Here is a 273,027-nt window from a genome sequence, read left to right on the forward strand (position 1 = left end):
GAGTACCATGTAAAGGAACCACAGCAAACTGTGAGGACACAGATATGAAGAAGATGCAGTTTCTGCCCTGCCAGATTGTACATGGTAGATGAAGGTTTTACCTGAGGTCAGGAGTTCGAGACCAGCCTGGCCAACATGGTGAAACCCTGTATCTACTAAAAATACAAAATTTGCTGGTCATGGTGGTGGGCACCTGTAATCCCAGCTACTCAGGAGGCTGAACCCAGAAGGCGGAGGTTGCAGTGAGCTGAGATTGTGCCATTGCCCACCAGCCTGGGCAACAAGAGTGAAACCCTGTCTCAAAAGAAACAACAACAAAAATATCACCTAAAAATAAATAAATTACATTCTAAGACATAATGTGGTAAATGCACAGGATTGTGAGATTAAGAAAGATTAAGAAAGGCTGGGCATGGTGATTCATGCCTGTAGTCCCAGCACTTTGGGAGGCTGAGGTAGGAGGATCGCTTGAGCCCAGGACTTTGAGACCAGCCTGGGCAACATAGCGAGATGCATCTCTACACAAAATTATAAAAACTGGCTGGGTGTGATGACACACGCCTATAGTCACAGCTTCTCTGGAGGCTGAAGGTCAAGGATCACTTGAGTTAGGGAAGTGAAGGCTGCAGTGAGCTGTGATTGCACCACTGCACTCCAGCCTGAGTGACAGAGTGAAAATCTATCCCTGTAAAAGAAAAGAAAAGAGAGATTCTGGCCAGGTGTGGTGTCTCACGCCTGTAATCTCAGCACTTTGGGAGGCCGAGGGGGGTGGATCATCTGAGGTCAGGAGTTTAAGAGCATCCTGGCCAACATGACAAAACTCTGTCTCTACTAAAAATGGAAAAATTAGCCGTGCATGGTGGCGCATGTCTGTAGTCCCAGGTACTTGGGAGGCTGAGGCAGGAGAATTGCTTGAACCCAGGAGGTGGAGGTTGCAATGAGCCGAGATCGTGTCACTGTACGTCCGCTTGGGTGACAGAGCGAGATTTCATCTCAAAAAAAAGAAAAGGAATAAAAGAATGGCTACTCCATAGACAGAGCAGCCGTGAGGGCTGCTGATTGCCCATTTTAATGGTTATTTCTTGACCATATGCTAAACAAGGGGTGGATTATTCATGCCTCCCCTTTTTAGACCATATAGGGTAACTTCCTGATGTAGGCATGGCATTTGTAAATTGTCATGGTGCTCGTGGGAGTGTAGCAGTAAGGATGACCATAGGTCACTCTCGTCCCCATTTTGGTTTTAGTGGGTTTTGGTCACCTCCTTTACTGCAACCTGTTTTGTTTGTTTGTTTGTTTTCCTGAGATAGAGTCTTACTGTGCTGCCCAGGCTGGAGTGCAATGGCGCGATCTCAGCTCACTGCAATCTCTGCCTTCCAGGTTCAAGCAATTCTCCTGCCTCAGCCTCCTGAGTGGTTGAGATTAGAGGTGCCCACCACCATGCCCGATTAATTTTTGTATTTTTAGTAGACACGGGGTTTCGCCATGTTGGCCTTGCTGGTCTCAAACTACTGAGACCTCAGGTGATCCACCTGCCTCGGCCTCTCAAAGTGCTGAGGTTACAGGTGTGAGCTACTGTGCCCGGCCACTGCAACCTGTTTTATCAGCAAGGTCTTTATGACCTGTATTTCGTGCTGACCTCCTATCTTATCCTGTGACTCAGAATGTCTTAATTGCCTGGGAATGCAGCCCAGTAAGTTTCAGCCCTATTCTACCCAGTCCCTATTTAAGATGGAGTTGTGCCAGGTCCGGTGGCTCCTGCCTGTAATCCCAGCTCTTTGGGAGGCTGAGGTGGACAGGTCACAAGGTCAGGAGATCCAGACCATCCTGGCTACCACAGTGAAACCCTGTCTCTACTAAAAATACAAAAAATTAGCTGGGCATGGTGGCACGCACCTGTAGTCCTAGCTACTCAGGATGCTGAGACAGGAGAATTGCTTGAACCCGGAAGGCGGAGGTTGCAGTGAACCAAGATTGCACCACTGCACTCCAGCCTGGGCAAGAGAACAAGACTCCATCTCAAAAAAAAAAAAAAGAAGATGGAGTTGCTGTGATTCACAAACCTCTGACATTTCCCCCCTCCCTTTTATAAGAGAACCTTTAATCCTAAGAGCTGCAGAGGGAGGAAGATCCAGCTTCTGTAACTTCTTCAGGCTGAATAGGGTGATGATATTCCTGCCTAACTATGAGGGTCTCTTGCATTCGGGGTAGAGAGGAGCTCAGTCAGAAAGCATCGGTATGGTAAGATACACTCATAACTCTTGAGTTTCGACAAGAAGTGGTATCTGGAAGATTAATAAGTCTTTAAGAAAAGATTCAGTAAACTTGTCCTGTGTTCCTATACAAAGAGTATAACAGCAATATATTCCCCAAGAGTAAAGCAAAATAGGCCAGGTACGGTGGCTAATGCCTATAATCCCAGCACTTTGGGAGGCTGACACGGGCAAATCACTTGAGGTCAGGAGTTCAAGACTAGCCTGATCTACATGGTGAAACCCTAACTCTACTAAAAATACAAAATTATTCATGCATGGTGGGCATGCCTGTAATCACAGCTACTTGGGAAGCTGAGGCAGAACTGGTTGAACCTAGGAGGCGGAGGTTGAAGTGAGCCAAGATCATGCCATTGCACTCCAGTCTGGGTGACAAGAGCAAAACGCTGTCTCAAAAAAAAAGTGTAAAGCAAATAAATAAATCAATTCCAAGTTAAATTAGAAGGCCATTCATGAACTGGGCAACTGTTGGAACTAGGTCCATATGGGGTTTTTAGCTGATTGTAATGTGCCCAGAATTAGAATTCTGATCCAAATGTTTATGTTACCCATCCGTCTTGTTTCTTCTGAGCAGCAGTCAGAGATTACTGGTTGGTTCACAGGAATAAGCAGGGTTGCCGGGCACAGTGGCTCATGCCTGTAATCCCAGCAGTTTGGGAGGCGAAGTCAGGCGGATCATGAGATAGGGAGTTGAAGACCAGCCTGTCTAACATGGTGAAACCCCGTCTCTACTAAGAATATAAAAAATGAGCTGGGTGCAGTGGTGTGTGCCTGTTGTCCCAGTTACTCAAGAGGCTGAGGCAGGGGAATCACTTGAACCTGGGAGGCAGAGGTTACAGTGAGCTGAAATTGTGCCACTGCACTCCAGCCTGGGCGACAGAGCGAGTCTCTGTCTCAAAAATAAAAAAGGAATAAGCAAGGTTAGCCTACATTAAAGAAGCACACTTAAAAACAACTAATGAAACTAGACTCTAATAACAAGTATACCATAGTTTTTGAAATATAAATATTTCTCTCTCCAGTTTCCCATTTTTACTATAGACAAATCATGGTAGGAGTGATTTGCTTTATTTTACTTGGCCTGATTATTTGTATAAAGTGCAGCAAGAATAATTATTTTTCACGTAAGATCTGTTTGTTTTTATTTATTTTATATGTTATATTTTATATTTTTTGAGATGGAGTCTCGCTCTTGTTGCTTAGGCTGGAGTGCAATGGTGCAATCTTGGTTTACTACAACCTCCACCTCCTGGGTTCAAGTGATTCTCCTCCTTCAGGCTCCTGAGTAGCTGGGATTACAGATGCCCAGCACCATGCCCAGCTAATTTTTGTGTTTTTAGTTGAGACGGGGTTTTACCATGTTGGCCAGGCTGGTCTCAACCTTCTGACTTCAGGTGATCTGCCCGCCTTAACCTCCCAAAATGCTGGGATTACAGGCATGAGCCACCATGCCTAGCAGAAGCTCTTTTTAAATTGGCTTTGATGGAATTCTGTTCCATAGAAAGAATTTTAGATAAGGCTTTTTTAAAGCTGAGCCCAGCTATGGGTTTGTAACCACAAATACAAATGAGTTGGGTAAATTTCTTTCGTCTTGAGGTCCAAGATAACTTGGGGCTCCTGGATCTGTCAGAAAGTGACATTCTTTACTCACCACAGGTCAGAAACCCTGCACAGGGACTGTTGTAGGCAAGGTATGAGGCCAGTTCCCCATGGGACTTTGATTGGCTCTATAAGTCAAGTTTAATTCCCTAAAGAAAAACACACCATTCCAGTCAAAGCCTTGGCAAAATAACCAATTTCTCCAATTGTGTCCTGTTACAAAAGAAAATAGATTCTTATTGCACCTATGCAAATAACTATATTGCCATAAGTTAAGAATACTCACAACTACTTTCCAAATTTGGGAGAAATCAGGTAGAGAGAAACAAATATGCTCCAAATTTTGTTCATAGGAATATACTCAACTGTTAAAAGCTGTAAATAGCTCAAAAGAAAAGTTTTCTTGACTCTGAAAAATGAAACAAAGGATCAGCAGCATTTTAAGCAAAGTTAAAAAGATTAGACTTATTCAGTTTAGTCCATGTAGTTAACTTCTGTTTGATAGTTATTAACATTTTAGTTTTCTATGAGAGTTCTGAAAGCTTTTTCTGCTATTTTGATGTCACAGTCTCCAAGGTTATTAGAAAATCTGCATTTAAGAGCACCTGTTAGAGTTAAAACAAGACAACAATTGTCTGTGGAAGATAAAAAGTTTTAGGACAGCTGCTATTAAAGCCTCAATTGACAAGGAAATTTGGTTACTTCTGTGGCACACAAAATTTTACATAACAATTATAATCACTAGTAACATACACTAAGTCATATTAGAATTATAGGAGTTTCCATAACTTTGGAACTTATACCAATAACACATTTATGTGAAGATAGTCCAAAGAAAGCAAAATACCATTCCACATTTGATAATGCTTCCTGTATTATTTTTATACCAAATAAGCCAAATTTCACCTTCACATTAATGTACTAGTAATGTTAAACCCAATTTTTAATAAAACCTTATAGACATATTTACCCAATTTTAATGTTTAGCCATAAGGTAAGATTCTTATAAACCTTTTATAACCTCTTTTTTTTTTTTTTTTTTTTTTTTGTGAAAGAGCAGATTAGTGTTCTAAGAAAAACTTGTTGTGCTTTTATTCCAATATTTGATTTGTGGAAAAATTGAATAATACCCCTTTAACTTTAGTCAATATGTTCACATACAGAATTTCTTACAATTAATTTTTATAAACCTTCCACAACTTGTTTGAACCTTTAGCTTTACTTTATCTAACTTAAAACAATTATTTAACCCTTTAGGCAATAACCATATTCCCATGCCTTGTTATAATATTTTACCAAAAGTACATTCTACTTCCCTTAGACACCTTACATGTAAAATTGTTTACTCAATAGACTCAATTACATGTCACAATGTTAACTTTTAGCCACTTCTACTTTTGGTGAAAACCCTGGTTAGTAAGCCATTTTAATTGTGTACTAGGTGTGAAGTTTAGCCTAGGACACACAAGGCAGAAGTGCAGATAAGGGCTGACTCTCTAGCATAGCTAGGGGGCAAGGCTAACTCCACACAGCCCCAGGCCTTACCTTAATTAACAGGCGAGTTGTACAGTAAGAGTCATAGTGGCATTTCAGGAAGCATTTAGGAGACCTAACAACCTTTGAATTGTACATTTCTTGCATAAATTCCCTTCTACTACTTACACAGACCATCTGAGACATTCTTGGACTTTGTGACTTGCCCTAAACATCCCTCCTTTTAAACAACCTGTCAATTTACTTTAGAACAAGAATTTATCATGCAAGATCTTTTCTTACATAAAATCTCTTTCCTTATAATCTTCTTTGTATAGCTATGGGGCATGGCTAATTCCACAAGTCTACAGGCCTTATCTAGAATCTAATGGCTTTGAGATAGCCATTGAACAATTTTTAAAAGTTAAAGAAGCAGTTTATGACCTTAAAGCATTATCAAACTTAATATTTGACCTGTGTAATTTAGACTAAATCTTTTTATCAATAATTTTTAAAGCTGTTTTTATTTCCCAAAAATTACTAAAGTTACATGAACTGAAAGGCATTACAGTTTGTATTTTGCTTTCAAAAAATATATATATATTTTTTGAGACAGAGTCTCACTCTGTCACCCAGGCTGGAGTGCAATGCGCGATCTTAGCTCACTGCAACCTCCACCTCCTAGGTTCATGCTATTCTCCTGCCTCAGCCTCCCGAGTAGCTGGGATTGCAGGTGCACACCACCACACCCGGCTAATTTTTTTGTATTTTTAGTGGAGATGGGGCTTCACTATCTTGGCCCGACTGGTCTCCAACTCCTGACCTCGTGATCTGCCTGCTTCGACCACCCGAAGAGCTGGGATTACAGGCGTGAGCCACCGCGCCCGATCTCATCCTTGCCTTTTTTTTTTTTTTTTTTTTTTTTTAGACGGAGTCTCGCTCTGTCGCCCAGGCTGGAGTGCAGTGGCCGGGTCTCAGCTCACTGCAAGCTCCGCCTCCCGGGTTCACGCCATTCTCCTGCCTCAGCCTCCGGAGTAGCTGGGACTACAGGCGCCTGCCACCTCGCCCGGCTAGTTTTTTGTATTTTTAGTAGAGACGGGGTTTCACCATGTTAGCCAGGATGGTCTCGATCTCCTGACCTTGTGATCCGCCCGTCTCGGCCTCCCAAAGTGCTGGGATTACAGGCTTGAGCCACCGCGCCCGGCCCTTGCCTTTTTTTAAGAGGGACTTCTAATCACTCTGTTTTGGAAGAGACTCTAACTCTCCTAAGTTGGGCCTCTAACCCAATCCCATGCTTTATCTGGGTACTCCATCACTTACCCAAAGTTGTCCAATCAGTGCTACAGTCTATTTCCTTTGGGTCAGGGGGTCTCCTCAGTATTGTCCCTTTTGTGGTTCATGAGAAAGATGTTACCAGACCCCAACACTTACCCAAAGGTAGCCGCTGGGTTGGGGGTTTCTGCACTATAGTCCCTTCCGTGGTTGCCAGAAATATGTTACAGGACAGGGGTCCTGATCCAGACCCCAAGAGAGGGTTCTTGGATCTCACGCAACAAAGAATTCAGGGCAAGTCCGCAGTCCAAGGCAAATGCAAGTTTATTTTTTATTTCATTTTATTGAGACTGAGTCTCGCACTGTTGCCAGGCTGGAGTGTAGTGGTGCAATCTCGGCTCCCTGCAACCTCTGCATCCTGGGTTCACGCCATTCTCCTGCCTCAGCCCCCCAAGTAGCTGGGACTACAGGTGCCCGCCACCACACCCAGCTAATTTTTGTATTTTTAGTAGACACGGGGTTTCCCCATGTTGGCCAGGATGGTCTCAATCTCTTAACCTCGTGATCTGCCCGCCTCGGCCTCCCAAAGTGCTGGGATTACAGGCATGAACTGCAAGTTTATTAAGAAAGTAAAGAAATAAACTGGGTGCAGCGGCTCATGCCGGTAATCCCAGCACTTTGGGAGACCAAGGCGGGCGGATCATCTGAGGTTGGGAGTTCGAGACCAGCCTGACCAATATGGAGAAACCGGTCTCTACTAAAAATACAAAATTAGCCGGGCGTGGCGGCCATGCCTGTAATCCCAGCTACTGGAGGAGGGCGGGGTCCGGGCTGAGGCAGGAGAATTGCTTGAACCCGGTAGTCAGAGGTTGCAGTGAGCCGAGATAGCACCATTGCACTCCAGCCTGGGCAACAAGAGCGAAACTCCGTCTCAAAAAAAAAAAAAAAAAAAAAAAAAAAAAGGAAAAAAAAAGAAAAGAAAGAAAAAAAACAAGAAAGTAAAGGAATAAAAGAATGGCTACTCTATAGACAGAGCAGCCCTGAGGGCTGCTGGTTGCCCATTTTTATGGTTAGTTCTTGACGATACACTAAGCAATGGAGGATTATTCATGCCTCCCCTTTTTTAGACCATATAGAGTAACTTCCTGACATTGCCATGGCATTTGTAAACTGTCATGGCATTGGTGGGAGTGTAGCAGTGAGGATGACTAAAGGTTACTCTCGTAGCCACTTTGGTTTTGGTGGGTTTTGGCCGGCTTCTTTACTGCAACCTGTTTTATCAGCAAGGTCTTTATGATCTGTATTTCGTGCTGACCTCCTATCTCATCCTGTGACTTAGAATGCCTTAACCGTCTGGGAATGCAGCCCAGTAGATTTCAGCCTTATTTTACCCAGCTTCTGTTTTAGATGTGGTTGCTCTGGTTCACACGCCTCTAAACATACCACTTGTAAGTCAAAGTTATGAAGAAAAGAAGGTGTACTTGGTGACCTGGGAGCCTGAGGACTTGCTGGTTCCAGTTACAGTTTTCCTTATAATCCACCACCTCCACATGACTTAAAGCTAATGGAATGGATATCTACTCCTTAACCAAAATTATCTGATTATATGGACAGGATGGATGAAAATAATGACAAAGTTTCTCTCTCTCTCTCTCTCTCTCTCTCTCTTTTAGTTCTGAGATCTTCTTGGAACAAATACTTTGTACTAAAAAGAAAGTCATCTTAGTATTTATAAGGTGGACATGGCACTTCTATGCATGCAAAAGGAATCAACAAATGACATATTAATCAGAACTTTCAGTTTATCTTTCTCTTACCCTGGACTTCTCTCTTTCCCTCCCTCTCTCCTTCCCCTCTTTCTTCCCTGTCTCATAGCTGAAATGAGAGCAAAGAGAAATTTAAGGTGGGAAAGAAAATCAAACCAAGGGTATAGTCAACACACAATCACAGCTAGTGGTAGCCTACAGGTGTGATCCTGAGCTTCTAAGGAGCTGGGGAAAAAAATGTGATTAATAAGAATCCTCTTAGGGCTGGGTGCAGTGGCTCACACCTGTAATTCCAGCATTTTGGAAGGCCGAGGTGGGAGGATCACCTGAGGTCAGGAGTTTGAGACCAGCCTGACAAACATGGTAAAACCCTGTCTCTACTAAAAATACAAAAATTAGCCGGGCACAGTGGTGTGTGCCTGTAATCCCAGCTATGTGGGAGGCTGAGGCAGGAGAATCACTTGAACCTGGCACGTGGAAGTTTCAGTGAGCCAAGATTGTGCCAGTGCACTCCAATCTGGGCAACAAAAGCGAAACATTGTCTCAAAAATAAAAAAAAGAAAAAAATCCTCTTAGTTTTCGTAAGACAGAAGCAAAGCAGTTAAGGCCCAACAGAAACTTCTCTCATGGTTTATCATAAAGAAAACACCGAGTTATCCTCAACCAACAAAAGATAGGTGGTTCTTTCTTAGAAAATTCCATATACAGATAGAGAACATAATGCCAAAATCCTCTTCAGAAAAGGAACTCTTCATGTTTTAAGTTTGAGCATTTCTGATAGTCTGATTTGATCCAAGGGAAAAATCCAAGGAGGGGAAAACAAGTCTAAAGAGCGAATGGCCTTGTAGTCCTCCAGGCAATCTTTGATGAATAGTGTTCCTCACAATTGTGCTTTGACAAGAATTAAAGTGCAGAGAACTTATATCCTGAAGGACAGAAATTCAATACAGCTGATTAACAGCAGAAGCCTACTTCTGACATTTTGATATTTGAACAATAGATGGAGCAGAGATTATGACTGGTGTCATTTTCTGAAGCAAGAAGCCAAACCTGGAGAGGCAACATACGATCTTACAGTTTAGTTAGAGATCTCAGCTGAACATCTGAGCAGGTGTGATGCTGCTGGTAAGGTCACAGAGGGCTGCAGGAGACTGGACTCTTACTTTCTATTTATTTTGGCCCACCATGATCTCTGCAATACATGAATATTTAGTGAATGGCCTCAGAAGTCTACCTCAGTGTGATGATTGTTTACAACTAAATAATTTTGCAACATTTATTAGCATGCTGTTCTCCACTTTTGTAAAATGAAATATTTATTTTATTAATATCTATTTTAAAATGCGTAAAATATTTAAATATTGAATACTGAAGGTCTGGCCTTTGTCCATTCAGGAGAAGCTGACTAAAGCACGCTTAAAAAATATTATAGACTGGGCGCAGTGGCTCACGCCTGTAATCCCAGCACTTTGGGAGGCTGAAGCAGGCAGATCACCTGAGGTCAGGAGTTCGAGACCAGCCTGACCAACATGGAGAAACCCCGTCTCTACTAAAAATACAAAATTAGCTGGGTGTGGTGGCACATGCCTGTAACCCCAGCTACTCGGGAGGCTGAGGCAGGAGAATCGCTTGAACCTGGGAGACGGAGGTTGCAGTGAGCCGAGATTGCACCATTGTACTCCAGCCTGGGCAACAAAAGTAAAACTCTTCAAAAAAAAAAATAAATAAATGAAATAAAATAATAAATACATAAAGATATTATATAGAGCTTTATTTCAGAAACTGATTTATTTAAAAATCGACAAAATGGTTGATGGAACTTCAGGGTAGTAACTTCACATTTACGTTAACCTTTAATGAGACCATGTGGTTTCTTTAAAATCTGTATTACCTGTGCAAATGAAACCTATTTATTAGAAATCTAATCTCTGATTTTGGCAACAGAGCCAACATTTATCTCCCACAGAGGCCAATTCTAGTGAGCTTTAAATCCAGGATAGTTAACTTTGTGAGTGTAAGACTTTAGTATCAACACTTATTTCCCCTGCTGTCAACTGAAAGAATATGTTGACCACCTACTGTAACTAATTTAACTGGGGAGTGGTTGAAACATTAATGAATAAAACAACAGTGTTGTTAACATTCTGGAAAATAACTTTAATACTTACATTAGGCATATTTGAAAATAATCATTTTACTGCCTGAGGTTTTAATATATAACTTAATATATAACTAATTAATAAGGGAAAAATGCATCAATTCCACTTGTCTAACTCTGTCTTTTCCTGTTAAGTTGTAAAAAGAGAAAGTCTAATTGGCCTAATTAATTAGTATTAACCCTCTGGGCTGGGCTTTTTGGGTCAGGCTAAGTGTAGGTTTTTGGTTCTGGTTCCTGCTCCTGACTCATTCAGCAACCATCCTTTGCTCAGGGGATACCCTAAGGCCAGAGTAAGTGACAGTGAGCCAGATGGTTTCTGTTAGAAGAGGATGGAGGAGTTGCATGCATCATGATTGATATTATTCAAAATAGAAAGTTTCTAATTTTTTGTTATGGTAAACACCGTTGATGCACATACTTGTTATACATCTTTTTGCATTTTTTCCACTCTCTTTGTTAGGAAAAATTTCTTGGAATAATTGTTGAGTCAAAGGATTTGAATTTTTTTTTTTTTTTTTTTTGAGAGGGAGTCTCACTCTGTCACCCAGGCGGAGTGCAGTGGCACGATCTCGGCTCACTGCAACCTCCACCTCTCGAATTCAAGCGATTCTGCTGCCTCAGCCTCCCCAGAAGCTGGGACTACAGGCTCCCGCCACCACGCCGGGCTAATTTTTTGTATTTTTTAGTAGAGATGGGGTTTCACTGTGTTTTGATCTCCTGACCTCATGATCTGCCCGCTTCAGCCTCCCAAAGTGCTGGGAATACAGGCATGAGCCACCACACCTGGCCTGACATTTTTTTTCTTTTTCTTTTTTTTGAGACAGGGTCTTGCTCTGTCACCCAGGCTGGAATGCAGTGGTGCCATCTCAGCCCATTGCAACCTCTGCCTCCCAGGCTCAGGCAATCCTCTCACCTCAGCCTCCGAGTAGCTGGGACCACAGGTGTGCACCACCATGCTAAGCTATTTTTTTGTATTTTTAGTAGAAATGGGGTCTCGCCGTGTTGCCCAGAGAGAGAGAGAGAGAGAGAGAGAGAGAGAGAGAGAGAGAGAGAGAGAGAATTCCAGAGCGCTCTTTTTACTTAATTATGCCAATTTTGCTAAAGAGCATTTAAAAAACTACTTTCAGGGTAGTGGAGCAGCAGGCCTATCTTGGACAGTCAGGCCTGTTCCTTCTCTTAAGAAAGTCTGCATTACGCTTTTGTCCTGCCTGTCTGAGTGAGCAGTCTGAGTGACCCTGCTGCCACTGTTGTCCCTTGGTCACCCTTTGGGTAGGGGAACTCTTCCTTCACTTTTTCTGTATACTTCCCTTCACTTGGTATAGAGTCTCAAACTTGAGAGGACAGAGAAGCACTTGGGAGCTTCTTTAATAGAGATTAAAGGAAGAAGGCCGGGCACAGTGGTTCATGCTGTAATCCCAGCACTTTGGGAGGCGGAAGTGGGTGGGTCACCCTGAGGTCAGGAGTTCGAGACCAGCTTGGCCAACATGGCGAAACCCTGTCTCTACTAAAAATACAAAAATTAGCCAAGCATGGTTGTGTGCGTCTACAATTCCAGCTACCTGGGAGGCTGAGGCAGAAGAATTGCTTGTACTTGGGAGGTGGAAGTTGCAGTGAGCCAAGATCAAGCCATTGCATTACAGCCTGGGTGATGGAGTGAAACTCTGTCTCAAAAAAAAAAAAGATTAAAGGAGGAAGATTCCTGCATTCTGATCCCCAATATTCTAATTTGGTAGTTCCGGGGCCCAAGAACCCATATTTTTAATAGGATCCTTAGATGATTCTGGTGCAGACACTTGGCAAATCTCACTTTCAGAAAAATTGCTCTCGTGCTTTGATGGATACTTTTCGGGTAGTAAGAAGACAAGATGAGGCTGGGCGCGGTGGCTCACACCTGTAATCCTAGCACCTTGGGAGGCCGAGGTGGGCAGATCATTAGGTCAGGAGATTGAGACCATCATGGCTAACGCGTCGAAACCCCGTCTCTACTAAAAATACAAAGAATTAGCTGGGCATGATGGCATGCGCCTATAGTCCCAGCTACTTGGGAGGCTGAGGCGGTAGAATCACTTGATTCTGGGAGGTGGAGGTTGAAGTGAGCCGAGATCGTGCCACTGCACTCCAGCCTGGACGACAGAGCGAGACTCCGTCTCAAAAAAAAAAAAGGGGGAAGTCAAGATGAAAAGTTTCCTATTTAAAAACATTGGTTGTGCTACTCTTCATTTCAGTAAGTCAGTTCTGGGTCTCATCAAACAGTTTTCTGATGGGGATATTGAATTCTGAAGTGCTCAATACTTCCCAGATAAAAATGCTGCTGGCCCTCTCATTTCCCTGCTATCATCCTTTAGGTTAACCCATCTGTCTCATAGTCTTCCATATCTAACCCCTCTGGCTCTCTGTTCTTATTAGGCCATGCCAGAATCCATTAAGGATCTCCACAGTTTCTCCTGATCCTACTTAGAAAATAATATTTTGAAGATATGTCCCTGGGACAGGTCAGGGAGTTGGTAGGTAGGTCATCTTGCTGTCTGCCAGAGACCTGGCCAGACCAAGGTTGTCTGGGTTAATTAGAACCTGGCTCTTTGCCTTGAAGGTTCAGATACCCGATTTTGTCAACAAACAAGATTGATCTGGTCTGTGAGCAGACTCATCTTAACTAAATGTACAGCATTGGAAGCATACCACCAGCATGCCATACATGTGTTTACAGGTAGAAAAGGAACTGGAATATTTACACTGGCACAGATCTCCATGTGCAAGTGGTTTGAGAAACCCCATTATAATCACAAGCTTATTTCATGGGTAAAAAATCAGCCGGGTGCAGTGGCTTACACCTGTAATGCCAGTACTTTGGGAGGCTGAGGTGGGCAGATCACCTGAGTCAGGAGTTTGAGACCAGCCTGACCAACATGGAGAAAAACCGTCTCTACTAAAAAAATACAAAATTAGCTAGGCGTGGTGGCACATCCCTGTAATCCCAGCTACTTGGGAGGCTGAGCCAGGAGAGTCGCTTGAACCCAGGAGGTAGAGGTTGCGGGGAGCCGAGATCGTGCCATTGTGCTCCAGCCTGGGCAACAAGAGCGAAACTCCATCTCAAAAAAAAAAAAAAAAAAAAAAAAAAAAAAAAAAAAACCAGAATAAGGGAAGGTAAATACCTGATTTTCTGAATACGTTGAGGCTGATTCTTTAATCTCCACAACTGAGATAATTTTGTAACCTTGCTGATCAGTTATGCCTTTTGAAGGATACATTTATTTTGTTGATTTGCTAATGCATTCAGTTAAATTTTACTCTGAACAGAGAATCATTTTTTGTCTTTAAAGTGACTTTGCCTCTTTCTGCTTCCTTCCCTCTTTCTTTCCTTCCCATTTTTCTTTCTTTCTTTTTGTTTGTTTTACAGGTAATTCTCAGAGAGCCAACTTAATATCCTTTTTTTCCAAGTTACTGCCTAGAGTGGGAGGTAGGGACATAGTTTGCAGTTACTGGTTCAGGTACTTCACAATTGTCCCCTAGTGTTTCTCAAGTACTCACTTCCAGTTTTCTTTTGATTTCATCTTGCTCATGCTTGTGATCTCACAGCTTTGGAAGGCAGAGGTGGATGGATCACTTGAGGTCAGGAGTTTGAGACAAGTGTGACCAACATGGTGAAAAATTACCAAAAATTACAAAAATTAGCTGGGCATGGTAGAATGCACCTATAGTCCCAGCTACTCAGGAGACTGAGGCAGGAGAACTCCTTGAATCTGGGAGGTGGACGTTGCAGTGAGCCAAAATCTCACCACTGCACTCCAGCCTGGACGACAGAGTGAGACCCTGTCTCAAAAACAAACAAACAAACAAACAGAAAAAAGAAAAGAAAAATAAAACCGAGGCCGGGCGCGGTGGCTCAAGCCTGTAATCCCAGCACTTTGGGAGGCCGAGACGGGCGGATCACGAGGTCAGGAGATCGAGAGACGATCCCGGCTAACACGGTGAAACCCCGTGTCTACTAAAAAATACAAAAAAAATAGCTGGGCGAGGTGGCGGGCGCCTGTAGTCCCAGCTACTCGGGAGGCTGAGGCAGGAGAATGGCGTAAACCCGGGAGGCGGAGCTTGCAGTGAGCTGAGGTCCGGCCACTGCACTCCAGCCTGGGTGACAGAGCAAGACTCCGTCTCAAAAAAAAAAAAAAAAAAAAAAAAAAAAAAAAAAAAAGAAAAATAAAACCCTAAGAAACTGAATTTTAAAATATTTTATTTTAATTAATTACATTTAAGTAGCCATCTGTGGCTAGTGGTTAACACATCGGACAGCACAGCCCTCTAACCATTGAAAATAGAGAGTTACTTCTGTGACAGGAAGTAAATCGTAAAGTTGGTTTACTAAAAATACAAAAATTAGTCGGGCGTGGCTGCACGCACCTGTAATCTCAGCCACTTGGGAGGCTGAGGCATTTTTTATGTTTGTTTATGTTTTATGCTTTATGTTTTTAGTAGAGACGGGGTTTCATCATATTGGCCAGGCTGGTCTTGAGCTCCTGACCTCAAGTGATCTGCGCACCTCAGCCTCCCAAAGTGCTGTGATTACAGGCATAAGCCACTGTGCTCGGCCTAGTTTGGGCTCTTTTGGCTGTAAGTAAGAGAAACCCACTATGACTAGCTCAAGTCAAAAAAGAGGATTCATTTAAAGGTTGTAAGAGCATCCAAGGACAGAAACACAGTTCAGCCTCTGGGATGAACTGGAATCTAAGACTTGAAAATGCAAACATTTCTAACATGATCTTTCTCTATTTTACCATTTCTGGCTACTCCTTCTTGTATTTTTCTCTTTCCTTCCAGCTGCATGGAGCCTAAGTTAAAGCCTGAAAAAGCAGCTGGGCATGGCGGCATGTCCGAGCTACTCAGGAGGCTGAAGTGGGAGGATGGCTTGAGTGCAGGACTTCAAGGCTGCAGTATGCTAGGATCACACCTACGAATAGCCACTGTGTTCCAGCCTGGGCAACATAGCTAGACCCTGTCTTATTTAAAAAAGAAAAGAAAGGAAAAAAAGCTGGAAAAAAACAAAAGGAAGTGCTGTGTGACATTATTCAGGGAGATGAGGTTAATAGTTTTTAGGCATCTGGTTTTCATCCTATTTACGGTACAGAAGTAGAAATAGGGACCTTGTAGATCCACTACTGACTTGGCAGATAAGAGGAGAAAGTAGTCCAGAGGAGAAACCCTACTCAATGAGGGGAAGAAACTGTGCACTGGCAGTAACAGTAACACAAAACAAGTATGGAGGAGTAAAGTGTAAAGGGAAGAGGACAGGTAGGAAAATGATTAAAGTGCTGTGAAGAAGTTAAAGATCAGACCAGGCGCTGTGGCTCACGCTTGTAATCCCAGCACGTTGGGAGGCCGAATTGGGCAGATCACCTGAGGTCTGGAGTTCAAGATGAGCCTGGCCAACATGACGAAACCCCGTCTTTACTGAAAATACAAAAATTAGCAGGGCATGGTGGCACACGCCTGTAATCCCACCTACTTGGGAGGCTGAGGCAGGAGAATCGCTTGAATTGCTTCACATGGTGAAACCCCCTCTCTACAAAATACAGAAATTAGCCAGACGTGATGGTGCGCGCCTGTAGTCCCAGCTATTTGGGAGATAGCACCACTGCACATCAAACTGGGCAACAGAGCCAGACTCCATCTCAAAAAAAAAAGTTGAAGATCATAATTCTGAAAAATAGAAATTAAAGAAAAGCTACAGGAAAAAAAATGAGATCGAAAAGGAAATGGTTTTCTTTCGTGAAACTGAAGGACCTCCTAGCATTTGACTTGCTGCTAAAAATAAACAACAAAAAAACTTTTAAACACATTTTAAAAAATCGAGGCTCAAGGAAGGAAGACTTTGGCAGAAGGACCATCAGAGACCATAACTGGTTTCTTTTCTTTGGAAAAGAGCAGAAGGTGTAAATGCAAACACAAGCCAGTGTTAGAAAGCTCAATTAACATTTGACTTTCTTCCCTCTCCTTCATAAAAATAAAAATAATTTATGTTGAATTTTTGCATCTTACCCTATCCTTTCTCATTTCCATCTTCTTTGTAATTAATATTAGTGAGTCATTATCAACAGATCAGTAAATGGAGACAAAAGAAAAGCATTTGCCTGAAACTATTTTCAGGTCACAGAACAGAACTGGCCTTCGAGTTTGTAACCTCTCCATTCTTGGTCTCTATTATCAGACAGCAATAACTACTGAAGAAGACATTCTAGACTACCTAGTACCAGTTAATTTGAATCTTCTATCTGTACTATTTAATGGAAGAAGATGAAACAATAGGTAGTCTCTACCCCAATCATTTGAAATTCTCATGCGCAGGCAAGCACGCTCTCATGGTGGTCTTGCTCAACTCCTGCTGGTAGCCAAGAAGGTGAGGTGGGAGGTCATGCAAAATCCACCTAATAACTATTTGTCGACCAATCCTTAATTGACTTTTCGACACTGATGAAGACCAAGAGCCTGTGGAATTACAAAATTCATTACCTCGCAGTGCCTATTTTTTCTAAGGCCTGCATTTTCTGTGTCTGTGCAATTCTGTATTTGTAATAAAGAACCATTATCATTTCTTTTCAATGTCGTATGATACATACAATCAATTTTACTGATAAGTTCTGAAAATCCTTAAGTAGGCCTGCAAAAATGTGGCTTCCTGTGAGCCTCCCTATCTGCCTCAGATCTATGTATAAATGGACCCCGTTCAGTTTCACTTGCTTTCAAACATGTACCTTTGAGGTTTGGGAATTCAAGGGCAAAGTGATTTTAATTTGATGCATTTTGTACTTTGACCAATAAGGGAAAAATAAATGCCCTCAATTTTGATTGGTTCTAGTCATACTTGCCGGTCACTATTTGTCAAACCATTGCACAGAATATCACAGGCATGAAAGATCTCTCAAAAACAGATTTCTGAGGAATGCAAATAAACAGAATGGGGAGGCAGATTAATGTGTTTGATTTCTCAAAAGTCTATTTACTGTCCAATTTATCTTGGTTCTTGGACATGCTAGCAAGTAATTATTCTTATGGCTGGTAAAATGACTACTAAACATTTATTAATAATTGCAGTTTCAGAATTACTTTTTTTTTTTTTTTTTTTTATTAAGCAGTCATGTGGGTTTCTAAAAATTGTTCCTTCTGGCTAGACACAGGAGCCAGGTGCTGAGTTGACCTGGTGCGAAGTTTCAGGATTGTCCAGTCTTCACAGCAGATCTTCAGCCAGGCCTTCTGAATATTCTCACAGTTACAAAATCTATCCCCCCAGACTCGCAGATGCTGTTTTTCCCCCACTGGCTCTGCACAGAACATCATTATCTTTGCCAAGCTTCTGTCTCTATGGCAATAACAGATGGGAAGTGCTGTGGAATTATTCATGTTCAGGAAAGGAGGCAGTCAAGAAGGAAGAAAAGGGGGGCGGGGTGGAGAGGGGGCACGACCTGGGAGCTCGGCGGTGGGGGCCTAAGGAAGGGAACTTGGGTGGAGGTGCAGCGAGTGGTGGGGATTGGAAGGCTTGTGAGCCTTTCGGAGGCCTGTTGTGAGGAAATAATAATAAAAAAAATATACGAGCACAAGTATTTCCAGCCGGCCGACTCCAAATGTGGGCCCCCATAGGAATAACTCGAGGCAGTAAAACTAGAAGAAATTGGACGAAAATGGGGGAAAAAAAGGGACAAAGCTCGAGTCTCCTGAATTCTGTGCACTGCTACTCGGTGGACTATTTCAGTTCCCGATCTTGTGGTGGGGTGGAGAAAAGGGGATTTCTTGGTGTTTCGAAATGTGACGGAGCAGCTCTGCAGAGTTCAATATGCTAATCGGCTACCCTGGGAACCAGGAAGACCACCCTACACGCCTCAGAGGGTCACAGCCGGAAAGCTCTTGAGTCCTATATTCCCAACCTCGTCTCGTCACTCTCCAAAAAAAAAAAAAGAAAAAGGCCTCAGTAAACACTGTAAAAACCTGTAATTTATAGCTCCCTTCTGGAACCGAGAGAGCAGCCTGGTGGGGTGGAGGCAGGAGGCTGGGGAGCAGGGATAGAAATGTTTGCTCTCGGTTTTGCCAGAACTTTGGCCACCCCTCCCGCCCGACCCGATGGCGGATGGAGGTCAGCCAGGGGAAGGCGTCTGGGTGGAGGCCGCTCGGGCGAGGCCGGGGCCGCCGGGGCGGGGCGGAGCGCCGGCAGCTGGCTGGGCGGCCCTTGGGCAGGAGGCCCCGAGGGGGCGAGGGGCAGCCCAGGAGGGAGGTCCCGCGGGGGCGGGGAGCAGAGCCGGCCCCCGGGGCCCTGCAGGGCGGCCGCCGCCCGGCTGCCTCCGGGGCGGGGCGGCCCAGCTGCGGCCCAGCAGGGGGAGGGTCGCCCGTGCCTGACCTCGGGCGGCGGCGCTCTGCCGGGCGAGCACTGCCTCCGCCCTGCCGGCTGCTGGGGTCGCGCACAGTGCACGGCGTGGCTGCCCTGCCCCCTCTTCCCCGCTGCGCGGCGTCCGAGCGGCCAGGGCGCCCCCGGGTCTGGCCCATCACCACAGAGCGGCGGGTGGGGCGGGGGCGGGGCGGTGGCCCCAGACAGCCGGCTGGGCGACTAAAGGAAGGAAGGAGGGAGGGCGGCGGTGAGGGTGGGGTGGGGAGGGAACATCCTGTCTGCGCCGGGTGCACCGCAGACAGCGCCGCGCGCCAGCCGCCCAGACGGCGCGCGGGGCCAGAAGCGCCGGGCGCGCGCCTGGGGGGAGGGGCACGCGCGCGAGACGACTGGGCCGGGGGGTGCCCTGAGGAGCTACAATAGGCCAGACGGCGCGCGCGTCCCCGAGGGGGTCGGGAGCCGCGAAGTGGCGGCGGCGGCGACGCCGGCGGTCCCGCGCGCGCGGCGCCGCCGCTGGCTTCGTTCCCTTCCCCTCCCCCTCCCCGCCGCCCTCGCTCTCCCCCGGGCGGCCGGAGACGGCGGCGGCGTCTGCGGGAAGCCGTGTGTCTCCGCAGTGACGTGGGCGGGCCGAGGACTCGGTGACGTCAGAGGGCTGTGTGTAGCGATGTGTGTGGGGTTCGGAGCGGCGCCGGCACAGCCGAAGGGAGCGGGCGAGCGGCGACGGCGGCGGCGGGCACAGGTGCGGCTCCGGCTCACGGCTGGGACGCGGCGGAGGCGGCGGGAGGCCAGAGGCGCTCACCCTCCTGGGAGCCCGACGGTGGCGACAGGGGCGGTGGGGAGTTCACAAAGCTCGTGGAGCTTCCCCGGGCACCGAGGCCCGAGTAGGGGGTTTGGATGCGCGGGTCCCGGGGGGGGGTCGGGGCCAGTGGGGGTCGCTAGGCGCGTGTCCCACAGCTGATCACGCTTCGTTGGCCCCAGGCGGTGGGCGCGGGCAGGGCAGGGCGCTGCACTTGACGGGAGCCGCGGGGACCCCGGAGACCCGGACGCCCGTCACCGCCCCCCTCCCCCACTCCAGCCGCGCTCCGCGGGGATGCCCTGGTCTCGACCCGGTCCGTCAGCCCCCGGCGGCGCGGGGATCCGCTCTCGGCGCCTGAACTGCCCCAATGCCCTCTTCGTTCTGGCCCGGGGCTGGCGGGGGGAGGTGCAGCATTAGGGTCGCTGAGGTGACACCCGAGAACTTCCCAGGGAGTGGGCGCGCGGAGGGGGGGGGATTTCCACAGTCCTTCCCGCGGCCCCCGCGGGGGGGCGGTGTTGGGAGGGCACTTGGGGTTATCCCAGGCTCGCGGGTGGGGGTGGGGGGACTCCTCCCTTTACTTCCCTCCGCCCCCTTGCACACCCACCCCCAGGCTTCCCGTGTCCCTTGTTCTCCCCCTCTTCGGGTTAGAGATAGGTGGGTGGCTTTGAGTGGGCGGAGGACTTAAGGGTTTTAGGGGCTCCCGCATTCTAGGGCATGCCTCTTGCCCTCTTCCTTGGCCTGTGTTGACTGAGGTGTGTTCTCGTGGTGGACAAAAATCTGTACGATGGTTGGTGGCATTGGTCCTTAATCCTTTGGGTCTGTTTTAAGGTAAATTGCTGAGAGTTTGGGAAGTAAAAATTTCTATTTATTGGATTTATTTTGGGTTTTCTCTCAAGAAGGAAGTAGAAGAGTCTTTTCTTTTCCCCTCTTCCTCCATTTGCATTCTTTGTGAGGTTTGTCTGCCTTGTGCTTTTTGTCCCGGATTAGTCTTGTTCAAGGTTGGAGATTCCCAGGTGTGGAGTCTATAGCTTTTGGCTTCCATTAAGTAAAATCGCTAACCTTTTAAAGAGAGAGTTAATTTTTGTCTACAGTTATTTCAGAAAATTAATGTACATGGACTAGCTGAATTAATTCACTTAAAATTGTAACTTGGTTACATATGGTAGATATGTTAACTCCTATCTGATTTTTTTGGATGAAACTGTTTTTTTTTTTTTTTTTTTTAAATAGGAGATGAAGTAATGGATTTTTTTCCTCCCTTAAAATGGCATAACTGAGAAAGCCTCTGGTACTGATTGAGATGATCTGTTTAAGAGTCTTCATGTTCTGAACTCGAATGGCCTTTTGTGTTGTATTATTGCTCGCTTTCTCCAACTCCAAATTGCTTTCCTATTTAAATGAATGTTCTTCTAGTAAACTGGTGTTAGATTTAAAGAAATCACTCAAGCTTCACCTTTGGTAAAGTGAACTCAGTTTAAGATTAAGCAACTGGTTTCGGCCGGGTGCGGTGTCTCACACCTGTATTTCCCGCACTTTGGGAGACCCAGGTGGGAGGATCACCTGTGGTCTGGAGTTCGAGACCAGCCTGACCAATATGGTGAAACCCCGACTCAACTAAAAATACTAAAAAATTAGCTGGGCGTCGTGGCTTGCGCCTGTAGTCCCAGCTACTCGGGAGGCTGAGACAGGAAAATTGCTTGAACCCGGGAGGCGGAGGTTGCAGTAAGCCGAGATCACTGCACTCCAGCCTGGCTGACAGAGCGGGACTCCGTTAAAAAAAAAAAAAAAAAAAAAAAAAAAACCAACTGGTTTTAAACTGGCCCCGTTTGGCCTCTGAAGCAAATTCAAATGTAACTCTTCCCCCACCCCCTTCTCTTCTTCCAGATTAATTAAAAGAAGAATGAACTATAATCCTTGAAGATAACTGGGCAGTTTTTTAAGTCGGAGGCTTTTCTCACTGGTTTGAGGATTTACACACGTCTTCGGTTTTCCAGCACAGACCAGCAGACCATCATTTTTAGAGGACATACTCCCTCTGCCCTCCTTTTCGGTTTCCTTGGTGGTAAAGATTAAATTTGGTTGCATCATTTTGAGTTGTGTTTGAGTCTAGATTTTATGGCCCAAGGAATGGCATAAACTTTTCATGTGTTTTGCTTAAAACAAACCAAACCATTACATTGATCCTGGACATCTTTAATTGAGAAATTGGTAACTTAATATGTATATCTGAAGAATTCAAGAAAACAAAGGCATTCTCAGAGGTGTGCCTCTTTATTGTTAGAGGCAAAACGAACAGTTATATAGGACTTGCAGTGAAATTATACCAGATTATATAAGGAGAACCAAAACTAAGTCGCAAAATTTATTAATTTAAGGGAATCTCTCTTTGAAAAGTTTCTTTGAGAGTAAGTTACTATAAGCATTTGTATACATTCATTTCCTCTTTTTCAAATAAGCAACTAAATAGAAATGCTAATCTCAGATTTAATTATTTAACAGAAGAGTGTAGGATGGAAAACCTCCGGACAAATTTCTCTTTGGTTCAGGGCTCAAATAAAAAACTGAATGGGATGGGAGATGATGGCAGCCCCCCAGCGAAAAAAATGGTAACAGACATTAATGCAAATGGAAATATGATAAACAAGGTGCCAACAGTTAAGAAGGAACACTTGGATGACTATGGAGAAGCGCCAGTGGAAACTGATGGAGAGCATGTCAAGCGAACCTGTGCTTCTGTTCCTGAAACTTTACATTTAAATCCCAGTTTGAAACACACACTGGCACAATTCCATTTAAGTAGTCAGAGCTCGCTGGGTGGACCAGCAGCATTTTCTGCTCGGCATTCCCAAGAAAGCATGTCGCCTACTGTATTTCTGCCTCTTCCATCACCTCAGGTTCTTCCTGGCCCATTGCTCATCCCTTCCGACAGCTCCACAGAACTCACTCAGACTGTATTGGAAGGGGAATCTATTTCTTGTTTTCAAGTTGGAGGAGAAAAGAGACTCTGTTTGCCCCAAGTCTTAAATTCTGTTCTCCGAGAATTTACACTCCAGCAAATAAATACAGTGTGTGATGAATTGTACATATATTGTTCAAGGTGTACTTCAGACCAGCTTCATATCTTAAAGGTACTGGGCATACTTCCATTCAATGCCCCATCCTGTGGGCTGATTACATTAACTGATGCACAAAGATTATGTAATGCTTTATTGCGGCCACGAACTTTTCCTCAAAATGGTAGTGTACTTCCTGCTAAAAACTCATTGGCCCAGTTAAAGGAAACTGGCAGTGCCTTTGAAGTGGAACATGAATGCCTGGGCAAATGTCAGGGTCTGTTTGCACCCCAGTTTTATGTTCAGCCTGATGCTCCATGTATTCAGTGTCTGGAGTGTTGTGGAATGTTTGCACCCCAGACGTTTGTGATGCATTCTCACAGATCACCTGACAAAAGAACTTGCCACTGGGGCTTTGAATCAGCTAAATGGCATTGCTATCTTCATGTGAACCAAAAATACTTAGGAACACCTGAAGAAAAGAAACTGAAGATAATTTTAGAAGAAATGAAGGAGAAGTTTAGCATGAGAAGTGGAAAGAGAAATCAATCCAAGGCAAGTTTTTTATATCAATTTTTAATAATGGTAATGGTTTACTTTGAAATGAAAATTCTATGTTTAGTGTGTAAACTTAACCTGTATGTTGAACATTGCTCATGCAACAACAACAAAATGCCGATCGATATTTTTGTATTGCAATTTTTAGGCCATAAAGTGCTTTCCAGTATGTTTTCTCATTTGACTTTCCAAACAGTGGAAAAGTAAGACTCGTGAGAGAAGTAAGACTATTTCTCCATTTTATAGATAAAGCAAATAAAGCTCAGAGAGATGAAATGACTTTCCCAAAATTATGTAGCTAGAGAGTGGAGGAGTTAGGGCTTTTTTTTTTTTTTTTTGTACTTTTAGTAGAGACCGGGTTTCAACATGTTGGCCAGGCTGGTCTTGAACTCCTGACCTCGTGATCCACCCACCTTGACCTCCCAAAGGGCTGGGATTACAGCCGTGAGCCACCATGTCCCGCCAGGGCTTCTTTTTCTTATCCTCTTTTGCACACATCCTGCTTCTTGACCACTACGTCTGTTTTTCTAGGACTCAAGATAATTTGCACTTTGGTGTTATCTCCATTTGCAAATGGTACAATGACTAGTCAAAACAATTCCTGTGGGCTCGAAACAGCATTTTTCAGAGATGCACCTATGATTTCTGATGTTTCTATGCTTAGATATTTAGGCTTGCTCAATATTTGAAACGGAAAAGACATGTATCTGAAGAATTTGTGATTTGAGTAAGCAAGATTTTTTTTAAGAAAGGGATAACTAAAAAAAAAAAAAGACAGAATAAGGAAAAGTTTATTTTAAACTAATAAAGTTTTTTTTTTTTTTTTTTTTTGAGACGGAGTCTCGCTCTGTCACCCAGGCTGGAGTGTAGTGGCAGGATCTCAGCTCACTGCAAGCTCCGCCTCCCGGGTTTACGCCATTCTCCTGCCTCAGCCTCCCGAGTAGCTGGGACTACAGGCGCCCGCCACCTCGCCCGGCTAGTTTTTTGTATTTTTTAGTAGAGACACGGGGTTTCACTGTGTTAGCCAGGATGGTCTCGATCTCCTGACCTTGTGATCTGCCCGTCTCGGCCTCCCAAAGTGCTGGGATTACAGGCATGAGCCACCGGGCCCGGCCTAAACTAATAAAGTGTTAATATAAAAACCTGCCAGGCTCAGTGGCTCACACCTGTAATCCCAACACTTTGGGAGGCTGAGGTAGGTGGAGCACCTGAGGTCAGGAGTTTGAGACCAGCCTGGCCAACGTGGTGAAATCTCGTCTCTACTAAAAATACAAAAATTAGGTGGGTGTGGTGTCACACACTTGTAATCTGAGCTACTCAGGAGGCTGAGGCAGGAGAATCGCTTGAACCCCGGAGGCGGAGGTTGTAGTGAGCCGAGATTGCCCCATTGCGCTCCAGTATAGGCGACAAGAGGGAAACTCCATCAAAAAACAAAACAAAACAAACGAACAAAAAAACCTATCGGCAGGTGGGAGCAGTGACTTACAATCCCAGCACTTTGGGAGGCCAAGGCGGGCAGGGCACTCAGGTCAGGAGTTTGAGACCAGCCTGGACAACATGGTAAAACCCCATCTCTACTACAAATACAAAAATTAGCCAGGCGTGGTGGTGTGTGCCTGTAGTCCCAGCTACTTGGGAGGCTGAGCCAGGAGAATCTTGAACCTGGGAAGTGAAGGTTGCAGTGAGCTGAGATCACGCCACCACACTCCAGCCTGGGCATCAGAGTAAGACTCCGTTTCAGAAAAAAAAGAAAAAAGACACAAACAACCACCTATCAGCCAAGGTATCATAATTTTATTTTTCCCGCTGCATTATCTAGTAGGCTAAACTATTATCTTCATTCTGAGGTTTTGAATGCCTTGGTCCTAGGTAATGGACAAGATTTGGATTATTAAATATTCAATTTGTTGATTGGGTTATTTTATATTTTTTCTATTTGACTAAAATTGATGTATAATAACAATTCCTAACACTAAGTGTTTAAAACGTGGCAAGCATTGTTCTTGAGCAGTTTTACATATATAATTTTATTTAATTCTTAACAAGAGGTTGGCTATGTTTCATTTAGGAACTTTGAATTTTTCCACTATTAGTTTTGATTGCTTGAAATATCTTTGCCCTTTTCTATTTTACAGAAGAAATGAATAAAGCATATTAAATGACTGACTGAAGGTTTATTCACAGCAAAGTTAGAACTTGGACTTAGTCCTTAAGACTTGGGATCCTGTGCTTTATTCTGGTGCCTTTAAGGTTTGGAGGGAAATTTAGTTAACAGTATAGTTTAAGACATTGGTTTAACCTAATGAAGATAATCATTTTAGACTCATTTACGGCAGTTTGCTGCGTGCTGCTTCCAGAAGACCAGCACTTTGAAGTTTCTTGCCAGTGTCTGCTAGATAAGTTTAAATTCTTCAGGTGCAGTTATTAACTGATTTTTTTTTTTTTTTTTGAGACCGAGTTTCACTCTTGTTGCCCAGGCTGGAGTGCAGTGGCGCGATCTCAGCTCACTGCAACCTCTGCCTCCTGGGTTCAAGGGATTCTCCTGCCTCAGCCTCCTGAGTTGCTGGGATTACAGGCACCCGCCAGCACGCCCTTTAATTTTTGTTATTTTTAGCAGAGACTGGTTTCGCCATGTTAGCCTGGCTGGTCTCAAACTCCTGACCTCAGGTGATCCACCCGCCTCAGCCTCCCAAAGTGCTGGGATTACAGGCGTGAGCCACCGCGCCCAGTCTATTAACTAATTTTAAATCAGGATTGACTTCAAGCCAGTGCTCAGTGTAGAACTTGCTTACAGTTGGACTTGTCCCGTGCTGAAGTTTGTGCTCGGAGGTTATATTTCAAAATGTGGAATGTCCCTTTTGATATTTGTGATATCTTGCCCCCAAGCTAATTAGGTGCTGTACTCTTTTTTTTTTTTGTAGAGACAAGTGTTGCTCTGTCGCCCAGGCTGGAGTGCAGTGGCGTGATCTCAGCTCACTGCAACCTCTGCCTCCTGGGTTCAAGCAGTTCTCCTGCCTCAGTCTCCCAAGTAGCAAGAATACAGGCACACACCACCACACCCAGCTAATTTCTTTTGTATTTTAGTAGAGAGGGGGTTTCACCATGTTGCTCAGGCAATGCGCCTGCCTCTGCCTCCCAAAATGCTAGGATTACAGGCATGAGCCACCATGCCCGGCGGTGCTGTACTCTTACATGTCTATTGGAGGCCACATTATTTGCCAGATATTGTTGCTCCAGTCTTTTTTTTGTTTTTGAAAAGGAGTTTTGCTCTTATTTCCCAGGGTGGAGTACAATGTCGCAATCTCGGTTCACTGTAACCTCCACCTCCCAAATTCAAGTGATTCTCCTGCCGCAGCCTCCCGAGTAGTCAGGATTACAGGTGCCCGCCACCGTGCCTAGCTAATTTTTTGAATTTTTAGTAGAGATGGCATTTTACCATGTTGGCTAGGCTGGTCTTGAATTCCTAACCTGAGGTGATCCGCCTGCCTCGGCCTCCCAGTTGCTGGGATTACAGGCATGAGCCATGGCGCCCGACCCGTGCCGGTCTTTATTACTCTGACATAAGTGTGTTTCGGATAAACTACTTTTCCTAATATTCTTGTTCTGTGTTTATGTGAAAAACATCTGAGAACCATGTTAAAGGTTAAAAAAAAAAAAGATGATGGATGAATTTACTTAACTGAAACAATGTGCTAAGGTTTAGTTAACACTGAAACCATCTTTCTTCTGGGATGTAATCCCTTTTTGTTCCAGAATTCACTAATTTGAATACATTTTTGATTTTAAGAAGGTGTGAGATTTTTTTCTGATCTTTTTGCTATGTTATACTTTGCATTAGTATTTGAATTAGTGTTTGTGGTTTTTTCTTTTTTTTTTTTTTTTTGAGACAGAGTCTGGCTCTGTTGCCCAGGCTGGAGTGCAGTAGCATGAACTCGCTCACTGCAAGCTCCGCCTCCTGGGTTCACGCCATTCTCCTGCCTCAGCCTCCCGCGTAGCTGAGACTACAGGCGCCCGCCACCATGCCCACTAATTTTTGTGCTTTTAGTAGAGACGGGGTTTCACTGTGTTATCCAGGGTGGTCTCAATCTCCTGACCTCGTGATCCGCCCACCTCGGCCTCCCAAAGTGCTGGGATTACAGGCATGAGCCACTGCACCCGGCTGTGGTGTATTTTGATATTGCTTGTAATTTTATGTGAATTTGAGAAATTTAAAGGAATTTAAGAAAAACCCAGTACTTTAAGAAAGATTTTTTTTTTTTGGTGCATGTTTAATATGTACTTGAGTGGTTGTTTTATTCTGCTTACCACTTCACGTTTTAAAAATGTACTCAGAGCATTGTGAAGTACAGTTATTTTTTAGGGTCTGTGAGGAAGATGAATGACAGTATTTCCCCCTCTTAGATGGGTCACATGCTCCTGGTTATATAACCAGAATCAGGAGTTGAATACACATCTTCTAACTTGAAGTTTAGTAAGTTTTCACTATTTGCCCCGAAGCACATGTTAGTGGCAGAAAGTGAATTTTGGGAAACATTAACTTTTCTTGTCAGTTTACCTTAGTACAGGTTGAGCATCCCAAATCCAAAATCTGAAATGCTCTAAAGGCCAAAACTTTTTGAATGCTGACATGGCACTCACAGGAAATGCTCATTGGAGTATTTCAGATTTTGATTTTTGGATTTGGGATGCTCAACTGCCATATCGTGCAGATATTCCAGAATCTGAAAAAATCAGAAATTCAAAATACTTTTGGTCCCAAGCATTTCTGATAAGGGATATTCAACCTGTATGATAATTCTCAAACTCTGTTTTAACCTGCATATAAATTTAAATACTAAGGTATTTAACTGAGAATGAGATAGTGCTTGACTGAGGAACAGTTTTATTTTCTTCTGTGAGTCATTGAGTTGGTTGCCAAACAAGCCAAACTGACCCAGGGGGAGCTCATTTTAAAAAGTCAAACTAGGCTTTTTTTTTTGTTTTTGAGATGGAGTTTCACTCTTGTCGCCCAGGCTGGAGTGCAATGGCGCGATCTCGGCTGACTGCAACCTCCGCCTCCTGGATTCAAGCGATTCTCCTGCCTCAGCCTCCCAAGTAGCTGCGATTACAGGCGCCTGCCACCATGCCCAGCTAATTTTTTTATTTTTAGTTGAGACAGGGTTTCAGATCTTGAACTCCTGACCTCAGATGATCCACCTGCCTCAGCCTCCCAAAGTGCTGGGATTACAGGCATGAGCCATTGTGCCTGGCCTTTTTTTTTTTTTTTTTTAGAGACTGTGCTAAATATATTAACGTGTTATGTAAAGGACCTGATGTTTAGTGTGAATACTAACATGATTTGACATGCTTGTATAGTTTATGTAATCAAAGTATTGCTTTTGAATTAAAAAAAAGTCCTGAAACTCAATAGACAGTTGTTTGAAATGAAACAACTTAATTATTTTACAATTATATGTAATATGTTAATACATTTTAATATATATTAATAAATTGTAATGTCTTATAATTAAATTATAAATAATGTGAAATGAGACAACTTAATTAAATATAGCTAATAACTCTTTCTTACTCAAGTCACCATAAGAAATATACTTGATTTTAGGCCAGGCATGGTGGCTCACGCCTGTAATCCCAGCACTTTGGAGGCTGAAGTGGGCGGATCACCTGAGGTCAGGAGTTCAAGACCAGCTTGGCCAACATGGCGAAACCCTGTCTCTACTGCAAATATAAAAATTAGCAGGGCATGGTGGCACACACCTGTCAGCTACTTGGGAGGCTGAGGCAAGAGAATCGCTTGAACCCAGGAGGTGGAGGTTGCAGTGAGTTGAGTTCACACCATTGCCCTTCAGCCTGGGTGACTGAGTGAAACTCTGTCTCCAAAAAAAAAAAAAAATGTGTATACATATATATATATTCACACACACACACACACACACACACACACACACACACACACACTCAGTCTCCCTAGTAGCTGGGATTACAGGTGCCTGCCACCATGCCCACCTAATTTTTTGTATTTTTAGTAGAGATGGAGATTTCACTATGTTGGCCAGGCTGGTCTCAAACTCCTGATCTCAGGCAGTCCACCTGCCTCAGCCTCCCAAAGTGCTGGGATTACAGGTGTGAGCCACCGCGCCCAGCTAAAATTTAAACGTTTAACATTTAGACTGGACTATTCTTAGGTAAGTAAAATATTTTAGTTTTTAATATACTTGGGGGTGAAAAACTCTATAGATTACCTGTGATACAAATAGATGATCTAAAGATAGCAACTTAAAATTTTTTTTTCCCTGAAAGCATATTAGCCATTTCAGAGGTTAATTTTGCATTTTCGTTTCGCTTCTTCATTTCTGTAGAGATCATTGGAGTAATAATAGTACAAAATATTTTTCCCCTTTTGCAAGCTTTTAATTATACTTGTGTTATGCAGTGTATTTGTCAGTATACACCTAAATGAGATAAGGAACAGTAGAATGGACAACTACAAAGAGTTGGGTTGGGACAGAATGTGATCCAGTAATCATTGTGGTGGATTTGATGGTGATTTGCTACCCCAGTGATATAGATTACATTTTGCGATTAGCAAAATTTTTGATCAAGTGGGGATAAGGTGAGAGTCAAATGAAGTATTTGTGCTCATATGAGGGACCAGTATGAATACTTTTGTCTAACTTTCTAAAATTAGTAACTCTTCCCACTAGCTTAGAGAGTATTTTTTCTATTTTTTTTTGGAACTGAATTCAAAGCCTGGCATGTCAAAGGCACTGAATTAAATTTTTTTTTTTTAACTGATAGATTTTTGAAAAATAACAAACACTAAACTATATTTTAGAATATTTAGATTTTCTTTTAAAGATGGCTTAACCTTTAAACCTATACAATTTGCACATAAACTGTTACTATAACTCATCAAATAAGAGAATGAGCATTTTGGAAGTTAAGAGCCTTTACTGCAGAAATGTAGGGTGGTATTTCAAACTGCTATTGAAATATTATGTATTTGAGGAGTCCTCCTTTCCTCAAACATTTTCTTACCTAGAATTATATTTCTGAGACAAATAAGATAACTGAGTATTGGGTTCAAATGTATCTCATTTATAGTTTTTTTGTACACAGTAATTATACTAGTTGGATATTTGTTAGCTTACTAAAATGAAGTGTGCAAGAAGAAAGTGTGAAACAGTTTTTTTTAAATAATAGAAGCATTTTCTGAATTATTTCATTATTTTAGATTTGTGACCCAAAAAGGCACATTGATTGGAGATAGTGCCCATTGCAATTATTCGGTTGATACCACATTGGGATTTTGAATGATGGAGACCAACACAGACCTGCTTAGATAGGATAAGGGTTTGTTTAGTGCCTTTCTCGGCTTTTATAAAATGACTTTTATAATAACTTCAGAGTAATCAAGTTTTTGGAGCTCATTCTGTTAATAACAGGATATGTGGCCCCTCCCTATCCCTGACATTTTTTTTTTTTTTTTTGAAATCTCTAGAGTGGCTTTGCAAATAGTGCCCCCTGTGGTTTAGGAAATAGAGTCTATATTTATTTTTATTATTAAAAAATAGAATTGTTAGCATATAATTTTTAAAAGTTAGAAATTTATCCTTTTTGTTTGAGAAATGGGAAAAAACTTAGAAACTTTAAAGAAGAAAAACAAAAAAGAGATTGCCATGTTTTCACAGTAGGCCTGGATCATCATAGTGAGCCAGTAGTTTTCTCATAGCTGTGCATATGTTATCATTTATGCCACTGGGAAACCAAAGAAGTAATCAAGAATTGGGCTAATGTTTTTTTTTTTGATACGGAGTTTTGCTCTTATAGCTCAGGCTGGAGTGCAATGGCGCAATCTTGGCTCACTGCAACCTCTGCCTCCTGGGTTCAAGCGATTCTCATGCCTCAGCCTCCCCAGTAGCTGGAATTACAGGCATGTGCCACCATGGCTGGCTAATTTTTGTATTTTTTGTGGAGACGTGGTTTCACCATGTTGGTCAGGCTGATCTTGAACTCCTTACCTCAGGTGATCTGCCTGTCTTGGCCTCCCAAAGTGCTGGGATTACAGGCATGAGCCACTGCACCTGGCGAATTGGGCTAATTTTAATCCCTTTAGAATTCTGGGAGTGGTAAGTGATTGTGGAGCCAGAACTCTGTTCCTAGTAAAGGGGTAGAACTTGTTTGAGAATAGCTTTGGTAATAACTTGAATCTGTATTTTGTTCACATATAGAATTTTATTCTACTAGCGTTCATATTACATAAAATAAGGATGTTATTAGACTCTAGAAAGCAAAAGAATATATAAACAGTGCATCTTGTTTTAAGATGTGGTTTGCTTCAATCACTAACTCATTATATTAGGCAGAAAGAGGAATGAATAGGAAAGATAAAATTAGTTCGAGTCCTTTTGATTTCATGACTTCTAGACTTAAGAGTGGATCACAGAACTATATAATGTAAAGACTAGATAGAGGCCCCCCCAGAGCAGGAGTTCATCTTGTAGTCTTCAAATCTAGAATGTGGTGGATGCCTAATAAAGGTTTGGATAACAGTGAAGTCTAAGTGGCCCTATAAAGTTACCAGTGATTCTTGAAGAGGGAAACAGGTTTAGTTTTAAAACAAAGCAACATTTCGTTTTTATTTGTGATACTGAATTTATTTTGACGTTTCAAATGGCATTAAAAGTACATGTTTTGCATTTTTTATGGGAACAAGGAATTAAAAAGCTTACAAAACTTACTAAAAGTTTGGGTAACATAGTTTGACCCTGTCTTTACAGAAGATAAAAACAATTAGCTGGACTTGGTGGGGCATGCTTGTAAGTCCCAACTACTTGTGGGGCTGAGATGGGAGTATCGCTTGAGTTGGGGAGGTTGAGACTGCAGTGAGCTGTGATGGCACCACTGCACTCCAAGCTTGGGCAACAGAGCAAGACTCTGTTTTTTCTAAAAACAGAAAACAAGAAACAAAAAAACAAAAAAAAAACCCTTAATACAGATTATTTAAGACTTTTATGCTTTTTATATTCTATGTTAATTTTTTTGTGTAGTTATGAAAGCAATATAGGCCCATTGTAGTAAATACTAAAATAGTACAAAGAGGAAAACACAATTTCCTCATAATTGTACCATGTGATAACTGCCTCTGAAATTTATTCACTTGCATATGTAATTGTAACTGTGCGAAAGCATCTCTAGAGTGCATAAGTATTAATAAAGGAGTGGTAGGCCTGGTGCTGTGGCTAATGCCTGTAATCCCAGTGCTTTGGGAGGCCAAGGCAGACAGATGATTTGAAGTCAGGAGTTCGAGACCAGCCTGGCCAACATGGTGAAACCCCATGTCTACTAAAAATTTAAAAAAAAAAATTAGCTGGGCATGGTGACACACACCTGTAATTAGAGCTACTTGGGAGGCTGAGGCAGGATAATTGCTTGAACCCAGGCGTTGGAGATTGCGATGAGCAGAGACTGTGCCACTGCACTCCAGCCTGGGCAACAGAGTGAGACTCAAAAAAAGAAAAAGAAAAAAAAAAAACAAAAGGAGTAGTTACTGGAATAATACTTTTGGACTAATTTTAAGACAGTTCATTTAGAGCAGTGTTTTCAAACTGCAATTTGTCATTCATGTAGCCATCTCAAGTAGCGTTCCATAAGGGGAGATTTAAGCACTACAGAAAATGAATTGAGTGCTGGTTTTGTCATTTCTCCCAATGATGAAACTGGTACAGCATTCTAAATGTACTGGAGGGAAGGTAATTCATTACATACAAAGGATGCCTTGGGGCATTTTAAATTCTCCTGGGAAACTCAACTGAAAACCGCCAGGAGGGTCATGAAATCAATTTAGTGGGTCACCAGCATTAAAAAACATAAAAACCTGAAGTAGAATAAAATGGAAAATAGAGGATTGCACATAGTAAGATTAATCAATCTCTATTTTGATATTGCTAGTTTACATTATTTGAAGGCCAGAATAATCCAGGACTGTAAATTGTCAAACATATATGCTAAAATGAGATAGAAAAGTAAAGCCTTAGAATTATACAGATTAAAATGTTTGGTAACAAATATTTCAGTGGAAAATAGTGTATGACACTGAGATTTCCATGTAGTTGCAGTATTAAATTATTGGGCATCATAGACCTTCAGTATAAAATGTTACGGGATTAACAGGATTTTTATCAGTGTATTTCTCTTCCTTCAAGTTGTAAAGGGGATGTTATACTACCAACTTTGCATGGCTTTGTTTCCATAATGAACTCAAAATAATAGTTGCAAAAGTGTTATAAGAACTTGAGCCTTTGCATTTTCTGTGAGCATTTTTAAGTATCTCAAACCTAAAATTGGCTTTGTGAGGTAGGTGGTATGATTTTTCAGCCTGTGGAAATAGCAGCCATTGCTGTGACTCCTGACGATCTGTTTTTGATCAGTTTAGTGCAGGTGCTTAGATCACACTGTCCCAGTTTTGCATTAATTTGATCAATTCTATTGGTTATGGTGAAATGAGGCCTGAGACTAAGCCTTAAAACTAAGTAGCTATTTGCTACCTTGTAACACTATTCTGTCTCAGTTGTTGAAACACTCATTCACAACACGTTGGAAGTATTAAGGAAACCCGATACTGTCCTAAGGGATTCTGTTTCTTTTTTCTTTTTTTTTTTTTTTTAGACGGAGTCTCGCTCTGTCACCCAGGGTGGAGTGCAGTGGCCGGATCTCAGCTCACTGCAAGCTCCGCCTCCCGGGTTTATGCCATTCTCCTGCCTCAGCCTCCCGAGTAGCTGGGACTACAGGCGCCCGCCACCTCGCCCAGCTAGTTTTTTTCGCATTTTTTAGTGGAGACGGGGTTTCACCGTGTTAGCCAGGATGGTCTCGATCTCCTGACCTCGTGATCCGCCCGTCTCGGCCTCCCAAAGTGCTGGGATTACAGGCTTGAGCCACTGCGCCTGGCCTGGGATTCTGTTTCTTTCAGTAAGAGTTGTTGGCAGCTATCTGGTAGGGTGTCTTTATACTTCTGAAATCATTTATTGACCACTTGAATGTCTTAGTATTGTATACAGCAAAAAGACCCTGATGAGGTATATTCACTTCCTGTGTATCCAGTCATGTGTTTAGTAAGGTTGCTAATGATTTATTTTGGGTCAGAACAAAGTAATGTGCATTTCATATGCATTATATTTTATTTCTTGTGTGAATATGCCATTAGGGAGATAGACTGTTAAATTTACCAATCTATACTACTGCTTCTGTCTTATGAACACAAATTTAAAAATTAATCTTTATCACTTACAGCACTGTAAAAATTCTGTTTTTAGAAATAATTTTCACTTTTTTTTTTTGAGACGGTCTCACTCTGTCTCCCAGGCAGGAGTTCAGTGGCGCCATCTCGGCTCATGGCAACCTTGACAACCTCCACAACCTCCACCTCCTGGGTTCAAGTCATACTCTTGTCCCAGCGCCCCCAGTAGCTGGGACTACAGGCATGCATCACCACACCCGGCTATTTTTGTATTTATTTTTATTTTTTAGATAGTCTTGCTGTGTCGCCTAGGCTGGAGTGCAGTGGCGTGATCTCGGCTCACTACATCCTCCACCTCCTGGGTTCAAGCGATTCTTCTGCCTCAGCCTCCTAAGTAGCTGGGATTACAGGCATACGCCACCATGCCCGGCTTATTTTATTGTATTTTATTTTATTTACTTTTTTTTTTTTTTTTGAGACAGAGTCTTGCTCTGTCACCCAGGCTGGAGTGCAGTGGTGTGATCTCGGCTCACTGCAAGCTCCACATCCCGGGTTCACGCCATTCTCCTGCCTCAGCCTCCCGAGTAGCTGGGACTACAGGCGCCCGCCACCTCGCCCGGCTAGTTTTTTGTATTTTTTAGTAGAGACGGAGTTTCGCCGTGTTAGCCAGTATGGTCTCGATCTCCTGACCTCATGATCTGCCCGCCTCGGCCTCCCAAAGTGCTGAGATTACAGGTTTGAGCCACCGCGCCCAGCCTTTATGCCCGGCTAATTTTATATTTTTAGTAGAAACGGGGTTTCACCATGTTGGCCAGGCTGGTCTCAAACTTCTGACCTCAGGTGGTCCTCCCACCTCAGCCTCTCAAAAATATATGGGCCTTCCGGCCCATATATTTTTCAAAAGGCTTAATTCTGATTTTTGTTGGAATTTTGGAACTCCCACTAGTGTTTTGAGGCATTATCTTGATTTTTTTAGTTCATTAGTGTTTGTCATTAGGACTGAATTAAAGATCAAAATATTAATCTGATGCTGTAATTAAAAATTAGAGTGCCACCTAAAAGCAAGATTTATTATTGAAAATAAGTTCCAGCTTAGGCAACATGGTGCAACCCCCGTCTCTACAAAAATAAGTAAAAAAAATTAGCCAGGCTTGGTGGCATGTGACAATAGTCCTAACTACCTGGGAGGCTGAGGCGTGAGGATCCCTTGAGCCCAGGAGTTGGAGGATGCAGTGAGCTATAATTATACCACTGTACCTCAGAGCAAGACCCTGTCTCAAGGGGGAAAAAAAAAGTCTAGGAATTTTAAACCGTTTTTTATTGGGTACAAATTTGAATATTTGTACCTGAATAATGCTGAGTGGGTGGAATTGCTTTTGTATTTAGAAAGTAGTGACAAGGAGTTTTTTGTAAATTAAATCAAGCTCTCTAGATTATTTTTCGTTGTGAGACTAATTAGCATTGTATCACTAAAATACAGTGGTTCTTCATTAGGAAATCTGATTATCAAAGGATTGTGTATACAGAATAACCATAGAAAGGTGCAGAAATTTAGAGAAACTTTCATGAAATGTTTCCTAGTTTTTACTTATATTAATTCTTTTACTGTATATTTTGGAATTGTTTAAATTGTGCATTCGTAGACATTATTTGGAGTTTTATGACCTAAGAGAAATAACCTTGGGAATGAAATTAATGTGTCTGAGATTTTGCTTATGCGTTTGAAATGAGGATGCTGTCTGTTCATTTTGGGGTAAATAATGATGGGGAAAGTGGGTGATAAGAGCATTTTGAAATATTAAGGCTCTAACTTAAGCTGCTAAATGATCCACTTCTTTGGCAAGTAATGTGTATTTTATTTTAATATTTAAATGCACACAAAAATAAATGATCCCCATGTTGAAAGGTAAGATACCAGGCAGTAGATACTCATAATTTGGTATCTAATTTTTGTTCCTGATTAGTAGCATTACTGCTGAGCCATTTCATTATATTGTTCTTTTTTTGAAAACCTAATTTGTATGTTGACACAAATGCAGAATAGATGAGAAAATCTGGCATGCCTCTGAATGTTTTGTTGTATCATAAACATTGTGCTTTTCTTAATTGTTTTTAACATACAGTTAGGATAATTTGTTATAAATGTGTTTATGGCTTACCACAGCATATTAGGTAAAATTAGCCTGCAACATTTTATCATGGTTAGTGTTGTGCATTTCCCCATCATTTGTATTGTTTAATTTATATCTTTGATAAAATGCAGCTTAGAAACTGTTGGGCTTCCTTGGTGCTTTGTGGAGTAGAAGGATATCAAATGTGAAAGAGACCAAGAGTTTTGTGGTAGCAGAATAACCTTGTAATAGGCTACCTTGGGAATTAATGAGCTGCACTGTCATTCAGAATTCATTCAACAAGTATCTATTGAGTCCCTACTACATGCTAGGCATATAGTGCTAGGTATTAAAAATACAAAGGTAAGGCTGGTTCTTGACCTCAAGCTGCTGTTTAAGCAGAGGTTGCATAGCCACTTAACAGGGATTTTAAATAGGGAATTCAGACATTGGCTAGGGGACTATGCTAGGTGATTTTTAATATTCCTTAGAAGCTCTAGTCTGACTCTTACTGGGCTGATCAAGACTAGGAAATAAAGAATAGGAACTAAGAGGGATGACTGTTTAAAAATAAAGGAATGTGCTAGTAATTATTTAAGGTGGCACCTGAAGTTTAGAGACACAGAAATAAATAGATGCTAGGTTTGGCTCATGAGTAAAGATAAAACTTACTCTTAAAAATCAAACTATAGTGTTTTGAAAGGAACTTAATGATCAAAATTGAGTCAGATTTCAAGTCAAGGTCTTTGAACAAATTTAGAATTTGCTTGATATGCTGAAGATTTGCGATTCCAGTATTCATTATAGGAAAAACTTTTAAATATGCAAATCAATTTTAGTAATTTTATATATTTTTTCTTTTTCTTTTTTTGAGACAAGGTCCCGCACTGTTGCCTAGGCTGCAGTGCAGTGGCAGGATCATAGCTCACTGCAACTCACACCCGCCAGCTTCAACTGATTCTCCTACCTCAGTCCCCTGAGTAGCTGAGACTACAGGCATGCGTCACCACACCTGGCCAATTAAAAACAAATTTTTTTGTGTGGAGATGCGGTCTCTCTATGTTGTCCAGGCTGGTTTCGAACTCCTGGACTCAAGCAATCCTTGTGCATTGGCCTCCTAAAATTCCGGGTCTATAGGTGTGACCCACTGGGTAGGGCCAATTTTAGTAGTTTTAATTTTAAAAATCTGGAAACAATTGATTTCTTGGGCAGTACATCTAGAATTGTTTCAGGTATAACACTTATTTAAAGAGGAGCTTTTTTTGTTTTCTAACAAATGATGTCTAGAAAAGAAATTCTCATTTAATTCAAGCTGATTTTTTTTTTTTTTTTTGAGATGGAGTTTCATTCTGTCGACCAGGCTGGAGTGCAGTGGCGAGATATCGGCTCACTGCAAGCTCCGCCTCCTGGGTTCACGCCGTTTTCTTGCCTTCCTGCCTCAGCCTTCCGAGTAGCTGGGACTATAGGTGCCCACCACCAGACCGGCTAATTTTTTGTGTTTTTAGTAGAGATAGGGTTTCACCGTGTTAGCCAGGATGGTCTCGATCTCCTGACCTCCCAAAGTGCTGGGATTACAGGCGTGAGCACTGCGCCCGGCCAGCATTGTGTTTTTTTCAAAAAGCTGTTTTCATGAATTGTAAAATGCCTGAAAAAGTTTTGAATCTAAGTGGTATATAGAACATAATTTAGCTATGTCATGTTGACTCAAGACTTTTTTTTTCCTTTTTTTTTTTTTTTTTTTTTTTAAACAAGACAGGGTCTGGCTCTGTCACGCAGGCTGAAGTGCATGGTGCAATCTCAGCTCACTGCAAACTCTGTCTCCTGGCCTCAGGTGATTCTCCTGCCTTAGCCTCCCAAGTAGCTGGGACTACAGGCACATACCACCTTGCCTGGCTAATTTTTGTATTATTATTAGAGATGGGGTTTCGCCATGTCGTCCAGGCCAGTCTCACACACCTGAGCTCAAGCAATCTGCCTGCTTTGGCCTCCCAAAGTGCTAGGTAATATCACAGATGTGAGCCATTGCACCTGGCCAACTCAAGATTCTTAAACATTAATTATCATACTTTGTTGAATTGCGGTAGGGGACAATTGAGATATATTGAATTATTTGCCCCAGTCTATGCTAAAGCCTTTACTCAGATTATCTTGCTTTTTGAAGCAGTTTTTGTGTTTGCATCTTGTAATTTTCTTCTCTCCTTGGGCTGTTAACTGTCACTTAGCATCTATCATTTAGTATTTCTGTTGCCTGAAGTCAGTTCTCTTTCTAATTTACTGTTATAACTAAGCTATAGGCTGAGAAACTATATAAATAAGTGATTGGTTTATTTTATAAATAGGCAGTTGAATGTGCCCAGATTCTGAATATTAGTTCAAAATGTGAGGTTTTGTTTTTTCTTTTTTCCTTTTTTTGAGATGGAGTTGCACTTTGTTGCCCAGGCTGGAGTGCAGTGGTGTGATCTCAGCTCACTGCAACCTCTGCTTCTCGGTTCAGTTGATTCTCCTGTCCTCCCAAAGTGCTGGGATTATAGGCATGAGCCACTGTGCCTGGGCCTTTTTTTTTTTTTTTAATTCCACATTTACATATAGTGTAGAGATCCTCACTGAATATTCAGCTCTTAAATCCTTTAAAAATATTAGTTTTTTCCCTATAATTTTGAGATCTTTAGTTAGTCTTTCAAATTCATTGCTCAATAATTCTTTTTTTTTTTGAGACAGAGTCTTGTTCTGTCGCCCAGGCTGGAGTGCAGTGGCGCGATCTCAGCTCACTGCAAGCTCCGCCTCCTGGGTTCACGCCATTCTCCTGCCTTAGCCTCTGGAGTAGCTGGGACTACAGGCGCCCACCACCACGCCCGGCTAATTTTTTGTATTTTTTTTTTTTTAGTAGACACGGGGTTTCACCGTGTTAGCCAGGATGGTCTCGATCTCCTGACCTCGTGATCTGCCCGCCTCAGCCTCCCGAAGTGCTGGGATTACAGGCATGAGCCACCGCATGTGGCCTGCTCAATAATTCTTAACAAAAATAAAGATCTTCCACATACATATTTTTGTCTTTTTTTTTTTTTTTTTGAGATAGAGCCTTGCTCTGTCACCGAAGCTGGAGTACAATGGCGCCATCTTGGCTCACTGCAACCTCCACCTCCCGGGTTCAAGTGATTTTCCTGTCTCAGCCTCCTGAGTAGCTGGGACTACAGGTGCGTGCCACCACACCTGGCTAATTTTTGTATTTTTAATAGAGATAGGATTTCATTATATTGGCCAGGCTGGTCTTGAACTCCTGGCCTCGTGATCCGCCTGCCTCAGCTTCCTAAAGTTCAAAGTGCTGGGATTACAGGCGTGAGCCACTGTGCCCGGCCTATTTTTGTCTTTTAATTGGCCCTAAATCATCTCCTGACTGATCATATTTTAAGATATATGTTCTAAGAGCTGTTTCCTTTCTGTTTTTAGCCTGTTGAGGGCAGTGGGTTACTTGTCAGGTCTCTCTCAGGTTTCTTCATTCTCATTGGTTTCCTCCATTAGTAGGATCTCAGTAATCGAACCAGAGTTTGGACAGTTTAGAGTTGATTTTGTTTTAATCATTACTGCTTAACATCCAGAGATCTGTTTCCAGTCCTTTAGTTTCTTGGTTCCAAACTGGAATATTGGGACATCAGGCAAAACAACTTTCCTACTTTCCTAATTTGTTGGTGTTTAGTGGCTTTCCATTGTGTGTGGTTTTATTCATTACTGAATGAAGTTGTCATTCCCCACAGAGTAGGAATTGGGAATTGGACCCTCTTTTTTTTTTTTGTTTTTGTTTTGAGACAGAGTCTTGCTCTGTCACCCAGGCTGGAGTGCAGCGGCGCGAACTCAGCTCACTGCAACCTCTGCTTCCTGGATTCAGGTGATTCTCCTGTCTCAGCCACTCAAGTAGCTGGGATTACAGGCACTTGCCACCATGTCCGGCTAATTTTTGTAGAAATGGCATTTCTCCATGTTGTCCAGGCTGGTCTCGAACTCCTGACTTTAGGTGATCCTCCCCCCTCAGCCTCCCAAAGTGCTGGGTTGCAGAGGTGAGCCGCCGCACTCAGCCGGAATTGGAGCCTCTTTTTTTTCTATCTTGAGATGGGGTCTGGCTCTGTTGCCCAGGCTGGAGTGCGGTGGTGCAATCTTGGCTCACTGCAACCTCCGCCTCCTGGGTTCAAGTGATTCTCCTGCCTCAGCCTCCCAAATAACTGGGATTACAAGTGTGCGCCACTACATCCAGCTAATTTTTGTATTTTTAGTAGAAACTGGGTTTCGCTATGTTGGCCAAGCTGGTCTTGAGCTCCTGACCTCAGGTGATCCCTCCTGGGCCTCCCAAAATGCTGGGATTACAGGCATGAGCCACCGTGCCCAGCCATGGAGCCTATTAAAGGCCGGGTTTAGAGAAATATCCTGCTCTCATTTTTGTCTTATTCCTTGGTTAACTCATTCCTAATCTCATTCTCCCTCACTTTCCTGGTTTTGTTAACTTCCTATTTTTGTTGCTTTCCTTAACCATGCTACCTTTCAGCTCTCCTTTTCTTCTTTCCCCTTTCCCTCACCAGTGAGTCTTGCCTCCTCTTTTAAGTATCCTTTTCCCCCAAGAGCAAGGTAATTTCGTATAATAGGAAATATGTGGGGGATGAAGGGAGGACAAAGTGTAAATAAAGCAAACCAAAATAAGGGAGAAGTTCGTAACCACAGGTCGTTTATTCTTTTTTTCCCTTCAATTTCTTTTTTTGTTTTCCTTTGTTTTTTTCAGACAATTCTTGCTCTGTAGCACAGGCTGGAGTGCAGTGGCATTATCTTGGCTTACTGCAACCTCCATCTCCTGTGTTCAAGTGATTCTCCTGTCTCAGCCTCCTGAGTAGCTGGCATTATAGGCATGTGCCACCATGCCTGGCCAATTTTTTGTATTTTTATTTATTTATTTTATTTATTTATTTATTTATTTTTTTTGAGACGGAGTCTCGCTCTGTCGCCCAGGCTGGAGTGCAGTGGCCGGATCTCAGCTCACTGCAAGCTCCGCCTCCCGGGTTCACGCCATTCTCCTGCCTCAGCCTCCCGAGTAGCTGGGACTACAGGCGCCCGCCACCTCGCCCGGCTAGTTTTTTTGTATTTTTTAGTAGAGACGGGGTTTCACCGTGTTAGCCAGGATGGTCTCAATCTCCTGACCTTGTGATCCGCCCATCTCGGCCTCCCAAAGTGCTGGGATTACAGGCTTGAGCCACCGTGCCTGGCCGTATTTTTATTTTATTTTATTTATTTTTTGAGATGGGGTCTCACTGTGTCGCCCAGGCTGGAGTGCAGCAGTGCAATCTTGGCTCGCTGCAGCCTCCGCTTCCTGGATTCAAACAGTTTTCCCACCTCAGCCTCCCGAGTAGCTGGGATTACAGGGGCTGCACCACCACACCCAGTTAAGTTTTGCATTTTTAGTAGAGACAGGGTTTTGCCATGTTGGCCAGGCTGGTCTCGAACTCCTGACCTCAGGTGATCCACCCACCTCAGCCTCCCACAGTGCTGGGATTACAGGTGTGAGCCACCGAACCCGGCCCCTCTTCAATTTCTGCACCTCAGTTGTTTTCTCACCTGTAAAATGGTAATGATACCTACTTAAGGGGGGATATTTGGTAGAATTAAGAATGATGTATAAAGTTCTCAGCAGGTAGATGTTCATTAAGTTGCCAGTTACCTTTCTCCTTATTTTTCTTTATTTTTAGTTATAGTTCATCCTTAAGCATTAAAAAATGCTTTTTATATTTATTAGGAAATATGGTTTCATGACAAGTGTTAGCAAACAATGTGGTTTTGGATTTAATTTGGCAAAGTATTGCTGTAGAATGGTATCTATAGCTAATACGCTAACAAATACTGTAGGGCTGGGGTATAATCTAGCTGACTGTAGCACAGGAATAAGAATCAGAATTTTCGGCCGGGCACGGTGGCTCAAGCCTGTAATCCCAGCACTTTGGGAGGCCGAGACGGGTGGATCACGAGGTCAGGAAATCGAGACCATCCTGGCTAACATGGTGAAACCCCGTCTCTACTAAAAAATACAAAAACTAGCTGGGCGAGGTGGCGGGCACCTCTAGTCCCAGCTACTTGGGAGGCTGAGGCAGGAGAATGGCGTGAACCCGAAGGAGGAGATTGCAGTGAGCTGAGATCCGGCCACTGCACTCCAGCCTGGGTGACAGAACAAGACTCCGTCTCACAAAAAAAAAAAAAAAAGAATCAGAATTTTCCAGTGCTGTACCTTTACAGAGTTCTGTTATTTAAAATGGATTTCCAACTGGGCTCAGTGGCTAATGCCTGTAATCCCAGCACTTTGAGAGGCTAAGGAGTGGGGATCACCGAGGTCAGGAGTTTGAGACCAGTCTGGCCAACATGGCGAAACCCCATCTCTACTAAGAATACAAAAATTAGCTGGGCATGGTGGTGGGCACCTGTAATCCCAGCTACTCAGGAGACTGACGCAGAGAATCACTTGAACCCGAGAGGTGGAGGTTGCAGTGAGCTGAGATCTCGCCACTGCTCTCCAGCATGGGTGACAAAGTGAGACTCTGTCTCAAAAACAAAACAAAATAAATAAAGAAAATAGATTTCATAAGTATGAAATTTGTATGAATCATTTCTGGCACTCCACATTAACATGTGTCCTGAAACTGTTCTTGTGATGGGATAGTTTATGTGGGTGTCTCTGAGTTTCAGATGATCAGTCAGGCTTCTTCAAGGGAAGACTGCCTTATTGGAAGATGACCCTTGAGACAGGGTCTCACTCTGTTGCCCAGGATAGAGTGAAGTGGTGCAATAACGGTTCACTGCAAGCCTCAACTTCCTGGGCTCAAGGGGTTCTCCCACCTCAGCCTCCCAAGTAGCTGGGACCACAGGTGTATACCACCGCACCTGGCTAAGTTTTTTTCTTTTTTTTTTTAAGAGACTGGGTCTTCCTGTGTTGCCCAGGCTGACTCCAGGGCTCATGGGATTTTCCCCACTCTGCCTCCCAAAGTGCCGGGAATACAGGTGTGAACCACTGTGCCTGGCATGATGACTCCTAAATAATGTTACTTGTCTTTACTCAGTGGCCCAGTCAGGTTGACACATAAAATTAACCTTCACAGGTTAAACTTCAATAAATGTTTCGCTTCCATGTTTTTCTGCAGACAGATGCACCATCAGGAATGGAATTACAGTCATGGTATCCTGTTATAAAGCAGGAAGGTGACCATGTTTCTCAGACACATTCATTTTTACACCCCAGGTAAGTTGGTATTTATTTGTTTGTTCGTTCATTCATTTCATTCAGCAACTGTATACCACGCACTATTCTAGGACATGGGAATTAATTAATTAATTAATTTATTTATTTATTTTGAGATGGAGTCTTGTTCTGTTACCCAGGCTGGAGTGCAATGGCGCAATCTCGGCTCACTGCAACCTCCGCCTCCTGGGATCAAGCGATTCTCCTGCCTCAGCCTCCCGGGTAGCCGGGACTACAGGCTCACACCACCACGCCCAACTAATTTTTGTATTTTTAGTATAGACGGGGTTTCACAATGTTGGCCAGGCTGGTCTCGACCTCCTGACCTCAGGTGATCTGCCTACCTCAGCCTGCCAAAGTGCTGGGATTATAGGCATGAGCCACTGCGCCTGACCAGGAATTTATTTCTTTATTTGCAGGCTTTCTTGTTAATCATAGATTATCTTTGAAAATTCCAAATTATTTTTAAATAAGTCCGTTGGTATTTAATGTATTTTTTGGTTTCATTTATCATTATAGGGAAATTGTAGACGAATTGTGTTTAGTCACTCTTACTAGAAAAAATTCAAAGAAAGAATCTAAAATGAAATTAATTATAAATTGCACTGAATATTTTAAATAACCTTTACTATGTATTTCTATGTGTTTTCTAGAAATAGGTCATTTTCTTTTTGCCCTCAAGTAAAAAATGAAAGTTCTTTAATTTCTTACTTTTCTTCAAGAGGTAAACCAACTCTTCAAGAGTTTGGTGTGCAACTTTGATTTTTTTTGAGACGGAGTCTCACTGTGTCACCCAGACTGGAGTGCAGTGGCAGGATCTTGGTCCACTGCAACCTCCGCCTCCCAGGTTCAAGCAATTCTTCTGCCATGGCATCCTGTAGCTGAGCCTGAGCGCCAGCTACCACTTCCGGCTAATTTTTTTGTATTTTTAGTACAGACGGGGTTTCACCATGTTGACCAGGCTGGTTTTGAACTCCTGACCTCAAGTAATCTGTTGCCCTTGGCCTCCCAAAGTACTGCTAGGATTATAGGCGTGAGCCACCGTGCCCAGCTGCGACTTCAACTTTTTTTTTGTTTGTTTTGAGACGGGGTCTTGCTCTGTTGCCCAGGCTGGAGTGCAATGGTGCGATCTCGGCTCACTGCAACCTCCGCCTCCCGGATTCAAGCGATTCTCCTGCTTCAGCCTCCTGAGTACCTGGGATTACAGGCACCCGCCACTACACCCAGCTAATTTTTGTATTTTTAGTACAGACGAGGTTTCACCATGTGGGCCAGGCTGGTCTTGAACGCCTGACCTCAAGTGATCCACCTGTGTCAGCCTCCCAAAGTGCTGGGATTACAAGTATGAGCCCCTGCACCTGGCCTGCAACTTTGATATTTTAAAAAGAAATTCTTTTGAAACTTAGAGCTTTCTTAATAACCACACTTCTCAAAATCAGAGTTTTACTTTTTCAGTAAATGTGCACCCTAGATTTTAAGTTTTTCTTGTTGAGTCCTAGATTTTTATCTACTAGTGTAAATCTGTATTCCCTCCAAGCATGGTGACAAAGAGACCGAGTCTTATTTACGTTTGTACAATCACTACTTTACCTGTTGTATTTGCAGTAAGTCTTTTGAGCACTATTAAACCTGTCGGTTTTCTTGTCCTGTCAGAAAACTGAGATTTTGGCTCAAAAATGTATGTTATTAACAAAGGGGAACAATATAGATGTCATGTACAAAGAAAATGAAATATAAGAGGAGATTGTCTGGAGTTCAGGGGATGGAGTGTCAAGTCTTAAATGGTTGCATCTTTTTGCTAAGTGTTACTCAGAATATATAGTTACAAATATGTAGCTGAAATTTGTTCCACGAGCTTCTCAGATGTGTCTACTGGGCAATTTTATGTGAGTTTTGATCAAAATTGGTAATCTCTTCCATCTTAGTTTTGCATAATATATTATTGACATTTTCTCAAATGAATAGAAAGTAGTGAAGCATTTTAAGAAGATTGCTCAGTGGGGTTTGATATAAGAACTGCCCAGTAGCTGGGTGGCATTCAGAGTGCATATTCTGTCTCTGAGGTATATAAGAAGAGCCCTGGGAGCTCCTCATTGAGCCTCTTGTGAATCAGTCCATAACCTTGCAGTCTGCAACTGAAGCAGCCTCACCAAAGCAAAGAGCCAAGATTCCCTGTTTAGAAGGGTGGTGGGCAAGATAAAGTCCTCCAAAGTAGTTATGGATGATTCTCTTTCTGGAGTAAAACTTACCTGCTCAGAGTTGTTACACAGATGTATAAAGTGCTTAATGCTTATAGTTCTGGGGTGGTTCTGAGGGAAGGAGAAGGGCCTGTGATTTTCTTTCTGAGTATCTTTTTAGTGCTTATAAATTACTTGCCAAGAAGAAAAAAAAAAAACCCACGAAATTACTTGCAAGCTGGTTATGGTTGCTTATGCCTGTAATACTAGTGCTTTGGGAGTTAGAGATGGGAGGGTATCACTTGAGCCCAGGAGTTCAAGGCCAACTTGGCAGCCTAGGAAGACACCATCTCTAAAAAAAAATGGGGATGTGTCTTCCCAGCTACCTGGGATGCTAAGGCAGGAAGATTGCTTGAGCCCAGGAGTTAGAGGTTACAGTGAGCCATGATCACACCACTACACTCCAGCCTGGTTACTTGCAGACTAACAAAAAATCCCTTATAATTTTGTTTGTAATGCCTAAAGTGCTGATTTTTTTCCTGAGAATTCTTCACTGTGACCTTTATTTTCTGAGTTGTAATATTGTCTGTTTTGGTTAAAAAAAAAAGTTTAACCACAGAAATGCATGTTACATATTTGATTTTTACTTAATCGTAATATGTAATATATGTCTTGTTTTGCTTTTACTTGTTTTCAGCTACTACTTATACATGTGTGATAAAGTGGTTGCCCCAAATGTGTCGCTTACTTCTGCTGTATCCCAGTCTAAAGAGCTCACAAAGACAGAGTCAAGTAAGTCCATATCAAGACAGTCAGAGAAGGCTCACAGTAGTTGTAAACTTCAAAAAACAGTGTCTTATCCAGATGTCTCACTTGAGGAACAGGAGAAAATGGATTTAAAAACAAGTAGAGAATTATGTAGCCGTTTAGGTAAGTATTCAGAGATTATCTTTCTAAAATTAAATATCTAATGAACACATTTATTCAGCATTTTCAAATAGACTTTTTGTTTAAGCTAAATTTTCAGATAATTAGAGCTTTTACCTTTAAAAATGCTACCCTTCAAAACTCTGGGTGATTTATTTTAATCTCAGTTGCTATACTTTTCTAGCGTGGTGATAGCTCAGGAGACTGAGATAGATACAGATAGGCTACCTGGCCTCAGACTGCAAGTTATTTTGATCTGAATTTTTTTCCTTTCCTACCTTTTATTTGCTGTCAGTCTTCAGGAGATCCTTGTTTTTCTTTCCTTTTTTTTTTTTCTTTTTTTGTGACAGAGTCTTTCTCTGTTGCCTAGGCTGGAGTGCAGTGGCGAGATCATGGCTCACTGCAGGCTCAACCTTTTGGCTCAAGTGATCCTCCCACCTCAGCCTCCCTAGTAGCTGGGACCAGAGGCACACACCGCTGTGCCTGGCTAATTTAATTTAATTTAATTTAATTTTTTTTTGGTAGAGATGGGTCTTGCTATGTTGCTCAAGCTGGTCTTGAACTCCTGGGCTCAAGTGATCCTTCTGCCTTGGCCTCTCAAAGTGTTGGGATTACAGGTGTGAGCCACCACACCCAGCCTTTATTTTTCTTTCTAATTTGCCATGAACTGAGACAGCATTTAACTAATACTAAGAAGTACATGTAAGTAAGAGTAGTTAGGTATAGAACTCAGGGAAACTTAGTTATGGAATAAAGCAAGGATTGAAAGCTCTAGGGGGCCGGGCGCGGTGGCTCAAGCCTGTAATCCCAGCACTTTGGGAGGCCGAGATGGGCGGATCACGAGGTCAGGAGATCGAGAGACGATCCCGGCTAACATGGTGAAACCCCGTCTCTACTAAAAAATACAAAAAAATAGCCGGGCGAGGTGGCGGGCGCCTGTAGTCCCAGCTACTCGGGAGGCTGAGGCAGGAGAATGGCGTAAACCTGGGAGGCGGAGCTTGCAGTGAGCTGAGATCCGGCCACTGCACTCTAGCCTGGGTGACAGAGCAAGACTCCGTCTCAAAAAAAAAAAAAAAAAAAAAAAAAAGAAAGCTCTAGGGGCCAGGCATATGGCATAAATGTGGAATATTGGCTGGTCGTTTAAAAGAAAAAAATAGCTGGCTACTTACCATGCCTTTTAAAATACTGTGGATTAAATGAGACATGTCCGCAGATATTGCCTGTGTTACCATCCATATAGCAGCGCAGCTTTGCTTAGTGATTAGGCAGTGTAACAGTTACTTTAGCTGCCTTGGAACAGTTGGAAGGTCCTCTATTTATATAATTTTTTATAGAGAATTGAGATTCTTGGGGGTTTTCTTTTTTTTTTTTTTCCTTGAGACAAGAGTTTCATTCTTGTCGCCCAGGCTGGAGTGCAATGGGATGATTTCGGCTCACTGCAACTTCTGCCTCCTGGGTTCAAGCTGTTCTCCTGCCTCAGCTCTCCGAGTAGCTGGGATTACAGGCGTGCATCACCACGCCTGGATAATTGTTTTGTTTTATTAGTAGAGACAGGGTTTTCGCCATATTTGTCAGGCTGGTCTTGAACTCCTGACCTTAGGTGATCCACCCGCCTCGGCCCATGATATTTTCATCACTCCAAGAATTAACCCTGTAATCCATTAGGAGTCACACCCTGATTCTCCCTTTCTTGAAGCCTCTGGCAACCACTAATCTATTGTCTTATCTTTATGGATTTGCTTATTCTGGACATTTCATTATAAAAGGAATTGTACAACATGTGGCTTTTCATGTCTGACCGAAAAGCTTATGCTTCTTTCATTAAGGATAATGTTTTCATAGTCCATGTTGTTGTATGTACCAGGACTTCTTTTCATGGCCTGATAAGATTCGATTATGTGGATATACCACATTTTGTTTATCCCTTCATCAGTTGGTGGACATTTGCAGTGGCTCTACTTTTTGGAAATTATGAATAATCCTGCTGTAAACACTTGTGTAGCAGTTTAAGTGTGGGACTGTATTTTCAGGTTTTTCTGGTATATGTTTAGGAGTGAAATTGCTAGGTCATGTGGTAATTACGTTTAACGTTTTGAGGGACTGCCAGACTTTTCTAAAACAGTTGCACCATTTTACATTCCTGTGGTAGCTTGGGAGTTTCAACTTTTGCATATCTTTGTCAACGCTTGTTATTGTCTTTTGAATATAGCCATCCTAGTGGTTGTGAAGTGGTATATCATGGTTGTAATTTGCAGTTTCTCAGTGAATGATGATATTGAGTATCTTTTCATGTTTTTCTTGGACATTGCATATCTTTGGGAAAATGTCTATTCAGATGTTTTGGCTGTTTTAAAACTAGGTTGTCTTTTTACTATTGAGTTGTAAGAGTTCTTTATATATTCTGGATACTAGATCCTTATCAAATATTTGATTTACCATGCTGTTTTCTTTTTACTTTCTTATTAGTGTTCTTTTGTGTGTGTGTGTGTGGTTTTTTTTTTTTTTTCCCTGAGACAAAGTCTGGCTGTATCACCCAGCTCTGCTCACTGCAGCCTCTACCTCCTGGGCTCAATCCATCCTTTCACCTCAGCCTCCCAAATAGCTGGGACTACAGGGATGTACCACCATGCTCAGCTAATTTTTGTATTTTTGGTGGAGTTGGAGTTTTGCCATTTTGAGGCTGGTCTCAAACTCGTGAGCTCAAGAGAACCACCTGCCTCAGCCTCCCAAAGTGTTGAGATTACAGGGTGTGAGCCACTGTGCTTGGCTGTGTTAGCGTTCTTTGAAGCACAAAAGTTTTACATTTTTATTATATCCAATTTATCTATTTTTTTCTTGTTTTAGGTATCATATCTAAGACTATTGCCTAATCCCAATTCGAAGGAATTTATATTTATTTATTTATTTTTGAGACTGACTCTCACTCTGTTGCCCAGGCTGGAGTACAGTGGTGCGATCTCAGCTCACTGCAACCTCCACCTCCTGGGTTCAAGCAATTTTTCTGTCTCAGCCTTCCGAGTAGCTGGGATTACAGGTGCACCCCACCATGCCCGGCTAATTTTTTTTGTATTTTTAGTAGAGGCAGGGTTTTACCATGTTGGTCAGGCTGGTGGCGAACTCCTGACCTCAGGTAATCCACCTGCCTCGGCCTCCCAAAGTGCTGGGATTATAGGCGTGAGCCACCACACCCAGCCAAGAAATTTATATTTAAGGGTTGTAGCTCTTACATTTAGGTCTTTGATTAATTTAGAGTTAATTTATTTTTGTATACAGTGTAAGGTCCAACCTTTTCTTTTGCATGTGGATATAGTTGTCTGTATGTTGAAAAGATTATTCTTTCCTGATTGAATTGCTTTGGCACTTTGTCAACAACAATTGCCTTGTAAAGTATGAGTTTTTTAAATTTCTGGACTCTGAATTCTGTTCTAGTGATCTGTATGTCTATCCTTAAGTCATACCACACAGTCTTGATTTCTGTAGTAAACTTTGAAATTGGGAATTGTGAGTCTTTTAACTTTGTTATTCTTTTTCAAGATTGTTTTATCTATTTCGGGTTTGCTGCATTTCCATATGAATTTTAGAATCTGCTTGTCAATTTCTGCAAAAAATCCAGTGGGGATTTTGATAGGGATTGCGCTGAATAAGTAGATCAATTTGGAGACTGTTACTGTCTTAACAATATTAAATTCCAGTCCATGAATTTGGGATGTCTTTCCATATATTTAGGTCTTAAATTTCTTTTAGTGATGTTTTGTAGTTGTAATTGTACTTGCACTACTTTTGTTAAATTTATTCCTATTTTATTTGTTTTAGTCTAATTTATAAATGAAATGTTTTAAAATTTTCATTTATGGATTGTTCTAGTGATTTTTTAATGGAGTGATATTCATACTTTGTTACTTGATTTTTTTCTCTCAAAGATGCATCAATCTCAAATAATTCTACAAGTAAAAGGAAATCCGAGTCTGCCACTTGCAAATTAGTCAGAGACATAAACCAAGTGGGAATTGGCCTTGTTGCTGCTGCTTCATCTCCTCTTCTTGTGAAAGATGTCATTTGTGAGGATGATAAGGGAAAAATCATGGAAGATGTAATGAGAACTTATTTAAAACAACAGGAAAAACTAAACTTGATTTTGCAAAAGAAGCAACAACTTCAGATGGTAAAGTTGTTATCTAAATGATAGTCCATTATGAAAAGATACTTTTGTATATTGCTCTGTCACCCAGGATGGAGTGCAGTGGCATGATCTCAGCTCACTGCAACCTCCGCCTCCCAGGTTCAAGCAGTTCTTCTGCCTTAGCCTTCCAAGTAGCTGGGATTAGAGGCACATGTCACCATGCCTAGCTAAATTTTGTATTCTTAGTAGAGATGGAGTTTCTCCGTGTTGGCGATGTTGGCCAGGCTCTAACTTTTGACCTTGTGATCCACCAGCCTTGGCCTCACAAAGTGCTGGGATTACAGGTGTGAGACATCGCGCCCAGTGCCCCCGTATATGCCTAGTAAGAAAAGTCAAGATGAGATGCTACAAATGTACTTAAGATTATTGTTTTACACTGATAAGCAATTTTAATATACTTTAAAATTTTTTGAGAAAATAGTTTTTAAAAATAATTACCTCTATATAGAACTGGTAATGATAGCTGAATTTTAGGTATTTTCTGTGCTGAATTTTCCAGAACTGAAAATTTTAAGATGATGAAAATAAAGTAAAAATTGTATTGTGATTGTTTACATTACAGGAAGTAAAAATGTTGAGTAGTTCAAAATCTATGAAGGAACTCACTGAAGAACAGCAGAATTTACAGAAAGAACTTGAATCTTTGCAGAATGAACATGCTCAAAGAATGGAAGAATTTTATGTTGAACAGAAAGACTTAGAGAAAAAATTGGAGCAGATAATGAAGCAAAAATGTACCTGTGACTCAAATTTAGAAAAAGACAAAGAGGCTGAATATGCAGGACAGGTAAGAATTACTGTTTGTATAATGGTGCCCTTTCAGCATGGAAATGGAAACTGTTACTTCTCTTTTTTTTTCTTTTTGAGACAGAGTCTTGCTCTGTCGCCCAGGCTGGAGTGCAGTGGCGTGATCTCAGCTCCCCACCACCTCCGCCTCCCGGGTTCAAGCAGTTCTCCTGCCTCAGCCTCCTGATTGTAGGTGTGATTACAGGCGTGCGACACTACGCCTGGCTAATTTTTGTATTTTTTAGTAGAGATCGGGTTTCACCATGTTGGTCAGGCTGGTCTCAAACTGCTGGCCTTGTGATCCGCCCGCCTCAGCCTCCTGAAGTGCTGGAATTACAGACGTGAGCCACTGCGCTCAGCTACTGTTACTTCTCTAATAAAGGAATTACTTTTTGTCAAGCTCAGTTTACTAAGCTAGATTTCAAAATAGATAATTCTGTTAAACATAGCTTTATGCTGTATTGTCCAAGATGATTATTTTGGTATTTGTTGCTTTTATTAGTTTAAACTTTTATTAGGTTACGGCAGTTTAGTTCCTAAATTGGTAATCTCTAGCCCTCTGAATATCATATGTTATATTATTTTAATGTAGTATATGAGCTTTCAAATCTGCAAATTAACAAACAGGAACTGTTGCCTATTATGTTCAAAAGCACTGGAGCAAAAATAAACAATTCTCTTTTGTTAATAGAATCTCACAATTTAAGGAACATGAACAAATAACTAACATGAGCAGGCTGTGATGAGCCATATAGTAAAGTATAGGGCATAATGAACATGGTGGACATGTTCCTTCCTTTCGTTCCTTTGCTTTTTCTTAAACTTAATGTCCTGTCAGATGTCAAATTAATAGTATTAGATGCTTAATGGATTTAGTGTACATGAAATAGTTCATTTTGTAAGAAGTAATTTGAAAATAGGTATTTTCTATGATATGAGGATTAAGTGGAAAAACAAAACAATTAAAATTGACATCGCCTTTTAAATCACATAGTTGGCAGAACTGAGACAGAGATTGGACCATGCTGAGGCCGATAGGCAAGAACTCCAAGATGAACTCAGACAGGAACGGGAAGCAAGACAGAAGTTAGAGATGATGATAAAAGAGCTAAAGCTGCAAATTCTGAAATCATCAAAGACTGCTAAAGAATAGAAACTGTTAAAGAGATTCATCTGTGTATTATTGACAAGTTTTTTTGTTTGTTTGTTGCTTGCTTTGGTAATTGAATTCTGAAGAACTTATCTGCATGAAGATAACTAGGCATTCTATCCATTTGTAGATCAGAGAAAGTGAAGAGATTATATATTAGTACTTAAATTTTTACATTTTCCAAATGAATGAAAATGTATGTTTCTTTGTACTTTTTTTAAAAAACCAGCTTAGTAACAATACCATATGGTTTCAACTAGTAGGTAATCTGCTTATATTTCTAATGCAAACTTAACAATTGTGTACTTTTTAAAAGCTGCAGTATGTGATGGAAAATAACTGTGGTCAATTTTGTTATCCATATTTCAGACTCAATTTTAGATACAATGTGGCTTTATATTTTAAGTATATAGAGCTACTCAAGGAGTTGAATCTCCCCTTTTCTCATTAACATGATTTTTCTAAGTTGATATAGTATACTCATTAACATACATCAAATTTACTTTTACTTGGTTCAGATTGTGGAATGAATTTCCACCAGTTCTCTTCTTTTTAATGTGTATCCTAGGAGAAATTTTATTGAGGTTATAGCATACCCCATGAGCACAGTGGGGAAGAATAATGTGTTATTATGCACTGCTGCTAAACAGAAGAAGCAGTTGTAGTTTGTTTTTCAGTTTAAATGTGGTTATATTTAGATTTTTTTTTAAGCAGCAACTTTTCAAAAATAAAATAATAATTTCTGAACTTTGTGTTGTTAATAATGGTGTGAAAATATTAATGTTCTTGAGAAAAACTGATACCATTGTTGTATATCAGTTTCTATACAATCCATAATCCTCCTGTATAGTTTTTATATGTAGTTATGAGTCTTACTGAAATTTATATAATGGACTTGTTTTCCTTTAAGTTGTAAAATGTTAAACACCTTGAAGGTTATTTTGGACTTTTGTATGTTTAAATGTTAAGTCTTACCAAAATTTGCACGAATGGACCATTTTCAGTTACTACTTAATATAAAAATCAGGAATTTACAGTCAACTGATAGTACATGATAGGTGCATATAGGACAGTTTAGTTATCTGCTACTAAAAGATTTTAGGTAAGTTTTAGAAGATAAAGGAATTCCATAGTTTCGGGAGGGAAAACATCTTCTGCACTTTTTTTTTGCACAGAAAAGTCTGTCATTCTCTAATGGCAAATTTCATATTTGTTAATTCTTGGCTTAAAATATATTAGGTAAAATTCTTAGATCTGTTTTTAAAGGAAGTTTCCTGAAACTATTATTAATTGACATTATTACCCCATGGATTTTATGGGATAATACATGTTTTTCATGTTCTCTTATAAGGTACTATGTATGAATTACTTCAGCGAGCTGTATTTATTTTAAAATAAATTAGCTAGGGTTAAGGTTATACTCTATTTCCAGCACAGAAGATAGATAATCTAACGGTGTAGAAAGAAATCACTAGGTTGTCATTTAACCAGTTATTTTCATATTTTGCTTAATAGTACATATCCAAAAAGAATTTTGTACTTCCCCAAATGTAATTTATTTACTGAGTATGACCCTAAATGTGTATTTTCAGTTTTCCATTTAAATTTTGCTATATTAAGACTAATTTAATTTGTTGATTCTTGGAATCTTCTCAAGGAGGAACAAATACTAAAATGACATGCAGAAACAAATATTTAAAATGACGTATTCTCCCAATACAATCTATTTAGATCTGGAGAAAGAAAAATCAGATATTTATGATATAGTTTTATTTTAATTTTGAATTATTCATGTCACAGCTCAGCTTTTTGGAAGACAAACTCAAACACCTATAATTTCATTTATATTTCTAATTCACTTGGAACCTTTCTGCTTTATGTTACCTAGAAAATGATAAAATAATTTGTTTCAACCCAAAACTTCTAAAATAAATTGCTTAATCCTTGAAATATGTTATTTGAAAATTTTAAGCAGTGCTTAAACACCATTAAATTATTATGAACTGGTAATTCAGAATTGAGTAAAGAAATATTTTTTCTAGTCCTTCACATAATGAAAATTTGCCACATGACGTTGTATAGTCTTCATTTTTCAGAAGATGTGTTGATGTGCCATAGGTGTCTAACTTCCTTGAAAATAGTTTTTTAAGTCAATTGTAAATATACGTATTATTGTTAAAAGTAACTTTAAACTGCACCACATAGCTTGAAAACAATATAGAGATTTTGTAATACCTTATAAGTGGCCTCGGCTAAAATACCCATATAAAACTCATTCTATTCTTTGCATGCTTATTTTGTGTGTTGGTTGCTAGCTTAAAGTTTGATTTGTTGTTAGTTTTTGTGTGCCAAATTCACTAGGCAAGCAGATTTTTCCTCAGACATCAAAAAAATAATTCTTTTTGGGAAAAATGTAAAAATGTTTACTCTAAAAAGCTGCATTAAAGGGACAGCCTAATAAAAAGTTTTGCTAGCTCATCTTTAGAAGGAAGAAAGAATATTAGCTTGGGTGATGTTTAATTTGGGTGGTGATAGTTTCTGTAGTCTAAACTGTATGAGAAAAGTGTAGCTACTCTATAAAGGTAATAAATGTAAAACCTCTTGCTGTTATTGAGGAAGCTCTTCAACTGGTCTAAATTTCACAAATGTAACTTATAACACTATGAAAAGATTTGACCAACAATTTACGTTTGCTGTGTGCTTTAGTTTTTGTTTAAGCATATTCTTTTGCTTGAATTTCTGTGTTCATGAGAGGGTGTTTTATGCTTCTTGAACTAATTTTATAACATATTTAATATATTACCAGTTAAGATATAAAATCATTTGTACATAGTGAATTGTAAAGCAGCTATTAAAGTAGGTGAAATAAAGTATATATTTGTGGGCTATCCATATCTTTTAGAAGTCCTGACAGAACAATCAGTTTATTTGCACATAGGTAGCTTCTGTTTGAAGGAAAGTAAAGTTATAAGGAAACTCAAGTACTATAAGATGTGTCAAGGTATTTCTCCAAAATTAATTGCAAAGCTAGTGCTGAAGGGTTTTAATCAGCTTCTAAAATTTTCTTTTCAATAAGACATATGTTTTGATTACTTAGGGAAGATTCCTCATTTTTATTTGCCCTTTATGCATTTAATCCACATGATAGGAGATTAAAAATTAATATAAAGAAAAATTGTGCTCATACTGTCCATGTATTTCTGTGCTTGGAACTACTTGTTAATAGTTTTTATCGAAGCTGTCAGCAATAAGGGACATATAACTGCTGTATTATACATTGTGGAATTGAATAAACAGCCTATTTTTTTTTTTTTTTTCTAGTATAGGGTACTTAAGCATTTCCACTTTTGGAAGAAAAACATATGAGTATTTTATATTGCATTTTGTTTAAAAGGACAGTTTTTTTTTGGGGGGGGGGTAAATCCTTTCATTGAAATGGCTTCTAAACTATATAATGTAGTTTGGAGCCTATTTAGTAATAGAATTAAATGTCTTACGTAGTGCTACAATTTTTGATTTAGAAAGTGATCAAATGTTAAAAAAAAAAAAAATTTAAAAATTCAGCCCAGGAAACAAAAGTGTATTAAATTAGTTTAATATAAAGGAATTTATAAGACTTTTTTCCTCAATGTAGATACCTCACTTGAAAAGAAAGCACAGCATACTTAAAGTAGTTCTAGTAAACATGTCCTAGAAAACAGTTGCTAAATGTAGGACATCTTTTGAGGAATTAGTTTATGAGAAATAAAATTTTGCTTGTTTTTAACTATCCTGTTAGAAATATTTGTTTATCCTGATAATTTTAAGCCAACATAGTAGTCTTAAATTATTTTTGAATTTCTAATCTGTGAAGGCAGTAAATGAAATATCTGTTCTGCAACTGTTGAAACAAATAATTGACTACATTGACCATAATTAAATTTAAAAATTTGCCAATGATGTACAGTTTTACAGTTAAAAGTTGCTGTGGTTGGTTGCATTACATGACACAGAAAAACTGTCCTCTACCTCACGTGAAATAAATATTTTATATGGTTTTACTAAAAATAAGACATGTATCTGGTCACCTAGTTTACAAATTTTGAATTATATTTATTGAAACATGACATACTGTGCTCTGAGCTTATACCTCAATTGTATTTTGTGCTGTTTTCCATTTTCATGCCTTGTAAATAACTTGTATAGATTGTGGATCAAATTCTAAATAAAAACTTATCTAAATAAAAACCAATTCAATTTGATTCAAGTTATTTCAGTATCGTGTGTGAGCTTAACTTTCTTGTTCCCTAAGACTGACATTTTCTCCTTTGTTCCTTTAAAGTCTATTATTCGTAGCCTGCGCGCGGTGGCTCATGCCTGTAATCCCAGCACTTTGGGAGGCCAAGGCGGGCGGATTACCTGAGGTGAGGAGTTTGAGACCATCCTGGCCAATGGTGAAACGCTGTCTATAAAAATACAAAATTAGCCGGGCGCGGTGACTCATGCTTGTAATCCCAGCTACTTGGGAGGCTGAGGCATGAGAATCGCTTGAACCCAGGAGGCAGAGGTTGCAGTGAGCTGAGATCGTGCCATTGCACTCCAGCCTGGGTGACGAGCGAAACTGTCTCAAAAGAAAAAGTCTCCATCCTGGCTGACACGGTGAAACCCCGTCTCTACTAAAAAATACAAAAAACTAGCCGGGCGAGGTGGCGGGCGCCTGTAGTCCCAGCTACTCGGGAGGCTGAGGCAGGAGAATGGCGTGAACCCGGGATGTGGAGCTTGCAGTGAGCCGAGATCTGGCCACTGCACTCCAGCCTGGGCGGCAGAGCGAGACTCCGTCTCAAAAAAAAAAAAAAAAAAAAAAAAAAAAGAAAAAGTCTATTATTCATTACACACTAACTTGAAAAACCTGTTTTATTGTAGAATAGGAAATTTTATGCAATATTTCGGGTGATGAAAATACCAGCATTATGTGATTATTTTCTTTAATGATTTTTAGACTTGACCTCAGGTGATCCGCCCACCTCAGCCTCCCAAAGTGTTGGGATTACAGGTGTGAGCCACTCTGCCCGGCCTTATTAGTTCTTTATTTTATTTTTTATTTTTTGAGACAGGGTTTTGCTTTTGCCGAGGTTGGTGTATAATGGCACAATCACGGCTCACTGTAACCTCAAACTCCTGGGCTCAAGTAGTTCTCCCACCTCAGCCTCCTGAGTAGCTGAGACCACAGGAATGTGCCACCACGCCTGGCTAATTTTTAAAATTTTTCTTGTAGAGACAAAGTCTTGCTATGTTTCCCAGGCTTGTCTCAAACTCCTGGCCTCAAGGAATCCTCCCATCACAGCCTCCCAAAGTGCTGGAATTACAAACATGAGACACTGTGCCTGACCGGTATTAGTTTTTTAAATGTTGGGTGGAATTCAGCAGTGAAGCCATCAGGTCCTGGGTTTTTCTTTGGTGGGAGACTTTTTGTTTGTTTTTTAAAAGATTCAGTCTCTACTGGTTATTGATCTGTCAAATTTTCTATTTCTTGTTTATTTCATTTTGGTAGGTTGCATGTGTCTAGGAGTTTATCCATTTCCTCTAGGTTATCCAATTTGTTGGGTAGTACTCAACTACTCAATACTTCCTCATAGTAGTCTTGTATCATCCTTTGCACTTCTGTTGTATCAATGGTAACATCTCTTTTATTTATTTTATTTCAGCCTCCTCTCTTTTTTCTTAGTCTAGCTAAAGTTTTGTCAATTTTATCTTTTTTAAAAAAGAACTCTGAGTTTCACAGATATTTAGCATTGTTTTTCTAGTCTCTATTTCATTTATTTCTGGTCATATCTTTTATTATTTCCCTTCTTCTACTGACTTTGGACTTAGTTTGTTCTTTTTCAAGTTCCCTAAAGTGTAACATTAGGTTGATTTTTTGGGAATCGAATTTCCTTTTAATATAGTTGTTTATTTCTATAAACTTCCATTTCAGGACAGCTTTTGCTGTATTCCATAAGTCTTGGTATATTTTGTTTTCATTTTCATTTGTCTCAAGATATTTTTTAAAATTTTCCTTTTAATTTCTTGTTTGACCCATCAGTTGTTCAGGAGCATGTTGTTTAATTTCCACATATTTGAGAATTTCCCAAAATTCCTCTTATTTATTTCTAGTTCCATACCATTGTGGTCAGAAAAGATAGTTAATTTTTTTTTTTTTTTTTTTTTTTTGAGATGGAATCTTGCTCTGTCATCTAGGCTGGAGTGCAGTGGCACCATCTTGGCTCACTGCAACCTCCACTTCCCAGGTTCAAGCAATTTTCCTGCCTTAGCCTCCTAAGTAGCTGGAACTACAGGTGTCCGCCACCACACCTGGCTAATTTTTATATTTTTAGTAGAGGTGAGGTTTCTCCATGTTAGCAAGGTTGGTCTCGAACTCCTGACCTCAAATCATCTGCCTGCCTTGGCCTCCCAAAGTGCTGGGATTGCAGGCGTGAGCCACCATGCCTGGCCTCTATTTTTAGTAAAAATTGGGTTTCACTATGTTGGCCAGGCTGGTCTTGAACTCCTGAACTCAAGCAACCCGCCTGCCTCCGCCTTCCAAAGTGCTGGGATTACAGACACAAGCCACCACACCCAGCCCACCCTACCACCCTAGGCCTTTTGAGGAATTTAAATCCTTTACATTCAAGGTAATTATTGATTGGTAAAGACTTACTACTGCCATTTTGTACAAAAATTAGCCGGGCATGGTGGTGTGCACCTGTAAACCCAAGCTACTCAGGAGGCATAGGCAGGAGAATCGTTTGAACCTGGGAGGTGGAGGTTGCAGTGAGCAGTCATTGTACTCCAGCCTGGATGACAGCACGAGACTCTGTCTCAAAAAAAAAAAAAAAAAAATTAAAATATAAAATAAAAAAATAAATACCTAACTCTCATTTTAAATAAAAACTTAAAAATGATTAAGCTTAGTGGGAAGGAATGTTGCAACATTCCCTGATATGCTGAAAGCTGGGCCTCTTGTGCCAAACAGTTAGCCAAGCTGTGAATGCAAAGGAAAAGTTATTGAAGGAAATTAAAAGTACAACTCTAGTGAACACACAAAGATTTAAGACTTCATCTCTATCATATAAATGTGCAAGGTGAAACAGCAAGTACCTATACAGAAGCTGCAGCAAGTTATCCAGAAGATCCAGCTACGATCATTGATGAAGCTGACTACACCAAACAACAGATTTTCAATATAGATGAAACATCTTTATCTTATCTGAAGAAGATGCCATCTAGGACTTTCATCGCTAGAGAGAAGTCAATGCCTGGTTTCAAAGCTTCGAAAGACAGGCTGACTCCCTTTAGGGGCGAATGCAGCTGCTGACTTTATGTTGAAGCCAATGCTTATTTACCATTCTGAAAATCCCAGGGTCCTTGAGAATTAGGCTAAATCTACTCTGCCTGTGCTCTATAAATGCTACAACAAAGCCTGGATGACAGCACATCTGTTTACACCATGATTTACAAAATATTTTAAGCCCAGTTTTGAGACTTACTGCTCAGAAAACAATGTTTCTTTCAAAATACTACTACTCTTTGACAATATATCTGGTCACCTAAGAGCTCTGATGGAGATGTACAAGTAGATTAATGTTGTTTTCATGCCTGCTTACGCAACATGTATTCTGAAGTTCATGAATCAAGAAGTAATTTTGATTTTCAAGTTTCATTATTATTATTATTTTTCGAGATGGTGTCTCACTCTGTTGCCCAGGCTGGAGTGCAGTTGAGTGATCTTGGATCACTGTAACCTACGCCTCCCAGATTCAAGCAATTCTTCTGCCTCAGACTCCCAAGTAGCTGGGATTACAGACACGCACCACCACGCCCAGCTAATTTTTGTATTTTTAGTAGAGAAGGGGTTTCACCATATTGGTCAGGCTGGTCTTGAACACCTGAACTTGTGATCCACCCGCCTCGGCCTCCCAAAGTGCTGGGATTACAGGCATGAGCCACCGTGCCCCACCTCAAGTTTTATTATTTAAGAAATAGATTTTGTAAGGCTATAGCTGCCATAGATAGTGATTCCTCTGTTGGATCTGGGCAAGGTAAACACAAAACCTCTGGAAAGGATTCATCATTTTAGATGACATTAAGAACGCTCATGATTCATGGGAGGAGGTCAAAATATCAACATTCACAAGTTAAGAAGCAGAGTCCAACCCTCCTGCATGACTTTGAGGGATTCAAAACCTTAGTGGAGGAAGTCACCACAAATGTGGTGAAAATAGTAAAAGAACTAGAATTAGATGTGACTGAATTGCTGCAATCACAGGATAAAACTTGGACAGATGCAGAGTTGCTTCTTATGGATGAACAAAGAAAGTGGTTTCTTGAGATGGAATATACTCCTGGTGACGATGCTGGGAATATTATTGAAAGAAGTTTTACTATAGGTAAAATGCTATCAAATAGCACCACATGCTACAGATAAAAATTTTTTTTTTGAGATAGAGTCTCACTTTGTCATCTAGGTTGGAGTGCAGTGATGCAATCCTGGCTCATTGCAACCTCCACCTTCCAGGCTTAAGTGATTCTCCTCTTGCCTCAGCCTCCTGAGTAGCTGGTATTTACAGGCACCCGCCACCACACTGGCTAATTCTTGTATTTTTAGGAGAGACAGTGTTTTGCCGTGTTGGCCAGGCTGGTCTCGAACTTCTGACCTCAGATGATCAGCCTGCCTTGGCCTCCCAAAGTGCTAGGATTACAGGCATTGTTTTCTTATCCTAAGAAATTGCCGGCTGGGTGCGGTGGCTCATGCCCATAATCCCAGCACTTTGGGAGGCCAAGGCGGGTGAATCAACTGAGGTTGGGAGTTCGAGACCAGCCTGACCAACATGGAGAAACCCCATCTCTACTAAAAATACAAAATTAGCCGGGCGTGGTGGCACAGCTACTTGGGAGGCTGAGGCAGGAGAATCGCTTGAACCCAGGAGGTGGAGGTTGTGGTGAACCGAGATGGCGCTGTTGCACTCCAAAAGAAATTGCCACAGCCACCTCAACCTTCAGCAACCACCAACCTTACCAGTCAGCAGACATCAACATGGAGGCAAGACCCTGCACCACCAAAAAGATTATGACTTGCTGAAGGTTCATATCATTGTTAGCATTTTTTTAAGCAATAAAGTATTTTTAAATTAAGGAATGTACATTTTTCTTTTTCTTTTTCTTTCTTTTCTTTCCTTTTTTTTTCTTTTTTGAGATGGAGTCTCGCTCTGTTGCTCAGGCTGGAGTGTAGTATCACGATCTTGGCTCACTGAAACCTCCACTTCCCGGGTTCAAGCAATTCTCCTGCCTCAGCCTCCCGAGCAGCTGGGACTATAAGCATGTGCCACCACGCACAGCTGATTTTCGTATTTTTAGTAGAGACAGGGTTTCACCATATTGGCCAGGCTGGTCTTGAACTCCTGACATTGTGATCTGCCCGCCTTGGCTTCCCAAAGTGCTGGGATTACAGGCGTGAGCCACCGCGCCAGGCCGGTATGTACATTTTTACAAGTCTTACTGCTATTCTACACTTAATAGATTACAGTATAGCATAAACATAACTTTTGCATGTACTGGGAAGCCAAATAATTTGCATGACTTGCTTTGTTGTGAAATTTGCTTTACTGTGGTGATCTGGAACTGAACCCACATTATCTCTGAGGTATGCCTGTACTCTTTATAGATCCTTATATAATAATGAATATTTAAAAATACTTAAAATATTTTACAATTTAAAACATTTTTTTCTCATGATCAAAAGAATTCACGTTCATTATGGAGAACTGGAAAATGTCTGAAGAACGAAAGAGAGGAAAAACTCTCAATTTCACTACCCAAAAAAGTTGTTAACATTTTGGTGTATATTTTCCAAATATATTTATATATATTTTAAAAACTAATCTCCAACTGTACAGATATTTTGGAATTACATTTAGAAATTTGTATTTTGAAATTCATGTTTTGTTTTATTTATTTCTTTTGTTTGAGACATGATCTTGCTCTGTTGCACAGGCTGGACTGTGGTGGCGCGATCTCTGCTCACTGCAACCTCTGCCTCCTGGGTTCAAGCGATTTTCTGCCTCAGTCTCCGGACTGTCTGGGGCTACAGGCCCGCACTACCACACCTGGCTAATTTTTGTATTTTTAGTAGACGGGATTTCTCCATGTTGCCTAGGTTGGTCTTCAATTCCTGGCCTCAAGTGATCTGCCTACCTTGGCCTCCCAAAGTGCTGGAATTACAGGCATGAGCCACAGTATTTGGCCAAGATTCATATTTTATAACATATAATTACTTCTTAATTGAACAGTTAATTGAAATGTAAATAAAAAACAATTTGATACTTTATTAGATGCATTTTTAGAAGCTGGATCAAACCATGTATATATTTTAAATCCTTTTGCTATATATTGCAAATTATTTTTGAAAAGGGGTATGTCAGCAGTGCTATTGGTATTTTGTAAAGTTTGTGTGTCAGTAAAGTTAGTTTTTATCAAATCATTTATCTAGAACGAATGGGAGACCGCAAGAGCCCTCCAGTGGCCAAGATAATTTCTGCAAAAATCCCGTCATCGGAATGAAAAAGGAATTGTATGCAGTTGTTAAATCTTAACGGCAAAGAGAAGGGATGGCTAGAATTATTTTAGCTGTTTAAAAGGCCATATGCTGTACTTGTAGGTGAGATCACATTTTCTTTCCTTCCAAATTCTTATTGATATGTTACCAGATTTTGAAACATTTTGAGTTTCACTCTGTAATATGAAGGTTAAGATTGTGTTTACAGATCAGTTGATGCCAGCAGTTCGAGACCACATAGTAAGACCCTGTCTCTACAAATGATAAAAAAAATTAGTCGACTGTGGTGGTGGGCACATATGGCCACAGCTGCTCAAGAGGCAGAGGTGGGAGGATCACTTGAACTTGGTGGGCAGGGAGCATCAAGGCTGAGGTGAGCCGTGATAGCCCGCCACTGCACTCCAGCCTGGGCTACAGAAGGAGACCCTGCCGCAAACAAACATACAAACAAACAAACAAACAGGTTTACAACCAACTGGTTATTTTTTGGTATAGAAGCCAATAGTTATTGAGTACTTACTATGTGTTAGGCACTACTCCAATAATTTTACATTTAGGAAAACATTTAATTATAACATTCTAACAGCTATTATGAAATAGTTACTGTTGTTTTTTGTTTTGAGACAGTCTCCATCTGTTGTCCAGCATGGGGTGCAGTGATGCGATCATAGCATGTTGTAACCTCCAACTGCTGGGCTCAAGTGATCCTCCTGCCTCAGCCTCCTCAGTAGCTAGGACTATCAGTAGCTATTTTTGTTTTTGTAGAGACAGGTTGCCGAGGCTGGTCTAAAACTCCTGGCATCAAGCAATCTTCCTGTCTCAGCCTCCCAGAGCGCTGGGATTACAGACATGAGCTACTGTGCTCAGCCAGTTACCATTATTAATACAATTTTTCTGGTGAGGAAATAGAATATTAGTTATTAAATGCAGTTACTAAACAAAAAAGTTAAACAGCCTACTAGTTAGTGATGGAGCCAGGATTCCAACCTTACTACTCTACTCTGATGTCTGCTTTGGATCTTGGTGCCAAACAATGTCCTCATTCAGGATAATTTAATAAAATAGAATCTTTATTTACATAAGAAACAAAACAATTGGTGTAATCGAGACATAGGCTTCTCTTGTAGACAGTTTTTTATGGAACAGTGTAGCATTGATAAAATGATTTGTGATTTTTTATTATATATTAAATGAATAATAAGAGGACACATGATTGTTTTGATCATTTTATTATTCACGTTTTCAGTAAAAGACTTAAAAGTCAATAAATTGCTCAGTGTTTCCATGTCCTAGGTAGCTAAATGCAAACACCTGTTCTTTTTTTTTTTTTTTTTGAGACAGAGTCTTACTGTGTCTCCTGGGCTGAAATGCAGTGGCATGAATCTCAGTTCACTGCAACCTCCACCTCCCGGACTCAAGTGATTCTCCTGCCTCAGCTTCCCGAGTAGGTGGGTTTACAGGCACTCCCCAGTACACCCAGCTACTTTTTTGTATTTTTAGTAGAGATGGGCTTTCACCATGTTGGCCAGGCTGGTCTTGAACTCCTGACCTCATGATTCACCTGCCTCAGCCTCCCAAAGTACTGGGATTACAGGTGTGAACCACCGCGCCTGGCCAACAAACACCTGTTCTTTATTATTATTATTACTATTTTTGGGAGCCAGAGTCACTCTGTTGCCCAGGGTGAAGTGCAGTGGCATGATCTTGGCTCATTGCAACCTCTGCCTCCTGGATTCAAATGATTCTCTTTTCTCAGCCTCCCGAGTAGCTGGGATTACAGGCATCCACCTTCACACCGAGCTATTTTTTGTAGTTTTAGTAGAGACGGGGTTTCACCATGTTGACCAGGCTGGTCTTGACTCCTGACCTCAGGTGATCTGCCTGCCTTGGCCTCCCAAAGTGCTAGGATTACAGGTGTGACCACCACGCCCTGCCCCTTAATTATTAAGATAGAGAATTTAAAGACGTAGCTTTTTAGTTACATTATTTCCTTATTTTTCCCTTCAGCACTTACATACTCTTTTGCTACTGCGTTTTCTGAAAATGTAATCAATAGTTGAATTTGGGGTAAAAATAAGGACTTTTGCTCTTCTTCAGGAACTATGATCTCATAGGTTGAATTAGGATATCATTTAATGCAGTCTGAGACTCTTGGCAGAGAAGTAGATGAATAGAATTGCCTGCCTGAAGACAGAAGATAGAAAACGCTCTGAGAGGATTCAAGCCTAAAACTCCAGGTACAAGTTTTTCATTATTTTATTCTACAAGCTGAAGGAGGGGAAATTTGGGATGAAATGGCTTCTAGGCCGGGCGCGGTGGCTCAAGCCTGTAATCCCAGTACTTTGGGAGGCCGAGGCGGGTGGATCACGAAGTCAGGAGATCGAGACCATCCTGGCTAACATGGTGAAACCCCGTCTCTACTAAAAATACAAAAACTAGCCGGGCGTGGTGGCGGGCGCCTGTAGTCCCAGCTACTCGGAGGCTGAGGCAGGAGAATGGCGTAAACCCGGGAGGCGGAGCTTGCAGTGAGCCGAGATCGCGCCACTGCACTCCAGCCTGGGTGACACAGCGAGACTCCGTCTCAAAAAAAAAAAAAAAAAAAAAAAAAAAAAAAGAAATGGCTTCTTAAGGAAAGATATTCTAGTTGCACTGCGAAGGAAGGGCATGATATGGGGGAGCACCTGGAGCCCTGTTGTCTGTTCTAGAGAACCTGGTGTGTTTTCCACAGTGATTATTGGAGAAATTTCCTGAAAAGGAATTTTTTCCCCTCTCGTATCTGAATTTGAATCTCTAGGTGGAAGTGAGTTGCGAAGGTGCCACTCTTATCTGATGGAGGTATATGCATTGAGGCCAGCATGGCTAGGTAATTAGAGACTTTTCTGTTTGAGACCTGAGCAGTACACATCCCTTCAACTGGGGAAGGCTTCACTTCACTGTGGATGCCAGGTGGGTACCTGAGACCACAAAGAGCTCTACTCTGCCTCTTGCCCACTCCCTAGACCAGCTCTAATCACCACCTCCTGATTTCTTCTGCATGGTGTCTTCAGGTTCTCATCCTGGTGAAACTTGTAGGCTTGCAAATTCAATGTCTCCCCACTCCATTCAACAGGTATGTATTGTGTGCCTTTGTGTATGCCATGTGCTGTGCCACACTCAACAGTTTCAGTGATGAACAAAACAGACAAAATCCTGTAACTTACAAGGCATTTCATTTTTAAAGCCTATGCTTGATACTCTTTTTATGCTATGAGTTTGTTCTACAGTATTTCTAAAAATGTGTGTATGTGTGTATTATCAAATATTTAAAATCCACCAGAGGAATTTATCCTTTCAAAAGATAAATTTGTCCTTTAAAAAGGCCGGATGTGATTGGGAGCTGAGATGAGGGTATCTTTTGAGGCCAAGAGTTTGAGACCAACCTGGGCAACATAGAGAGACCCTTCTCTCATCTCTATAAAAAAATACAACAATAAAAAATTAGCCAGGTGTGTTGATATGCACCTATAGTCCTAGCTACTCAGGAGGCTGAGGTGGGAGGATCACTTGGGCCCAGAAGTTTGAAGTTACAGTGAGCTATGTTCGTGCCACCACACTCCAGCCTCCAGGGGGACAGCAAGACTCTGTCTCTAACTAACTAACTAACTAAATAAATGACAGCCTAGTAGAAGTACTTGATTTTTTAAATGAATAATCTTGCTTAAGTAATTTCATATATGTCCTGTGTTTCCATGTTTGGTTTTCTAAAGAGGTGAATCATCTTTTTTAAATATATGAAGAAAACTTCCACAGAGAAATGCACATTCCCGATGGGTTTAATTATCCCTCATTTGGAATGTGCGAAGCTGAGGTTAATCATATTTCTCTACAAGTCACAGCTCCCTTCAGTTTTTTACCAGCCATGCAATGATAAAAGATAACCACTAGCAGGCGCTAAGAGCTTACTCCTTGGCCCAAACTTTGCTCTCAATGTGGGTTTTTGATGCTTGCCAGCAGTCACATCTGCCTTGTGATGTGCATTTGTGCTCTAACTGGATCGCATTTTAGTTTAACTATTTTTAGGTGTAAATGGTAGAAGAACAGTTAACCAGGACTTTTCCTTTGTTTAGTTCACACCTTACTGGCCCTAATCCCCTAATCCTCCCCTTCAAATACCTTTGAATAAGATGAAGGAACGAACTTATGCTCAAGCCATAGAGCATATGACTCGTCTTACTTTTTTTTATAATGGAAAAAAACACTGGACTTAGGGATAGAAGACCTGAAATCAGGTCTCAGCTATACTTTCCTAGTTCTGATATGTACTGTAGAAATGTGAAGTGATGGCATGGCAGAGTTTGCTGAGAAAAAATTAACTGAGAAGACCTTTGTCTGGATGGTCTGGGGACCAATCATTGACATTTATCTGAGGGTGATTAGACCTTGAGAGACTGACTCTTACAACTAAAGGGTACCTGAGAATGTGCAGACCTAGAATATCAGTTTAGTAAGTTGTGCTGCATGGGAAGTCAGGTCTTAATCACAAAGAGGGTTTGGGAGCAGAGACACAGCCAAGCAATGTGGATGGTTTTTTTTTTTTTTTTTTTTTTTTTTGAGACAGAGTTTGCTCTTGTTGCCCAGGCTGGAGTGCAATGGTGCGATCTTGGCTCACCACCACCTCTGCCTCCTGGGTTCAAGGGATTCTCCTGCCTCAGCCTCCCGAGTAGCTGGGATTACAGGCATGTGCCACCATGCCTACCTAATTTTGTATATATACATATATATTTGAGATGGAGTCTGCTCTTGTCGCCCAGGCTAGAGTGCAATGGCACGATCTCGGCTCACTGCAACCTCCGCCTCCTAGGTTCAAGCGATTCTCCTGCCTCAGCCTCCTGAGTAGCTGGGATTACAGGCACCTGCCAGCACGACCAGCTAATTAATCTATCTATCTATCTATCTATCTATCTATCTATCTATCTATCTATCTATATTTTAGTAGAGACGGGGTTTCGCCATGTTGGCCAGACTGATCTCAAACTCCTGACCTCGTGATCCGCCCACCTTGGTCTCCCAAAGTGCTGGGATTACAGGCGTGAGCCACTGTGCCCGGCCCCAGTGTGGATGATTTTAGCAAAAATCTCAGCTAAGATAGCTTGAGGGACTTCCCCACCCTACAGAGTCTTGCTAATAGCACTGCATCCTCAGAGTCTGTAAGCCACAGACTCTGAAAATAGTCAAGGATTCCCATTGTGTCTCTCTGCCTCTTGGCCTCCAGTTCTCTTTGCTTCCATGGCTTCCTGCCTTCCTTTTGAAGGGACAAGCCCTCTCTTTACCTTGGGCTAATGAATTCAAACAGGTTACATCTTGTGGCCTCCTCAAGTGGCCTTTTGTACATCTATGCTGGAATGGATTAGACACTGGCTTTACAATTTCTTTCATTGGATAATGATAATAATAACCTAATTATTTAGCTCAGTCGCCCAGGCTGGAGTACAGTAGCTCAATCTTGGCTCACTGCAGTCTCCTTCAAGTTATTCTCCTGCCTCAGCCTCCCAAGTAGCTGGAATTACAGGCATGCACCACCATGCCCAGCTACTTTTTGTGTTTTCTGTAGAGATGGGGTTTCACCATGTTGGTCAGGCTGGTCTCGAACTCCTGACCTTAGGTGATCCGCCCACCTCGGCCTCCCAAAGTGCTGGGATTACAGGTGTGAGCCACCACGCCCGGCCTAGCATGTGTAACTGACAATTGTTCCTACCTTAAAGGCTGTTATGAGAATTAAATGAGCTAATGCATGTAAAATGCATCTGCATAATATATAACACAGCTCGATAAATGTGAGTCGCTACTGTTGCCACCATTATTACCATGGCCACGTTTGCCGTTGATGATGTTCAACCACTGAAAAGCATCGTTTTCTTTCTTCTAGTAACTGTGTGTACTGAATGCTTCGCATCTGTCCCTACGGCACTTTTCAGGCTGTCACAATCCTGGGTCGTCGGGAGACTGTATCGAGCGCCCTTGCGGTGCTCGCAGCAGGGAAGAAAGAGCGAGCAGGGAGGAACTGAGGAGGGTCGGAGCGGAAGGGAGACCCAGAGACTGAGAGGAGAGAGGGGCTATAAGAAAAGAAATCAGTCGCAGCAGAACAGAACTCTCGACAAACGCACGCCCTCTTTGCGCTCTACGTTTCTTTGGACCTGGATGGAATTGGAATTGTTTTACTTTGCATCGCGGGACTGCGCTGAGGACGGGGCGGGGCGGCCCAATGGCCTCCCTGGGGTTGCTCCGCTCCCCTTCACCCTCCCTTCCCGGCCCCGCCCCGCGATTGGCCGGCGCGCCCCGGGGCTGCCGCCGATTGGTGTTCGCCGGCCCGAGCCGCGGGGCTTAAAGAGGGGGCGGGGGCGCGCTGCCCAGCAGCGCTGCCGTCCCGGCCGTGAGCCCTTCGCCGCTGAGCTCGCTGCCTCCCGCGCCGACCTCCGCCTCCAGTGTCCCGCCTCGGGCCGTCGCCCTCCAGCGACTCGCGAGCGTGGGAGACGTACCTGGACAGGCACTGTCCAGCCCGGGTCCAGGCACAGCCGTGAGGGGCGAGGCACGGGGACAAACTGGCGCCCACGATGGTGGCCACGTGCCTGCAGGTGGTGGGCTTCGTCACGAGCTTCGTGGGCTGGATCGGCGTCATCGTGACCACCTCCACCAATGACTGGGTGGTGACCTGCGGCTACACCATCCCCACCTGCCGCAAGCTGGACGAGCTGGGCTCCAAGGGGCTGTGGGCCGACTGCGTCATGGCCACGGGGCTGTACCACTGCAAGCCCCTGGTGGACATCCTCATCCTGCCGGGTAAGGACACGAGCTTGGCGGAGGCTCCCCAATCCTTATCCTCTGGGTAAAGAGCGGGATATTAGACGGCGGTCACAGAGACATTTTGGGGGCTTGAAGACCTTTGGGTACGTTTTTGACATTCCTAGTCCCACCTTGTAGAAGAATTAGGCAGCCCGGAACTTAACTTCTCTAGGCCTCAGTATTCTTACCTGGAATTTGGGGTAATAGTGGCAGTGTGGCCGGTGGTAACACTGGCCGAGTCCCCTTGAGAATGAACAAACAGGAACACATAATAGGAACTGAGTCCGTATTAATTACTGCGGCCCCAGCCCGCATCCTTCCACCGTCGGCTTCCCAAAGTCCTTCCCGCTCCCGCCAGGCCTTCCCCGGGGCGCCGAGCCTTCGCGTTAGATTCCGCCCGCAGAGGTGAGAAGGAGCGTGTAACACAAGCGGACAGGAGAATCGAACCGGCTTAGGCTGAGTTTCCCGGTCCTCATAGGATGGGAGAAGCGCCCCACCCAGGTTAGAGCCCTCCTAGCTCTGTCCGCCCAGCCGCTGAGCGATTCACGTCCAAGGCGCTCTGGGCTGCCTGGTTTGGGAAATGACAGGTTGGTTCCCGCTTGTGCCCAGGGCCATCTCCGCTGCCCCCGCCCCTGCTGTGGGCGCGTCAGACCGCGGTGCTGCGGTGACGCCGGCTCCGGCTCCGCGCCGCTGGGTTGGATAGGGACGAGCAGGGGCTCCTCGGAGGGCGGACTCCACTGGGGAGACACGGAGCGCGCCGCCGAGGGTCGCTCGCCGCCACCCCTCCAGCGTGCCTCAAGAGTGGAAAGGGGAGCTAAAAATTGACAGCCTAGCGCGGGCCAGGGGCCACATCTTCATATGTGTCCTGTGGAAACATTCTGGGCGACAGTCTCAATTCAGATTCAAACCACGAGCCAGCTGGGCAATGGCGAGGTCGGGGGCAACCCCTTGGTTTTCTGCTGGAATCTCTGTCCTGCCCCAAAGGCATGTCTTTGTCCCGGTCTCTACAAGGTGGGCTTCTGTCCCCCAGCCTTCGTGGATTGTGCTCACTTAAAGGATTTTCCCGGTTTCCTCGAGATGGGGAGAAACTTGTCCCTGAAGCCGCCAGTCAGATAAAAGACCTGCTCGCCCCTTAAGCCTCCTCCAAGCACCCCCTATTTCCAGTCCTCGCAGTCGAAATCTGAATCCCTCCTTCCTCCTTGCTGCCTAGTACTTGGCTCTTATCCCCACAAAGGCACATTTTATCTTGTTTTTTGTTGATTGTTCGTGAGTGAAGTTCTCCCACTACGTTTTAAATTCCTTGAAGATAGAGATGCTGTCCTGTTAATTCTCTTTGCTTCCTCTTCTGGACCTGGCATGGCCTCTGGCACACAATAGCTGCGGCAGTGCTTGCCTGGCTTGCCTTATGCTATCCTTTACTTCATTTTGAACTTTCAGAAGGCCAGAGGTCAACAAACCCAGATCTAGACTCAGCTTTGGCTAATGCTGGTGTTGGCAGACCAGGCCGGCCTCCGGGATCCAGGACTCACAATCTGGGTGACGGGGAACAAATTGCTAGCATCAGTGAACCACGGTTGTCTTCTTTTGAAAAAGTTAAAATCAGATCAACCACCCATCTTTCACGATTATTTGAGGATTAAATGAGATAAGAAATGTAATCTCCTTTGAGATAGTAGATGCTTCATGAATGGTAGTTATAGTATTTTATTAAAAGCTGGGCATGGTATTTGTAGGGATCTTTGAAGCATAAAATTACCTTTGCTTCCTTCTCCTGAAATTAACTTTACTGAGCATTCAATGCCAAGTGGTTTGTTTTCAGAGAACAAAGGCCATCCTCCAGAGGGGAGTGCATATTGGGGGAGTGGGGGGTGGTGCTAGTCCTTCCTGCCTTCCCCCTCTGTCACACTTTGGGTGGAGGCAGTAACAGTCCTCAGTCTCTATCTTTTGGTGTCCGGACATGGCCTTGGCACTGTAGCATGTGGACAGCCAGTGCCGTGGATTTCAGAACCTGCATTGCCAGTTGACTGCCTCCTTTGTGTGGGTGCTGGCTCTCTACAAGCTGCAGGGGCAGATGGCTGGGTCAGGGGATGGGCCTCAGACTTTCTGGAGCTCCTTTCTGGAGATCTTCAAGTCAGTAGACACTTGACTGATTATCTTTAATTCTGAAGGAGCTGAGATGGGCAGTGCTGGAAGAGGGCCCTTGTGAAGCCCGAATTCTGGCAAAACGTACCTTGCTAAGAGACAGCGTTGAAGTTAGGACTTTGTGCACGTGAGGGTCCTGGTGTGTGAGGCAGATGTTGGGCTAGTTTCCTGGCTTTGCTATGAACTCTGCCTCACCCAGGCCGCTAGTACTAGTTCCTTCTGAGCAAAGAAGGGAGAGTAATAAATGCGCCCCCCCACCTTTTTAAGAGGAGGGAGAGCTTTAATGAGAAACATTACATTTAAAAGTGAAACACATTTGTCTGTGAAATTCTCCCAGTGTCTTGTCAGAGTTATTCTAAATAAATATGACACATATTGTAATCTGTTTCTTAATAAAGTTTTTACTTGGCATTTTACTTGACAGGATAAAGTTCATGTAGTTTTTCTCTACTCTTCTATTTTTCAGTTCTCTTATTCCTTGATTTGCAATTGTTTCCATGATCTGTTGTGGGCACTGTGTTAACTCCATGAATACCAAGGCAGGTGTCTGCCATCCAGGAACCCTGAGGGCTGGAGAGATGCCTTTTAAGCAATGATGGACAGCTGGGGAAGGATGCCCAGGGTACTGTGGGGGAGGCAGATGGCACCCAACCATTTAGGGGCAGGATCCATGAGGACAGCAGCCTCTGGAGAGACAGCAAAGAGAGGAAGCCTGAATTTTAGCTTAGTCTGGGTTAGGGCCACAGCCAATGTGAATGAAAGCACGTGGTTAGGAGAAAATCACCTAGGACACCTGGAGATGAAAGTACTGCACTGAGACAGACAAAGAACACCAATGATAACAATTAACCTTTTTTGAGGATTTGGTATAGGCACCGTTTTAAGCATTGCATAAATTAACTAATGTAGTCTTCGGTAGAATTCTATTAGAGAGATGCAGGTACTATTACATTATTATCAATACTTTATTTATTTATTTATTTTGAGAAAGAGTCCCGCTCTGTCACCCAGGCTGGAGTGCAGTGGCTCTATCTCAGCTCACTGCAACCTCCGCCTCCCAGGTTCAAGCGATTCTCCTGCCTCAGCCTCCCTGAGTAACTGGGACTATAGGCGCACACCACCACACCAGGCTAATTTTTGTATTTTTAGTAGAGATGGAGTTTTGCCATGTTGGCCAGGCTGGTCTTGAACTCCTGACCTCAGAGGATTCACCTGCCTTGGCCTCCCAAAGTGCTGGGATTATAGGTGTGAGCCACCGTGCCTGGCCTATTGTTACTTTATAGATGTGGAAAGTAAGACATCATGGTTAAGTAACTTGGCCCTCACAGAATGATTCTTGGGAGATTTGAGTTTTCATCTGAACTTTCTCATGGGGATGTAATAATGTAAATAGACTCTTGGCCCCTCCACCCTGGAAGCTTGGCCAAGTGGCCTAAACCAGGGGCCCCCATTTAGTTTCTCCAGCCCCCTTTTTTCTTGCTGAGTTGTTTTAAAAGTTGAAAAGTGCTTAGTGACCTTGGACAATACTAGCACCTTCTAAGTCCTGGAATGGGCCAAGAGCGAGGAAGGGAGATGATGCTGAATTCCCCTAAGGCAGGACTCAGGAAGCAAGAGAACCCCGTGGTCTAACTTTTCCCATCTGCTCTCTTGTTCCCAGGCTATGTGCAGGCCTGCCGTGCCCTGATGATTGCTGCCTCAGTCCTGGGTCTGCCAGCCATTTTACTGCTGCTGACTGTTCTTCCCTGCATCCGGATGGGCCATGAGCCCGGTGTGGCTAAGTACAGGCGGGCCCAGCTGGCTGGTGTTTTGCTCATTCTGCTGGGTAAGACAGCTTTCTCAACGGTACCCCACCTATGAGGGAGCCTGATGAATCTCAGATCTTGTGGTTGCTGCCTTCTCAAGTTCAAGAGAAATGTGAAAGGAAGCCAAGTGAACCCAGTGGGGGATGGACCCCCACAATCTGTATCCCTTTGTATTTTACGGGCAGTTTACATAGAGGGCTAAGTAATGTCTCTGGGAGTCACTGAACATGAAGATAAGTTTAAAAAGAGAAAGAGAGGCCGGGCGCGGTGGCTCAAGCCTGTAATCCCAGCACTTTGGGAGGCCGAGATGGGCGGATCATGAGGTCAGGAGATCGAGACCATCCTGGCTAACACGGTGAAACCCCGTCTCTACTAAAAAATACAAAAAACTAGCCGGCCGAGGTGGCGGGTGCCTGTAGTCCCAGCTACTCGGGAGGCTGAGGCAGGAGAATGGTCTAAACCCGGGAGGCGGAGCTTGCAGTGAGCTGAGATCCGGCCACTGCATTCCAGCCTGGGCGACAGAGCGAGACTCCGTCTCAAAAAAAAAAAAAAAAAAAAAAAAAGAGAAAGAGAAAGAGGATTTTGAAGGTAGGAAATACCTAAGGGAAAGACCTGAAAGATGGAAGCCTTCCAGTCTTCACAGTGGAATCCTTTTTGAACACCTATGCCCAGGTCCCAAAGCAGATCAATCGAATCAGAATTTTCTGGGCATCAGGCCAGGCAAAGATATTTTTTGAAAGCCTCCCAGGTGATGCTTATGTGCAAGCAAGACTGAGAAAATCAGTAAAGAAGGAGGCCGAGGTGGGCGAATCACCTGAGGTTGGAAGTTCAAGACCAGCCTGGCCAACATGGTGAAACCTCATCTCTACTAAAAATACAAAAATTAGCCAGGTATGGTGGTGCACGCCTGTAATCCCAGCTACTCGGTGGGGCCTGAGGCAGAAGAATCATTTGAACCCAGGAGGCAGAGGTTGCGGTGAGCTTAGATCGCGCTATTGCATTCCAGCCTGGGTGACAGAGTGCAACTCAAAAAAAAAAAAAAAAAGAAAGAAAGAAAAAAGTAAAGAGGAGGGCAAGAGAAAAGTCAGGAGTTGAGGATGGTTGGACCACCAGGTGATGGCTCCATCCTGGGGAAAATAGGCCGTCTTTGCTTTGGGTGTACTTGGACACCTCAATAGAATATGGTATGTGTTCATGTAGAAAAGGTATATAGGCTGTGTATACACATAGGAAGACACCTAACCCGGACTGGATGAGTTTCCAGAGCAGAAGAACCCAGCAATAAGCCCTGAGACTTGAAGAGAAGGTGGGCTGGTCATGAATTGAGGGGAGGGACAGTCCAGGGACAGGAAATGGCCTGTGCTCATTTGGTTTTGCTGATTATACGTGCACATAGAGGGCTTCATTTAACAACCTATGGAGGGTCCTTCTAGCTCTACTCTCGTCAGTGATTTCATTTCTCTCCATTTTTTTCCCCTCAGATGCTAGTTTCATCAGCACATTCTAAATCCTAATAGACGATATGAATTTTAAGAACAACTCTTGTTGCAAAGTGCACGTATCAGTGAGAAGAAATTAGTCTGGGTATGGGTTAGATATAAAATCATGTTCTTCTGAAACAAGGAATTTATACCCCCAGATTGGCATATCAGATGATGAATTTGAGGGGTAAGAATGGGCGTCAGGATTCTGTGTGGGTTGATGCCACTTAGTGGTGGGTACCTCCCATCTGGAGGCCTCACACTCACAATGATACCAGTAAGGTGAGGGGACATGAGAGGCAGGGCACCATTTTCCAGGATTGCAAAGGGAAGGAGGTTTGCAGGTTCTTGCGAAGCCACAGGTGTGTGTGTGTGTGTGTGTGTGTGTGTTTGTGTGTGTGTGTGTGTGTGTATGTGTTAACAGGAGTGAAAAGACCACTGTAATTTCCAGAGAAAAATCTGAATGTGGAAATTTTGGTTCCAGCCACAAAGAATTTGTGTGCCAGTATCACACAGAACACATATCAGCATCTGGTGCTTTATCTGACTTACAGGGGCCCCCTCTTGCCCTGCTCTATGGAGGTCAGATCTGTGTGTCCGACTCCCTTTCCAACAGGAAAGTCAAAGCTCCACAAGTAAACTGGGTTTGCAGAATCCAGGTGAAATCCTTCTCCTAGACACTTGCTGTTTGTTACTTTCCTCACATTCTCACAGAAGCCCCAGAAGGTTCTCTTGGGCTTTGAGGATGGCAGAGCCAAAAGATGGGTCTATTGTGTTGGGTGCTCATGTTTAGAAATTCTGGCCTTCCATATAAGTGTCACAGGTATCCACAAGTAAGAGAACACACTAAAACACACAAACCCTGGAAAATAGAGAGATAAAAGCAAAGTATACATAGATAGGTAAAAAAAAAAAAAAAAACAAACGCTAAATACAACAGAATTGTTTAGTTGAATAATCAGGGATATTGAAGGAAAAAGCAGCTGGTGGTTTGAAACTTCCTAGCTGAATTTGTTTTTCTTTGTCTTCTAAAAGTGGGTTAATGTAGATAGTCAGAATCACAGAGGAAGAAAGTGAGGTGGGGCTGGGGAGTGGGTGAGTGCCTCAGTCCCTGTTTGCCTGTCTGGAGTGAAACTATGGGGGAGGCAGGACATTGAGGGATCTGACCCCACCCAAGGAGGCTGCCCGTTTCCGGACACTCCCCGGAGTCCCCTCATTTCACTTTTACGGCCTTGCATTTCTGATATTGTCTGCCCTTGCTCCTATCCAGATTTATTTCTCAGTGGGTCACCACTGCCTGTGGGTTGGATGTTGTTTTGACTAGAACGAGCTAGCTCTGGAAATGTAAAGCTCATTGTCTCAGGCATGGCACCTGCTGATCTCCTCTAGGTCTTCTCACCACGGAGCCCCAAGTGCCTTGTTTCCCCTGTTGGCAGTGGTGGGAGGAGCACGGGGAGTGAAGGCTCCCTTTGTGTTCCTCTGGACTGTTTTCTGTCACTCCCTCAGAGAAGCCAGCGCTAGGCCTGGGCAGGGTCCTCAGGGTCACTGAATGGGGCTGAGCGAAAACCTCATTCGACCAAAGAAGATGAGGCATCCCCTGGAGTTCAGGGGCCTGGGAACTGGACACAGTATCACAGCTAGTCCTGGTATAGGAACTGTGAACACTGCTAATTAAAATCTGTTTTTCCTGACCCTGAAAATCTGTAATTATTTTTGTGAAACCTTAAAAAAATTATGTGTGTTGTACAGCATTATCTTCTCAGCAGTTACGTTTAATGGTGTGAGGATTTGGTTCCTGCTGTGGAGGAAGAAATAGAAGCCAGTTGCTTCTAAAGCCAGATGAGTGGCGCAGGAGCAGCAGGCTCTCAGATCTGTGGTGGATTTGAGGCTAATCTGTTTGTGGCTTTTTAAGAGTTCCTGCCAAGGCAGGAGGTGCCTATGCCCTGAATTGTTTGATCTTATCAGTTGGAATCAGATTCAACTGTGCTTAATCTGGAATCTACTACTTTCTGGCTGTGTGAACTAGGGCAGTTCCTTAATGTCTCTGGTCCCTTCCATAAAATGGGAACAATAACGCCTGCTTCTCAAGTTAGTAAAAGCAGTGAAGTGATGTGTGAAAATTATTTAGCATGGGATCTGGCACATAGTAAGTTCTCAATAAATGGTTGCTATTATTTTTGTTATTGTTGGTTAGCTGGTTAAAAAAATACCCAGAGAGCAGCTGGGTATTCTTTCAATCATGTCTAATTTCCTTATTTTTATTTTTATTTTTTTATTTTTTGAGATGGAGCTTTGCTCTGTTGCCCAGGCTAGAGTGCAGTGGCGCAATCTTGGCTCACTGCAACTTCTGCCACGCAGATTCAAGCGATTCTCCTGCCTCAGGCTCCCGACTAGCTGGGATTACTGGCATGTGCCACCATGCCAGGCTAATTTTTGTATTTTTTGTAGAGATGGAGTTTCACCATATTGGGCAGGCTGGTCTCAAACTCCTGAGCCGTAAGCCACCGCACCCAGCCAAGAAGGTCTTTAAGAACATTTTTATTGTGGAAAATATCAGACCTATGTAAAAGTAGAGGAATAGTATAATAAACCCCTGTGAACCCAACCTCCTCAACAGTGATCAACTCATGACTGTAATACATGCTTCATCTTTCCACTTCTCCATTTCTTCAAGTCTTCAGATTTTTTAAAGGAAATCTTAGCATATCAAGGAAGTTTTTTTTTTTTTTTTTTTGCTATTACTGATGTAAGAAGTCAGAATAATTTAAATGACTTTAATGAAAATTTTGCTTTGTGCTAGAAATGGTACTTTTGAAAGTTCTTTCAGGGTTGGGCGTGGTGACTCACGCCTGTAATCCCAGCATTTTGGGAGGCTGAGGTGGGTGGATCACCTGAGGTCGGGAGTTCGAAACCAGCCTGACCAACATGAAGAAACCCTGTCTCTACTTAAAATATAAAATTAGCTGGGCATGGTGGCACATGCCTGCATTCCCAGCTACTCGGGAGGCTGAGGCAGGAGAATCACCTGAACCCAGCAGGCAGAGGTTGTGGTGAGCTGAGATCGCGCCATTGCACTCCAGCCTGGGCAACAAGAGTGAAACTGCATCTCAAAAAACAGAAAACAAAAAAACCAACCAAAAAACACAAAATACAAAAATTAGCCAGGTATGGCAGGCGCCTGTAATCCCAGCTACTTGGGAGGCTGAGGCACAAGAATTGCTTGAACCCACGTGGTGGAGTTTGCAGTGAGCTGAGATCATGCCACCGCACTCCAGCCTGGGCGACAGAGTGAGACTGTCTCAAAAAAAAAAAAAAAAAAAAAGCCTTTCAGTGGAAAGTGACAAAGCATGAAAAAAGGTTCATTGGGGCTAGGCGTGGTATTTCACGCCTGTAATGTAGCACTTTGGAAGGGCAACATGGGCAGATTGCTTGAGCCCAGGAGTTCGAGACCAGCCTGGCCAACATGGCAAAACCCCATCCCTACTAAAAATACAAAAGTTAGGCCAGCCTGGTGGTGTGCCCCTGTGATTCCAGCTACTCAGGAGGCTGAGGATCGATGCTCAGGAGAACGAGGCTGCAGTGAGTTGAGATTGCACCACTGCCCTCCAGCCTGGGTGACAGAGACCCTATCCAAAAAAAAAAAAAAAAAAAAAAAAAGTAGGTTTATTGGAAGGAGGAAGAAATGTCAGTGCCCACTGACCTTGTCTTTCTCTGTCTCTTTGTCTGTCTGTCTCTCAGTTGTTACCTCCAAAGTCAAACACACCTATATTGATTTTTTTTAACTTTGTGTTTGTTTAACTCCATATATTATCATGTGTCATCTCATCTCTAAAGAGATTAAAAGCCACACTTACATTTCATTGCTTTAAAATGGACTTCTCAAATATTTTCCTTTTGGTCATGTCACCATCATTCTTAGTTTTTAACAAGGCATATCTTATCAATTAAATAATGTACTGTATTGCATTATTTGAAACTTGTTCTCAAAAGAGGCAAACAATTTTATTCTTTGAAGAGCAAGGAATTCTACTTATGAGAGGACTAGGTTTAGATATATCTGTCTTTTTTTTTTTTTTTTTTTTTTTTGAGACGGAGTCTCGCTCTGTCACCCAGGCTGGAGTGCAGTGGCCGGATCTCAGCTCACTGCAAGCTCCGCCTCCCAGGTTCACGCCATTCTCCTGCCTCAGCCTCCCGAGTAGCTGGGACTATAGGCGCCCGCCACCTCGCCCGGCTAGTTTTTTGTATTTTTTAGTAGAGACGGGGTTTCACCGTGTTAGCCAGGATGGTCTCCATCTCCTGACCTCGTGATCCGCCCGTCTCGGCCTCCCAAAGTGCTGGGATTACAGGCGTGAGCCACCGCGCCCGGCGATATATCTGTCTTTACATAGTGAAGCTTTCTTCTCCCTTCCCTTTCTCTCTCCTTCTCTTCCTCCTTCTTCTCCTTCTCATTTTTAGCTAAGAATATACCTCAGTTTTACTTTCTATTCTCCAACAACAAATGGTACCCCCCAACCTTGTGTAGTTAACTATTGCATCTTCTGAAGGTAGAAGAGGAGAAAGACTGAAAAATCTGAGTGCTAAAATTACTGTCTTGTTTTTAGAGACTTAATTTAAAAATATATTCTGATGATGCAAAAAGAAAAAGAACAAAAATTTCCTTTATCTTTCTTCAATTTTCTTGACCTTACAGGTAACTGACTTTTTAGAAAAACATTTTCTTTATTTTTCCCAAATGACAGAGAACCAGTCCAAACTCATCTTTTTGGGTTTGCAAATAAAAATAAATCTATCAGACCTTCTATGTCTTTAAGAAAGGCAAATTTTTTGGCCAGTTCTATTACTATTTCACATGTTTTTAAGTTACGTAATGATTTGACTTGCGTTTTTAACTCTACTGGACAAAACATATCCCTTTCTTCCTTGAAACCATTGCTGAAATTGAGTAAATTGTCCTATTTTAGTTTTTAAACATTTTTCATTTTGAGTTCAATTGGAGGTCACTGTTTTCAGTGAGCCTCTCATTTCCTTTCATGTTGTGTGGTAGTCTGTCATTTTTTAGTGGTTTTGATGTGATTCATCTTTGAGAGCCACAGGAATTCCACCCAGGGTTCATTTGTCTCCTAGGAAGTAAAGAGCCTGCTGGCACTCATTTGCCTTGTTTTGTGTGAATTATAAGAGAAGGAAATCTTTAATGAGGTCAATGATGAGCTTGCGACTTTAAGTGTGTTAAAATCTACCTTTCTACCTTTCACTTCATACACACCAAAACTGAGGTCCAAAGTCATAAAATCTTATTGTGATTTTATGACTTTGGACCTCAGTTTTGGTGTGTATGAAGTGAAAGGTAGAATTGAAATGAGACTAATTCTCATCCATCCATCCATTCATTCCCCCGTTCACTCATCCATCCCTATGGAGGTTCATTGTATGAAATGTTTAGACCTTTTTCTGATTTTTCCCTTTTTTTAATGATTTATATTGGAATAAAACCTAACAAAATCCCTAAAATACTCAAAACCAAGACTGATGGTTACTTTTGGGATATTGAGCCTGATTATTTCCCTGTGTTTAAAACAAGATAATCTTGTTTTATTATTTGCTTAAGGGAACAATTAAATGAATTTAGAGGCAGTTTCTTGTCTTATTCTATAAAATCTAAACTAAACCTGAAAGTTAGGTTTACATTGGATGTGGGGAATGCTTTCCTGCATGTGTGTGCACATGTGCTGTATGTGTAAATACAGTATAGTTGAAAAATATAAAACTTGATTTGAACCCTGAGTTGTTTTGAGACCAGTTGTTTATAGGAAAGATCAGTTAGCTTGAACCATATCAGTTGTTTGGGAATTATAACTTTTTTCCCTACAGAATTCAGCTTTTCACTCCCCTTCTTTTTCCTCTAAACAAGCCTGGGTATTTGGAAGCCCTTGCTAGGTTGCTGTTTTTGCCAGTAGCAAAATGAATGCCCACTTTTGAGGTTTGGGGCTGTGTAAGTAGATTGTGTATGCTATGGAAAATCTACGGTAGTTCTCTCTTGCTGAAACCCTCCAAAAGAGGATTTTAGTCCCCTGTTCTGACAGAGAAAAAGGTTTTTCTCTGTGTCTTGCTGAAAGTAGAGACTCTGATAATAGCCAAGCAATTCTCCAAGAGTGCCTGATTTGGAATCCATGTCAGAGAAGAGAAAGAAAAAGACTTTCCCCTGCATCTGAGGTTTCCTAAGTCCTGAGCTAGAAAGGGAGGTTTCAGGTACACATTGCTCTTCTTGAACATTCTAGTCACAAAAGGAAAATACATCTTCTCATGGTATCTCATATGAAAATATTACAGAAGCTGGCATGACTGTGCTTACTTTTTAAGAAAAAGGAAACATTAGCATATGGGTAGATTTTAGCTGCTGCTGCTGCTGCTGCTGCTGCTTTTTTTTTTTTAACACAGAATCTTGCCCTGTTGCCTAGGCTGGAGTGCAGTGGTGAGCTCTCCACTCACTGCATGCAACCTCTGCCTTCCGGGTTCAAGCAGTTCTCCCTGCCTCAGCCTCCTAAGTAGCTGGGATTACAGTTGCCCACCATCCATGCCTGGCTAATTTTTGTATTTTTTAGTAGAGACGGGGTTTTGCCATGTTGGCCAGGCTGGTCTTGAACTCCTGATCTCAGGTGATCCGCCCACCTCGGCCTCCCAAAGTGCTGGGATTACAGGTGTGAGCCACCATGCCTGGCCAATTTTAGCTTCTTAGATAATCTATAAATAATTAATGGAGTGAATTTGGGCTGTTAGAAAGCCAATCTGGGCAATTCATAGCTTTTCAAATTAACTCTCTGCCTTCTGATTTCCTCTTGAGATCTATTCTTTTTAAGGATAGAGATCATATATTTTTATGTGTATCTATACCCAGCTTGTGGGAGTGGTTTAATCTATTGCAATAAGAATCTATGTTACGAGCAACACAAATGCAATGAGACTGTTTAAAAGGTCTTTCAAAATGGGTAAGACCAATCCTTTTTTCCATTTAGAACTAATATACAAGGCTGTTAGATTTGATTGCTTATGTTAAATTATATTTCTTCTCTGCGGGCATAGAGAGTAAGTTAGAAAATCACTCACCATGAGTAGAAATCAGAAAAAAGCTTGCTGAGTTGAAAGTGATAAGGGTATCCCTGGTGGCAAACGTCACACTGGCAGTGCAGTATTCTTTCTTAATTTGTTGATGGAAACCTCATTGTTATTATTATTATTGTTATTATTTTTCCGTCTGCCAACCTTAATGTGCCATCTCAACTTAAAGAGGTTTGGAGTTACTTTGTCTAGAGCTGTGTTGTTCGGTACAGTAGCCACTAGCTACATGTGGCCATTTAAATTAAAAGTAGTGAAAATTCAAAATTCAGTTCTTCATCTCACTAGCCTCATGACAAATGATCAATGGTCCCACATAACTTGTGGCTACTCCATTTGACAGTGCTGGTCTAGATATTTGAAAAAAATATAAAAAAGTCTTTATAGCCTCTTGCCTGCCCATGTTTTGTTACTTTGCTTATAAAGAGGTGAAAAACTACATGATATATAAGCTATTTCTTATTTTACTCTATAAAATCAAAACCAAAACGAAGATTAGATTGATTGGTGCAAGACCAAAAGTAAAGTTCTACCATTTTGACCCCCGAATGGGTGAGTTTTTCTACTCCAAGGACTGTTCATTTGTGTGTTGGGATTTTGTGATTGTGAACAGCGTAATACAAACTTGAACCTTTATCTGGTACTCCATTTTCATCTAGCAACATTCACCACATCAAGAGAAATTTCATGCCTTCTCCAGATCTTTGTAATGTGAATTGACCAAACTGAGAAAATAGAGTGGAAAATTGAGGTGGCTGCCATCTCGTTTCTCATTTTTGAATAGCTCAGATAATTCAGCCATTCAACTGGTCTACATTGAGCACGTACTATTTGCCTCGTACCAAGGTAGACATAAGTAAGACATGGACCCTACCTTCAAGGAACTCAGAGAGCTTACAATGACACATAGATAGATAAAGCAATAATTACAATACAATTAGGTAAGTATATTAATTTTAGAATTATAACTAGATATGAAGTGTTGATATACAAGTAAATACAAATAAATATTTTTTGGACTTAAATGGTTTATTTCTAGGTCTTTACATTGGAATTATTTTGTTTCTGCCACCTGCTGAAAAAAATAAGGACCCAGCAGTCAGCTTCTTCTACAGATGCCAACTGCTACATATTGGTTCAGTGTTGAGGGAGCAGAGCCGTGTGTATGGAGCTTTTTGGAGCTGGTTGGAAGCCACAAGTGTGTGTATGTGGAGTGAGTGGGCCTGCCCACGTGCTTGGTGTGTGATGGGTGCGCCCAGTCACGGCCTCTCCATGTCTCTCCAGCTCTCTGCGCCATTGTTGCCACCATCTGGTTCCCTGTGTGCGCCCACCGTGAGACCACCATCGTGAGCTTTGGCTACTCCCTGTATGCAGGCTGGATTGGTGCTGTGCTGTGCCTCGTGGGTGGCTGTGTCATCCTCTGCTGCGCTGGAGATGCCCAGGCCTTTGGTGAAAACCGTTTCTACTACTCTTCGGGCTCTAGCTCCCCGACGCATGCCAAGAGTGCCCATGTATAAGAGGGCTGCCCGGCTGCCCACAGAGGTGCTGTAGATGCTGGGCTCAGGGCCCTAGGTTTGCTAGTCACAGTGTGGGGGAAGCCCACTCCTCTGCCAGGCTTAAAGCCAAAGGTCTAGAAAAGCATCCTGTCTGGCATTTTGTAGTCTTAACTTCTCTCCCTTTCCCCCATCTTTTGGTTGCCTTTAAAGAAATCTCTAGTTCAGATAATGCCCATACATTTTTTCTCATGGCGTTGCCAACTATTAGCTCTTTTCTTGGGCATTCTTTTGCTGTTTATTAAAAAATATATTATATATATTTTGTTTCTTTAAATTTCAAATGTTTTGCAAACATCACTGAGTTAGGTGGGGGTGGGGAAGAGAAATACAAGACACTTTTTTTTTTTTTTTTTTTTTAAATAGGGCCTCACTCTGTTACTCAGGCTGGAGTGCAGTGGTGTGATCTCGGCTCACTGTAGCCTCAACCTCCCAGGCTCAAGTGATCCTCCTGCCTCAGCCTCCCGAGTAGCTGGGACTACAGGCGTCCAACACTACACCCAGCTAATTTTCAAGTTTTTTGTAGAGATGAGGGCTCCCTATGTTGCCCAGGTTGATCTAGAACTCCTGGACTTTATCCTCCTGCCTCGGCCTCCCAAAGTGTTGGGATTATAGGAGTGAGTCACCGCACCGGCCAAGACACTTTTCAAACTGATACAGCTGACAATGGGAGCCTCATAAAGATGGCTTTTGTTTCTTCCCTTCAAGGTCATTTACTTGTACGAGACAGAAAAAGATAGCAATGGGGACATGGGATGCGGGAGGGAGGGGAATAGTGGAACTTTCTTTCCATGGGAAACTTTCCCTTTTGTAAGCTGAGGGCCAGGGGTAGGGATATTTTTTAGTTTGTGATTTTACATTTATCTGTACATACTTTTTCAAGATTGATCGTTTTTATAACCATGGTTTTCCTGAAATCCTCAATTCATCAATATGAAGGAAATGAACCAGATAGACTTTATGCAATAAATAACAGTGCAAGTGAGTATAACTTTAACTGATGTTCCACAAAACATTTTTGATTTCAGGTTTGTATGATGTAGTTTTTAATCCTACATTTTCACATGCTTCAAACTAACACATTTTTAAAGCTTTCCCCCACTTTTCTCTCTATTTGCATTGTTAGCCATCTTGAAGTGATGTTGTTTAACATAAATTGTACTGTTGAATTTGGCTTTACGGGTGTAAACACTGATGGTATATCAGTATCTGAGACCCCAAACTCTCCAAATACTGATGGTGCATTTTATTCTTTAAGTGAAATCTGTGCAATAAAATAACAGACTGTCTGCAAAACTGGCCTTCGATCTTCTGTTGTATCCAAAGGTATCATTACTGATTAAAAAAAAAACTCATTAATCTCTACTGGTAATTTATAGGTATTCAGATCAGTGATTTCAAAAACAAGTAATTCTGCATTGCCTTGAATAATTAAAAAGTTATATTTTATTCACTGTATCGTGATGGTAATTTGTGGTCATGAACGCATAACCCCCGTGCTCTCTAGGTTTCTTCAGTGGGATGACTTTATGGCATCTTTAATCATCGATCAATGGGCAGCAATCAGAAACAAAGTTCTCAGCATTGTGCAGTTAATGTCCTTCATCTACTTTGAACACTTAGTAAAGGAATTGATTGGCTAGGTATCAAAGGAGAATGAAAGAAACCTATTTTATTGGATCTTTAAGTAATAATATCTAAATACATTTCGTTCAAACATACATATGTAGCTGTTTGGACATTTTGGACAAAGACCCATTGAGTTGATTTTTATTTGTTTTCTGTTCCAGAAACTCTGTCAAGTTATGGGCCTGGTTTAAGAAAACACATTACAATCTATTTTGGCAGACTTCTTCCAAATAAAATACTAATTTCATTAGCTGATAGTAGAATAATTGGCAAATATTTCCTCTTTGGAAATACTAATTTGGGCTAGCCATTTTGCAGAAATTTGTGTAGTTTTGATTATAACCTGTTGGAAAGTATTTCTAAATTACTTATACATAAAACATAATCTTTTTTTGTTTGTTTTTTTGAGAAGAAGGCTCCCTCTGTTGCCCAGGCTGGAGAGCAGTGGTGCGATCTCACCCCGCTGCAACCTCCGCCCCTTGCCCCTTGGGTTCAAGCGATTCTTGTGCCTCAGCCTCCCAAGTAGCTGGGACTATAGGTGTGTGCCATCACACCTGGCTAATTTTTGTATTTTTAGTGGAGACAGGGTTTTGCCATGTTGGCCGGGCTGGTCTGGAACTCCTGGCCTCAAGTGATCCTCCTGCATCAGCCTCCCAAAGTGCTGGAATTACAGGTGTGAGCTACCGCGCCTGGCCATAGAAGACAATTTTTATGTTAACTAAAATACTTGCTTAGCTGTAATATAGCTTTTGTAAGGATAAAAGTCATGTGACTACATTGGAGGACCCTCCCTACCTCATTAAAACTTGTCAGGGTATAACAATTATGAACCAGAAGGGAACAAAAAGCATTTGAGGGAGTGGACGAGGACGCTTCAGACCCCATGATCCCTTTCCTCACAACCGCCTGCTTGTGTCAGAAGTGTCATTAAGTGGGACTCCTCTCTTATGGATGTATTGACTTGCCCGCTCCTTCCCTGAGCTGCTGCTTGGTTTCTCTCATAAGGGGGCTGCTTTTCCCTTCAGTGTAAGAAGAGAGACTCCCAAATCTCTCCTAGCTGACCATTCCCTGACTAATGAGGGAATCCCAGTTTGGAGGTCATAACTCTAGTGTTAGGTTTACTATCAGTTTGATGGAGGAGAGGTTGATGTGCCTCTAGAACAGTACTGTCCACTAGGAATACGATGTGAGCCATGTATGTAACTTAAAATTTTCTAGTAGCCACATTTCAAAAGCTAAAAATAGACAAGGGAAATTAATGTATTTTATTTGATCCAGTACATCCAAAATATTATCATTTCAATATGTAATCAATTGATGAGATATTTCACACCCTTGTTTTTGTATTGTCTTTGGATTCCAGCGTGTATTTTACACTTGCAGCACGTCTCCATTTACACCAGCCACATTTCAAGTGTTCAGTAGCCACTCGTGGCTGGAAGCTTTTGGATTGGACAGCACAACTGTGGAACAACAGGTTCTGTCTCAGTAACCATCAAGAGGATCAGTCTTCATTATCTTATCTGCTCTCATTAGAGTCCCCTGAGAACTTGGCAATTATAATTTATTGAATAATTATAATAAATGTTCACCTAGGTGAAGGCAATGGCCCCCAATCACGTGTAAAATGGCAGGCTTAAAGTACTCTGTCTAAGTAACAGGGCAAAGGGAATTCACACTATTGAGACCTGTATGTGTTAGGAGCTTCATACATTTCATCCTCCCCATGGTCCCTATTGTATAGATGAGAAAAATAGCATGTGGAGAGTTTAGGTTGTCAAGATCATATAGCCACTATGTAAACGAAAAGGGATTTAAGACTATGTAACTCTAAAGCCCGAGTTGTCCAATTTAAGAATCATGGCTAGGACTGGGCGCAGTGGCCCATGCCTGGAATCCTACCACTTTGGGAGGCTGAGGGGGGCAGATTGCCTGAGCTCAGGGGTTCAAGACCAGCCTGGGCAACACGGTGAAACCCTGTCTATACTAAAGTGCAAAAGAAATTAGCTGGGTGTGGCAACTTGCATCTGTAGTCCCGGCTACTCGGGAGGCTAAGGCAGAAGAATCGGTTGAACCTGGGAGGCGAGATCACACCAGTGTACTCCAGCTTGGGCGACAGAGCGAGACTCCGTTTCTCTTAAAAAAAAAAAAAAAAAAGGAATCACAGCTAGAGATTCACTCTCTTCATTAGGGTGGGGAGCCAAGAATCTGCGTTATTGTTGTGTACCCTCAGTGATTCTTATAAGGTAGTCCCCACACTACACTTTGAGAAACAGCAAACAAAAGGACTTCTTTCTCAAGCCTTTCTGTAAGCGCGACTCCATGTCCTCCCTGGTCTCCTGTTTGATGGTCACTGGAGATGAGATGATTTTGAGAATCACACCATGCTTTACTCTCTCTCTTTAGCCTGTTCTGAAGAGACCACATGCAGGGGATTTTTGGTTTGAAAATGAAACAGTCCGGCTCATGCTTTCCAAGAATTTGATAGAAACCAAATTAGAGAGAAAAGAATGTTTCAAGGCAATCTCTGAATCTAGGGATGTTAGTTACAATGACAGTAATAAAAAAGAGAAGATTGTGTGCTTAAAGAATACAAGTTACATATTTGTGCTGAATTGGTTTGGGTTAACAATAGAACAAGGTTTGGTTGTATCTTGCCCTGCTTTTTTTTTTTTTTTTTTTTTTAATTAAAAAGAAATCTGCATGTCAGTGTTTCTCTATACAATGTACACAATGTGAACTGCAACATCTTAAATGTTTGGCAGGACATTCATGCTCATGACATCACATGCTGAGAGGACAGGGAGGCCACTGTAGGGCTGGCCTCGAAGAGAGGCAGCATCAGTGCTACCATTGAGATGTCCCCACAAAAGAGTGTGTGACAGCCAGATGTGCAGCTTAATGGAGACTGAACCAGGATTGTGGGTGGAACATTGGCACATGCTGCTTATGGCTTGAATAGCAGCTCTTGAGGAATCTATATTTCTCTACCTCATGCAGAATCTTAGAGCTCTGGCTTTGTGGCCCTGTGGCTGGGGGAGGGAGTGGAGATGGAGGAACTTGTCACTGCTCCATGCCCCATTGTTGAAATGGAAAATGTGGAAATGTTAAGCCGTTTCTAGAGGATTGTGGAAGGTAAGAATTGCTTCCAAATACAAAAGATCACCTGATCGTCACAGTTGGGGGCTTTCTTGAATAAAAATGGTTTTATCTTTATATCTCTTATGTTGAATTCTATAGCTATGCTTTTCAAACTGTAGTGTTGATACGGATCACTTGGGGATCTTGTTAAAATGCAGATTCTAATTCAGCAAGTGTGTGGTAGGGCCTGAGGTTTGGCATTTCTGACCAGCTCTCAGGGGATGCTGACGCCGATGGTCCCAGACTCACACCCTGGGTAAACAGACTCTGGAGTCTACCTCCTGCGGAAGCACAGATCAGCTTTGTGCATAGACATCGTGAGTGGTGCCTGTTTTTGTGGAAGACACCGGGAGTGGTTCTTTGCCCTTCAAAGTAATTCTGGAGCCTCACTGGCCAGTAATTCTGGTGTAGAATCATTCTTTTGGCTTCAAGGTTTTGTTCCTTATTTAAATATAAACACTCAGTGGTACGCTTGAGCTAAGTACTGACTCTTGAAAGCTGATTATCACATTTTCAGGAAGTTTGCAAGCCAGTTGATGTCATGTTAGGAGCTTGATAGCAGCCATGGTGGGAGAGTCATTCCACAGAAATCACCAAACACTGCAGATCATGCATTTCTGCCCTAGCTCCAGCTTCCGGTCAGTTGCTAAAAATTTACCAAGCCACCACTGCTTAGCTCTTGGAGAACCACACATTAAGCTGTATCAGACCTTGTCACTGTAATTGGGAAAGGCTGTATTCCTCCCCTCCCTGAGAATAAGTTTCGATGAAGGAAGGTGGGTGGAGCTAGGAGTACATGGGGTGACTTCGGGAAAAGAGATGTACCAGCTGCGGTCTCTTGGGGCTGTGTGTGCACTGCTCTCCTTGTTTGTCCTGAGTCTGAGGGTCTTGGTGGCCTGGTAGACAAAGGGCTGCTTCCTCACCTTTTAGTCTGGTTCCTAGGCTTGGAGAGTGGTTGGTAAAACCGGCTTGTATATCAAATACCATGGCTACCAGGTTAGTGCATAAGGCCATCCTATTCTCTTTTGAACTCATATACTTGGGGCGTCACTAATCTGGCTTCTAAAAGTTTCCTGGCAGATTTAGTTTTGAAAGGTCACTTTTTTTCTGATTGTAATAGTAATAATAATATAATGACTCATGTTTATTGAAAGCTTATTCTTTGCCAGACACAGTCCTAGTATTTTATATATACTGACAAATTTAATCTCACAACAACCCTTATGAATTAGGGGCTATTGATATTTTCATTTTACAGATAAGGAAATTAAGATAAAGAGGTGTTTTCAAACTGGCTTAAATCACACAACTATCGTGTAATGTATATTTATTATAGAAAATTTGAACACTGTGGAAAAATACAAAATTAAATAAAAAATCACCCATCATTTCATCATTAATTTCTTTTGTATATATGTTTAGCCATCATTTTATTTTAAAACAAAAACTCTAACATATTCTACATATAAATTTGTTCCTGCTTTAAAAAAATACATACATTTTCTTATATCATTAAGTGGCTTTTCTATGAAAGGATCTTTAATATCTGCATAATATTCCATTGTTTGGAGGTGCCATAATCTACTCAATGAATTCCTAAGAATATCTTAGTTGTTTTGGTTTCTTTTCAATTTCTTCTAAGCAATTTTGCCATGAACATCCTTTCAGGCAAATTTTTGCACATATACATGATGATCTTTTTAAAGATAAATTCCTAGAAAGGAGTTGCTGGATCATATATTCCAAGTAGTGTTTTAAAAACAGGTTTCTTTTTTTCTTTTTGGTAGGAGGGTGCCTGGTTTCTCCAGCACTAATAATAGAATGCAGCATATCAATTTAATATGCTGTTCTTTTAAAATTATTTGAAATATTTATTTTTTTCAGTTTATTGATGTGGAGTAATATAAGCAAATACTTTTAATGGTGAATTCAAACATTTCAAAAGTATTCATGATGGAAGAAAATGTGTGCAAATGGGATGTGGGGGACTGAAGTTCTGCCTGCCCTATATTATAGTCCTGCTTTAGCTGACCAGTGTCCACAGGGAATGGAATGTTTGTCTTCAGGAGACTTTGTGTGTGGGACACTCTGATTCCAATAGCCCCTGGTTAGGATGGGAAGCTCTGGGAGAATTGTAGGCTGAACCATTATTTTTATTTCTTCTCAGCATACTATCCCAAACATAATCTACTGAGACCAAAACACGGCAAAGTAAAATGAATCACTTTCTCTTTTCCCAAGTCTTTTAGATATTAATCTTGTGCTTATGATGGAAAGAAAATGTACCTGGCCTCATTTGCTATCTGATTTTGCTTATTGCTGTTTCAACAAAAGGTCAGGGAAAATGCACATCAAGGAGAGCTTCTAGAAGTGTGATGGGCCCAGGACTGTTGGGGATGACAGCCTTGGCACTGCAGAGCAGCCGAGGACCTTGGGCTGTTCTCTTGGTTTTGAAGTGGCCTCCGTGAGCAAGCAGAGCCTTCCCCTCACACAGTTAAGAACCACCACTCATTCATCCTAGTCCACAGGGTGGACCTGGGGATGCAGCTCTTCCCTTCAATTCGGGATTATGACAGACCACTCCTCCCTCACCATGGCCTTTCTCAAACCAGAACAGAGCTCAGATTTGCCTCAGTCATGGAGTATCTAGGCAAGATCTTGAGTCATTTCATTCATTATTTCTAAAGTATGGTATGGGAATCATCAGCATATGACTAATTCAGTAAAATGGAGATTCATGGGTCCTACTCCAGACGAATGGAGTAGGGATGGATCCTGGGAATCTGCATTTTACATGACTCTCCAGGTGACTGAGGTGCTCTCTGAAGTTTGAGAACCATTGGAAAAAGTTCAATGAATATGGGCATCGGAACAGACCATTGCAGAAAGACGAGTCATATGAAGGAACTGGGAGCCAGAAAGGTAAAGGGATTTCCCCAAGGGTGTATTGCTAAGATGTCATTTCCTATTACCTAGGGCTCTAAAATGAAGGGGTTGTAGTTTTGGGGAGCCGCTCCTTCTCTGAACTAGCCATTCCATCAGAATGAGAGCTGTCTTTATCTTATTTGGCCCATCCTTCTGGTCTTGGGGTGAGTGCCTAATTCAGGCTGGGTCAATCACAGTACCTCACTGCCCTGAGATAACTGGGATTGGCCCAGGAGGGCAGCTTTTCATCTAAACTGGACCAGCCAGAGCCCATTCTTTATTGGAGCCATGGGATAGAGCACATTTCTCTGATAGCAAAACTGGAAAGGTGTGAGTCTAGAAGCTCTTAGCAAGCTGCCATTCAAGCTCTGTGGAAAGAGTGAGTCTGGGAAAATGAGGCCAAAATGCAGAGAGAAGTGGAGGCCATAGAACAGAGAGTTCCATGATATATGGGGAGCTTGATTCCATAGTTTCTGAGGCCAGCTTCATAAAAGCCATTTGGTTACATAAACCAATACCTCCACCAATTCTTTTACTTTTCCTATGTGAGTTTTGTCAATTGCAACCAAAAGAATTCTGACTTGGCAGAGACTCTGTTTATAGACGCATTCCTACAAAGTCCAAGTCTGTTTTTCCCTCTTCCTTTGGAGGATTTCACCTTTTCTTTCATCAGCCATGTGTTCTGAATGGAACCATGGCCTTCTTCCTTTGCCAGAACGTTAGGTCCAGAAGATGGATGTGTGACCCAAGTCAGGCCAATCAAGTTCTCTCCTGGAACTTTTCAAACTGCAGTTGTGAGAGGACACCGTTTTTCTCCATTTAGAAGAGCTTCTAGTATCCATGGTGTCCGTAAGTCTTGTGAAGAAGCTTATCTGTAGGAAGGGAGAGGAAGCAGAAATGAGAGATAGAGAGCAGGGAGCCCGACAACGTTGAGGTGTCTCATTCTAGGTGACCCTGGAGGAGCCAGCGACATAGTTTTTGGTCAAAGGAAGTATGACGTGAGTCACTGTCACTTTCAATCAAAAAAGTCCACGAGGATAGAGGGCTTCCTAATTGGTTTAGACCTTAATCCTGAGGAGGTCTCATATGTGGGCTGCTGCTTGTAAATTTATGCAAGGAAAAAGGGTGAGGTTTTATCACTAACGTTTATCCTAACTTAAACCCATAGACACCTTCCTCACCCACCTCCACCACACGTCTACTCCCCCCATACCTCTATTCCCTATACCAGCTGGCTAAATCAGAGTTCAGGAAAAAAGCAACCACCTTAGGATTTCAAACAGAGGGAATTTAATACAGGGAATTGGTTGTAGATAATGGAACAGTCGAGAAGTCAAGCAAGATGGTGAGGTAACTCAGAGTTTGGCAATAGCTGGAAGCCACTAACAGGGGATGAAGAGGCAATAGGAGGAGGCTGTGAATAGAACCCAGAGGCTAGGGCCACCTAGGGGGATCTGAGACCATGGTGGGACTGCCTCTTGAGGGCTAAGACCACAGAGGGAAGGGGCCTTGTAGGATCTGGGACCAGGGAGGTGACTCAGCCCCTGCTAAATACACTACCCAAAGCAGAGCAAAAGAGGGAAAAATACCGTGGTTTCTACCCTTCTCCTGCCCTCCAGTCATCTGCCAGTGCCTCTCTTTGGTTGACCTACCCAGTCAGAAGTCCAGGGAGCCTGGACAATGTAGACAGAGGGCAGGCCAGACAATGGCTCTCAGAGCACATGCACAGTTAAGCCTGAATATGGCAGGAACAGATCAAGGAATAGAGAGCCTCAAAATCTGGAAGCTGCTCAGACCTCATGGGGCAGAGTAGGGGCTATTCTCTGAGTGTCTGCCAGTAAATACTTCACAAATGAGTGCTGGGCTTGCTTAGGACATTGATTCAAAACCGATTCCCAAATCTACCTTCCCTGTTGGAACTGGTCATGCTTTGGGTAGCACACAGAAGGTCCTACAATACTACTGCTCAGGTTCAGGGATGCCTGTTTCTCTTCCTCTGCTTGCTCTCTGGAATCCAAGCCAGATCCTGGTTCTGAACTACCTTCCTTCCCATCAATGCTACCGTGATTGTCCACTCTGGAGCTTCTCCCCTCTCCATTCTTGCTGTCTCTGTCTCTCCTCAAGACCGCACCATCTCCTTCCTGGATGCCTCTTGCCTTTCCTCCTTCGTGTCTAGCTTCCCCTTTGTCAATACCAAGATCTCAACAGGTGCTTCCCTGGCTTGTCATCCTTTGAGTTCCCCCTTTGCCCACTGCATAAAATGCAACTGCCTTAGCTTGGAATGCAAGGCCCTTCAGAGGCCTACCTGGCCGCTATTAAAATATTCACATAAGGATCTTTGATTATGAGCAAGAGAAACAGACTCTGGATAGACGAAACAAAGGAGGGATTTTTTTCGGGGGGAGAGGGGGAGTTTGGAAAATAGGGTTTTGGGGGAAGAAAATTTAGTTTTTCAGAAAAACCAAACGCAGAGAAGGGCAAACAAAAAGTAGACAGTTTTGCAAGGGTTCTGTTGCTAGGATGAAGGAACTCCAGCTGTGTTCAGTCTTTTCGTCACTTGGTTTAAGATTAAAATACCAGAAGGTAGCATCTGATTGGCTTAGAAAAGTCATGTGCCTGCCCCTGAGCCCATCACTGTATGTAGCTAGGGAAATTGGGCCAGGCCTAGGTCTTATGCTCTCTCTCTATTTTTTTTTTTTTCCCTGTGGGTTGGTGGGGGTGAAAAAGAGGAGGGTCTCCCCCCAAAAATTAAGGTGCCTAAGGGACGTGAATGCTGAAAGAATCCAAAGTAACACATGTCTGTTACATTCGCCAATATCCCAAAGTATGATTCAATCATTCTCATTGTCTCCTCCCTGCCCATTGCCCCATAATCTCATCAAGATGGTCTTTGGGAGAGAATCAATTATCACTAAACAAGCGACTCTTTATAAGAACAATATCCTGGAGAATTATTGTAAATTTTAAACTCTTTCCCTAAAACTATTTACATTTTCAGTAAATCTAAAAAGCTTTTATTAATGAAAAATCTCCTCTCATTCTGCCTTCTGTTCAGAATGGAACAGAATTCTGAATAAGCAGGCTTTCAGGGTATGAGGTTAGATACATAATTCATGGCTGCGCTGTGTTTCACATCTGGGCTTCTTTAGAGCTTATTGATATTTGATTAAGACTTTAAAAATTTCATATTATTTAGAAATTCACAAATTCTTAAAACTTTGATCATCTTAAAATGAGTTTTGTGTCTGCTAAAATCATATTATTCATTCATTCATTCGTTTGTTAATTAGTTAACTAATCAAGCAAACTTTTTTTTTTTTGAGACGGAGTCTTGCTCTGTTGCCCAGGCTGGGGTGCAGTGGCCGGATCTCAGCCCACTGCAAGCTTCGCCTCCCGGGTTTTTACGCCATTCTCCTGCCTCAGCCTCCCGAGTAACTGGGACTACAGGCGCCCGCCACCTCACCCGGCTAGTTTTTTGTATCTTTTAGTAGAGATGGGGTTTCACTGTGTTAGCCAGGATGGTCTCGATCTCCTGACCTCGTGATCCACCCGTCTTGGCCTCCCAAAGTGCCAGGATTACAGGCTTGAGCCACCGCGCCCGGCCATCAAGCAAACGTTTAATGAGCACTTGTTATGTGCCAGCCATGCATTAGCCACCAGATATAAAAAGGAAGCACAGAGACAGTACCAGGCTCGAATAACTCAGAGTCTAGTGGCAAAGTCAGGCATGTCATGAATAATAATGATACTAGTTTATTATCACTGTCATCTTTAATCTACTTTGAAAAGTTACACTTCAAATGATTGAATTCTTTTTTTTTTTTTTTTTTTAAAGACAGGGTCTCACTCTGTTGCTCAGGCTGCAATGCAGTGGCGTGATCTTGGCTCATGGAAACCTCCGCCTCCTGGGCTCAAGTGATTCTCATGCCTCAACCTCCTGAGTAGCTGGGATTACAGGTGTGAGCCACCATACCAGGCTAATTTTTGTGGTTTTAGTAGAGATGAGGTTTTGCCATGTTGGCCAGGCTGGTCTCAAACTCCCGGCCTCAAGTGACCCACTCATCTCCCCCTCTCCAAGTGCTGGGATAACAGGCACGAGCCACTATGCCCGGCCCTGGCTGAGAGGGTAAAATAAAATACCAGCAGACACACATCATTGCACAGATTAAAGATAAGAGGTTAAAGAATATTTGATGTGGTCGGGTGTGGTGGCACGTGCCTGTAATCCTAGCACTTTGGGAGGCCGGGGCGGCCGGATCATGAGGTCAGGAGATTGAGACCATCCTGGCCAACATGGTGAAACCCTGTCTCTCCTAAAAATACAAAAATTAGCTGGGCGAGGTGGCGCGTGCCTGTAATCCCAGCTACTCGGGAGGCTGAGGCAGGAGAATCGCTTGAACTAGGCAGTCAGAAGTTGCAGTGAGGTGAGATGGTGCCATAGCACTCCAACCTGGCAACGGAGCAAGACGACATCTCAAAAAAAAAAAAAAAAAAAAAAAAAAAAAAAAAAAAAAAAAGGGAGGAATATTTGATGTATAAATGCATACTAACTTCAACTACGTCTTCCCCCAAGGTTGTACCTTTTTTGTGGGTGTGGAAAGTCAGTCAATTCCTAAACTTCCTAAAGTTTATTGACTTAATATGAGCAAAAACAATGAGATACTGGCAGAGAAGTGCCGTCTTCAGGCTTCTGTGGGATGTCCTGCTGAGACCTGCGGAGGAGCACGCTGTTTCTTCTTAGAGCTGGAACTTAGTTGAAGGCATCACTCTTTTGCTTGTCAGAATAATTAAAAAACTCTCCAGGTGTCAGAACTCAGCTTCTACTGTGTCAAGTGCAGCAAAAACATAGCTGACTCAGTGGCACTGGCATGTACATAAAATGCATGGCCAGATACAGTTTAGCAGAGCAGAGTGGAGAATTGAAGCAATGATTCTCATGCATATGTTACACATATTTTCTCTGCTTCTTTGCATGCTCCATTGTCCCATCAGATTTCACTTAAAAAATACCAGTTCAGGCCAGGCATGGTGGCTCACGCCTGTAATCCCAGCACTTTGGGAGACCGAGGTGGGCAGATCACCTGAGGTCAGGAGTTCGAGGTCAGCCTGGGCCAACATGGTAAAACCCCATCTCTACTAAAAATACACAAATTAGCCAGGTGTAGTGGTGTGTGTCTGTAATCCAGCTACTTGGGAGGCTGAGGCAGGAGAATCACTTGAACCCGGGAGGCGGAGGTTGCAGTGAACCGAGTTCTCACCACTGCACGCCAGCCTGGGAGACAGAAAAGGACTTTGTCCCCTCCACCAAAAAAACAAAACACCAGTTCAATGACCAAATTATTAAGAATTTCAAGATGTTGACAGCCGAGCATTAAACCAAGTGCTGGGTCCTTCTGCTTGCGGGGCCTGTGAGATCGCACAGGTTGCATGTCCATGAAGCTGGTCCTGGCCTTTATTCTAGCAGGCTGGGAGCCTAGATAAAATTTGGATTAAGTCTGTAAGAATAAGACAGTAGATTTTGGGGGAAACTTGTAGCCTAAGTCACACTTTCTAACAATTCTATAAGGAAGGTGTCATCTCCTTTTTCCATGTTAAGAGATTGGGCTTCAGGGAGATGAGGCAACGAGCCAAGATTACAGAGCTGGCAAGTATCAAGGTCAATATTTGAACTCAAGTCTTCTAAAGTTAAGGCCAGTTCTCTTACTGCTATGGTATGCTTAGAGTTTATGAAATGAAACTAAATTATGTTTCATAAACTACAGTAAGATGAGAATGTAAAAAACACCTTTCTCATAGGATATTACAGAAACACAATTTTACTTAAAACAGTAACAATACAACACACATGTATTTATTCACTTAATTCTTACAGCAGTCCCATGAGTTAGAGGCTGTTAACATACCCATTTTATAGATGAGAAAACAGAGGCATGGAGAGGTTAAGTAAATTGCCTAAGGTTCCACAGCCAGAATTATAAACTTTGCAGTCTGGATGTAAAGCCTGAGGTATTAACCGCTACTCTAGCCTTCAAGTGGAACTTACTCCCTAAGAAAGTGGAACGAAGGCCAGATGCAGTGGCTCATGCCTGTAATCCCAGCATTTTGGGAGGCCTAGGCAGGAGGATTTCTCGAGCCCAGGAGTTCAAGACTAGCCTGGGCAACATGGAGAAACTCTGTCTCTACAAAAAGTATAAAGATTAGCCTGGCGTGTTGGCGCACACCTATAGTCTCAGCTAGCCGGGAGTCTGAGATGGGAGGATTGCTTGAACCTGGGAGGTCGAGGCTGCAGCAGTGAGCCTTGATGGCACCACTGCACTCCACCCAGGGTGACAGAATGAGACTCCGTTAAAAAAAAAAAAAAAAAAAGAAAGAGAATGGAAAGTCATTTTAATAAAAGGACAGTTTCAGACTTATTAGAAGATTTTTAGTCCAGGTGCAGTGGCTCACGCCTGTAATCCCAGCACTTTGGGAGGCTGAGGCAGGTGGATCACTTGAGGTCAGAAGTTTGAGACCAGCTTGACCAATATAGTGAAACCCTGTCTCTACTAAAAACACAAAAAATCAGCCGGGCGTGGTGGTGGGTGCCTATAATCCCAGCTACTTGGGAGGCTGAGGCAGGAGAATCACTTGAACCTGGGAGGCAGAAGTTGCACTGAGCCAAGATGGTGCCACTGCACTCCAGCCTGGGCGACAGAGCCAAGTTGTCTCAAAAAAAGAAAGAGAGAGAGAGAGAGAGAGAAAGAGAGAGAGAGAGAGAAAGAAAGAAAAAGAAAGGAAAGAAAGAAAGAGAAGGAAGGAAGGAAGGAAGGAAGGAAGAAAGGAAGAAAGAATGAAAGAGGGCCAGGCACACTGGCTCACACCTATAATCCCAGCACTTTGGGAGGCCAAGGTGGGTGGATCACCTGAGGTCGGGAGTGGAGACCAGCCTGGCCAACGTGGCGAAACCCCGCCTCTACTAAAAATACAAAAAGTAGCTGGATGTGGTGGTGCATGCCTGTGATCCCAGCTACTCGGGAGGCAGAGGCAGGAGGATCGCTTGAACCTGGGAGGCAGAGGTTGCATTGAACCAAGATTGTGCCACTGCACTTCAGTCTGGGTGACAGAGTGAGACTCCATCTCAAAAAAAAAAAAAAAAAAAAAAAAAAAATTTAACACAAATATTTTCCCAGTTAAAAAATATTAGTTTAGGGGTAGGGTTAAATTCTGGACCTCATGGTTTTTCAAAACAGATTTTCTTAGAAAATAATCCTTTGTCTGTAGTCAATTGGAAAATAAAGGGAACTCAAGCTTCTCTATGATATAAGGGCTCTTGGATATTTGTGTCTCTGGAAAGAGGAAATATAGACTCATATTCTCTACCACTTCACAAACAGATTTTCAGGACATAAAGGAAATTCGCTAGGGAAGGAAATAAACTCTCTGGTAGGCCTTGAGGTCCTAATTAATGACAGGGATGTATGCAGAAAGTAAAGGCACACACAAATGCTTTTTGGTAGATGTGGTTCACCGGGGGCAGCACTTGTTAGCAAGTCCCAGTGTTGTTAAGGTGAGGGAATGGACAGTGTTCAGGCTGTCGATTCGGTTGGCAAACAAAATGCCAAAATGAGTGGGTATGCTCTGTTTTCAGCAAAGAAATCATTGGGCTGGAAAACCCTCAAAATATCAATCATTCAACAAGACCTCTTTAGGAAAATGATATTAGGATTTTTGCACATAGCCCTTTTGAAGTTAACCAGTTTTGGCTTAAAACTTGAAAATAAAACAAGAGCGCACACTAGATCAAGAGGTCTTTAAGCCACTTTTGATCCTGGAAGACCCCTAGAGGGAAAACAGAGCCTTGGTTTTGTTAAAAAAAAAAAAAAAAAAAAAAAAAAAAAAAAAAAAAAAAAAAAATTGGCTTCAGGATGGAAAAGAAAGAGAGCCAGGATTCTGATTTCTCAGTCCTGCACTTTCCCTCCAAGGGAGGGTGCTGGGCCAAGCTGTGGCTGGGAGGCCATCAAAGACTCCTTCTGTGTATTAGGATTTGGAATTTATTTCTGATGTCATGATAAGGACAAAAGAATCTCGCACTGTGTCAGGCCGGGGTAGCTGCTGTGCTCCTGATGGGGAGAAGGATTGGGTAAGTGTCCTCCTGGAGGACACTTTGGAGGGCCACCTCCAAAGCCAGGCATTGTCTCCGGAACAAATCCAACTTTCATTTCGTAGCCTGTTAGAGAGTTGTTCTCCATGAATGCCTCTGAACCCTCCTTGAACCCCAGAATGTTTCAGCTAGCACTGTCACTTGAAGTTAACAAGTTCCATATGTTTACCCTCCATGGTGAAAGTTGTTTTTCTTTTTTTTTTTTTTGAGACGGAGTCTTGCTCTGTCACCCAGGCTGGAGTGCAGTGGCCGGATCTCAGCTCACTGCAAGCCCCGCCTCCCGGGTTTACGCCGTTCTCCTGCCTCAGCCTCCTGAGTAGCTGGGACTACAGGCGCCCGCCACCTCGCCCGGCTAGTTTTTTTTGTATTTTTTAGTAGAGACGGGGTTTCACCGTGTTAGCCGGGATCGTCTCTCGATCTCCTGGCCTCGTGATCCGCCCGTCTCGGCCTCCCAAAGTGCTGGGATTACAGGCTTGAGCCACCGCGCCCGGCCGAAAGTTGTTTTTCTTTTTATTTGTTCTCAAATTGTCTCCTGTCCCTTTGCCCCATCCATAGTTCATTTGGTTGCCACCAGATTTGCTCTCCTCATCTCATTAGGTCATTAAATGAATTCCGGCACCTAAAAAGAGCAGTTTTTAAGATTCAAGTTTTACTGAAGAATTGAGGTAAAATATTTTGTGGGCAACTGAAGATATGGGTACAACAGTAAGTGGATTAGCTTCACATGCATCCGCCTTCTAACCTGTTAAGTGGAAACAAAAGTTCCACAGGATGTGTGAGAAGAAAACAAAACATGTTTCCATCTCATTTTCAAAGCACTAAATTGCTATATAAGTGATAACAATGCCTCTAATTTCCATCTATGTTTTTTTTTTTTTTTCCCAGAAACCAGCTGGGCATTTTTTAGAAACTTAATAGAATTCATCATATACATGAATTCAAATTAGTGTGTTCTTAGGGAAGATACTAGAATATGCCTTTGTTCTGTCAAGTGAATTTAGTTTTTAGTGATCAGATCTTGAGAGTTTGCTAGAAAATGCTACTAAACTTCAAGATATAATTCTTCTCTAATATACTTTCTTATATGGATAGATAATTCCACATTTTTGTCTTTTAACCAGTAGTGTAGCTTAAATGTTAGGCCACCAAAATTTTTAGAGAAGATTTCTCTCCCTTTGATTATTATAAAATAAATAGACCATGGCCTCCCAACAGCTTCGTTTTCTCTCCCCACTCCCCCCTTTTTATATCTTTCTTCACATTTTCTGTATAGGACTCATGCCATTTTTTATATCTATACTATCAGATCTTATAAGAAGATTCTCATTCTGCAAACTTTTATTAACTATCTCTTCTGGCAATAAATGTACATACGTATGTTTAATTGTTTATACAGATGTGCAACTGTAGTAGTGTATCATGTACAGCATAAAATGTACACAAAAAGTTAAAGAATAAGAAAAAATGAAATAATATTTTAATTTTATTTCATATTATTTATTAATGATACAAACTTTTTTCTTTTTTTGTTAGTCATAACATTTTAGTGAAATCAATATTTGAACCTACTTCATTGTTTAATATTTGGGATAAAAACATTCAAAAGTCTGATTCTTAGTTCAGTGAATTTTATTACTTGGTTTCAGTGGCTGCTTTAGCTGAAAAAAAAAATCTCGTCTGGATACACAGAACCATACAGCAGAAATATATAATCATATCATTATACCCTGTGTCAAAGGGTATAATGCAAAGATTTATATTAAAAATTTTGCAGATTTACATTAAAATTTGGCAGTAGTTTCTCCGTTTTCCTTGATGCCTTTCAGTTGTTCTTGCAAGCTAATCAGAATATGTTGCATTTTTGTATTTCTTTTTCTTTTTCTTTTTTTTTTTTTGAGATGGAGTCTCGCTCTGTCACCCAGGCTGGAGTGCAACAGCGCAATCTTGGCTCACTGCAGCCTCCACCTCCCAGGTTCCAGCAATTCTCCTGCCTCAGCTTCCCAGGTAGCTGGTATTACAGGCACACACAACCACACCCAGCTACTTTTTGTATTTTTAGTAGAGATGGGGTTTCACCATGTTGGCCAGGCTGGTCTCACATTCCGGACCTCAGATGATCTCCCTGCCTCGACCTCCCAAAGTGCTAGGATTACAGGTGTGAGCCACTGTGCCCGGCTGCATTTTTGCATTTCTAAATGGCTTGAAAGCCCATGGAGACTCTTGATTTGTAAGATTACTTAACCAGGTTTAAAAATTCTAAGTTTTCTGTATATATGATAGGACTATTTTTATGGATGACGCATTAATATTTTCATTAATAAGATAATATACCTGTCCAAATATCTTTGCTCAAAATGGTCTCTCCAGAGAACTCATTTCCTTTGAAAAGCAATTGCTTTCTCATGAGTTCACAGATTATTTCTCATAAAATCACAGTTAACAGTGCTTATATTTATTTATTTATTTATTTATTTAATTTTTTTTTTTTTTTTGGAGACGGAGTCTCACTCTGTCGCCCAGACTGAAGTGCAGTGGCACTGCAAGCTCTGCCTCCCAGGTTCAAGTGATTCTCCTGCCTCAGCCTCCCAAGTAGCTAAGATTATAGGCACCCTGCACCACACCTGGATAATTTTTTATGTTTGGTAGGGATGGGGTTTCACCATGTTGGCCAGGCTGGTCTTGAACTCTTGACCTCAGGTGATCCACCTGCCTCGTCCTCCCAATGTGCTGGGATTACAGGTGTGAGTCACTATGCCTGGCCTTATTTTGTTTTTAAATTCTGGTTACATGGCAAACTTTCGTACTTTTGGCTTCACTGTTTTCACTGCAATGGCTATTTTATGATGTCTTTGCAGGAATCTTTTAAAATGACTGGTTCATTTTTATGGGGTTAGTTTAAAAGAAACAGGTAATGCAATGTAAATAGCTACTTAAATGGGCATTTATAATCTACCAACTATCATACCTCAAATGAAGAGTGAGGGTGGCACTGCCCATCCCTCCTCATTGATGAGGATCCTCTATCCTTGGGAGCACCTGACAACCCACATGGTCATCAGACCACAGAAGGATGCTCTGATAAATATGTGACTCCATCTAAGTCCATAGTAAACTCCATGATACAATACAATACGATACAAATTAGGCCTTACATATTAAATATGAGGCTTAATTTTTCTTAATCCTGAGATTAAAAACATTTTAGGATTAAAAGAATTAATATTTTCTTTTTTGTATCTTTTTGGAAGCTTCTGATCCACAGGGGAAGAGACAGAGAGACATATAAACCAATAACTATATTCAACATGTAAATGCTACGTACATGAAAGTACATGAAAAAATGAACGCTATGGGAACTTGTGGGGGAAGAAGGGAGACAGAGGGCAAATTCCAGAAAGTCAAAGAGAGGAGATACTTTTGAGAAGAACTTGAAGGATAAATAGGAGTATGCTGAACCAACAAGTGGGCCAAGGACATTCAAGAAGACACAAGAAAAGAGAATGTGCTCAGGAAACACTGAGTTGTTGGTTGAGGTCAGGATATAGGATGCCTGGGGGAGGGGCAGACACAAGCCTGGAGAGCTGGGTGCCATGCGGGCTGTGAGGGAATTTGCTCTGTTGGCAGCAGGGAGCCACTGAAGATTTTAAGTGGAGAAATGACCTTAGCGAAGGATATATTTCATTTACAAATGAACCATATACACATTTTATAAATAATTACATTTTTGGTAGATGTGGGTAAAATTCTGTTCAATCTAATTTAACAAATAATTATTGGCCATGATGGCAAGCGGTATCCCCAAACTTGGTGGAACAATTAAGCTGAATATTTACAATGAAATACACGAATATATGCATTTGTCCTCTAAAATTGTAATTTTCTGGAAAACTTTGACATCTGGAACAAATTCACACTAGTATTTAGTCCTTAACAATATGTTTGGGGTTTATGTTGTAGCACTATGTTACGAATAAGGCAGTGTTATGACATTCTTCAGAGATCAAGGACATCTAAGTTCAAGGCTGACCTACAGAAATGGTATTCTATGCTATCATTAAGGTGACCATCTTTCCAGAACCCCCAATACACTTTTCTTCCTGAGAATTTATATGTGTGAAATGATGAAATCATACTTACATCCTTAAAAAAAAAAAACCACTCCATCTAAAACCAGTATGTATGTAGGCCAAACATCCAAGCCAATGAACTCTGAGTGGGAATTCTTTCTGCTGACAGAATATAAGCATCCTAAACCTGTATATGCCATGTAGAGAGAGTGGCCTGTGTATGGTGTGGCCTTGAGAGGATAGCTTCTATTATCTGTGTCATTGTTTGCAAAGAGGTGCCAGGAGGCCTTCTTGGTTTGTCAGTGAGAACATGGCAAATATTCGAAAAGGCCCTTCTGCCATAAGAAATAAAGATTATTTTTATTTCTGATTAGAAAAGTAAAATATGCTTTGAAGAACACCTAGAGAAAATAAAAAAGTCTAAAAAAGAAAATGCAAAACCACCCCAAATCAGAATTTTTAGAGGTAACAATCATTAACACTTTATATAATCTTTTTCCAAATATTTTTCTATGCTATATAAAATACACGTACTTATTCAAAACTAAATATATACTAAATATACACTTTGCATCCTACTTTTAAAATTTAACATAATTACCATTCCTCATGTCATTAAACAGTCTTTGAAAACTTGTTTTTAGATGGCTATACAGTATTGAGTTTTATAGATACACCATAATTAATTTAAACAATTTCTAGTTTGGGGCATTAAGTCGATTTCAATTTTTTTTGGTATTTTTCCCCTGTAGTTATAGATAAATAAATCTGGTGATTTATTTTCTTAGGATCATTTTCTAAAAGTGATTCGAAAGATCTGAAATCTTTCAGATAGAACTGTTGAATATTTAAACAGAGTGATTGAAATTGTTCTCTGCTTTGGCGGGAGCCTACTGAGGGTATCTGGATGCTGAGGGAAAACTTAACTTTTGTTTTTTAGACAGAGTTTTGCTCTTGTTACCCCAGGCTGGAGTGCAATGGTGCTATCCCAGCTGACTGCAACATCCGCCTCCCTGGTTAAAGCGATTTTTTTGGCTCAGCCTCCTGAGTAGCTGGCATTACAGGCGCCCGCCACCACGCCTGGCTAGCTTTGTATTTTTAATAGAGACGAAGTTTCACCATGTTGGCCAGGCTGGTCTGGAACTCACTCAGGTGATCCGCCTGCCTCGGCCTCCCAAAGTGCTGGGATTACAGGCGTGAGCCACTGCACCCGGCAGGAAAACTTAGCTTCCATGTATTCACTCCTTCAGGAAATATTTATTCAGTGCCTCTTGTGTCCCAGGCTCCGCACTAGGTGCCAGCTTGCAGCAGGAAGCAGGAGAGCACGTTCACTACCCTTCTGTCTTGCCTGCATTTACATAGATAGCAATGGCGAGCTGGGTCTCTCTTTCTAAGTCCGAGCCTCTTTGCTCCCGGCCACCATCTCTCCCTTCAGAGTGATCCTTGCGGGCTTCACTTCAGGGCACGTTTATGGTGTCTTCCAGCCCTTGTTGTATTTAGAGCTATCTTGGGGAAAAGTTGTGAAGTGCGTCTTTGGGACCCTGGCCTCTCCCTTCTGTACCGGAGTCCCCTTAACTCCCTCTCAGGCACCCAGGGACCTCAGAATATTTTTTTTCTCATGGCTTATGAAAACCTGCTTTCTCAGAAGGAACTGATGATGTCAGTCGTTCGTATCTCAACGTGGGTGAATTAAGACGCTGTGTTCCTTCTTCCAGGGGGTGTTAACTGTGAAGGCACTTAACAATCTCCTTATTGAGGAACGCCAGACTTTGTTTCCAATGGAGGAATTTCTGGCATCAGAGAGCAGATGGAGCAGAGGTGCTTTCTTCTGCTGCTCCTCAAGGCTCACAGCTTGCTATGGAAGCATCCTTGGAGGACATCTCCTTCCCTGCCCTTTCCACCAACGTTGGTTAATCCAATCTCCACCTTCTCTTACAAGATTGACATGGCGAGTGAGGAAGCCAAGGACATTGCATCCACATCTTAAACTTAATCCCAGTACATGAAAGGGGCTGCTTTGGAAATAGAACTTCATGAAACAGGGAAATCCTGTGACCAGGAAACCCCTCGCTCCTCCCCATCCCACCCTGTGAGGAGTGTCTCCACTAGGAAGGAAATTAAATCAGTCTTCCAGCCACCAGAATTGAATTGGGATGGACTATTTCCTCTTTGGATTATGTTCCAAATTGCATTCCTGTTGCTCTGTTTGAAGTTAATTAGAGTCACAAATCATTCGTATTTCCCCTCTCTGAAGGAAAGCCTGCTGCAATGCTTATCTCATCGAGTTAATTGACCTACAAAGGGCTCATTCCTTCCTAAAAACACTCTGCATGGCTCTGATGGGTAAGCATCAGGCTAACACATATATATATAATAAAAGCTCAGAAAGTTTGAATTTTTAGGTTGTAGAAATGGGAGCACGTGGTTTTCTCTCTGAGCCTCAGAGCTGGGTGTTTTTTCTGCCCTGGATTTGATTGAGGTTGATGAGAGAATGGAAGGAACTATCCTCAACTCAGGTGGGGAAAGAAGTGGAAGAGAATTTGGCACAGAAAGGACTCTCTTTGCCAGTCAGCGAACTGTTGATAGCTGGAAATAAAATGTGGAAGAACTGTTTGGCTTATGAAGATGCCCTGAATTTCTAATGGAATAAATATTTCTTATTTTTAAAAATTTTAACTTTTATTTTAGATACAGGGGTCCATGTGCAGCTTTGTTACATGGGGATATTGCGTGATGCTGTGGTTTGGAGTATGGGTTCCATCACCCAGGTAGTGAGCATAGCACCCTATAGGTAGTTCTTTCGCACCCCCAAGTAGTCCACAGTGACTATTGTTCCCATAATTATATCCATGAGCGCTCAGTGTTTAGCTCCCACACATAAGCGAGAACATGTGGTATTTGGTTTTCTGTTTCTATGTTAATTTGTTTAAGATTATGGCCTCCAGCTGCATCCATGTTGCTGCAAAGGACATGATTTCATTCTTTTTTATGGCTGCATAGTATTCCATGGTATATCTGTACCACATTTTCTTTATACAATCTACCATTGATGGGCACCTGGGTTGATTCCATGTCTGTGCTATTGTGAGTGGTGCAGTGATGAACGTATAAGTTCATGTGTCTTTTTGGCAGAAGGTAGAATGATTATTTTCTTTTGGGTATATACCCAGTAATGGGATTGCTGGGTTGAATGGTAGCTCTGTTTTTTTTTTTTTTTTTTTTTTTTTTTTTTTTTGAGATAGAGTCTCGCTCTGTTGCTCAAGCTGGAGTGTAGTGGTGTGACCTTGGCTCGCTGCAACCTCCATTTCTTAGGCTCAAGTGACTCTCCTGCCTCAGCCTCTCAAGTAGCTGGGATTACAGATGTGTGCAACCACATCTGGCTAATTTTTGTATTTTTAGAGATGGGGTTTCACCGTGTTGGCCAGGCTGTTCTCGAATTCCTGACCTCAAGTGATCCACCTGCCTCAGCCTCCCAAAGAGCTGGAATTACAGGAGTAAGCCACTGTGCCTGGCCTGTTTTAAGTTCTTTGAGAAATCTCCAGAACCTGGATGTTAGGCCTTTGCTGGATGCATAGTTTGTGAAAGTATTTAATTTTTTTTTTTTTTGAGACAGTGTCTTGCTCTGTTGCCCAGGCTGGAGTGCAGTGGCAAAATCATGGCTTACTGCAGTCTTGGGCACCAAGGCTCAAAGGATCCTCCCACCTCAGCCTCCTGAATAGCTGGGACTACAGGCATCTGCCACCCCACCTGGCTAATTTTCATATTTTTTTGTATGGATGGAGTTATCATGTTGCCTAGGCTGGTCAAGGGTTCCACCCACCTCAGCCTCCTGAGTAGCTGGGATTACAGGCTGGGATTACCACCATGCCTAGCTAAATTTTGTATTTTTTTGTAGAGACTGGGTTTCCTCATATTTCCCAGGCTGATCTCGAACTCCTGGGTTCAAGCAATCTACCAGCCTCAGCCTTCCAAAGTGCTGGGATTATAGGTGTGAGTCACCGAGCTTGACTGATTGGCTCATTTCACTCAGCATAATGTTTTCAAAGTTCATCCATGTTATAGCATATGTCAGAATGTCCTTCCTTTTTAAGCTGAATATTCCATTGTATGTATAGGTCACATTTTGCTTATCCATTCACTCATTGGTGGACAATTGAGTTGTTTTCATGTTTTAGCTATTGTGAATAATGTTGTTATGAACATGGATGTACAAATATTCTTAGAAATGTTGCTTTCAATTCTTTTAGATATATACACAGACATGGAATTGCTGGATTATATGGTAATTATACGTTGAATTTTTTGAGGAACTGCCACACTGTTTCTTTTTTATTTGTTTTTGTTTTGTTTTGAGACAGAGTCTCACTCTGTTGCCCAGGCTGGAGTGCAGTGGCACAATCTCAGCTCCCTGCAGCCTCAAACTCCCAAGTTCAAGCAATCCTCCCACTTCAGCCTCCCAAGTAGCTGGGATTACAGGTGTGTACCACCACATCTGGCTAATTTTTGTATTTTTAGTAGAGATGGCGTTTGACCGTGTTGGGAAGGCTGGTCTCAAACTCCTGACCTCAAGTGATCCGCCCGTCCCAGCCTTCCAAAGTGCTGGGAATACTGGTGTGAGCCCCCGTGCCTGGCCATGGAACTGCCATACTGTTTTTCATAGAGTTTATACCCTTTTAGATTCCCATCAGTACACAACGGTTCTAATTTTTTCACATCCTCCCCAATACTTGTTATTGAATAACCTTTTAATTTTAAGACCCATGTAATAAGGTGTATTTTGGAATATTAATCCAATTATTTTTTATCCTGGTAATCCCTACTTCTAGATTGTCCTGTGACTCCTCTTGGATACTATTTGTAGTCTCTTCCATGGAAAAAAAAAAAAAGGGCAATTCTTTCACCAGTTACGAGGCTATTGTCCCCAGAAGGACATATGCAAGATAATACGTAGAGGAAGTCCTTGTCAGAAGGAACGAAGAGTGGAAACCCAGCCCCTGCTGGTCCTGATGGATAGTGGGCAGGGGAAGAGAAATAGAGGTAGAACAGAGGGGGAAAAATCCTTGTCCAGGCTTCCCCTCCTCTGTGGGTGGAGGTGTGGTAGGAGTGAGATATCCTGAAAACATTGTATGTTGGGGGTAATGGTATATGTAGTTGGAAAGGATGTAAGCAGTGATGTGCTGGTAAATGTTTACAGCCAGCTCTCTGAGAGAGAAAAACAGATCCGATTTTGTAGCATTTTCCAATTCCCATAGTGTAAATTCTTCCACTACGGCTGATTTCAAGCTACCGATGTGAATTCACTAAACACAGAGTTGGGAAGAGATGTGCAATAGCTCGTCATTATGTAGTGTTTCCCCCATACAGACACAATAATTGTAAATAACCTCGAGAGCATAGATAACAGTAAAACATAGTAAAATAGTTTTGAGTATTTATTGCCTTTGTTTTCATTGTAATTAATTTATTTGTAAGTTTATAGAACTTAAGTTTTAATAATGTTGCATTTAGCAACTGACTCACAAGAGTCGTAAGTTACCAATCATTTTCAAGAGCCAGCTGCAGCGCATCATTGGCTCCAAGTCTCAATGAGCAGAGCTCAGGAATGAATGTGTATTATTAGTGAAGGAAGTGGCTGGATACTCGAGCCTAAGGTGGTGATCCTGGTTCCCCAAGACTCAGGGTGACATGCAGTGGATTCTAAAGTGCTGAGGGCTCGGTGGGTCAGCCCAGGCCTGGAGTCTGAGGGAAGAAGCATCATTGTGCAGGAACTTCATAATTGGGTTCAGTGCCAGCCCTGCAGACTTTGAAAGTGAATGTCATCATGAAGCCCACATGGCTGGATGGGCCAGGTTCTCCTCAGTGGACTGTCCAGGGCCAGTCCAGGTAGCTATTCTGCAGGAGCAGTGGCTAAGGGTCCAGAGCACCCTAGTTCTCATCTGCACCCCTCTCCTTATGAGATCACAGAAGCTCTGTTTCCAGAAATCATTTGGAGAGAAGCAAGGAGGAGGGGAGAAAGTCCAAAAGACTGAGAATTTATCCCAAAGGGACTCAGCCATCTAAAAACACTAAATGGAAATCAACTGGGATTCCATCATACCTTAATACATTTAAGACATGATTACACAATACATTTATGTATAAAACATTAATACATTTATGGGTTGTTTTTCTTCCCCTGCTATCCAGGCAGGTGGACTGTTGCAAGGGAGATCACTGAGTTGCAGGAAATAAAGAGATGACATTGTCTTTGCATCCCATGTGATATGGAAAATATGTGGCCCTGCTACCCCCTCTACCTTTTTCTCCAGGTATCACCACCTGCACCATCAAGTAAGATCAATTAAGCCACCATCAATGCTATGGTAATTTGGTTTGAGACTGTAGGCAGGTACTGTTCTTCTAATTGTTCTTTAAAATAAATGGGGCAATGAACTGAATGTTCTGTATTAGATGTAAGATGGTGCAGAAGGTGTGGGGGGCTGTGGCTTGAGTAGGACTGTACCGGGAGTGGGGTAATTAATGAGGCAGTGTAGTGAGCACGGTCCCTGACAGAGGGTACCCTTGTTAGAAGAACATGAGAGGGAGACAGCGCCACATCAGGTTCTCCTGAGAGTCCACTAAAGTGTAACTTTCATATTCTCCTCATGGAAGTAAAGTAAATTTAAAGAGGTAGGATGGCACTGACTTTCTTCAAATTTAAATTTTATTAGTCGATTTAAATTTTTAAAATGTTTTATTCTGAAAATGAATTTTCCACAATAATGCAATTCAAAATGAGCTCATTTATCTGGCTTTTCTACAAAGGACAATTGAAACACTTAAGGCGAAATTCACTTATTCATCTCCACTTAAGAATGGAAAAAAAGTAACAGACTTCAGGTTTTGGTGAAGGTTAACAAAATATGGGAAGGCTCCTTTTTCTTTTCTTTCTTTTTTTTGGTAGTCTCTTGTGTAAAAGCTTTACATTACTATGGATATGTTATAGTAAGACACTTTTGTTTCTGACTTTCTTTATAAACCCATTTTTAAATTTAAAGGCACACAATAAAGCTTTATGCATTTATTAAAATACACACATTTTGTTAAATTTCGAATTTTCCCTTAGTATCTTGATAAATCAATATTATTGTCAACACCACACATTTGAAAATAAAACACATTTCATAATACATCTGCATATTATTTCTTTCTTCATGATACACTACATTGTACAGTGCACCAATGGGAATTAAAAACCACAAAACGAACAAACTTTAACAAATACAGCAATTTCATACCAAAAAAAAAAAAATAGCAGAGAACAACACTAGGAATTACCATCTGCAAATGCAAGTTGTACTTCTCAAGGACCAAACAAAAAATAAACAAGTTAGTAAAATTTACAAGCTGTATTTATAACTTTGGATATGAATTAAACAGTAACGTTTCTTTTCCACAGTGAGAAAAGCTAGAATGTGGAGTCCTGTCATCAGATGGTGTGACTACATGGAATGAGGACTATAGCTGCTCTCTTAAAAACCTGCAGCCCCCTCTCTCAGCCCAGACAGTTGAGGTATTTATGCACCATCATAAAATTAACAGTATCTTTGCTTTGGAAAGTGAGGGTTTATAATTTCCAGTGTAAATCCTCGCCTTTGGGAGTGTGAATGAGACAAGTATATCAGCAACTGCCAAGACCAATCAACAGATGTGCATGGAACATTCTCTTCATCTCCAAATCAGAATGAACACAGTCCTTTAAAGTCTGCACTGCAGGCGAAATTCACATGACTCACAATTCCCTTTAGCCAATGTTACCAATGTCAGTGTCAAGAAAACTTAATAGAAAAAAAAAAAAAGCACAGAGTGAGTCCCTACCATAAAAATCCAGGCTGCCCCTGTTTCCTAGTTCTAATATAAGCCATTTTCTTTCCTTATGTGTACCAACATGTACTAAATGTCCCAGAGAGTAAGAAATTAGAACTACCTGCTGTCTGAAGACCTTAAGCCCAAAGCTATCTGTGAAAGTCCTATAGGGATTTTGTAATTCTGTGTGTGTGTGTGCAGAACACAGTTAAAAGATTTTTTTTTTTTTTTTTTGAGACAGAGTTTCGCTCTTGTTGCCCAGGCTGGAGTGCAATGGTGCGATCTCGACTCACCGTAACCTCCGCCTCCCGGGTTCAAGCGATTCTCCTGCCTCAGCCTCCCAAATAGCTGGGATTACAGGCATGCAACACCACACCCAGCTAATTATTTATTTTTAGTAGAGATGGGGTTTCTCCATGTTGGTCAGACTGGTCTTGAACTCCCAACCTCAGGTGATCCACCCGCCTCGGCCTCCCAAAGTGCTGGGATTACAAGCGTGAACCACCATGCCCAGCCCAGTTTAATGATTTTGTACACTGTTTTAGTTGATAATGCAGAACACATATTCTCCTTTGATGGGCTGCAAAACTTCCACTCACCCCTTGTGGGCTCTAAGTCCTAAAAAAAGAACACTCTATTTTCTTAGAGAAGTAATTTTGGCAAAAGGCGACTGCCTAGGTATTTCAGAATGATGCATGCATTACTCAAGCAGAGCAAGAAGAGGAAAGCATTTTAAAAAGGAAGTTGCTCTTGAGGAGAGAAAAACAATTAAAACAGCCTTTCTTCTAAAAGTCTTAGAGAAAATAAAAGTAGGACATAGGACCAACAATTATGCACCCAAAAGGGGCTTTTTGCTACCCATCCCCATTCCCAGTGAGAAATACAAATTAAACTCCTTGGTGAAACTTCAGCTTTCTGGTTCCTGCTTGTGTTGAGGTCTGCGGTTTGGGATGCTGTTTCTGCACTTGCCCTCTGTTTAATTTCAAATACTCTTTCATGGCCAGGCCACCACTGGTTACCTGCTGGTGCCTCTCTCTCTTAGGATCTCTAGAGGTCTTTGCAGACACATGGGTCCTCAGTTTCAGGGAGCTGCACAGGTACAGGGGAAGCAGAGGCTCTGTGAAAACTTTGGATAGAAACATCTTCCTTGGCACGTCTTGTTCCAAACAGCATGAAAATGGAGCGCTGGCACACAACCCTTGTGGCAACCACTGGAGTGTGTTTCCTTTGCTCTCCTCTCTTTCCCCCCATAGGAAGTTCGGGGCACCTCTGCACTGCTCACTGACCTGAGGCTTAAACCCCAAGAGTGGACCCCTATCTGCTGCATAGACTCCTTAAGCAGACCCCCGCTCTGGCTTCAGACACATTTTCTGATTTCTGACTTTTCCACACAATAAGACATTCTAATCTGAGATTCATAATTAGGTAAACCTGCGGCTGGCCCTCCGTGGACTTTCCTCTGACATCTTGGGCCCCTGGTAAAACCTAGTGCGAAAGCGGACAGCAATTTTCTCCGGTCCTCTATGTGGATTTTCGACCTGATGTAGCTTCTGTTTATGTTGCAGGTAAGAGGTGGTTCCTTGTAAGATAGACTTCCAACAAATGTTGGATGTCTTACAAATGTTGGATTTGTCTTCCAACAAAAGAAAGGATGTCAGGTTTACCAACCCTTTTCAGCAGAATAGAGGAGAGAGATTTCTTTGAAGGAGTTTGTGTTTTGTTTTCTAATTACTAGATTCATATTCTGGCTGACCCATAGATTCTGAAGAAGGATGGATTGTTAAATTCAACAACTCCCTTCTGCCCGCCATTTATTTAAACATATTTATCATTACCATTATGTAGGCATTTGTATAGCTACTAGTTTGTTACTAAGAAGTAGAACTGGCACATGCCTATAATCCCAGCTACTCGGGAGACTGAGGCAGGAGAATCGCTTGAACCCAGGAGGTAGAGGTTGCAGTGAGCCAAGATCATGCCACTGCACTAGCCTGGGCGACAGAGTTAGACTCTGTCTCAAAAAAAAAAAAAAAAAAAAAAAAAAGTAGAACTCAAGCTCAGTAAAACCTGGAGCTGAGGTTTTACTGTTTAGATTAGATGGATATAACGAGTTGTTAGGTTTGGTTGTTGAAACCTATTGTTGAAAACTTTAAAGTGGCTGTTAAATTGTGTTGCCTGTCCACGTATTAAACGACTATATTTCTCTTAGGTTAATGATGAACGCAGACACAGGACTCAAAGTATAGCTATTTTCCCTTTTGATTTGTTAAATCAACTTGGAGTGTATATGTGGCTTGTTAGTTCCTTGCATAGGCAAGGAAGCCACTGTCTCAGCTTTCTTAAAGTTCAGCCTTCCTGGATTCACACTTCCGTCAGTTCCCCAATTATTTCCCACTCTCTCACCCGAGGAAAGCCAGCCAACTCAGTGTGACATTCAAGTCTCTCTGTGAGTGAGCCCTCACCTGCCTTCCTAGCATTATTTCTTATTATCATGCATAAATTATGTGCTCCAGGCAAACTAGCTCCTTGCTTTCACTTGATGGAGGCACAGCACAAATTCTTAGTCAGAAGACAGCAAGCTAGTAGACCTTACTCATACTGATCCTTTGCCTGGCATGCCTTTCTCTCATTTCTACTTGATAAAATTATGCCCATTTCACAAGTTCTGACACACGTGTGACATTCTTTATGACCTTTCCAGAGGAAAAAGGCTTTCTTCATATTTGAACCGCCACAGCGCATTACAACTCCCTCATCTCACCTGACACTTTCACTATTGTTCTTTATTTATATATCCCATTTCCCCTATTTCATTTTTCTTTTTAAGAGGGTATTCTTCTGTTACCCAGGCTGGAGTACAGTGGCGTGATCGTAGCTCACTGCAGCCTTGAACCCCTGGGCTCAAATGATCCTCCTCCCTCAGTCTCTCAACTATCTGGGATCATAGGCATATGCCACCACACCAAGCTCTATTTCCTCTATTTCTTAAGAGCTGGATTTTTATCTGACTTACGGTATCAGTATCTGCCACAGTACATAATAGGCACTCCACAGATAATTGTTGAATAAATATTTCATTTTCCTCCAATTCATTCATTCTGTCAATCATCAGGTATTTCTTAAATAGACACTATATGCCAGGCACATGTAGCTAGCAAAATCTAGGTTTGAAGCTTATCTGTGGATTTTAATGACCTATGCTATTTCAAACCTTTGCCCGCATGAGGCAAAATTTGTTCTTATCATGCAGAAGTGCTTGTTCTTGTCATTGCCAGCGATTCTATTATTTTTCATGGTGCCCCTCATCGGGGGCAAATTTAGTAAAGCATATCAGTGCTCTGCATTTATGCACTAAATATACATCTAGTTTTGTCTTATCCTTTCTGTTTCTATTTTTATTTGTCCTGAGTTCCTCACTTAATTTTTGTTTTGTATTATATATATTTTAGTAACTGCCTCAAATCCTTTGGAAATGAAGCAGAGTACCAATAAATAAGTAGAATAAAATCTGAAAAAAATGAAGTAATTGGCTCCAAACCACAAATCACACAATGAAATCTCACTCAGAGAGCTTTTGCTATTCAGAATTCAATGAAGTGTAGGTCTTCCTTGGACTCCCTTCAAGGGGCAAAGTTTCTAAGATAATTATAAGGTGATCTTACTTTTAATGTGGTCCCACAAATACATCGTTTAGAAACCTGTTAGGAAAATAATAATATTGTCATTCTAGTGATTGATGATATTTGAAAACTGCATTGTGAAATCTGGGACTGTTTTACAGAAGTTGGTAAACCCGAGGACGAATATGTCTATGTACCTGAAAAAACTTTTTCTATCTTAGTGATTTTCTTTTTTTAAAGTAAGGTTTCTAGGGAGGTGATCTATCAACTTTAGAAAAATAAAGAGAGTTAAGCTTAAAATATACAAATATACTATTCGGAAAAAATGGCTTCTGAAATGAGAGTGGTTCATAGAATCTGCACAAAATCAATAGCAATGGTGTTAACCAAAGCATACATTTTCCATTCCCATCCTATAGAAATGGAATTCATCTGCCACCAGGCTATTGTTACTTTAATACTTAAACCTCACTAATAAAAGGAAGCTCTTTCACCTGCGTTAAGAGTTGGCTATTTTGCACTCCTATTTCACTATTCTCATATTTAGTGAATACAACCCGATCTCATCTCTCTAGATGTATATCAAGCTTAACAGATTGTATTTAAACCAGGCAGATCTGTTGAGTCCTATAGCCAATTCAAAACTTTGTTTTCAAAAGATGACTGATAATTAGTTTATAATTAATTCCCAATGATGTATTTCACAGAGTAGGCACTGTATCTTTATGGTTAACTCTAGGGAAGAGAAAACACAGCATTGTCAAGCATGACATTAATATGATAAAATGACCTCAGGAAACCGGAATTCTAAACAATGACTACAGAAGAATAAAAAAATCTAGAAAATTGCAGTTATTTAATTTAATGGTATACATTGGCTATGATTACGATATGTAATTTATGTAAAGCATATTTTTAAAAAGCTAGTTTCAATTGATCTTTATATGTATGTTAAAACTGAGTGCATCAGCCTGGAGACTTGTCAAGTTTGTTGTTTTATCTGCATTTACCAGGCTCCGGTGCTGCTCATCCGTGGACTGTAGCCCCCAAGGGCAGATGCCATGCTTCTATTCATTCCTGTCACTTAGCATTTGGTCTATTCTCAACCAGTGTTAGTTGAATGAAAAAATGGACTTTTACCTCCTTGCCATAATCCTAAAGCATGCCAAGAGGGCATGAGCCTCAGCTTTTCAGAAAGAACAGACTTGAGTGTTAGCGAATATGTTCTGGAAAACGTTTGTCATACTGATACATCCAGGAGAGAAAGGACAAAGAATTTCTTCTTTTGTCCCTCTTTCAGGAAATCCTCACGGAGATTTTATTAATACCTTGATTACTTTTAATAGCTTGGTTAATTTTATGATAACTCGATTCAAAGTGTGCCTTCACATACATTTGTACACATCTCAGTGCAGCCACAAGAATCCTTGTAACCCGAGAGTAGAATTTATATTATAGCTCATGTGTGTTTTTTTCCTTTGCAAATTCTCTCATCTATTCTGTTTCTGAGAAAATTCTTTTAGTAGCCCCTTTTATGGCCCAAATTTACATCTTACCAGGTAGATATTTCTTTGGGCTTTAGTGAAACTCATCTGGGAAATAACAGGAAAAAAAAATACACCTCTGAAAGTGAGCTACCCCCAAGGAATAAGGTTCAGAAATGAAATGTGATCTCATGGAATGCAACTACCTAAGTAGCTGTAATTCAACCTGTTTTGTTTTCAGAGTAGCACACACCAATCAAGTGGTTGCATATCTCAAAAAACTACAGAATTTATAATTTTAGAAATACGAAAGAGAATTTGCAATGTGATCTCAGTGGCTGGGTCACTTCTCCTTGTCAAGATTTTTATCTGATTATAAAACAAACAACCTACTTCTTCAAGGTATATCAGTGCCATGAAATCATGCTCCACCTTTGCCCTCTTTCATCATGTCACCAGGAGCTGGAGTCTGGTATAAGAGAGGCCATGACAGAGAGTTAATTTCTGCCAATGCTCTCTGGCCTTCACTGCAAGAGATGGTTATTTAATTTTCTTCTGGGCATTTACGTAGAACCTTGATGGTGCTTCTTACCATATTACTGGGTCTGCATGACCGCTTTACGGTGAATCTGAAACCATTGGGAAAATGGTCTCAGAGTCCCTGACCTTTGCTGGATCCTAAAATTATAGTTTGGAAGCTGTGAGAATGTTGGTGAATAAAAAGAAGCATGTGTCTTTTGCATGAATTAATTTTGGGTGAGATTGCAGGATAAAATGATGCTTGCTCAGGAAGTGCCAGTGCCCACCTACCCACCCTGACCTCGGGGAGCAGCGCTCAGCCTGACATGCCAAGAACAGAGCTTTGTTTCCGTGTCTCAGGTGACTGAAATTCTGCCTTCTGCCCAGAGCCCCTGCTGGGGCTTCAACCAGCAAAGCAAAGGCTTAGGAAACATTTGCTCCCATCAGCCCTGATGGTTGTACCTAAGATGGAATTTCAGATAGCCTCTTGTTTATTTATTTATTTATTTTAACAAGGTGACCACTTAGGGGACCCAGGTTAAGCCCTTCAACAGAACTATCCTGAAGAGCAAAAGTAGCAAATGACAGGCTATGACTAGGGATTGAATTTGGGGAAGGCTGGATTTGTGAAATGAGAGCCAAAAAAGTTTTCACCTTCTAGCCCACAGGTTAAGTTACTGAAAATCAATCATCACCATTTCTACCCACTTGTATGTTTCTCCTACTCTGGAGAGTAATCTAACTCATCATTTGCAATTAGGGCCTCTGAGTTCTGTTTGTGTTTGCTTTTGCTCTTCGCTTTGCTACTTGTCCGGCCGTTTGCCTTCGCATCTGACATCTGTTGGTAATAGAAGCCTTTGTCTTCGGTGGGCCCGCCCCAGTCCTCTTGGCTCTCACCCTCTGTGGCGTAGGAGAAACCCTCCTCCACTGAGAAGGGGTCATCCACGTCGTAGCGTTGGTACGTGCTTTGGTGCAGGGCCTCTTCTCGAGCGCTGATTTCCAGGGTGCTGTTCCAGATGCCATATCCAAAATAAATGAGTAGACCTGTTGGGCGAGGGGAAAGGTACAGGTGAATAAGCAATTGCTTTGGGATCCTGGGACTAGCAGAGAGATCACCTTCCATGATGAAATCAAAGCTGGGGGAGCGGGGATGTATTTTCTTTGGTTTATGTGGTGTTTTGAAAATACTTGAATTAGATACCTTTTAAAAATTGGGAGATCTTGCGTTAAGCAACCCATATTAACAGTTTTTCCTAAAAAAGTCAAAAGATTTGATAACACTGCATCCACATTTCTACATGGTGATTTTTGGCTGGTGGTGAGAACTAGCTGCCTCTTTAGACAGGATACGGGGTCTCTAGTTAACCTCAGTCCCCACCTACCCTGCTGACATCCAGCTCATTACACTCATATAGCTGCCAGCCAGGAATTTGCATTTTCTACCCTGGGTGAAATATTTATAGATCAACAGTTTATTCCCAGCCTTCTTATAAGATTTTGTTATTCTCTGCCTCCACTTAGGGACTCCATCTCTTGTTTCACCTCTTAGCAGCATGCATATATTATCCTGTGATTTACCTTGCCGTTTTACACTTACTAAAGGCGTAATATATCATGGCCACTTCAAGCTCCCTGCTTTCTTCCGTGTGATCTTCGAGTGTCTAGTGCATGCTATTATTATGTCCCTTAGAACATCTGTTGTGTGATTATCTGCACAGGGTCATTTCTATTTTATAGACTCTGCAGAAAATTGGCACTTAATGTTTGTTGAATGAATGAGTGAGAACTCCTGACAAGCATGAAAGGTCCAGTGCGACCTCTGTGTTGATGTCATCCCAATCAAGGGAAAGAAACTTTCCCCCCTCGTTAATATGTAGCATTCATATATGCTAATGTTTCATTTCTATGATTAAAAAACATACATAAAAGTCGTTTATGAGTTCCCATTTTCTTTTCCTTTTCTTTTCTTTTTTTTTTTTTTTTTGAGACAGGGTCTCACTGTTGTCCAGGCTGGAGAGCAGTGGCATGATCTCAGCTCACTACAATCTCTGCCTCCTGGGCTCAAGCCATTCTCCTGCCTTGGCCTCTTGAGTAGTTGGGACCACAGGCATATGCTACCACGCCCAGCTAATTTTTGTATTTTTGTAGAGATGGGGTTTCACCATGTTGCCCAGGCTGGTCTCAAACTTTTGGACTCAAGTGATCCGCCCGCTTCTACTTCCCAATGTGCTGGGATTATAGGCATGAGCCATCAGGCCTGGCTTGAGTCCCCATTTTCTATCTTGAATAGACTCTGAAGGTTCAGGGCCTGGAAGTCTGAGAATCATAACCTTGGAGTCCAAAGAACATGATAAGTAAGAGTGTGGGCTCTGTGTTCAAATCCTGCCTTCATCACTATTAGCTGTGTAACCCTGGTCCCATTAGCCTCTCTGTTCCTCAGCATTCTCTGTAAAACCTTGAGAGCTATAGCAACCTTCTTAACATGGGAGTGCCTGAGGATGAAATGAGGTACTTCTCAGGTGGTTCTCAACCCTGGCTTACTGCACTTGAAAGCTACCCGGGGGCGTTTTTTGAACCACTCTGATACCCTAGCCCCATCCTGGAGATTCTGATTTAATTAGTCTGCAGTGTAACGCAAGCATAGGTATGTTTTTAAAACTCCACAGGTGATTCCAATGGTCAGAGTGTCCCTGAGATAATGAACTATGCCTGATGCATGTGTTCCACTGCCCACTCAGCCCACATTATGGCCTAGCCACTGGGGTCCACACAGTATGCAACCTCCTTCCCGGGCCCTAACATCCTCCTCTGAGTAGCACCAGTCTCTTTGACTTTGCTAACCCTGCAGGCATCTGCTGGGCTGGTTTGCTTAGCACCGCAAGTCAAGCCTGCTTTGCTGCTGTGGTGCTTGAGAAATCTTGCTCTCTTTTGAATTTGAAGTGTGCCTTTTTAAGCTTGAGTTTCTCCCTCCTTGTCTCAAATGACTTTGTCCCCACTCCCTCCCACACTCCCCAGTGAAATTAACTTTCCAGGAGCCAAAGTAAGCAGAGATTTATAGTCCTAATTGGTAATAAATCCTGGAGTTAATTATTTGCAGCTGTAGCTATTAGTGCTCAAATAGTGATTTCATCTTTTAAAAGCAGGGTATTTACTCTTGCTTGTCTGTAGGTGGGGGTGGCCATGGGGGATAGTTATTATCCTTGTGTAGAACAGGGTATCACATTAAGGCCTCTTCTAAGAGTGCCAGTGTGCTGGTTCTTGGAGAATGCCTCTGTCTGAAGCATGTTTGGGATCTGAGAATGGATTTCAGGTGACCAAGCAGGATCTGTGCACACCTCCTTTTGCACAGCTTTGCTTTTTTTTGCCATATTTTCTTCTAGACATCCAGGCAGATGCCAAATATTGATTGCCTCCTACTCCTGCTTGGTACCTATTTTGCCAGTTCTTTCCTTTCTGATGCCTTTCTCTGCCTTTACTTATAGATGAGTCATTTCCCTACTGAACTTAATACAATCTTTTTCTTTTCCCTTTACCCCAAACGTCTCTCCTCTGCCACCACACAGGTCATTGCTCAGTCACTGGTTTGATGTCACTCATCACTGGTTTGTTGATTTCAACAGACCTGTATGTTGATTCCAACCTACCCTGCCCCCACGAGGTATTTGGGTGTCAGGTAGATTCATATTATGAGAATTCTCTAAAAACCTTGAATCACAGATATTTAGAGCTGGAAAAGATGCTATAGATCACCTATGCATTCTAAAACCTTCATTTTACATTAGAAGAAACAGAAGCTGGGAAAGAATGAGTGACTTGCCTGGGTCTGAGAAGCAGAGGAACCAGCTTTATAGATAGAGGGAGAGAAGTCTCGGGCGTGTCTAGTCCTTCACACCTCCTTTCCCCTCCCCCAGGCTAGTTTACAGACTGTGCTTACTGCAGGAAATACGTGGTAAGAGGTTAGGTTTACATTTGTTCTTTGAAAGTGGCCAGGCCTGGAAGGAACAGGTGTGTGTGTGTGTGTGTGTGTGTGTGTGTGTGTGTGTCTGTGCGTCTCACATATTGACTGTGGTTACTTTTTACTTTGTGAAGACAATCCATGGAAACTTGCCACATAAATATTTACGGGTCTTTTCATGTTTGCCCTGAACCCCCTGGAGTTTCAAAGGTGTGTCACTCTCTTCAAAAATGCATTTCAAATGTGAGTACTGTGAAACAAGAAGCAACCATGTGCATGCAGCCTGGTAGAGTAAATAGTAGCTGCAAAGCCATTCCCCTGGGCTTGGCATTCTGTGTGTCTGTCTTTCTTGCTGGCCCTTGAGTCAATTCAGGAAAAGTGGTGTGAAGCTGAGAAGGATTGGAGAAAAGAAAAATGGAGGGGGACAAAGAAACAGAGGGGACCAGATGAAGGGAGGGAGGGAGAGAGAGAGAAGAGAAGAGAAACGTATTACCATCTGTCCCACATAAACAAGGGCTTTGTGTCGGAGAAGTAAACAGAGCCGCTCCACGCCTCCTGTGTGGAAGCAGGGTGTTTTGTTTCTGCTCCTGTTTTTTAGTTGGCTTAGAGAACGAAGAAGGAGGTAGTTTCTGAAAAATCTGTGGGGATTCTGGGAATCCTGAATCATCTAAACTAAACTTCACAAAACACCTGTGTGTGCTGGGTTAGGACAGTGAAGGATCATTGATGTTGCACCTTTCTCTCAAGGAGCTCAAAATGTTACGCAAACAGTATCTTGTTTATCCTGTCCGGGAAGGTGTGTGCATGTGTGTGTGTGTGTGTGTGTATGTGTGTGTGATTATGTGCACAGCACACTTCACAGAAAACGAGGGAAGGTCCACAGCCACACAGGGAGCAGGTGGACAGTGAATCTTTCCAGGTCTCGCCACGCCCTAATCCAGGGCGCTTCTCTCTCTCTTACATCTCCCGTCTACCAGGGATGGAAAACAATTTGGCTTAACGTTTTATTCTGAAGAACATATACAAAAGTGGAGTGAATAGGATCATGAATCACCAGCTCCCCTCACACTCCTTCCCCTGGCCCCTTCTCTACAGATCGTTTTGAAATAAATCCCTTCTATCATAGGTTTACTTTGTAAATATTTAAGTGTGCATCTCTAAAAAACAGTATTATCACATCTAAAAATTAATAATAATTTCTTAATATTATCTGATATCCAGCAGTATTAAAATTTATGTAAATTATTACCTGTGTGTGGAAAACTCTTCACCTTCTGAGGCTACACATGTATTCCCATGATGCCATCATTGCTTCAAGTAGTTTTTGGCCACTGCTAATCAAGATGGTCACTGGGAATGGCATCACATTCTTTTGTAAACTCTTACAGAGGGCAATCTTATATCTTTTGAGGGTGGATTTGATTTTGCCATAAGCCAGAAGTCATTTGAAACCAAGCCTCAAGAATAAGATGGCTAATTCATAAATAATACTATTTATTCTATTTGGATATTTAATTTTGCTGTACCTTAAAAGCAGATAACTTAGATCCATTGCTGTGTGGTTACTATCTTATGTCAGTAGGAAACTAAAAGCAGGTGTGATGTTAAAAATCAGAGGGCGTCAGCCTCTGTGCTGCAGCAGTGTCTCCGAGGCTCCTCTGTGGGGCTGGAATTTTTTTTTTTTTTTTTCGAGTTGATGGGTTATGGTGGGGGTGCCTGGTGTGTTCAGGAAAGTGACTAGTTAGCAGTAAACACAGAAGTGTTTCAATATTCTGGCTGGGCGCGGTGGCTCACTCCTGTAATCCTAGCACTTTGGGAGGCTGAGACAGGTGGATCACCTGAGATCAGGAGTTAGAATCCAGCCTGGCCAACATGGTGAAACCCTGTCTCTACTAAAAAACAAAACAAAACAAAACAAAAACAAAAAAACAAAAATTAGCCTGGCATGGCAGCAGGCACCTGTAATCCCAGCTATGCGGTAGGCTGAGGCAGGAGAATTGCTTGAACCCAGGAGGTGGAGGTTGCAGTGAGCTGAGATCGTGCTATTGCACTCCGGCCTGGGCGACACAGCAAGACTCCATTTCCAACAACAACAACAACAACAACAACAACAACAACAACAACAACAAGTGTTTCAATATTTTAACAACAGACACAGTCGGACTGGGGCACGTGGGCTGCATGCTTGCCCTGGTCAAAGGTAATGGTGGTTCGTCTTGTGAAAGTCTGTTTGCAGTGATGGGAAATGTTCAAAGGGAGGCTTTGGCTTCTTTTCTAGACAGAAGGTCCCCGGTGGAATATGTGCCTATGAGAAGTCCAGGCTAGACAAGATCAAGAATCATGCCTTTAGCAATTGAATGGGCTTTCTTTATGATATTAAACACTTTGTGGTTATAATGCACTTCATAAAAAAAAAAAGCACTTTCTCATCCATCATTCCAGGGAAGTTAAGAACCGTGTGATAAATCAGTAATTGAAACAGCACTGGGACTCATATCTCTTAACTCTAACCCGAGGGCTGTTCCTGTCCCACCCAGGTGCCTCCAGGGAAGGTTTACAAAAGCTAAGCTTGCCTTCATATACTAGCATACCTTGGCATCAGCAGATGACATCACTGCTCACCTACCTGTGCTTATCTATCCTGTGCAAATTAAGCAAATGACCCCAAACCTACAAGTAAGAGAGGTGGGAAAGGGGGGGTGGGTCTTGATCATATAGGAGAAATCCTAGAACAAAAACTCAACTCTGAAAAGACTGGGTAATGCAAACAATAACAGCATATTTCCAACTCTGAGGGCACACACTTTGGTTGCAGACCAGGTACCCTATCTCCAGAGTCCCTGGGAACTCCCTGTCCTCTCCATGAAGCTCCATACTCAGGACCAAGAGAGGTGGGCCACCTGACCTCAGGCTGGGTGGAGCTGCCTCTTCCTGGGGTGCACTTTCCAGCAGGAAGCTCTGCCCACTGCAGATAGCGGAGGCACTTTGTTATACCCAGAGGGCTTTTATTTTGACTACTCTGGGATCAACATTCCAAAAAAGACATTTGCCAAAGCAGAAAGGGAGACTGGATGGTAATGAGAAGGCATCCTTCCCACCCATCTCAATCCCCACCAACTCCCACTATTGCTGATTGTTTTTTAAAATACCACCATGAGCCTGTTGACTATAATAACAACAGGGCTTGTTTAATATGGTGTGGCCAGGAAGAGCAGGCTTAGGATGACGCTGGGCGGAGATTCTCTCCATGACCCTGCAGCTGATCTAATGGGAAGTCATGCGACTTTATGTCTCAGTTTCCCATCTGCAAAATGGGGTTGGGGATGCTTGTTTTATTTGAGGTATATAATGGCCATGAGAAGTAATGCAATCTTGTTAAAGAATATGAAAAAACCTAGTAGTCTGAGCCAGTAGTTCTAACTCAACAGAAACCCAAGAGATTCGTGTCCACGTGTCCACCAAAAACATGTACAAGAATGTTCACAGCATCTCTGTTTGTAACAGCCCTAAACTAGAAACAACCCAAATGTCCCTGGACACTAGAATGAATAATATATTGTGGTATATTAACACAGTGGGAGACTAGACAGCCACAAGAACGAACAAACTGAAACTACAAGCAGCAATGGGTGTGAATCTCACAAACACAATGTCGAGGGAAAGAAGGCAAACATCCCCTCTGTTGTGGCTTGAATTCTGTTCCAGGTAAGCTGCGCATGCCAGCTCTGTGCCCTCCACCTCTTCATTCTTTGGGCTCACAGGAGAGCCAGTGTCTCAGCTGCCACTGGTTGCAGAGCCGTGTGAGTGCTCTGCCCCCTCTGCGTCCGGCAGCGCACCTGTGCCAGCAGACAGCCTCACGGTTGCATGACCTACCTCCACACTCTACCTTCACCCTCCCTCCTTGGAATCCCACCAGCCCTGGTGCCATCCTCATCCTGGCCTTCAGGATTATTCTTGCTCGTCTGAGCACAATTTTGACATTGGAAGAGCCAGTCGTTTTTTCCTCTACCTCCAAGGAGAATTTCAAGCTTATTTATGGGACATGTCATCAAGAATTTAGCTATCAGGTCCCAATTCATCGCTCTTTCCTTCCTTCCTCTTCTCTTTCTCACATGGCTGCTTTGGGTCAATTTCCAGTTGGATTTCAGATAATAGCTCAGGTATAGACCATAAGGTGTGTCTTCTCTTTGGGATATTTCTATTCTGAGATAGGATTCATGAGGTCCATTGTCCGTATCACAAGTCCTGTCCTCTAAATCTGTAGACAAGAATTTGTTTTCCTCAGAGAGACTGAAAAAATTCCTACATGACAACATGGCAACTCCCACGGTATGGGCAAGCTATTCTAACAGGCGATTACTTTATAATAAAAACCCACAGGGAACAGCAGGCTGGAAGATGCCCTGGAAGATACTGTGGTGCAGCATTCTCACTGAGCCCCTGTTAGTTCCATGTTCCCTGAGACTCTGCCTGACCCCATGAGAGGTTCTTTCACAAAACTGCATCAGCTAAAAGGAAGATGAAGGCTGCTTTGTGCTCACTTTGCTGGGATTAATACACATTTGCTGTTTGTATTCCTTTTCTTGTCTGAAGGAAAAGAAACATGTGCTGGATAATCTTGTTGGGGCTTGTGCCTCATTTTACCATCTGAGTTGTGCTCTTCTGAAGGTCAAAAGCTTAGCAAAACATTGTTACAAAAATGCCATAATTAAGATTCGTTTAGAAAAGCTTGGATAAAAAAATGTGTCTAAGAAGATTATCAAGTTATGACTCAGCCTAATCATGTAAATCTTCAGTTTCATAAAAGACTCCATTTAAAAATATCTCTACTGTTCTCCCCCAGAAAGTTACCCTATGTATAGAGAGATTAAGAAAAATCTGATATCTTGGAGGCTCCGAAGTTCAGAGGTGACATATTTATCTTATAAGACCATTAAGGATTTTATAGCCAATTTGGGATTGTGAGTTGGATATATTTTATATATGCAAAAAATTGTTTTTGGAAAACAAGTCTTTGTAATTTAATTAAATCATCTGCCCTGCTTGATAAAACTATTCTCCCCTTAGAGTAGTGGCATGCATTTGAGTCAGCTGGAGGGGGGCTTGCTAAACCCTAAATTGCTCTCAGAGATTCTGATTCAGTAGACTTGGGATAGAGTTCAAAATCACATTTCTTTCTTTTTTTTTTTTTTTTTTGAGACAGAGTCTTGCTCTGTTGCCCAGGCTGGAGTGCAGTGGCATGATCTTGGCTCACTGTAACCTCCGCCTCCCGGGTTCAAGAGATTCTCCTGCCTCAGCCTCCCGAGTAGCTGGGAACTACAGGTGCCAGCCACCACGCCCAGCTAATTTTTGCATTTTTGGTAGAGATGGAGTTTCACCATGTTGGCCAGGCTGGTCTCGAACTCCTGACCTCAGGTGATCTGCCTGCCTTGGCCTCCCAAAGTGCTGGGATTACAGGCATGAGCCACCACACCCAGCCTCAAAATCACATTTCTAACTAGTTCCCCGATAACATTGGTGCTGCTGGTCTGGGGTCACACTTTGAGGACCATTGATCTAGATCATTGTCAACTTGGCTGCCTATTAAAATTGCCTGGGGAACTTAAAAAAAATTCCTCAACACTTGGCCACCAGACCAATTGAATCAGAAAATCTCTGTTGTGGGAGCCTGGGCTTAGAATGTTTCAGAAGCAACCCAGGGTGATACTGATGTGTAGCTAGAGTTGAGAATCTTTGTTCTGGGTGAAACTTAGTCATATGACAGCCTTCACAAATCATGATACTAAAGCAGTTAGCAGCAGGTGCCCAGAAATACTAGCAGTCCTTCCCAAATGTGGTTTGCGGGCTGTGCATCGCAATCACCAGGTGCTTGTTGAACTGCAGACTTCTCTGCCCTCTGGCTGGCCAGCCCCACTCTGCAGGGTGGCATTCTTCTGAGTCGGTGAGTAGCAGTTTCTGGAGGGAGTTTGGAGTTTGTGCTATCAGCAAGATTATAAAAGGCGCTCAGGGAGTTTTCCTCTGCCTGATAGCTGGAAGGGCAGCCTGAGTCGCTGCAGGTTCACATCGTGCTTTGGCATATGATAGCCAGTCTGTCCATACTTGTGGACAATGAATCATTTTAGATTTTTGAAAGAAAGGCAGGAAATACATGTTTCTTATTGCTTTTCTCAACATTTTCTCATTTAAGCCCCAAAGAATAACCAGGTCAAGGCTGATTAAATTATCTGCTTTTTTACAGATAAGTAAACTGAGGCCCAAAGAAGTTAAGTAAATTTCCCAAAGTTATAAGACAAAGGGGGGGGCGGAGCTGTGATTTGAAGTTGGTGTCGTTTGACTCCAAAGGTGAGGACCTCTGCCACCTGACTGTTTTTGCAAAATGCCTCTGGTGCTTCAGGAGCCATAAATATTCTGCAGAACTGGCTGTAGAGTTTTCAATGCAAAATGAAAACCTGGGTCCTCTTGTTCAGAAATTTTTAAGAATTCAAGATGGCAGCAGCAGAGCATTAAACCAAGCATGAGACCTTGTGCACAGCTGTGTGCCCATGAGGCCAGTTCTGATGCTATGTGTTAGGCTCTATCGAACGTTCTAATGAAATGAGTCTGCTCAGAGCCACCCTGGTGGGGTAGTAGGAGCCCCAGATTTGAGCATGGGTATGCTGAGTTTTAGTAATAGCTCTTTGAATAACTTCCTGTTGACTTTGAGCATGTTATTTAACTTCTTGGAGGTTCAGTGTAGTCATCCATAAAATGGAGAGGGGGAGAAGTGGGAAGGTGGTGGACTACATCCATATTTCTCCAACTCCAGTTATTTATATACCATATTTTTAGTATATAACCATTTAGGCTATAACCATGGCCTCTGGCCCCACACTTCCTGAGTTCTAATCTTGCCTCTGCTATATTCTAGCTATGTAACCTCAGGCAAGTGCCTCAGTTTCTTCATCTGTCAAATAGAGATTGTTGTGAGGATTAAATAAGTAAAATAAGTAAATAAAGTAAAGCCCTAAATGGCTGATATGTGATGAGTGCGATGCAAGCACTAATTACTACTATTCCTGTGAGTCATATGGTACTTATACTAGTAGTACTAATGTTTTTTTCTTTAATATGACTCACATTTTAAATTTAAAAAGTCATCTATCATCTCTTTCCAAGTAATAGTATTTGTGAAATCACCAGATTAATGTGTATGTGTGGTTTTTCTAACCCAGGTGAAAATGTATAATAACTATACAATATTTTTAAGAGCTCATTCAAATGCTTTTGAATATCAGCTGAAAACATTACCGGTGGGATGGGCACCACACTGTGGGTAGCATCGTACTAGACACTGAAGGCCCTTTTCAGCTTTAATAGTCTATGAATAAATAAGTCTGTGTGTATTTGTGTCTGTGTCTTGAATAATTTGACAAATACACGACTAAAATATTTCTACCCACTTCCATCACTTCTATCCACAGTAGAATCTGCATTGGCTAGCTACGTGTTCCAGTGGGAAAATGTTTAGAGATAAGAGATTTTTTTTTTCCAATTTTTTTAAAAATTAAAAATTTATTTTTTATTTTTTTGAAATAGAGTCTCGCTCTGTCTCCCAGGCTGGAGTGCAGTGGCACGATCTCAGCTCACTGCAACCTCCACCTCCTGGGTTCAAGCGATTTTCCTGTCTCAGTCTCCTTAGTAGCTGGGATTACAGGCGCTCGCCACCATGCCCAGCTAATTTTTTTATTTTTAGTAGAGATGGGGTTTTGCCATGTTGGCCAGGCTAGCCTCGAACTCCTAAACTCAAGTGATCTGCCCTCCTCAGCCTCCCAAAGTGCTGGGATTACAGGCGTGAGCCACCATGCCTGGCCAAGAGATTGTAAATAGGTTATAAAAAATGGTTAAAATCTTGATGAGTCAGTGGGGTCCTCTCAAGAAATCCTCCTAAAGTCTAACCAGGGGGACTTAGAATAGTGAAAAATTGGGACAAAATGCTTACAGGAAGCCATAGATCAGCCTTCAGAAGCAAGGAGTCAGGCCTCTGGGGAAGATACATGCCCTTTCCATTGGTTGCTATGTTTTTCCCCACTTCTTTCTATCTATATCTTAACTTATAGGGCTACTTCGAATTCTAACCCCTCCAAGTTTTTTTCTGGCAATTCTGACTGGAAGTTTTCCTTTTTCCCCTTTGAAGAGTACTTTGTAATCATTTAAGAAGTATTTTTGAGCACATACTGTGGGCACCCTGCTCCAGGCACAGAGGACACACGTTGAACAACTGTATTCCTGACCTCTAGGAGCGGACGCACCGCCGCTCATCACTAAGAGTCTCTGTGGGCTGGGTGCAGTGGCTCATGCCTGTAATCCGAGCGCTTTGGGAGGCCGAGGCGGGCAGATCACGAGGTTGAGAGTTCAAAACCAGCCTGGCAAACATGGCGAAACCCCGTCTCTACTAAAAATACAAAAATTAGCCGGGCATGGTGGTGCTCGCCTGTAATCCCAGCTACTCGGGGGGCTGAGGCAGGAGAATTCCTTGAACCCGGGAGGCAGAGGTTGCAGTGGGCCATGATCAAACCACTGTACTCCAGCCTGGGTGACACAGCAAGACTCCACCTCAACAACAACAACAAAAAAAGAGTCTCTGTGGCCTTGCTTGGGCTAAGTGACTCATGTGTGTTTGTCTTGCCTCTCCTTTAGGCAGGGTTTACTCTTGTATTCCCCAGAGCTTCTAAAGATCCTCTTTAGCTAAGAATTTGTTATCCAAAACCTCCAGGGTTACCAAGTTGTACAGGGGACATACAAATAGTGACTAAGGAACTTTAAAATGAGTCTCTCCTTACACTTCTCAAGTTGTTACTAGCATCAATCCCCAGCTACCTCATGAACATCAGAGATTGTCCTAGATGATAAACATGTACTGCAAATACAATAGAAATGGATCACAAAGTAAAATCAGAAATCTTAGAAAAGGTACAGGGCTTCTTGAAGTCCATGAAAGTGAGTTTAGAGAAAAATTTGAATTCACACCCAAAATTGTGGACAATTGAGGACCTAACAGAGTCGTATTCGTTATTAACAGCAGGAGAGAGAAAATCAGTAAGGATGGTGGCATGATGGGTACTTCCCAAGTGAATGATCTGAATGTCAAGGGATGAAGAAAGGACCTTGGGAAATATGAAAAACTTTTGAATATTTTACAAAAGTCAGTATGAAGTGAGAGATGTTAAATGATGCCATGATTCAATTTTGTCAGAAAAATGATGCCAAAAAATCCACACTTAATTCACACTTTGTTCATTTAAAAATGAGAGCGTAATTGCTATTTTAATTTAATTTTGTGAAATCTAAGATAAATACTTTTTATCTAAGATTTTTTATCTAACTTTTTAACTAAGTTTATCTAAGATAAACTTTTTCAGTTTACAATTCTTAGTTTCTACAATAAAATTCCAATCAAATGCTCTGACCCCAATTATACTATGCTATTTTTATCCCCTTAAAAATGTGGATTCACCTTAAGTGGACTTTTTATGGTATTAATTATCCTAATATAGGAAGAACTTTCAGTAATTCAGTAAGGCGATGAATTAATCAACATCATTTTTCCAGAACCGATGACCAAGACCATTACAGGCAGAAAGGGGACAACTGGCTTTATTGACTCTCAGGCAGAACACAAAGGTCCATAGAACCAGCCAGATTTCTCTAGGAATGGAGTTGCCTAGTCCAGCTAGGAGGTAATTTTGGGATAAGCATGCTTAAGACCTTAAAAGGGAGCTCTCAAGGCTGCAAAAGAAGTTGCTTACCCACAAAGCACCAGACCGCAAACCGGATCCATGTGATGGTGGAGAGCTTTAGCATGAGATAGATGTTCACCAGCATGGCAAAGGCAGGCACAAAGGGGAGGCAAGGGGCCATGTAGGGCAGCTTCTTGGGGTTCTCTGGCTGCTGCAGGATCACAAACACCAGGGTGCTGATCAGCAGCACCATTAGAACAACCAGAAGGATGGCCCACCAGCTCTGCTCTGAGATGTAGTCAGAACCAAAGATGATGAAGGAGCAGAAGATGAACATGAGGATGAAGAGCAGGAGCACACAGATGGTCACTGTGTGCCCAGTTGCTGCTGTGGGCCGGTCCATTTTGCCTGGAAGGCCCAGCCGGATTCTCAAGGTGTAATAATGAGGCCCGATCAGCTTCTTTAACTTGATAAGATAAATATTTTCGGATTCATCAGCTTCTATGCCTGTGGTCATGTCCACGGTGCCGTAATTGGGGTGGTTGACGTTGTAGGTTGACTTGTCTGATTTCCCTATGAGCATCTCATTGTCTCCCAAGGATGGTAAGTTCTTGGCCCCACATGTGTTGGTGGCTGGGCCAGAAAACTCATCCCCTTCACTCACAGGAGAACAAGCTTCCTTCTCACAGTCAGCCAGAATGCCCTCCTTCTTCTTGGTGTGCTCCTCAGACAAGAACTTGACAAAACCATCAATGTCACTCTCGGGTTGGTATCGAAGAAGCAAGACACAAACAGAGACCAAGGTGTAGGCCAGGAGCGTGCCGATAGACATCATCTCTATCAGGTCTCTCAAGCTGACCAACAGTGCGAGGAGCGCCGCCAGGAACCCCGACACGATGCAGGCCACAACTGGCGTCTCTGTGTAGGAGCTGACATGAGCCAGGAACCTGGAGGGGCCGTGCAAACAGAGGGTTAATGGTGGGCTACAGTGACCGATTCCAGTGCAGCCAACACAGGGAGCTAGAACTATCAATAGGCTGGTGTGATTAACTCCTCCTGGTCCTGCTCCACCAATTTACTTCTGCATTCACTACTTTAAACCCAGCTGCGATTCCTACCCCAGGATTTAGTGTATAATTAAAAGAGAATTCACTTTATTTTATTTCATTATTATTATTTATTTTTTTGGTGAGATGGAGTCTCACTCTGTCCCCCAGGCTGGAGTGCAGTGGCATGATCTCAGCTCACTGCAACCTCTGCCTCCCGGGTTCAAGCGATTCTCCTGCCTCAGCCTCCTGAGTAGCTGGGATTACAGGTGTGCACCACTACACCTGGCTAATTTTTGTATTTTTAGTAGAGATGGGGTTTCACTATGTTGGCAAGGCTGGTCTCAAACTCCTGACCTCATGATTCACCCAACTTGGCCTCCCAAAGTGTTGGGATTACAGGCGTGAGCCACCGCACCCGGCCTAATTCTTTGATTTTAAGGCAAACTTCATTAGTAAAGTTCCTAATTATTATGTAATGGAAGGGTTGATTGAACCTAGGAGGTCTGTCTTTCAGAAATCTAGATTGAAGCCCAGGCTCTGCGTGAAAAAGTGATGGTTAGAGGAAGTCATGGACCTGCTTGGGGGTCCTCCTGACCTGTGAACTAGCATCTTAGCATCCTCTTGGAGCTTGTTGGAAATGTATATTCTCAGGTTTCACCCAAGACCTACTATACCAGAATCATAGTGGGGTGAGGCCTGGCAAACTGCTTTAAAAGACCTCCAGAGGATTCTGATTTATGCCAAAGCTCTAGACACCACCTATGACAAAAGTTGGCAAAATAGCACAGTAATTGAGAAACTGTGCTCACAGATACAGGTTTATGTCCAGCTAGTTACTGACTGAAGAAGAGACCAAGAAGAGCGACTGAATGGCACGTGCAGTAGGCTCCTCTCCCCTCCTCTCTCCTCATGGTCCCTTATTTTTATGATTCACACAAGACTGCAAATGTGCTTGAAGCCCCAGTATCTTTCCTCTTAGTTTCTTTGACAGCAGAAAAACCTTTTGGATGTGTGAAGTTGCCACACCTCCATCACCCTAGGGCCCTCTTGATCTGTTCAGCAACCTAAACATAGCAGCTCTGACCTGGTGATGGCTTCAGAGGGTATGCAGGGGAAATGAGTCAGAAGATGATGGCTGCAGAGACAAAGTCCCTGAACCAGCCCCCTCTGCACACCTGAGGGCTCCTTGGCCTCTATGGTTTACTCCTTGCTTTGTGCACTTGAAGAATGCCTTCTCAAGCAGGCCCCTCATGCTGGAAACAAAGGGCTGAGGCCACATCCCCTTTGTACCATGGGCAGATGAGCCACTTCATGGCCAATGTTGGGGGCAAGGACTGCCAATATACTGGTGTGGTGAAAAGTCTGGCTTGTGCACATGTACCCTAGAACTTAAAGTATATAAAAAAGAAAAAAAAAGTCTGGTTTTTGGAGTTGGATGTTCTGGGATCAAATCCTGACCTGCCACTCAGTAGCTGAGGGATTTGTGGCAATTTTGTTTCACCTCTCTGAGTCCTAGTAGATGTCTTCATATGCAAAATAGAGTTATTGTGAGGACTAAATGGGATACTGTATACACAGTATACAATAAATGGCCACTGGTGTTGCTGCTATTGTTAGGTTCTGTTCAGATGGTCTTATCTACTCTTCGTTGATTTTTTTTTTTTTTATTTCAGAGGGGCTGTGGAAAGAGGGGCAGTTACCAGGCCTCAATGTGAGGGCAGGCCTAAGATGTCCCTGGTATGGTTCTTCCTTCTGGAAGCCACCCAGCACAGCAATTTGGCACCCATCATCTTCACAAAGGAGCAAGCAATGTCAACTGGAAGGAGGAGGACAGTGGGGCAGGGGGGGCACACATCAGCTTGTGCTGGACTGAGGGACCACAGAGTTAAACTGAGGGGCTGCTTCAGGGCCTGAGCTCTGTTCACTCACTTTTTCTCCAGGATACATGACAAGGTCCACAGTCCATGTGAAAGGCACTGACATAAAAATCACAGTCAGGCTGACAGTGGGTAGACGTTCTCCCTGGATAGACACGGCAGAGCAGGATAAATTTCACGGAGGGTAGCCCTTACCTGAAAAGGAGCCCATCACCAGCCATGGCATAAATGACCCTCGGCATCGGGAAGAGGGACCCCAGCAAACTGACTGTCAGTCCTGCAACGGACCCAATGGCCACTACGAATTTTGCAGCATAGAATCCATGAGCCACAAACATCTCCATGAGTGGGGATTCCGTGTCAATGGCGTAATATGGCACCATCAGAGTCAAGATCATGCTCACCTGTTAAAACAAGAGAAGACAGGGCTGGAGGTACAGGGGAAGAACGCATGGCTGGAGGCCCCACGGGAGAGGAAAGAGCCCTGTCCCTGGAGGCAGAGGCTTGCATGGCAGCTTGGATCCACCACTTGCTGGCATGTGCCTTTACTGTAGACCAGTCATCTGGCCTCTAGGCCTTTCTCAATGTTTTCTCCCCACATGTGAATTTAGTGGACTGGGCCAGAAACTCTCTATCTCTCTGGTCCTTTGATATCTGAGGAGTAAGACGGCAGGTATTTCAGCCCCATGAAAGCAGAGCTATGCCGACAGTTCCGTGGAGAGCAGATATTTCCAGAATGAAGGAGCTGCAGCCAATGTCCTGCAACCAGGCCTGGCAGGGGCCATGGGCACCCTGCCCACGTGGATAAGGCTCTCATTTCTCTTATGCTTTCTGGTCCTCAGGGTCTTATCCATGCTCCCTCTCACTGTGAAACACCAGAGATAAAATCTCCAAAGATAAGTGATGAAGAGGCCTATAGCCTGTTAACTATTGGGACCCAGATAAGGACTCATATTTCTATTTCTTCTCTCTAGCTTAGTCCTAGGAGCCAGGCAGGCCAACAAACAAATGATGGCATCAGGACAGAATCAATCCTACTGATTATATGGCTGTCAGGCAACTATGGCTTTGCTTAATCAGGAATCATTTACTGTGTGTGCTATAAGGGTCCACCCCCAGAGAAGAGGGAGATGTGAGGGAGGAGCAGAAGAGGAAATAGAGAGCAGAATGTCTTTGCTCTTCCCTCTACCCTACCACCCCTCCCTCAACACTCTACCTATGGGGAGAAATCGGGGTATGGACAGGACAAAGCCACTGGTATGCGTGTGCATCAGGGAGGCAATAAGCACTTAACTGGGGGCTCCCAGGACCTACTCCCCTCGCATATTATTGATCTGCCCGACAACCCCGCCTTCAGAATTGGCCATAGGCAACGGAGCCACCAGTCATATGACCAGATATGTCCCCTGTCCCCTCCCCCTCTCCGCCCAGGCTATGAAGGCCAAATTGACATCAAGAAAGGAATTCAAAGCCTGAAGGTCATATGTAGACCATTTCTTTGCCTATTCCTTTGGAGCCAAGGTCCTCCAGCAGAGCCAAGGGCCACCAGGGAGGACAGGATGTCCTAGCACAGCCCAGCAACCTCGTTCTTCTCATGGTGGTAGAGGGGCTTGCCTGCTGGCCAGTACAAGACCAAACAACTCCTAGGGCGTGTTTAAGGCCCGTGCAGTATGAAAGAGAACGTTTCTCAGTAACACAACCACTTGCAATATCCCCTTTGGGGATGGGGCAGGGTGGGCTGGAGGAGAGTGGGACTGAGCCTTCTCCAGCCTCAGGGAGTCTCCTGAGTTAGATCAGGATGGGTAAAAAGTTGGTGGATGCATAGAAGTACTCTGTGGTCTATAAAGTGCTATTCTAAGGCAGGCACTGCAATGATTGACTTTATTGTGTGTGTTGTAAAGGCCTACTCCTGGAGGAAGGGCAGGAATGAAGGAGGAGTAAAAGGAGAAATGCAGAGTGCCCCTGCTGTTCCTTCTGTCCCGCAACCCCTCCCTCAGCATTCTGCCCACAGGGATAATCATGGTATGGACAGGATGAAGCCCCTTGCGTGTGTGTGCATAGCGGGAGGCGATAATTGAGGCAACCATAAAACCTCTGGGTAGGCAGCTGAATGTCTGTAAACGACCCCCAAGTTTGCTCTGTGTTTTTCTCTGGCTTCTAGAACAATCCTGTTTTGCAGCTTGCCTTAATGATCAATCAGTCTGGCTTCCTTAGCTAGTTGCTAAAGATGTCTTTTTGGGAAAGAGAAACAGCAAGGCTGATCAGCGGCAGCAACCCTCCCATCCCCCCGACCCCCCACCAGCTCTTTCCTAATTGTGGTGACCCAAGTGAGTCCGCCCCTCAGGACCTGAGAATGTTTGTGGAACCACACACTGATTGGCCTGTGAGCCACTTCTCTCCATTGCCAGGGGCAGAGGGGGATGTTGGATGCAGCTGGGCCATTTCTGTGATAGAAATTCTGGGATGGGAGCTGAGAGAGCAAGCATCAAAGCGTGAGGAGTGTCGCGGGGCGTGATCCTGAAAAAGACAAGGCTGAAGCCTTTATTCTGGGACTCCCCTAGTTAGGGAAACCTGAAGGTGAGTTTAAGCTGGTGTAACAAGAGAGAGCAACGGCCGAAAGAAATGACACTTTCCTCCCCAGATTTAAGGGGAAGAGAGTTTGTAGAGGACAATGTATTCTCTCTCCCCGCTGTGCAGGGAGCCTCGCCTCTTTGCTGCCGGGAAGCTCCCAGAAGACAGAAGAGCATTGAGGAAAGTGCACAGAGGCCCACAATGCCTTTGCTCGCACACCCACCCGTTACTGCCAGCCTATGACCTGAGCTCCTTGGACGGCAGCCTATTCCCTGCACACCAGCCCCTGGGGCAGCAGCAGACACCGAGAGCTTGTGAGGATGGAGGGGTGGGAATGAAGGCCAAGGCTGAAGTGAAGGCCTGGGGCTTCTCCTCTTCTTCAGTTTGGAATCCTAATTTTTTTCTTGTCATGGGGAGTGGGGAATGGGACTACAGGGGATAAAAGACAGGTACACAGACACCAAGAAGACATAGGAAAGGACTCCTTCCTGACAGAGAAGGGAGCTCGGTGCCAGAGCCACATCATGAGGAGAGTCCCGCAAGCATCTGGTACTTACAGACACATATGCTGTCAGGCAGATGACCAGGGAGGCGGTGATAGCATAAGGGATAGACGTGTTGGGATTCTTGGCTTCCTCTCCAGTGGTGGCGATGATGTCAAAGCCAATGAAAGCGTAGAAGCATGTTGCTGCTCCTTGCAGCACCTGTGTGGATGATGGCATTTGTCAGACTCAGAAGGTCAGGGTGGCACCAGGGCCTTAAATGTGGAAACTGCCCTATGCCCTATGCCCTGCAGACATGACTGAGTGGCTGAGGGAGTAACATGGCGGAACTCGTGCTAAACACGCAAGTTTTGATCTCCTGCGCTTTCTAGCTGTGTGGTTGTGGTCGATTCTCCTACGCTGTGTAAATAGAGACAAGAAGAATTGGCAGGTGTGGTGGCTCACACCTGTAATCCCAGCACTTTGAGAGGCCTAGGTGGGTGGATCATGAGGTCGGGAGTTCGAGACCACCTTACCAACATGGTGAAACCCTGTCTTTACTAAAAATACAAAAATTAGCTGGGCATGGTGACACGCACCTGTAATCTCAGCTATTCAGGAGGCTGAGGCAGGAGAATTGCTTGAACCCGGGAGGCAGAGGTTGTAGTGAGCCGAGATCACACCATTGCACTCCAGCCTTGGTGACAGAGGGAGACTCCATCTCAAAAAAAAAAAAAAAAAAAAAAAAAAAGGCTTCTGCCTTTTAGTGTAGGGGATTCAGACACTTCTGCATAAGGAAGAGTTATCCTACCTAAATTACTGTTAGTACCCCTGACAGATCAGCTCTATGGTAACTTCCAGATCTGAAATGATATAAAAGATTTGCAGATCTTCAGATATTCTATTGTCTTCACTGGGAAGACAGGGTAAAGACAGTTTATTTGTTGCTCCTTTTGGGACTTGAATGACCTAGTTGGGCATGAGGCAGGAGGTCAGAGTAAAGCTAGGGGATAGTATCCAGTCATGTCTGCTGGCAGTCTGTCTGCCAGGAGTCCACATGGCTCTAGGGGTGTTTGGGAATGTATTATATATGTCAAAATGTCAGTGAAAACCTTCCATTGAAGAGTGGCTACTTTCTTTGAAAGAACCTATTGAAGTTTAAATGAGGGTTACCCACCTTGGTATTTTCATTGTTAGCTTTAAGTAAAAAAAGGGCCTCTTTGAACGCTTGGGGATGTCCTTTTAGAAGGTGAGAGATGTTTTTGGACTTGTGTGTATGCGATGAGGGAAAAAAATGCAAGCCCTAGTCGGTGGTCCAGGAGGTGAGACCCATTGTAGACTGGACCATTTTATTTTTCTTTTCTCCACATTCAGTTTATAAATGATGAAAATCAAAATGTGTGCCAAACTGACACTTGTCCAAAATTTTCACTCTTAACTTCCTCATTGACTTCTCAATAAGACAAAATACGAAATGCCAGAACCTGTAAGGTACACCACAGAATCAAAGATCTTCTCAAACCTTCAGAAGCAAACTTTGTTTATCTATAAAATGAGCTGGTGTTTCCTACAGTTTCTCTCAGCTAGGATTCTAATGTTTCAACCCTCTACTCCCAGGTTCTTATCCTGGAGGCCATGGAATTCAGGGCATCTATAAATTTTGCTGGCAAAGAATTACATATGTTTTTTCACTACCTTCTAGTTGAATTAGCATTTTTTTCCGTTATGAATGTAGGTGTCAAACTAGCAATACCTGTGCCTGTGTCACCAATAGCAATCAGATATTTTCATTTCTTATGAGAATTGTTGTAGAGATCTTGAAATATCACTTATGCTTATTACTACCTTCAAATTATGATAATTATTAGACATAGATGTTAACATATAAATCCCAATAGAGAAGCACATTGTTACTAGATTATAATTTAAAAATAAAATAAAATTAAAAATACTTAATACTACATTTCAACATAATTGATTTCCTTTGAATTCCTATGTAATTAGGCTATTCCTTTAAAAACACAATTCTCATAAGGGATCTACAGGCTTCATCGGACATCCAGGTGGTCCATGGCACAAGAAAATTTAAGAACTCCTGGTCTGTTCTAATAAGCCAGGTAGAAAGAACTTCTCAAACATAAGTGGTTCCATCTCTAGATGGCTACTTTCCAGAAGAGAAGAGACCTCCTGCTTTCCCTACAGCAAAATTTTTCATACAAGGGTGTGGAAAATGTCTTTGGCCTCCAGACAAAGAGAGAAAATAGATCTCACCTCATCATACATGGAGGTTCACAGGCTTGGAAATGTGCTTGTTTTCACTTATCTAGAAAATATTACTGGTCTTCAAGGATGAACGGATGCTAGACTGCAGGCTCACTAAGTAGTCCTGATCAAGAAAAGCCTCACTTTAAGATAGGTCCTTCATTTTTGACAAAGGTGCCAAGAACATACACTGGGGGAAAGACAGTCTCTTCAGTAGATAGTGCTGAGAAAACTGGATATCCATATACAGAAGAATGAAACTAGACCTTTATCTCTCATCATCTACAAATATCAAATCAAAATGGATGGAAGACTTAAATCTAAGACCTCAAACTATAAAACTACCACAAGAAAACATTGGGGGAAAGTCTTCAGGACATTGGTCTGGGCAAAAATTTCTTGAGCAATACCCCACAAGCACAGACAACCCAATAAAAACAGAGTTATTCTACACGTTCAAGTCCTCTGTGGAAATAAGCGGGGTTACAAATAAATCAATATATTGGCTATCTCTATGTCTTAAGGAACTCATTTACCTTTTTGTACTTTGTTTTCATCCAGCATTTTCAACCACAATCATAGGCTGTAAGACTACCCCTAGGGGATGTTTGGAAAGATGTTTGGAAAATCTCCAGGACATTAGTCTGGGCAAAAATTTCTTGAGCAATACCCAACAAGCACAGGCAACCAAAGCAAAAATGGACAAATGGGATCACATCAAGTTAAAAAGCTTCTGCATAGCCGAGGATACAATCAACAAAGTGAAGAGACAACCCACAGAATAGGAGAAAATATCTGTAAACTACCCATCTGACAAGGAATTAATAACCAGAATATATAAGGAGCTCAAACAACTCTATAGCAAAAAATCTAGTAATCTGATAAAAAAAAAAAAAGGGCAAAAGATTTGAATAGACATTTCTCAAAAGAAGACATACAGATGGCAGACAGGCATTGACAATCAGATAAATGAAAATCACAACTACAATCACATATTATCTCACCTCACTTAAAATGGTTTATATCCAAAAGACAGGCAATAATAAATGCTGGCAAGGATGTGGAGAAAGAGGAACACTTGTACAATGTTTTTGGGAATGTAAATTAGTACAGACACTATGGAGAAGAGTTTAGAGGTTCCTCAAAAAACTAAAAATTGGGCTACCATATGATCCAGCAATCCCACTGCTGGGTATATACCCAAAAGAAAGGAAATCAGCATATTGAAGAGATAGCTGCATTCCTATGTTTGTTGCAACACTGTTTACAATAGCTAAGATTTGGAAGCAACCTAAGTGTCCATCAACAGATGAATGGATAAAGAAAATGTGGTACATATACACAATTGAGTATATGCAGCCATAAGAAAGAATGAGATCCAGTCATTTCCAGCAACATAGATGGAACTGAAGATCATTATGTTAAGCAAAATAAGCCAGGCATGGAAAGACAAACATTGCATGTTCTCACTTATTTGTGGGATCTAAAAATAAAAACAATTGAGCTCAGACATAGAGAGTAGAAGGATGGTTACCAGAGGCTGGGAAGGATAGTTGGGGGCTGGAGGTGGGGAGGTGGGGATGATTAACGGGTACAAAAAAAGTAGAAAGAATGAGTAAGACCTACGTTAGAAAACACAACGGGGTGACTACAGTCAATAATAATTGTACATTTTAAAATAAAGAGTGTAATTGGATTGTTTGTAACTTGAAGAATAAATGCTTGAGGAGATGGACACCCCATTCTCCATGATGTGCTTATTTCACATTGCATGCCTGCATCAAAACATCTCATGTACCCCATAAATATATACACCTACTAAGTACCCACAAAAAAACACCCAGAAAAACAGGTCCTGCTTTCTCTTCCTTTAACGTCCATTCTTCCCTTCTACACACACAGACACATATATGTACAAACACAAACATGCACACACATACACAAATACATATAAACACACATACACATGCAAACACATATACATACATATATATGCATTACATACACTCCTCTTGTAAATCATTTAGTGACCTGGCACAACAACCGTATAAATTTGGGCAAAGCAATCTTAGAAAAAGGTGAGAGGTTTGTGAACCATGCCATGTAAGGAAGAACTGGGGACCTGGGGATGTTTAATTTGAAGAGCAGAAGACTCAGTGGAAGATGCAGAGGACACCATTAAATATGTGCAGTACTGGCAGTTGGAGTCAATGTGACGTCCACTGTAGGCTTCAGAGGAAATCCTAGAGCCACGCACATGGGCGTGATTGGCTTTGGTTAGGAGCATAGACTTTGTAGATTGTCAGGCCCAGGTTGATTCTGCCACATATTAGCTTGGTGACCTAGAATAAGTTCTTAACTTCTTGGAGCCTAAGTTTCATTGTTACTTAAATGGAGATAATAATAGCACTTGGCTCATAGTATTGTTACAAGGATAAAATAAGCTAATAGAGTAAACTGCAGTCCATAATAGAGTAGGTGCTCAATAAATATTAGCTCTTACCACCAGTATTATTATGACAATTCTAAGTTTTTCTAGAGCAGTTGACACCCAAGAGCACAAACTCCTCCTCCTTCTCCTTCTTCTCCTTCTCTCCTCCCTCTACTCCCCCACCTTCCTCCTTTTAGAACTTGACTTGTGTATACTAAGTGCTACCATGTGCCAGGCACTGTGCTTAGTGATGGGATATAGTCATGAGCAAAAAGTACGCAGCTTGATTTTATGGAGATTGAGTGTAGAGGATACTGCAAGATCCCAAATGCAGTCTTGATTATGGTAACAAACTGAACAAGATTAATAAGCATCTGTATTATTTATAAAATACAAATGCTACTTTCCTCTAAATGAATGAGAGAAGGGATGGCAATTACTGAAAATGATTAGCTATCAGAAAGTTAACTATGACCAAGTAGGGAAAAGAGGAAGTAAACTTGCAAAGAGGATGTCTCTTAGCCTGCATTTGCATACGTAGAACTAGAAAGCAAGTATAGTTGGAGAAAGACTGGACAGATCAAAGGCAGGACATGTGGAGGTTCTACCACATTAGGCAGTCAAGATAATTTATTAATAACTCAGATGATTCAAACAAAATTTCAGTAAGGGACTATAGGCAGGTCTGGGGAGTATTTAGGCGGGGTTAAGGGAACTGACTAGGGATTTGAAGTATCAGAGACTTAGCAACACTGAGAAGTTGTCATCCCGAGGCCTAAGTGTAGGGGGTGGAATGGTGTCCTGGAGTCCGGCAGGAGCCGGAGCTATGGGTCAGAGATTCCTAGAAGGAGCTGCCTTGTGGAGGCACAGCCAGTGTGGTGTGCAGCAAGGAAGAAATACTCTGGCCTTGCTTTCTTCTCACCTTCTGACCTGATAATATTTCCCATTGGCTAAATTCAACAGGAAGCAACCTGCAGCAGAGAACAGGTCATGAAGGGTGGAGAATAGGTCTGGGGAGTGGAGGCAAATGGAGAAGAAAGATCAGCACACCTACCAAGGTCAAACCGAACTTGGCCTAACAAGACATAGATGAAATAAACAATTACTAAAGAGAAGATAATAAAATTAGCAAAAAGGGTCATCTTTTTCCTTGAGTTAGTTTGAATGAACTTTTCTTCCTTGCAAGCAAACGGTCCCTGATTGGTAAATGCAAAGACTCATGAAATGAAACTGTATATGGGTGCCACTGAAACTGTTTTCCATGTCACTCTGTCCAGATCTCAGATCTGACCACTGGTGTCTATAATTAGGATAGACTTCCATGCATAAAAGCACATGTGCGGTACCTGAGGGTGAGCATCTGTGAATAAAATTGGTGGGTGAAATGTGTTTATGTGTGTTTGTGTGCAAGTGTATGTGTATTTCTGGGTTTATTGGTATATTATCCTAACTCTTTGCTTTAATGTTTTGCAAAATTAAAAAATAGTATTAAAAAAATTAGCTGGGTGTGGTTGTGTGCACCTATAGTTCCAGTTACTTGGGAGGCTGAGGTGGGAAGATTAGAGAGGCTGAGGTGGGAAGCCCGGGAAGTTGAGGCTGCAGTGAGCTGTGATGGCGCCACTGCACTCCAGCCGGGGCAACAGAGTGAGACTCTGTCTAAAAAAAAAAGTATTGACCTTTTTATTTGATGATATAGCTGAGATTGTTGTTTGAAGTCAACCTGATATAAAAACTCAGCCGGCTGATCCAGAACAGAGTTCACCCCTCTAGAATGGGGTTGTGGGAAAGCAGCACGTGCCTCAGTTGCTGGAGGGCTTCTGCTTAGTTAGTTGTCAAAAGTAATGTCATTAGTGGCCTGCTACTCAGTATGTGAGGTCTGTAAAAACTGGCCCCCTGCATCTTGCTGATATTTGAGAGGCATTCAGATGAGGCAGCCTTCACACGTTCTGCCTTGGCCAGTCTCCAGATGCCTGGGAGATAATTAGGCGCCTTTATATTATTCACTCTCTAGGCAACAAGATGAAATTCCAACTTTTCATAGCATTTTCTACCACCCTCATGCCCCAGCTCTATTAGCAGCCTGTCCCCAGTGACAGTGGAATGTACTGATAGGTTCCCACAGATGGATTCAGATGTGGAGAACATGAAAAACAACTTTTCCTTTGTTTGGAGGCTGTCAGGATTCCCCACAAATGATTGCTATGGACCATTTTCGTGGGAGCTATTTGTGCTGTTAGAGTGTCTTATTTGCTTAAAGAAAAACCATAAGATAGTATCAAGAACAAATAACATGAAGGGAACACACATCCAACAATGTTCAAGGGCTGACGAACTGCAGATGGAAGCAGGGGTTCAGCTGAAGGCCAGAGTTACTTGATACAGGGAAAAATGTTTGTTGTTCTTAAACTCTTCAAGACCAAAGAAGCATTTGACCCAGAACCTGTAAGTGAGTAAACCATTCCGTAAACTATTTTCTTTGGAAGGAAGTGTTTGGAGCAGGGGAAAGAGTAGGTTTATAAGGGGTCCATGGTTAGAGGATGGATTGATTGTTCATTAACTCTTTCAAAGTCTTTGAGAATTGTGTGGAAAGTCATGTCATGCTATTCTTATACCTCATCTCCTACACAATGGTTTCCTCCATTCCATCCTACCTAAAGCAATTGAAGAATAAAGTGGGTTGGACCTCTGCACTAGTCCCCTAGTCAGGGGTAGAGGTAAGTGTTTTGCTAAGGAGTGAAGAAGTTCATGTATCTGTTGACGAGGAAACACACTTTTGTAGACAATTGTTAGGTAACAGAGTAAGGAGTGTGTGTATTACCTTGGTGTATGACGTGCTCATGAGACAGTGTCAGACCTTAAAAAATCGAGTCAGAATTCAAAATGACTTTGCTGGACTTCCGAAAAATCACCTGAAACCAAAGGTGAGAAATAACAGGTACAGGCCCATTCACTAGGAAGGAAATGTACTATGTAGAAATCCAAGGCCAGGCAGAGTGCGGAGAGGATGAATCAGTAACATCTTCACACTGGGCTGTCCTTTGTTCTCAGATGATACTTTTAGGCACATTCACTAGGACATACATCATCCCCAAATTTCCTTTAGGGATAATGGAATTGCAGCAAAACATTTACAATCCCAGCCAAGCTTTTTTCTTGACCAATGACAAAACTACTCAAGGCAGTAAGCTTGGATTGGAATGAGGACAGTGAACAGAAGTGCAAAAGAAGATAACCAGTTCCATGGCCCCAAACCCAGGTGGCAGTGGGGTAAATAAGTACTTTGGCCCATCCAGGACTGGGATCTAATTTCAGCTCTATTACTTACTGTCTAGATCTGTGACTTTAACTTTTCTAAGCTTCAGTTATTTGTATGTAAAAGTGGAGATCTCTGTACTTATTTTGCAGGGCTGCTGTGAAGATTAAATTTAAAGTGTGCATGAAAGAGTTTGTCACAAAGAAAATGTTCAATGTTAGGAAAAGCATCCTTCATTTCCTTCTTATGCCTGACTTCTGATCGTCTGTTAGGAAAGTTAGTCAGAACCCAGGATGTATAAGTGGGGAACCCCAAGGCTGGCATGATGAGCTCCTTCCTTGATGAAGTGGGCTCCTGATTGAGGAAGGATATGGAGCCCCTGAGAAGGAAAGGGAGACCCCCAAAGAGAATAAACGCCCCAGAACAAAACACAAGGCTAAAAGCAATGCTAAAATGTGCCTCCATCTTCTTCAGGATGGGTAAAGAACATTTACACAGAGGATATTAACTCTTTCCAGTCTTTAAGTGGGGTCTAAACTAAAGGGTGTGCCATTTGGGTGAGCTAATAGGAGGATTTTGAAAATTAAATATCAATCAAGTAGTTAAGAAGAGTTTTAGAATTGCATTGACAGGATGTCTTCATAAACAATGCATACGCAGCCTGGGTCAGTTGAACTATATTCCATCTGAAGATAAGAAAAGAAACTAGACTATCTCTCAATGTTCCTCCAAGATTCTATGACTTCATGAAAGTTTAAAGGAAATATAACATGTCAGATTTATTACCTTACTACTTACTAAAGAAAGCTCAGAGAGAATGATAATGATACACAAGGTACTCCGTTGGTAGAAAGGGTTTTGGAGTCACACAGATCTGTGCAGAAACCCCAGCCCTGGAGCTGACTAGCTAAGTGATGTCAGGTCAGTTTCCCAGCCTCTACGAAGATTCTCCAATTTTAAGTTAGGGATAACAGCACCGCTTAAAAGTTTTGTTTTAAGAGTGAGATACTATTCATGGAATCCGATGCCAGGAACTTAACAGGTAGTCAATAAATACTAGTTCCTTCCTCGTGTAGTTTTAACTATTGCCAACCATAACAAGCTGCACATAAAAACATCTAAGATTTTGCTGTTTTTTGCAAACATGTGGTGCAATTAGTTTTGCTACATAATAGATGAGAAAGACTGAAAGCACAGAAGTTAATTGATGGCCAAAGTCTTACAGTAAGTCCATGACCCAATAATTTCTTGTATTGTCAAGAAAATGATGAGGACATTTTCCTGCTACAATGAAAATGCAATTGAGGACCAAGAAGCAGCTTCTCAGCTCCTTCTGGCATCTCTGCCTGGTCCAGCCCACCTGCCTCCACTCCTGCCTCCACCATGTCCATCAGGGTGACCCAGAAGTCCTAACAGGTGTCCACCTCTGGCCCCCAGGCCTTCAGCAGCTGCTTCTACACAAGTGGGCCTGGTGCCTGCATCAGCTCCTCAAGCCTCTCCCGAGTGGGCAGCAGCAGCTTCTGGGGTGGCCTGGGCAGAGGCTATGGTGGGGCCAGCAGCATAGGAGGCATCACCGCTGTCACGTTCAACCAGAGCCTGCTGAGCCCTGTTAACCTGAAGGTGGACCTCAATATCCAGGCCATGCACACCTAGGAGAAGGAGCAGATCAAGACCCTCAACAAGTTTGCCTCCTTCATCGACAAGATACAGTTCCCGGAACAGCAGAACAAGATGCTGGGGACCAAGTGGAGCCTCCTGCAGCAGCAGAAGACAGCTGGGATCAACATGGACAACATGTTTGAGAGCTACATCAACAACCTTAGGCGGCACCTGGAGACTCTGAGTCAGGAGAAGCTGAAGCTGGAGACGGAGCTTGGCAATATGCAGGGGCTGGTGGAGGACTTCAAGAACAAATATGAGGATGAGATCAATAAGCGTACAGAGATGGAGAATGAATTTGTCCTCATCAAGAAGGAAGTGGATGAAGCTTACATGAACAAGGTAGAGTTGGAGTCTTGCCTGGAAGGGCTGACTGATGAGATCAGCTTCCTCAGGCAGCTGTTTGAAGAGGAGATCCAGGAGCTGCAGTCCCAGATCTCAGACACGTCTGTGGTGCTGTCCATGGACAACAGCCACTCCCTGGACATGGACAGCATCATCGCTGAGGTAAAGGCGCAGTACAAGGAGACTGCCCACCACAGCCAGGCTGAGGCTGAGAGCTTGTACCAGATCAAGAATGCGGAGCTGCAGACGCTGGCTGGGAAGCATGGAGATGACCAGCGGTGTACAAAGACTGACATCTCTGAGATGAACCAGAACATCAGCCGGCTCCAGGCTGAGATTGAGGGCCTCAAAGGCCAGAGGGCTTCCCTGGAGGTCACCATCACAGATGCCGAGCAGCGTGGGGAGCTGGCCGTTAAGGATGGCAACGCCAAGCTGTCCGAGCTGGAGGCTGCCCTGCAGCGGGCCAAGCAGGACATGGCATGGCAGCTGCGTGAGTACCAGGAGCTGATGAACGTCAAGCTGGCCCTGGACATCGAGATCGCCACCTATAGGAAGCTGCTGGAGGGTGAGGAGAGCCGGCTGGAGTCTGGGATGCAGAACATAAGTATCCATATGAAGACCACCAGTAGCTATGCAAGTGGTCTGAGGTTGGCCTATGGGGGCCTCACAAGTCCTGGCCTCAGTTATGGCCTAGGCTCCAGCTCTGGCTCTGTCGCGAGCTCCAGCTCCTTCAGCTGCATCAGCTCCACCAGCTCCACCAGGGCCATGGTTGTGAAGGAGATTGAGACCCGTGATGGGAAGCTGGTGTCCAAGTCCTCTGACGTCCTGCCCAAGTGAAGAGCTGCCGCAGCCCCTCCCAGCCTGCCCCTATTGTGGCTTCCCCAGAGCCTGGGAGGGAGGCTGCTGTGCAGGGGAGCACAGGGAAGAGGAGACCCACCTGAGGCTCAGCCCCAGCTCTCAGCCCACCTGCGGGGGAGTTTACCACTTGGGGACCCCTCTTGCCCATGCCTCCAGCTACAAAACAATTCAATTGCTTTATTTATAATGCCCAAAATAAAATCTCAGCTAACTCTGCCAAAAAAAAAAAAAAAAGAAAAGAAAAGAAAAGAAAATGCAACTGAGTTCCAGGAAAACATTCCTTCTTTTCACTCTTGTAATTTATTGTTTCTCTTATATGATAGGAAAGGAACAGTTTGTATCATAAGATAATACAGATCTGGGGGTCCAGAATGGGGCCAACAGTGTTTCTTTGTCTCTTCTTTTGGGTTTAAGCAGTTTCAGTATTTCTTCATTTCAAAGAGGAAGGATGAACTTTGCAGTTCTGTGGAATTCTTATAGATAAGGAGAAGACTAGGAATCTTGGCTTAAATTGCTTCCTTGCTTATTTCTCTGCATTGAACGGCATAGCATGGTTCAGAATAAACAGAAGTGATTTTGGGTGTTCTCCAAGAAACATTTCTGATCCCTGGACATGTTGGAGAAAAACCAGTCTAAGCAAAAGCTACAAAAGCAAAGTGGGTGGAATCCTGGACTTGCTTTCTGTCATCAGTTCTAGGCAGACTTGCCTCTCTCGACCTTAGATTGTTCATCTGTTAAATGAATGGATAGAACCAGGTAACCTCTAAGGTCCCTGACAGCTCAAAATTCTCTGATTTATGTTCTACCATGAAAAAAAGGTGGGCTAGTGAATTTCACCAACAAATCCACAACGTAAGTATTTTTAGTCATCCTAGAGAAAGAAACCAGGTGCAACTCACAGCCACTTGTCAGTATAAAGAATTTCATAAACCACACTAGCCAGATCATGGAATGAGATCTGAAAATGTCCTTTTGGTCCGGCCCACCCTCTTGCTAACCCCTAGACCACACCAGGTAAACCCGCCTGTCATGAACTATGCCTTTGGAATGGGACTTATAGCACAGCCCTCCATTAGGCCAGCTCAACTGTCCTCTGACCCCAGTGGGACTCTCCTCCTAGAGTCAAATGCTGACATTGCAATTAAAAACTGTTATTTTCCTAGTTTCATACCCAGGCAAAACTCATCCCTTCCCTACTCTCCCCTTTCCCTGGCCTCCTTTATTGCCTTGTGTATTTTTGTTCTTGTTATCTCCCTTAGTAGATTGTAGAGATAATTCTATAGAACTGAGCTGTTCTTGCACAGACTTTGGAGTCAGGCAGGCCTGGCTGACTGGGTTCTGCCACTTCCATTGTGTGTTTAACAGCAAGCCATTTGAACTCTCTGAATGGAAGTTTTTTTTGTTTTGTTTTGTTTTGTTTTCATCTTTAAGAGCAGAATGTAAATATCTTCCTCACAAGATTATCAGGATGATTAAATGAGTTAGTACATGCAATGCCACTTAGCACAATTTTAGGCAATTGCAGGTTGCCGAAACATTGAATCTATTATTGTTATTTGTATAAAATAGGATCTTAACAAATGCTTGTGAAACAAAACAAACCAAACAAACACACACACACAAGAACCACTTCTTCAGGATATTCCAACTAAATTCAGATCCAAAGGTGATAAAGAGGGTGCTGTGGTAATTATGGAACAGAACAGCATTTTCTTGAAAATATGTCTTAGGCTGGTCACAGGGTAGAAGGCAGAGTGTGTGACAGGCACACCAGGTGTTTGGAATAAACTTACCCCTGACCAGCCGTGGGGCAAGAACTGGCCCTCTGCCCAGTATTTCCCATTGATGAAGAAGAGGCCTGCGATCATGATGAACACCCACACCGCCAGGTTCAACACATTGAGAACATTGTTGAAGCCTACGGAATTTTTCACCCCCAGGGCAACAATGATGGTCACGATGACTGCGATCAACAGAGCCAGAAGGTCTGGGTATGATTCTTCACCTTTCCCTAGAGAGGAAAGACATGATTTGACATTGTCTGGAGGGAAGAAAGGGCCATGCAAACTCCTGGTCCTACCCCAGTGCATCCGCACTCAGCTTTAAGAAGGGCAGTGAGTCTGTAAAAGGAACTGTGTGTGTGTGTGTGTGTGTGTGCACCTACACATGCCTATGCTGTAGTCCACAAGCAGATACAAGTGTCTATTTGCGAATGAGCAGAATTTGGTAGATAGGTAAGATGATCTGATATCCTGGACCAAAAATTGGGCTATATGGTGTGACATTACACAGTGCCTATGGAAGCATGGCACAGAACATTTGAAGTGGGAACCGACCTGGGATATTTGGGATGCATATTTAGGTCTAACATGTTATTTGAAAATTGTTTTTATCTTCATTATTGTTAATTTTACAGTCAGTAAAATTTCCATCCCATTCCCAAACCTTTTCTTTATCAACACATTGAAGAATGTGTGTCTTTGAAAATGATGGGAACAGGGGTTTTCTGTCCTTTTGTGTATATGTGGTTGCAGAGAAAAAAATAACCAGTGAACACGCCCTGCCTGCTTGGTTTTGCCCAACGGCCAGTGGACTCCTGCCCTCTATAGAGTGGAAAAGGCACTGACTCAGCTGTCAGGGGTCTTGAATTTCAGCTGTACTTTTGCCCATAGCCAGATGTGTGGCCTTGGGCAAGTTGACTTATCTCTCTGGACCTCATTTGTAAAGCGATGGACATGAATGACCTGATTTTGGAGGACTCTTTTAGACCTAAAATTCTATACAATCAGTACACTGAACAGGTTTGTTCTTTATATTTTTATCTTGTCATGGTACTTGGGTGCTCAGCATTTTTGTCAGTTCTTTTGAGATAGGAACATCGAAGTCAGATGACTTGACACAGCCACAGGATCATTCCTTGGAAGTTCTGAGGCAAGATTCCAGAGCTTTCTCAGCTATTGTTCAGCTTTCCTCGAATTTGAGTTTATCAGGCATCAAGATGGAGAGTGGCTGGGCGCAGTGGCTCAGGCCTGTAATTCTAGCACTTTGGGAGGCCAAGGTGGGTGGATCACAAGGTCAGGAGTTTGAGACCAGCCTGGCCAACATGGTGAAACCCCGTCTCTACTAAAAATACAAAAATTAGCTGAGCGTGGTGGCTGAGTAGTAATCCCAGCTACTGAGGAGGCTGAGGCAGGAGAATTGCTTGAACCAGGGAGATGGAGGTTGCAGTGAGCCGAGATCATGCCATTGCACTCCAGCCTGGGCAACAGAGCAAGACTCTGTCGCAAAAATAATAATAAAAAAAAGAGAGTGGATGGCAAATGATGGATGGAGCCTGAGGTCTCATGGTATTTGTTACATGAGCTTCTGATGGTTTAGCATTCACTATTATATTACCCCTTCCTGACCTCTTCTAGGCTGGAACCCTTTTTACTCATTAATATTTTTTCATTGAAATTTGGAAAAAAAATCTGATGAAACCACTGGAGAAATTGCTGACAGTTCTTTTTTTTCTGCATTGGTTTTATTTTTATATAGCTATTGACATGCACATGTATGGTTTGTATCCTTTGACATATGATATTACATTAAAACATAATCCATGTTATTACAAGTTTCCCTAATCATCCTTTTAATTGCTAGCTACATAGTATTTGTCTGCAATTTACTTAGTCATTTGCCCACTGTAGAATATTTAGGCTGTCTCTAACTTTTTGTTATTGTAAATAAGGATGTGATGAGCATCTTTTTGTATAATGCTTCCATGGACATTAGAATTATTTTTTAAGGATAGATTCATAGAGAAAGGATTACTTTGCAAAAAAAAAAAAAAAAAAAAAAGAAAGAAAAGAGATATACTTAAGGCTTTTGATACATTTTGCCAAATTGCTTTCTGAAAGGAGAACTCATTTATGGGGCTTGGTAAGTTTGCATGTTGAGGGTAGGAGGATGTGGCAGTCTCACCCAGGCCATTGAGGGTTCCCACGCTGTCTGCCATCCAGCGGCTGATGGTGTGGTTGGCCAGTGAGTCAAACATGCTGCTTAGAGCACTGGCTCCGGCCGCAGTGCCAATCAGGTACTCCAGGATCAGGTTCCAGCCAATGAAAAATGCCACAAATTCCCCAACAGTGACATAGCTGTAGGTGTAGGCAGATCCTGTGGTCTTGGGGACTCGAACTCCAAACTCTGCATAGCAGACGCCTGCAAGGGACAGACATACACAGATGGTGGACTTCAGGAGAAAAGCTGACATCCTGTGGCTAACCATCTTGGGTAGAGAACATACTGAGACTCTCTAGGATCTCAGAACAAACACACAAAGTTTTATGTATGTGAATCGACTCAAAGCCAACTCTTACCTCTTCCAACCTCACTTCTGAAAAATGCGAACTTGAATGACTAGCAAGGCAATAAGAACTAATTCTACTGAACTGTTGTAAACCGTTCTTTATTTAGAAAATATTCCACTTGTGTGTGTCTCTGTCATGTTCCTTAGGTGTCAGATATCCGGTGTGAACATGGGCCCAACTCATTACGACCCCCACACTTGATGGCACCAGGGTGATATTATGCACAAACTTCTTCTCTTTTGGTTTTTACATATTATAGAAAGTGCTCCTCATTTGACAGTGATACTTTGAGCAATCTGTGAAAATGGCGTACTATATCTAGGGGGTAGATAAAAGATGCAAATATAAATAAATTGCTAATTATTAACAAGGAAATTTAGCACGTGCACAAAAGGTAATTTAACAAACACTTCTAGAGTCCTACCATGTGCATGGCAGGGTGTGAAGCACTGGGTATAAAAAAGACAAATGGCATATGCCCCTGCCCTTAAGGGGAGAGAGGCCATCAGTGCCCATTGTAGGCTGTGTAAGCTTGACAATCTAAAAATATATAACAATGACAGGAGAGATGTGAGACATGTACTTAGAGGGTTTTGAGGCATATGTAGGGATTAATTGGATGAAGAAGGTGGAACATGAGGCAAAGACATGGCAGAGAGAGACAGTATGAAGTATTTGAGTGGAGGGGAGTGTGCACCGAGGTATTAGGAGGAGACGAGGCTGGCCAGGTAAGCAGAGCCACGTGTTTTACAAAGTGGGTTCAGGGCCCACTTCCACCAGAATCATCTATTGAATCCTAATTTCAGGAGATAGGAATCAGGATGCTGCATTTTATCCAGCTCCCCAGGTAATGCATGTGCCAACTTGTATCTGAAATGCACTGGAATATTGCTTCATTCTTTGATGTAATTAGATAATAAATTAGAAAGAGATTGAGAACATATCAAACTTCTGGGAGTTGGGAGAATTTCCTATTTTGTGCTAGGAATTCTGGGTGTGGGCCAGTGAGTAGGGCAACGAGTTGGAGGACAGACATAGGACAGCTTGGAGGAAACATACCAGGGGTGGGATGTAGGAGGATGTAGGAGGGAACTCAAAGTCAACTTTACCTTCAGTCCCAATTTTGTTAAGGGCCAACCCTGAGGTTCTCTCATCACAAACCAGGGAACAATAGTTCACACTTTTGTGAATAAAGAGAGCAGGTTTCTTCTCCTTTGGAAGGGGATGAAATCAATGCAAAGAAGCAAAAACAGAGATGTCAAAAGCAATGGCATAATAAATGATTCCATGCGATGTACTATCTCTTCCTTCCCCTCCATTGCTTCAGTTGTCAGGGTGTCTACATGGAAGAAGCACTGGACCAGTTATGCTGGGCTCCTGTTTCTACTCCACCCCTATAGATTCAGCATCCTTGTTTTTAAAATAAAAGTGCTACACCAAAGACTCTCTTAAGGATCTCCTAACTCTGACACTCTAGGATTCTATCTGTTATACTGAATTTTGTAATATTTTGCTGCAAAATCTATTGAGCACAACTTAGCTTTTCTTTTACATCAGCTACAGTATTGTTCGGTGTTATGGAGATGCTCTCAGGGATAGTGAAGCTGTTTGTCTCTACATATAAACAGTCCAGGCTGTTATTTATTTTGAGTTCCGATGTCAGCCCTCCTCCCCTTGCTTTGTAAATATAGCTTTCCATCTTCCTTGATATCAGACTGTCAGTTGTTACTTCTTGTTGCTGTCCCAGTGCTTACCTGGAGCAGTCAGACCACCTCTTTTCTAAATTGCTACTTCCAACGCCTGATATTTAAATTGTTAGAGTGAGTCTAAAATTAAGAGGAAATGGTCTTTGAAGAAAGGCCTGAAGAACTCTTCCATGGGGAAAGTATAGAGTGTGCATGCATTAAATATAAGAACCTGATGATATTTTCTTGAATGCCGTGTGTTTTCAGGGTTCTCGGGAGTTGAGTTTGCACGTATGGATTAAGTTGCTCTTTTAGTGCTGTGTGAGGAAGGAAGTGAAGAGGCAACTCACTTCTCTGCTTTGGTATTGAAGCCACAGCATTACCCAATAATTCCTGCATTCTATGAGCTTATTCTCATCACCCAACTTTACCACCTGATATTATACAAGATTTATAAGTAAAATCTTTTCCAGATGATGCTTTTGAAGTAGGCATTGATTTGATTGCAAATTTAATTTGGAGAGCCAATATTGTGGAGTCTGTGCAATCAAACATTCTCTCCATAACATTAGATCAACAAATTAAATTTAAAAATACCCATTTTGCCACCAGAATACACTTGCCAAGGGTAATTAGCAAATAGCCAAGTCTTCCTTAGGTCTTGTGAACGGACCAGTCCATTGCTGTCTGAATCAGAGAAAGAGGCCCTGGCTGTGCATGGTATAAGGAGCATTTGGAAACTTAGTCATTTCCCAAGGTCCTGCTGAGGTCCTGATGACTATAGTTTGGGGAGAACAGTGGGAAAATCAACCAGGCACTAACCATACAAGACAATTTCTGCTCCAAGAAATCATTGTTTTGGACACATTGTAAAAGATCTTATAGTATTTTAAAATCTTTTTGATTTGTTTGTATGGAGAAATTCAGACTTAGAGTGGGCACTAGAGAGAGTCTAGCCTGGCTTTGAAGTTCACTGGTGAGAACTGAATGTTTACAGCCTCATATATCCTGAGAAAAATGTTCTCGTTCATTCAACTATTTCAAAATATCTGGTATGTAAGAGAAACACATTCAAGAGTATCTTTCTAATTTCACTAAGAAATTAAAAGCATGGAAACGGAAACCTTTTTTTTTTTTTTTTTTTGAGATGGAGTTTCACTCTGTTGCCCAGGCTGGAGTGCAGTGGTGTGATCTTGGATCACTGCAACCTCCACCTGTTGGGTTCAGGCCATTCTCCTGCCTCAGCCTCCCAAGTAGCTGGGACTACAGGCATGCACCACTATGTCTGGCTAATTTTTGTATTTTTAGTGGAGATGGGGTTTCTCCATGTTGGCCAGGCTGGTCTTGAACTCCTGACCTCAAGTTATCCGCCTGTCTCAGCCTTCCAAAGTACTGGGATTACAGCATGAGCCACCGTGCCCAGGGAAACCTTGGTTTTTATCCTAGATTATCTAGGGTCCTAGGTTACTGAGTATTGAGGGGCCAGTTACCCTCCTATGGATGAAATGAGGCGGCCAATTAGATATGGTTTAGGATCCCTTCTGGTGCATCACTCTTTGGTTTTACAGCTAAAGTCAACTCTTAATCATCTATTTAGTGAGGGAAGCCCTGTAGAAAATACTCTATGAACCAATGGTTCTCAGTAAAGGTGGTGTTGACTCCTAGGGGAATTTTGGAAATATGTCGGAGTGTCTATGGTTCTCATGATGAGTGTGAGCACTTGTGGCATTAAGTGGACAGGGGCCTGGGCTGTTCGTCATTCTGCAACGTGACTGACTCACAGAATGAAGCTTTGTCTTGTATCATACATGACTGCTGATGGCCCCAGTGGACATTCATTTAAGTACAAACCTGTTTATAATTTTTGAACTTGAATTTGTCTCCATTTTACATATACACACAAAGCATTTTTTTTGCATGGCTTTTTAGACATTGAATTTTCCAGGACTGCAACAGCTGGGTAAATTGAGAGACAGTTGTCATTTGTTTGGTTTGGAATTTACCGAGTTGATCATCATTTTGGAAGACCATCATCAACAACAACGTTATTCATGGTCTTTGAGCATCAAATGACAGACCTATATGAGTCTACATTTGTGGCTGTTGTACTCACAGTGGTTCTACAAATGACTGCAAACATCTGACGACTTCCTCGCATCTCCTAATGTACGCATGCCCCAGCATTCACATGTTGGAATACATATTGATTTTATTCAAAGTTACTTTCATTTGATTTATCTTTCATACTCAGGACATATTTAGTTTTTAAAAAATTAAGTGCATAGGAAGGTAACCATCTCTAGCTTTCATCCAGAATAGTAGAGGAAGCATTACAAAGTATTTATTACCAAAAATGAATCTGGGTGTACTAGGGTAGAGAATCACTGTTTTAAATGAGAGATCAATTGCCGGGCGCGGTGGCTCATGCCTGTAATCCCAGCACTTTGGGAGGGCGAGGCAGGTGGATCCCCTGAGGTCAAGAGTTTGAGACCAGCCCGGTCAACATGGTGAAACCCTATCTCTACTAAAATTACAAAAAAAATGAGCCAGATGTGGTGGCGGACGCCTGTAGTCCCAGCTACTCTGGAGGCTGAGGCAGGAGAATCGCTGGAACCCAGGAGGCGGAGGTGGCAGTGAACTGAGATTGTGCCATTGCACTCCAGTGGGGACAACAGAGCAAGACTCTGTGTCAAAAAAAAAAAAAAGATTAATGTATAAATAATATTGACTTAATTTTGTGAATCCATTAAAAAATTTTGCCCCTGAGTTACCTTTCTAATCATATTTGCCTTATGCTATTATCAGAGTGATTTTACATTTTGTGGTCATCCACCAAGTGATTAGAGGGAGAGGCATATTGATTTCAAAAGTACTTATTCATATAGCTAGAGATAATCAATATGAAATCCAATGTTTAGGTGCAGGCAGCCATCAGTGAGTGGCAGAATGTTGCAGACCACATGATGGCGATTTTCCCTTAGTGTTAGTCAGAGATGGGAAGGAAGTCTAGGTCTTTGAGAAATATAAAGGATTTATTTCAGCAGGACAAGAGGTAAGAAGCCTGCAAATCTGACACCTTTTCAGTTACCCATCATATAAATCTATTGTAAACATATTCCTATTTATATTTTGTCCCATTTCTAGTGTTTTATATTTCTGTACCCAGAACTATTTGTGGTTAAATTCATAATTTGCCAGGCTAAAAATCAGTTAGACTTGGAGAGAACTTCCACATTGAAAAGTGGGTTGGGACAAGGTGCCAGGAGATTCTCGATTTGCAATATTCCTTTTAATCCTCTTATGTGTATCCCAGATGATGTGTGATTTGGGGTTTCAGAAAAATATAGTCCTTTTCAATGTGATTTTGCTTTCAAGTTAGAGTCTATGATTCTATCATATATATATGTGAAGAGCCAGCCTTAGGTTTAGTACTTTCAGACAACCTACATACAATGTTGACCTTTCCAAACTATGCTTAACATAGCACAACCCAACAGCAAAGAGAATCATGACATGCTTCTCCCTCTCTAATTCTGTTGAGTCACTTGCAGCCTACCTGGATTCCCTATAACCCTTTTAGAACCAGGAGGCAAAGCTTCTCCTTCTTAAGAGAGTAAAGGAGAAAGACCCAGCTGGGAGTAGGCAAAAGGAGGTAAATCCATTTTTAAGTGGAGAAGTTTTTCCACTTAAGGGGGAAGTTATTGGAGGTACAGTTTCTATAATATGATGAATTCAATGATTATCTTGCCTGATCATAAGTGGAGAAAGGCTTCTCCACTTAAGACATGAATTTCCCTCCGCATTCCAGCAAAGAAAGCCATTAGATAAATAAGTACTTTTAAATAAGTGTACTTTCACCTGGAAGGATTAAATCTAGGGGTTATTCACACTTGAATGCCAATTACTCTACTCAGATAGACAGATTTTCCCATTAATACGTAGCTTATCTTACTTTGACTATTCCCTAACATACTTATCCGTTAATTTAAGAGTTTCCCAAATAACTTTTGACTTTCTAATTTCCTTCCTTCATTCCACACACATTAAGTGTCTACGAAATGAGGCACTGTAATGAATGACAGAGACACAAACGGTGAGACAGATTTCCTGATCTTGAGGCATCTATATTTCAGTCAGGAAAGAGTTTAATAAACAAACAGCTGATTCCACGCAGCCAGCATTTCATACTATCGAGCATTTATGAAGTGTTCTTGGAGCCCAGTGCGGTGAGCGTGCTTCTTAGGGAGCAGGGTTCTTTGGTTGCTATGGAAGCAGGGAGACTGGGGGAGGGAGCCTTTTAAGCTACTTCTTGGAGGGTGAGCTGGGCTTTGCCAGTCGAAAAAAACAGAGGAAAGGGTGGTTTCAAGCAGAGGAAAGGTGTAGCTGGGCTGACACATGCAGGCTACTTTGGAGATTGTGGAAGATGAACCTGCAGAGGTGGACTGAGATCGAGTGATTGAGGGGGTGGGACCTTTGTGATAGACGGGAGGACTAGCTGAAAAGGACTGTACTTGTTCATCTTCTTGTATAGTTTAAAGCTCTTTCTTAGTTGTAGAACTTTTTTTCACACACAGTCTTATTTGAGAGCCCAATACATAAATAGGTGAAAGCAGGTGGTTCCTTTTGAAGGGGTGGGAGAATGGAGGTTGGTCTGCTCAAGGTCTCCTTCATCCCATACCTGCCCAAAGGCCCTGACCCTCCTCTGTGGACCCCCAGGGCTGTACTGAGCATGGGAATGGGAAGGGGTGTCAGTTGCTCATCAGAGTTGTTTTTTTATATTATAGATGATGCATTTGAGCCCCAGATCTGAAGCTGTGTATTCCATTAATGGCAGAGTTTGGGCTAGAACTGAGGTCTCCTGATACCCAGCCTTAGGAGCTTTCTAATTCACTTATCCATTTATCCCATGCACTGGTAAGGTATCATCTCTATGCATCTATATCAGCTTTTAAGGATTCAAAGGTGAACAGGAAGAATATAGTCTCTTTTTTGTGGGCCTTATAGTATCATGGAGGAAACAGACCAGAAAACCAACCAGCCAGAAGGACTGTCCAAAGGGAAAGAGGCTATCAGAAATTATGAGAGGGAGTGGAGGCAGGTGTCCAAGAAAACAATTTGCCAACTTTACAGTTTCATTCAGGCCTCTGGGATCAGCAACAACTGGTTGCTCAGAGATTCGGTCAGGCTGCCTTGAGTGGACCATAGGTCACTGATACCAGGCCCTATAAGGTTTTGCACATACTGTGTCTTATACTTCACACTGGGTAGGCAGGAAGGTTGGGGTGGGCTGATCTAGGAAATGGACGAGGTCAGTGATTTCTCATCCATTAAATCAGTTCTTCCCAAGTACCAGCTATCTGCCATCTGCCAGACACAGGATGGAATCAGCCGTTGGCCCACATTTGTGAAATTCACTACTTAGGCCCAAACATGTCTTTAAGAAAGTCCTCACCAAATATAGCATTTTGCTGAGTTGTTACTTATTTTCTTCTCATTTTCTCACTTTTCTTAAAACATCCCTTTTCCTTTTATAAAGCCACAGCAGGGCTAAGACATGCCATATATGTAGCTACGGTTGCTAGTCCTGACTAAATGTAGATGGGGAGTAGGGTATGAAGAGGAATCACAGGACCTCAGAGAGAAATGAAGTGTGAATTCTCTCAGAGACGTTTATTTTCTCCATGACACCGAGTTCCATATGGTGGGTAATGCAGTGTCCCCATTATTGCTGTCTTGAGAAGCAGGTTGCTGGGTTAGGAGAAACATCTATCCAGGCCCTGTCATGGTGCGGCTGGACCCAGTGAACCTGCACTGATGTCCTTGGTTAGCCAAGAAAACTGTGGGTTTCTTTTTCAGGGAGTGACTGGTCAGGTGCTCTGTCCCTTCAGCCTCACTGCTACTGTCTCTTCTACTTGAGCAGCCTCGGTCACTCCATCACCTGTCAGGGAAGCCCAGGCAATTTTTATGAATGTGTCTGGAGGAAAAGTAATTTGTCTGGGAATGCCTATGTTTCTTTGTGTCTAAGAAGAGACTTATGATTTCTCTGCCCAAGCAGGCCCCATGTGGACAGTAACCACCTGCCACCTGTGTTTAGGGGACAGGCAGCATCATTAATCAGGGGTATATGACACCATCAGTTATTGAACCTGACAGGGCTCCAATTAAAGTTGGGTAGGGAATAGAGAACTCCCAAGTCCTCCAAACCACAGCACCAATATATCAACATATAAACAGGTAGGAAATAAGTTGTCCTTAGAGTCAGAGAAGTCAGCCCCCCAAACAGGTCAAGGAAGTTTAACAATTTGTTGATTAAATGTAACCAACCGGCTGGGCGCGGTGGGTCACGCCTATAATCCAAGCACTTTGGGAGGCCGAGGTGGGCAGATCACCTGAGGTCGGGAGTTTGAGACCAGCCTGACCAACATGGCAAAACCCTATCTCTACTAAAAATACAAAAATAAGCCCAGTGTGGTGGTGCATGCCTATAATCCCCGCACTTTGGGAGGCCAAGGTGAGTGGATCACCTGAGGTCAGGAGTTTGAGAGCAGCCTGCCCAACATGGCAAAATCCCGTCTCTACTAAAAATACAAAAACTAGCTGGGCATTTGGTGGGCACCTGTAATCCCAGCTACTCTGGAGGCTGAGACAGGAGAATCGCTTGAACCCAGGAGGAGGAGGTTGCAGTGAGCCAAGATCATGCCACTGCACTCCAGCCTCAGCGACAGAGCAAGACTGTGTCTCAAAAAAAAAAAAAAAAAAAGAAAAGGATGTAACCAACCTATCTGTTTACTCTCTTCTCTAGATCTCCCTCTATGAAAATATTTTGGAGGCTATTGAAGGTACAGTCTCTACAATATGAGGAATTCAAGTATTATCTGGTCATGCTGTTGTTAATAATCATCATCAATGTACATTGTTTAACTTGATTGCTTTATCAAATGATAATGATGATGGTAATTGATGATGATGTTGCTCATGTGGTTACTTTCAACTAAACAATCCACAGGGTTATCTGTGCCCCAAGCCCGTCTTCTGGCCCAGATTGGTCCTTCTTCATTGTCGAAGTGGCAAGTGGGCTGGAACTGTCCTTTTCTCTGCTCCTAACATTTTTATGTGGGTGGCTTCAGGTTATCATCAAAGGCCACCTTGGAAGGAAAAAGTCACTACAAAAGGGAAAGGCGAAGGCACGTGTTTTCTTGGCATCTACCTATGCTAGACTCACTGTACTTGGTTTCACATTTGATGCTTAGACAACCTGGGAGAGAATGCTAAGGCCAGCATCAGCAGCCCCTCCTCTCCTTTAGGAGAGGGAGTGAGGTGTCATAGAATTCACACAGCCTCTGGAGAAAGACCCAGAGAGCGGTTATGACAATGAAGTAAGATGTTGCACACAGATCACTTTGCCCAGTGCCTGGGCATACTAAGTAAGGACAAATAGGCTGGGTGCAGTGGCTCACGCTTGTAATCCCAGGTCTTTGGGAGGCAGAGGCAAGTGGGTCACCTGAGGTTGGCAGTTCGAGACCAGCCTGACCAACATGGAGAAACCCCATCTCCAACAAAAATACAAAATTAACCAGGTGTGGTGGTACATGCCTGTAATCCCAGCTACTTGGGAGGCTGAGGCAGGAGAATCGCTTGAACCTGGGAGGTGGAGGTTGCGGTGAGCCAAGATCGTGCCATTGCACTCCAGCCTGGGCAACAGAGCGAAACTCCATCTCAAAAAAAAAAAAAAAAAAAAAAAAAAGGACAAATAAAATTATTGCTATCTGTGGTCTGGAGCCGGTCAGCCAATTTCATTGACCCTGTTTCCCTACCTGGAAAATGGTGATGGTGATACCTACTATGCAGGTTGCTATGGGTCATCAAAGGACATGTGTTATAGTTCCTGACATACGGTAGGTACTCCTTCAGTGGGAGCTTAGGGCTATTATTCATTGACGAGGAAGAGGAATCCCAGAGAGCTTTACTTAGCAGTAGTCTGTGGAGTATTTATACAGGAGCCTTTGCCTCAGAGTGGGATAAAACAGGTTGGAAGCAAGCATTGTTGGCTGATGGTTTTAGAGTCTCAGAGTTGGTAGGAAAATTAGAAATCATCTAGATTCTAGACCAAGCCCTAGGTGTGCTCAATGCACTTATAAAACAGAACTTGGAGAAATTTCTTCCTAGGTTTGAAATCTTTAATCTAGAAACTTCTTGTTCTGTTCCACAACTGCAGTTAGAAATTGTGAGGGTGAAGAGAAGTTTCCCATTTTCTCACTCAACTTCTCTTTGTGAGACCTACTGCCTCTCATCCAGAGGACTCTTATAAGTGGACTAAAAAGGCTTTGTGCAGAAAAGGAAAGGAGACTTGGAGTTGAAGTGACAACCAGCAATTCTCTCCCACCTGAATATTTCTCAACTCATCACTCTCAGGGAGTAGGCAGTGTCCCATTTCTAAAGCAGGTGAAAGTGGCACCAACAGAGATGACAGATCTCAGAAGATTCTGTGGGGGGTCAGCCATACCCCCTGCCCTGAGAATACAATGAGCTGGGTTCAAGGTGAGTGCTGAGAGGACCCACCTGCGCCCTCGCATGGCTTCCCCAGCCCAGATGAGGAGCAGGCGAATGGGGGTTCCACGGGGAGGGGACAAATTCTCAGAAGATGACCAGGGAAGGGGAGACACAGCAAAGCTTTGAAGGGCCTGCACCCGCTCTGTGGGGGGCTGTCCCAAAGCCATGAGAGACCCTTCATGACAGGGATGCCAACGCACAGGGAGGGGAAGAACGGGGCCAGAGACTCCAGATTTAGGAGGCTTGTGGGAGGGAATCTTTTGGTGAGGTGGATGTGGTTACAGTGCCTACTTCTGGTTCTCCCCCATCCTGTGAAACAAATTTCTATCACTTTCACCTCCTTCCTTCTCCTCTCCCCTTTTCTACTCCCCCACCCCTCAGAACTCTAGGCGGATTCAGCCTTCTATAGGGCACATGTGTACAATTTGCATTTTATGGCATGAGTGTTGCCCCCTGCTGCTGATCCATGAGGATGGAAGGTTGGCGTGCGCTGGGTAAACTGCGGCCGCAGTGTCTTCTGTGCACAACTGATAAAGGTGGCAGTTACTGTTCTTCCAAAGAGCCTCACCTACATGGTCCTGCGCTTAGTCCTGAACTTAGTTTATGGCTAAGTCCTGAACTTAGTTTATGGCTAAGTAGCTCCTACTGAATGCAACAGCAATGGAGAGTTTTGAGCTAAATTTTGAACAAGAGAACTCCAGTGAATGGAATAGTGACTCCCTTGGATACACTGGGGGGCTTCTTGAAAGAGGCTTTCCCACCAAGGAAAATAGCAAGTGCCCTCGGCTGAGCTTATAGTATTTTGCCACATAAGCACTCTCCTAATTAAAATAATCTTAGAAATGTTTTCAAAGGAGCAGGTGTTTGTATCTATGCTTCACATGTAAGAAAAACTCATTATACTGCTTATTTTTCTTTAAAAAGTCTAAGAAGTGATAAGCTAGGGCATTTATAAACAAACTCTCAAGAGAAATTAATATAGCCAAGGGCTATTGTTGAATTTATTCCAAGTAGGAAATGTCTGAAGAGTTAATAAGATCTACAGATATATTTGTGCAAATATGTGTATATGCATATATATGTAAATGTATACATTATATAAATGTTTTCAATTACTTTGTGAGGGACTTATGGCCAGATCTATGAGGGTGACCAGTGGTGAGGAATAGTATATAAAATGTTTGTGATGCATATTAGCAAATAATTGTTTTTCACATACGTACTCATGACTCTTAAAAAGGCACAGGCACAGGTTGTGTCCAGGACAAATGGATTCCTTGGGTTGTTAAATAAAGGATCCATTCTCTTGCTTGCTGTTTGCTCTTCTCCATGCTAATGCTACCCTTTGCACTGTGGTGTTTGCCTTCATTACACCCCAGAAATTGCCATCTCTAACCCACAAGCTGTCAACAGAATGGCCTTTTATCAGTGTCCCTGCAGCTTGTGATGCAAACACTTATTCCCTCTCTGTTCCCTTGTGTAAGAATCTGTTCTTCCTTTGGTTTCACTCGCTTTCTTCTGCCCACTTCTTTTCTTTTTTCATCATTGCTTCTTATTTATCCATCTCCATCTGTGTGTAGTCATTTAACAAAGTTCTCCCTTCAGTTCTTTCCTCTCCTTGCACCCTTTGCTTTGGTGATCTCACCTCCTTGCCAGGGCAAGTGTCAGGAGCTCTTTGATTCCTTGGGGTGGCTGTGGCTCCTTGTCTGCAGCCTCTGTGAACTAGCAACGTGAGGAGTGGGCCAGAGTGTTCAAAGTAGATGGCCTGGCACATGCAAAGCTCCTGAGCTGCTGTGATTGGCCAGTTAGACTCCACTCAGAAAGTCTACCTGTGCAAACCTCTGAGGGCAAGGGCTGGTGTTTGGCATAACTCCTCTTCATGAGTTTTCATCAACATTCCTGTCTCAGGTGTTTTCTGTGGCCGTTGGCAGGTACCATGCCTTACTTATCTCTGCATCTCTAGCGTCTATTTCAGTGCACCAAGTTGAAGTTGCTTAAGTATCACTTCTTCAGAAAAAGTACTTTGTCATGATACCTTGTTTATTTTCCTTTATAGCACTTGTCACTGTTGGTAATTATTATACATATTTATTTACTTGTTTTGAGGCACGACCTATTAATGTGTTTTAAGGCATAGCCTTGTTAAAGGAGGCTGTTCCTTTAAAGGAAGAGAATTCCTCTTGGACATATACTTTCAGAGTCAAAAGCATAGTCTTTGCACAGGGTTCATCTGGAGGAAAGTGAGTAGGAGGCAAGTCTACCAGTCTTTTTGTGAGGGGCGGACTGAGGACCTTCAGCACTGGCACCAGGACTACTCATTTGCATTAAGAACCTAGCCTTGTCAGGTTGGAAACTGGCCAGTAGTCTTGGTAGTGGTGATAATAATAATACAAACATTACCGAGCATTTACTATGTGCATGGGCATATTAAGCACTTTACATACAAAATCTTAATCTTCACAAGATGGTTACAATGCAGAAACTAATAAAATTTCCGTTTGCAGATGATGAGTCCAAGATCTCAACAGGTTATCAGGACTTCTCAACCTTTTCCACATCGCATAACCCACCTTGAAGATAATATTTGGGCTAGGCACGGTGGCTCATGCCTGTAATCCCAGCACTTTGGGAGGCCGAGGCGGGCGGATCACCTGAGGTAAGAGTTCTAGACCAGCCTGGCCAACACAGCAAAACCCCATCTCTACTAAAAATACAAAAATTATTCCTGCATGGTGGTGTATGCCTCTAATCCCAGCTACCCAGGAGGCTGAGGCAGGAGAATCGCTGGAACCCCGGAGGCAGAGGCTGCTGTGAGCTGAGATCATGCCATTGCGCTCCATCCTGGGTGACAGAGTGAGACTCTGTCTCAATCTACATATATATTTGTATGGATATGGAAAGGAGGTAATGTATAAAAGGGTGAGGCTGCTCACTAGCCTGGGGCCTATAGCACTTTCCAGGTGTCCTAAAGCTGAAGGATTCATATTTTGGCACACCTCCAAGTTTCAGCAACCTGTTTGGAAAGCTCTAGGGTTAAGTGTATTTCCCAAGTCATACAAGGAGAAAATGGCAAAGCAGGTCTTGAACAGAGGCAGTTCAGCTACAGGGACTAATTGCATCTGGCTCCCAGATGCTAGCTGGGGTTAGGACGTGTGTTGGGTTGCAGGGGAGTTGAGACAATAGGCCCTTCTTTACAAATCTTTCCCCTCCCTGGGTCGTTTTTCATGCAAACTAATGAGACAGGCAATGTAATTCAAACTCTTCATTTATCAGCGGAGGAAACCGAGATCAGGTCATGTGAATGACTTACCTGAGGGCCCTGAACTGCTGAGGATGAGAGTTGGAATTAGACCTCAGGTGTCCCAACTTCTGACCAGGCCTGATTGTCTCTTGCAGCACTCACAATTATTTCATGTGTGTGTGTCTTGTTTCTTCATATCGATATCAAGCCCTTTGTCTCAGAGTTCTTTCCCATGTTCTGCAGCATCTCCTGCTATGCCGGGCCCAGAGAAGGTGGTCAGTCCCTCCCACAGCCATGCTACGTGCTCATGGCATGCACTGTCCACGCTACTAGGTGCGGCAGAAGATGTAAAAGAAGCCCAGGTTTTCCTGGCTTTGCTGGAGGAAACTCATTATCACCATCAACAATCTGAGAAACTTGCAAATTTCTATTAAAATGTGCTCACCTTCTCTGAATTGGTAACTGACATCCTTCCTACAGGGCTGTCAATTGATCCCTATATAGAAGAGCGACATGAACTTTACAACACCTTTCTCCTCACTGCTGACAGGTGACAGAAAGATGCTGAGCTTACAAATTATCTTCATGACCTGATTTGGAGAAGTTTTGATCTACAAAAGTGCTCTGCTAATCAATAGGGTAAGGTACAGGGTCTTTTGAAGCCCCAATAAAAGTGAGGGTTCCTTGATTCATTTGGTTCTCTTTGGTGAGTTTTTAAATTTAGGGGTGGGCCAGGCATGGTGGCTCACACCTGTAATCCCAGCACTTTGGGAAGCTGAGACAGGAAGGTAGCTTGAGGCCAGGAGTTTGAGACCAGTCTAGGTAACATAGCGACATCTGTCTCTACAAAAAAAAAAAAAAAAAAAGAAGAAGAAGAAGAAAGAAGAAAATTAGTTGGGTGTGATGATGCACACCTATAGTCTCAGCTACTGAGGAGGCTGAGGTGGGAGGATTCCTCGAGCCCAGGAGTCTGAGGCGGCAGTGAGCCATGATCATGCCACTGCACTACAGCTTGGAGGACAGAGTGAAATCCTATCTCAAAAATAAATAAATAAATAAATAAATAAATAAATAAATAAATAATAAATTTGGAAGTTTGTGTCTGTATGGAGCATGGGGGTCATGGTCTCTGGAATCAGGCTGAATCATATTTAGACCCAGCCTTTGCCACTGACCACCTTGTAGCTCTGGACAAGTCACCTAACCTCTCTGAGCCTCAGTTTTGTCATCTGCAAAATGAATATAATAATGGCATTTATTTTGTAGGGTTTGTTGGGTTGATGCAAATTTTTTCAGCTAGTGTGAGGCACAGCAAAACTGCTCTGGTTTAGTTTTATGACGAGTCACAAAATTGGGACCTTAATATCCACGTGATAGGAAGATTGAGAGAATTAAATGAGACAATGTATGCACAGTGCCTGGTGCACAGTATTTGCCTAATAACAACAAAACTGATAGTAATAATAACATGAACTAACATTTATCATGTGCTTGCTAAATTATATCTTAGAGACTTAATAAGCATCAGGAGTGGCTGCATCATTATTATGATTTTGACCTATGGCTGTGTATTTGGACATTTGAGAGAGCTAGTCTTTCAGAGATTTGAGGACTGGCATGCATTTGTTCATCTTTGCATTTCCTTCCCGTCCTCACAATATCCTGCCTCTTCCACTCCCCGGTGTTGTTAACAGCAGTTTCCAGAGGTGTTTCGGGGAACAAACAAATGCAAGTTGTGGAATGAATGACTAGTCCTAGATCATGGAGGAGTTGCAAAGGACCAACCCTCCTATTTCACCTCTCAAGGCTGTCTTCAATTTCAGGAGGGAAAATCGTTTATTGTTCTGAAAGATAAAACAGGGGAACTTGTCAGACTATCTATATAGACTGAGTCTTTAGAAATCTTTCTTTGATCATGAAACTCAAACCCAAGATGAATACTGGGATGGGGAGCCTACATTTGAGCTTTGCAAGAACCCACCCGGGAGGAGGTTGGGAACCTGTGGAGAGACATCTGCTCAACAGGGCTCTGCTCTCTTACCTCCTCCCCAGGGATTCCATTACCATGAGCTTGCCTGATGATGGATCACGAGGTGCCAAAGATCAAATGAGGATGGCAGGAAACACAGATTATAAACCCTAATGCCAAATCATAAACTAAGGGTGCCAAGAAAATTACTGCTCAGTGTGATGACCCTTCATTGCCTTTCAGACACAATCAATGGGAATTGATCACAATTAATTCACATCTAATGAGAAAGATTTTCTGGCTTCAAAGATCTCAGAGATAGCTTGCTGAAATGGCAGAGCATGAGCTTTGGAATGCTACAGTCATAGATTTGAGTTCTGGCGCAGCACTGAATAGCAGTGGGACTTTCAGGAAGCTCCTTTAACCTCTGACTCTGGCTCCTCGTCTGTAGAGCAGAACAGTCATCCCTCCCTCCACAGGGTTGGTGAGGATGGGAAGGAGGTGCTGCATGAAAGCACCTTCCGCGGTGTGCTACACGCAAAGATGAGTTCTAGACCCCTTGTGGTGTTCTGTGGTGGTCTTCTTTGCTAGAGTTTTCTGTTTCTACTTTCACTTTCTGGCACCAGAACTGCGTTGCAAAATCTATTTTTAATGACATTGTTTCAATAGTTTCTCTATTATATGTCTTTTCTTGGCTAGAAAGAGCCTTTCTTGCTCTCCCTCCTTGTCCTTTATCTACTCATGCCCAAATTCTCTTCATCCTAAGCTTCCTTTTGGCCTTTCAGGGACTAGGGCTTCATATCTCCTGTATGTTTCATGGAATATGTGCATAACAGCTTCCCTACCTCCATTCTCTTTCCACTGTATTACTAAAGTACATATCTGGTCATGTCACTGAACTTCTCAATGCCTAGAGGATGATACCTAACCTTCCCAGCGTGGCCCCCAAATCCCTCCTTTGAGAACCTTCTTTGTTTAGTGAATTACCTCAATAAATTATTTTGGTTGGGGAAAAGACATTCTTTGGAGAATGACCAAGATGAACTTGGAGGGTGATGAAGAAATAACTGCTTGGTAGGATATGGACAGAGTTTTAGGGCTTGAAAATGAGCAGAGTAGAAGGTGAGGTTATGGGAGAAAGGCCGCCCATCCATAGGTCCAAAAGCTGGTGCCAAGAAGAAGAGAGGGTTGGTGGATATTCCCTAAAGGCAAAGAGAATTGGAGTGTCCTATATTCAAGTGTGAGCTTGCTGTTTGCTAGGATTGACTGTACTATATCTCCCATCTCTGGTCCAAACTTTCCATAAAGTCTATGGCACACACAATCCTGCATTACTGACGCTTTGTTCAGATGAGTTTGATAATAATGATAAAGAAAGGGGACAGCAGGTAAGGAGGTAAAATGCAAAGTGGAAACAGAGACTCTGTAGAAGCAGAGACTTAGAGCCAGAAGAGTGAAGAGGAAGGTCAGCTTCACAACTCCCTACATTTACTGAGGGGGACCTTAGATTTTCACATTGTAAATTGGGAATCAGAACCAATTTTATTTAAATATTGCAGAAAAAATTGACCTCAGCAAACTGGAAGGCTTCAGGATTTTGCATCCATTAGAGATGTGGCAGTGGCAGCCAGTTTTTCCTTTCCTTCCTGTCAACAGAATTCTGATATTCTGGAGTTGGCAAAATACCCAGTTAGAAGACTATACTTCTCAGCCTCACTGCTGTGGCCAGATGTCTAAGTTTAGGCCAATGTCAGTGGGAGAAATGCGGAAGGACTTATAAGAAAGATTCTTAAAAAGAGGACAGAAAGGGGCCGGGTGTGGTGGCTCACGCCTGTAATCCCAACACTTAGGGAGGCAAAGGAGGGCAGATCACCTGAAGTCAGGAGTTTGAGACAAGCCTGGCCAACATGGCGAAACTCCGTCTCTACTAAAAATACAAAAATTAGCCAGGCATGGTGGTGGGTGCCTGTAATCCTAGCTACTCGTGAGGCTGAGGCAGGAGACTCACTTGAATTCAGGAGGCGGAGGTTGCAGTGAGCCGAGATTGTGCCACTGCACTCCAGCCTGGGTGGCGGAGCGAGACTCTGTCTCAAAACAAGCAAACAACAACAAAAAAGGGGACAGAAAGGTAAGGAATCACCTGCCCCAACTTTCCATTTTTCTTCCTGCCTTCTGGAACTCAGACATACTGACTGGAGCTTCGTCAGTCATCTTGAGTCTTGAGTTACTTTGCAATGGAAGCCAAATGTCTGACTGGCACAGCAGAAAAATAAAGGGGCCTGTGTCCCCATGTCTGAGAGGCCACAACAGCTGCCTCTCTCCAGGCTTCTTGTACACAGGACAGAAATGAAATTCTCCCTTATTTTGGTGTTCTGCTGTCTGCAATTGAATGTAATGTAATCTGTTAATACAGTAGCAGGGCAGCAGAATGATGAAGAAGTAAGCTCTGGAGTCAGACTGTTTTCACTCCATTCCTCATGCTGTCACCTCTTAAGCAGGAGCCTTAAGCAAATTACCAAACCTTTCAGAATCCTCTGTTTTCTCATCTGGAATATGCAGTAAGTGTAACACTGTTTGTCATATATGGTTGTTGTGAAGATTAAGTAAAATAATGTGTTAAGCACTTAGAACTCTTTTGGTACAAAGTAGGTACTCAATAAGTGGTAGTTGCCACTACGACTATTACATTGTTACGACTATTATTGCCATAGTCAGTTATCAGGTTTGGCATTCATCACCATCAATAAGCAATGGGACCCAATAGCAATGGGTCCTTTGGAAATAGATAAGAGGCAATTTCTTGCCTATTCTTGGTACTGCCCCAGGACTGATACATGGTAGGAACCCAGTACATTTTTACTGAACCTTATCTTATTAGATTTTTGCCAAATATTTCTTATGAGTAGATGACAAAAATTGTAAGTACTGTGTTCCAGGGAAAGGACTGATGCTGTGTATGCATACTGTTGTTGAATCCTTACCAATAATGTTTGAGAAATGGGCTTGAAGGGTTACTATAGAAAGTGTAGGAGCTTAGGAGTGATTCAGACCTGTATTCTGTTTGAGGAACAATTTTAATAATGTTAAAAGAGAACTGGACATAAATTTACAAAAAAAGTTAAATCTGCCTCTCTTCCACTACTCATAAGAGTCTCTTGGGGCTTTAAATGACCGGATGTCACTGGCACGATGGCTTTGCTGTGTTTCATCTATAGCCAACTACATTAGAGAACCACTGTAAACCATCCTGCCTCCACCCTTCAGTCTCTCCAAAAGGCTGGGAACCACGAAGAAAAAAACCTATTTCCTCTATCTAGTTTATACAATCTGAAATATACAAAAGGGTTTTTAGGGTTGGCATGGCTATAGGCTCTGGTTGTGGTCTACTGAGCTACTGAAGAGTAGATAAGACCTTTTGGACAAAGCACAAGCTGCTTCCTCTGATAAGTTTTCTTCCACCTGTGACAGGGCAGTGGGCAATCATAATGTTGGGGTGGGACTAGTGGGAGGAGCTTGGCAAGTTGCTATAACTTCCCAGCTTGACAAATTGTAAAGAAAATAGATTGCTCTCTGAGTCAGATTTGTTTCATGTTATAAGCTGGTTTGCATAGCATGGGGAATGGTGCCACAAGGCCAAAAACTCTCTTAAGATTGTGTGGTCCAAATAGTTTCCATTATGTTGGTGCAAAAGTAATTAGAATTAGAATTCCCTGGGGAACTTTAAAAAATTCCAATGCCTAGGCCAATTGAATTAGAAACTCTGGAGGTGGTGCCTGGGCATCAGTAGTTTTAAAAAGAAATAAACAGAAATTGAAAGGCAAGTCACAAACTGGAGAAAGTATGTGACAAAATGCATACCTAATATAGGACTTGTCTCCAGAATATATAAAGAATGCTTAAAAGTTAATAACAAGAAAATAAAAAACCCAATTAAAAAAGGACAAAAGGGTTGGGCGTAGTGGGTCATGCCTGTAAGCCCAGCACTTTGGGAGGCTGAGGTGGGCAGATCATGAGGTCAGGAGTTCGAGACCAGCCTAACCAATATGGTGAAACACCATCTCTACTAAAAATACAAAAATTAGCCAGGTATGGTGGTGTGTGTCTGTAGTCTCAGCTACTCAGGAGGCGGAGGGAGAAGAATCGCTTGAACTCGGGAGGTGGAGCTTGCAGTGAGCCGAGATTGCGCCACTGCCCTCCAGCCTGGACGACAGAGCGAGACTCCATCTCAAAAAAAAAAAAAAAAAAAGGGCAAAAGATTTAAATAGACACTTTACCAAGGAGAGCACATGGGTGACAAACCCATAGAAAGATGTCCAACATCATTAGTAATTAGAGTAATGCAAATTAAAACTACATTGAAATATTGCTATATGTCTTTTAAAATGGCAAACAAACAAACAAAAACAAACAAAACAATGACAAAAAACAACACTTGACAATTCTGAGTGCTGACAAGGTACTGGAACTTTCACATATTCCTGTGCGAGTCAAAAATAATACAGCTACTTTGGAGAAAAGCTTGGCTGTTTATTCTATAGTTGAGCATTCACTTACCATACAAACTAACAACTTCACTCCTAAGTATTTACTTGAGAAACCACAACTTGTGTATATATAAAAACCTATACGTAAATATTTGCAGTGAGTTTATTTATATCGGCCACAGACTGGAAACAACCCAGTTGTCCTCCAGCTGGTAAAAGGATAAACAAATGGTGGTTTAGCCATACAATGGGAAGAAAATGGAACAACATTCTGATACACACAACAACATGAATGAATTTCAAATGCATCTTACTAAGTGAAAGAAAGCAAACTTAAAAGGTTATATACTGAATGATTCTATTTACATAATGTTGTGGAAAAGGCAAACCGATAGGGACTGAAAACAAATCAGTGGTTGCCAGGGGCTGGGAGTGGGAGGAGGGCTTAACTACAGAGAGGCAGCATGGAGAAATTATTTTGGGGGTGATGGAGCCCTTCCGCATCTTGATTGTGGTGAAGCTTACATGATTACATGTGTTTATCAAAGCTCATAGAAGTGTATATAAAAAAGGATGCATTTTATGATATGTAATTATAATTCAATAAAACTGAACTCCAAAATCCATTTTTCATTAATACAGAAAAAAAAGTTGCCAAGTGATTTAAACCCATAGCCAGGGTTGAGAGTTGTTGGCATTATCTCTCAACCTATCTATCAACAGATTTGAATGTGGGTTCTGTCATTTAAACTTCGGTTTGCACATTTTCCACATACGTGAAATTGGAGATAATAATCTTTATCTTTAGAGAGATAAAGAGTTTTAAGGGTCATGCTCTCTGGAAAGCACCTAATTTAGGGTTTGGCACAAAATAATAATAAGCACTTATTTAGTGCTATGTGCTCGGCAACATACCAGGCAATTAATATGCATCTCCTTTAGTCTTGACAACAACCTTATGAAGTAGGTATTATTATTTTTAAAGTGGAGAAACTGAAGTTCAGAGAAATTATGGAGCTTGCTCAAGGTCTCATAGCTAGTCAGTGGCTGAACCAGGTTTCAAGTCTAAACTGAATGTTATTGATTGCTATACTACTTCTGAAATCTTTATTTCAAACATCCCACTCTTTTATCATTTCCATCACTTCCTAGCTTTCTATCTCACTTTCCCAGTATTTTTATGGCAATGATATCTTGACCTCATTGACAATTCCAATTTCTACCGATTATACCACTTTTCATGAGTCACCATCACTCTTGTGTTTTCACTTCCCTTCTTAGCCAGCCTAGATTATGTGATTCAGCACAGTTTACTCTTCCTTTGAAAATACCCTTAACCCCATTACTTTTTTCTCCCTCTGCTTGGAAAAAGTTAAATCTAAGTTAATCCCAACTTTCTCTTTACTTCATTCTTGCAACTAAGCAGTCATTATTGCTGGAGATAAATGCACAATTGTGGAGACTGGACTCACCCTCAGGTGAGCCAGGTTTTAATTAAGACCAGGAGAAAAGGACCATGTATTAAAAAGGATGAAGACATAGGGGAGTTTGATTACTGTGGTATGGAGAAGCAGTGGGAAGTTTTGCCAAAGGTGAGGCAATATGTGATGATGATGTGAAAGTGGAAAGAAGACACTTGGAGCAGCACTTCCTTTAGTTTAGTGACCAACAATCACAAGAGTGAGAGGCCTGCTTGAAGAAACCTGCTATAAATATGCTAACATTGGCGTAAGTTATAATGTTTTGGTCCTGGCCTGGCTAGGGGCTCTGGGAGGATTCCAAATGGCCTCAGTGGCTAGATAAGTCAGTCATACAGTACAGAGAAGTGCTATGGATGGGGCAATAGGCGGAGAGGGGGAATCCTGTTTTAGGGAGAGGTAGGGTTTTTTCTTCTTGTGTTTGGTGCTGTGGTGAAGGCCTCAGTTACTGGGCAGGACCAGGGTCTTTAATGGAGGTAGGCTCGTGATGTGCTGGTAAAGGTTTAACAACTGACTCTCTGAACTATGGTAACAACAACAAACACATAGTCCCTTCATAGCTGATTCCAAGTTAACAACATGACATCATTGAATGTAAAGTTGGAAAGAGGTATGCACAATCAGTACTCTTGGCAGCTGGTGTGAGCTGGCTCCAGCATAACACAGGCTGGGCCAATCTCAGGCTCTCCATGTGAGCAGTGGAAAAGTCTAGATTATATACTGCCCATAAGCACTGTGATGGGGTAAGGGGCAGGCTCTGATTTACAGATGTAATATATCCTGTGAAGAATAAGACACAGGTAATTCATTCACAAAAATCACTGTGGTCTGGGAGACTGGGTCAAAATAGGATGAGATCTATTGAAAACTGTGTAGTCTTCATTAATCTGATGCATCGGCCCTGTGCCTTCCATGGAAACCTCTGAGTATATGGCTGCCTTTTGTCCTACTATCAACATTCTGTTCCACATGATAACACGTTTGGATCTAGAAACTCATGGTGAGTAAATTTCTCTGTCAAAAAAGTTTGGAGGTAATTGCTTTCACAGTAATAGAATTGCAAGTATTTCCAAAATTCATCCATGTGAATAATTTACTTTCATCGATAGGAGGGAAAACCCCTCAATTCTGAAGAAACCTCAACTATTAGGATATTCACGCTTGTGAGAGGATGACTTCAGGAGAGAAGGGGATAAATGGTAAAACCAACAGGAAAGAGAAGACAGGAGGTTAATAAACTCAGCTTATTTTCCTTATCAAATGAAAGAGACGTTAAATACAAACCAGCACACTTTCTGGTTTCATGTTTGTAGTCTGTGTTTTATGTGAAGACTATTCTACATGTATGACATTAATGTAGTGCTTTTCTTATGATGGCACTCATTGGTACACAGAATTCCCAATATAAGTTAGAATTCCTACTTCTCCTGAAATATTTGAAGAGACCAAGACATTCACTGTCCGTACATGGGTTGGCCCACATGATCTGCCACCCTAAAACCCAGAAAAGCCTCATGCTTTTGCAATGCAATCATCAAGAAGCAGGAGGTTTTCCTTTCTCAAGTTGTCCATTGGCCTACTCCAGCAATTCTGGGAAGATATTGTAGATCGCTACTCAAGAGAAGAGGAAGGAAAAGGAAAAGGCAGTAGGAGAGCCATTTCTACAAAGTATAGGCGTGTAAGTCCTGGCACCTTATTTTAAAAAATGAGTTTTATGATTCTTTCTCAAGGGGAGACAAGGAGCTGCTAGTGGACCTGTCACTGTGCAATATAAATCTGTGGAGGTGTTTGTGGCAGATGGCGCACCGTGATTCTCACAAGAGCTTTAAATCTCCTGGCCTGGCTTCCTTCTCCTTGGGGGCTCGATGCCAGTTTGAGGTTTATCAAATCCCAATCATATCAGATTTATTGACCTGTCATTTTGCTGCTCTGCCTATCTTTATTATTTGTATCTTAGCTGTATCCTTCCCCTCTCCCTCAAGAGGATTGACCTATCTTCCGGTGTAAAGGAGAGTTAAAATAAAAACAGAGCCATTAGAACATAACAGGGAATGAGAAGCTGGGAGATATATGAGAAGCAGAATAACTCTCTGTATTGAAAAAATAGGCAGGGAGCAGAGGCTAACGCTTGTAATCCGAGCACTTTGGGAGGCTGAGGCGGGCAGATCATCTCAGCCTCCCAAAGTGCGGGGTCAGGGTTACGAGACCAGCCTGGCCAACATGGTGAAACCCTGTCTCTACTACAAGTACAAAAATTAGCCAGGCGTGGTGGCATGCACCTTTAATCCCAGCTACTCAGGAGGCTGAAGCAGAAGAATTGCTTGAACCTGGGAGGTGGAGGTTGTAGTGAGCTGAGATCGCACTCCAGTCTGGGCGTCAGAGCAAAACTCTGTGTTTTTTTTGTTTTTGTTTTTGTTTTTAAAAAAACCCAGAAAGCAAAAAACAAAAAACAACAACAAAAAAGAAGGCCAGGCACGGTGGTTCATGCCTGTAATTCCAGCACTTTGGGAGGCCGAGGCAAGTGGATTAGTTGAAGTTAGGAGTTTGAGACCAGTCTGGCCAAAATGGTGAAACCCCGTCTCTACTAAAAATACAAAAATTAGCTGGGCATGGTGGCCGGCGCCTATAATCCCAGCTACTCAGAAGGCTGAAACAGGAGAATTGCTTGAACCCAGGAGGCAGAGGCGGAGGTTGCAGTGAGCTGAGATCACGCCACTGCACTCCAGCCTGGGCAACAGAGCAAGACTCCATCTCAAAAAAAAAAAAAAAAAAAAAAAAAAGGAAGCTACTATAATTAAGTCAAAACCTGGCCCTAACCTCTCTGGAAGTCAAGGCAAAAAAGAGCATTATGATCCACTTTTCTACCACTTCATACATCTCACCACTAAATACTCCGGAGAAGGGGGATGAGCAGTGACCAGGCTGGTAAGCACATTTTCCACAGTACTTCCTTGCATGGAGACACTTACCTGATAATATGGATGCGACGGCTGCAATGATGAAGGACACGATGACACCAGGTCCTGCCATTTCCTTGGCCACCAGGCCAGAGACCACATACATGCCAGTGCCCACACAGCTGCCAACGCCAAGAGAGATGAGGTCCACTGTGGTGAGCACCTGGGCTAGCTTAGTTCCATGTGCCGTGGTGGCCCCAGTTCCCTCTAGCATGGACTCCACTGGTTTGGTGCGTAGGATCCTGGAGTGCATTGCATACCAGGCAGCCCCCCACTGCACCCGCCGGGGGTCCAGTGAGGCGAGGAAGCCACTCATCTTGAGCGATAGGGGATGCAGTGAAGGCCAGCTGATGGAAGGGGGCTACAAAGCCTTAGTGGATGGTTCTGGAACTCATCTAGTGAACAGGGATCTCCCTTTTAGGAAAGGTCCAGAGGGACCCAGTGCAGCCTTCTCCTGGGCATGAATGTCTGCAGGAAAAACACAAGAAAGCAGAAGATGAGACTGAGTGAGAAACAAACCCTGACTTGGAGGGATGGTTGGAGGTTAATGTCCTGAACTGGTAGAACTGGTCTACCTGTGTGCTCATAACATGAAAGGGTTCCATGGTTCCACTCTCCTTGCTCTTCTCTACAGTCCTAAAGGACTGTCGGCACATGCACTGTGCTGCACGGTCATCCTGATGAGGATGGTCTGAGTTAGGGCTCTGCTACTTCCTGCTCTGTGGTCTTGGGTAAGCCACGTCTGTGTTTAGGTCTCAACTGTCCAATGGGACAATACAGTCTCTCTCTTAGTGTTGATGTGAAGATTAGATGAGCGACATCCATAAGGAGCTTAAGAAAATGCCTGGCATATGGAAAGTGCTCGTCCATCTCACCTCTACCTCTTACTTGACTCTGCCAACACTTGGTCTGTGATTCTTGGGCATATTTTGAGGGGACACGATATCTACATTTTTTAACATAAGGATGTAAAATTGATCCATGAGGCTCAAGAGGGGCCATGCCACCCCATGGGTTATTTTGGCACTTGGATCCCAAATGAAATAAAAAATGTTTTGGGGATTTTGTTTTAAACTCTCAAACATTGGAATGGTGGGGAGTACTCCTGGCATCTGGGGGGACCCTGAGATGTGAAATGTGTAGGGCATTATCACACAACTTTCAGATATTTTGCTTGACATTCCTGTAGATTAAAATCCTGGTTATGATAATCTGAGCCTGGAACCTCACTCTCTTTTACATATAAACTCATAGGATATTTTGGATAGCCTTAATACACAAGTAAATTGAATTTTCCGGTAATATAACTATAGAATAAATCAAAGGAAGATTATAATGTATTTAGTTTGGAACTTAAGAGGAGTTGTTTGCCCTTTCAGAAAACCAAGGCCCCTGTGGGAATGCCACCCATGGTATTGCATTTCTCACGCCGCACTCTGGAATAGCCTGCCATCTGGAACTGGCACGTTTGCGGTGATTTTTCACATATTGCAAGCATCTGACACAGTCATTTGGGTATGCCTGGGTATTTACACACTGAAATATGTTGTATATAGGTAGATTATCTATAATTTCACTTCAGGATACTAAAAGGAGGTATGACCAAGTGTTTATTATAAAAAGAGGTGTTGGATCTGATAGAGTTGAGAACTACAGTGTTAGGTAATTTCTAAAGTTTAGTAAATTATAAACTGCAAATATATGAAGCTACTTTCTTTGGAAGCCAGAAGCTGGAGGAAATTTATAAAAACTGTATAAAATTTATAAAACTCATAAATGTATAGAAATTTTGAAATATAGCCAGACATTGATTCCAAATACTGTACTGACAAGCTCAGGACATTTACATAATCAGTAAGTACCTGCCTACCTCATCTACTCAAAGTATTAATGAATACTAAGCACTTAATGTAGCACTTGTCTGCTTCTAAAGGCTTTTCAAACACTAATTAGAAGAATCCAGTGAAATGTGGCTGTTTGGTTCACAGGTTTGGGTGACAGCCCTTCTGGTTTAATTTTTTCCTAGCTTTGACAGTGTTGCTTCGTGCTGTGTTTTTATTCTTGACAACACCTTAGATATCACTATAGTTGGATAACACACCAGAGATATTTAACAGGCTAGAGTGTCTGCATTCCTCCCTTCCACCTCCCCTTCCTCCTCTCCTCTTTCTTCTTCTAAAGATTTTTGCATTGGTAAGAAAATATACCATATGTTTACCAGGAAGGCTGCTAGAACAACTGCTTTGGTTAAGGTCTTGTGGGGACATGAATCCATGTATCTATTTATTTCCACTCAGCCAGCATATAAGGAACACCTGTTATGTGCCAAGCATGGCGTGAGGCTTGTAGGTGCAAAGACATGGTCCCTGCTCTCATGGAGCTTGCAGCCTGGGACAAGGGATAGTGGATGCCCACATCACACTGGAAGTGAGAGGGTTTGTTTTTGTTTTTCCCTGAAAAGCTCGGTTTTAATTATTTCTCTTTTTACACAAACATCGCATATCTATTGCAGAAAAGTCAGACAATATAAACAACAAAAAACCACATGAGTAAATAAAATACCACCCAGCTAGCTACAACCTGATTTATATTCTTTCAGACCCTTTTCTATGTAACTACACAACTGTTTGAATGGACCTATATATGTGTGTGTGTGTTTTATATATGTTATTATATCGTTTATTCTGATTTGAAACTTTCTTGTTTTGCTCAACAATATGTTAGGATGTTTTCCCACATCAATAGTTACAGAAACATCATTTTAAATAACTGAATAGTAGCTTCACTATTGTGGCTTCAGTGTTTTTATTCAGAAAGTTGGCCTGCTGCTTTAGTTTTAATTCATCTATTCAGGAAACTATACAAAGCATCTTCTCTGTGTCAGCCCAGCCTTATGTAGCAGTTGCTGTGGTAAATGAGACATTCAAGGTCCTGCTGTCATGGTGCCGACATTTGGTGAGGAGGGAGGAGGCAATACATAGGTTGACAAATAAAATCAGTCAATTTCAGAGAGGGATAAAGACTGTGTTATGGGCTGAATCATGGCCCTCTAAATTAGCATGTTGGAGTCCTAGCCACCACACCTCAGAATGTGACCTTATATGGAAATAATATCATTATAGATGTAATTAGTTGGGGGAGGTCATACCAAAGTAGAATGGGCCCTTAGTCCATATGACTGACGTCTTTATAAAAAGGGGAAATTTGTATACAAAGTCACACACACAGGGAGTACAGACATGGGGGGTGATGCCTCTACAAGCAAAGGGAAGCTTCAGATTGCCGTGAAACCACCAGAAGTGAGAAAAGAGGCAGGGAAGCGATTCTTCCTCATAGCCCTAAGAAGCCAACACTGCTGATACCTTGATCTTGGATTTGTAGACTCCAGAATGGTGAGACAATACATTCCTATTGCTTAAGCCACCCGGTCCGTGGTATTAGGTTGGTACAAAAGTAATTGCAGTAAAGCACAAATTGCAAAAACCACAGTTACTTTTGCACCAACACAATACTTTGTTATGGTTGCCCTAGCAAATGTATTCCTCATAGAGCAAGGTAAGGAACAATTGTTTATATAAATATAAATATTCAATAATAAGTAAAATATATCTAAACTAGTATAGGCTTAAAGGAAATAAAATGGGGTGATTAAGGGGTGGGAAGGTCTCTGTGGACATGGCATTGGCTCCTGAGTGGTGCAAAGGGGCCAGTTGTACCAGGTGTCAGGGAAGTGCTCCTCACATTGTGGTTCAAGAGGGTAGAGCAGGTGTTTCATCTGCTGGGATCTAAGTGGGACTGGTATGGGGTAAGGAGGAGGATTTGAGTGTCGTGTGGACTAACTTAATCCTCATAACATAATTGCCTTTACAGATGAGGCAAAGTAGGCCAGGAGAGGGGCAGTCACTTACCCAGAGTCACCAGAGCCAGAGCTTGGCCCTGGGCTCCGCAGGGCTCTCTTGTTTGAGATGCACAGAGGTCAGACTGCCAAGGAGCTGGTCAGCCAAGATAAAAGGGCTGTGATTTTGATATTCAGTGCGGTGAGAAGCCCTCGGAGGCTTTTATTCAGGTGAGCAATATGAGAGGACTTACATTTCTAAAAGCTCATTGTAGCTGTCGCAGAATCTTAGGCCCCAGGACTCTTTAAGGCAGCCTGGGATGGATGTAAAAAGGCGAGGGGTGTGGACCTGCCGCAGCGGGGAGGCGGACAAGTAAGCAGAGATGTACAAGCCAGTGGGACTCTGCAGCCAGGGCAGTGCCTGCACATAGGACACTGTATGCAGGAAGGAGAAAAATTGTCAGCCGGCCCCAGGAGAGCCTCGCAAGCCATGTGCTGCTGGAATCGAGGAGACAGTCCCCATGGCAGGTTGTGGCTGTGGTAAATGCAGGTGGGCTTCATGCCCGCTTTTCAAGGGGTGGTGAATGGGTTTCCCGTCTTGAGACCCCTTGGCAGTGGCTCTCCATCTTGGGTGCACAATGGAAATGCCCAAGGATCTTTCAGCAACGCTGGTGCCTGTGCCCCACCCCAGAAATTCAAATGTAATTTGTCTGAAGTATGGCCTATATACAGGGGTTCTTTAAATGCCCCAGCTTATTCTAGTAACAGCTTATTCTAGCTGTTTTCCACAGGAGGCCACTAGTCTGACAGGTACTTCCTGTTTCCTTCCCTGGGCAGGTTGTGGGCCTCTTAACAGCTCTCCTCAGCAGGCAATGACTATGGATGCGGCACTGTCTGGAGATATCCCCTGGGCTACTTGTCCTGTTCAGCTTCATCAGAAACTCTCACAAGGACACCGAGAAACAAGCCAGCCTTGTCATGAAGGTGATGGCTTCTATTTGCACTTCGTATTCCTGGTAATTAGAAACCGTATTGAAAATGTGGAGAATCAACCAAAAGCAAAGGTTGAGGGTGGCAAGAATGCCCCCCGGTCCTATTCTCTTCACGTAATTCCCCTGAGCGCTTGCTTTATTGATGCAAACAGGGAGTTGGGACCATTTCCTTTCTTGGTAGGAAATTTACTGGAGAGAACAAAATATACAGAAGAAAACATGCTTCTAGGTGACTATTGGCAACATCCATATTCATTACCCCCAGATTATGTTAATCAAAGATAGTTTTGGAAGCTCATTGCTGTTGTCTTTCCAAGATGAGCAATAAATGTGTGTTGTGCTTTCTCTAGCACTTTAATTCAGGTTTCTCAAAATACTTCACAGCTATAACTAAGGAAGGCTTACAGGGCCTCTGCGACAAGAGAGTCATCATTGTGCTGCTTGCTGGCATGCCTGAGGGTTCAGTGGGCTCCAAGGATAATGATGGTAAAAGCAGGTTTGTTTCAGGATGCAAATAATTACAGTTTAGTAGTTCACTGAATGAGTAGGATTATCAAATTAGGTTAGAGACTGCCTTTGGAGGTGAGGAGAGGAAGGAAATGAAGGCTAACAAAACAGTAAACAGCCAAAAATCATTCCTGCCTGATTTTGCAAATATGCTAAGGGACTACAAAAATCCCCTCATGACACACCCGATGAGTAGTTGTCCAGCTTTTTCTGGAACATCTGGGCAGCAGGAAACATTGGCTGATAGAAGCAACCCTTTCACATGGTGGGACGGTTAGGATTGCTACAAAATTCTTTTAATTGATGTCCCCAGGAAAAATGAGGCTGCAGTTACAGTAAACATTGCCTATTTTCTGAGCCCCATCTGGTGACTGTGGGATCTGCGGACCCGCCTGAGGTCTCTGCCCACTCCTGTATCTAGGTCTTGGCTAACCCTCTCACCACCTCCCTGCTTTTGTTCCTCTGGGCTGAGCTCCTGGCTCTGGGTTAAGAACACAATTCAGGAACCAGGTTCCCTGCCTGCAAATTCTGGGTCTGCCTTTACTATCTAAGGGACCTTGGGCAAACCTCACTATGCATCAGTTTTGCCATCTGTAAAATGGGATCACAGTGGTACCTAGCTCACAGGGTTGTGGTGAGGAGTGGAAGAGCTAATACGTGTGGAGCTTTTAGTACCGTGCCTGGCATATAGTGCATGCTGTGGGAGCATTAGCCAGCATCACCCTGCTGTGGCCCCTGACACCAGGTGTTTTTGTTGTTGTTGTTGTTCCCTACTGCTGACACCCTTCTCACCACCTCCATCTCCTTAGACAGTGCTCAGAGGGCCTCTGGCCTGATGCCAAGTCCTTAATTAGGGCTTTTTTTCTGTTGAACCTCCCCTGGATTTCTCCTGGCTGCAGACTGTACACCCTGGTACTTCCACTCCAAGGGATTCTTATTTACCTTTCTCAAACTTGTGAAGAATGGCTTTTCTCTTTCCTGTTTTCCTTTATCTAAAGGGACCCTCTGGCATATTTGCTTAGGCCTTTGGATGTTATGCCTCCTCTCATTCTTCTATACCTTTGACTTTTTTCCCCAAGATGCACACATACCTTTGGGATGGCTAGACCATGGTACGTTCACCTTCAGTTACCACCCTATCCCTGAAAACATAACCCCTTCTGGCTTTTCTGCCTGTGACTTACTCTGGCTCACTCAGCTAGCGTAAGCTTTGATGGTGGATCCTCTCCTGAAGATCCCTCCTCTCCTCAGATCCCTTGCTTCTGTTGCTCTTCTACTCCTTCCAAGCTCACCGGATATGGCTTTATGTTTGCACCGCAACTGGGGATGTGCTTGCATGTCAGCCGCTCTGACTTTATACTACGTGGCCAGGTACAGGCCAGATGCGTCTTAATCTCAGGGTCTGCTCAGCTCTGACAGAACGCTCTAGTAAACTGAACTGAGATGTGTGTCCCAGTAACTCTCTTCTGTTGTCTGCAGTTTTGCTCTCTGTATCTATACAGATTAGAGTTAATCTGCTTATGGGATAAGTCTTCAAGTTTTTGAGAGCAACTAACATGTATCTTAGAGTCTTATCTTTCCTAGACTAAACATCCTTAATTTCTTCTGTGACCAACAGTGCCTCACATGTTATAGCTTCTAGATCAACCACATTCTGATTTGTACTTATTGAACAGGCTGCAACTTATCATGGTTGACAGTTTTGGACCATGACAGAGTGGTGAAGGAGATGTTTTTGATCCATCTGGCCCAGTGTGTGTGTGTGTATGTGCATGTGCACATGTGCACAAGCACGTGCCTCTTATATCATGCAATGTTGGTGCGTGACAAATTCACTCAGATGTACGATTGGCTTTAAAACCAGGGTTCCTGATTTTCAGATTGCTAATTTTTTCAGTTGTATCTTTGCTAAGTGTTTGATCAAACCCATTTCAAATATTTTTTGATCACCTACCATATTATTTAACGATGTGCTAGCCTGTTTATATTATATGTGGAGTCTCAGACACAACCAAATTTGTTTTACTTGGAATGTCTTTAAAGGGGAGTATGAATCCACAATGACTGCATATTTTAGCTATGCAAATAAGGTTGCACCAATTAAGCCTCCTTTTCATAGCTTGTTGTTTTTTTTCCGTTTGTTTCTAAAATGTTATTGAGTATATTAATCAGCTTTTGCTGTGGTAATAAACAACCCCAGATTTGAATATTACAATGGTGATGTTTGTCTCTTGCTGTGGCTCTACTCCAGACAGTGGATCGACTTTGGATCTTTTCCCCAATCTGGACTAGGGGTCTACTCCACAGGCCTTCTTATTTCCGGGATTCAGGCTGACGGAGCAATCACTATCTGATGCATGCTGCTCTTTCATGGCACAACTGGTGGAAATGTAAAATGTCTCTACTGCTTCTGCTGGGAACTGGCAGTTCCACTGACTTTCCATTAACTAAAGTAAGTCATACGACCAAGCCCGAAGTTAGTGGGGTGAGTCATAGAAGACAGGTGAGTCACATGGCACAGGGCGAAGTTGTACACTTTTCTTATAAAGGAAGATGTACGTCGTTTTGATTATATATCACTGACCCCTTACTATGCACTAGGCAAAGCAATTATATTTTTCTTCTGAGGCTGTTTTCTCTGAAATGGGCAGGTATCTGTACATCTGAGGTAGAAACTTGAAGACTCTGATGTGTTCATTTCTGTACTTCCACAATTAATTCTTTAAAGATATAAATAATGATTGCCTGTAAATAGGTAAATTAAAAATTCATCTGCTTCCAACACCAAGCAGAACAAAATAAAGGTAACCCGTTTAATTCTGTTTGCTTGAAATAATTCTTTAACAAAAAGCCTTATGAAAATAATTGACTTTACCTGGTCTGGGACAATATTTCTACTTACACAAATAGTTTCCCATTCTGCTCCCCTGTTTGTCAACACTCCAGGGTTGCGAATACTATCTGTATATATATTTGTTGGAAATTGTGGTGAAAACACTCTCAAGAGCATCTACTTGGAGAAGCAAGGAGGGGCTTGTTCAGAGATCGGTTACTCAGCGTTGAGATACCACGTTTCTCCTTCAATGCCCCAATCAGGACGGGCATCACAGTTTGACATCACCTTCTCCTGTCCTTTCCCATGGATCTCAGGTCTGGGGCCTCAGGTCTTTGCTTGGGGCCAGGTATCCTTGCGTGTGTGGCCACAGTCTGACATCACCTTCCACTCTTCTCCTGCGGATCAGGGTCTCCCAGGTCAGGGTCTCAGGTCTCTGCTTGGTGTCATGTGTTATTCATTGTATATATGATAATATGAACAAAACCAGAGTTCAGGAAATGAAAAACGCTTCATTAATCAGCTATTACTGGGAAACCTCTCTGTTAGAAGGGACAAATAACACCAAAAACCAGTTAATCCTTCTATGCCACCATAAAAGATTAAGAATTTGTATTAATCATTGCGAAAGTATTTAATGAGTTCCTAGTGTGTGTTTAGTTCAATGGTAGCTGTTATGGCCATAAAATAAATTACTGTAATCCACAGAATATCAGGAATTTAGGCACAAGACAGCTTCAGGGAGTGCAAGTGTCCTCTGCTTGTCCTTCCAGATCCACCCAGCAGCCCACTGGCTGTGTCCTGGGGAGCTGACAGGCTCTCTTGCCCTCTGGTTGGATTGGTCAATGGGAGGCACCAGCAGGTGATCAGGAGGATGGAAGAGAGGGAGGCCAGGTGTTTGTCCCTAGCTTCCCCTTGCCAGGTCACTGTGGGTTAGCTGTGGCTCCAGCCAGGTGGCCCTCTCCACATAGCCCTATCTCTCTCTGGTTCTGATAACTCTTTCTTTATCCTTGCTGTCATTTCAGGTAGAGGGTGGTACTCATGTTTCTAGCCCTTGGAACTGCATTTTGCCTCATGATTTCTCTACCCACTGCCCTTATCTTTATATATATTAACAGTTCTTTTCATTAACTTTCCTCAAAATACCAGACTTGAGTGTGCCATGTGCTTCCTGCTGGGATCCTGACTGATACATGGGTATATTCCGGGGCTGAGAATCATTCAGGAAATCAACCATACTTGCTGTGTCTACAGAGATACTGGGTTTGAAGTCAGAACACTGAGGTCTGGACTTTAACTCTGCTGTGTGACCTTGGGTTTGTATCTTAAAATCCCTGAGTGTCAGTTTTATTATCTGAAGTATAGGAGAAATAATAGTTACCTTGTAAACCTGTCGTGAGGATTTAATGAGATGATGCTTGAGGATGCAGTTTGGAAACCACAAAGCAACCTATAAGGGTAGGCATTGAAAATGTGACCTTGCCCCAAATGTAGCTAAGACACCGTAAGGGACTTGGTATTAGCAGAAGTAGATCATAAACTGTTTGCAATGCTTTGCTTACCAAAGAGGAAGAGGGAACCACTAAAGTTTAGAAAAACTTTGAATGGAAGACTGATATAACAATAGTTTTTCTGAGGCTCACATTTGGTTAGCCAGAAAAGTTAATTAGTTAGAACATATTTCCCAAGCCTTCCAGTTGCTTGGGGTTTAACTGCATACAAAAGTTATTGGGAAGTATGATGAGCCCATAGGTCATTTCTAAATACATGCAGATTTCCAAAATTAATACTGTGAAAAGCGAGAGCACTCTATCATTCCATGAGTATAGTGGGAATACTCTGTACTCATGAATCAGGAGACTGGAGGTTTTGACCCAGTCCTGTAGGACAAGCTATGATGAGACTTGAGTAAGCCACAGCTTGCTAAGGTTTCTATTTTCTCATTTAGAAAATGTTGATAAGGACTTTTTAATGCAACACTCAAAGTATACTCATGAGAGATGCAGAAGGTGGCTTTTTGCACAAAAATTCTGGTCTCCTCATCCCTAATGTGATTGTAGAGGCCATTCTGAAATGATGAGATCATATAATATTTGTATTGAGCTCATCCAGCCTGGCACCTTCATGCCATGCGTAATCTGAGCCCCCAGAAGACAATCTGCACCCACTCTGGCTGGATGCCCATCTCAGCATGTCCTTACACCCAAGATAGAACACTGACTGGACTCCTAAGATACTGAAGGAAATGGAAGCCTTTCTGGCAAAATAGAGAAATGCTATTACCTATCTCACAGAATTCCCTCCTATATTAGGTTCCTCTAGCTGATGCAACAAATGGCTACAAATTTAGTGGCCAAAAACAACAGATTTGATATTTTATAGCTCTGAGTCTGCAGGACTGTGTACCTTCTGGAAGTCCCAGGGGACAATCTATTTCCTTGCCTTTTCCAGCTTTTAGAATGTAGAGGTCACCTGCATTCCTTGACTTGTGGTTCTTTCCTTCTTCATAACCAGCGACATAGTATCTTCTCTCCTCTCTGATCCCCTGCTTCCCTCTTCTAAGGATCCTTGTAATTATATCAAATCTACTTTCTAATCCAGGATAATCTCCTCATCTCAAGATTCTTAACTTAATCACATCTGCAGAGTCTCCCTTTGTCATCGTCACAAATTCTGAAGATTAGAACATGGACATCTCTGGGGAGCATTATTCCATCTTCTAAGAACCACTCTTATCTTAGACATGTCTCTCTTCATATTTCTGTACTCTATGGCAAACTGCCACCTCTCTCATCTCTCTTTTCTTGAAAACACTCAGGTGAGCATTTATATGCTTTTGGAAAAATTCTGTCCCTAATTAAATAAAAACTTAACCTGAACTACATATACCTATTGTCTGTCAAGAATACTCATGGTAGAGTCATTCTCTCAGCTGCTTTCAGAGGAGCAGCTTCAGAGCCTGAGCACTGAAGTGGCTTATATGAGGCCGCACCCAAGTGATGGCAGGTGTCCTGACCTCCAAGCCAGTGCTTTCCATACTGCTCCATATTTAAGAAGGTGAATGCAGCAGCCTATATTTTCTCCATATAATGTTATCCCAGGCTTGGGATAATCTCCAGAGGAGAATTAGGCATTTGCCTAGTTGTCTATATGATCCTTCTAAACATATTTTTTCCTTGCAGGATCTGAGGGAAGAAAGATGACATAATCTTGAAAGTCTTCCTAGAGATTTGGCTTTAATAGGAATTTCCTTATCTTGATCTGGAAAAGCCCAATTCTAGCAGGAGTCTCCTAAATGAACTTGTTCACATTAGTATTAACAAGTTGGCCTCCCCAGGGTTGTGCAGGAAAGTCTTTAAGTGGATGCATCCTTGCAGCTACTCACTCTGGATATGCTAAACAGAGTTGTCCATCTGAGATCCTTCCTCCCAAGTCAATAACTGTGATTTGGATGACTGGCTTTGTGCCTCTGGGTTTGGAGCTTACATTTGAAATTACTTTTGTTTTCTCTGTTCTCTGTATCTTAACCCACAGCCAGGCTTCTCTTGTACTTTAGATTTTGCTCTTGTGGGGGCCGGCCACCTGTTTCTTTGAGATTTATTTCATTGCACCCAAAGGAAATTTCTATTATTAAAAGAGTCTGCAGTTTAAGTCCAATAATTCCAACTAGACCCTTCAAAATATCAAGAACTGCCATTTCATGTGATACAACAATAAATGGACAAGTATAACTTTATTTTTGTCGGTATAGGTTATTATACATGCTCCACAAATTTTCAATTCTCAACAAAGCCTGACTCCAACACACCCAGCCTCACTCTACTCTTGGCTTTACTGCTCTCAATACACACCATCTGCAGTGAATTTCTATAAATATGGAGCACCTAGTTAATGTCTGCACTGTGTGTGCAAAATGTAGAGGCAAAAAGAAGAAAAAGATAGCCCCCATCCTCCAGGAGCTCTCAGGCTGGCCTGCGAGATGGACACAAAGTGAGTGACCATCCAGTGTGATACAGGGAGGTCTCCCCACTGACTATAATGATTCCCACTTCTTAGCTCCTCTTTCTGTTTTCCTCACCTTTTTCTCTGAAGCTATTCACATTTCCATGTTCCTTTGGGACTCAGCTTATAACCCATCTCTCATTAAATGTGTGTTAACCACTTGAGCCTCCTCTTCTCTGATTTCCTATAGGACCCTCAACTCAACATGTATTCGTCAACTGCCTTGTGCAGATTGTTAAACACTTGAGAGCTAGGATCTCTTCTTAAAGCTCTCCAATGGCTTTGTATTGCAAATGAAATGAAATCTAAGGTCTTTACAATGTCCTCCAGGGCCCTACATAATCTGATGTCTACTTCATCTCTGAGTTCATCTCCTACCACCCTCCTTCTTGCTTCAGCCACACTGACTTCCTTTCCGTTCTTGAAATACATCAAGCTCTCTGTTGTCTCAGGGCCTTTGTACTTGTTTCCTCTATCTGGAATCTCTTGCCCCAAGTCTTTGCATGACCTACTCTTCATGCTTCCAGTCTCAGCTGACATGTCATATCTGCAGAGAGAGGTCCTCCCGGACCACCTGAGCTAAAAGTGGCCCTGGCCTCTCTGTGGTCTCTTGTACTCTTTTCCTCATTATCTACCTATGTACCTATCTGTGTATCTATCTATGTATCTATCTATCTGTGTATCTATCAGTCATCTATCTATCTATATCTGTTTACCATCTATATATCCATCTATTCACTTATTTACTTATTCATTTAGTTTTGAGTAATTTATCTTGATTTGACATTTATTTGTTGATATTTTCATGTCTGTCTCTTCCCTCTAGACTGCAAACTCCTTGAAGGTAGGAATTTTGTATCTAATTATATATAAATTATCTCTATTTAAAAAACCCTTTTATATTCCTTAAGTTAAGGGAAACACAAATTTAAAATCTACAATATCATATAGTATTTCCCCCTTATCTGCAGGGGCTACATTACAAGACCTCCCCAGCAGATGCTTGAAACTGCATATAGTACTGAATCTTATATATACTGAGTTTTTTCCTATATGTACATACCTGTGATGAAGTTTAATTAATAGATTAGGCACAGTAAGAGATTAACAACAATAACTAATATTAAAATAGGATAACTATAACAGTATTCTAGCATCACTACTATTGTACTTTGGGGCCAGTATTAAGTAAAATAAGGATGACTTGAACGCAAGCCATGTGATACAATGTACAGTCGATCTGATAACTGAGATGGCCACCAAGTGACTAAGTGGTGGGGCGGGGGGTAGTACAGAGTGTGGATATCTTGGACAAAGGAATGATTCATGTCCTGGGTGGGACAGAGTGGGATGGTGTGAGATTTCATTATGCTACTCAGAACAGCATGCAATTTAAAACTTATGAGTTGTTTGTTTCTGGAATTTTCCATCTTATATTTTTGGACCTCAGATGACCATACGTAATTGAAACCATGGAAAGCAAAATTGAGAATAAGGGAGGACTACCATAATATTAAAATATTAAAATTTAGTTAGATTTAGAGCTATACTTATTGATATAGAAGTTCCATGTAGCTCCTGGAGACCTCAGTCTTTTACTCAATCAGAGCAGTGAAAACCTCATAAATCATAGAGGATGCAACATAAAAGGTATATTTTTAATTTTTAGTTTGCTTCTTCTTCTTTTTTTTTTCATCTGGCAGGAAATTAGTTGAGACTTTTGACAGTCTGGGAATTTAAAACGTTTTTGGAAAAATAGAGATTTGCATTGCCCAGGAGTTCACTGTTCATTTCTAGCTTCTGGTGTCTCCTTTGAGGATGGTGCTGCACAGGCCCTCAGGGTACATTTTGGATCCATGGTCCAGAGAATTCTTCTCTGAGGCAGGTTCCTTTCCTATCATCATGTTTTTCCATTAGGAAATCTGAAAGCTAGGAGAACATCTTTCAGTGCTAACAGCCCTTGCTCACAAAAGAAGGCCAGATGTTGTTTGGTGACTTTTTAAATGAATATCCAGCCTACAAGCTATTCAACTGATGAGTGCTTGCTTCTAAATTGTTTAGTTAAAAGTTTTCCAGACTGCAAGCTCTTAAGTTTGAATGTATTCCTCATACAGCAAGGTAAGGAACAATTGTTTATGCAAATATAAATATTTAATAATATGTCAAAATATATCCATTGTCACTAATATTCAAGGAAATGCCAAGAAAAGGAGGTGTTTTCACTTATGGACATGGCAAAGATTGAAAAAATAAAAATACTCATTGCTAATGGGATGTCAAAGAAAGGATACATTCACACAGTGATAGTGGGAATATAAACTGATATAAATGTTTTTGGAAAGTAACTACATCATGTGGAAATAATCAGGTGCAGAAAAAGATTTATTTCAAGGGCATTAATTGCAATATTACTCACAGTGGTAAAAGTTGGAGACAACCTACTTTTCTCAATATGGTGACACAGTTAAATGGATTATGAGGCACTCAAAGAATAAAATATTAAGCAACTGCTAAAATATTGTTTAAAAAGAATACTTATTGGCCTGGTGCAGTGGTTCATGCCTGCAATCCCAGCACTTTGGGAAGCCAAGGTGGGAAGATCACTTGAGGCCAGGAGTTCAAGACCTGCCTGGACAGCATAGCAAGATCCTATCTCTACCAAGATAAAAAAATAAGGTGGCATGGTGACACAACTGTAGTCCTAGGTACTTAGAAGGCTGAGACAGGAGGATTGCTTGAGCCCAAGAGTTTGAGGCTGCAGTGAGCTGTGATTTACACCACTTTACTCAAGCCTGGGTGAAAGAGCAAGACCCTGTCTCTGAAAAAGTAATGTGTAATTACATGAGAAGTTACTCAGGATAAAGTAAAACAACTACAGCAATAAAAAATATGATTTAATTTTATTCTCTTCTAAAGGCAGTATGGTAAAATGTTAAAAATGGGGCATCTATGAGTGGTGGGATTAGGAATGATATCTATTAGGTTGGTGCAAGAGTAATTGCAATTAAAATTGCAAAAAACCGCAATTACTCTTGCACCAACCTAATATTTTTACCTTTTCTGTGGGGTCAGGATCTATTCCTTTAAAATCAGAAAAGAATTACATAACTAAAACCCCAAACAAAACACATAAGCTCCCAGAATAACGTGCATGCTCCTGTTCCTGACCATGCAGAAATATCCTCGGATTTTGTGGTTATGCTTCTACGCATCTCCATTATGGCGAACTGTTTTAGGGTCTGTACCCTCCACTGAATTAGATTTGCCTACATTATCATCAGCTTTCTTTTCATTTTGGAGATACAATTTTTTAGGCCTAGGGAAAGCTCTTACTTGGTTACAGAATCAGCTTTAAAACAGCAGAATCCAGTCACCAGGAGCCAAAAGACAGGATTCTCCCAGTTGCTACACAAAGCTGGAGCCAACATCCTTACTGGAAAGATGGAATCTGCCCTGAAGCAAAGACCTCAGTTCCCTGACGTTGGTTTCTAATAGCTTGGTTTTCTTTCTCCTCTCATCGACTCTCCCAGAGGCAACTAATTATGTTAATTTCATGGACTGTCCTAAGAATTCTAATTATTCTCAACAGGTCCATCTCCCAAAACTAGCAAGTAAAAGCACCCACCAGCACCAGGCCACACTATAGCTACTCTCTCCCGGACTGTGTCCGCTCTCTCACAGCTTGTCAACCATTGGCCTTCCCCATTCTGCCTCTTGCATGTCCCTTGCCACTACAACTCCTTTTGCTGAGGTCATCAACAGCTTCCATTCTGCTAAATCCAATGAACATATTTCAAGCCTTCATCTCTCTCACTTGGCCCATCTGAAGCACTCAGCAGTGTTGTTCAAGTCCTCCTTCTCAAAAAGATTTGGATTTTGTCTCACAGCAGTGAAAGCCATGGGTTGTGTGTGCATGTCCACATGCAAGGTTGATGGTGACCTCATATCATTCTTTTAGGAATAAGCTATTCTGATTTTTTCTTCTTTAGTACAATATAAGAAGATTTTAAAAGATCTTCAGAAGGACATGTCCTTTAGAAGATTTTTAATGCTGCTACATTTTCAGTCCTTAACATGGTTTCTACTACTAGATGAAATCACAGAGTGATATTTAGATGTGAGTATGCGGAGGACGGTGTGAGTCATCATCAAGAAACCAGTTTGCCATGATGCCTGGAATGTCTTTATTGAAAAAGTGATTTAGAAGGGAAAAAAAGAGGTTCAACCTGAAAAAGAAATGGGAAACTCTGCTCAACAAACTTGAACAAGAATAAAAATATTCCTCAAGGCAGAGGGCTAGATGGTTTATAAACTTTCAGGTCTAGCTGGACCGTTGGGTCATCTTTGCTCTTTGAGTCACGTGTGGGATTGACCTGTCTGAGACAGTCCCTCTCTCTGAGATCTGAAGCTCAGGTTGATGACATAAAATCCCTGTGCCAAGCCAGTCTGCTGGACCTGCTGCCATTGTTTTACGCCTCCTCCAGAAGAGACGGCCAAGATGCCTGGTGTCTCGAATCAGCCCAAGGAGAGCCCATTTTACTATGCTCTGCGTTAAAGACATCCATGAGGTCATGGCCCCTCTGTCTTTAAGAAGCACAGTCTCCACCGGGCGCGGATCACACCTGTAATCCCAGCACTTTGGGAGGCTGAGGCGAGCTGATCACCTGAGGTTGGGAGTTCGAGACCAGCCTGACCAACATGGAGAAACCCCATCTCTACTAAAAACACAAAATTATCTGGGCGTGGTGGTGCATGCCTGTAATCTCAGCTAGTTGGGAGGCTGAGGCAGGAGAACTGCTTGAACCCCAGAGGTTGCAGTGAGCCGAGATCGCACCATTACACTCCAGCCTGGGCAACAAGAGTGAAACTCCCATCTCAAAAGAAAAAAAAAAAAAAATCAAAAACAAAAAACAAAACAAAACAAAAACCCACAGTCTCTCCAGGACCAAGAGGGTTAGGAAATGGGATGGGCCAAACTGCATTTTCTTTCTTTTCTTTTCTTTTTTTTTTGAGATAGAGTCTCACTCTATTGCCCAGGCTGGAGTGCAGTGGCGTGATCTCGGCTTACCACAGCCTCTGTCCCCTGGGTTCAAGTAATTCTCTTGCCTCAGCCTCCCAAGTAGCTGGGACTACAGTCACGTGCCACCATGCCCGGCTAATTTTTGTATTTTTAGTAGAGACGGGATTTCACTATGTTGGCCAGGCTGGTGTCGAACTCCTGACCTTGCGATCCACCCACCTCGGCCCCACAAAGTGCTGGGATTACAGGCGTGAGCCACCATGCCCGGCCCTGCATTTTCTATTTTGACATCTGAAGAGTATTTTAATAAATAAGCCTCCACATTCAGAGTCTAGTATTGAGCGTGCTTAATTTGTATTGCCTGTCATAGGCGAGAGTTGGTAAATCCTCCCTGCCTGTGGTTTGGGTCTGGCCAGGGTCCCCATTCTATTCACTTAGTGAGAAATCTCCAAATAAAAAGGGGTGAACTTCTCTCGGGACACATTACAGGACTGAAACAGCCTCATTATTCTGAACTCTGGGTGTCATTCTGTTACAAGCAGAAAAAAGGTAAAATAGACACACACATACACACAGACACACACACAAAAGAGAAGAGCCTCTTTTTGGGAGGCTAAAAACAGAGATTAAATGGCTATATATCTGAGATGCAAATTATAGTGCTTAAATAAGTCTAGATAAACCTCACCTAAATAACAGTGTCACTTATATGATGCTTACTATGTACCCGCCATGATTTTAACTGATTTACATGCAGTTCTTGACTTATGATAAAGTACCTGATAAACCCATTGTAAGTTTAAAATATCCCAAGTTGAAAATACGTGACTGACTGGGAGCTGTGGCTCACAGTCACTTCCCAGCATTGTGGGAGAAGTATGGTTTCTATTGAACGTGTATCATGTCTGCACCATAAAAGTGGAAACGTCATTAAGTAGAACCATCTTAAGTTAGAGCTGTCTGTATAGTCTAACAACAACCCTGTGAGAGACACTGTTTTTAACCACTCCCAAGGTAAAGATGAGGAAACTGAGACACAGAGCAGTTAAGACGTTTGTTAAAAGTGACACAGCTGCTGTTAGAGCTGGCATGTGACTCTATTCAGAACAGCTTTAGAGACTGGACTGTAGGGCAGCACTGTCCAGTAGACTTTCTGTGATGATGAAAATATTTTCTGTGCTGTCTGATACAGTGGCCACTAGCTACATGTGGCTATTGAACACTTGAAATGTGGCTAGTGCAACTGAAGAGCTGAATTTTAAATTTAAAATTAATTTTAATTAATTGGAATTTAAATAGTTAACATGTGGTCAGTGGTTATTATACTGTACAGCATAGCTGCAGAGTCTGCACTTAATAAATTTCAGAAACAACACCAGAAAGGTGTAGTATCCTTTACAGAAGAGGACATTGGGTGTCAGGCTAGCTGGGGAATTTATCCAAGTCTTTGAAGCTAGCATTGGAAGAGCCAGGATGCCAGCTTCCATGGCCATGTGCTCCGGTCACCAGCAGTGAACGCCTCCCCCAACCCCTCTGCAATCCACTCTTGGCTCTTCATCTCTTTCCAAATAGGATCCGAAAGCCTATCTTTCCTCCTTCACCCTTATCCAGAGTCTTTTTCCCTTCCTCTATTATTAATGTAGTAACAGGAGAACAGTGCTTGGTGATGAACGTCATGCTACATGTGTGGGTGAAGTGGGCTGTCCCTGTAGAGTTTAATTGGCCAAATTTGAACAGCTTAACTTGGTATTAAGTGTGTACTCATTCTTAACATCCTTAAGAGCTTATCCCAAACTACTCTTTGCTGTCTCTTTCTTCCTGATTATCTTTCCCTTCACCCTACCCCATTTCTCCCATCACCGGTAACAAAACATATGCCATATAAACAAAAGTGCCTTTGGCTGAAAGTCTTAAAGTTATAGCCACCTCCATCTTTGCTGTTTAATTTTAAGTCTTCTCCTGCCAAGAAAACTTTTCAATTAGGTTCACATTCGCTGATATTCTTATTAAAGAAAAGATATATAATTATTTATGGTTTGGGAGACTGTCACTTTTTACTAAGCACAGTTTTGAATAAATCAACTTTATGTTAACTCATAACAAGCTGAGCACAGTGCCTTGTGGCCAGCAGCCTCCCAATAACTGTTAACATTTTATGGAGTTGCCTTCCTCTGCTGCCCTTTAATGACCTAGGACTTATCTGAGCAGGAAACCGTACTTTAACCACTGGACATGAACAGAGAAAACAGAACTGTATCTAACCAAGAAAAACCAAATTGAAATATTGGCCTACCAGGCAATCCTTTTTGGCATTAGAAGAGAAGAAATTCTGTTACTTTGTCAGCTAGCAGGCTGCCCATCTAATCACAAACGGTGATCACATCTCATTTGGAGGTGAAGACTCACCCAGCTCTCAGACACAAGCAGACAGAATCTAATGTTACCTGGTGGAGAGGAGCACACCAGGATTTCCAGTGACCTGGAAAGTAGGAGTCTGTTGGAAAGCAGGTTGAGAAATGACTGAGGGGGACTTTTTTAGGACAGTGAAAAATATGCAGAGAAAGGGCATTTGTGTTAGGGTCTCCTCGATGCTTCCAATTTCCCTGTGACACACTCTGGACTTGGTAGGTCTCAATGGTGATTGGCCTATACTAGTACAGCCAACCTGCTGGTACTAAAACAATCCAGAACATTGATATAGTGTTTCCATTTCCACTGACTTGTTTAGTGGGGAAAAGTTTATATGGTGGTATGAACAGAGAAGGAGAAAGAGATGAGGGAATTTTATAATTTTTCAAGATATGAAAACTAGCACTGTACTTTTAAACGGAAGTTCTTCCTGCTCCCAAACAATGAGATCTCCAAGCTGCCTCCTGGAGTAATCCCAGTGTCAACCCATGCTGGTTCCCTGTGCTCCGACTTTCAGAGCAATCGACGGGAGGCCCTTCATACTGATGGACAGCTTGCCTTAGAAGGTGATTTGATCAGTCTTTCACAACTCCAGTTATTTTTTTTCTCCCTACAGGGTGCACTTGAATTGGTATTGTTGGTGAGAGCTGTGGCACCATGAACAACATCACATGCAGGTAGATGATGGACAGGTCTCCTTGGTCTGTCAGGCCAGTTTCCAAGGACTCACAGCCCTGATACACATTAGAAACACCCAGGGAGCTTTTAAAAATAATAATATCCAGCCACATTTCCAAGAGATTTATATTGAATTGGTCTGAGTGGGAACCTGGCATCAGAGATATCAGAAGCCTTCCCAGATGATTCTAATGTGTAGCCAGGGCTGGGTCCACCTGGATGGAGATGTAAGACTGTCAAGACACCATCCCCCTTCCCCTCTTTCTCTTCTTTCTTCTCCTTTTCCTCCCTCTTCCTTATCACTCTCTTCACTGCATTCTGCAGATTCTGTAAGCCAAATAGAGTAGTTTCCACTGCCTGAAGTGGAGGGTTTTGTTTTCCTTTATGAACATAAAAATATATTTTATCTCCTGTAAACAAAAAATATATGCCAATTGTAAACACAGTTGACCCTTGAACAACACTGGGGTTAGGGATGCCGATCCCTGTGCAGCCTGAAATCTGCATGTAACTTTTGACTCTCCAAAAACGTAACTACTAATAGCCTCCTGTTGACCAGAAGCCTTACCAATACCATAAATGGTCAACACATATTTTGTATGTCATATGTATTATACACTGTATTCTTACAATAAAATAAGCTAGAGAAAAGAAAATGCAATTTTTAAGAAAATAATAAGAAATAGAAAATATATTTTCTATTCAGTGGAAGTGGATCATCATAAATATTTTCATCTTCATGGTCTTCATGCTGAATAGTCTGAGGAGGAGGAGGAAGAAGAGGGGTTGGTCTTGCTCAGGGGTAGCAAAGGTGGAAGGGGTGAAGGAGGTGGAAGAAATACATATTACAAAACTGAGATATTATTTTATGACCTTTTTAAAACTTAATGTATCAGCGATATCACATATCCAAGAGAGTATGTCATCTGTGTCATCTTAAAGAGCTGCAGGATTGTTCATTTTATGTCCAACAATGGTTTAATTGCCTTTTAATGGAAATTGAAGCTATTCTCATTATTTTTCTCTCATAAGCAATGCTACAGTGGACATATATTTTGCAGACATGTCTGTGTAATTCCTTAGGCTAAGCTCCTTGGAGGGGAGTGACCAAGTTAATGGGCATGCATGTTTTATGTTCTAGTGCCCTTTGCCAGACTGCCCTCTCAAAAGGTTGTGCCAGTTTCAACACTCTTCAATAGAATATGTCTTTGCCCATTTCCATATGAAGAAGGATTAATTTTTCATCAATCGTAGTAATCTCTGAATTTGGCAGCTCCCACAAAATAAAAATGTATGTTTGTGCACTTTGATTTAAGCTATATTTACCAAGTGCCTTATATGTGCTGGGAGCTAAGGATACCAGAACAGATAAGCCAGGACTCTTCCTTCAAGGTTCTTTCAATTCTCCTACCCAGTGCTTCTAGGTATTTTAACAGACACTTAAAAAAAAAAAAAATCACTGGAAGTGGAACATGCGGCTTAAATAAATAAATAAAATCCCACCTGAGAATCTTGTGAATTTCTGCCTCCTTAGATCTAGAATGGGGCCTGAGAGTCTACTAAGAAGCTTCCAGAAGATGCCTCTACCTGTGCTGCAGTTGGTTTGCATCGAGCAGTAAGGCTCTACCCCACCTCTGGGTCTTCACAGTAGCTGCTTCTGTTTTGTTCTTCCCCACTCTTTGCCTAGCTCAGTTGTTCCCATGCCTGGCTGCACATGAGAATCATCTGGGAAACTTAACAAACTAAAAGCACAGACGCAGCTCCTCAGGCTCTTTCATGGAGCTTCTGAATCCACATCTTTGGGAGTGGGATTCAAGAATCGGTATTTTAAAGAAAACCATTAGACCATATTTTTGCAATTCCTGGTTAGGCTGCTCTGACTAACCCTTCAGGTCTCACTCTGAGCATCACTTCTCATCTATGAATGAGTTTAGACCCTATGTCACCCCTATAAACTTTTATTATAGCACTGCACTTTTCCTTTGGAGCACGTTATATAATAAATAAATTAATTGTGTCATTATTCATTGGAGTCTGTGTCTCTTTTAGTCTCTGAGTTCCATGAAGGCAGAGCTGTGTCTGTTGTAGGCACTGTAGTGTCCCTGATACCAAGTCAGGATCTGCTGGTAAGTAGGTGGCACTTGGGATGTAGAAATGAATAGACATAAAACACTGTAAATATTTTCACATTTGATTATCATGAATCTGTAAGGCAGGAAATATAAGCATTAATATCCTCATCTTACAGACACAAAAAGAGAGATTTGGAGAGACAGAAAGTGACTAGTTCAATAATAATTCAGACTGAATCCAGACTGGGACACTGGCCTTCTTTTTGTTTTTTTTTTTTTTTTTGAGATGGAGTCTTGCTCTGTTACCAGACTGGAGTGCAGTGACATGATCTTGGCTCACTGCAACCTCTGCTTCCCGGGTTCAAGCAATTCCCTTTCCTCAGCCTCCCAAGTAGCTGGGACTACAGGCGTGTGCCACCACACCTGGCTAATATTTTGTATTTGTGTAGAGACAGGGTTTCACCATGTTGGCCAGGATGGTCTCAATCTCCCGACCTCGTGATCCGCCCACCTCGGCCTCCCAAAGTGCTGGGATTACACGCTTGAGCCACCGTGGCCAGCCTTTTGAATGGTGGGCCAGTTCCCTCTCTGCAATGCAGGCTGCTCCTCTATAGCTCTTCTATCAGCCCAAGCTGAGGAAGTTTGTTTAAATGTCCCCAGTGTGACACTTATGACCTCAGAAATTAAAAATGCTAACAGTTAGAGCTACCCGATGCCCTGGGGAGAGGCACTTTGCTTGAACAGTGACACTAAGATTGCCTCCTTTGAGAATGAACAATGGTTCCCCAGGTCACCTCCACATTTTACTTTTTTAACATAAGCAGGGGAGAAAACGTATCTAGATCAATCAGCTAAATATCACCTCTCAAACCACGGAGGCATGGGAACACTGAATGACAGCGAGGATGGAAAGCAATTTAAACTCTTTCCAAGGAAATCTTTATAATTCCAGGGGCAGAGGTCTGATGGGTGAAGCCTTTAGTCTAGGGAAATGCCAAAAGCTGTGGCTGCTGTGGTTTTACCTGTTTGTAATTTTATGTGCAGGGGGGAAAGAGGAAGACCCTGAGCTATAATTAAATGACGGTTGTGACTGGACATGTGTGTGTAATGAAGGGGTGACCTGAAAATAGGTCAGTAGTCCTCAATTCTATTAGCCTTAATGCCACCTTTTTAATAGCACACATTTCATTACAAATACGATGGGGCATTCTGCCCATTTCTATGCTGAAATGAAGTTCATAGATAGTATAACCAACCCACAAACATTATTCAAGAAAAATCAATATAGTACGCTCACTATAATATGAAGAAGAACTAGAAGGCAATTAATTTATAGTAAAAAATGCTCTTTAAACTGTAAATGCACAAGAATGATATAATGAAATACTCAAACTTGCATCTATGCATAGAGTCACTGCAATCGCAATAGCCATAAACTATGAAGTGTGGGTGTTGGTGATTCAAATACTACTGGACAGGGTTTGTGGTGAAGTGGTTTTGTGAAATGGTAAATGACTTTTGTAAACTTCCAAACTAGACCTAATGCCATCTGTCCTTGATTTTTTTTTTTTTTTTTTTGAGACAGAGTTTCGCTTTTGTTGCCCAGGCTTGTGTGCAATGGTGGGATCTCGGCTCACTGCAACCTCCACCTCCCAGGTTCAAGCGAATCTCCTGCCTTGGCCTCCTGAGTAGCTGGGATTACAGGTGCCTGCCACCATGCCTGAATAATTTTTATATTTTTAGTAGAGACAGGGTTTCACCATGTTGGCCAGGCTGGTCTCGAACTCCTGACCTCAGGTGATCTGCCCGCCTAGGCCTCCCAAAGTGCTGGGATTACAGGTGTGAGCCACTGCAGCCGACCATCTTTCCTTGATTTGTATATCGGTTGCCTTTCTGAAAAATTCAGCACATATAATTTTTAAAAGTGAAGTATAATCCACATACTATAAAATTCATCCTTTTAAAGTGTATATTTAAGTGTTTTTTAATACAGTATATTCACAGAATTGTGAAACTATCACACTGATTTAATTTTAGAACATTTTAATTACCATCTCAAAAATCCCATACCCATGAGCATTGCTCCTCCCCAACTCCTGGCCATCACTAATCTACTTTCTTTCTTTATGGATTTGCTTATTTTGGACATTTCACATAAATTCAGTAATACAATATGTGGCCTTTTGTATCTGGCTTCTTTCACTTATCATAATGTTGTCAAAGTTCATCCATGTTGTATCACATAGGAGAACTCCATTTCTGTTTTATGGCTGAATAATATTCCATTATATGGCTATACCATATTTTGTTCACTCATTAATAGTATTCAGTTGATACCATTTGGATTGTTTCCACTTTTTGGATATTATGAATAATGTTGCTGTGAGCATTTGTGTACAGATTTTTGTGTGGACATTCGTTTTCAGGTCTCTTGGATATATTCTGGGAGTTGAATTGCTGGATCATATGGCGTCTCAGTGTTTGACATTTTCAGGAACTGCTGGCCTGTGTTCCAAGACAGCAGCACCACTTTGCATTCCCACCAGCAATGGATCAAGATTTCAATTTCTCTACATCTTTCTCAATACGTGTTATTGTTCATCTTTTTAAAATTACAACTATCCTAAAGGGTGTGAAGTTGTATCTCACTGTGGTTTTACTTTTATTTCCCTAATGACTAAAGATCTTGAGCATCTTTATCAGCCATTTGTATGTACCTTTGAAGAAATATCTATTTAAATAATTTGCCCGTTAAAAATGGGTTATTTCTCTTATTGTTGAGTCATAAGATTCTTTATATATTCTGGATTCGAAATCCTTCTCAGATATATGTTTTGCAATATAATACATTCTGTGCTTTTCCTTTTCACTTTCTTAAAGGTTTCATTTGAAATGCAAAAGTTTTTTGGTTTTGAAGTAGTCTAATTTGTCTATTTTCCCTTTTATTGTTTATGCTTTTGATATCATATCTAAAAAATGTATTGCCTAATCCAAAATTACAAAGATTTCTGACTATATTTTCTTCCAAGAATTTTATTGTTTCAGCTCTTACATTTTGGTCTTTAATCCATTCTAAGTTAATTTTTGAATAACGACTGAAGAAAGAGGTAAGGGTCCACCTTCATTCTTTTTTTTTTTTTTTTTTTTTTTGAGACGGTGTCTTGCTCTGTCTCCTAGGCTGGAGGGCAGTGGCGCAATCTCGGCTCACTGCAAGCTCTGCCTCTTGGCTCACTGCAAGCTCTGCCTCCCGGGTTCACGCCATTCTCTTGCCTCAGCCTCCCGAGTAGCTGGGACTACAGGCACCCGCCACTGCACCCGGCTAATTTTTTGTATTTTTAGTAGAGACAGGGTTTTCAGTTGAGACGGGATTTCACCGTGGTCTCGATCTTCTGACCTCGTGATCCGCCTGCCTCTGCCTCCCAAAGTGCTGGGATTACAGGCATGAGCCACTGCGCCCAGCCCACCTTCATTCTTTTGCATGTGTGTATCTAGTAGACTCAGCACCATTTGTTGAAAATACCGATCTTTTCCCTATTGAATTGTCTTGGTGTCAAGACAATTTGGTGTCTTAGTGTCAAGACAATTCAACAGGAAAAATGAGAGTCTAGAAATACACTCTTACATTCATAAATTTAATAAAATTGAAAATAAAATAAAATTAAGAGTCCAGAAATACACCCTCACATTGTTGGGCATTGAGATCAGTTGCCCAACAATGTAAGGATGTATTTGTGGACTCTTAATTTTATTCCGTTGATCTATATATCAATCTTTATAGCACATATAAAATTTATACATAGTACTTTATGTTTATATGCAAAATGGAATTATGTTCTGAGCTGCTGAGATCATTACTAACAGGTTTTTGACCTGTATGATTGTCTGGTGGTATATTTGAAAGTGAATTCTTCCTCATATGTGACTGTGCTGCCCATTGCAGTACATCTAACATTATTAGCCTCTGACAACTAAATGACACTGTGTCCCCCAACTGTTTTGATAGTCAAGACATCTCATATATTTCTAGAACATTGCTTAGGAGGCAATACCACTCCCATTGAGAGCTTCTTTTCTAAAGTTATCTTCTGCATCCTTTTGCCTATTTTCTTCTCTGCCTTTTCTAGCCCATGTCCCACATGGTTAAAATAGGAATCTGTCTAGGTTATTCCTTGTTTGAAAGATTTCGATGACTCTTTATGGTCTGTAATATGAAGTTCAAACTTCTCAACATGACTTATCAGTTTGATCACCTTCCAAATCCTTTTCCTGCATGCCACCTAGCCTATGGCTGTGAGATTATTGATCTCCACATGCACTACCCCTCTACCAGGTATACCTACAGCTCTTTGAAAATCACATTCATCTTTTGGAACTAGCTGCATCAGCTCCTATGAAAGCCTTGCTGTTCTTCTCTTCACCTAGTTGTGCCCTGCCTTGAGCTCCCCAAAGTGCCTTTTGGGGAGTTTCATTCTGGCATTTATCATTCTGAAATGCAAGACTGGATTCTCTTTCTGCCACTGACTGTAAGTGCCCTGTCTTGTTCACCTTGGCATCCCTGGCTCTACCTCAGTCCCAAGCACAGTGCCTAGCATATCATTCAGGTCAGTAAATTTTGGTTGAAAGAGCGAATCTTCAGTATTGCCATATGTTCTTACACCTTAGGAAAGTAACTGTTCTGGTTCTCCTGAGACATTGATTAGTCTTGCAGCTTATAAAGATGTATTGCCATTTGTTTATATACTACATATGCCCTTATCTGAGATGATAGGCAATCTGTATGTGTAATTTTAGGGAGTAAGGGAAACTCCCAGTTCAAAACAGTAACATTATCATCATCATCATCATCATCATCATCATCATCATCATCATCGTCATCATTGCAACAATAGAAAGCCTGCCAAATAGCAGGAATTCTTTAATGGAGCAAAACTTTTTTGTCCATAAGGAAAGAGGCAATTTAAAACTCAAATATCCTATGTGAGATGTTCAAGGATGGTGGAAATGTCTGGGAGGATGAGCTGAGGCTATGAACAGATGAAGAAGCCCTAGGACCCAAAAGGAGTCATAGTGCAGGGGCCTCTGAAATGAGAACAGGTGGGAGAATAGGTTTGTCTGAATTGCAGCTGCTATGTTTAAACAACTTGCTTGCCAACATTGGCACTGGAGTCAACCATAAACACCAATGCTCCCATTGCAGCTCTGGTGCCCCAGCCACTGTTAAAAAAACTCTTTTTTTTTTTTGTTTGCATGATTTGACATTTTAACATTACCTTTTTTCCTCTTTCCAAAATTAATACATATTAATTGGAAAAGTCTTGAGAAACATGGCTAAATAGAAAGAAGCAATACCCATTGCCATGAATTCCACTGCCTACAGATGTCACTATGAATATATCAGTGTGTATATTTCCAGTAGCTTTGTTTCTCTCCATATTTTTAAGACCTCCTTGGTGTGACTCTGATAGTTAGCTGTTAGGGAAAACTGCAAATTGCAGAGCTAAAAAAGAAAAAAAAAATGGGCAAGAGCAAGAAGAGGAGGAAAATAATAAATGTTGAGACATTTGCCAGCTCTTCTTTTCTGTCTGGGAACCATGCTGGGCATGGCTAGGAGTGATTAGAGTATTGATTCTATTACATCTTCCACTGCACAGCCATGATGTCAGTAATGCAATTCAGAATGACCAGAATGAAATTAACCATGAGTCAGATGGCAGCTCCTGGCTTGTTAAGCTAAGGAGAAATAGTTCTTGTAGGAGGTTTATTAATTCACATTTTGTCTTCCATGCCTATGTTTCATTTATTCAGTACAAAGTCCCAGGGGCCATGTCGAAATTGCACTGTAACTGACGTTCAACATTTTCTTTTCCCAGCTGGGTGGCTTCTCCCTCATCTCCACAAACAGCCAGCACTAGGCCTTTGTGATGTCTCTGACACAGTCCCTTTCTCTCTCTCCACAGCATTCACCTGCTGCAGCCTTCATGAGCCACCAGCTGCCCTGACCACTGCAGTCACAGCCTGATTGGCGTCTGCTTTCAGTCCCTTCCTTCCCATTCTCTGCTCCACGGCAGAGGTTCCTCCGAAAGCCCAACTGTGGCTATAATCTCTTTGCTCAGGAGCCTTCAACAACGCCCTGATGCAAAAAGAATGAAGTTTATGTCCTTAGGTTATTTGCCCTCATCTATTTTTCCTTACTTACAGCCCCTTACTTGAAGATGGCGCCAGTGGAAAGTAATCTATGAAGAGGTTGCTAAGCACTTTTAAAAAAAATATTGAGGCCGGGCGCGGTGGCTCACGCCTGTAATCCCAGCACTTTGGGAGGCCGAGGCGGGCGGATCACAAGGTCAGGAGATCGAGACCGCGGTGAAACCCCGTCTCTACTAAAAAAAAAATACAAAAAATTAGCCGGCGCGGTTGTGGGCGCCTGTAGTCCCAGCTACTCGGGAGGCTGAGGCAGGAGAATGGCGTGAACCCGGGAGGCGGAGCTTGCAGTGAGCTGAGATCCGGCCACTGCGCTCCAGCCTGGGCGGCAGAGTGAGACTCCGTCTCAAAACAAAAACAAAAACAAAAACAAAAACAAACAAAAAAAAATTGCTTATGGGACGGGCGTAGTGGCTCACACCTGTAATCCCAGCACTTTGGGAAGCTGAGGTGAACGGATCACGAGGTCAGGAGTTTGAGAAAAGCCTGGCCAGCATGGTGAAACCCTGTCTCTACTAAAAATACAAAAAATTAGCCGGTCATGGTGGTGCACATCTGTAATCCCAGTTATTTGAGAGGCTGAGGCAGGAGAATTGTTTGAACCTGAGAAGTGGAGGTTGCAGTGAGCTGAGATCGCACCACTGCACTTCAGCCTGGGCGACAGAGCGCGACTTTGTCTCAAAAAAAAAAAAAAAAAAATTGCTTGTTTGGCTCATTATGAAAGTTATACAGCTCATTGTGGACAATTTGGAAAATACAAGGAGCGTGAAGAAGAAAATAATAATCACCATATTCCACTGCCTAGAATTGACCACTGTTAACATTTTGGTTGAAAATGGTCTGAAATTATTTTCAAACTGTATATACAATATTGTATCCTGCTGTTTTCACTTATTATATTAAGAACATTTGTTCAGATGATTAAAATATTCTTATAAAATGTGATCTGAATGCTTGTTCAGTGTTTCACTATATCCAGTCATGCATTTACTTAATGATGGAGCTATGCTTGAGAAAGACTTCCTTAGGCAATTTCATCATTGTGCAAGCACCATAGAATGTACTCACACAAACCCAGATGGCACAGCCTACTATACACCTAGGCTACATGGTACTACCTGTTGCTCCTAGGCTACAGACCTGTATAGCATGTGACTGTACTGAATACTGGAGGCAATGAGAACAGAGTGGTATTTTTGTATCTAAATGTAGAAAAGTTATAGTAAAAATATAGCATTATAATCTCACGGGACCATGGTGTTGTATATGTAGTTTGTTGACTCAAACGTCATTACACAGCACATGACTTTAGTGACATAATTGATATAATTATCTGTGTTGGTGGTGTTAGACAGTTAGTTTTCTATCAAATTTTTACTATTATAAATAATACTACAGTGAACTTGTTTGCATATAAATCTGACAACATCTTTGATGTTTGCTTAGAAGAGATTCCTAGAAGGAGATGGTGCCTTACAACTCTTCTGCTCATTGCTTTCATAATTGGCATAGTTTCTTTATCTCCCCTACTAAATGTGCAAACTGGCACAAAATTCTGCCCATAGTGGGTGTATCACAATGTTGGTTGTGCTAAAGTATGGTTTACCTCCCTGGGCTTTAGTTTCTTCTTTGGTAAAATGAAGGTGTTGAATTATATCACCTTTTTGCAAAGAGATGCTATGTTTTTTGTACTTTCAGACCTTAGCTAACATGTATCTAAGATATGATACTCGTAAATAGTTGTGATCACAGCCCATTTCTTATATTGCGAACTCATTTTCTGTGGGGCTTAGAATGGCCTGCAACCTGGATAAGGACTGGGGTCTCGCTGTCCAGAGGCAATATGGCGAAGTGGGAAGTCTTTGGCTTTAGCTTTGGCTTTAATTTCCTCTGTGCAAACTTGGGTAAGTACCTTAGCTTTTCTAAATTTCAGATCTTCTGTAAATACCATTAATCATGTCTACTTTGCAGATTTGGTGGGAGGACTAAATGGGATGATATATGTAGGGATCCTTGTAATAGTAGGGTTTCAATGGTCGCAGCTGTTATTGTAAGGTATATCTCAGTAAATCACTTAGGCCTTATGTGGCCTGGATGACAACAAAAATGTTGGATATGCAGGGTTATTCTTTGAGGAGGGCACTGATACTTTTTTCAACATCAGCACAGAGAACATTGAGTTGCTGTAAAAGCCTGTTTTCTGCATGTATATTTTATTAGCAGAAACTCAACACAGGCCCTATTTAGGCATTCCTCAGAAAATCTAGAGGAACTAGGTATTGATTTTTGCCTACCATAGACAGACATAGACACACTGAAGGAAGCCACTTCATTGTTTTTTTTTCATGTGAATTATTTCAAGATCTACATTATTCTTACTAATATATGGCCCATCAGGCTCTGCTCCACTTTCATCACGTTTGTGACAAAAGTAATAATAAATGAATGAATGGAAGTATCTTTTAAAAAGTGGTGCTCATGAGGCTTTTTTGGCCGCTCAAAGAATTCCTTTCTCTTGCACTTATTTCTCAGTCCTAATCAGTCAGAGGGCAGATCAGAGTTCTCAGAGTCGGTTCTTTCCCATGACTTCCAGGTGGGTTATGAAGCACAGTTCTCCTACTGAGTGTATTCTGTGGTAGCTTCCTGCCTTGTTGATTTATTTATTTTTGGATAAATTGGTTGGTCTCATTGGGTATAGGCCATCCAGGACTTTCTAACAGGATGTGTTACGGGGATCCACTGGTAAGGCTATCCTTTGGAATGTGGAGCCCATTTTTTTTCCAGAAACCTCACAGCGATGGGCAATTCTGTTGCCCAGCTGAGCCTGGTCTCCAGAAAGCAAGGTGGGAAGTTGGAGTCGTCCAATTTTGTTACCTAGAGACGTTCAATTCCATTGATAAAACTCTTAATAAATACTGATTCTGTGTCAGGTGCTGTGCCAGAGCAGGAGATAGAAGGGAAGATGTTCCTGCCCTCAGGGATCTCATATTCAGTTGCTTTTAGCTTATGAAGTGAAAATATCATTGAATTGGAAGATGTGGACTGACCGAAAGGAAGCAGTATGACCTAGTGTATAAGAGTGGAGACCTGGCATCCAAACCTTGGTTCAAATCCCAGCTCTTTCACTGAGCAGCTGTGCGATCTTGTTACTTGAGCTCTCCACATCTCGGTTTTATTTTTTTCCTTGTGTAAAATGGGGATAATAATAGTATCTTCCCCAAAAGTATTATTGTAAAGATTCAAGGAGATGCTTTTTGGAATGTACTTGGAAGATGCAGGGTATATAGTAAGCATTTGTAAATAGTGTTTATTATTATTTAGAGGCAAGGACCCTGAATTCTAGTTCTGTTTCCCACTGAATAGTTTAGTGATCTTGAGCAAGACTTATGCCTCCGAATTAAAAGGCAAGGAAAGAGGTAGAAAGGGAGTTACTGTATTTAGGCCAATTGGTCCTGATTATCAAAGGGGAAATTGGGTTACACTACACGCTGGGGGCAAAAAGTCTGTCTGAGACACAGAGATTTCCCTAGGACATCCCAGTACTTCCATGTCTTTTGGTTAAAGTCAGTGGAGGCTGGGCACGGTGGCTCATGCTTGTAATCCCAGCACTTTGGGAAGCCGAGGTGGGTGGATCACTTCAGGTCAGGAGTTCAAGACCAGCCTGGCCAATGTGGCGAAACCCCATCTTTACTAAAAATGCAAAAATTAGCCAGGTGTGGTGGTGCACACCTGTAATCCCAGCTATTCGGGAGGCTGAGACAGGAGAATCGCTTGAACATTCTCCTGTTGAACATTCTCCGGGAGGAGGAGGTTGCAGTGAACTGAGATTGTGCCACTGCACTGCAGCCTGGGTGACAGACTGAGACTTCCTTTCAAAAAATGAAATAAACAAACAAATAAAGTCAATGGATCACCGCAACGGCCCGTTTTAGGCAGGACTGCTCTGAACCTTGGTGTTCTCAGTTTAGAAAATAAAAGGGCAGAGTAGAAGGGGTTAACTACTTAAACTCCCTTTCAGGTGTACACTTCTCAAGTTCAAAATCTCCATTCTACTTCTGACTTGCTGTACTTTGTACACCAAGGTATCTGGGAAAATAGTCAGTTTTATTTTCAGATTACCATGATAGATGTGAGTAGCTCAGTAATAAGACTATGCAGCTGAAATTCAAATACAAAACACACCTACTTCATATGAAAAATGTCAAATGACAGCGTGAAACAAGATGTTTTTCCTACAATGTCATTCTGAATGGAGAATTACAAAGCTGGATTTCAATGACTGGGCTCTTTTGCTCGCTACAAATGTAAGATTATAGTATAAAAATGGCTTGTTTAAGCTTCTGCTTACACCTAAGCAGAAGAGGTGGTCATTGCTTCCTGTTATAATAATGCCAAGTCCTGATACCAATCGTTTTCCTTGTGTGTGGGCCTGCTTAACTGAAGAAATGTGAGCTGTTGATTTTCATGCAGGTAACCGCCTGGCCAAGTGCTGTGTTGGGAGGTTTATGTAGGAATCCAACTGCATGAAAATCTGCTTCACAAAACCTGCAATACCAGACAGGGCTTTCCAAACTTTTTCCCCACAAAATTATTACTTAATATGTTCCTGTCAATTGCCGCCAGTATTAAACTGATAGAGGACAAGTTAAATAGCACACTTGTGTTTTCAAAGGGTCGTGTCAACTTTTAGATTGTTTTCAGGGGACAAAATATAAAATGTAATTTTCTTCTGTTTCAGAGAGGTGAATTGTTATTAAGTTAAAATTGATTTATTAAGTGATTGTCTTCTAAATATCAGAAAAGATATTTCTCTCAATCAGAAGAGCTAATTGATTTCAGAAATATAATGCTACCTGTTTTCCTTAAAGGTATTGTTACTATAAAATAATAATTGACTATCATTATAGAGAAAATTTATTAAGTGGGAGAAAGATCCATAACATCACTTTAACACACTTACTATTGTATTAGTTTGAAAATATTTTTATATAAGAGATGTGACAGTCACAATGTGATTTTTTGTTCAGTTTCTTTTTCTCTGGCAAATTTATTTTCACCCTTGAACACTCATTAGTTTGCATTATTCAAGAAAAAGATGTTGATTAATCCACGTTCTAATTAAATGCCATAGTTTTTCTTTTAAAGTTATTAATTCTGATACTTGGATTAAAAAATAACCCAATAGACTCAAGTGACATAATACAGTTTACCTGTCACTCTCTTTTCCTCTCCCTCTTTTTTATCTTTCACTTTCTCTTGAATCTGGGAAGTTACACTGCGGTTGGCTTCAGTAAGTGGGACCCCAGTCTCACACAATGTGTAATTAGCAACTAAATAAAACCAAACACTTTCTGTCCACTGGGCTTTCGCAGGAGAGGGGGACTGGATAGGCTTTGCCACCTCTCTAGCCTGGTTGTCTTTACCAAATGTTTTTGGAAGGACACAACATTATTGAATAAAGAAAATCCCATAGCTCTTTTATTTTTGGTAAATTTTTTCTCATCAATAATTTTTAAAAAATGAGTGACTTAAAGCATAATCCCAGTTAAATTCCCTTTTGAAGCAGACCTGACATTAGCTTTCAGGGGTGGAGAGAAACAGCACAGGAGGTCTATTGCTCAAGTAATTCCATCATTTTAAATTTAAGTTTCTGAAAACCTACCTTCAACAAAAGAAAAATTTCTTTTCTTAAGTTTAGAATTCTGTTAGCAGAGTGGTAAGTGTATTAGTTGTAAATCTTGACACCATAATAAACTGAACTTAAAAGGTAGGGGGAGGAGAGAAAGAAAGAAAAGCCAGAGACCTAGAGAATAATATTCAAAGCATATAATGAACAAAAGATTAGTATAAATAATATGTATTTAAAAATTCCTACAGATTTTTAAGAAAAAAAGCAAACAATATGGCAGAAAAAGGGGAATGGTTACGAGCAAGCAATTCACAGAAAAGGAAGTCCATATGGCCAAAAAACACATGAAAAGTCCTCATGAGTCATCAGAGAGATACAGATTAAACCCATTTGAAGCTACTTCAGACTTATTATTTAAGCAGCAATTTTATTTTATTTTATTTTATTTTATTTATTTATTTATTTTTTTGAGACGGAGTCTCGCTCTGTCACCCAGGCTGGGGTGCGGTGGCCGGATCTCTGCTCACTGCAAGCTCCGCCGCCCGGGTTTACGCCATTCTCCTGCCTCAGCCTCCCGAGTAGCTGGGACTACAGGCGCCCGCCACCTCGCCCGGCTAAGTTTTTGTATTTTTTAGTAGAGACGGGGTTTCACCGTGTCAGCCAGGATGGTCTCGATCTCCTGACCTCGTGATCCGCCCGTCTTGGCCTCCCAAAGTGCTGGGATTACAGGCTTGAGCCACCGCGCCCGGCCTTTAAGCAGCAATTTTAAAGTTTGATAACATTAGGCGCTAGCAAGGATGTGCATAAAAAATAAACATTGTCTATCTATAGACCCCCTCATAATCTGTGTAGTGGACCAAGATTTTGTTTCATGGAAAACAACAGTGAGAACAAAATGTGGCCCAGCATTTGCAACTCTTCTCAATAACAGAAGAAAATCCTGAGCATAGTTGGACAGTGTTTTTCATTTCCAATGAAAAATTATCTCCAATTAATCTTTGACTTATTTTAATTCAGCCTATGAGTTGCATTGCTGTGGTCACATATATAACCACTTTCACCACGTGTCTGGAACTTACAATAACACATAGCAGAAAAGAAAAGACACCCCTCCTTCCCCACATTAGTACCCTTTCCGGGGTCTTGTAACTCATTCTTCCCCTCACCCTGATTGGGAGCAACCTGCCTCCACTTCTTCCTTCTGACTGTTTCCTCTCCTCATTCTCTGGTTCTAAACTGGTATGACTACTACTTCTGATAATGCATTTTGTGGCCTGAAGTCCCTTCACAGTCTAGGCTCCACCCAGAGCTGTCAGCCCCCTGAGGACATGGCTCATGTTTCAGTCTTTTTCAGGGTTCTATATTGAACCTAGCAAGCTTCTTGCAACAAATATTTTTTAATTGATCCACAGACTCCTCAGCCTGGGTAATTGCTGTGTGTGTACCTTCGTACGAAATATATGTGCAGTTTTCCACTTAAATTGCTTTGGTTGGTGGTGCCTTAAGCCTCAGGTCTATTGGGGTGTCATGAAGAGAGTACTGGATTAGTAGCTACAAGTCCAGACTAATCTGTTGTGGACAAATTGTGTGTCTTTAGACATATCATTCTACCTTTTGGAGCCTCAGTTTCTTTGTCTACAAAATGAGGCTAGAATATCTGCTCTGCTTACCCCACAGGGTTATGACAAGGATTAAATGAAAAATGCTACATGGAAAAGTGGTAAAAACTTTAAAAGGCTACCCATGGGGTATTGTTGATCATGTGTTGTTTGTAGAACAGGACATGGCCGCCGAGTAAACAGACAACCCACAGAGTGGGAGAAAATCTTCACAATCTATACCTATGGCAAAGGACTAATATCCAGAATCTGCAACAAACTCAAACAAATTAGCAAGAAAAAAACAAACTATCCCTTCAATAAGTGGACTAAGGACATGAATAGAAAATTCTCAAAAAAAGATATACAAATGGCCAACAGACATACGATAAAATGCTCAACATCATTAATGATCAGGGAAATGCAAATAAAACCACAATGTGATACCACCTCACTCCTGCAAGAATGGCCATAATCAAAAAATAAAAATATAATAGAAGTTGGCATGGATGTGGTGAAAAGGAAACACTTTTACACTGCTGGTAGAAATGTAAACTAGTACAGCCACCATGGAAAACAGTGTGGAGATTCCTTAAAAAACTAAAAGTAGATCTACCGTTTGATCCAGCAATCCACTACTGGGTATCTACCCAGAGGAAGAAAAGTCATTACAGGAAACAGATACTTGCACACGCATATCTAGAGCAGCACAATTCGCCAATTGCAGAAATGTGGAATCAGCCCAAATACCCATCAATCAACAAGTGGATAAAGAAACTGTGGTATATATATACAGTGGAATACTACTCAACCATAAAGAAGATTGAATTCATGGCATTCGCAGCAAGCTGGATGGGATTGGAGACTATTATTCTAAGTGACGTAACTCAGGAATGGAAAATGAAACATCATATGTTCTCACTCATAAGTGAGACCTAAGCTATGGGGATGCAAAGGCATAAAAGTGATTCCATGGACTTGGGGGACTCAGTGGGGAGGGTGGGACGGGGGTGAGGGATAAAAGACTACAAATTGGGTTCAGTGTATTTTGCTTGGGTGATGGGTGCAACAAAATCTCATAAATCACCACTAAAGAACTTACTCATGTAGTCATACCACCTGTTCCCCCAAAACCTATGGAAATAAAAAATTAAAAAAATATAAATCAGGATAGTAAACCACAGGGGCAGCAATGAGATTTCCCAATGCTTCTGTCATTGTTTAGCTGCAGTCTTGCTACAAGAAATATTATTATTATTATTATTATTATTATTCCTTTTTTTTTTTTTTTTTGAGACAGAGCCTTTCTCTGTCGCCCAGGCTGGAGTTCAGTGGCACGATCTCAGCTCACAGTGACCTCTGCCTCCTGGGTTTAAGCAAGTCTCATGAGTCAGCCTCCTGAGTAGCTGGTATTACAGGCGCACACCACCACACCTGGCTAAGTTTTGTATTTTTACTACAGATGGGATTTTGCCATGTTGGCCAGGCTGGTCTCAAACTTCTGGCCTCAAGTCAACTGACCGCCTGGTCTTCCCAAAGTGCTGGGATTACAGGTGTGCATCACTGTGCTGGGCCAAGAAATATTATTCACCTGTAAAACTCCCATTAATGGTTAATGTGCTGACCAAAGGAACCCTACTGATATTCTACATGGTTTAGATGAAGCTTCTGTTTGGTTGTTTAACTTGAATAATTGCATCTCATTCTCTCTTCTATTAACACCCTTCCCTTTAAAAAAAATTCAATATGACATTTGTCACCATGATGCCTTTCTAGGCCTACATCTGCTCTCTCATATCTCACCTTCACCTTCCTCTCCCTCTCTTACTGGTGTGCACCCTGCCCATTTGCAAAGATTTATATTGCTGGGCCTCCTGCTGCAAGAAAGATGCACTCACATCAGTTCAACAAACACTGTCTTTGTTTTTTGAGATGGAGTCTTGTTCTGTCGCCCAGGCTGGAGTGTAATGGTGCAATCTCGGCTCACTGCAACTTCTGCCTCCTGGGTTCAAGCAATTCTTGTGCCTTAGCCTCCCAAGTAGCTGGGATTACAGGCACCAGCCACCATGCCCGGCTAATTTTTGTTTTTTAGTAGAGATGGGCTTTCACCATGTTGGTCAGCCTGGTCTCGAACTCCTGATCTCAGGTGATCCACCCACCTCAGCCTCCCAAAGTGCTGGGATTACAGGCGTGAGCCACCGCTCCCGGTCCAACAAACACTGGTCTTAAAGGTTGTGTGTAAAGCAAATTTTTGCAAACACAGTATCCCGTTTTCACATTAAATAATACATGCACCCTCTTCGGTTTTCATCTGCATTTGGTTAGCTTCGATTCATAGTACATTAGATTTAGTATTTACCTCTCCACCACATTCAGCCTTTGATGAGCTGCGAACACACTACTGATAGGGATCCTGGTGATTTCTTTTATTAAATAATGAATCCTTTTCAGTAAATAATTCCATCATTACTATTATGTTCTAGTGATGGATTTTCATGTAAGAGCTATGTGTGGGTGTGTAATATTTATATTTTCTCCCCATTTCACTTTTGAGTCACTACCCCTTTAAACCCATGTGTGACAAGTATGGAGCACAGATCCTCTCTCCAGTGTCGTCAGAGCGTCGTGGAGCGGCGGAGTAATAAGCAGCAGTGAGTGTTACTTAAGCCAGCCCTGACCAGTGGGGAATTGCGTGATAGAAATTATAGGTTCTCACTGGAGAACAGAAAATAATTCTGAATCATTTCCAGAGGCTCTGCAGAAGCACTTCCTGTTGTTAGAGATCTGTTGTGCTGAGGTTGGATTGTAGCTGCTGGTCCCTTGCTTGCCGAGGAGGCATGCAGGGACTAGAACGCACACTCTCCAGTTCTGGAGCTGGAAGAAATAATTGGATCTGACACTCTCATTTCATAGACAAAGAAACTGAAACCCAAAAGATGTGCCCAGGGTCATGCTGCTAGTTAGAGGCAGTAGTCCCAGGACACAGGGGTCTCCCTCCAGTTCACTGATTTGGGTTTTATTTCATGAAGTTTATGTTTTAGCAGTTTATCCTTTTGCAGAGGCAAGGTAGCTTTCTACAAAGCCTCTAGTCTCTGAAGCCAGACAAATCTGTGTTACAGTCCTTGCCCTACCTGTTACAAGTGTGTATTCTTTCTAAGCACTGGTTTCTTCATCTAAAAAATGAGGATAATGTCCACCTTGTAGGATTGTTGCCGTAATTTGTGTTAATGTATATGAAATGCCTGGCGCATACTAATTAAAAAGCAAAGTGTTGTCAGTACTCTAGGTGATGGGGGTGGACCAACTGCTACCTCTAATTTTAATGTAACTTGCACTTTCTATAGCACTTGTTTGGCAACTAAGTCTTTCCTGTCTTTCCTGCTTTGGGCTTTATGTGGATTCAGGCCCTGTAGGCCTATTTTGAGAAGTGAGTGGGTTTTTGTTTTGTTTTGTTTTGTTTTAGGACTTCTAGAAATTCAATAATCTGGTTCTTGCTATGGAAACCTTGATTGTTAGAAGGAAATCTCTAGTCTCTTTAGGCTCTGAAGACCAGGATAAATAGATTCTGTGCTCTGCCCTTACTATTTCAAGGCAACTTCAGTTGTTTCACAAGAAAGAGAACCAAGTTGGCATAGGAGGTGAGACCTACAAGCAGTAAGTAGAAATTCCTGGCCTGGCAGGGGTGGGGTAGAGTAGGGTAGCATAGTAGAGGAGACCCTACCTGGGCTCTTCGCTAACTGAGATGAGCAATGCAAGGAGGTGATGGTTAACTGCAGTAGTAGCTAAGGGAACTAGGAAATAAGTGACTAGTCAGGGTGTAGTCCTCTCCTTGGGAGTGGGGCTGCCATGGTTCTGCTGAGCTGCTGGATTTGAGCAGGCTATAGTTAAATAGAGGCAGTTGCAGATAAAAGGCTGGGGGCTGCATGTGTTCATGTGCATGTGTCCATGGTGGTTATTTTCAAGCTAAGCTAGAACAAGAGTTGTGCAAATTGTCTCCCTCTTTGATACTTTTCCTAGGAACAGGGAGTGACAACAGCTACCTTGATAGGTCTGTAGACAGTGAGGAGCAGAGTTGTCTAAACATCCGGAACCCTGCAGCTTGGTGAAGAAAGGAGTGAAAAAAATGTCAGAGGGAGGCTGAGCTTGACTTCCTCTTCTTGCTGGTGTAGGGTTGAGGGTCACCAGCAGAACAGTGTGGGAAAGAGCTGGCTGGCTGGGCCTTGGTTCCTCCTTGTCCTGTGGATAAACAGATGATCTCAGCTTCTTGTCCTATTGAATGACCCCTTCCCTGCCATTACTAGAAAATGAAGAAACAAGTGGAAAAGGGGAAAAATACTGCACCAGAAGAGTAATGGAAAAAAGCAAGAAATGAAGGTAGAAAAATAAAGTGAGGAAAGTTGCCCTTAGGAGCTTTGGCATTTTGTGGAGTGGTTCATACTGGAATTGGATTGAATTGAATATGATTCATGTAATGCATCTTTAAATTAATAATATGCTGCTGATATTATAAATTTTCCAGCCTGAAGGAGCCATGGCAATCATCTATGGTTGCGCTTCTGTTTTACAGAAGAGGAATTTCAGGCCCAGAGAAGCAAAGGGACCTGTGTGAGGTGAGGCTAACACAGTGAGGGAGGGCTGTGCTGAAACCACCGCCCAGCTCCACCCCTCTGGGTGCTTGCTTCCTCGACATTGTTTTGTTTCCAAGCATGCAAAGCTCATCTGGTTTTTCTTCCTCTCTGTACCTCTGCTCATTTCTGCCAACCCTTTTACCGGAAGCGGAGGAGTCCTTCCAGCTGAGAATAAAAGGGGGGGCGATTGGAGTCAGGTGAAGAACTAAGGAGAGGAGAGGCCATCTTTCTCCTTAGTGTTTGAAGCTGGAGCTAAGTTCTCAAACAAGATTTCAGTGACATCGTTAAACATTAGCCAACAAATAGCAAAAATGGACCCTGATTCTACAGCAAAGAAATGTTCTTTTTCTTGCACAATTTTCAGTTCAGTCTCCTGAATTGACTTTCTATTTCCAGCTTCTCTCCTCTGTCTCTTGCTTCTCTCCTGTCGCGTCCATCCCACTCACTGTTGTCAGAACCTTCCATCACTGTCCCGGTCACAACCACCTTTGGTGGCTCCCACTGCCTGTGGCTTAAAGTCTAATCTCCTTACTTCAGCAGTCAAGGTCTGGGAGAGATGAGTTTCACTCATCCTACAGCCACCGAGCTTGTCATAAAATGCTTCTCTAAAAAACTGCAAGAAGCGGAGCCCAAAACAAATTCTGGTGAGGATCACCTTATAGTTCAGTTAAAAAAAAAAAAAAAAAAGAAACAAAATAAACCCCAAAGCCAAGACTTGTGCTTTAACATTTAAAGAAAGGTGAAATAGACCACCCTGAGAGATATGATGCAGTCATGCTACAAGTTACACCTTAAAAATTCATTGACAACTGATATTATCCTACTTTTAAACTTAGAAATTGGCCCTTGCATTCAAGCTGAGATTTCAAGCTGAGATGAAGCTGGTAAATTTATTTTATTTTCTAATGACTGATCTCCTCTTGATTTTTTGGTTTGTTTTTGGTCTTATGCTAGGAAAGGCTTGATGTTCTTTGCCTAAAGAGGGGAAAATCACCTTAAAAGTCCAAATAGTAGGCCAGACGCAGTGGCTCATGCCAGCACGTTGGGAGGCCAAGGCAGATGACTGCTTGAGCCTAAGAGTTCGAGATCAGCCTAGGCAACATGGCAAAACCCTGTCTTTACAAAAACAAAAAACAAAAATACCCCACAAAAATTAGCCAGGTGTGGTGGCGCATGCCTGTAGTTCCAGCTACTCCGGAGGTGGGAGGATCAGTTGAGCCCCGCTAGGTCAAGGTTGCAGTAAGCCATAATTACAGCACTGTACTTGAGCCTGGGCAACAGAGTGAGGGACGGTCTCAAAAAAAAAAAAAAAAAAAAAGAGAGAGTCCAAACTCGGCCTCTAGGCTTGGTGTGGTTGGGATCCATTAGTTAATGGCTTAATGATGATATCTCTGGTAAGTGATTTCTGAAAATTGGAAACAAATAGAATGATTCAAAACTGAGAAAGAGGCAACTATTTGTTTATCTGTACTTCTCACTCCCAAGCCCGGACACTGGTAAAGTCTTTCATTGTGGGGAATGAGATGCATTTTCACTTTGTACTGCTCAGCAGATGCCCCCAGGCCTTCTATCCTAACTTTCCCTAGGATAAAAAGTATCTAAAAATGAATGTAATTTCTTTTCTCTTTTTCCCATGCTTTTTTTCCAACCCCCACCCCCAACAATAGCTTTAGGAGTACAAGTGGTTTTGGTTACATGGATAAATTGTGTAGTGGTGAGGTCTGGGCTTTTAGTGCACCCATCACCCAAAAAATGTGCATTGTACCCCCAGGTGATTTTTTTATTCCTCACCCCTTCTTTTATTGTTGACTTAATTTTCTTTTTCATTCTCTCACTCAACATTTCCTTAATATACTCCAGTCCATCATCCAGATTAAACTTTAGTACTCTCTAAAACTAAACAAAATGGCCTTTCAAATTACTTGCCTTCCTTTCAAAACCCCCATTCTGTTTTGCTTAATAAATATCCCTTCTGCCATCAGTTCTCCCATTACAGCTTATTAGTCTCTCTGTGCTATGCCTGTGCTCTTGCTTTGGGATAATCAAACAATCTGAGCCTTCACTGAAAGAAATGAGTTCCTGGCACATGTAGATACATCTTGAACTTCTAGAATATTAATTTAAATCTAGAGATGTAGTGTGTATTGCTGATAGTTTAGGGTAAATCTGTCTTTCACAAACCACTCACAGGAGCCTTGAGGATCTAGGCCTTTGTTTTTGTAAGCAGTAAGTTATATTATGTTGGCCATTAGGGCCTGTAATTGTGTTTCCTTGTGACAGTTACATGAGACAATTCAAATCACTTCACTGATGAAGAAAACGAAACCAAAACAACAAATCTTGAACATAATCTTCCACATACCTGAGTCAATTGGGACTTCATATTGTTTTTATTTTAGCAACAATATTGTTTTTATTTTAGCAACTATACTCAAGACAATGGTTCCTATCTTTGTTAATGCTTCCTGGTCTGGTTTTCTCCCATTATAGCTTCAGTTTTTAGTATATTTGTTGAATGATTTAATGAATAACTAAATGAATAAAAAGGTATTATTTCTTTCTTAGATGTAGTGACAGTCCTAGAAAAAGTAAGACTTGGCCGGGCGCTGTGGCTCACGCCTGTAATCCCAGCACTTTGGGAGGCTGAAGTGGGTGGATCACAAGGTCATGGGTTCGAGATCAGCCTGGCCAATATAGTGAAACCCCATCTCTACCAAAAACACAAAAAACTAGCTGATCATGGTGGTGCATGCCTGTAGTCCCAGCAACTCGGGAGGCTGAGGCAGGAGAATCTCTTGAACTTGGGAGGTGGAGGTTGCAGTGAGCTGAGATTGTGCCACTGCACTTCAGCCTGGGCAATAGAGGGAGACTCTGTCATAAAAAAAAAAAAAAAAAGAAAAGGAAGAAAGAAAGAAAGAAAGAGAAAGAAAGAAAGAAACAAAGAAAGAAAAAGTAGGACTTGTCCAAAGTCCCATACCAAATCTTTGAACTCCTGGACCTAATTCTCTGCTAAGGCAATGAAGATAGACCTGCAAAGTAACTCTCTTATTATCCATGCACTTGTATAAGATCCATTAGGATTGATCAGCTTCTGAGAGAATTTTTAAATTGCAGATGGGCTGTGTAGATGGTGAGGATCATGGTGTCAGATGGCATGGTCTTTGAATCTTGACTCTAACCTTCACTGGCTGTGAGAACTTGGGCAAGTCATTCAAATTTTATAATCCTCATCTGTAAAATGAGGATAATAATATCGACTTGATATGATTAAATGAGTAAATGTGATTGCTACTATTATTGTAAGTATTATATTATAGTTGTCTAATTATTCTTGACTTTAAGAAGAGCACTCAATAAGTTGCTATATTGGAATCATATGTGTAAAGAGATGATATCATAGTACTCAAATGACAAGTTTTCTCTAGATTCTTAATGTGTTGTAATGGGATCAGAATATTTATTTATAACTGTAGGTTGAAATAGACTTGGGGGCAGAAAGGAAGAACAGAGGCTATTCACTAAGACAGTATTGAAACAAGGAATTCTTGTTTCTGTTTTGATAGTTAAATTCTCTACTGGCATATTTCAGTTGTCTATATTAGGAATTTATTTCTGGCACAACAGTCTCTACTCATTCAGATATTTTCTTCCTCTGCATTGTGATGCTGGAATAGAAAGTGTGTCAAAAGTCTTTGTGACTAGGACAGAATCTAAAACGAATCCCAAACTGTCTGTGTAGTTTGTTCCTACTCAGTATCAGGATAACCAGTCAGCTCCAGGGGAAAATAAAAATAGTCAAAATGGTTGTTTGGCCTCTTTTAGAGGTAGCAATGTTGCATGATTTTAAAAAAAAACCTCTTGGGAGTCTATTCCTTCAGCGTTTTGTAGATGAGTCATAGTCGCCACATGACTGTTTTCTGTAGTGAGAGTGACTAACAGATTCAGTTTCAAATGTCAGGGTCCACACATGGAGATTACTGACAAGGATAAACCAGACTCAGGTGTACTCAGAGCAAGGCAAGATCATAGTGCCCTCTGAAATGACACAAACAGAATTAGCACAAAATACAAGAGATGTGTCCCTTACAGAAATAACCCAAGCACTCGGATGGTTTATTTATTATTGGTGGTTAATCAGTGGCATCTACCGGAACTCTCTAAAGGAGACCAATAAAAGATCATCACTAATGTAAGATTCAAGTGCCATGCCATCTGAGACCGTGATTCTCACCATCTGTACAGCTCATCCACAATTAAACAACTTTCTCAGAAGCAGACTAATCGTAATGGATCTTATACAAGTACATGAATAATAAGAATGATTTTGCAGGTTTATCTTCATTGCCTTAGCAGAGAATTAGGCCCAGGAGTTCAAAGATTTGGTAAGGGGCTTTGGACAAGATGCCACTGACATAAGTAAGATAGGGTTTGAGTTGAGTATTATAACATGTCTAGAATATTACCCTAAGGAAGATGGGGACTGCATAGAGACTAGATAAATCCATCTTTTACCAAAATAATTTGCCAGTTTCTTCACCACTAGGGAAACAGAGAGAACAAGACCCTTTTTTTGAAGAACACAACTATTCTAGTAACCTGAAAAGTGTTCTTAGGTGGAGTTTGAAAGAATTCTCTTGCCTCTGTTGCAGCCTGGATGGCACATTTCATGAGACTGTCTGTCCAACTCCATTAATCCTGATGTTGTGCCCACAGGTTATCTTTGACCACTCATTTGGTTTTCTCACAATCCCACTATTAGGAAGGAAATAGCCTGGGCCACACTTAGAAGCATCTTCTATTGTGTGTGGCTAGATTGGCATCTAGCTAACAAATCCGTCTCTTGGGACCTGGGGAGCATGGCTAGATTCTTCAGAGCTGGATCACTCTTGATAAAACGGATACAATTAAGTTTCTGTACCGAATTAGCCCGATCAGCCTGTGAGACAATCGTGACCCTACAAAGCCCTACCTGAGAAGCTAGCTCTGGGGTTTCTTTCCCCTCTTACTTGCTTCTCTTTTCAATATAATCTTTACTGAAATACCATCTGGTTTTGTCTTAAAATGATTCCTGAGAAGTTACATATAAATGGAAAATTTTAGTTCAATTGATTTAAAAAAGTCTTTTATCAATGTGATCTTTGTCTATACTAATGAAATGCATCGTGGTGATCAATCCAGGCAAAATACCCTGCCCCTGAAGCAGAAATGGTTTGGGAGTTGTCTTTTTTCACTTTCTTGGCCACTCCCAATCTTGCTTAAATCCATCTAATTGCCCAATTGCCTGGTCTGTGGGATTATGAATCTAATATCCTGCCACTTACAGTAAACTCTGGGTGAACTTTGCCTCATTCTCAAATGATAGGAGCCATGGACTCTGCCCTCTTTCTTCCTGAGCACACTGTTTTCTACGGTGATCACTACCTGAGTGGTGGCATTGATCATAAATATCTTCTAGACCAGAAAGTATGTCAAACTCTGCCCTAACCAGCCTCTTAATGTGATAGATGGACCAATACAGCATGAAGGATAACAAGTTGTGGGCATTCTAGACAAGGTCCTGGAATGAGCCTCAGAGCACACGCAATCAGTCATTTCTATCCATCCTGTGGGGTTGTTCAAGGAGTGAGGGAGCCTGAGAGTGGGAAATGCCATGTTATTTATCCTTGGGAAATAGCAGTATTAGTGTGAAGGGCAAAGCACTGGACTGGGAGTCAGGGAATCTAGTCACCATACTGCTTTTAACTGAGCAAACCTGGGCAACTGGCTTCACCTCTCTGGATCTCAGTTTCTATTCTCATCAACTGAATGGATTAGCTTAGATGATTTCTATTAAATGCTTATTGAATGAAGCGTGGAGGAAAAGTGGCTAGAGAGAAAGGGAAGTAAGAAATAACTGATCTCAGAAACCTAAATATACAGAGACTAGATTAACTTGGCTATAAGGTGAAATTTAAGACCATAAGCCTGGATAAATTATTAGGAGCATGTAGATGAGGGAAAAATCCAACCATCTTACGAAGAGGGCTGAAACTCTGGGGTCTGAAATCCTATCTCTTATATGCTCTGTGTGCAGGCGTCTTCATCTTTCTGAAGCCTCCCTCATCTAGAAAATAGAGAGACTGTGATAATTTATATGCAAGCATGAACAGCATATTATTTACAGAACCACCAGAGATTAAGATGCCTTCTGTTCAGGCTGTGACTCCATAATCTCTGGCAGTTTGAAATGAGGCAGGGGAGGATGTGTGTGGCAGGCAAAGGATGTCATGCTCATGTGTTGGTGTACTGTCTGTCTGTGTTTCTGAAGAGTGCTCTCATGTAGAAGCAGCTCAGGGTCTTATCTATCACCTGCTTGTAACAAAGGAACAATGGTATAGCTTCACAGTGAACAATGGAAAACTTGAGCTTTGTGAATATTTAATAGTCACTTTGTGTGTTACATTGGGTTATGCTCAAATGATGGCTAAAATTCCCGAATGCAGCACAGAGCAGGAAAAAACTGAGAACTGAGAGGAGGGACTAGGCTCTAGCTCTTATACTGCCATAAATTTGCTAGCTGACTTTGGGCAAGTCATTCAACATCTCTGGGTTTTAACTACTTCAACTATAAAACATAGGGAAAAGAGAACGCTAGGGTGATTTCTGAGATTTCTTCTAGTTGTAAGATTGGACTCCATGAGCCCTGAATTCAAATGACATTCCTAAGATACTCATAAAAATCCTGTTCAAAGGATAAGCCCCTGGCGGAATAAATACATCCACCTGTCTGTATTCAAGTTTCTTCAGTCCTTCCAATATGACCTCCCACCAGCCAGGTAAGCACATCAGCCTTCACGTGTATCATTTCTGTTCACACCTTCAGCATTTGCTTATGCTGGTCGCATTTCTGCAATAGCTTTCTCTCTCATTTATCAGTCTGAAAAAATATTATATGCCATTCAAGATACTGTTCAATTATAATTTCCTCTGCGGAAGTGAATTGTTTCCTGGTGGTCTCTCCTTGGAGGCTCCCTCATAATATGTTACAGCATGTATCATGTTGCATACATAATTAATGGGGATGACATCTATGGAACTTTCAGATTACTGGTGACTTGAAGCAGGGATTATGTCTCATACCCAGTGCCTAGCTAGGCCAATGCTTGTCATAAAACAAGTGCATATTACAATGTTTCTTCAATAAATTGCAAAGATAGTGGTTTTAGAATCATGATTTGCTGATTTTACATCCCTAAATGCCATCCTTTAGGCCAGCCCTCACATTATAGGCATAGTAACCTGCTGGGAATCCTTGCCCCTGCAGAGGTTGGAGGAGGCTTTTTGTGGAGGCTTCTGAGGGCTAATTTTAAAGTCACTGATCTCTGACCCCATTGTTTTGTTTACTGGTGAACTTACTGGAAGTCCGGTCATGCTTCTGAACTACAACTATTACAGATCTCACATGAGCATGGCAGGATTTCATCTGTCGGAGGAGATGAAAAGTAAACTCTCTCTGTCAGTATCAATTGGAGAATTAGGGACCAGGAACAGCACATTACTCTGAGCAATATTTTTCAGTGGGGTTGTAGTGCTATTGGCATTTTGGGCAAGACATTTTTTATGCTGCAGGATTGTTCTGTCTAGTGCAGGATATTTAACATTCTAGATCCCAGTCCACTAAAAGCCAGTAGTAACACCCCTCTCCTCCAGTGTCTGTGCCAATACAAAATACCCCTTATTGAGGTCACATTGCCCCAGGTTGAGGATCATTAATTTAGAAGAAACCAGGAGGCTTCTCCTATTATAAGTGTCATTTTCTAGATTTACAAATTTAGATCCAAGTTCTTCTTAACCTTAAAGACATTGATTTAGCTGTTAACCCTGGTTCAGAATTGGGTATCAACAACTTGAGAGTAATTTCTGACTGGGAAAGACTGAAAGGGTGGCAAATCCATCTCTTTCCTTTGGACACTGTATGGTTAACAAGGAGCTTCAGTGAATGCCATCTCATTGACCCAATTTGTAATGTGAGGGGCAAGATCTATTACCCCTATTTTAAAGGTAAGGAAGTTCAGCCTTGAAGCAGTGAATGGTGCTGGCCCAAGTGTCACAGGTAGTACATTTCAAAGCTGAGTCTGGAAACCAGATCTTCTGACTCCTAGGCCATCCCCCTCCCCACAGAGTAGCTAGAAAACCACAGAGGAAGAAGTAGAGTTATGCATTCTGTAATTGGCCTTGGTGTTGATGGGATATGCAGCTAGTTTAACAAGCCAGAAACTAGAGCTAAAGAAGAAACATATTTGACTACAGTCAGAGCATTCTCAGCTGGCTAGATATACCATATTAAGAGCTAAATGCCCATTTGTATATTCAATACATTGAAATCCACAGTGAAATAGATGGGTACTGTGGTGTACTGTATTTATGACTAATTTGTTAATATAGGATTAATGAGAAGAAAAGGATTTTCGCAACATGATTTTGAAAGCTTTAGTCTTAGCCTTGACCCAAGCCTACTTGCAGGAAATGACTCTCTGGGAGCTCTCCCTCTCTACCATAAAAGCTGTCTGGATTGTTACACTGAGTCAAAAACCTAAAGGCAGAAGCTAGAAGACTGTACTGAATAGTGAAGATATGGGGCTGACTTTTATAGCATTAGAAGGTGCTGGATTGATCCTGCATCAACATCCATCTATTTCTGGTGGTGTGGCTAGTCACACATTCTGGGAAGAGGCAGCAGAGTGGTCCTCACCAAATGCAACTGCCTGCAGAGCACCAATATTCAATGCTGAACCATGTAAACAATTGGTCAATGACATCAATTGCAAAAGCACAAGAGCCATCTTACAGAAAGACAATGTGGATTCCCATACACAGGCCTGGAGTTCTATTCACCCTCTTGATTGCTCTTCTAGTAAAAAGTGGAGGTAAAATAGAAATTCTCCAGAGAATTGGCTGGTGTGTCCAGTTGCTATAAATGGCACACATCAGCTATCTGTCTGTCAGATTTGTGGTTTTTATAGAGGCGGTATAGCATGGTAGCACAAACTTGTTACCTGTGTGAATTTGGGCAGGTAATTTAATTACTTTAGTATCCAGGTTTCTCATCTGTAAAATGGCAATGATAACATTACCAACCTTATAAGGTCATAGTAATTGTATAAGTATTAGCTATCATTATCGTTATTGTTACTAGGTAAAGTACTAGCATGAAATTCAGAGCTTCTGATAAGTAATGATGTAAAAATAAGAATCTTGGTTTATGTTCAGTTCTTTGGGCTTAAGGAGGCAAATAATGGATTATTCAAGCTCTTGGCCCTATTTCCTTGAACCATAGAATGTTATGACTTGCAGGATGTTGTACACTGTTTAATCCAAATATCTTCTTTTAGGGATGAAGATTAAAAAGATAAGAAGAGTTAAATCCTTGCCTAAGTTCTTGCAACATGGATGATGCTGAGGTTTTGAATCTTTTCCTCTAACTCATAGTTCCACCCCTGAAATTTCTACCTGCTGACTGTCCTTGACCAGTAGTTCTTTCACCTGGCGGTACAAAGGGAAATAATCTGAAATCCAAACACATACTCTTTCCTACTCCCTGAATCTTTGATAAAAGATAAACCTGAATCTTTGATAAACTCATCGACTGAACAAGTTTTCATGACTAATGAAATGATGCATGATGTTAAAAAATGCAAAAGAGTGCATTCTATAATTGGCTGAGAGAGAGGAGACTCAAGTCATATTCCTCTGACATTAACTCAGGTGAGTGTTCCTGGGATCAATTTCTCTCTAAAGTGAGAGTTCAGTTATGTGATTGTTACAAAATATTGGCATAATAATATGTTGTATAATCTCTAACAAACAGTTAAGCCTTTCCATTTGTGAAGACCCTTTTGTCATCAGAATGTTTAAACACCTGGGTGGAATTGTTTTTTATTTACTGATTATTTTTAAAACATGGAAAAATTTTTTAAAAATGAAGAGACAATGAGAACCAGCTTGATTATTCGTTGTTCATCGGGTTGGAATATTTTGCCTTTGGCAAATAAGAATCAGTTAATTCTAGGCATTTGCTTATTGACTTGCTAGAATAGAATGAGCTGTTTTTCTTTCATTTTTGTCAGTAATAACCAGTTAAAACTCTTAAAGGGAAGCCTTATTATTCCTGAAAAAGGATAATATTCTGTAAACCATCAGACTGTGATGTTCTCCTCTAATTAATATATGTGCTTTCATTCTAAGCTAAGCTTCTTCTTAATTTAGGAACAATAGCAATTGCCTGCTGCTATTGTGAAGGCCAGCCAAATACTTTCTGAAGGAAATGACAAGTATCCCTTCAAGATAAAAGCGGAAAAGAACACATAACTCCATTTAAGCTTTGAGTTTCTGAAGTTGCCTCATCACAGTGAAATGCAAGGCCTTTGGGCTGATGTATGCTTTGTTTTCTGGGTGAAGCAGCAAGACACAATTCTCAGGAGTAGTCTCTTTTGGCCATCACTATTTATGCCCTGAGAAGGGCTAGAAGGGTGGTTATTAGGGTAGAATTTGATATACTGTGTTTGCCTCCTGTTTTATTTGCTAAAGGAAAATGCCATAGGGGATACTGAATTCTAGGTAGAGAGGGTTGGCTAGATGAGTGTATGGCATGAATTAACCTGGAACAATGGTCTGAATTCAACAAATATTTATTGATCATCCACGTGTTCCAAACATCCTTGACCACAGCATTTTCATGTCAATATAGGACATTCTTCAACTATGTTATTGATTAAATGGATGATTGTATGCTAGAAGGATTGGTTTCAAAGCTACACTGTCAGTTCTCTTTATCTCTTGGGATATACAATTAGAGAAATCTTTTAAGCTACAGACAGAGAAAAACTCTTTTCAGCTCCAAGGTTATGGCATTTTCCCCTTTCCAAAATCCAGGCCCTTCCAAGAGGTAAACAAGTCCAATGAAATGAATAAATCATGACATCCAGCAAAATATGTTTATTGTTAAAGCTAGCATCATTTACTAGAAGCCAGAGTTGATAACTTCGCTTATTTTTCCCTCAGTAATATAGTCCCATATGCAACAAAGGCTTGAGGACAGCATGCTTGACCAGAAACAGTGGCTAAGTGTACGTCTCAACTATTTACCTGAGAGAGCATCTTACAAGGTAGTATCTATACCTTCGTCAACTCTTAACAAAGGTAAACTAGATCTCTGGAACTGGAGATAAAATCTCATGCCCTTGGTCATACTCAGCTTGATTCTCAGGTGCTTCATTAATGAATGAATGAATAAATAAAGTGACTTTGTTGAGTTTTCAAGATGATAACAACCTAATAAATGCAGTGAAGAATCATCTGATGGAATAGCTTCATTTCCAGGCTTATTTTCTACAATATCTGAGCACTGTGTTAATCTTTGTGTTATAAGAGAAAAATATTTAAGTATCAAAATGGTGAGCCATTATAGAAGGTATGGCTGCATCTGAAAAGCACTTTTACTTGAAGCATAAATAGCATACACAGATCAAAGTGCAGGAGTAGATCATAGATGCTAGGTTTGGAAATAAATGTTAGCCAGATGCATAAGGTTCTCCTAATGACCCCAACAGATTTCAACTTAGAGAATGAATAAAGACTCGTTATTTAAGGTTAGAATCCCTAATGCAAACTCAATAATTCAGTCAAGTTAATGACTTTCACTTTTATTTTGGTTTAATCAATGCATGAAATAGAATTATTCTTGTTCAATTGATCTATGAAAATGGATAGAAGCTCATTTCAATTTGTAAATAGTAAGAATATATTTTAAAAATTATCCCTCTCATCCACTCACACTGAGGAATATCCATAATCCTTGCATTTTGTTATTTCTGAAGCCCTATTACCTGATGGGATCATTATTGATTATTACTTAAAAACTATTAGTTGAAAGGTAAAAGCTGTTCCAAACAACTTAGACTTCCTAGTTATTTTTTTTTTTAAATCCTGAGAAGAAAATGTTCAGGACCAAATAAACTAAACCACAAGGAATGCACAGTATTTCAATTAATAGAATCTAACAAACCAGAAATTTCAATAACTAATTTTTTTCTTCACCGTTCTACTTTTCAGTGAAATAAATGACAACAAAGGCAAAAATACAGTCATATCAGGATTAAAACCATTCAGAAATGCATTCAGCCTGAACTACCCTATTTGTACATTGTCTGTACCATATCTATATAAAATAATAAACCATTGCAGATTCAATCATGCTCCTTACAAAGTACTTTCACATGCCTACACTTTGAGTTTCACAATAGTCCTTTGAGGTAGTTACGGCAATTCTCATCAACATCTTACCGATGGAGAAATGGAGCTCTAGAGGGCCTCATAATGTCACCAAGTAGTAAGTGGCACCTATACTACTGACTCCAAGTCTTATATTCTTTGCATGTCTACCATACTATGATTACTAAGACAAGATAAACACACACACATGTTATTACATATCCACATTATCTATAAACTTGGATTTTGAATTGGAACTTTCAGGTTATATCTAAGTCAAAATTCAGGAAACCAGCAAACCTCACTCATGGAATATTTTACTTTATAATAACATAGAATTCATATGAAGCAAACTCAAGAGGCTACCAGCTCCTTAAGTAAGATATGCACACTCCTTCATAGCCTAATTGTCTTAGGTATCTTTGGGCTGTTGGTGATGTATTAGGCATAAGTGGCTTTTTCTGCCTTTCTTGGCAGAAGCTTCAAGGAAGAGTAGGTCCTTACTTCTTCCCAGTTCCTAGTTCTTCGTTGCTGTGAGGGTATGTTTAGTACTGTCTAAAGCAGCATTATTCAACACAACTTTCTTAAATGGTAAAAATTTTCTGATGTCTGCCCTGTCCAATATAGTAATCATTAGCCATATAGAGTTATTGAGCACTTGAAATATGACTAGAGTGACTGGGGGACTAAATTTTTAATTTTTAAAAGTTTAATTAAAATTTAAATATAAATAGCTACATGTGGCTAGCATACCATGTTGGACAGAGTAGTTCTAGACAGTTTAAGGTTCTGGTTCACAGGGCCCAGAGCACCTCAACAATAGCATTCTTGACAGATCACCTAGTGGAGGTACAAAAGAAGTTATGTATTTAATCACAAATTATACCTTAATTGACTCTAGAGAAGATTTGAAGCAGAATGTTGGCATTATCAATAAGGAGGCATATGGAAATTTTAAAATAAGGAATAACAAATGGGGAGAATATGTTTGGTAAATATTAAGAGATGAGAGAGCAAAACAGTGCCATTTGAATTGAATTCAAATTTCTAAATGCTAAGTTTTGGAGCAGGATGGAACTATCAATTAAATACAAAAATCCGATTAATGAAGATGAGATTTCACTATGAGCTGGAAAGAGAAGAAAGAGGAAATGAACAGAATATCAGGTTTCAATGTATGTTAGAGTGAACTAGAACTCTAAGAACATCTTTAATTGAGATACCTACTTGACAGAATTGTGATAATTCAGTAAAATGATTGATGAAGAAACTACGCATAGTGCCTCACATGTGATAAGCATTTCATAGATATTAACACTTATAATGCTCTTTTTAAATAAAAATCCTTAGGTCTTATTAGGGCCTTTTCCAAGTCCCTGTGAGAACATGGGCAGCTGCTTAGGGTAACCAATTTTGGGAAAATTATTTTTTGGAGAATAGGTCATAGAAGAGGAGATATAGACAACATAGAGCAAGTAAAGAAATGCCACACCACCATTCTCATTTCTGCATTGCTGCTGCAGAGAAAACTGTTACTGAGGAAGGTGGGTCATATCTCCCAGGTATGTCGGGTTAGACAACACTGGAATAGTAGGACCAGAGGGGAAAGAGCTGGAAGACAAAGGAGCTGGAAGAAAGGTAAGGGGAATGCTTGTATGTTAAGTGTTTGTATTTTTGGTATGTTCTTTTATATAGTTCACTGATGTTGACGTTTTGTCAAATATAATCAAAGAAGCAATATGGAAGAGTATTTCAGACACCAGGAAATAGTGGGAAAGGCACTGGGCCTGGAATCAGGTTAACTGGGTTCTAATTTTTCAATCATGTCACTTAGACTAATGACCGTCTTTTGGTTTCCAAGTTTTCTTTCATGTAAAACAATGGTGCTAAATGTTATTCAAAGCTATTCTAGTCCTAAAATTCAATAGTATAATTCTTAATATGAAAGTACATGTGGACTCTAGTTCTCCAGACTTCCTGAAACCCTGCTACTCTTCTAGAAAAGCCTGCTGGTTTAGTTCTCTAACTTGTTTCCATAGTATTGGAGCTGAAGTTGTGTGAACGGTGGTATCTCAAGCGACATGCAAAACCAGTTGGGAGGGTGGGAGTGCATGACAGTGAGTGGGTGAACGGATTAAAGAAAAAAGGGTTGGAAGAGAGGAGAGTGTGTGAAAGAGAAGAGCAGGCCTCCCTTCTTTGTCATTCTCTTGCTATAATCCCCAATAATAGCTATTCAGAGCCAAATACCAAAATGAAGTCATGAAAATGGCTTGGACTTTGAGTTAAATAGATCTGAGTTTGAATCCAATCTCTGGAATCAAGTTTCCGTTTCCTTCTCTGTGTGAAACTTATGGTTGGCAGCTATTGTGAAGTATAAATGAAATATTATTACCTAGCCGACAGAGGTATTCAGTACAAACCAGGCCTCCCAAAGTTGGCTCAATCCTTTCCCCATCTTATCTGTAATATAAAAGACTAGCTAAAGAAACAAACATACAGGACTGCTTAGCGATCTTTATCTAAAGCATGTAAATAACATGCAGTGGGGAAAGAAGGGTTCTAAGAAGAGGAAAAAGCTATAACCATGAAGCCCCTCCTTTGTGTAGCCTAACAATTCTCTGATTCCTGAAAGCCACAGAAATGTTTATTATCAAAACAGCATCCCTAACTGCCTTTCAACACTTTACTGACAGGAAGACTCACTGCTCAGGTACAGGAAGTAGAACGAGGAAGCTCCCCAAGTTAGCAAAGCTGGATCCTGAAGTGACACCCGCTTCCTGCACTTCCACCCAGGAAAGCCGAGAACCTTTACCCAGGCGGAGTCCCGGGGAAGCAGAAAACCGGGAAAGGCAAAGCCCCTTCTTTATCCGTTTCTCTAGATCGCTTGCTTAGAACCCTTTACATGGTTCTAACGCAGTTTCTGCTTGCAGGGATTGCGGGTTGCGGCGGTATTAGCACCCAGCCTCCGAGAACTTTCAGCACCGCGGACAGCGCCTTTTCCTGCGCTCGGTCGGAGGAGAGCTACCTTACCCAGGCGCTCTCCTAGACCCTGTACCTAGGGGGAGGCAGGTTGTCATTCTATGGCCCTTGGGCAACTCGAGCCAGTGACGTACCCCGACACTCAGGCGGGGATCCCTTCGCCAGAGCCCGTTCCTTTGAGTCTCTCCTCTCAAAACCTCAAGGAAACGAGCTTCACACAGGTGGGGGAATGAGGAGTGCCAGGAACAGACGCGAGCCCCGCTGCTGCCTTCCTGCATCTCTTCGCTGCCTTTGCTTTGCTCACTCTTCAATTGCAATATAAAATACTCATTTGGGGAGCGGGCGGGGTGACACAGGAGAGAGAAGGAGGATGGGGGCTCCTCCCCGGTGGCCACGGAGCCCTAGCCTGACCCTCTTGGATTAGAGGGGAGCTGATGTGTTTTGGAGTGGGGGAAGAGAGGAGACTGAGGAGTGAAGCAGTGCAGGAGAGCTCCCCTTGCTGGGGCTGTCGGCTCTGGGCAGGGAGCTCCCCTAGACACCGCTCTCGTCACGTTCTCTTTGCCGCCCCCGGGCGAGTCACCACTCTCCGGGGACAGACGCCCCTCGGGGCGCCACCGGCCTGGTCGGGGAGCGGGGCTCGGCGGGAGTCCCTTTGAGGAGTTTGCTCCCAGGCAAAAGGGCAGACGTTGTTCCCGACCTTCCTTCGGTCTGCGGCTGGAAAAGCGTCTCTGTTTCATGGGCTCGGTCCGAGGTGGAGAACGGAGCTGCCCGTGCGGGGTGCGCGCCAAGGCGGGGGACAGGACGGGCCCGGCGTCTGCCGAGACCCAGGCTGCCCGGACGCCGCTCGCGGCTCCCGTTCTGCCTCCCGCTCTGGCGGCGCCGCAGCCGCGCTGGCCCCCGCCCCGCCCGGCAGCTCCCGCGAGTCAGAGCCCAGTGCCCCCAGATTGCGGGCGGTCCGGGCCTCATTCCGGGCCAGAGCCAGAAAGAGCCTGACCCAGCTCCTCCATTCTTCCAGGGAACCCCTTCCCGGAGGGCGCCCTCGGCCTCCGCGCCATATTCTTGGTCCCCCGCTCCCGGTGACTCCGGCTCCCTGGGTCATTCCGGGAGAGGCGGCCATCTCAGTTGCAGGGGTCCCGCTGGGGCGCGGGGGTCGCCGAGGGGGACAAACTGTAGCAAAGGGGGCTGTTCACTCACCCGGTGGGGGCTGGAGGCGACGGGCTGGCTGCCGAGGTTGGTAGCTGGCCGAACTCACTTCCAGCGCGGAGCTGTTTCTCTAGCTGGGATGGGAAGTGGTGGTGGCGGCAAAGGAAGGCAGGAGGCAGCCGCGGCTGCTGAACAGCTCCTCAATTATTCAGATTGCGCCCCCACCCCCGAACCCCTCCCCGCGCCTGCTCGTCCTCCCTCCAGCTCGCCTGTCTCCGCCTCCTTGGAGTCACGTGGGCTGCCCAACCCCTTACATATTGAGCCCAAGCCTGGCACCAGACCCCCTCCCACCTGGCCTGCCGTCCCCCGTCCCCCCGTCTGCCGGTCACAACTCCTCGCTGGCCTTCTGAGCCTCCAGGTATGACCTCCAGTGTCTTATCTCAGGCTGCGGGGAGGCTGAGGGGGCCGTGTGGGAAAGCAGGGACCAGCAGGACTCTGCAGTGTCTGTGTGTTGGGAAGGCATCTGCCACAGCTCTGCCCCTGCTAGACTGGGGTGTCCAGACCTCCTTCCTGCCCTCTGGAAGCTTCCCTCATCCTCTGCGAAGCCTTCCTTGCTCTTAAACTTCCACATCCCTGAGCCCTACTGGAAAGAAAAAATGAGAGAGATTGATTTCTCCTCTCCTCCTAAAGAAGACAAGACCCACCTCCTTCTCCAATGCTCAAATTTATCTTTGGGTCCACAACATCTTAGGGGTGCAAAGATCATAGACTTGAGATTTGAAGACACATTAGGATTCCAATCTGTATGACCTTGGAGCATTTAACTTTTTAGCTTTTCTTCTCTCATCTGTGAAATAATCACCTTGCAGGATTGTCATGAGATTGAGAAATCATCATGTTTTTAGAATTGCCTAGCCTAGAGTTGGACACATATTTGGAGCTCAATAAAGGAGAGTTCTTTTTCCCCCACTTCCGTTAAAATAAATTTCACAAAGCAAGAAGGAAGTGATGTGTGCTAATGCAGTGAAAGCATCTTTTTAAACATGGAAGGAGGTATCTGTGAGGTCAGGTTAAACAGGTACCAGTCTAAGTGGAGACGAGAGAGAGAAGGCTTATATTTTGTATTGGCTCCTTTAAGATTAGTGTCCCAGAGCCAAGTTATGTCCCAAAAGGATTGGGACTAGATGAGACCAACCCAGGCATGCTTGGCCACATCACTGAATGAATTATTTAATAAGCATTGAGTAGATTGATTTGGATGAAAGTTATCTACATAAATTCTTGCACTTTGGTCCAAGCCCTCAAAACACATGGGAGGCAAAAAAACATAACTCTCCTACCCTTGGAAATAAATTCACTGATCTTGTGTTTGGCGATAATACTGGCTGATTGACACTCCTTCTCTAGGGTGGAGCAATTCCAATCTAGCTCTATGTTGTGGGTCTACCACGGGTTCTTCCCAGAAAGTTGCTTGATCAGTGCCAGGACAGTCTTGGTTAAGTCCACCTACCTCAAGTTAATTACTGCCTTCAATGAGCATCTAAGCCTGATAATATCCCCATATTTTAAGCTTTCAATAGTTCTGCAGGATATATTAGACCTCCTGGGATCACCAAGAAGCTGTGAGACATGGTAGGAAAAGTGTAAAGTTAAAAAATCAGAAATTTGGAAACTTAGTGCAGGCTCTGCCAGCTACTTATCATATGATCTTTCACAAATCACTTAAATTCTCAGACTCTCATCTTCAGAATGGGAAAGGAATGTCTACCTGTCTTCTATATAAGAGGGTTGTGATGTTTAGATGGGATAGTGCATGAGAAGTCACTGTAAAAGGTAAGGAGTATTAATATTACAGACTGAAGAAAACCCTGAGTCTATTCTAGTCCAAATGAACTATGAGGGTGATGACATGGGAAGATGTGATTTGTCACAGAATACACAGCTCCTAAAATGTTGGTGTGTTTCTTTTCTTTTTTTCTCTTTTTTTTTTTTTTTTTTTTTGAGACGGAGTCTCGCTCTGTCCCCCAGGCTGGAGTGCAGTGGCGAGATCTTGGCTCACTGCAAGCTCTGCCTCCCAGGTTCATGCAGTTCTTCTGCCTAAGCCTCCCGAGTAGCTGGGACTACAGGTGTCTGCCACCACGCTTGGCTAATTTTTTTTTTTTTTTTTGCATTTTTAGTAGATATGGGGTTTCACCGTGTTTGCCAGGATGGTCTCGATCTCCTGACCTCGTGATCCGCTCGCCTCCGCCTCCCAAAGTGGTTGGTGTGTTTCTTTAAGTCTGCATGTATGCCTGTAGCTCAGGGGATGTGATTATTGAACTGTGTTCTTTGTTTCACCTTTTTCTGTGATAAATTTCTGACTTAAATCTCCATTTTTCCCTGGTCTTTCATTTTTAGAACACCAGTCACAATCACAATAGTTATGAATATTTACTATCTGAGAGAAGTTTGTGCCTATATTTCAAGACAGCAGGGTTTAGACTTTTCTGCCTTTGCTAGGTAAAACTGACTTGGGTTGGTCATTCAAAAGGGCTTGATTTCAAAGAAAAAACATTTGGAGTCTAGGAACGAACTCTAGACATTTATCAGCAGCTTGAATGATGATATGTGTTTCTAATCCACTGCCAATAAGCTCAATGAAATCCTCACACGAACCAGGAACTCCTGGAACCCCCCAACCTTAAGCAGATTCCAGTCCTATCTCCCGGTGTACTTCCCTTTAATATTCTTTGGAAATTGCCAATCTGGACCTCTTTGTATTTAGGGAGGCTAAAAGACCAGAAAGTGTCAACCATGCTCCTATCTATACCACTGAAAAAATTGTCTGGGCTAGGTAAAATGCTGCTTCTGACTCCTACCTACCTCTCCACTGAAATCAAGAAACATGAGAAAGGGAAAAATAAGCATGGAATCATTTGATTTGGCCATCATGCCTTTATGAGCAGTTACCTAGACAAGCATAAATTTCAGAAAATTTTGGACAGTTTCACCAGAAATTGCTCAAGGAGTCTGAATATATATTTTTTCAAAGCAGTTTTAAGTGTCCAAGTCAACTTTATCCATGAAGAGCAGAAAAGGAAGCTTAGAGAACAGATCTTGCATAGGTTGCAGTAGAAAGTTATACCCTAGCAATGATTTCTTGTAAAGGTTCATCTTGGGTCCTCCCTTACTTATAAGCTCTTGTCTTTTGCATGATGATTGTTGACTTTATCATAAGTCACTGCAAACACTTTCCAACTGTAAGTAGAGCATTAATGAACAAAGAAATAGAATGCAGCAGACAAAAATTTGTATTTAGAGCCATGCACGGCCGCAACAATTGGTGAAAATCTCAGTTCCAGAGTTCAACAATGATCTTACAAAGTGACTACTAACTAGATCTTTAAAGTACACATCCTCATTTTCTTATTCATACAGTTGGAATGTGGAAGTGTTGATTCATGTACTCAACATATTCTAGACACTTAGGATACAGCTGTGAACAATGCAGAAATGGTTCTGCTCTCCTTGAGCTTACAGTCTAGAGCAGGGGATCAGACCATAAACAAGTAAACAAAGCAGTGGAGTTAAGTATCATGATGGAAATACAACAGAGCAATATAATGAAGAATAAAGGGGCACCACTTAAGTGATAGAGAACTAACATAAGCAAATGTGGAGCTCAGAGACAAAAGCGATTACTCTCCAGGGAAACAGCAGAGCACTCTTATCTAGGGCCTTTTGCCAAAATAGGGTCATGAAAAGGGTAATGACTACAATCCCTCATGACTGACCTGTTTGAATGGATGGTGGTTAGGCCATGAGGGAATTGGCCAGATGCCTTAAAAACAATTCTCCATTTTTGTCTCATGATTAATGAAAATGAGTACCTGATGCTTTCTTCTAAAAGGACCCCAAGCTCATCAGTACCCCTGACTCTTGCCTCTGAGCAGATTCAGAAGCTGAGAAACCAAAGACACTGTGATAGCCTGACTAGAGGCTGGTCTGGAACTTTTCAAAAGGAGCAGTACCTTTGAGCAGCAGGAAGACAGAAAATAAGGCACACAACCAGAACCTAGCGTTACCATAGGCACACCATAAAGATCTATTAAACAAACAACCTGCTGCTACAATCCTACCAATTGGACTGGAAATTTATAAGCAAATTATCTATGAGTAAATTATCCTCTAAGTATTTAAATTTCAAAAGGAAGAAGGAGAATGTTGACCTAAGAATGCTCATTTTATTCCTAAATTTACACTTTCCCCACCCCTACGCCATGCAGAGTAAATAAAGTTGCCTAATCAGTGAAACTATGGAGGCAAGACAGAGGTCAGGATTGTCAAACCAATGGAGTTCCTTTACACGGAAGGAATCACTAAAGCAAAGAGTTCTTCCCATTTATTATGTGTTTCTTTCCCTTAATTACATTCACTTTTCTAAATTAATTTATTTTAAAGAGGTTTTCATCACTACCTTAAATAGAAAACTGGTATCAGTTGCCATGAATACAAGGCAACCATTTAAACAAACACAATGAGAATAAAACAATGCTGTTATAGTCAAGATAAATACCTTTGCCTGCCCAGGAACCTAAGGCTTGCTTTCTCCTTGTTAAAAAGGATATTAGCAGCTGTTAGCAAGGTGTTAAAGATATTGACATCAAACTTTCTCCATAAAGTAACCAAAAAGTTGAATGATAACTGGAAAAGGAATAACCTTCCCACTATGTGATTACAGGCCATTTAATGTTGAGTCCTAGTACCATCTAAATGATTATTTCTCTAACTCTAATGTGCATAGAAATTATCTAGGGGATCTTGTTAAAAATGCATAATTAGATTCAGTAGGACTGGGGTGGGACTCAAGAGCTTGCATTTCCAGCACAATCCCAGTGATACTGATGCTGCTGATTATTGGACTACTCTTTGAGTAGCAAGGATCTTTGAGTGGCAAGTGCCTTTGATGATATATTTTCCATCTTTTGGGAGATACTAGCTCTTATTTTAAAGATGAGAAAAGTTAGGACTCAGAGGGTTTGACTAACCTCAGTAGTTTTCTTGTTCTAACAATTGGAATATGGGAGTGTTGATTCATTTATTCAACATATTTTAGATACTTGGGATACAGCCATGAACAATACAGAAATGGTTCTGTATTAGAACCATTTAGTCGGTAGATGAGCCAGAGCTAAAACTCACATTTCACAGATCTGTCTCCCAGTCTGGGTGCTGCTTCCTAAAAGATCTGTAAAATATCTTGTTTACTAAGGCCAAAAACCCACCCCTTTTCAAGAGGCCACAACATGAAAATCAAGGCTTAGACTGCTATATTCTATAGATTATTCTGTGTCAATACAAAGTGAAAGCCAATGATTGGACTGTTATATTCAATCTGTTATTCTGTGGTAATGTACATGCTCGAACTTACAGTAGTTTGAAATAACAAAAGTGTATTTACTGTTCACATTATGTACCCATTGTCGGTCCCGCTCCATATAGTCAATCAATACTATTTTATGATGTCCTGTCTCAACATAACACTTCAGACTTCACCTTGGGTGGCAAGACCAGGGCTGAAGGACCTTGCACCAGCAACTAAATGCTCTGTGCTGGAAGTGATGCAACATCACCATGGCCCACAACTCATAGTCCAGGATGACTCACATGACCCCACTGCAATCACAAGGTGAGTAGGGAGGAATAATACTTTCTTCTACATGGAATGAGAGTAGAATCAGATAAAGCAAATGGTAAGAGTCTCTACCATATAGGTTTTTTTTTTTTCCATCACTAACAATCCTTGATTCTGTCATCTCAATTACTCTTCTCTTTATCTTTCCTAACTAAGTTCCCCAGAACAACGGGCCACCATTAGTCCATTCTTACCCGAGTTCTCATCATACATAGGGAAAAGGCAGGCAAATAGCAGAGGGAATGCAGAATGTCACTTTGGTGACAGCAGGGGCATCAAAAGAGGTAGGTCAGTAAGGGAAAGTGATCGGGGTGATTGCAGGGGAGAGGGAGCAGAGAAAAAGGGAAGAAAAGAAAGCTATCACTTCTTGAGGGCCTACTAAGTGTTAGACCCTGTATTAAGACATTTAAATCATTTTGTACTCATAATATTCTTGTCAGGTTGTTATTATCCTGCTTTACACACAAGGAAACAGAGGCTCAGAGGGCTTATATAATTTGTTAAGGTCAAAATAGAGAATAAATCATGATCAACGCCAGACTACAAATTTAGAGTCTCTCCCAGGAAGTCTAAGAAAGGGAGCCAGGCAACACTGGCTCTGGAGAATGGGCCACTTGTTCACACTGACACTGGAATTCCTGAGATTTGGCTTTGCTGTATTAGGCATGTGCAGACAAACAGCTGAAACATCCAAATCCTATAGTGGCTACTACATGAGATGCCACAGTCTTCCACTGAGGAGAGATGTATACATGAGTTCCCATCATGCTACAAGTTGATTCCACTCCCCATTCTTTTACACCACATGAAAACATCTCTTATGTCAGTATATCTGACATAAGAGCAATGGTTGCAGTAAATAATCTAAGGATATGATGAAGCACGCATTCTATAATAAACATTAGGAAAAACTTTGCAGTATATTAAGAGACCTATCTCACAATATAGAAGGGGACTGATGCTTGGAAGTTTACCCTGTCTGGGCTGTAGGAGGATATGACAGTCACAGCTAGCATGGGTGCTGGGGAATCGTTCTCTGGAGCCTGAGAGTGGTGGGGTCTAGAATTGTCCCATATACTGCTGAGATCATGGTGGGAAGGAGCAGGGACTCAAACTGACCTAGGTTTGTATCCAAACTCAACTATGAATTAATGATGTGTTATTTGGCAAACCATTCAAGTTTTCTGAGGCTTAATGTACCAACCTCTGAGAGGGCATAATAATGCCTGACTGTAGAATTGTGAAGTTTGGAAACAATATGCATAAAGTGCCTGGTGGTTATCATTGTTCAATATTGATGACTATTCTTTGTGTTGTTAACAATAAGAAGATGGATATGAAGGGGACTAAAGAGGCTCAGCCACTACCTACTTGAGTGAGCTCAGCCATGGCAGCTCCCCATGCTCCTCCCATTTATTCTTCACAAAAATGAGGGAATAGGAACAGGTTTCTTCAAACAGTTTTTCCACTGACTCAACGCTACAATCCAAGAGTTGTGTGGTTTTCCTGGGGCAGGGTAGGGAGTAGTTCTGGTGAGTGGCCACACTGAGTGCAGCAATGAGGAGAGTGCCAGCTCATGCTGAATAAAGGAGACCCTGGGCCCACTGGCAGAGTTCCCGAGCCTCAGGTGTAGCAAACTTCATTTTCTTGCCATTGCCACCAGCCAATGACTCATTACAACAAGAGACGATGAGGAAATGACCACAGGTCAAGGAGTAGCCTTTTAAGCCAACTTTGCATGTACAAAAGGTCACATTGTTGAGGCAGCATTCACAGCAACAGCTTTGAATACAAAACAAAAATGTCAACAAGCACAGAGAGAATTGGAGGGAAAGAAATGATGCTCACTCTAATGGGATTGTTAGCTTGCTCCAGTCTCAGCAGTCCATGTGATTGCCACCAAGTGCATAATGGATTATACTGGTAGTGGGCCAATTATGCCCGCAGCAAATTCCCTTTATGAGATGGGCAAGCAAACCACTACCCTCTGAGTAAGCATCCATCGTGTAAAACAGTGATTATTTTATTGTCAGCCTTTTAAGGATATGTATTCACCTGCTGTGTATAAGCTTTCTCCTATTTAATTCAATGACTTTTAGAAAATGAGAGTATTTTATCTATTTACTCATTTCTTAAAGCTCTTAAGAAGACCAAAGACTCTGCAAAGTGTTCCAGTACATTAGATGAAAATGATGAGACAATTTAGAAACAGGAATTAAGTTCCAGCCTTTACCTCCTCCAGGTCCCAGCTGGGGAAGACCTAAATCATCAACCAAGATGTCTCCTTCCAGAATCCTCAGGGAGGGAGAGTTCACAGCTTGGCTGCCCTACTCCCCCTCCTTCCACAAAATGTTGTAGTGTTGAATCATCTTTGCATTAAGGTTTCCTAAGTCTTATTGTTTCAGGTACCAAGAGTGCCTTTAAGATGACTGAGGGCGAAAACCACTGTGTTCTGCTGTGAGGATTCAGTCATTCCACCTGAGTAGCTGCTCCCTGCAGCCATTTGTCTTCAGATTGGCCAGTCATTCTGGACTTTGACCCCTAGCTCTGTGGTCAACTTGGCTCAGGCCATCTTCCCCATGTGGCTTGGAGGAGTTTCTAGCAAACTCCTGGATTTTGAAACATGACTTGGCTTCTTTGACCAAGTCCTGAACCAGACACCAGCTCACTGCCTTCCAGGTCTGACCCTGCAGATTCCACATTTAATCCTGCAGCCAAGCCCTGTGTTATTGTAGAGGAGGCACATTGAATTTTTTTCTTATTTCAATCTATGTTTATATACTGGTATTCAATCGAGGCTTTATCTATTAAAATGGTGATCAAATAGGAGGCACTTATTTCATGGATTATGCTGTTATAAGAAATAAGGATGGCTTCACTTACACTTACTGTCCGATAATCATCATTGCAATGGCTTGCTTCATCCACAAGGTCTGCTTCCAGTGTTGTGCTTCTCTGTGTGTTCTTTTGGATCTCCACCTTCTGATTTGAAGATATGGTGAGGATGGTGATCCATTGTTATTGCAATAACAATGCCTATGGCTTCCTTCTCACTCCTCATTCCCTAATGCCCGTACCCTGGCTTTATTGACTGCTGCTGTGTTCACTATGTTTAATGTTGGGAACATTTGTATCAATTAAGCTATCATTGGAAGTACTTTAAACTATAATGGGAAATGAAGCAAACTTAATCCTGTCTCACAATAGCTTAAAGGCTGTCATTGTTTTGTCCAGAACAGATGCTGACAATGACTGGTTTAACAAGCAAATGGCCATCTCCTTTGAATTCTATAAGTAAGATTTGCCATCCCTGATTCTTTATTAAATGAACTCTGCATAAAACTTGGGTCATCTCTCACATGCTAATGCTTTCAGCTTGTTGGGAATCCTCATCAAACAAGAGAAATTGGGTCAGTGTGAAAGAGAGCAATGATAGAATGTTTGCCTTATTCAGAAAGGTGACATGACCTCTGGCTTTGAAAAGGGAGTGTGTCTATCAAGGGAGTAGCATTGAATATGTTTGAGAATTGGGCCTTTTTTCATATCTGGTAAGTGAATTACAAGATAAAGGAATGTCAAATTATATATATTGTGTATATGTTGGTTTAGGTTGGAGGAGTGATGGCAAAATAACCACCAATGATGTGAAAAATGGAAATAATTGCTGTGGCCAGAGGCCTCCCCTGATTAGGCTAGGGCTAGTTTAGGATCTTTGTGGAGGAAATGCTTATGTGAACAAATGGAAAAAGATGCAAATTAAAAAGCATTTCTTTCTTTCTTTTTTTTTTTTTTTTGGTGCATGTTATTTCAGCCTCAATAGGAAGGCTAGAAGACTTAATTTTAAAATAATTTTATTGTAGTAAAATATATATAACATAAAGTTTACCATTTTTAATCATGTTTAAGGATACAATTCAGTGGCATTAACTATAGTCATATTATTGTGAAACCATCACCACTATCCATCTCTAAAAATTCATCCCAAACTGAAATTCTGTACCCATTAAATAAAAACTTTTCCATACCCTTCTCTCCTAGTCCCTGGTAACTAGCATTTTACTTTCTGTCTCTACGAATTTGACTGCTTTAGGTCCCTCATATTAGTGTAATCATACAGTATTTGTCCTTTTGTAGTGGGCTTGCTTTACTTACCATATTATTTTCAAGGTTCATCTATGTTTGTAGCATGTGTCAGAATTTTCTTCCTTTTAAAACTGAATAATATTCCATGTGTGCATATAGCATATTTTGTTTATCCATTTTTCTGTTGGTGGGCACTTGACTTGCTTTCACACTTTAGCTATTGTGAATGGTGCTGCTATGCACATAGGCGTACACATACCTCTTTGAGATCCTGCTTTCAATTCTTTTGGGTATATACCAAAAAGTGGGATGACTGAATCGTATGATTATTCTATGGTTAATATTTTGAGAAACTGTCATATTCTTTTCCACACTGGCTGCACCATTTTATGATTCTCCCAGCAATGCCCAAGGATTCCAGTGTCTCCTTATCATTGCCAACACTTATTTTTTTTTAATAGCCATCCTAAATGGTATCAAGCCAAAGACTTTAAAAACAAAAATTATACGGCTAACACTTATTGGGTGCTCACTAGGTGAGAAATGCTCTTCAGGATGGTCATAGATCTCAGTCATTTGTTGACTAAGCCAAAATAAACTCTGAATGACCAAATTAAAGATAGAATCTGACCTATGTATTCTCCAGAGAGAAATTCTCAACAGTTGTCCTGTGGCTATTTGTTCAACAGACATCAAACAAACATTTCCTGAGAGCCTACTATGTGTGTGTTGGCCAGGCTGAGCCTTTGCAATAAAAGAAACAAGAGGAGGAGTAGAACTACCTAAAATTCTGAGTTGTTTAATAGAACTGAGAAATTATTCCGTGGTGTAGGCTTTGGGGTTGTGTGTATGAATGAAGGGTACACAGAGCTGGGAGGACGGTTGGTGTCCAGCAGTTTGCCAGTCTTAATGTGGTCTCTAATTGAGTGGGCAGTAAGGGGAATGTGGCTGTGACATGGACTTTTTAGTCTTCCCTGGAAATGGTCCTCTAAATTGGAGGCACATGTAATGGAAAGGTCAGGGACTTCAAGCACAGCTGTGTCCAGGTGCTGAAAGAGCATGGTTAGGTATCTGCCTTCATCTCTCAGCTCTGTTTGTTTCTGAGTTAGCTTCATCCTTAGTCAAACTCTCCTCTAAGGTGGCAAATGGCTCTGGGCTCACTTAAAAAAACAACCAGATTAACACCTCCAGTGGAAGGAGAGTACCTCTTTTCTGACAGTTCTAGCACAAGTCCAGAGCTGACTTTCATTGAACTGACTGGGGTCATTTGCCCATTCCTTAAGCACTCACTAAGTTCAGGGAAATGGAATATGATAATTGTCTGTTTTATATCCTGTGCCCACCAAAGTTCTGGGAGGTGGGGTTAGTGTCACGTAAACCACATGGAGTGGGAGTGGGGTTGGGACATGTTACCAGAAGAAGGAGGAAAAGATCCTAATCAGGTGAAAACATTCTCCAAACTTTATTGACCATGGAATCCTTTTTATTGAGGTTACTATCCAATTGAATGCAGTCGTAAGTTACCCAATTCCCGAAACATTTTGCATAATAATCATGGTCTTGTGCTTAGAGATTCTTACCTGACCCCATTAATGTTATATGTAAATAAGGACAAAAAGTGTATTGCCTGATTTTTGACACCCCTAAGAACTGTCATATTGATAATAATAATGAATAATTTTTTTCTTATAGCACCATTCTGCATTTCTTCAGTGCTTTATACTTTATCGAGTTTTTCTCCTGCATACGATCTTATTAGCTCTTAGATGACATCAACTGGAGTCAATTATACAATAACCTTAGCTAACAGACATCAGTTTTCTTGTCATTAGTTGACAAAATATCATACCTGATTCCCAACTCCCCTTAGCTCAACCTGCCACCTTGCTGGAGTACAAAACTCTTAATGAAGATGTTAAGTGTCCTAATTAATTTTGTCTTTGTGAAAAGGTTTTTATTTTAGTGCTATAAAAAAAGAAAAAAGAGGCCGGGCGCGGTGGCTCAAGCCTGTAATCCCAGCACTTTGGGAGGCCGAGACGGGCGGATCACGAGGTCAGGAGATCGAGACCATCCTGGCTAACACGGTGAAACCCCGTCTCTACTAAAAAATACAAAAAACTAGCCGGGCGCGGTGGCGGGCGCCTGTAGTCCCAACTACTCGGGAGGCTGAGGCAGGAGAATGGCGTGAACCCGGGAGGCGGAGCTTGCAGTGAGCTGAGATCCAGCCACTGCACTCCAGCCTGGGCGGCAGAGCGAGACTCCGTCTCAAAAAAAAAAAAAAAAAAAAAAAAAAAGAAAAAAAAGAAAAAAGAAGAAAAAAAGTTCCCAGCAAACATCTTCTCCACTCTCTTTTGCCTGGACTAGGTTATATACCCCCTCCTAACCAAAAGCTCTAACTAGATGTTTGAATTTTGCTGATTAGGAGTCTACCTACCCCTGAAGGCAGACAGGGGATTCGTTTCCTCTAAAACATATGGGTAGTGAGTCAAATGGACTATTTACCAAGGAATGGGAGTTGGATAAGGAGGAGGCAACTTCAAGCAAAGTCCACCGGAGTAGGTTAGTATTACTGTATTCTCCTTCTTTTTCTTATCTTCTTTGAGATAGAATCTATTTATCCTCATTCTACAAGAGATTTCAGGCAGGCATGGGCCATCAGTAGGAAGATGTTAGGCATAACAGAAAGATTATTGGATTTAGAATTCAGTGTTTAAGGCATGGGTCTGCCATATCCCATCTCCGTGACCTTGGGGAAGTTCCACATCTCATATCTGAAACTCAGTGTCTCTCATCAGATAAATGAAAATAATATTTACCCTATCTACATCACAAGGTTGTTATGATCAAAGAAAATAACATGAATTTAGTAGCATTTTTCTAGTTTATAATGAAAGTGTAAGTTATTACTATTTTTTTCACGGCCAACATAATTTAATGAGGAATAGAGATTTCAGAGCAATCCCTCAGAACAGTAGATTTGCTTAGGAAAAACCTCCAGTTGCAGAAAACGCAGCAGCAGTGGCTTTTAGATATATGGTGCTGAGTACAAGAAACAATGACTTTGGAATAGCTGGAGAAAGACCAGATGGATGCCTTTGTGATCAAAGGAGTTATTTTTAGAAACATTTTCAGTATCCCAGGACAGTGTCATGTGGGGAGAGATTATGCTCTGCAGTGTAATGCACTGCACTAGTTATTCCGCTTGGAATATCCAGAGGTAAGAAGTGTGGGCTTTGGAACAGACAGATACCAATTTGCCATGCAACCTTGAGCTAATCATTAACCTCTTTGATCCTCAGGTTTCTCATATGACAAACGGGATAATAACAATGATCTCATAATATCTGGGGGATGGTTATATAAGTTGGTATCTACCCAGTGCTCAGTGATGCCTGTCACACAGTATCTGCTTACTAAGTGGTAACTTGCTTGGCTACCTATAGTAACTAGTAAAACAATTGGACAATAATAGGAACACCTCATCTCGGAAGCTTTCTTTATGCTTCATACATACATAAACACTTTGAATAGAGTTCTTTATATGCTTAAAGAAAATTCGGAGATGGCATTAAGATATTTAAAACCAGACAGTGATTTCTGAACCTATGTAAGTGTCTTAGCATGCTTGTTTTCATGTTTTAAAATTGATTTCTATTACCAGAATAATTTGGATATAAAATACAAACAAGTAGTCATCCATTTAGCTATCAATATGTTAATTTATCAATGCAGTCTTTACCTTTTAAGATTTTATAAGACATCTTTTTAGAAACATAGCTATGCTTCATTTTTTTATTAAGTATAATTTTCATAGTTATATTTATTTATTTATTTATTTTTTTTTTTTTTTTTTTAAATTTATTTATTATTATTATACTTTAAGTTGTAGGGTACATGTGCACAACGTGCAGGTTTGTTACATATGTATACTTGTGCCATGTTGGTGTGCTGCACCCATCAACCCATCATTTACATCAGGTATAACTCCCAATGCAATCCCTCCCCCCTCCCCCCTCTCCATGACAGGCCCCGGTGTGTGATGTTCCCCTTCCTGAGTCCAAGTGATCTCATTGATCAGTTCCCACCTATGAGTGAGAACATGCGGTGTTTGGTTTTCTGTTCTTGTGATAGTTTGCTAAGAATGATGGTTTCCAGCTGCATCCATGTCCCTACAAAGGACACAAACTCATCCTTTTTGATGGCTGCATAGTATTCCATGGTGTATATGTGCCACATTTTCTTAATCCAGTCTGTCACTGATGGACATCTGGGTTGATTCCAAGTCTTTGCTATTGTGAATAGTGCCGCAATAAACATACGTGTGCATGTGTCTTTATAGCAGCATAATTTATAATCCTTTGGGTATATACCCAGTAATGGGATGGCTGGGTCATATGGTACATCTAGTTCTAGATCCTTGAGGAATCGCCATACTGTTTTCCATAATGGTTGAACTAGTTTACAATCCCACCAACAGTGTAAAAGTGTTCCTATTTCTCCACATCCTCTCCAGCACCTGTTGTTTCCTGACTTTTTAATGATCGCCATTCTAACTGGTGTGAGATGGTATCTCATTGTGGTTTTGATTTGCATTTCTCTGATGGCCAGTGATGATGAGCATTTTTTCATGTGTCTGTTGGCTGTATGAATGTCTTCTTTTGAGAAATGTCTGTTCATATCCTTTGCCCACTTTTTGATGGGGTTGTTTGTTTTCTTCTTGTAAATTTGTTTGAGTTCTTTGTAGGTTCTGGATATTAGCCCTTTGTCAGATGAGTAGATTGCAAAAATTTTCTCCCATTCTGTAGGTTGCCTGTTCACTCTGATGGTAGTTTCTTTTGTTGTGCAGAAGCTCTTTAGTTTAATGAGATCCCATTTGTCAATTTTGGCTTTTGCTGCTGTTGCTTTTGGTGTTTTAGACATGAAGTCTTTGCCCATGCCTATGTCCTGAATGGTACTACCTAGGTTTTCCTCTAGGATTTTTATGGTATTAGGTCTAACATTTAAGTCTCTAATCCATCTTGAATTAATTTTCATATAAGGAGTAAGGAAAGGATCCAGTTTCAGCTTTCTACTTATGGCTAGCCAATTTTCCCAGCACCATTTATTAAATAGGGAATCCTTTCCCCATTTCTTGTTTCTCTCAGGTTTGTCAAAGATCAGATGGCTGTAGATGTGTGGTATTATTTCTGAGGACTCTGTTCTGTTCCATTGGTCTATATCTCTATTTTGGTACCAGTACCATGCTGTTTTGGTTACTGTAGCCTTGTAGTATAGTTTGAAGTCAGGTAGCGTGATGCCTCCAGCTTTGTTCTTTTGACTTAGGATTGTCTTGGAGATGCGGGCTCTTTTTTGGTTCCATATGAACTTTAAAGCAGTTTTTTCCAATTCTGTGAAGAAACTCATTGGTAGCTTGATGGGGATGGCATTGAATCTATAAATAACCTTGGGCAGTATGGCCATTTTCACGATATTGATTCTTCCTATCCATGAGCATGGTATGTTCTTCCATTTGTTTGTGTCCTCTTTTATTTCACTGAGCAGTGGTTTGTAGTTCTCCTTGAAGAGGTCCTTTTCATCCCTTGTAAGTTGGATTCCTAGGTATTTTATTCTCTTTGAAGCAATTGTGAATGGAAGTTCATTCATGATTTGGCTCTCTGTCTGTTACTGGTGTATTAGAATGCTTGTGATTTTTGCACATTAATTTTGTATCCTGAGACTTTGCTGAAGTTGCTTATCACCTTAAGGAGATTTTTGGCTGAGACAATGGGGCTTTCTAAATATACAATCATGTCATCTGCAAACAGGGACAATTTGACTTCTTCTTTTCCTAACTGAATACCCTTGATTTCTTTCTCTTGCCTAATTGCCCTAGCCAGAACTTCCAACACTATGTTGAATAGGAGTGGTGAGAGAGGGCATCCTTGTCTTGTGCCCGTTTTCAAAGGGAATTTTTCCAGTTTTTGCCCATTCAGTATGATATTGGCTCTGGGTTTGTCATAAATAGCTCTTATTATTTTGAGGTACGTTCCATCAATACCGAATTTATTGAGCGTTTTTAGCATGAAGGGCTGTTGAATTTTGTCAAAAGCCTTTTCTGCATCTATTGAGATAATCATGTGGTTCTTGTCTTTGGTTCTGTTTATATGCTGGATTATGTTTATTGATTTGCAAATGTTGAACCAGCCTTGCATCCCAGGGATGAAGCCCACTTGATCATGGTGGATAAGCTTTTTGATGTGTTGTTGAATCTGGTTTGCCAGTACTTTATTGAGGATTTTTGCATCGATGTTCATCAGGGATATTGGTCTAAAATTCTCTTTTTTTGTTGTGTCTCTGCCAGGCTTTGGTATCAGGATGATGTTGGCCTCATAAAATGAGTTAGGGAGGATTCCCTCTTTTTCTATTGATTGGAATAGTTTCAGAAGGAATGGTACGAGCTCCTCCTTGTACCTCTGGTAGAATTCAGCTGTGAATCCATCTGGTCCTGGACTTTTTTTGGTTGGTAGGCTATTAATTATTGCCTCAATTTCAGAGCCTGCTATTGGTCTATTCAGGGATTCAACTTCTTCCTGGTTTAGTCTTGGAAGAGTGTAAGTGTCCAGGAAATTATCCATTTCTTCTAGATTTTCCAGTTTATTTGCGTAGAGGTGTTTATAGTATTCTCTGATGGTAGTTTGTATTTCTGTGGGGTCGGTGGTGATATCCCCTTTATCATTTTTAATTGCATCGATTTGATTCTTCTCTCTTTTCTTCTTTATTAGTCTTGCTAGTGGTCTATCAATTTTGTTGATCTTTTCAAAAAACCAACTCCTGGATTAATTGATTTTTTGGAGGGTTTTTTGTGTCTCTATCTCCTTCAGTTCTGCTCTGATCTTAGTTATTTCTTGCCTTCTGCTAGCTTTCAAATGTGTTTGCTCTTGCTTCTCTAGTTCTTTTAATTGCGATGTTAGAGTGTCAATTTTAGATCTTTCCTGCTTTCTCTTGTGGGCATTTAGTGCTATAAATTTCCCTCTACACACTGCTTTAAATGTGTCCCAGAGATTCTGGTATGTTGTATCTTTGTTCTCATTGGTTTCAAAGAACATCTTTATTTCTGCCTTCATTTCGTTATGTACCCAGTAGTCATTCAGGAGCAGGTTGTTCAGTTTCCATGTAGTTGAGCGGATTTGATTGAGTTTCTTAGTCCTGAGTTCTAGTTTGATTGCACTGTGGTCTGAGAGACAGTTTGTTATAATTTCTGTTCTTGTACATTTGCTGAGGAGTGCTTTATTTCCAATTACATGGTCAATTTTGGAGTAAGTGCGATGTGGTGCTGAGAAGAATGTATATTCTGTTGATTTGGGGTGGAGAGTTCTATAGATGTCTATTAGGTCTGCTTGCTGCAGAGATGAGTTCAATTCCTGGATATCCTTGTTAACTTTCTGTCTCGTTGATCTGTCTAATGTTGACAGTGGAGTGTTGAAGTCTCCCATTATTATTGTATGGGAGTCTAAGTCTCTTTGTAAGTCTCTAAGGACTTGCTTGATGAATCTGGGTGCTCCTGTATTGGGTGCATATATATTTAGGATAGTTAGCTCTTCCTGTTGAATTGATCCTTTTACCATTATATAATGGCCTTCTTTGTCTCTTTTGATCTTTGATGGTTTAAAGTCTGTTTTATCAGAGACTAGTATTGCAACCCCCGCTTTTTTTTGTTCTCCATTTGCTTGGTAAATCTTCCTCCATCCCTTTATTTTGAGCCTATGTATGTCTCTGCGTGTGAGATGGGTCTCCTGAATACAGCAGACTGATGGGTCTTGACTCTTTATCCAGTTTGCCAGTCTGTGTCTTTTAATTGGAGCATTTAGTCCATTTACATTTAAGGTTAAGATTGTTATGTGTGAACTTGATCCTGCCATTATGATATTAACTGGTTATTTTGCTCGTTAGCTGATGCAGTTTCTTCCTAGCCTCAATGGTCTTTACATTTTGGCATGTTTTTGCAATGGCTGGTACCGGTTGTTCCTTTCCATGTTTAGTGCTTCCTTCAGGGTCTCTTGTAAGGCAGGCCTAGTGGTGACAAAATCTCTAAGCATTTGCTTATCTGTAAAGGATTTTATTTCTCCTTCACTTATGAAACTTAGTTTGGCTGGATATGAAATTCCGGGTTTAAAATTCTTTTCTTTAAGAATGTTGAATATTGGCCCCCACTCTCTTCTGGCTTGGAGAGTTTCTGCCGAGAGATCTGCTGTTAGTCTGATGGGCTTCCCTTTGTGGGTAACCCGACCTTTCTATCTGGCTGCCCTTAAGATTTTTTCCTTCATTTCAACTTTGGTGAATCTGGCAATTATGTGTCTTGGAGTTGCTCTTCTCGAGGAGTATCTTTGTGGCGTTCTCTGTATTTCCTGGATTTGAATGTTGGCCTGCCCTACTAGGTTGGGGAAGTTCTCCTGGATGATATCCTGAAGAGTGTTTTCCAACTTGGTTCCATTTTCCCCCTCACTTTCAGGCACCCCAATCAGACGTAGATTTGGTCTTTTTACATAATCCCATACTTCTTGCAGGCTTTGTTCATTTCTTTTTCTTCTTTTTTCTTTTGGTTTCTCTTCTCGCTTCATTTCATTCATTTGATCCTCAATCGCTGATATTCTTTCTTCCAGTTGATCGAGTCGGTAACTGAAGCTTGTGCATTTGTCACGTATTTCTCGTGTCATGGTTTTCATCTCTTTCATTTCTTTTATGACCTTCTCTGCATTAATTACTCTAGCCATCAATTCTCCCACTTTTTTTTCAAGATTTTTAGTTTCTTTGCGCTGGTACGTAATTCCTCCTTTAGCTCTGAGAAATTTGATGGACTGAAGCCTTCTTCTCTCATCTCGTCAAAGTCATTCTCCATCCAGCTTTGATCCATTGCTGGCGATGAGCTGTGCTCCTTTGCCGGGGGAGATGCGCTCTTATTTTTTGAATTTCCAGCTTTTCTGCCCTGCTTTTTCCCCATCTTTTTGGTTTTATCTGCCTCTGGTCTTTGATGATGGTGATGTACTGATGGGGTTTTGGTGTAAGTGTCCTTCCTGTTTGATAGTTTTCCTTCTAACAGTCAGGACCCTCAGCTGTAGGTCTGTTGGAGATTGCCTGAGGTCCACTCCAGACTCTGTTTGCCTGGGTGTCAGCAGCAGAGGCTGCAGAAGATAGAATATTTCTGAATAGCGAGTGTACCTGTCTGATTCTTGCTTTGGAGGCTTCCTCTCAGGGGTGTACTCCACCCTGTGAGGTGTGGGGTGTCAGACTGCCCCTAGTGGGGGATGTCTCCCAGTTAGGCTACTCAGGGGTCAGGGACCCACTTGAGCAGGGAGTCTGTCCCTTCTCAGATCTCAACCTCCGTGCTGGGAGATCCACTGCTCTCTTCAAAGCTGTCAGACAGAGTCGTTTGCATCTGCAGAGGTTTTTGCTGTGTTTGTTATTGTTTACTGTGCCCTGTCCCCAGAGGTGGAGTCTACAGAGACAGTCAGGTTTCCTTGAGCTGCTGTGAGCTCCACCCAGTTGGAGCTTCCCAGCAGCTTGTTTACCTACTTAAGCGTCAGCAATGGCGGGCGCCCCTCCCCCAGCCTCACTGCTGCCTTTCCGCGAGATCGCAGATTGCTGTGCTAGCAATGAGGGAGGCTCCGTGGGTGTGGGACCCTCCCGGCCAGCTGTGGGATATGATCTCCTGGTGTGCCTGTTTGCTTAAAGTGCAGTATTGGGGTGGGAGTTACCCGATTTTCCAGGTGTTGTGTGTCTCAGTTCCCCTGGCTAGGAAAAGGGATTCCCTTCCCCCTTGCGCTTCCCAGGTGAGGCAATGCCTCCCCCTGCTTCAGCTCTCGCTGGTCGGACTGCAGCAGCTGACCAGCACCGATCGTCTGGCACTCCCCATTGAGATGAACCCTGTACCTCAGTTGAAAATGCAGAAATCACCGGTCTTCTGTGTCGCTCGTGCTGGGAGTTGGAGACTGGAGCTGTTCCTATTCGGCCATCTTGCTCCGCCCCCGCTTCATTTTTAAAATAAAAAAAATTTAATGGTTCTTAGAAATCTGGAAAATCAATTTTGGTCTTTATATGCCAATTTTTGTTTTTATCTGTACTTGCCAGTGTATTCATAAATTAATAGTTCAGTGTTAGCATCTATAATGATGATTTTTCAACACAGAGCAAGTGTCTCTGAATCACTGGACCTAGGCTGAGTAACATTCATCTTACATTCATACATAGCTTTAGTACTAAATATATTTTGTTCTATTTGAATTCTTTGAAATCTGTATTCATGGCATAAACTCTACCTTACAATTAGACATTTTTATAGGTTGAAATTGAGAACTTTGTTTCCGGACCTGGAAATATTATAGAAATGTCAATCCACTTGGGAATTCCAAGTAGACTTTGTACTCTAATAAAAACTGTAGTTACTGTGCAAATGAATGAAAGTTTACATTTAATGATGATTGTAATCATTTATAAACAGTGGTAATTACCCAATACTGTGGTTTAGTATAATAGAAAGATCACAGGCCTAGAGTTAGGTGTAGGTTCTAAATGCTAAGTTATCTTCATTACCTTGGGCAAATCACTTAACCTTCCTGCCTTCAACTTCTTTTTCTGTGAAATAAGGGAGCTGTATTTGATGATTATTGAGTCGACATTAAGTTTTAACATTTTACATTTCTACCCTCATATATAACATATAGTGTGTGTTTTGAATAAAGAATAAAATCAGGTTACAGTTGGAAAACAGAATAGCTTGTAGCAAATTTATTAACATTTACTGCCCAAATGTTATTTTTAAGTTTAGGTAAGACATTCTTCCTTTATAAGAAATAGTCATTGTTTAAAACTATTGAGTAAGGACAGACTTCAGAGAACAAACTCCAAACATGTAATTTATGATTTTGTCTGAGGTTAAAGTACATTTTTTATATAGGTAGTTATGACTATAGCAAACTATATTGATAACTGAGATGTAAGGAGGTTCGTTTTGAGTAAATGTGATAATGTTCTTTACTTTTACAAATATTACATCGGACGCTTTCTTCCGTCTTGATGTAAATGAATAACTTTAATTATAGACATTATTATCTATTTATGCATGTTCTGTTATAGCAAATGACCATCAACTGGATAAAATTCATTAATAATCCCATCAATATTTGTCCATTTGTTGACACATGTGCTTACGTTCTTTAATGGCCTGTTCTTTACTTAACTATTGATCACAAAAATACTTAGCACAGCCAAAAAAAAGCTTTAAAAGTTCAATAATGATAAGCATTGGTATCAACAAATGTTGTTGGATGTGTAAACAGCCATCAGTAAAGACAGCTTGTGTACAATTCTGAAAAGGCAGTCATTGATGGATGTTAACCTATTGGTGGACTTTGGCCATGGCATGTTTACTCAAGCTGCAATAGTATTTATGATACAAACTCCCCTCAAATGTAGCAGCATCAATTTCAGCTGATTAGATTGCTTCCATAAATATGCACAAGAAAGTAACAATTTCAGGAGACAACTGACATGCTGCAGGAGCCAGAGATCAGCCACAGTGAGAAATATATTCAGGCTTAAGCAATGGGACATCAAGAGATGCCTGATCTGTGTCAAGCAGCAAGGCTGGCATGATTGTTGAGGTAGAGAAGACATGCTGTGACCTTTACTATGATACCAGGCTTTGGTAGAGAAAGAAAACATGGCTTTTTGTGAAAACAGAGAAAAAGAGGAAACTTTAATTATAGTTACTGTGGTGAATAGCTAAATATGGAAGTATCCTTAAGGTTAGTCTAAATTCAAACAAGAACTTGTTGTTACTTACATGGCCTTTTTAATGATACTTTCAAGTGCTGTCAGGCCCTAGGATGTTAGTAGAATGGCTTCCACTATGGAAAGAATGTGGACGCAGGATGTTGGAGGCAACCAAGCAGGAACCAGTGTCAAACCAGGTGTGTCTGAAAAACCGACAACAACAATAAGAACCACCAAACTGAAATCATCCTAAACAATAGGAAAATTTACCTGGAATCCAGAGGTAAGGTAGACCACTATGTTAATTTATTTTATTTTATTATTTTTTTAAAAATTTTTTTGAGACGCAGTCTCGCTCTGTCGCCCAGGCTGGAGTGCAGTGGCGCCATCTTGGCTCACTGCAAGCTCCGCCTCCTGGGTTCACGCCATTCTACTGCTTCAGCCTCCCGAGTAGCTGGCATTACAGGTGCCCGCCACCACGCCCGGCTAATTTTTGTATTTTCAGTAGAGATGGGGTTTCACCATGTTGACCTCGATCTCCTGACCTCGTGATCCACCCCGCCTTGGCTTCCAAAGTGTTGGGATTACAGACGTCAGCCGCTGCACGCAGCCACCATTTTCTTATTCTCTCCTTCTTGTATGTTGTTTACATGGGTGATATTGAAGGGTTGCCCTAGAATGAGACCTCATACCTACTAATAAGATAATTGAGGGAGTTAAAATATTACTTCTGGGGATTTCTTCTGAGAAGATCAAAGAAAACTTCCAGAAGCCATGGAAAAATCCCTTCTGTGTCTAATTGACTCATTTGACTTCATGTTACTGGTCTGGAGCTCATTATAGCAAAGGAGATGGGATGACCTTTAAATGAATCAAGCCCGTCTCTGGGGGTAGATGTGTGAATAGCTTTGACTCTGTGTGTAGGAGAAGTGAATACCTGAAGAAAATCAAAGTTCTTTTAGGATGACAGAAGAGAGAAATGAATGGATGCCTGTGAAAATTTTCTGGAATGTATCCTTACCAGTTTTTTTGAGGTTGGGCAAGACAGTCAGACACTTTGGGCTTTATTCTCCTTGTCCATATAATGGGGGCTACTCAGGTACTTGATATTAATTTTCTCTTTCCTTAGTAACAATACTTCCTTTTTGTTCTGGTTGGAAAAGTGCCAGCTAAAGTCTACACTTCTTAGCCTACTTGGCCTCTAGGGCTTTTGGGAAATCTGCTTAAAAGATGAATTGACAGCTGTGTGACTTTTTGGTCTTTACCTGTTTTATCTTGAATTTGGATATGATCATTAGAGCCCAGTCGGCCATTTTGGGTGAGACGGTGATTTGGGAATGGAGACCATGAGCCAAGGATGGTGGAGGAGAAAGATAGAAGGGCTCTGGGTCCTTCATGAGTCTAGGGTTGCCAGTTCAGCCCTGGGCTTCTTACCTGGAGCCTTCCTTTATGTGTGAGAAAAATTAACTTATAAATTCCTTAAGCCACTGTTAGGTATGTTTCACCAGCAGCAGAATACTCAAATGGTTGTCTCCAACCATCAGTGTTTATTTGTTAGTAAAGTTGACATTATCATGGCAAGTCATGGCCACTTAGATGGGTGACCTGTCAAAGCTTTCATATGGCCATGCAATAAATTGTTCTCTTTCAATGCAGATATTTAGTGAAATAAAATAAAAATTTGATCAAATTAAATTATGCTTTTTATTCATTGCACAGATGAGTAGTTGAAAAGTAAGATCATGCATGAGAAACTGACTTTCTGAAAAATGAGTGGAATTTCTTTTCCATATTGCTTCACTCTGCAACAGTATGCATCAGAGCTTATGAATCATTAGATACTTCAGCATCAACTTTTTTCATGGAAAAGTGCATCATTTTGGAACAGAGCACTTCTGTGTTGTTGTAAAACCAAGTGAACAGTTCTTTAAATATCTTATGTCATATTAAATTTGAACTGCTGTTAAATTATGTCTGGAGCCACTCAGTGATGGCAGAAATGACTAAGTTCTTTGATTAGAAATTGTCTGTGTTGAAAATCAAACACCGCATGTTCTCACTCATAGGTAGGAACTGAACAATGAGATCACTTGGACTCGGGAAGGGGAACATCATACACCGGGGCCTATCATGGGGAGGGCGGAGGGGAGAGGGATTGCATTGGGAGTTATACCTGATGTAAATGACGAGTTGATGGGTGCTGATGAGTTGATGGGTGCAGCACACCAACATGGCACAAGTATACATATGTAACAAACCTGCATGTTATGCACATGTACCCTAGAACTTAAAGTATAATAATAAAAAAAATTAAAAAAAATTGTCTGTGTTTATGCTAGGGGTTATTTATGAATTTTATTTTGGAAAATTACACTAAGAAAGATTTGTATTCACTTTATCTTAAACTATCTTGATATGCAGCATCCACAAAGGGAGCATGAATTGCTCTCTCCTTCATGCCTCCATGTTAAAAGATAATGACTTTCACTTATGCTTGCTCTTGCTTTCATCTTACCCACTTTAAATCTTTACTCTGTACTCTGACTTCAATGCCTGCTTATGGCCCCTTTGGCTTTGGATGATCTCCTGGCATTTTTCACTGAGCACTCTTGCATGCTTTTGTTTCTTTCCCTGATATTTCTTTTGACTTTGGGAGTTGACATTACCTTGAGTGAGATCATTCCCCTTTAGCCCCTGTCTCATAGAACTTCCTTTCCCATCCCTTCAGCCATGCTTAGCTCCTAGATAATATTTTTGGATGCATAAAAATAGCTTTATTCTTCTTCTTTTGATTTAAGATGGTAACCTGAGTGAATGGGATGGGAGAGGCTTGGAGTTGGTGAGGATGCCAAGGGAGGAATGAGAAAGTGATAGTATAATTTCCCCCTTGATTTTAGTTCTGAAGCTTAATACATCCTCTAGGTTTTTATTTAGACTTATCATCAGCTTCTACATATCACTTATTTAAGCAACCATTTATACAGCCTTTATGTGCCCAGTGCAAGATGCAAGTTGCTAGGAATGATCAAGTAGAAGTTGTAACCTCTGCCTTCCAGGAGCTTATTGTCTAATGGGGGATGCAGAGAAGTTATCAAAAAAATTACAGTTCTTTGTGGTAGGTGCTACTGGAACACTAAGAGAATCGGGGATTGCTTAAAACAACTATTAGTGTTTATGGCTTTCATTTCATGAGCTGGCCTGAAAATAACACAGGGGTTGGTCAATTTGGCAGGAATAATCAGACAATATTTATGAGACCCTTTTTCCCAGCTGAAGACATTTTCCTTAAACGTGGTACAGTTCTTAGAATGGTATGTTTTCCCACTCATGCAACCAAGAAATGGAGGGCTTCTGTCCTTGGTGCTGAAACAGATATTTTCAGGTGGGAAGAGTGGATTTTGTAAACAGCACTGGTTTCTAAAACTGGTGATGAGGGGCAGAGAAGAAATCATTTATCTAGAGGACAGATTGGACAGAGGGTGAGCAGGCTCCATTTTGACAAGTGAGGATGGCAATGCTGATGAGCAGTCAGCACAGAGACAGAGCATCAGTCCTTCTTAGTCTAATCCATTTTATAATTAATTGGCTCCAAGGAAGGCTCCCCACACAAGTATGGGGGCAGCACAGTGAGTAGAGGTGCTCTCCATCCCCATGTCCTGATGCAGCAGATGCCATGGCTATGTGTAGGCAGTAAGTGGTGGGTGTCTGAAAACATGCAGTATAGCAGCTGCTCATGGCCCCACTTTCCTAGTGGCTGCTGGCAGGGTTGTGGCCAAGACCATCTTCATAAATGCATCAATTCTGGGGACAGACTTAGAAAAATATTGCTTAAACATGGGCTTCTTTGCATCCCCTAGTAATCCTAGTTTGAGAGGCCTAGGTGGGTAGATCACTTGAGACCAGGAGCTCAAGAACAGTCTCGGCGACATGGCAAAAACCCATCTCTGCAAAAAATACAAAAATTAGCCAGGTGTGGTGGCATGTGCTTGTAGTTCCAGCTACTTGAGAGGCTAAGGTGGGACAGTCATCTAAGCCTGGGGAGGATCAAGCCAATGATGGGTAGCTTTTTGACATTATCATGTAAAGCTGCTCACATGTTGGCAAATAAGGGTAAGGGAAATGTATATCTATGCATGTAAGCTGTTCCAAAAGCAAGTTAAGTTCTCTCTTCTTTTCCTAAAAGCTTAAAAAAAATCATAAATAGGTGTTGAATTTATTAAATAACTTTTTGATGTCAGCTGAGATAATTACTTACATGTAGTGCTGTACATATGATAATATTACAGATTTTTAAATGTTCACTGCATTTCTGTGTTAAATCCTACTTGAGCATTATGACATTCTATTTAATATGCGATTTAGTTAGCTAAAGTAGTAGGTGCTTTTGCGTCCTGCTCATGCTGACTTGGTATGGACCATTTCTGTGCGTGACAAACTGACTAACAGCATCTGTGATTCTTGGCATCAGAGTTTTCTGTGGTCACTGGGCCTCCCCTGCCTGTGTGCATGCCAGACTGTACGTACCAGACAAATAACACTTCTTCTATCTCAGGAGTAGCCATCAACGAATGACTGATATATTGGGAGAATAAAGGACCCAGTTTCCGTGTTCTTCAGGAAGAATAACACCGAAGCATGTGTTCTACACTGGCTTTCAGTTTAACTCAATAGATTAAACTCAAGTTACTCACAGTGGTAACTTGTTTGAAAATGCATTTGCTTCCTTCCTTTTACTCTCTCACCTCTTCACTCACTCACTGGTGTTTCCTTGTGTCACCTTCCAAATAAAATCATTGCCCATGAATCCTTATAATAGGATCTGCTTTGAGGAATCTCAAACTAAGACAGTTAGCATTTTTTTGGCTTTTGTATTTTTGTTCAAAAGTGAAATTGGCCTGTAAATTTTCAAATCTTGTGGTGCCCTTTTCCAGTTTAATTACCAAGATTATACAATCCTAATAAAGCCAGTTGAACAGCTTTTCCTTTTTACTTCTTAAACAACTTATATCAGAGAGTGATTATCTCACTCAAACTTTGATAGTACTCATAATATGAAATCATCTGGGTGTGATTCTTTTTTGGAGGAAAGAGGGAGCTTTGATTAAAATTACAACTTCTTGAATGGTAATTGGCTTATACAAGTTTCTGATTTCTCCTCATGTTGATTTTGTCATTTTAAAATATATTGTAAGAAAACTATTCATTTAAACTGATTTAAAATGTTGTGGTTTATAGCTATTCATAATAGTCTTATAAGTGGTGTGGTGGAGCTGGTTAATATTGGCTCATGAGGGCTGATGGTTGTTAAAGTTTTAAGAAACTCATGAGTAGTTGATTCCACACTGGGAACTTAACATTGGCCATAGTTGAATTATTTACATCATGGAAATTTGTAAGCTCTATATATTGAGATTTTTTTTTCTGATGAACTGGATGTTATAAAGTTACCAGCAAACCATTGACTATTCTTATACCTCACTAATCCCTCCTCCATATCCTTTGCTGCTGATTTCTCCTCTTTTTCCTAACCTCTTAACATTTCAGTGTCCCATTGCACAGTTCTTGATTCTGTTTTCTGTCTACACTGACTCTCCACCCTCAACCCTGGCAATCTAATTTTTTCTCAGGGCTTTAAAAACCATCCATATGCTATGAATTCCAAATATTTATCTCCAGCCTGAACCTTTCTCCTAAGTGCTACTCACATATCCAGCTGCTAACTCAACATCCTTTCCTGGGTGTCTCAAATTTAACATGATCAGAGCTGACCTCTTGATATACTCTGTAAAGCCTGCTTCTTTGCAGTATTCCTACCCACACTGATGACCACTTCATATTCCAGTTGCTCAGACTAAAAAATCGTATACATCATGATATCTGTCTTTCTCTCATACCCCATATCCAATCCATTAGAAAACTGCACTGGCTCAGCCTGGTGCGGTGGCTCACACCTGTAATCCCAGCACTTTGGGAGGCCTAGGCGGGCGGATCATGAGGTCAGGAGATCAAGACCATCCTGGCTAACACGGTGAAACCCCATCTCTACTAAAAATACAAAAACAAAATTAGCCGGGTGCGGTGGTGGGCACCTATAGTCTCAGCTATTCGGGAGGCTGAGGTGGGAGAATGGCGTGAACCCAGGAGGTGGAGCATTGAGCAGAGATCGCGCCACTGCACTCCAGCCTGAGCAACAGAGCGAGACTCCGTCTCAAAATGCATATCTGGCAATTTCTCACTATTCCAGCCCAAGTTTTCATAATCTCTTAGCTGAATCATTTCTGTAGCCTCCCACTGAGTTTCTTCACATTCGCCCTTGCCTTCCCTAGAGTTTCTCTTCAAGTTTTTCAAGTAGTGAGAATGATTTTGTTTTTTTCTCAGACAGAGTCTCACTCTGTCACCTAGCCTGGAGTGTAGTGTTGCTATCATGGCTCACTGCAGCTTTGACATCCTGGGCTTGGGTGATCCTCCCACCTCAGCCTCTTGAGTAGCTGGGACTGTGGGCAAGCGCCGCTATGCCTGGTCATTTTTTTTTGCCTTTTTTTTTTTTTGCATTATTTTGTAGAGATGGGATGGGATATTGTCATGTTACCCAGAATAATCTCCAACTCCTGGGCTCAAGTGATCCACACCCCTTGGTCTCCCAAAGTGCTGGGATTACTGATGTGAGCCCCCACACCTAGCCAGGTCTTTTTAATTTTTAATTTATTTTTAAATTTTAATTATTTAACTTTAATTTTTTTTTCTTTTGAGACACAGTCTCGCTCTGCTCTCCAGGATGGAGTGCAGTGGCATGATCTTGGCTCATTGCAACCTCCGCCTCCCAGGTTCAAGTGATTCTCCTGCCTCAGCCTTCCGAGTAGCTGGGATTACGGGTGTGCGCCACAAACCTGGCTAACTTTTGTATTTTTAGTAGAGATGGGGTTTCACCACGTTGTCTAGGCTAGTCTTGAACTCCTGACCTCAGGTGATCTGCCCACCTTGGCCCCCCAAAATGCTGGGATTACAGGCATAAGCCACCAGACCTGGCCCCAGATCCTTTCTAGGGATGTAACTCAGATCATGTTACTCCTTTGCTCAAAACCCTCTGATGGCTCTCAGTTTCACTCAGAGCACAAGCCAGAGTCCTCAAGATGACTTCAACTTACCTCTCTGACCACATCTCCTGCTGCATATCCCTCCACTCAATATCTGCTCCAGTCACCCTGGCATCCTCATTGTTTCTCAAAAAATCCAGGCAAGCTCCTGCCTCGGAGCCTGTGTCTGGAATGCTCTTCCCCAGGATAACTGCACAGCCTGCTCGCTCACTTCATTAAAAACATGTATGACATTTCACTGTTGATTCTTTCTCTCCCCTGCCACAATGTGAGCTCTACTGGGGTAGGAATTTTCTGTTTGGTCACTGATGTATCCCAACAGTGAAGCAGAGAATGCCTGACATGCTGCGATGTTCCGTATCTGCCAAATAGATCATAAATCAGTGAATAAGTGGCCTTGCCTTCTTGTTAAGATTCAGGGCTATAACCACTCTCTCCAGAACAGCCTAAGGTAATGGAACGCATTAGTCCATGCTGTTGGGGTGCACCTTCTGAAACCTATGCCAGTGCTGTCTTTTCCCCTGATGGGAGGAAGAAGACCTAGTTTTCTTAGGAAGTCACAGTTGGAACCACTCCATTTCCTCTTCACCATCTGTGAGCATGAAATCCTGCTTGGAATGCGAAGAAACTTTATTTTTCTGTTGGCTGGGAACCCCATCTTCTTTTGGGGCCCTTTTGGGACAGGGGAGATTGGAAGGCCAAATTAAAGCTTGGTTGGCTTTTACCTATGCTTACCAGACCATCTTCCCTAAATTAATGCCCACACTTTAAAGAAAAAACAGCCTGCATTTAACCCCACTCCTGAAATTAGAAAGTTAGTTCTGAATCAGGAAAATATATGCAGGTAATGGCTCAGGAATAGGTTTAACAATGTATTGAGGAGATTAAATTCAGTGGCGTATAACCGTTTTATTTTCCCCAATTACCACTTTAAGCTATGCTCTGATAAATCCCCTATTTCCTGTTTCTTAACACCATATTCAGCTGATTTCATAACTTTCTTATCACCTTTGCTTAATTATAAGTCCAGTTCAATTTCTAAGTCTATTAAAACTAATTCCCCCACCCTCTCCTTGCAGCACAGACCTGAGCAGTGACCTTTAAATGTTGGAAGCAGAGGAGGATGAAGGTGCACACACCCGTATCTCTCCTTCTCTTTTAGGTCTTCATCCTCTGGGGTGCTAGGAGTCAGGAAGGAGAGATGGTGCAGGCAGGGGTCATCTTACGTAATTGGCCACATATGTGTGGTAGGGAGATATCTCTGACCAAGCTCTGTTTTGATCTGGTTCTGTTAGATGCTGGTGGCTCAAACAGATGGGATAGTTGATGGGGTAGTTTTTCATAGGTAGTCTTCAAGGTTTCCTTGAGGGTAGTGTCAAATTCTGTCAGTTTCCCGGCCCCACCACCACCTTTGCTACTGAGATCTCTTCAGAGAAAGCCAATTGTATCTCTTTTTCAGTTTGGCTAGCAGTCCAGGTTCCTACCCTCCTCTCCCAATAGGGTATTATCTCACTTGGCTCGTAGCTGCCCTGACAGCCTTACGTCTCCTCTCTCCTGCTACAGCTTCTATGTTCCTTTGCATGATGCTCTAAAAATCATTGAGGTATGTTCCATACCTTCTGAGAGTCATGGGGGACTGGGATGAGGCTGTCCCAGCCATTATTTTCTTACATGATATGGTATATTACTGATATTTCTCACTCTGCTAGCTCTTCTTTAGAAATATCCAGACAAAAAGCAAGCACTAGTCTCTGGGTTCAAAAGCATCCTTTCTGCCCCATCAGCGTATGACATATGTCTAGATATCCTAACAATTCCATTACCACTCTCTGTGATTCCATAACAAGACTGAGATTGTGCAGCTCTGTAAGCATCCATCCAGAGGTGGAGTGATATTCTCCACTTCTTGCTGGGACCTTCAGTCTCTACAAGTGGTGCCCATGAAGCCTTCTCTCCTTCACTTGATACTACTAGGTAATGTGGTAGTTGTAGGTAGATATCCACTAGGATTTGTGCTCCCTTCTCCTCTCCATGTCTCTCAGAAAGAACTTTCCAATCAGGGCCTACAATTCCCAGCCCCTTTGCCTCCAGGTGTGCCCACATGACTGATTCTCACCAATGGGTTGTGAGCAGAAGTGATGTGGGACACTTCCAGGTCAAAGCATTTAGCAGGCAGATGTGCTCACTCCAGGCACTCTTGCCACTTCTAACGGCTGGTTGCAGATGATGAGGACCCAGGAAATGATGGCAAAACCACATGATGGAAAAACTCAGAATCCCTGAATCACTTACAGAGGAAAGCCCTCGGTGGAACTAGAAAACCTGCTTTGAATTGTTATGTGAGAAAGAAACTATTGTGTTTGAGCCATAATGGAATTTTGGGTTCACTGATTACAGCAGCTAATGTTACACTAAATATTACATGTGAGAAGAAAGTGCCTGTCCTCCCCGCTGGTAAACAGAGGAAAAGCCTCTCCCCATGAACACAGAACTCCTTGCAATGGGACACATCACATGTGCTTTCCCAACTTCCAGCCTTCTTGTGTAAACTGGGCTGGTGTGACGCTTGGGAGTAGTAGGGATGTTTTGTTAGCTCTTAGTGTGTTCTGGGGGCAGTGCATGGTGCAAGCATAGATGGCACTGTTAGAAAGTAAAGATACCTGGCCACCAATTCTAGGACAATAGAAAGCATTTCAGGAATTTTTGAAAACATGAAAACATGTTTAGCGATCCTTAGTATCATCATCACAAAGCCGTGAGGCAGTCAGAACCCCACAGATATGGACCCCTGCTTCTGTTGTTTAGACTTGCCTCTGTTCCCTGCCACTGGCATGATAGTGTTGACACTTTTTGGAGGGGCAGCTGTGATGACTCCAGTGACTGAAGAAATGTCTTATGCTTTGATGCCTGGAGGAAATATTTATGGGATATCAGCCAGGCCTGGCTTTGGTACCAGAGATTTAACAACTCTACAAAATGCCTCTCACCTTTCTGCTCCTGAACTAGAGTGTGGTTGGTGCCAGGACCAACAGAATGTGATTCACTGAGCCCAACACATCAGTAGGGACATAGGAGGTACCATCAGCTGGCAAAAGGTGGTGGTCCAGATGGGTGGACAGTGGGTATCAGAGAGGTTCTGTGGGAGGCAAAGGGTGAGTGTCCCAGCAGGTGGGAGGACTGTGGCATTGTTTTATTTATATGAGAAGGTCGTAAAATAAGAAATTGCAGGCTGAGGGTCAGCAGGAGGTCTCTGAATTCTAGGAGGTGGAGACAAGCGGGATAGCAAGGCAGGCTTTAGAAGAAACTGGTACAGGTTCAGGAACAAAGATGAGGACTCAGCCATTGGAACCTATAAGAATCACAGGAAAAGATTGCATGAAACTATTTTTGAAGTTGTGTTGGGACTGAGTCACCAAGTGACTGTGCTAGGGTTATGTAATCCTTTCTAGTGAGAGAGAGAAATAGTGCCAGGCCCTGCCCCAGGGCTGAATCCACACATCAAGGTTAAATGGTCCAAACTGAAAAGCTTAGAGGGCCACACGTGCAGGGAGACAAGCAGTCAAGTAGATTAACCCCTTACCGTGTCTGAAATTCCCACTATCAGAGTTAAGCCTTTAGGTTAAAACAGCATGCAAGGCCATTATTAAAATGCAAATATTTCCCAAGAAGAGTAATTAACCTTGCCACATCTGCATATTATTAGAGTATCATTATAACTAGTTCTGAAGAGATGAGCATTTCTTTGACTGATAAGCCTAATATGTAATGTGTGAGTGATAGTTAACTTAATTAACTCTTACTATGTAATACTCTATTTTTAATTTTTTCATAAAAAAGACATGTTTATTACCAGAATGTAGTTACTGTCATGCTTCCCTAACCTTACATTTTTTTGTTTGATTTTGTTTTTATTATATTTTAAATTCTGGGATACATGTGCAAAACGTGCAGGTTTGTTACATAGGTATACATATACCATGGTGGTTTGCTGCACCATCAACCCGTCTTCTACATTAGGTACTTCTCCTAATGCTATCCCTCCCCTTGCCCCCAATCCCCTGACAGACCCTGGTGTGTGATGTTCCCCTCCCTGTGTCCATGTGTTCTCATTGTTCAATTCCCACTTATGAGTGAGAACATGTGTTGTTTGGTTTTCTGTTCCTGTGTTAGTTTGCTGACAATAATGGTTTCCAGCTTCATCCATGTCCCTGCAAAGGACATGAAATAATTTTTTATGGCTGCATAGTATTCCATGGTGAATATGTGCCACATTTTCTTTATCTGGTCTATCATTGATGGGCATTTGGGTTGGTTCCAAGCCTTGCTATTATGAATAGTGCTGCAACAAACGTATGTGTGCATATGTCTTTATGCTACAATGACTTATAAACCTTTGGGTATATACCCAGTAATGGGATTGCTGGGTCAAATGGCATTTCTGGTTCTAGATCCTTGAGGAATTGTCACACTGTCTTCTACAATGGTTGAACTAATTTACACTCCCACCAGCAGTGTAAAAGCATTCCTATTTCTTCACATCCTCTCCAGCATCTATTGTTTCCTGACCTTTTAATGATCACCATTCTAACTGGCGTGACGTGGTATCTCATTGTGGTTTTGATTTGCATTTCTCTAATGACCAGTGATGATGAGCTTTTTTTCATATGTTTGTTGGCTGCATACATGTCTTCTTTTGAGAAATATCTGTTCATATCCTTCTCCCACTTTTTGATGGACTTTTTTAGTGTATTTAGAAATTTGTTTAAGTTCCTTCTAAATTTGTTTAAGTTCTTTGTAGATTCTAGATATTAGCCCTTTATCAGATGGATAGATTGCAAAATTTTTCTCTCATTCTGTAGGTTGCCTGTTCACTCTGATGATAATTTCTTTTGCTGTGCAGAAGCTCTTTAGTTTAATTATATCCCGTTTGTCAAGTTTGGCTTTTGTTGCCATTGCTTTTGGTGTTTTAGTGATGAAGTCTTTGCACATGCCTATGTCCTGAATGGCATTGCCTAGGTTTCTTCTAGGGTTTTTATGGTTTTACATCTTACATTTAAGTCTTTAATCCATCTTGAGTTAATTTTTGTATAAGGTGTAAGAAAGGGGTCCAGTTTCAGTTTTCTGCATATGGCGAGCCAGTTTTCCCAACACTATTTATTAAACAGGGGATTCTTACCCATTGCTTGTTTTCATCAGGTTTGTCAAAGTTCTGATGGTTGCAGATGTGTGGTGTTATTTCTGAGGCCTCTGTTCTGTTCCATTGGTCTATATATCTGTTTTGGTACCAGTACCATGCTGTTTTGGTTACTGTAGCTTGTAGTATAGTTTGAAGTCAGGTAGCACGATGACTCCAGCTTTATTCTTTTTGCTTAGGATTGTCTTGGCTATACGGGCTCTTTTTTGGTTCCATATGAAATTTAAAGTAGTTTTTTCTAATTCTGTGAAGAAAGTCAATGGTAGCTTGATGGGATTCTCAATGATGGGAATAGCATTGAATCTATAAATTACTTTGGGCAGTATGACCATTTTCACAATATTGATTCTTCAAATGGAATGTTTTTCCATTTGTGTCTTCTCTTATTTCCTTGAGCAATGGTTTGTAGTTCTCCTTGAAGAGGTCCTTCATGACCTTTGTAAGTTGTATTCCTAGGTATTTTATTCTCTTTGCAGCAATTATGAATGGGAGTTCATTCATGATTTGGTTCTCTGTTTGTCTGTTATTGGTGTATAGAAATTCTTGCAATTTTTGCACATTGATTTTGTATTCTGAGACTTTGCTGAAGTTGCTTATCAGCCTAAAGAGTTTTTGGGCTGAGACAATGGGGCTTTCATACACAATCATGTCATCTGCAAATAGAGACAATTTGACTTCTTCTCTTTTTATATGAATACCCTTTATTTCTTTCTCTTGCCTGATTGTCTTGGCCAGAACTCCCAACACTATGTTGAATAGGAGTGGTGAGAGAGGGCATCCGTGCTTGTGCCGGTTGTCAAAGGGAATGCTTCCAGTTTTTGCCCATTCAGTATGATATTGGCTATGGATTTGTCATAAATAGCTCTTATTATTTTGAGATACATTCCATCAATACCTAGTTTATTGAGTGTTTTTAGTATTAAGAGTGTTGAATTTTATCAAAGGCCTTTTCTGCATCTATTGAGATAATTGTGTGGCTTTTGTCATTGGTTCTGTTTATGCGATGGATTACGTTTATTGATTTGCATATGTTGAAAATGAATCCCCTTGGATCCCAGGGGTGAAGCCAATTTGATCGCGGTGGATAAGCTTTTTAATGTGTTGCTGGATTCGGTTTGCCAGTATTTTACTGAGGATTTTTGCATCGATGTTAATCAGGGATATTGGCCCGAAATTTTCTTTTTTTGTTGTGTCTCTGCCAGGCTTTGGTATCAGGATGATGCTAGCCTCATAAAATGAGTTAAGGAGGAGTCCCTCTTTTTCTATTGTTTGGAATAGTTTCAGAAGGAAGGATACCAGCTCTTCTTTGTACCTCTGGTAGAATTCAGCTGTGAATCCATCTAGTCCTGAGTTTTTTTTTTTTTTTTTTTTTTTTTTTTTTTTTTTTTTTTGCTTGGTAGGCTACTAATTACTGCCTCAATTTCATAACTTGTGATTGGTCTATTCAGGGATTCAACTTCTTCCTGGTTTAGTCTTGGGAGGGTGTATGTGTCCAGGAGTTTATCCATTTCTTCTAGATTTTCTAGTTTATTTGTGTAGAGGTGTTTATAGTATATTCTGATTGTAGTTTGTATTTCTGTGGGATCAGTGGTAATATCCCCATTATCATTTTTATTTGTCTATTTGATTCTTCTCTCTTTTCTTCTTTATTAGACTGGCTAGCAGTCTATCTATTTTGTTATCTTTTCAAAAAACCAGCTCCTGGATTCATTGATTTTTTGAAGGGTTTTTTGTGTCTCTATCTTCTTCAGTTCTGCTCTGATCTTAATTATTTCGTGTCTTCTGCTAGCTTTTGAATTTGTTTGCTCTTACTTTTCTAGTTCTTTTAATTGTGATGTTAGGATGTCGATTTTAGATCTTTTCTGATTTCTCCTGTGGGCATTTAGTGCTATAAATTTCCCACTTAACACTGCTTTAGCTGTGTCCCAGAGATTCTGGTATGTTGTATCTTTGTTCTCATTGGTTTCAAAGGACTTATTTATTTCTTCCTTAATTTCATTATCTACCCAATAGTAATTCAGGAGCAGGTTGTTCAATTTCCATGTAGTTGTACAGTTTTGAGTGAATTTCTTAATCCTGAGTCAATTTGATTGCACTGTGGCCTGAGAGACTATTTATTATGATTTCCATTATTTTATATTTGCTGAGGAATGTTTTACTTCCAATTATGTGGTCAATTTTAGAATAAGTGCAATGTGGTGCTGAGAAGAATGTTTGTTCTGTTGATTTGGGGTGGAGAGTTCTGTAGACGTCTATTAGGTCCTCTTGGTCCAGAGCTGAGTTCAAGTTCTAAACATCTTTATTAATTTTTTCTCCTGTTGATCTCTCTAATATTGACAGTGGGGTGTTAAAGTCTCCCATTATTATTGTGTAGGAGTCTAAATCTCTTTCTAGGTCTCTAAGAACTGGCTTTATGAATCTGGGTGCTCTTGTATTGGGTGCATATATATTTAGGATAGTTAGCTCTTCTTGTTGCATTGATCCCTTTACCATTATGTAATGTCCTTCTTTGTCTTTTTTTTTTTTATCTTCATTGTTTTAAAGTCTGTTTTATCAGAGACTAGGATTGCAACTCCTGCTTTTTTTTGCTTTCCATTTGCTTGGTAAATATTCCTTCATCCTTTTATTTTGAGCCTATGTGTGTCTTTGCATGTGAGATGGGTCTCCTGAATACAGCACACTGATAGGTCTTAACTCTTTATCAAATTTGCCAGTCTGTGTCTTTTAGTTGGGGCACTTAGCCCATTTACATTTAAGGTTAATATTGTTATGTGTGAATTTGATCCTGTCATTATGATGTCAGCTGGTTATTTTGTCCATTAGTTGATGCAGTTCCTTTATAGTGTCGAAGGTCTTTACATTTTGGTATGTTTTTGCAGTGGCTGGTACTGGTTTTTCCTTTCCATATTTAGTGCTTCCTTCAGTAGCTCTTGTAAGGCCAGCCTGGTAGTAACAACATCCCTCAGCATTTGCTTGTCTGTAAAGGATTTTATTTCTCCTTCACTTGTGAAGCTTAGTTTGGCTGCGAATGAAATCCTGGGTTGAAAATTCTTTTCTTTAAGAATGTTAAATATTGACCTCCACTCTCTTCTGGCTTGTAGAGTTTCTGCAGAGAAATCTGCTGTTAGTCTGGTGGGCTTCCCTTTGTGGGTAACCCGATCTTTTTCTCTGGCTGTCCTTCACATTTTTTCCTTCATTTCAACCTTGGTAAATCTAATGATTGTGTGTTTTGGGGTTGCTCTTCTCAAGGAGTATCTTTGTCATGTTCTCTGTATTTCCTGAATTTGAATGTTAGCCTGTCTTGCTAGGTTGGGAAAGTTCTGCTGGATAATATCCTGAAGTGTGTTTTCCAACTTGGTTCCATTCTCCCCACCACATTCAGGTACACCAATCAAATGTAGGTTTTGTCTTTTCACATAGTCCCATATTTCCTGGAGGCTTTGTTCATTCCTTTTCATTCTTTTTTTTTCTCTAATCTTGCTTCATGCTTTATTTCATTAAGTTGATCTTTATTTCATTAAGTTGATCTTCTCTGATATCCTTTCTTCTGCTTGATTTATTTGGCTACTGATACTTGTGTATGCTCCACGAAGTTCTCATGCTGTATTTTTCAGTTCCATCAGGTCATTTATGTTCTTCTCTAAACTGGTTATTCTAGTTAGTAGTTCCTGTAATCTTTTATCAAGGTTCTTAGCTTCTTTTCACTGGGTTAGAACATGCTCCTTAGTTCAGAGGAGTTTGTTATTACCCACCTTCTGAAGCCTACTTCTGTCAATTCATCAAGCTCATTCTCCATCCAGTTTTGTTCCCTTGCTGGTGAGGAGTTGTGATCCTTTGAAGGAGAAGCTGCATTCTGGTTTTTGGAATTTTCAGCCTTTTTGTGCTGGTTTTACCTTATGTTTGTGGATTATCTACCTTTAGTCTTTGATTTTGGTGACCTTCAGGTGGGGTTTTTGTGTGGGCATGCTTTTTGTTGATGTTGATGCTAATGCTCTCTGTTTGTTAATTTTCCTTCTGACCGTCAGGTCCCTCTTCTGCAGGTCTGCTGGAGTTTGCTGGAGGTCCACTCCAGACCCTGTTTGCCTGCTCCTTCTTCTGGAAGAATTGTCCCAGAGAGGCACCTGCCAGATGCCAGCTGGAGCTGTCTTGTATGAAGTGTCTGTCAATCCCTGCTGGGAGGTGTCTCCCAGTCAGGGAGCATGGGGATCAGGGACCCATTTGAGGAGACAGTCTGTCCCTTAGCAGAGCTTGAGCACTGTGCTGGGAGATCCACTGTTCTCTTCAGAACCGGCAGGCAGGAATATTTAAGTCTGCTAAAGCTATTCTCACAGCTGCCCCTTTACCCAGGTGCTGTGTCCCAGGGAGATGGGAATTTTATCTATATGTCCCTGACTGGGGTACTGCCTTTCTTTCAGAGATGCCCTTCCCAGAGAGGAGGAATCTAGCGAGGCAGTCTGGCTATAGCAGCTTTGTCATGTGGTGGGTTCCACGCCCAGTCTGAACTTCCTGGTGGCTTTGTTTACATTGTGAGGGGACAGCTGCCTACTCAAGCCTCCGTAATGGTGGACGCCGCTTCCCCCATCAAGCTCCAGCATCTCAGTTTGACTTCAGACTGCTGTGCTGGCAGTGAGAATTTCAAGCCAGTGGATCTTAGCTTGCTGGGCTCCATGGGGGTGGGATCCACTGAGCAAGACCACTTGGCTCCCTGGCTTCAGCCCCCTTTCCAGGGGAGTGAATGGTTCTGTCTCACTGGCATTCCCGGCGCCACTGGGGTATGAACAAAAGAACTCCTGCAGATAACTTGGTGTCTGCCCAAACGGCTGCCCAGTTTTGTGCTTGAAACCCAGGTCCCTTTTTTATGGCTGCATAGTATTCCATGGTGTATATGTGCCACATTTTCTTAATCCAATCTGTCACTGATGGACATTTGGGTTGATTCCAAGTCTTTGCTATTGTGAATAGTGCTGCAATAAACATACGTGTGCATGTGTCTTTATAGCAGCATAATTTATAATCCTTTGGGTATATACCCAGTAATGGGATGGCTGGGTCATATGGTACATCTAGTTCTAGATCCTTGAGGAATCGCCATACTGTTTTCCATAATGGTTGAACTAGTTTACAATCCCACCAACAGTGTAAAAGCGTTCCTATTTCTCCACATCCTCTCCAGCACCTGTTGTTTCCTGACTTTTTAATGATCGCCATTCTAACTGGTGTGAGTTTGTGTCCTTTGTAGGGACATGGATGCAGCTGGAAACCATCATTCTTAGCAAACTATCACAAGAACAGAAAACCAAACACCG

At 41.9% G+C, this 273,027-nt stretch overlaps 3 protein-coding genes and 1 pseudogene across 5 annotated transcripts; 3 read left to right on the forward strand and 1 right to left on the reverse strand.

The window, feature by feature from the left end:
- The first annotated feature begins 19,376 nt into the window (after positions 1-19,376).
- Positions 19,377-57,439, forward strand: LOC105465818 (SKI like proto-oncogene). 3 transcript variants are annotated; one of them, XM_071091235.1, is made up of 7 exons: positions 19,377-19,642; positions 21,584-23,311; positions 43,825-43,918; positions 46,793-46,887; positions 50,943-51,184; positions 51,765-51,989; positions 52,983-57,439. In XM_071091235.1, the coding sequence occupies exons 2-7, from the start codon at positions 22,210-22,212 to the stop codon at positions 53,139-53,141; spliced, it is 1,917 nt and encodes a 638-aa protein (XP_070947336.1). In that variant the 5' UTR covers positions 19,377-19,642; positions 21,584-22,209; the 3' UTR covers positions 53,142-57,439. The 3 variants fall into 3 exon arrangements, with proteins under 3 accessions (XP_070947336.1, XP_070947334.1, XP_070947335.1); XM_071091233.1 differs by having other exon boundaries at positions 19,385-19,642; positions 46,793-47,025; positions 52,983-57,436; XM_071091234.1 differs by lacking the exon at positions 19,377-19,642 and adding an exon at positions 20,280-20,527 and having other exon boundaries at positions 46,793-47,025; positions 52,983-57,436.
- A 12,650-nt stretch (positions 57,440-70,089) lies between these two features.
- LOC105465815 (claudin 11) lies at positions 70,090-85,911 on the forward strand. The gene is made up of 3 exons (XM_011714446.2): positions 70,090-70,524; positions 74,327-74,491; positions 84,347-85,911. The coding sequence occupies exons 1-3, from the start codon at positions 70,299-70,301 to the stop codon at positions 84,577-84,579; spliced, it is 624 nt and encodes a 207-aa protein (XP_011712748.1). The 5' UTR covers positions 70,090-70,298; the 3' UTR covers positions 84,580-85,911.
- A 25,653-nt stretch (positions 85,912-111,564) lies between these two features.
- LOC105465811 (solute carrier family 7 member 14) lies at positions 111,565-234,150 on the reverse strand. Its single transcript, XM_011714439.3, has 8 exons — positions 233,980-234,150; positions 177,169-177,624; positions 152,407-152,643; positions 150,237-150,454; positions 137,711-137,857; positions 134,778-134,986; positions 131,726-132,603; positions 111,565-119,029 (listed from the first exon to the last, which is right to left on the reverse strand). Exons 2-8 carry the CDS (start codon positions 177,470-177,472, stop codon positions 118,707-118,709), a joined length of 2,316 nt encoding a protein of 771 aa, XP_011712741.1. The 5' UTR covers positions 177,473-177,624; positions 233,980-234,150; the 3' UTR covers positions 111,565-118,706.
- Positions 138,351-152,292, forward strand: LOC105465804 (keratin, type II cytoskeletal 8 pseudogene; annotated as a pseudogene).
- Positions 234,151-273,027: the final 38,877 nt, after the last annotated feature.

The sequence above is a fragment of the Macaca nemestrina genome, chromosome 2 (genome assembly GCF_043159975.1).
Source record: "Macaca nemestrina isolate mMacNem1 chromosome 2, mMacNem.hap1, whole genome shotgun sequence".
Taxonomy (NCBI): domain Eukaryota; kingdom Metazoa; phylum Chordata; class Mammalia; order Primates; family Cercopithecidae; genus Macaca; species Macaca nemestrina.

What these genes read in the sequence shown, in the direction of transcription:
- LOC105465818 (XM_071091233.1), top strand. Translation starts at nt 22,210, where the DNA reads ATGGAAAACCTCCGGACAAATTTCTCTTTGGTTCAGGGCTCAAATAAA. An exon ending in GAGAAATCAATCCAAGGCAA is followed by an intron (nt 23,312 to 43,824) that starts GTTTTTTATATC and finishes TTCTGCAGACAG; the next exon opens with ATGCACCATCAGGAATGGAA. An exon ending in CATTCATTTTTACACCCCAG is followed by an intron (nt 43,919 to 46,792) that starts GTAAGTTGGTAT and finishes ACTTGTTTTCAG; the next exon opens with CTACTACTTATACATGTGTG.
- LOC105465815 (XM_011714446.2), top strand. Translation starts at nt 70,299, where the DNA reads ATGGTGGCCACGTGCCTGCAGGTGGTGGGCTTCGTCACGAGCTTCGTG. An exon ending in GGACATCCTCATCCTGCCGG is followed by an intron (nt 70,525 to 74,326) that starts GTAAGGACACGA and finishes TCTTGTTCCCAG; the next exon opens with GCTATGTGCAGGCCTGCCGT. An exon ending in TGTTTTGCTCATTCTGCTGG is followed by an intron (nt 74,492 to 84,346) that starts GTAAGACAGCTT and finishes ATGTCTCTCCAG; the next exon opens with CTCTCTGCGCCATTGTTGCC.
- LOC105465811 (XM_011714439.3), bottom strand. Translation starts at nt 177,472, where the DNA reads ATGAGTGGCTTCCTCGCCTCACTGGACCCCCGGCGGGTGCAGTGGGGG. An exon ending in GGGAACCCTCAATGGCCTGG is followed by an intron (nt 150,455 to 152,406) that starts GTGAGACTGCCA and finishes TTTCCTCTCTAG; the next exon opens with GGAAAGGTGAAGAATCATAC. An exon ending in TGCCCCACGGCTGGTCAGGG is followed by an intron (nt 137,858 to 150,236) that starts GTAAGTTTATTC and finishes TCATCCACACAG; the next exon opens with GTGCTGCAAGGAGCAGCAAC.